Genomic DNA, 288,358 nt, shown 5'->3' with positions numbered 1-288,358 from the left:
CTCACCCCCCCTGCCCTACCTATCCACAATTTAAACCTCCTCGCCTCCACACTGACCACAAAGTCTCTCCCACTTCCCTCATCTATCCCTGTGATCCTTGGTACTAGTAGGACCCCATCCTCCCCTGCTTCGCCCAGACCTCCACAACAACTCACCACTACCCACTCCTGTTCCCCCACTAAAATGATTGACCCCAAACCCCTCAACTGCATGCTGGTTAACTGCCGTTCAGCTTCCTGCCATGCAACTGACTTCGCCTCAAAGAATCCTTCCAGTCACACCTATCCCTTAGACAGCTTTCCTACGTACCCTACACCACGCATCCGAGGGGCTACTCCCCCTTTCGAAAGCTCCTCACCCGAGCCGCCCTGCAGTCAATGCCCTAGCTTACCACCCCCTTCTCAAACCATCTCACCCCCACAGTTCTTCCTGGCTTCAATCTAAACCACCCTGCCTCCTCACCAACCACAAATTCTCTACCACCTCATTCTTCTATCCCTGTGATCCTAGGAACAAGTAGGACCCCGCCCTTCCCTTCATCGCCCAGACCTCCACAACAGCTCACCACTATCCACTCCTGCTCCCCCACTAAAAGGACCAATCCCAAATCCCTCAACTGCATGCTGGTCAACTGACATTCAGCTTCCTGCCATGCTACAGAAATCGCTGAGACCATTCTTAGCGAAAGCATTGACATCGCCTTTCTGACGAAAACATGGCTGAATGACCACTCCGCATCAATCCTTGACCTACTTGCACCCCCAGGTTACACCATCCTCAGAAAAGACAGGCTTATCAAAATTGATGGGGGCCTCGCCATAATCTTAATCTATAAAGATGAACTTCTACTCACACCCGTCCCACACTCTGACCTGACTACTTTTGAATATCTGAGCGCAAAACTCGCTGTTCAGGGCTCCCCTCCCGATTCGTTTACATAATATTTATCATCCTCCCGGCGACCCTCTCTCCTTTGTCGATACATTTTCTGATATTCTTATTCAATCAGCGGTTAACAACTCTAGTAACCTCTTCCTTGGGGACTTCAACCTCCACTGGAATAAAACTGATGACCCCTCGATCAACCTTATTAACGACCTACTTGATATCAGCAACTTGAAGCAACTTTGCAATTCTCCAACACACGACAACGGTGCCACTCTTGATGCTGTCATCTCCAGCAAAGACCTGGCTATTCTCACCAACATTAAACCTATTGACTGGTCCGATCACGACCTCATCCTCTTCACGATCAACAGCTCCATGCCGTCCCCCCCAATACAACGAAACAAATGAAACTAACCAGAAATCTATACCTTATCCCCCCGGGCGAGCTGGAGACTAAAATAGAAGCCCTCCTATGACTTACTCCTCTCCCCCACACAACTAATGACCTTACGGATCATTACAACAGATTCATTGCTGAGGTCCTTGACCACATTGCACCAGCCAAGCTCAAACTACAAAAAAGCAAACCATCTAAATCCTGGTTCAATGCCAACCTTAACAACGAAAGACAAGCCCTCAGACAAACCAAACGCAGTTGGAGGCAACAGCCCTCCTCCTCTAACCCAACCCTCCTCACAGCGGCTAGGGCCAGCTATAAAAAACATATTTTTAACGAAAATGCATCCTTCTTCCGTTCACAATTTGACCGGGCAAAAAATCGACAGAGAGAACTATTTAACATTATTAAAAACCAAACTACTTCTGCCCCCCCTAATCTTCCAACTTCGGTTGAAAGAAGAGAGGAAATCGCTAGTTTTTTCTTGGACAAAATCACAGAGATTGACCTATCCTTCGCCGCTCCACCCCCCCCCCACAGAACCTACCTCCCCTCCCTAACTTTCTCCCCGTACCTCCTGCCTTTTCTTCCCCCCCTCGGACTCGGCTCAACTTTCCAACACTGTCCCCCACGTGGGACCCCCCCCACACAGTACCCCAGCAAAAAAGAACAATGCTTCCTGGGGTAACTTTAGTCCTATCTCAGAAAGGGATATCCTTAACATCATCTCCAAGTTGAAACCATCCTCACAAACCAGAGATCCCATCCCGGCACATCTAGTTCAAGATCTAAAACACATCATCGCCCCGTATTGGACCACCATCATCAACTCCTCCCTCTCTTCCGGTTTGTCCAGTTTGGTCCCTGCTTACCTCTAACTAGGTCAAATTACCCCATCATGAAAAACGCTTCAGCCGACTCAACTGACTTAAATAATCTGCGCCCTATCTCTAACCTTCCGTTCCTATCCAAAGCCATAGTACAATGCCCCCTGAGTCAGCTGAACAATCACATCAACTCCGTCAACCTCTTAGACGCCTCACAATCAGGTTTTCGAAAGGGCTGTAGCTGAAACAGCCATGCTCAACATCACTGACAACATCCATCGCTCACAAAGGTGAAGCCTCCCTTCTCATTCTTCTTAACCTCTCCGCTGCCTTCAATACTGTAAACCACGCTGCCCTACTCAACATACGAAAAAAACGTTTTGGCTTTGACGGAACTGTTCTAAAATGGTTCACTTCCTTTTTTCTACACAGAACCCGACAAATTAAAATTAGCAATTGCCTTTCCAAACTTCTACCTATCACCATGGGCGTCCCCCAGGGTTCCATTCTATCTCCCACCCTTTTCAACCTCTTCATGGAACCCCTCACCCTCATCCTCAAACAAGCTAACATTGGTTACCACCTCTATGTTGACGACATCCAACTTTACTATAGGATCAAATCCCATGCTGACATCCCTCATCTCAATGATACCTTGACCAAGATCCAATTATGGTTCCATCAAAATCACCTCAAACTTAACCCTAAAAAAACAGAAATCATTCTATTCACTCCCAAAAACTCCCTCTGCCCATTCATCACTGGATCTCTGACATCAAAGCCCTTAACTGCCCTCTCACCATCTCTAACTCTGTCAAATCCCTCGGCATCAGCATTGATCAGAACCTCAGCATCACCCCCACATAAAAAACTCAGCCAAAGGTGCTCTCTTCGTACTCCAGCACCTCAAAAAAATCAAACCCTTCATTCCAACCGATGATTTTAAATTGGCTGTGCAATCGTTGGTCCTATCAACAATTGACTACGGTAATGCCACCCTCACAGGTACTCCAAAAGTCCACCTTGCCCCTAACAAAGCCATTCTTAACATTGCTGCCAGGCTGATCACTGGCTGCAAATAATTCAACTGCATCTCCCCCGTCCTAAAGGACCTCAGATGGCTCCCGATTGAAGGCAGATCAGCCTATAAAACTGCCTGACTCGCCCACAAAGCACTCCATCAAAATACCCCATCTTACCTCACTGAAAAACTCCACAAAGCGGGCTGCACCAGAACACTGAGGAGCACCAACGCTCTTACCCTTGTCCATCCTATACTAAAAAAGAAATCTACACAATCTCGATCTTTCTCGGGAAGTGCACCCTCTGTCTGGAATGCTCTCCCTGAAGAACTACGCTGAAATCCCTCCTACCCCTGCTTCAAAAAAGAACTCAAGCTGCTCCTTCTTAACAAATACTGGAGCTCTTAAGTACTTGGTCACTGATCACTCTGCCTTATGCAGCTATAGCCCATCCTACCTCTACCACTCTATCTTCTATGATATGTTGCTTAATCCTTGATCTTCCATGTTCTGCTCCATTTAATTTATGCGCCACATGTGCAAATTGTTTATCTTATTGTCTCATAAGTACCTATGCTGAATGTCAATCTGAATCTTCAATATAACTTGTAAAGCGCTCTGATACTACTGGGTCCAGCCAGCGCTATATAAAACTTTTTAAATAAATAAATGTCGTGTGTACCCCTGGAAGTCCAAGCAAAGACAGTTGGATAAATAAACAAAATGAACACCGCCGTGGGGAGGGCAAGCAACTTTTGGTGGAAGCATACTACCTCTACCCAAACAAAACATATATTCCTGGCTGCCAACATGTGGGTAGTGCCAAAGTCCCTCTCCTGGTGATTTTCACATAATTGCTTGGCAACAGCTGCGCTGTCAAGCGAAACCATAAAACAAAGTAAAAGGTCCTTTGCCATTTTTGCACCCACAAACTAGGACTACATCCCCACAGCCATCAGGACTGCCGGAATGCTCCAAAGTAGGAAAGAACTGAAGATGTGCCACTTGAATAATGCTACTTCATGATGCAGTACCTGTCTTTTTTGGGTTTAATCAGCTTTATATAAGCCAAATTTGCATAATGAATAAGGCGAACAAGAAGAATATAAAAACAAAAAAGTATGCATATTTAACATGAAATACGAAAAGCTGTTCATGGTTTTATATAGTCTGAAGGGAAAGAGGGAGCGGTACAAGAAGAAAAAGAAGGGAGCGAAGTAGAAAAAGGATAATATCAATACCCAATTGAAGAGCAAAAAGTAGCATGCATCTAAATGGAAAGATAAGTAATTAAAAAATACAACTAAAAGATAATACAAAATAAATGTGTGGAAAAAGGCAGAGAAAAATACAGATTATGGGGGTTTAAAGTTTTCAGAATGAGTATGAATTACATTTTGTTTAACAAGAAAATGTAAGTAATTAGTTAACGACATCCAATAAAAGTCTCTATTAACCTGCGGTCTACAAAAAGAAGAAATTCTAACATCTAATCTATGATAATGACAAACATTATTCCACCAGGCAGCAAATGATATGTTAGTAGAACACTTCCAATTAGTAGTGATTTGCTGAATAGCAATAAATTTCAATTTCAAAGCTTTATTCGACAATTGTCATAAAAGCATTTCCTCCCTAATCACTATACAAATAAATACTACTTCTAAAAATTTATATTAAAATACATTATTAAACATTTGACAGTCGAAGAAAGTATACAGATAAAATAGTTGCTTATTTCATAAAATTCTGTTAAAACAATTTCAGTTTATCTCATTAGCTACCAAAGTGCGAGTGCGAATTACCCATGCCCAACCGAGAAATTTTGCTACAGCAATTGCGAAGAGCGGTGAACAGTCTGATTCTAGTATTCTAAGTGCAGTCGATTGGCTGCGAGTGCCAATATTTAAACAAACTGGACGTAACCATTTCCGGCGTGGGTTGGTATATAAGGGGCAACAAAACAACAAGTGGGAAATATGCTCCGTTTGATCTTTACAGAAGTAGCAATGCTCATCCCATGGTGGGATCCAGTGTTTCTTAAAAGCATTTACTGGCAGTGTTCCTACTCCGAATTGAAAATATAGCTTCCTCTCACGTGGGCTTTCAATTATATCCCAATAGGTTTCACATACTGGTACCATTTTAATATCCAGAAACCGGGCTGACAGTTTAGCTATTTTCCCAGAGCAATAAGTTGTAGAATACACCATCTCCCAGTACATTTCTTTCAATTTTGCTTTTGTCGGAAAACAACCCAAATCCCTGTTGCCCCAAAGATGGTCCAAGTTTAGTTTTGCTAGTAGGCCCCGCAGATCTTTCAGCCAAACAATACAATGGAACCGATCAAACTTTACAACATCTAACAGGGCATCGGCGTAGTGAGCCAGCTCAGGGGTCACCATCAGACGCCTCCAATACAACAATGGCTGTAATCGGGCAATATCCTCAATGCTTTTCCTACCCAAGTCCAACTTCAATGGAATTACAGGTGTACTTTGTGGTACCATTATTAACCCTCGCAAAAATGTATTTTCCGCTACAACCAAGTCTGCCAGATTTGATAAGCCCCAGAGTTCAGAGCCATACAAACATGCGCTCAAGACCTTCATGTTGTAAATTTCAAGAGCACAATTTACAGGCTTTGTCAAAGAGGCTTTGTGTTTCAAGGCCACCGCACCTGATAGCTGGCTAAACTTTAGTATTGCGTTATTAATATGCGATTTCCATTTCATATTGTTCTGAAGTATTATTCCTAAATAGGAAAAAGCTTTCACTTCCTCAAGGGGAGTACCCTTATACTTGATTACACCTTTAAATGTAGACTGTCGGTTCAAACACATAAATTTTGTCTTGGTTGTGTTCAGCTCAAGGCCCCGACTATCACAGTAATCACCAAATGCATTAACAGCCTTTTGGAGGCCGCTCGGTGTGCGGGAAAGTATAAGCGTATCATCCGCAAACATAAGGACGGGGACATGTGAGCCAGCTATGATTGGGGCATCGTTAGGCGATTTTTTCAAGTATTCCACAATACCATTAATATAAATAGAAAATAATATAGGGGCCAGGACGCACCCTTGCCGCACCCCTCGTTCTACTGGGAATGACTCAGTCACTTCTCCCTGCGCACCCCACCGGATTTTGGCGTAATTATTTTCATGCAGGTGCACAAGAAGAGTGAGCAGTTCCGGACTTAAACCTACTTCAGCCAGAGTTTTCCACAGCTTTTCTCGTGGCACTAAGTCAAAGGCTGCTTTTAAGTCCACAAATACGGCATATAAAGTGCCGTTTTTCAAGGTTACATTTCTCCAGTAGATAGCGATAAAGTAGAATACCTGGTCTATTGAACTGGTCAGTGGACGAAACCCCGCTTGGTATGGTGACAGAATGTTATTTTCCTCAATCCATGACTGGAGTTTGTTCTGCACTAATCGGCCCATCAGCTTCTGTGCTGTATCTATCAAGCTGATGGGTCTGTAATTTTTTGGAAGGGATTTATCGCCTTTTTTAAAGACGGGGATGATTTCAGCTCCCTTCCAGGTGGGAGGAACTTCTCCTCCCATAGCCACTGCATTTGCCAACCATGAGAAATACAAGCACCATGATTTCCTATCTGTTAAAAAGACATCTGCCGGAATACCATCCATTCCCGGTGCTCTTCCCCCCGTTATACAATCCAAAGCAATACTAACATCATTTTTGTTAAATACTTTTTGTGTATAATAAACAGTTGGGGGGGGGTCTCAATGACTTGTGTTTTGCTACGAGCATACTGTGGCTCGAAAAACTCAATCCATTTGTTTTTCCCTACATAATTTTGGGGTTGGGGAGCTGCCCCTCCCCTATCCCATTTTACCATGGACCAAAACAACTTAGAATCTTTAGCTGCGCACGCATGCTTCAACTCACGCCAGTGTTCTTCGTCCCAACGTCTCTTAGCTTGTTTTTGGGATAGTCTATATACTTCTCTCGCTTTCCTAACTGCGTCAGCATTTCCCTTTCTTAATTCGCTACTCAAGTTTTGTCTTGCCAATCTGCAACTCTTATCATACCAGCTCTGCTTTGGTGGATGTTTTTTACTCATACTTCGGTCTACCGTTTTTATAAAGAAGCCTTGCAATTTACTGAAATTTTTTTATGGGCCTCTACCATGCAGGCCTGAAAGTCTGGATTCCCAATGTGGAGTTTAATGCTATTTATTTCACTAACCACCGTTCTCTTCAGATCGTCCAGCTTCCCTTCATCTTCTACGAGCCTTCCCCATTTCAGATTTCGCTGGTTATTTGAGCATACTAAATCCTTGGTCACCAGGTTATCCCTGCTACCTTGCTCCATACTCCCCTGATGTGTGTGGAGGGTCATACACAAGGGATTGTGATCGCTTTCTATTCTTGGTTCCACGACCATATCTATCAATTTAATCCATTCCCTTATGTCTAGTAAAAAATAGTCTATTCTACTAGCTGCCCGGCCATTATCAAATGTATTATTCCCATTTCGATCAGAGGGCGTGCGCCCATTGACCGCTCTTAGACCTCTTGCCAGGCAAAGGCTCTTCACTTGAATGGCTACAGTACTCCAACTTTTAATTGTAGGCACCTCTAACTGGGGAATTTCCCATTTGCTATCTTCTTCTTGACATAATTCCCTATCCTCCTCCCCCAAAGGCTCAAAGGTAGAGTTAATGTCTCCACCTACTATAATATGTGGTTTCAGGGGTAACAGCTCTAGTTCACGTTCTAAGGCAGAGACCACGTCAGAAGATTTCCCACGACCAACCCCCCTGGCATATATATTAAAAAGGGCAAGCTCCTGATCATTGTCCCATCTAATGTCAAGTCCTAAGATATCATTAGTTGATAGAGATCTTTGTTTTATTGTGCAGTTCAACGACTGACGTATCCATATTAACAGGCCTCCCGAAGGTCGGCCAATTCGTTTTTTTATTGCAGGGATAGAAAATGTTATATACCCCTGTCGGAATACTGGATTCAGTGACCACGTTTCTTGTAACATGATGATATCAAAAGGATTAATGAACTCGCACCATTCTGGGGTTGCCATTTTATTTGCTACACCCGCGACGTTCCATGACAAAAGAGTCAGGATTGGTTTATCCTGGTTTAGTCCTGTCAGACGCAGGCCCCTGCCATGTACTATTTGTTCCGATGTTAGGGGTAAACTAGCTTCTGGGGTTTCCGCGAGGATATCTGGAGGAGCAGATAACTCCTCTTTAGACACTCGGCCACCAATCTTTTCATACTTAAGGATATTGTTTCTATACTGATTTACATTTTCCGCCCTCCTTACATTGTGATCTAAGGATTCCCTACATCTTCCTGTCTTGGTATTGTTCGGTTTACAGACCATGTTTAGAGTAGATAAAGGTGTTAGCCTCTCCTGTGGGTTTCCTGGCTTATTTGTTAGCCCTATGAGTCAATCACACTCATTTAGGTTGGACAGGGCAGAGTATCTATTTTCCGTGGTTAACCCCCAATCATATATTTGTCCCCCTCTTAAGTTTCTACTACCCACCACTGACCACTTGGTCCTTAGCACACTTGATTTTGCTACCAATCCTCTTCTACTGTAAAAGAAGTCCAGCGTAAGAGGAATTATTTCTGCTGTTCTACGTTGCGGGGGGAATAGGTTGGGTAGTAATTCGGGTAAGACTTCAGGAGATTTGAAATTCAATATCACACAATCACCCTCGAATTTTTTAGGACTACTTCCTATCCACTTTACTCTTCTTGCTGTTGACAGGTCTTCTGACAACTTTTGTTTACCCCAGGGAGAAATGTGCATATTGTTACTCAGCCAAAGCAATGCTTTGTGTGATAGAGATTGGGGAGATTCATTCTGGCCTTCTTTCAAGGTTGGAACGTTAGCTAACACTAATATTAGGGGGGAGGCTTCCACAATTAATTCCACTGGTCCTGCTTCTAAACCCCAAGCTGGTTCGGCAGTTAGTGGTAGCCCTACCCTAGGATCATCAGCTAAAGGAATATTTACACCTGTTTCTACTTGTGGTAGGAGTGGATGGGTCGGGCCGCTATCTCTCCTCCTTCCCCTGATATTTTTCCCACAGTTTGTATTTGCTCAATCTTGTCTGCCACCTGGTTGGGTATGTCCCCCACATTGACATTAGTACTTTCCAATAGAGACTCCAATTTGTTGACCTTGTCTGTGAGATTATCAATCTTAGATAGCAGTGGTTTGATTATGCGACTTAGTTTTGAGTCCAACATACCCATAAGTTTTTTTATATTGGCCTCATCCCACCCCGTACTGCCATTTTCATCGCCCCCTTTATCTTCTATAGAACTTTTACTCGGGGGGGATGCTGGCCTTTTCTTACTTGAACGCAGTCCCCCTCGTTTAGAATGAAGCCTAGTGGCCCCTTTTACTACTCTCGGCTCGGGGACAGGTACTGGTTGGGAAGAATCTTCCTCTACTAAAACTAAGTCTTGTTGTGAGTCAACTAAGTCGTCCTCTACTATTATGTCTATGTTGGAATTTGTTGAGACATTTAGGAGGGGGCTACCCGTATTTATATCGGGCGATGTTGCAATGACATTTGTTGGATCTATATCCAATAAATCGCCCGTTATGGAATCCAGCTGGGTCAGTATTGGTGAAGCACTAAGACTCAAAGAGGACCTTCGCTCATTGTTTATTTTTGCCACTACCTGAACTAAGTAGTTGTCCATGGTGTTAGAGGGAGCGATAGTTAACTTTTGCTTAGACATGATCAAAGAGCAACGTACAGCATGCAAAATATATGCAAATCTAGTGACCCACTTGCAATCACAAGAATATTCTGTCTTCACAGCAGACAAACAGTAGTAATGCCTTATGAACTTCGGTCACTAGTGAATACCTCACAGTTGAAATATATCAGAGGTCTTGGTCCAGTCCAGTCGTGGCCAGTCTTGGACTGTCTTAGACTGTCCGCCCTTTGTCCGGGCTTAGTCCGGGCGTCCCGCGACGCGGAGGGCGCCGTCAATTTGAAGCGCCTCCGGGCGCGGTGACCCCGGTGATGGCTTCCGGGTCGCAGGGCAGGCTGGGAGGTGTAGTCTCCCTCCACTCGGCGGCCGCGAGATGAACTACAGCGGCGGCGGGAGGGAGACCAGTGCGTGGGCAAAGAGCTGCAGGTTCCGGGGACTCAGCGGGACTCAGCGTTTGGCAGGTAAGATTTGCAGCAGGGCACCCACTCCACCGAGGGCGCCGTCAATTTGAAGCGCCTCCGGGCGCGGTGACCCCGGTGATGGCTTCCGGGTCGCAGGGCAGGCTGGGAGGTGTAGTCTCCCTCCACTCGGCGGCCGCGAGATGAACTACAGCGGCGGCGGGAGGGAGACCAGTGCGTGGGCAAAGAGCTGCAGGTTCCGGGGCCTCAGCGGGACTCAGCGTTTGGCAGGTAAGATTTGCAGCAGGGCACCCACTCCACCGAGGGCGCCGTCAATTTGAAGCGCCTCCGGGCGCGGTGACCCCGGTGATGGCTTCCGGGTCGCAGGGCAGGCTGGGAGGTGTAGTCTCCCTCCACTCGGCGGCCGCGAGATGAACTACAGTGGCGGCGGGAGGGAGACCAGTGCGTGGGCAAAGAGCTGCAGGTTCCGGGGACTCAGCGTTTGGCAGGTAAGATTTGCAGCAGGGCAGCATAAGATAAAAAAAACTTTCTTATCGAACTTTAACATAACTGCATCTGATAAACTACCTAGAAAATGCAAAGAGGTGGACATAGGACAATGTAGATTAAAAATGTTTGAAAGTTGAGACCAAATTTCCCCCAAAAAAGTAGCAGGAGGACAGAGAAAAGGAAGATGTAATAAGTCACCATTCGAATGTCCACGAGACCACCAGACCTTATTGGTTCCCTTTGAAAAATTGGCTATTGAGACAGGAGTGCAATATAATCTATGATACAAAATGAATAGGGTCTGGGTGGTAGAAGAAGTTCTTGAATCTTTAAATATTCTGGACCAATTATTATTCCATAATTTAATGGTCCAGTCACTTCTCAAGTCTATTTTCCAGGCAAGTTCTATCTTAGTTTTAGCACAGGGGGGTATTGGGCTGAAAAAAGTATCTATAAATAGGCAAAGCTTTGGAAGCAAGTGTAAGCAATGTTAGAAACGAAATGGGAGACACTGAAGTAATGGGAGTTGATGGAAATGAATAAAGAATATCTAAAGTAAGTTCCATAAGGATAGAAAATGTATACCAAAATGCTTGTGGGCAATTGAAAGATGCCTGAAATTGAAGAAAAGAATGAGAGTTCAAACCGTGAAATAAGTCCTGAACCCAAATAATTCCCTTTTGTCTCCAAAACTATAAATAAAGGGGCCCAATATTTATAAGCATCACACATGCCATAAAGGAGAAGACAGAGGCAGAAGTCACTTTGAAGCCTGACTTAAGCTAAATGCTTTACGGTGTGTCCAAAAATCTAGAAAGTTTGCCCCACCATCTGCTTTAAGTTTTTTGAGATGACAAAGAGAACTTTTAAATCTTCTGCTGTTCCAGTGAAATTTGGAGAGAAGGAAGTAAATTTTTTGAAAGTATATAGATGGAATGCATATAGGAATCATAGATAAAATATATAATAAAATAGGAGTGATCATTTTAATGGAATCAAGGTGGCCCCACCGTGACATGAAAAGGGGATTTAATCTGAGGCTTAATCCAATGACAACCTGCGGGTTCAAAGGAATCCTTATCACAAAATTTTGTAATGGGCAAAACCTCAGTTTTATCAGAACTAACTTTATATCCCGAAACAGCAGAAAAAACTGAAATTTTATGAAGGAGAGCAGGAATTGAAGAATCTGGATTGGAGTGAAAAAGAAGAATATCATCTGCATAAGCAGATAATTTTAAAAGGTTATGACCATAGTGAAAGCCTAATAAGAGTATTCTTGTGAATATGAGATAAAAAGGGTTCAAGAGCTAAAGCAAATGAGGTGATAAAGGACATCCATGATTACCCCCCCCCCCCATTGTAATGGAAAATAATGGGAAAGATGTCCATTAACTAACACAGAAGTTCCTGTTGCTGAATAAAGTAAAGAAATCAATGAGATAGTCTTTGGACCAAAGCTATGCCAGGCAAGGGATTTAAATATATAAAATAACCAATTCACCCTATCAAATGCTTTTCAAGGTAAATTGACAGTGTAGCTAAAGGATAAAAAAGAGTAAGAAAGAGAAATAGCTTTATTTAATACATTAAAGAAAATTCTTGCATTGTCCAAGGTCAAACTGACCTTCACAAACCAATATTATTCCTTACTTATTAATTTGAGTAAAATAGGCTCAAGACGCAGAGCAAGTAATTTGGCAAAGATTTTGTAATCAACATTTACAAAAGAGATGGGACAATAATTTTTACATTGAAGAGGGTCTCGACCATCCTTATGGATTAGACAAATTGTAGCATCCAGGAAAGTTCCTCCGGTTTTACCGGATTGAAAACAGAATTGAAAAAAATGTAGCAATTTTGGTAATAGCATCTTGCAGAAATGTAGATAAAATTCCACAGTAAATAAAGCCATCAGACCTGGTTAATTACCTTTCTTAAGTGAATTGAAGGCACAATATAACTCCAAAACTGATAAATCAGTTTCCAGGGATAGGGAATTAAATGAATCATGAGGAGGAGGTATATAATCAAGTTACGCCTCAATAAGAGAAGAATGAGCAGGAGAATAAAGTGGTTTATAAAACTTTATAAAATGTCTTTATCCTTGAATAAGTGCAGCCCATCAGAGGAATGATAGAGGCAAAAGAAGTACGTTCTTTTACGAACCTTTAAACAATTTACTAAACGTTCACCTACCTTGTTCTGACCTCCATAATAACGAGCACTAGTACGCAATAAGATGGAAAAGGCATTGTCTGTAGTTATCTTATTGAATTATAATTTAGTAGAGACAAGTTCTTGTAAAGAAGAATCGGAACATGTAGTATAGAATCTATGTTTTAATCATTTAATGTTAGATAACAGGGATTTGTGCTGTGTAAGAACATTTTCTTTTTTTTTTGTCAAAATCAATGCTAAAGCTGCATGCTGCAGCCTTAAAAGTATCCCACACTAACTGGGGGATGTATCAGAATCAGCATTAAGTAGAAAAAAATCATGAGCAAAAGATGTAAAGGAAGAGGAAAAAATTGATCTAATAAAAGAGAATTGTTTAATCTCCACCTATTTTACTTGGGATATGAAGGGCGTAGTTCCAAATCAACAACTGGTGTATGGTCAGAAAGAGCAATATGCTCAATAGTGGAGGAAATAAGATTTTGAGTTACATATTTATTAATAAAAATATAGCCTAAACGAGAAAGGGAATCATGTGGAGGAGAATAAAAGGAATACTCCTTGGCAGTAGGATTGCATAATATCCATGCATCAACTAAACAATTTATTGCAATAGTGGACTGGAATTGTTAGTAAGATTTGTGGGGAATAAAGTGAACCAAAGAATGTCAACCAATAAAAGGATCCATAAACTGGTTACAATCACCACCTATATTAAAAAAAATCATCTTTAAACTGGAAACACTTCTATGTTATATTAGGCCAGAATAAATAATCTGGTTGAGTTGGACCGTAAACATTAAACACAGTTAATGGAATGTTATTAATCAGAAGTTTGACAATGAGCCAAAGGCACTCCGAATCAGTTTCTTGAGAGATAACAGTACAATTCAGCCTTTTATGACATAGAAGAACTACTCCATTCTTCTTCGTAAGAGATTGGAAAGGAAGAACTAAACCAACCCAATTTTATTTGCACTTTAAAGCCTCATCTTCTGTAAGATGAGTCTCTTGAAAAAGGATTAAATCGAGGCTATAAGAAGCTAAATGTGATAACATTTCTGTTGTTTAATAGGATTAACAAAATCCTTCAAATTCCAAGATATTACTCTGAATGTAATATGCATGAACAAAGAAGATGAATATGGAACAATTAATATCTTATTTATTTTCAATGTAGGGCACAATTAATTACCCTAACATAAGTAGATAATTCTACACAGACTGATTTGTATTTACAAGTCAAAGGTGTGGCTATGTGGTGTTGTTTTCCCCCGGAAATAGCCAATCTTGTGATGGATTGTTTTGAAATGCAACACATCTTTCAAGACACCTCACCTTTCAAATCTCACATTATAAAATGGGTATGTTTCATCAACGACATTTTTAAGATGTGGAAGGGTAACCAGGAGGAGTTGGAACAGTTCCAGATGTAGTTAAATTCCCGCACTCCAGACCTGAGATTCACCAAGTCATCAAATAACGTTCAAATTAATTTTTGGGATGTCTGGATATTTGAGAATGAGGGCAAGCTGGAGGTGTTTTTATATACCAAACCTACCGATAGAAACATGCTGCTAGAGTATACCTCGAGACATCCTAGGAATCTCAAAGACAATTTGCCCTACGGGGAATTCTTGAGAATCCGCCAAATTGTTCAAATAAAAATGACTATTTTAAAAATGCGGAATCTTTACAACATAAATGTTGTGATGCGGGTATCCGAAGAAGTTGGTTCGGGCTGCCCTCAAAAGGGCATGGTACACACCCCAGGAAAGTCTTCTAACACCTAAGAGTAAACAGGACTCTGAACAATTGACATGCGTGCTCACTTTTAATCCTAAAGCTAATAAAGTGAAACAAATGATCTCACTTAACTGGAGGTTGGTTGAACATCTCAATATCCCCAAACCATTCTTTTCGTTTCGGAGAGGTAAAATCCTACGACAATACCTGGTGAGAGCAGCACATTCACAACCTGTCAAGAAAGATGTGAGGGGTTTATTGGGTCTCCCAGCGTTGGTAGGGCATTACCGGAGCAGTAATTGCGCTGCATGCCCACAGACAAATTATTCAATATTTGTATTGATTAACAACAAGAAACATATCCAACAGATGTTATCAAATTGTAACAAAAAAACATTGTGTACTTTGTGATATGTCCATGTGGAAAGGCATACATCAGTCAAATGACCCAGGCTGTTAAAATGCGAATATTACGACATAAATCGAGAATAAGATGTAGAACACAGGGAGCCCCCTAGTCCAGCATTATGTGCAATGTGGACACAATGAGAATGATTTAAGCTAGTTAGTACTCTTAAGGGTATATTCACAAACAGCTATCGCCGAATAAACGGCACTTTAGCACAGCCAAAGTCACAATAAATTTACCTCGCCATTCACAAGCTGGTGCTAACAGCCCACAGCAGCAGTTTTCCCGGGATAGCAGCAGCAAAAAACATCGCCACAGAGGACTTCCAGAACCATCGCTAATGAGAGGCAGAGTAGGCGTTCCCGTACAAAAAGCCATGAAAACACGACACCTTAACATTCACAATGATCAGCCAGATCAGCGATAAGAACACAAAACACACAATAAGGCACTTTACCAGCAGGAAATTAACACCTGCTCTGACTTGGTGTAAAGTCGGTCCATAGCCTGCACCACAAAAGGAAGCCCAGGCCAGGGCGCCACGGAAGAACAACAGGTGCCATGGAGCCACATATCATGCAGCCCGGACACCCATGAGGGCCACAACACCCACCCGGAACACCCCCCCGGACCACCACAGAGGCAGCGCAGACAAAAACAGTGGCCCCCCAGGAAACAAATCACAAAAATAGTCAAGGTGAGGAGGAAGGACCGGCAGTATCCATCGACATCGCCGCGCGAGACTGAATGAATTTCCTGAGATCTGCTGACTCGTCAATTGTCAAAATATTATTTTGAAATGTAATTTTAAATGTGCAGGGATGAAACAATCAATAGCGTGCACCCATGGAACGCAATGCAGTTTAGCTATGACTGTTGAAACATCATGTGAGAGAAACAGTTTTGCACCAGACCACATAAGTTGCTTCTTAGTCTTTACTGCTTGTAAGACTTATGAAAGGTCTGTAAATTAAAAAAATAATATGATGACACCACAAGGCCTTGTTGGAGAAGAGGATTAAGACAAGAGAGGACCTAGGTGGTGGGTACGCTGAATGTTTAAATTAGTAGTTGAAGGTAAATCCACAAGCTTTGGCAACAATTAGGTGAAGCTGGAGAGGGAGTCTGCACCCTCAATACCTTCTGGAAGATCATGTAAACGTAGGCTGTTGCACCAATTTCTATTTTCTAGGTCTTCAGAGAGCTTTCTCAATAATAACACATCCTTCTCCTTAACAGTGATTTTAGAAGATGTGTTTCACATATCATCAACCAAATTCTCCATCAAAGTCACTCTAGACTCCATAGATGACCATTTATCGTCCAGTACTTGAATACGACTATTAGTTTCCTCAATAAAGGGTCGTAAGGCATGAATTTCCTCCAACAGTGTCAAGAGAGACAGGAGAAGACAACTTCGAAGGAGAAGCAGGATTCTGTTTCAGCCTTTGATGGCAGAGGAAGGTGACTGTACTTTTAACAGTGGAAACGCAGAGGCAGCTACACAAGATGAACATGAATGTGGATGAACATGAATCTTCAACTAGCGACACTGTAGATGACCATGCAGAGGCCGCAATAACCTTATGAGATTCTTTACTGGAGTGTGGGAGATTTTTAGCTCTGCCCATAAATGACATGCGCATTTCTGCAAAAGGAGAATAAGCCTGTATGAATTAAATTGAGCAGCTGAGACGAACAAACAATCAATACCGGCAACGCAGAATGAAGACTGCTATGTAAAAGTAAGAATGACTCCTCAGAGAATTGCAGGATTAATACAGTAGATGGCTCATACAATATATAGGGTAAACATAGTTTTAAAACAATTTTGCTGAGGCCATTAGTCTAAAAGCACTAGTTGAGCAAATAGAAAAGGTATTTTTTCAATAATACTTCAATCGCAATGAAGTGCTGAGGAGAGATGATTCAACACAGTAAAAATACAAAATGGTGGCTGCATCTGTGCAGGAGATGCCAACTGCAAATTTCAGCTCCATGAGGGAATGACAAATATTCGAAGAGCAGGTCTCTTGAAGTTTACCTGCTTTGAGCCGGTCGTTTCAGGGACAAACACAAAGCAGACAGCGCTATGAGAAATGTGGCAGTTCCGATGCGCTTTGCTTCTCCGGAGCCAAGCAGCCATCTTGGGTGGCATCCAAGCCACGCCCCCTCCGATGTAGTAACAGTCTCATCCCACTCTTAGAAACCAGCTACCCCTCCATCACATGTTGATTGCATTTTTGCCTATGATACTGTATAGTGAGCCATTACTTTTCAGGTAGATTGAAACTATGCAAATACAACATACATCCATACCTCAAAATCCCAGGTTTGATGTGATTTTACTTTTAATAACATGGAGACCAACTGTCAGTTGTTTTTATGAACTCAATTGTCATTGTTTTGAGACTGATCATGATAATCCCTTCCAAGGACAGCCATGAGTTGTTAAACATTCTCTCTTTCTCAGATATGTCGTCACTGCTGCCTCAGTCTGGTGGCCTTTTGAACACTTTTTTAACCTCAAATGTCACCGAATTTCAGCTTCTAAAAAATGCTTTAAATAGAGCCATTGAAATTGTTCCAGATAATAAAATATTAATGTGTTTAAATAATTACACTTCATTATGTAGAACATATCTCACATAAGAATGTTGCAACATTACACAAGGCATTAAGTGGGATTAAAAAAAGGTGGGGAGGTCTAAAAAGGGCATGGCCTAAGAAGCATAACAATGAATTCTTTCTAAGAGATATGGTCCATACAATTAAGGGTGTGGCTTAAAACATATAAACAAAAACCATGCACTTCCAATGGCACACTACCCAACCAGTATTTTGATGCCTTTCTGTGAGGTTCCTGATATTGCATAAAGACATCTCACAGTAACGAACATGCACCTAATTCAAGCCAAAACCTACTGGAAATAGCACATAAGTGGGAAACAATGATTGTGTTCTGAATAATTTGAAATAAAAAAATTACATTCTGAAAGTATGATACTGCATATTTAACATTACTTAGGTCCAAGGAAGTAGAAGTAGTATTTGGAATGTCTTAATTAATCCCATTCTAGCAATCACACAACTTTCTTCTGCAGTATGTTAGACATGTCCACCCTTTTATCCCCTACATCTTTCTGAAATCCTCTGTCTGCATATCTCACATCTCATCTATTTCCTGTCCAGCAACCTCTTTTCACTCAATGTATTGCATATCCTTCATTTCACCATACCCATACACACACACACACTCCCCTATAAGCACTAAATTTTGTAGTATTTTCGCCCTGTAAATATTTTAATAGCTGTGTACCTCCTTCAAAAACTTAAGCATAGAATCACAATTTATAATTGACCATTGTTTTGTTCAATCTGCAGAGGCCACGGAATGAATGAGCATGTATTCTGAACAGCTTATTGACTGATTGACAGCCACTATGAGAAACTTGCACTGCCTCGCCACTCTAGTGCAGGGCTCACATTCATGGCCTGTTAAAAAAACCTACCAAAAGTACAATACAAGAATAATAGGCTGCATGAAAAATGCTAGAAAGCTAGATAAGCACACCATCCAGAAAAAGCAAACTCTCTTATGGAATGCTGTGGCACTCTACTCTGGGCAACTGCACTCTGCGCCACTACAATCTTCGTTACTACACTCTGTACCACTACTGTATGCCAAAACACTCTACCCGGTAGCAATCCACTCTACACCACTGCTCCCTATGCCCCTGCACTTTACGCCCCTCTACTCCACTTTGTGCCACTCCAGTGTACACCACTACACTCTATGAAATGCCACTCTACTCTAAACCACTACACTCTATGCCAATTCACTCTACAGCACTTTACTCCAAACCAATTCATCCTACGCCAATGTACTTGCGCCAACTACTTTACATCATTGCACTTTATGTCACTATACTCTACAACATTCTACTCTATTCCACTGCACTCTATGCCACTGCACTGCACAGCCCTATAATCTACTCTGCACCACTTGAGCATACTCTGCGTCACTGTTCTCTTCCCCACTCTACTCTGTACCACTGTCACTCCATGCAACTGTGCTCCATGCCACTGCACCACTCTACTCTATGCCAATGCACTCTACACCACTCTACTCTGCATCACTCCACTCCATGCCACTGCATTCTATCCTGCACCACTCCACTGTACACCACTGCACTCTATGCCACTCCACTCTATGTCACTTTACTCTACAACAATGCGTTCTCCGCTACTGAACTCTACAACACACCACTCCATGCCACTGTTCTCTACACCAATCCACTCTAAGCCTCTGATCTACTCTGTACTCTACTCTATACCACTGCACTATGGATGTATGACATTACAACGCATGTTTTTACATCGCATGCCTTTACAACACAAGTATTACAATGCAGTCCATTACAACGCATAGTGCTTTGGGGTGCTGGATAGTGAATAGTTTAATTTACTATTCCAACTCCAGTCCCCGTGGACACTGGGGAAGGTTATTGGATAGTAAATTAACCTATTCCCTATCCTAGAGCGCCCCCCAGAGCAATGCGTTGTAATAGTTTGCGTTGTAATGGTTGCGTTGTAAAGGCTCTGCGATGTAAAAGTTGCGTTGTAAAGGTTGTTTACCCTGCACTATACACCACTTCACTCTACTCTGAAATAACCCACTCTAAGCCACTCTGTTCTACTTTTTGCCACTCCACACTATGCTACTCTTTCAACACAGCTGAACTCTATGCCACTGCACTCTACTCCAATGTTATCTATACCACATTACCCCTCTATGCCAATTCACTCTGCACCACTGCACTGTATGCCACTTTACCCTACATCACTGCACTCTTACACTCTGTCCCTTTACTCTGCAACACTCTACATCAATCCACTCTGCACCACTATACTCTGTGCCACTCTACACCAATGCACTCTACGCCACTCTAATCTACTGTGCACCACTGCACTATATGACACTGCACTTTGTGCCTCTCTAGTCCACACCACTCTACTATATGCCAGGGCACTCTACCCCACTGACTCGACTATGCACTATTGCACTCTTCGCCACTGCACGCTACGCCACTCCATTCTAGACCACACCACTCTATGCCACTCTGCAACACTGCACTTTACACCAATACTTTATACCACTCCATTCTACACCACTTCACTCTACTCTGAAAAATCTACTTTACGCCTCTGCACTTTATGCCACTGCACTCCTTGCTACTCTATACCACTACACTCTATGCCACTCCAATCAATGCTGTGCCACTCTACTGTGCACAACTCTACTCTACCCCAATCAACTGTATGGCACTGCTCTCTTCCATGCATCACAATACTCTACCCTGCACCACTTCACTCTGAAACAATCCACTCTATGCTACTACACTCCACATTACTGCACTCTACACTGCACCACTCTACACCTATGCAGTCTACTCTACGCCACTGTATTCTAAACCAATGAACTCTATTCCAATGTACTCTACACCACTTTACTCATAGCCACTGCACCTATGCCAACCACTTTGAACCACTGCACGTTATGCCACTATACTCTAAAACATTCTACTCTATGCCACTGCACACTACGCCATTGCATACTATGTCAATCTACATCATTGAACTCTGTCACTGCACTCTGTGCAACTCTACTCTACATCACTGCACTCTGTGCAACTATACTCTACGTCACTACTCTCTGTGCCACTCTACGTCACTGCTCTCTGCACCACTCTGCGACCCTGCACAGACTCTACTATGCATGACTGCACTCAACTCTACACCTCTGCATTCTACCCTGCCCTACTGCACTCTACCTGTGCCACTCTACTCTATGCCACTCCATGCCATTGAACTCTAGACTACTGCAATCTACTATGCACTGCCCTACTCTAAGCCACTGCACTCTACTCTGCACCACTGTACTTTACGCCACTTCCCTCTAGGCCATTTTGTTTCACTCTACTACACTCCATTCTAATACACTCAACTCCACTCCACAATATTCAGCTCTAGGATGCTCTACTTCATTAAACCCTCCTCCACTACATTCTACAGCACTCCACTCACTCTATGCCATTCTACGACACTACTCCACTCTACGAAGCTCTACGCAACTACCTCTATGCCATTCCATGCCACACTACTCCACTCCATGCCACTCCACTCTGACAATCTGCTCTACACCACTCTACTCCACTCTATGCAACACCCTTTACGCTACTCCACTCTGCTCTACAACACTCCACGACACTCAACTCGACTCTACGCCCTTCCACTTTACGACACTCTACTCCCTCCATGACCCTCCACAACACTGTATGCTACTCCATGACACTCCACCTCACTCCTCTCTACGACACTCAACTCCTCTCTATGCCACTCCACTCCACTGCATAACAATCCACTCTGTTCCACTTTATGCCACTGCACGCTACGCCACTCTCCTTTACCCCACTAACTTTTAGCTATGCTGAAGAGCAGCCACTATGGTGTACAACATTGCTAAAACATATTGGCAAAGTCAATGGCTCTTGCATAGGCGAGACCTATTAACTTTGTCAGTCCTTGTTCATACAGTGTGCTTTTTGCTCCCTATCCCTTCTACAGTGTCAACCTAAAGAATGAGCACAGAGCATAGCGGTTTCATAATGATATTCAAACTTTATTTTGCTTCTTTTTTACAACTAAATACCGACCTTAGTTGGCTTCACGATGATAGAGGGAAGCTTTTGTTGCTGCTGCCGTGGTGCACGTTTTGAGTGGGGTTGAAGCCTACAGCAACTGCTTGATCTGTATCTGTTATGTGAGATTGAGATGTATACTACCCATGAGATACCACTTCTGGGCATGTAGCAGTACCTTGCACTGCTGCTCGTGCCCCCTGGACCTGCTTGCCAGTTAATGAAGAGTGGTAAAAATATCTTCACTTCAGAATATCAAACAAAGGGGATTTGCAGTGCTTTTTTCATGCAAGGTGAAAATGAAATAATGCTTTTTCATAAAATAAGTGAATAAGGTTTATATGTGGTTTTATAATGAAACCCAACCAGTAACAGTATTCAAAATGGACAAAAGCATCCTGTAAATTAAAAAAAAATAGCCGAATGGTCTTCTGCTATGCTTGATGGCTGGAGGCAGTTGTGTTTTTTTACCAGCAACCCTGTGCATGTTGGTATTTTCAGCCCCTACCTCCAATTGTAAAAGGAAGTGCAAGTTCTAGAATACAGCATGCAAGCTCCTGGAAAGTCAAGACTGGCTGAAGGCCTCACACATGGCAAGGGGCTATTTAGATTAGTAAAAAAAGTTTGTTTAAAAAACTTACGTGTTTGTGATTCTGAGCCTTTAGTCCTGTACGGAACCAAAGGTTAATCAGTGAAGTGGTGAAATGGAAAAGTTTGCATTTCACATGGAGATGACAGAATTCAGGACTAATGGGCAAATAGTCACATGCTCATAAAACGATGAAGTTTGTTTAAAAAAAAACATCACTATCCTCCAAAAAGAAAGTCCTTATGGGTGATTGGCCCATCATCTAGCACCACCTGCACCCACCACGCCTCCTGTGGTCAGGCTGTGGAGAAATAGCCACTGAATGTGTTAGAGGCGCTCTTCCCCTGTGTTCAAGAGCAGGTTTTGATGCGCGTTCATGAGTCACCGAGTTCCTCTTCTAACTTGGAGCACCTCGTGATAATTAATCCTGGAACCAGAGCCGTATCCAGACTTTCCTAGTCCACACTGACGTCATAATATTTGAAAGCTCTGTCAAAATGAACCATACATCCTAATTACCTTGTATTGCAGCATTTATTTTATTTCAAGGCATCAAAGTGCATTCACTGGCTGCCAGCACGCTGCTCTGAATGCTAGGGATGGAAGAACATATAGAATTTGTCTTGTTCTGAAAGTGTTTTGAAGCTGTGAGTGAGGACAAGAGATTTGCTTTAATTGTGCGTGGTCACCGCACTTGTGTGTGAATTACTTGGATTAACGCCATTGTAACTCTTGATGTTGTCGGGAGTTGAATTACAGGAGTATTAATAGGGCTTTGAGTGATTAGTAGTCTTGCAAGGATGTGTGGTCTTGCGTGTACTATTTGAAGTAGAATCATTACTTTTGTGCACTCTGCACAGTTTTAAGTCAATAGTGTTTTGTTTTGCTGAAGCAAAGCTATTTCAAATTTGCATTTCATAACGATGTTGTGATTGTATGTAATCTATGTACAAAGGTTTTTGGGATCTATGTATAAGGGTTACAGATTTATGGAATCTAGGATCTCGAGATAATTTTATAAGAATGTCTGTTAAATAAAGGTGTGTGGCACCGGTGGCCAAGAAGATGGCAGAGTACTCACACTGTCTTATCTATGGCGGCGTGAAAAACGTCCGACAGTAATCCTACCTTATCCATGGCCATCCAGACAAGCCTTGCACACATCCACCATAAAATGCGTAGTCAACCTGCATCTAAATCTAGTGAGTTTGGCCTCTGGAAGCAGTACGATTGGAAGGAGTAAAACAGCTGCAGGGATTCAAAATGGCATTGCTGCATATTAAGGCAATGGAAATCCCCTTCCCCGCCATCTCAGGAGAACTGGTTAGCATCACTGATTCAAACTGCCTCACACGAGAGAATTATATATAATATTCAAGATCAAATTGAAATGTTTGGTCCTCTTTCTTACACGTACAAGATGTCTCAACATCTTCTACCACCACCTAATTCACTTTGGTTGTTTCAATGAATTGTTAATTACACCTTTTCATTTCTCTTACATTTCTTTTATTATATTACCTAGGTCATTATCTCCTTGTAACTCATAGATTGTTATGTTCAACGTATTTTATTCAAGTAGTAAATATATCTATGTTATACTCACATTAAATATAGTTGTGTTCCGGATCTTTTGGCAGAGCTTTAGCTTTTAATAATTCAGTTGATTTTCTTTAACAAAAGGTGTAAATATATGTTTTAGCACATCAATACTTCAGTATCCTATTGTTTTATACTCACTAATAATTTATTGCCTTAATACTTGTTGGCTTAATACTTTAATATTATACAGTCAATATTTAATACTTTACACCAATTGTATTCGTTCTATCTTGCTGTAATACGTTATAAATTTCAACTGCTCACTTATATGATATTATTTCAATTGTGATGTATTTGTTTTTCTATTTATAACTGCATTCATCAATATTTCTTTATTGAAAAATGTTATAGAAAGTGTTCATTTTGTATTTGTGAAATGCTAATAAAAAATTATAACAAAAAAAACATGGCATTGCTGAATCGAAGGGCGCTGCTCACTAAGCAGACAGCCCCTACCCCTGCCGGTGACACTGGGACAGTGAGTGCCACCCCAATGTCGTGGAGGGGCATGAAGATTGCCTCCCAGGGGCCCCCAGCTCCAGACGTGTGACGCATAGATCCGGTCTTGGAGGCTTATGACACTGAGTGGCTCCACAGGCGACAGGGGCCATGTAGCCGGAGAGACAGCCCTCAATACACCGGCCTGGGGCCGACCACAGAAGCCTGCCCTGGATTGGGGTGGGGTGGGGTGCCCCTGAAGAACCCAGCAGACGTTGTGCCCTGGGGGGCTGCAGCACGACAAAATGGCCCCATCCGTGGAGTAGCTGCCCCGGATTGCCGAGATGCCGGCGTACACCCCGGCGGAAGACATTGGTTTGGTGTATGCTCCATTGGCCGGAAAGCAAAGTGGATTTCTGCATTGCTGGAGACATCTATCCTGCAGTTGGACTGCTAGATTCTGGTACAGGGGCTGCCTGCACCTGAGCAGATGCGTGGTTAGAGGGACCAAGCTGCCAGAGGACAGCCCGGCACACATGGGCCTTGGGCCAGCTGCAGGAGGCCTGCCCGGGACTGTTAGGTTGCAACCCTGCCCCCTCAGAGTTCCTGCTGACTGCATGCCCAGGGAGGGACCAGTGACCACAGGACATCACCGGTGCTTGCAGGTTTGGTCAGGTCAGCATGTCGGCTCAGAACGAAGTCGCGGCCTTGACTTCGTTCTGAGCCGACATGCTGACCTGATGTGGTGGATTTTCAAGTTATTCCCTAACATTAATTGTTTGTACCTACCTTGATTTTCTATGAAAGTTGGTACCACCGTTTCTCGGATACTTATTTGGATCCTATAGCCTTCGTTGGCACATATCCTTATTCATTTGAATTTGAGGATCTTCTTGTGAACCCTTCTGGCATACTTACAGATTAGGGCTCAATCAAATTCTGGTTTAAGTGCCCGATGCACAAGGTATGGTGCCCCCTCTTCGTGTTGATTGTGGTGATTCATTGAGAAAATACCGTAAAGGCTCCTATATATGATGCTTTTTTTCCTGAAGATTACCTTTAAAGTACCCTTGGGTCAAAATGCCGTTGACGGTTGTAACGTGCCTAAATAAGAGAGGACACAATTGTTGTATGTTGTATTTTTGTACCTGTTGTTTTGTTGTGTTGTGTTTTTTTCTCTGCCATTGTCTGTTCAGTTTACACTTGTTATTGTCCATAACTTTAACACTGTGTAATTGTATGAGCCATTATTAATGTGCCTCTGTTTTTTTTAATTCACATTAAATATTAGTTTTTGATATAATTACTGGTACATGGTTAATGTGAAATTTAGTTAGCACTGGGTTTTCCTTATTCTAGGCTCTTTTTCTATATTATATACATAACCAATTTTATCTGTTAGTCTGGCTCACAAACCACTGTTTGGATTAGAGCATTGGCATAGGAGAAGGCACATGATTGATTGCGGAGGCCCTCATCAGTCACCTAAGGTTGCAAAGCGGACGAGCGGTACAGGACACAAAAGTGCGGGGAGGGGCTGTTTAGGAGACCTGATAGCACCGTTGCAAAACACCCTCTCCCAGGAGTGACTGCAGTGGAATATTAGGGCCCGTGCCATGCAAGTTGTCCCAGCCATATCCTGCCCCACAGTACGAGATTGCATGGATTTGGGGCTTTGCTCTGATGGTCTGGTCTTGGTGCTCCCGATTGGATTATGGCCCTCCCCTTAATCTTCTACAGGCCATAGGGAAATAAAATACCCTCTACCTTATACTTGCTGGAGGCACTAGTCAGCTGTGCACTGCTGCATGAGTTGCTCCTCTGCGGACTGCTCCCAGAATCCAGTAGGACATTAGTACCCTCATAAACATGGTAAATTACAAGGACTCAAAACAAACTAGACAGGGCAAGGTGGATCGTTATGCTAAGGTAATGACCACCTTGATGGACACTGAAGACCCTGGCCCCCAATGTGCGACAACACGACACTCCTGCAGGTGATTCAATCTTCATGAGAGTTATTGGAGGGCAAGATCGGGGAGGTCTGTTTGACGGTCTCCCTGCTGCGCCAGGACCTACACAATGTCTCTGAAAGAGTGATAGTGGCTGAAAGCAGGCTGTTGGAAGTGGAAGATACAGTACACAATCTCAAGGAAGGGGTGGAGGACCTTCACACCACAAGTAAGGATATTGTGTGGCATCTTGAAATAAATCACGCAAGAAGAAACAACCATCGCTTTGTTGGCTTTCCAGAAGGTGTTGAGGGTGCTAACACAAGTGCCTTCCTGGTGATTTGGCTGAAAGACCTTCTTCCCTCTAACCAATTTTCCGCATGTTTTTTACTAGAGAGTGCACACTGAACCCTGGGTGGAAGGCCATTCCCTGTAACTTCACTATGATGGGCCGAGATGAAGTCCTGGATCTTGACATGATCCTTCATGAAGTACACCGCACGGGAGAATTGAAATAGGACAACTCAAAGATTATGATGTTACCTGATTATACCCGGGATGTACAACATCACCGCAGCACATTGGACTTAGTTAAAACGATATTGCGAGCCCTCCAACTGTAGTACATGCTGCTGTTCCCAGCAAAGTTAAAGGTTATATCGCATGGAAACTCTGTCTTCTTCCACCCTCCAGAGGAGGCCTGGGCCTAAATTGAGGAGCAACCAGGCTCACACACCGAGCGGGCCGAAGGTCTGGACTGACAATGACTGGAGACCCTGGGGCCAGTCACAAAGAAGGACCACGTAGATGATGCAGGAGAAGTCGCGCAACTGCACAGCAGTCTAGGGGAACTCCAACCCAGCAAACAGTTCAGGTCATGGAAAAGGATTCTTTTCATACACCAAGGGAGACCATGTGTGGGGCCTGATGAACACGGGAGGGCTTCTACCTCTTGAAGACTCCCCTCCCCCCCTCGGGAACGAGGGCCTATCCTCTGACTCAGAAAGCCCACATCCACTTGCCAAAGCCATAACAGTCTTGGAACATGACGCTGACACACCAGAGCAGCACTCCCAGATTTTTGACCCTGATCTAGGGCAACAGGATACCGGAAAGGACAGATGAATGCCAGAAGTTCAGAGAGATGGCTGCCTGCTTTACAGCCATGATACACTGAGAGCGTTGGTTTGAACTCAACATTTTTCTCACTGTTGTTCTGCTCTGTTTTCTTTGCTTTATGGCTATGCTTAAAGTTTATAGTGTTTGAGTGGTAAACTGCAATTGGGGAGTGGGCGACAGACCTCTCATCATCTTCTTGCACACTGGTATTTAACAATGTTGTGGTCAGGTGCTGCAAGGGGACTGTGGGAGGAGTAATGAGGGTGGTTGGCTGGGCAGTAGGGATGTTCACCGTTTCCCTTTTTCGTTGGTTTCTGGAGGACACACAGATACAGCAACATACAGGCTACGAACGACATGTTAACGTTGGTAGGTATTGAAACTCTGATGGCACCGACTGATGGCCCTGAAAGCATCTCTGTTTTGACCTGGAATGTTAACGGCCTGGGGATTAAGATAAAGTGGGGATTGGTGGCACATTACATTAAAAGAATGCAGCCAGATGTTATCATGTTACAGGATGTGCACCTACAGGGTTCCCAAGGCCTATTTCTGTGAAAAGGGGCATACACGACCCTGGCCAACAAAGGCTACATGTCTGGTTCCCGGTGGTGACAATCTGGATATAAAATAACCCCCCTTCACTGTGGCTCACCGTTGGACTGATGATCAGGGCAGATTTGTGGAGGTCAGGGGAACATGGGGGTGACAAGAGTTTACACTGGTATGTGTATATGCCCCCTCATGACTGCATGCCCCCACGCTATCTAAAGTGGTATCCTCCTCTCTCCATTTCATAGGAGAAGACTTCATTGCCGTGATGCATGTAAATCTTGATAGATCTGCTACACCAGACAGAACCCTAGAGGACAAGCCGCTAGCTCGTTTCATGAATACAATGGGGTTGTCGGACTTATGACGATGCAAACACCCAAATGGCCACCTGTACTCCTATTCTTCCGGGGCACATAGAGCATATTCTAGACGGGACTGTCTTTGTTTCTGAGGGCGAAGTAGGAGAGGTATCTCCGGCAGATTACCTAGCCCGTACATTGTCGGATCATTCCCCTCTCCTCATTAGACTGAGGTCAAGACTTGGACACTGGGCTCAGGGGTAGAGGTTGAACGCTTGGGACCTACAGGCTAAAGAGGTTAATGGGGTCTGTGGGTGGACACCGAGCTTTATTTTGCAGAAAACGAAGGCTTGGTCTCGTGTTACACTGTGGGAGGCATACAAGACCATTCTGAGGGACAGGGCCCAAAATCTGATCTCCCAGAAGAAACGGCAAGAGGTCAGGTAATTAGAGGGCCTAGAGCAGCAGAGCCTTCCGTTGGAAGGAGACTCCCTGTCCTCTATCGACCCTGGGATACTTAGAAAGCTCGCAACTTTACTAACAGAATATCACGATCTGGTGCAAGACACTGCTAGAAAGCACATGATCACAACATTACATTGATTATATGAAGTGGGGGACACAGCAGGTAAACTCCTTGCATGGCTTAGCAAAAAAGAAATGGAAGCACATTGGGTACAGACCATACTAGATTAGCGAGTGCCATAAGACTCCGATTCACAGACTGCTCAAGCATTTCCCAAATATTATGAGTCCTTCCATGCAGGGCATCCCCTCAGTGATCCCTCAGACATTGCCCAACATTTGGAAGCTAATCCAACTCCAATACTAGGGACAGAAGCAGTTGAAGCTCTGAAATCCAACCTTACTTTTAATGATGTGCATGATGTCATTTCTAAGTTGCGGATGGGGAAAACCATGGGACCAAATGAAATTCCGGCCGATTTCTATAAATGATACTCAGACCTTCTAGGACCTCATTTACTAAACCTCCACAGGGAGGTGGGCAAATTTTGTACTATTCCCCAGACCTTCGGAGGTCACAATTATGGTTCTACATAAGGAGGGTAAGCCCAAATAGCTACAACTCCTATCGCTCAATTTCGTTATTAAAAACAGAAGATAAATTACTCGAAACTATCCTCGCATCTCGGTCCACTAGGCCAAATCTAAGTCACGCACACACAACTCAATGGCAGTGGTGCAGGACCCACATTTTCTTGTCCCTGGCCATTTCTAGAGCACACATTGCTTAAATTTGGATTTGGACCCAGATTCAGGAATTGGGCGGCGGTCCTGTACAGTGATCCTGTTACAGACATGAAGGTGAACCGGATGCTGTCCTAAGAATTCACAATTATAAGGGGGACACAGCAGACGTGCCCCTTGTCCCCAGTCGTCTTTGCCCTTACAGTTGAATCGTGGCCTGTAAGATACGCATTCACCCTGGTATCAAAGGCTTTCGAATCTCCCCCAACAACACTAGCGAGGAAAAGATTCCCCTCTACACTGATGATATTCTGTTATACATGACGGAACCCGCGATGACTATCCCACTCATCTCTCAGCCACTAGAAGAGTATGGGAAACATTAAGGATACATATTTACCTGGGACAAATCCCTGCTATTTACCCCAAGATCTATTGGAGACCTGCTGCCACTGGCAGGATACTTAAGAGTTGCACCTGATTGTTTTAAATACCTAGGGATATTCAGAACACCAAATAGGGAAGTGTGCCACACTCGTAATGTAGGGGGAATACTGTCTAACTTCTGGAAAGATGCTGAATGCTGGAGGGGCATTCCCCTCTGGCTACTGGGGCGAGCTGCCCCATTTGAAATGATTACCCTTCCGCAGCTGTTGTATTCCCTTCAGAACACATGCTACCCAATTACTAGGGTCACATTCACATGTTTCAATAACAACACAAGATCTTTATTAGTGCAGGGTGGACAACCTAGAACAGCTCTTAGAACCTGCAATGCAATCGATATAGTGGTGAGATTATCCTCCCTGATACTGAAGCCTACTATTGGGTAGCACACCTAATCTCCATTAATGACTGGACCCATGCATCTCAGGATCACCCCACCTATATATTGGAAAGGGCTCTTTTAGAGCCGTGTTCGCACCTACACTCACTATATGGTGGCAAGGGAACTAGTGCATCCTGAGACACAGGGGACCCTGGTGGCATGGAATAGAGAATCGAGAACAATTGGCTGGTTTCGTAAAAGTACATGAGAAACTCCATTGTGGGGGGGCTCCTGGCTAGAACCCTCGCAGTTTGCCTATTTCTTTGAGACGTGAGACTCGATTGGGATATAGACGCTCTGAAATATCCTGGAACATGGTGAATTTAAATCATTAGCAACATTTCAAGCAGAATAAATCTGCACATGTCCCAATTCCTTAAATTTGCCCAACTGATTGGCAGATGGTCTGCTAGGCCCTAAAATACCGGAATATGCCCCATTGGAAGGGAGACTATTTCAGGAGGAGTTGACAAGTCCCTTTAATACAAAACATTAAATATTACCATGCCCAACAACTTAAACTTCGGGGGAGATGGGAATGAAATGTAGAGGAATTTGAGGAAATTGACTGGGAGGCCGATTTGATGCACCCCAGAGAGGTAGCCATTAAGTCCCAACTGCGACTAATACAATATAACATTTTACATAGGGTTTACCATGATAAATACAGATTACACACTATGGGAAGGGCAGCAGACCTGACAAGCTTGCGTTGCCATGCTGCAAGGGGCAATTTTCTACACAATATGGGGGTGTTCCCATATCCAGAACTACTGGTCCAAGATTCTCACAGAACTTAGCACTATCCTCGAAGTTTCACTTCCAATGGAACCAAAATATTTATTATTGGGCATCCCAAATAATTTTGATGTTCCACGTACACAACTTATTTGTAATTCCCTGGAGCTAGTCATCGCCAAACGAGACATTGCTAGACGGGGGCGGCAGAAACATTCACTATTCACGAATGGGGAATGGACCTCTACATGGCTGCTGAAAAGGTCACATACTTAAGCCGGGTGCGCCTGCGGAAATCCTGCAAGGTTTATGGCCGCTGGATAGACTAAAATGGATTGGGCCTGCTATAGGGACTTGAAGGTCTCTCCACAGTTACGGAACCACACATGACTCGAACGAGAGAGAGAGAGGGCCTGTACCTGCCACGTACAGAACACTGTAGGGCAAATAGGCTGATGATTTGGTGTATGATGCAATGTTTAGTTCCAACTGTGCAGTCTTCCTAAAAACGGATTTGCTGCCGCTCGAATAACCATGTACGAAGCAATTGTCCTCCATGTATTTGATGTTATTCTTGTTGATCTACTATGTGTTTTTGTACATGAAAAAATTATTTATAAAAATGTTTTTTTTTTAAAGTGTGTGGCACCATGCCAAGTTAAAGAGTTATGAAATCCTTAAGAGTCTAGATGGTTTGATAATTAATCCTGAGTCGTGGTGTTTATTCTGTAAACAAGGATAGACATGCTGAATATAAGAGTAGGTCCCAACTGGCCAAGAGCCTGTCTTAGTAGGATCGGAAGCACTCCACAGTGCTATGCCCTTTGTGAGGTGGGCATGATTTTTCAACCAGTATCCCAGCACACAGGTTGCATTTGTATTGGTGATCAACATTACATATTGCGTTTCAGGGGTTGTTTAGAGATTGTACTGTATTTGATTGTGATATATATATCTCACAACAGAAGTCCTGTCCGCCCAACTCCAAGGAACGGTTTCAGCAGGCACAGACCTCACAATTTCTCCCAAGGCAGAAATCAACAACCTCCACACAGATGTACGTGGAAAAGCAGTGCGCAATTTATTTTCGGCATAAATTAACTGGGACAAGTGCCCTCCATGACGCGTTTCGCTCCTTGTGAGAGCTTGGTCACATGATGCGTCCTTATTTTATGACGTGTTTTAAAGTGAAAGAAGTTAATAAAGTGCAGAATTAACCTTAAAAACAAGGCTAAAAGATTCCTTATAAAACTCGAAGACAGACTATGGCATTGATATCAGAAGATAATACTCGCTCTGTGAAAATACACTTAACAGGGTTATAATACGTAGTGCATTAAAATCAACTGATGGTGCAAAGAATAAATGATACTTCATGGTGTAGACATTACATCTCCTATTTCCTATTTTAGCAGCACATAATACGTAACTGTGCAAAACATGCCAAAAACTAAAGTGCAAATGCAAATATCAGTAACAGCATATCAGTACATGGTGTTTTAAACTCAATTGATGGTACAAAGAAAAAATGATACTTCATAGTACAGACAATACATCTCCTATTTAGCAGCACATAAGTAACTGTGCAAAACATGCTAAAGACTAAAGTGCAAATGCAAATAACGATACCAACATATCAGTACTTTCACAGTTCAGAGAACCCTAATGAAATACGTGTATATAGATGCTCAGAGCATGAATCTGATAAGATATTGCATCAAACCTTCTAAAAAGCACTATTAGCAAACGATGACCACTCTCACCTCCTATGATATAATCTATACAAATATACCTAGATTGTAAAATCCATTTCCAAAGTCATACAAAAATAAAGTGCAAGTGCATCTTCAATTAACTGCATGACATATGCTATAATCATATCTAAAGAACTAAAGCATCCTCTATTGACAGCATGACATATGCAGTATATAGTATACCATAAGTTACAGAGAACGCTCAATAAAGTGCAAGTGCATACGCAGATAGGAATATTGGTCATGGAAAGAAGGGTATGGGGAGGGATTATATGTATAGGCTAAAGCAGAAGAGCGTGCCAACTATCCAGTCTGAGCAAAATAGGGCAGTGCAAAAAAACTGTGTAAAGTGCAATTAATTCCTAAATTGTTTAGCAGCAGAAGAAAATAATTACAAAAGTTGCTTAAGCCTAAGCAATCTCGCAAAGTAAACAGAATCTCCGTATATTGCTATGAAATAATCAAATAAAAATCGGGAGACTACAGAATAAAAAATGACTCAAGGGCCATTAATACAGATATCAGAAAATGATGGACATGGGCTTATACACTTATAGAAAATTATGAAGATCTTAATTCATATTCAACCCGTTAGGTACTCGAGTATCGAGTGCTAAAATGAATTGGGATTTTTTTTGTCTGAGAAGTTTATCACGCTTCCCTCCCCGTCCGGGGTTGGGAACAGATCCCAAAACAGTATATTCAAGATCCTTCAATTTGTTGCAGTGGACTGACTTAAAATGCCTTGCCACAGGATAGTTATGGTCGGAGTTCACGATCGCCCTGACATGTTGAAGTATTCGTTTGTGCACAGGGAGCTTTGTGCTGTGCCTATATATTCTAAGTTACATGTGCACCACAGTTTGTATATAGCGTATTCAGAACGACATGTCAGGTGCTCCTTGATGGCAACCTTCTTATCACTAAAAGCTGTAACATAGTGAGTAGAATTTTTGCCAAAGGTGCAGGCCCGGCAGGAACTGCATTTAAAGAAGCCAGGTTTTGTAAGCCAATTACTTTTAGCTTTCACCTCAGGCAAAGATTTTACCAGGGCATCCCTCATAGAGGGAGCCCGTCTGTATGTGATAGCTGGCAGATCAGGTAAAATTGGCCTCAAGATATTATCAGTTAAAATGATTGCCCATTCAGAATAGATAATTTTACGAATTGACTGCTCTTGTGTGCTGAAGGCAGTAATAAGCCTAACAGGCTGCACACTGTTGTCAGTTGTCACTGCAACAGATAAGGTATCACTCTTGGTTTGAAGAAGAGTTTCTCTTTGTTTGGCATTAGCTTTGTTCAAGGCCGTGGTCCCTTGTTTTCTAGTATAGCCTCTATTTACAAAACGTTGGAATGCCTCTATCTGACACTTTCTAGATACCGATTCAGAACTACAGATACGGCATATGCGAATAAATTCTCCATACGGTATGCTATTGATTAAGTGTCCAGGGTGGGAGCTGTGGGCGTGAAGGATGGAATTCCCAGCAGTGGACTTACGATGTAACCTAGTCGGTAAAACTCCCCCATCGACATATAGCAGTACGTCTAGGAACTCAACCATAGATTTATCAATAGTGGCAGTGAATCTAAGATTTAAATCATTAATGTTAATTTCTTCAATAAACTGCATGGCTTCATCCATAGACCCTCTCCATATGAGACAAACGTCATCAATATATCTCCAGTAGTGAGCTATGCGATTCCACCAGAGTTGGTGGGTCGTTCTGAGAACATGCTTCTCCCACCAGCCAACATGTAAACTTGAATAGCTGGGGGAGAAGCATGAACCCATCACGACACCACGCAACTGCTGATAGATCTCATTATTGAACTGAAAAAAAATTGTGGTCAAACATAGTTCAATAATTTGCAACAACATAACATTGTGTTCTCTCATGGAGATATCACGGTCATCCAGAAACTGTTTGGTGGCTCTTATGCCATGGCAGAGGTTGATACTTGTATAAAGAGACTCTATTATCATCACAATTAGATAAAAATCAGGACACCAGACAACATCATTAATCTTATTGAGAAAGTCAGTAGTGTCTTTCAAGAAAGAAGGCAAACTGTTCACAAATGGCTGAAGAAAATAATCAACATATTTAGACAAATTCTCATTCATGCTACCCTGAGCAGAAATAATGGGGGGCCCCAGGCACAGGTTGCATTAGTTTGTGGACTTTAGGTAAAAAGTAGAGGACCGATGTAATGGGATGTTCTTTGATTAGAAAATTCATTTCCTCTTTATTGATTAGTCCAATCCTCCGCCAATGATGGATTTGTTTGCGGGTAGAATCTTCTGCTTTTCTCATTTCTAATTTAGAAGACTTCTTGTAGCATGTTTGATCACTTAAATGACGATCTGCCTCGATAAGATGATCTTTCTTGGACCACAGAACAATGTTCCCGCCTTTATCAGATTTATTGATGATTACATCGGATTTACCATGAAGTTTTTTGATCAATTTGTTGTATTGTTCATTCCGATAATCTCTTTTGCGGGATTGTGACATAACATTTCTATTCAGAGTTTTAAGTTCTGTAATAACTCTGTCGCTGAAAACATAGATCGCGTCTTTTGGCATTAAAGGTAAAAAACTGGATTATGGGTGAAATGGACTTGGTACTGGTTTAAATACGTTGATTACTTGGCTAACAGTTGGAACTTCCTCGACATCATCTTCATAGGCTAGATCATAAAATGTGTGTAAATTGGAATTATCCTCGACCTGAATTCCTTCATCAGTTTGAAAACCATCCGATCTTGTTATAGTTGATTTGCCCTGAAATTTATTGATTTGAAAATATTTGATAAGTTTGATTTTTCTTATAAACTTGAATAAATCAATACGTGTTTGGTTATAGGAAAAAACATTTTTGGGACAAAATGATAATCCCAAAGAAAGAAGTTGTTCTTCCGCTTGTGATAATGTCAGGTTAGTCAAGTTGATCACAGTATTTTCTGTACTCTTAGTTATTTTTTCCAAGTCCACCTTGCATTGCCTCATAATGAAGACTTGCCTGTGTCTGACCCTCCTTTCACGCCTTCTTTTGTTTGCTGATTTCCTTGCTTGTAGTGAGGTTTGCGGGGGCGCAAGGAATTCCGCCGGTCCTCGCTCATAAAATTCAACTCATCATCAAGTGAAAAATTCATCATCTTCGGTAGATGTAAAGATGAGGTATCCGGTCTGTTGTCATCTGTATCACATGTTAATGAGGCAGAGTCATTATCACTAACTGTCAATGCAACGTCAGTACCACTCACAACTTGTTTGCTCCGTGATTTGCCCCCAGTTAGTGCCTGGCGTTTGTAGTTATCATGTTTCCGGGCAAATGTAAAAATTCTGCCAGTAGCATAATCATTTTGGTCATGAGCAAATTTATAGATTTTACGTTCTTTAATGACGTCTTCATGCTTCTTGATGCGTGCATCAATTTCTTTTTTACTCTTAGCCACAAGATCAGCTTCCCCTAAAGCCTCTAATTGTTCATTGACGCATTTGATTTACAATAACAGAGCATTGCGGTCACTTTCAGCATATTTTATTAAAATGTGAATCATATTCATGGATGCCTGTAGATTGTTTTCAGCCCACTCTTGTATCATGGATCCGGATTTTCGAATGTGGGGGCAATAAGGACACAGAGACCCCTAGGTACTCGGTTAGCATCCCGATACTTTTCTAAAGATTTCTTCTCCCACCATTTTGACAATTCGTTTGTCAATAATTTCTCTAGTGTCTTTAAAAGCTTTTTGGCATCCTTACTCTCACCATTAGAATTACATGATTCATTAGTTACAGTCGGGAGATTTTGAAACAGTGCTTCCGCTGCGGTTTCCCTGTCACGGATCGCATCGCTGGAAAACATATACATATATATATATCTATCTATGTATATATATATATATATATATATATATATATATATATATATATATATATATATATATATATATATATATATATATATATAGATAGATATAGATAGATAGATATATATATTCACTGAAAAAACCATAGGTTTCAGGCGTTATATAGTTAGGAATTAGCTTTTAAAAAACCTTTGAAATTCACTCAAAAAACTATACGTTTTAGGGGTGTTATAGTTAGCTCGACATTTCACTCATACAAAACCATTGAAATTGCTCCTATATAGTTAGTTGTACTTACTATATTTCACGCACCCGCAATCCACTGCTGATGATGTCACATATTAGATCATTCATGACATGGTCAGTGACATCACTGATGACATCTCAAATGACATCACTGATGACATCACTGATGACATCATCCAGTGAATGTGGTTTGCTTCGTTATTTAAATATGCATTATATATATAGCAATTTGCATTGAAGAATGAGTGGATATATATAAATAAATATTTGGATGGAGGATTTAGTAGCAGTGTAATTGACTGTTTACTTGACCAATTTATAATGTCTCACTAAATATAGTGGATAGTGACTAAACTGTGTGAATATCTGTATCACTTTGTCAGTTGTTGTGTAAACTGATTCTACAGTTGGTTACTAGCTATGTAAAAGTCTATATTAGTTATTGATTAGTTAACTGAGTATTTGTATGGGAGTGTGAAAGTGTGTGTGGTTCGGTGGGGTGTGTGTGACTGTCCAAAGATGTGTAAATAGTTGATTCAGTAGATATATGAAGTTAAAACTACATGTTCTAACAGTTTGGGTGAGTGAATCTCTTTATGGGTGTGGTGATGAGCAAATATATTTCTCAATGGTACACTTCCAACAAACTAGAAAAATAAAAGGCAGTGTATGTGTCAGTTGTTGTATATAAATAAGTATACATAAGACTCAATGATTGTGTGAGTGACTGTATGGATAACTGTATACTTGTAATAATGATTTTATAATTCACTAAGTATGCCTTACTATCTAAATGAATAGATAAAGTGGTGTTTGTATAAGTGTTTTGCTAAGTAAATATGTAAGTATGATCCATTGTTTGCATAAGTGAGTAGGATGGCTTCATATGTGAATAGGATGTGTGCTGCTGTTTAATGTCGATATAGGTGTATAAGTATTTTTGATAGTGTTCTATTGTTCATTGACAGCATGTATGAGTGAATCCACAGGTAAGTGATTAGATGTGTGTATACATCTATGAATCACTGAGTGGATTTTTAGATACTTGTATTGCTGTGACAATGGATTCAAATATGATACTCTGTATTTTACAAAGAGTGATGAAAAATTGTAATAGTGTATGAAAAGGTGTATGTGATTGTCACGTGGATGATGTCATCAGTGATGTCATCAGTGATGTCATTTGAGATTTCATCAGTGATGTCACTGACCATGTCATGAATGATCTAATATGTGACATCATCAGCAGTGGATTGCGGGTGCGTGAAATATAGTTAGTACAACTAACTATATAGGAGCAATTTCAATGGTTTTGTATGAGTGAAATGTCCAGCTAACTGTAACACCCCTAAAACTTATAGTTTTTTGAGTGAATTTCAAAGGTTTTTTAAAAGCTAATTCCTAACTATATAACGCCTGAAACCTATGGTTTTTTCAGTGAATTTCAAAGGTGTTTTAAATGCTAATTCCTAACTATATAAGGCCTAAAACCTATGTTTTTTTCAGTGAATTTGCAAGGTTTTTTAAAGGCTAATTCCTAACTATATAAGGCCTGAAAACTATGGGTTTTTCAGTGAATTTGCAAGGTTTTTTAAATGCTAATTCCTCACTATATAAGGCCTGAAACCTATGGTTTTTTCATTGAATTTCGAAGGTTTTTTAAATAACAATTTTTAAATCTATTAATTGTTATTTTTTTTATACTGATTTACTACATTTTTGCAGGCAGGTGTTCAGAGGGCACGCCCCCTTTTTACAACGTTCTGCAGCGCAACCCCTGGCGCGTTTGCAGAGGAGGAACTAATTCCCCTTGCATACTGGGGGTCCCTGGGGGGCAACTAGCCCACCAGGAGCCTCCAGTATAAGCCGGGGAGCTGCATTACAGGGGGGTGTAATGAGGCCACACCCCTTTTTACACCTCTCTGCAACGCAGCCCCCGGGCGTGTTTGCAGAGGGGGAACTAATTCACCTTGCATACTGCGGTCCCTGGGGGCCAACTAGCCCACCTGGAACCTGCAGTATGCGCCAGGGGGCTGCATTGCAGAGAGGTGTAATGAGGCCACACCCTTTTTTACACCTCTGTGCAGCGCAACCCCTGGCGTGTTTGCAGAATAGGAACTAATTCCCCTTGCATACTGGGGGTCCCTGGGGGCCAAGTAGCCCACCAGGAGCCTCCAGTATACACCAAGGGGCTGTGTTGCTTTGCCCCGGGGGCGGCGGTCCCCGGGGCAGTGTTGGAGGGATTGTGGACCCCCCACACTTCTTTATCACTGTGCCGCTGCGATTTGGTCTCCCCGGGGGGGTAATTTTTAAAAACACAGACCAGGTTCTTTTTAAAGACATGTGGGCCTTTTTGGTCCTTGTGGGACCACCTTGGCAGGCCTAGGGGGTCAGGGTGTATCTACCCTGCCGCCTTTTTGTGTTCTTCACGTTTGTTTTTCTGCTTTCTTGTGCCTTGGTCTATCTACACGCACACATATATATATGCATATATATGCATTTATATATATGTATGTGTATATATATATACATACATACATATATAAACATATATAATCTGCATATCTATATAAATACAAATATAAATGCATGCATAAATATGCATGTTATTTACATGAAAGTTTGAAAAACACTATTAAAAGCAAAGCTAAAAAGCCACCTCATTACAAACAGAATGGCTTTAACTTAAACGAGGGCGAGATCTATTGCATTTTCAATGCTTGTTTACTTTGGTTCCATCAAGAAGGCATTCAGATGTGTCACACATTTGCCATAAATTCTGAATGTTAGCACTCTAGTTGCTCATTATATCACTGTAGTAAAGCTACTGCTCACCAGGGAAGTCTGCTGCTGGTATTCAAAGTGCATGTTTCAGTCTGCATGTCAGAATTCTTTTAATGAAATAGAAGAGGATTTGAGAAGTCACTCAAAATGTGCCCTAATTTTTCTTTCTGAAGCACTAATCATACTTTCTATGGCAAAATATATCCTCATATTGTTCCTTTTTAAATTAAATGTTTTAAGAGTTACCACTTCATTCCAATCAAGATGGCTTCTGTTGTGCCATACTTTTGTCATAAGTAAGACTGTTAGCGCTCTAGTTGTTCTTTAGAACACTCTGGGACATTCTGTCATTGGGCTATACCTGGGCTACATCTGGGTGATATTTGGGCTACATTTGGGCTCTTTTGTCTCTGGTGGCCATCTTGGGAGACTGCATGTCAGAATATTTTAATGAAATGGAATGGGATTTGAGAAGTCACTCAAAATGTGCCCTAATTTTTCTTTCTGCAGCACTGATCATACTTTCTATGGCAAAATATATCCTCATATTGTTCCTTTTTAAATTAAATGTTTTAAGAGTTACCACTTCATTCCAATCAAGATGGCTTCTGTTGTGCCATACTTTTGTCATAAGTAAGGCTGTTAGCGCTCTAGTTGTTCTTTAGAACACTCTGGGACAATCTGTCATTGGGCTATACTTGGGCTACATCTGGGTGCTATTTGGGCTACATTTGGGCTCTTTTGTCTCTGGTGGCCATCTTGGGAGACTGCATGTCAGAATTTTTTAATGAACTAGAATAGGATTTGAGAAGTCACTCGAAATGTGCCCTAATTTTTCTTTCTGCAGCACTAATCATACTTTCTATGGCAAAATGAACCCCCTCATTTTCTTCCTTTTTAAATTAAATGTTTTCAGACTTACCACTTCATTCCAATCAAGATGGCTTCTGTTGTGCCATACTTTTGTCATAAGTAAGACTGTTAGCGCTCTAGTTGTTCTTTAGAACACTCTGGGACAATCTGTCATTGGGCTATACTTGGGCTACATCTGGGTGATATTTGGGCTACATTTGGGCTCTTTTGTCTCTGGTGGCCATCTTGGGAGACTGCATGTCAGAATTTTTTAATGAACTAGAATAGGATTTGAAAAGTCACTCAAAATGTGCCCTAATTTTTCTTTCTGCAGCACTAATCATACTTTCTATGGCAAAATGAACCCCCTCATTTTCTTCCTTTTTAAATGAAATGTTTTCAGACTTACCACTTCATTCCAATCAAGATGGCTTCTGGTGTGGCATACTTTTGTCATAAGTAAGACTGTTAGCGCTCTAGTTGTTCTTTAGAACACTCTGGGAAGCTGCAGTAGAACACAAAGGAATAAACTGACAGTCTCTGTCCTTGTTGGATGTACATGTTTTACTGAGAATGTCAGACTTCATTCTCACATGACTGAGAAAGATAATGTGAATTTACAGAAAATATGCTTTCAGTTTAGCTTATAGATCCCCTTCCAAACCACTGTGGGAAAAGCATGATATAATAGCTTTCTTTCAAACATGATTCATGATATCCCAGCAGAAGGCTTTTTCACATGGTAAAATCACCTTAGAACACAGCACAATTCCTAAAATGAGTATGGTACCATCAACAAATGATTTATAATTTAACTAAAGTCCTAAAACCCTCTATTAACTACAATGCTTTTTAATGAGGTGCTATCATGTATATTGGTCCCAAGATGGCTGCCAACACTTCTTGGATGAAGAATTTGAATTTTGAAACCAATTTTTTTTTTTGCCTTGGGGGTCCTTGTGGGACCCCCTGAGCAGGTCTAGGGGGTCAGGTTGCTTCTACCCTGTCCCCTTTTTGAGTTCTACATGTTTGTTTTTCTGCTTTCCTGTGCCTCAGTCTACTGAGGCACAAGATGGCTGCCAACACTTTCTGGTTTGGAGTGTTGACAGACATTGGCAGCCAATCAGAATGCAGCTCATGCTCGGAAAGGTAAGCTTACAGTAAGCTTACACGTAAGCTTCTACAGATATATATATTTATTCTCTTTTGATTTTCTCAGGAACTACTGGAGGGATTTTCACCAAATATAGCAAAGGCACATCTGCGTACCAGTCCCTACAATTTTGCAAAGTTTGGCGTAATTCCGTTCAGCGGTTCGGGCTGTAGACTTGTCAGACCATCCTATGGAAATTAACATGGGGAAAACACGTTTTGGGACCCCCCTTTTTTCTCAGCCCCCACTTCACGAATCCCCCCGAAATTTTCAGTGAAGGAGCGCAGCAGAGCTGGCCAAAATTTGGAAAATTACACACAAATTCCTCAACCGGTGCCAGAGTTATTCCCAATAGAATGTTGCGTGTTGTGGATTTCCTATGGTAGCCAATCCTAACTATATATAGGTAATATATATATATATATATATATATATATATATATATATATATATATATATATATATATATATATATATATATATATATATATATATATATATATAAATATATATTCACTGAAAAAACCATAGGTTTAAGGCCTTATATAGTTAGGAATTAGCATTTTAAAAAAACCTTTGAAATTCACTGAAAAAACCATAGGTTTCAGGAGTTATATAGTTAGGAATTACTTTTTAAAAAACCTTTGAAATTCACTGAAAAAACCATAGGTTTGATGTCATCAGTGATGTCATTTGAGATGTCATCAGTGATGTCACTGACCATGTCATGAATGATCTAATATGTGACATCATCAGCAGTGGATTGCGGGTGCGCGAACTATAGTTAGCACAACTAACTATATAGGAGCAATTTCATTGGTTTTGTATAGTGTTCGATGTCATTTAATTGCCCCGTGGCTTCCGCGGTGTACAGATCCCTGTCCCATAGAACCACGTTTCCCCCTTTGTCTGCTGTTTTGATCTCAAAACTTTGATCCTTTTTTAGGGAGATTAAGGCGTCTCTTTCTTTAGTCGTTAAGTTGTCACGGCAGTTAGTTTTTGTGATCTTGTAAAGGTCATGAGTCACTGCTTCCTGGAACATATCAATTTTGTTGCCTGGGGTAAGTTGCGGATAGAATTTGGATTTAGACTTCATTTGACTAGTTCCTGCTCCTAGTTGTTTTATTGCTTTATGTAAGGGGATCTCTTTACCCTCTTCCTCATTGATGTTAAGTAAGGCTAAATATGCATCCGCCTCCTTGACAAGGAGGGTTGAGGTTGGTTTAGGTTGGCTTTTTGTAATCGTCGGTTTGTCCCCTCTTTCCATAAAGAATTTGGCCAATTTTATTTTTCTTATGTATAAATACATATCTATCCTTGTTTGTGCCATATCCATTCGTTGGGTTGGACAATAATTAATTCCTTTTTTCAGAAGTGAGGTTTCTGCTGCTGTGATTTCTCTTTTTGAGAGATTAATTATTTGCAATTCCTCATTTATTTGCCCTTCTTTTGTTTCATTCCTCGTGTCTCCGTGCCTATTTTTGTGTTTGTGCTGGTTTCCCCTCCTACTCCTCCTTGTTGGGTTTTTTGGGGTCTGGGTTGCCATGGTCTCCCCCTTCCTCTTCCTCTGCCTTGTGTGAATCTCTGCGCCCCCTGATGTTGTTCCCAATGGCGTTGACTGAGAACGAGGCGCATATCCCCTAAAAAAGCCCTCTGTAATGGATCTAGTATGGTATCGTCATCGCTTTGTTCCACTGATGCGAGGGACGATAGGCTCGAGGAGGAGATGTTCGGATTTGTTGGTTGTTGTTTATACGAGTCATACTTGCGGGCAAACGTGAAGATCCTTCCTTGTTCATAATCATCAGCATCACGTATGAATTTAGTTTGTTTTCTTTGTCTCACTACTTCCTCATGTTTTTCTATTTGTTTGCTTAGGTCATCCTTGAATTTTGTCATTTCCGGGTTTAATTTTAAACCATCTATTTCTTTTTCTAAACTTCTTAATTGGTCTCTTACTTTGTCCAGGGCAATCTCTATATGCTTTACCAATATTTTAATCGATCCTAAAGATGAATTCAAAGAGTGTTCTCCCCATTCTTGTAGAAGGTCGTTTGTTATGTCTTGTTGGGTAGGCATTAGTAGATTGCGAAGTCCTCTGGGGACTCTTTCCACTTCCAGGTATTTTTGCAGTGTTATAAGTTCCCATGATTTGTTTATTTCTTTTTTGTTTAGTTTTTCCCATGATCTTAGTTTTTCTTTAACATCGTTTTTCCCTTGTTCTTTGGCAATTTCTTTAGGTTGTTCCATGTTTCCCCTTTGGAACATTGTTGTTATTAGTTCCTTTCTTTTAGCATCACGTTTTTCCATCTTATGCTTGTTTTGTTGACACACTCCTTTTTGGATTGTTATGCTTTCCAAGAGGCTGCTCTCTTGAAATTTAGTGTTCGCAAACCTGATTTGTGTAATTGGAAATGATTGTCTTTTTTCTGGCGATAAACAGGAAAATAGCGCAAATTTTCTTAAACCATTGCCATATCCCTGATTTGGGATAATGTAGTTGCAGAATTATTTCAAGCGCTTCACTGTTGTATCTTCTAAAAGACAATCATGCCATTTTTGGCATGATTGAAAAACGTGATGCTAAAAGAAAGGAACTAATAACAACAATGTTCCAAAGGGGAAACATGGAACAACCTAAAGAAATTGCCAAAGAACAAGGGAAAAACGATGTTAAAGAAAAACTAAGATCATGGGAAAAACTAAACAAAAAAGAAATAAACAAATCATGGGAACTTATAACACTGCAAAAATACCTGGAAGTGGAAAGAGTCCCCAGAGGACTTCGCAATCTACTAATGCCTACCCAACAAGACATAACAAACGACCTTCTACAAGAATGGGGAGAACACTCTTTGAATTCATCTTTAGGATCGATTAAAATATTGGTAAAGCATATAGAGATTGCCCTGGACAAAGTAAGAGACCAATTAAGAGGTTTAGAAAAAGAAATAGATGGTTTAAAATTAAACCCGGAAATGACAAAATTCAAGGATGACCTAAGCAAACAAATAGAAAAACATGAGGAAGTAGTGAGACAAAGAAAACAAACTAAATTCATACGTGATGCTGATGATTATGAACAAGGAAGGATCTTCACGTTTGCCCGCAAGTATGACTCGTATAAACAACAACCAACAAATCCGAACATCTCCTCCTCGAGCCTATCGTCCCTCGCATCAGTGGAACAAAGCGATGACGATACCATACTAGATCCATTACAGAAGGCTTTTTAGGGGATATGCGCCTCGTTCTCACTCAACGCCATTGGGAACAACATCAGGGGGCGCAGAGATTCACACAAGGCAGAGGAAGAGGAAGGGGGAGACCATGGCAACCCAGACCCCAAAAAACCCAACAAGGAGGAGTAGGAGGGGAAACCAGCACAAACACAAAAATAGGCACGGAGACACGAGGAATGAAACAAAAGAAGGGCAAATAAATGAGGAATTGCAAATAATTAATCTCTCAAAAAGAGAAATCACAGCAGCAGAAACCTCACTTCTGAAAAAAGGAATTAATTATTGTCCAACCCAACGAATGGATATGGCACAAACAAGGATAGATATGTATTTATACATAAGAAAAATAAAATTGGCCAAATTCTTTATGGAAAGAGGGGACAAACCGACGATTACAAAAAGCCAACCTAAACCAACCTCAACCCTCCTTGTCAAGGAGGCGGATGCATATTTAGCCTTACTTAACATCAATGAGGAAGAAGGTAAAGAGATCCCCTTACATAAAGCAATAAAACAACTAGGAGCAGGAACTAGTCAAATGTTGGCTAAATCCAAATTCCATCCGCAACTTACCCCAGGCAACAAAATTGATATGTTCCAGGAAGCAGTGACTCATGACCTTTACAAGATCACAAAAACTAACTGCCGTGACAACTTAACGACTAAAGAAAGAGACGCCTTAATCTCCCTAAAAAAGGATCAAAGTTTTGAGATCAAAACAGCAGACAAAGGGGGAAACGTGGTTCTATGGGACAGGGATCTGTACACCGCGGAAGCCACGGGGCAATTAAATGACATCGAACACTATGAAAAACTAAATTTGAACCCCCTTCATCAAATCAAAAGAGAACTTGATCACAAATTAAACCAATGGGAATCGGATGGTTTATTAGACTTTGATGAAAAGAAATATTTAACAGTCGACTTCCCGAAAATGGCAACAATCTATTTTTTGCCTAAAATACATAAAAACCCCACGAAACCACCAGGGAGACCCATTGTGTCAGCCAAGGGGTCCCTACTTGAGCCTCTAGCCAACTATATCGACCATTACCTGAATCCATATGTACAACAACTCAAATCGTACATAAAAGACACGACCAAATTTTTGTGCACCTTAAAAGAATTGACATGGCAACCGAATTTCCTAATGATCACCATGGATGTAATAGCATTATACACCAACATTGATAATGATTTAGGTATAAATGCATGCAAATACTATCTTCAGGAACGCAATATCCATTACAGAGACCACAACAACATGCTTTTGAACATGATCCTAATAGCACTCACAAACAATATCTTCCTCTTCGGGTAAATGATATACCGTCAAAAAAATGGAGCGGCGATGGGTTTTTCCTTCAGCCCAAGCTATGCTTGCATAGCTATGGGCTGGTGGGAGGAAACAAAAGCTTGGAGCAAGGCAAATGAGGAGTACACCCAACACATCGTCATATGGAAAAGATTCATCGACGATCTATTCATAGTGTGGAATGACAGTGAGGCAAAGTTTCTGAAATATTTTGAAATATTGAACACAAACACATCTTGTTTGAAGTTTACATACACTATACACAAATCAAAAACCACTTTCCTGGACACTGAAGTTTACATAAAAGACAATTGCATTGAAACAACCCTTCACCGGAAAACCACAGCCACAAATGCAACTCTGGAGGCAACAAGCTTTCATCAGCAATCGTTAATAACAAGCATACCATACGGGGAATTTCTCCGGTTGAGAAGAATTAGCAGCGAGGAAAAAGAATGGAATAAACAGAGCAAGAACACCATAAAACGCTTTGAAAAAAGAAAGTACAACAAGAAAATGGTCCAAAAATGTTGGGAGAGAGCCAACCAAAAATCAAGAATGGAATGTTTACAACAAAAAACATCCAAACAACATCAAGAGGAGGAACCAATCAGATTGATCTTAAACTACAGCCAAGAATCAAAAAAAAAATATCAAATTTTGAAAAAGAACTGGAAAATTCTACAACTAGATCCAGTTATTGGCAAAAAAATGGGCACCCATCCAGTTATCACGTATAGGAGGGCCAGAAATTTACAAGATCAGCTGATTCACAGTCATTACAAAAAACCATCCCAAAAAAGAGTTTGGCTAAAAACCAAGGGCTTTGTAAAATGTTACAACTGCAAAGCATGCGAAATTGCGAAACCCACAAGAGAAGTAATGATGCCAAACAAAAAGATATGGGAGATCAGGGAATGCATTACATGTAACAGTCAATACACAATTTACATGATCGAATGCCCCTGCAAACTTAGATACATAGGCAGCACAATCTGCGAGCTTAAAAAACGCATCTTGGAACACGCCCGTGCTACGACACACAGAGACAGAAGCAACGCAGTTGCAAAACATATGGACTCCCACCACAACGGGGATTGGAAACTTTTACGTTTCTGGGGCATAGAGACAATGACCCTCTCTGACAGAGGTGGACACAATGAAAAACATTTACGGCAAAAAGAATCAAGACATATCTTGAACTTTAGGACAATGACCCCTTTTGGTCTCAATCAATCTGAAGAACTATACATACATCTGTGAATATAAATTTAGACTGTAATTGTGACCTAAACTGTTTCAACATGTAGCATCACGTTTTGTAACTCAATTTTAACCTTTCACAATTTTCTATCACTAGTTGCAATGCCACACACACTGTCCTACAAGGAGTAATCTCTAAACTATAGCAAAGCACCATCATCGCAACAATAGACCGCAAAATACCCAATGAAGGGCGGACAACATTCACAAACATACATATATAATATAAAAATAAAAACGCACACACATTGATCATTCACCGTATGTCATGGCCCACTGGAGGGCGGTTACTTCCACAACAGAAACATCCCCTTTATCACAAAGGGCTTACCACAATCACCTTGCACACCAAAACAACAACATAATTTTCCACGCACAAATATGCGACAACAACGTAATTTATTATCCACAAGCCCACTGGAGGGCGACAAGTATTGTACACAATATTTGGGCATAATTTATGTTGTAAACTAACATATTGCTGCTCTGTGCAAAAGTGTGCAAAAGGTTAGAAAGTGAATGTGACATAATAGAATTAAATGAATTAACGGTGTACTACATCACCCATAATCCCTAGAGTAACTTCACTGTGACATAATGATCATGTGTTGGTGGCGACGCCCCTAGGGGGAGTGACTTTGTTTCCCTTTCCAAAATTGAACTAGGTGTATAAGTTGTGGCAACGCTCAATTCCAAACTAACCGTGACCAAGACAGCGGAGGCTGTCGAAACGCGTTGGTTATTGCCTTGTTTTTTGACACCAAATGGATTACAAATAAAACGAACTTGAAGTAAACCTTGTGGATTCTAATTGGATTTTCCCGCGACTCCACGATATCCTCTGACGGAGGAATCCTTGTTTTTGAATATATATATATATATATATATATATATATATATATATATATATATATATATATATATATATATATATATATCCAACAACGCAGGATGCCCAAAACGAAGCACTGCCACAGGAAGTTACATAAGCTCTCCAAGTTTAATTGACACGCTGCATACAGGCGCTCTGCCAAGCACAAACACCAAACAGTTCAAAGGCCAGACGCGTTTCGGGGGTGTAATCCTCCCTTCTTCAGTGGCGAAAGTTCAACAGAAATGAAATGCGCTTCTGCTGCACACTCTGTAATTATAGATACCTGCCCCAGTGGGCGTGGCAATGTCCTTGCACAGCCTTGTGGATATCGTAGTGTGCAGAAAATAATCCCAAGTGGGTGCGCCCCATGTCTGCAAAATAAAACACAGTTTTTTTCCCAGTGGGTCGGAGCTGTATCAAGGTGAGTGCCTGCTCCGCTTTATGAGTGTCAAACCGAGCATCAACTGGCGCCGCCCTGCAACATAGCCAGCAAAAGAAAAATATGCATCCATTTCGCTGAAAAGCATCCCACCTTACCAAAGGACTTGAGAGCCCACAAATGCCACTGTTCTGCCAACGCCCAGTAGGCGGGGACTTTTTACTAAGGGGAGAGCTTCAGCAGCTGAATGTACTATTGCCACTGACGAAGAGAGCCTCTGCTCTTGAAATGCATTTGGCACTTTATTTGTTTGAAGAAACCTCACCTTTGAAAGCCTGCTGGCAAGTATTTGAAATAAAGGAGTTCGCAATCGAGTTTGTGTGTGGTTGCTCCCAAGAGGGTTCCTGCGCTTAGATTTGGATTTGTTATGGCCGCCCGGTCGTGGGAGCAACCTGCTGCTGACGCAGAGCCAGCTCTTCATTACAGAGGAGCATGTGGACATGAACGTCTTGGGGCTCTGCAGGGGTAGCTCCTTGAACACTCCATCAACTACTAAGAAGCAAGGCAGGCTGACAACGGAGTTGTGCCTTCATACCCACTGTGGAAAAATTTGCATCCATTTAGCTGAAAAGCATCCCACCTTACCAAAGGACTTCAGATCCCACAAACACCACTGTTCTGCCAACGCCCAGTAGGCGGGGACTTTTTACTAAGGGGAGAGCTTCAGCAGCTGAATGAACTATTGCCACTGACGAAGAGAGCCTCTGCTCTTGAAATGCATTTGGCACTTTATTTGTTTGAAGAAACCTCACCTTTGAAAGCCTGCTGGCAAGTATTTGAAATAAAGGAGTTCGCAAACGAGTTCGTGTGTGGTTGCTCCCAAGAGGTTTCCTGCGCTTAGATTTGGATATATATATATATATATATATGCTAGGCTGAGAGTACAATGGGTGCACTGTTGAAAAAGTCTGAAATTCTTAAATGTGGGGGAGAGAAGTGACCCCCAATCAGTACCCAAATTATTGATTGTAATTTATGATGTCATATTTATGAACTTGCATGTTTATGTTGACTTTCTAAAATTACAAGCAGTTCGTTGTACCCTCATGAAACCAAATACAATGGTATTGGAGCCACGCTCAGTCTTTGCACAACATTAATAATATAAAAAATTAAGAATGCACTTGTACTTTATTATCTTTTATGTATGCCTATAAAGCATCCAACGGCATTTCTCAGAGATTATTAGCAGTTCTGTTTTAATAACTGGTTATGAATGAGGATTTGATTCTGTTGTTTATGTATTTTATTTTTAGCACCAGCACTTTTTTCACTGTATTTTGCACGTAATGCTGCCCATTGCAACAATCGGATTTACTTCTATTATGAATGTACTTGGATTGCTGAAGTATTTCTCTTAGCTCTATGCTTTTAGAAAAGGCGGGCTTAGTTCACCAGTTTTTTTGACCACCGTTATGACTATTTAGTGCTGATTAGCCCCTGGTGCGTCATGTGATCAAGTGTTTTACTGTTGAAACGCGTAATGCTGGGTACTTGTTATTCTAAAAGAAGCTGACATCTATGCAATAAACTGCACTTAGGTTTACTAAGCACGTTGTGGGCCGTACCTGTCTGTTGCGGGAACTGAGGCAATTCATGACTGTGGATTTGCGCGTGTATATGTATATGTGTGTGTATATATATATATATGTATATATATATATATATATATATATATATATATATATATATATATATATGTCCAGGAAGGTTCCTCTCAACTATGAAAAGAACGGAGAGACACATAGGGGTACTGTGGGAGGGAGGCTTTATTTTTGCGAGCACAGGCATGACGCGTTTCGGCAGATTGCCTTTATCAAATGCTGTCTCTCACCCCCTAACCGCAAGCAGTCCAAACAAGTACCTCCAGTCGCTTCTTTTCTTGAAGTCCTCCTGATTGGTCGGTCCAATCATATATATATACATAAAAGCTAGGCTGAGATTACAATGGGTGCACTGTTGAATAAGTCTGAAATTCTTAAATGTGGGAGAGAGAAGTGGTCCTCAATCAGTACCCAGCCCATGAAATACTCTTCAATTCAGGTATGCACATATGCCTGTGTCTTGAAAACTGGAAATTAATTACTGCCGATTAAAAAAAATTGTAAATTTTATGTGAATGGTACATTTGAAATAGAAAGAGTGAGAATTTGAGGTGAAGCTGCAGCTCAGACCTGTGCAGTGTGAAGCCTTAAAATAGTTCACATAAGAGAATGTTGGAAGGACACATTGGTAAGGCGGTCAACAATTGACTGGGGGTAAGTTTACATCTCCGTAAGAAGGCACAGCAGCAATAAGTGTTAGGGACTGCAGATGTTTTTCCTGCAATTATTGGCAAATCAGATAAAGTGAAAAGAAGAGATGATGAAAATAAAAACAAAAATTATTTGAGAATTTTGAGCAATTGGCTAAAGGATTAAATGTGGATTTGTACAAGAAAAGAATTCATGAACCGTTTGGAATACAACTGACAACGTGAACAAGATCTTAAAACCTTTCCAGAAAGTCTTAGAGAGTTTTTCAACACGATCAAAAATGACCAGATGTGACCAGGTACCGAGAAGAATGGGAAAGACCTCCAGATAAGCCTGAATTGAAAAAAGAGTAAAACAAAGAAAAATGTGAGTGATTAAGATTGTTAAGTAGTTTTTGAAAAGGTGTTTCAATTGAGAAGATTTTAGGGAGGAGCATATGCTCATGTACCTAGATCAAGAACTGACCTTTACACATTTACGAAGAATTTCCCAAAGAGCAGTAAGTAGCATGAGAAGTGGAATACAAAGGAGGAAAGAACTGTGACAATTTTCAAAGATACTTTGCGCAGATTTGGATGCTTTATTTTCAATTGTTGGTCCTCAAGATTTGTGATCTGGGTGAAAGACCATAATACTGTCGCCAAAAGAAGAACCACAGAGGGAAGCACCCCTTACTAAGCCTTTTCCAATTGTTATGGAGAAAGAGGGAAGCACCCCTTACTAAGCCTTTTCCAATTGTAATGGAGAAATAGAACTGCATGATGGATCATTTGAAAACAAAGGTACCTAGAAACAAATTGACTGGTCAGAAATGATCAGTGACGCAAAATCCAGGTGAGTATATACATGCATATTGTGAGAGATTGAAGCAAATTTAGACATATAGTAGAGTTGATCACCCTACAAAAGAGGGTGTTTTGGAATTTGACTCTGCATCTGTGTTTTGGATCGTGGCTTGAGATTAGTGCTCATATTCAGGAATGTGTGAAGTGTTGGCAAGCAAATCGCTAAACAAAAGCCTTGCCTACACAAATTGAGTGCTATGACAATATAAAGAAAACCATGAAGGAGAAATTAATAGTGGCACAAAGTTTTTTCAGAAAGGTTGTCAAGTGGTTGTGAGGCACTTGGTTTTGGTGCTCGTATGAAGGTGTTAATGAAGAAGACAATGGTTTGCAAATTGTGCAAGGAGTAAATGGTGGTCCTCGAGGTAGAGGGTTTAACAACAATAATAATGTAAACGATTTAATTCAAATAGATGTGAAAATGAGTTGCAAATATTTGGTCAAATGCATTAGGATATGACTTAGTTGGCACAGAATGGAATCTCACAGTCACCGGTCCGTACCCTACCAGCCTCTGGGCAGAACACGAGGCATCAAAGGCACTGAGAATATCCTACAATCCATGCAAAATAATATGCAGGGGCTTCAGCCAAGTTTCAGAAGTCAGCAAAAACATTAGTGATGAATGACAATTTTCCACAATTTGAAGCTACACTCAGAGTTCCTACAATTCTGAGCAAAGCACAATGACTGTTCATGAGGAGGTTTGCATGCCTGGTACAGTCCTAGAAATAGATAGACCAGGATGGTCCTTTTGTGAATAGGAGAAGTGAATGGCCATCCAGTATCATTTGGTAATCAATAGAGTTGCTACCCACTCTATGGTTTGACCAGTGGCGGTTCCTGACCTACCCCGTTTGAGAAAGAAATCTAAGCTATAGGCATTTCAAATAAACAGGTGAACTGATAAGCTGTGAGCTACTGTCCCGGTGAAAATTAGTTAAATTAGAAATAATCATGAATTTATAATCAGCAAGACAAGAACAGCTAAGTTGTGGGGTCATGTTCTCTTTTGTAAACTGTACTGTATGAATTACTGCACACCGGATGGTGTCAGCATTCAAACCTATGAGTACTTAGATTGCAAAATAAAATCACAAGAGACTACAAATAAGGTAGTTTGGGATTTTACAGAAAGGAAATGGGGTTGATTAAAAGTGCAGATTACTGTAAAACTGAATGCAGTACATCCCTAGGAATCCTCAATAGAAGCTCTCTTGTTAAAGCAGGAGGAGGGTATTTCACCTGTCATTGACAAAATGACTGAACAGGACATTTTAAAAGAAGTGCCGGGGAGTCAGCAACTCTCTGAATGTTACAATCTACACAGATAGCCAATATCGTTTTGGAGTGGTCTACGACTTTGGGCAGTTGTGGTCACACAGGGGTATTATGACATTATCTGAAACTCCCATCAAAAATGCACCGTGAATTCTAAATTTGCCTTGCAAATGCTGAAGAAAATTGCTGTTGTAAAATGTGTCGCACACAAGAGTGGAGATTACATCATTACAATGGTTAATAACTTTTTATATTTTTTTTAAATATCTTAAATCGGTTTTTACATACCACAGAATTTTCTCACCCCAATCCCCCCACCCCCCACCCACCGGTCAGACAGACGTGAAAACGTGAAATATATACAATACAATACTATGACATTTACAGAGAACATCTCACATTGCGTATAAACATTTGCGTTTTAAGATACAATTTACACAATAATTCAATTTCAATCCCTATTTTGCTGCTGGAACCATTCAAGCAGGGGAGACCAAATTTTTAAGCCTAATTTGCGTCGTCTCCTACCCTTTCGTCTATATATAGACATCTCCAGGTTTGAGATTGTCAGGAATCTAGATAGCCATTGATGCAAAGAGGGGGCAGCAACATCTAGCCAAGCTGAAGCAATACACAATTTGAATACCGCCAGAGCTATGAATATAAGTTCATGTCCTACCAGAGCTTTAGTAGGATCTACAGCCCCAAGTAAGATTACATCACTAGATAAGCCTACCATGATTCCTAGTATGGTTGTTAAAAATTTCACTATTTCTTGCTTGATAGATTTTAATCCTATACAAGTTGAAAAGATGTGCACGGCATCACAGCTGTACAACCCGCACCTAGAACAGCATGTGCTTTTTCCACTCCCCCACTTAACTATCCTATCAGGGGTATAACATAAAAAGAAGCAAGTTTTATAAAATTGAGCCTGTAGTTTGGTTGATAGGAGAATGGTTTGTGACATAGAAAAAGCATAATTAAATTCAGCGTCCAATACCCCCACTCTCTCTTGCCATTTCAGTGAGGTTTTTACCATATCGTCTGGGAAATAAGCATTAATAAGTGAGTAAATCCCTCCAATCGTATATTTTTTTTTATCGTGAATCAAGGCCTCAATTAGTTTGTTGCTTTAAGCCCCCCCATCGCCCAATCTTATGTAGCAGGAAATCCCTTATTTGCAGGTATTTGAAAAAATCTTGCCAAGCCAGACCAAATTTGTTTTTTACCTCTTCAAATGACTGTATCCCTTCAGGAGAGACTAAACACCCTATTTGAACCACCCCCGCCTCCAACCATCTATTTATGTAGCTGTCCTTAAAAATTGCTGGGAGAGTTACATTATTTTCTAAGGGAGTGTAAAAGGACCATCTGCCTAACCCCATCATTTTCTTTACGGTCTTCCTTACCTCAAAACTACTGAGTAATGTTTTACATTTTTCTTTCTTGTGATAGCTATCATGTAAGTGTCGCCAAAAGTACCCTCTATTCTCTTGTCCTATAAGTCATTGATAAATAGAAGGTGTACGTGGCTCGCTCCCCTCGGCTCCTCGGGTGTTCTGCAACAGCTCGCTGCTATATAGTAACACTGTCGCCCAATAGTACGCTTTTAAATTAGGGAGTGCTAGACCTCCTCTATCTTTCTGTAGTGTGAGAAGTTTCGATGCCCTTCTAGGTTGCGAGTATGCCCAGACAAAATTTGAAAACAGGCGTTCTAATGCTTTAAACCAAGAGGGTGGAAATTCTAGGCATATAGTCCTAAAGAGATATAAAATTTTAGGAAACAAAAATCTAATTTTATAACATTCACTCTTCCGATGATAGAGAGGTGCAAGTTGTCTAAGCGTTGAAGATCTTTTTGCATGGTTGGCAGCAAGGGTTTCAGATTTATATCCACCAGCTTATCCAGATCAGATGTATTATTGACTCCCAAATAGGTAACTTTTTCCGTAATGCGAGAATCCCCCATAGCGCTATTTTTGTTCAGCACCATCTGAGTTTTACCCTGATTAAGGGCGTAACCGAATACCAAACCAAACTGGTACGCCTCATCTTCAATGGCCCTGATATTTGCATTAGGTTCAGCTGTCACAAATGCAATGTCATCCGCATATGCGAGTGTTTTGGTGATATACTTTTGAGAAATTGTGGGTTTAATTACGATATTCCCCTCTAGCTTACGTATGAAGGGGTCTAGATATATATGGCGAAAAGCAGTGGTGAGCAAGGGCAGCCCTGCCGTGTTCCACGTGAAATCGTCAATTCATCAGTTAGGCTGCCCTTGGGTTCACATATAGTTTTTGGATTGCCTGAATATATCCTTCCTGTATACCTAATCTAGCCATGGTAGCCCACAAGAACGGCCAGGAGACCCTATCGAATGCTTTCACAGCGTCAAGCAGCTCCAATGCCATAGGGTCTCCTGTAACCTCCGTGGAGTCAAACAAGGCAATCACCCGTTGAATGTGGTTGACAGTTGATCTGCCAGGACTGAAACCAGTTGGCTTTGAGCCACCATTTTATGCAGAATAGGCGCAAGTTTATTTGCCAACAATTTGGAATATATTATTTTAGAATTCGAATTAATAAGGGTGATGGGTCGATATGAGCCTAGTTGTTCTCGGGGTTTCCCTTTTTTAGGAAAGATAACAATTTTTGCCCTGGACATGACTTTGGTGGCGCCCCCCTTCATAAATGTGAAGAAAAAGATTAAATAGGGTGTCTTTAATATGAATAAAAAAAAACGCATATAACTCAGATGGGATGCAATCCAGCCCTGTAGCTTTCCCTTTTGGTAATTCTCTAATAATAGATGCTAGGTCATCTAGTGTTGGGGGTTCCTCTAGAGAGTTTACATCTATATCCTCAAAATTTTCTAAGGTAACACTCTCTAAATATTCCTCACAGTTGGCCGATTTTTCCCCTGGGTTCCGGTGTATAAGGCTTGATAAAACTGCCAGAAAGCCTGTCTTATCTGTTCTGGGTCGGATAGGCGATTTCCCTGGTGGTCAAGAATTTCCCGAATCAGATTCAAATTGGCCTGTTGCCTTGTACGCACAGCCAGTTGGTGTCCAATCTGCTCCCCCACCTCATAAATTGTTTCTTTTTGAGATAGCATTTTTTTAACAGCCTTATCGGTAAAGACACTCGTAATTTTAGCTTTGTCAACTGCCACTTGACTCTGCAGGTGCTCTATCCTCTCCTTTCCTCCTGGTGTATGCCCCATTGTCTCTCTCACCAGCCCTTCCTCCACCTTCCTTAGGTTTTCTTGCAACTGGTACATAGCTAGCTTAGCCTGTTTGTTAGCTTTTAAGGAGTATTGTAGAGTCTCCCCACATATCCCTGTCTTAAGTGCAACCCATTAAATCTCATCTGATGTGCTCCCCAAATTGTCTACTAAAAAATTCGGAATCCAGAACCAAAATGGTGTCTCCTGAATATATGGCAACCTACACCTGAACACAGCGATGAAAGCCTGGGCAACGTGGGGGATGGCAACAGTGAAGCGTAATATAGCTAGGAACTGGGGATCCGGGGTGCAACCCACGCTGCAACAATGGGAAACAGATATGGATGCAGCTATGGTATCTGAGAAAGCAGTGTACGCCCATCGGGGTTGCCCCAAAAAAAGGACGAGAATTTGGGGGAAATGGAACGAATTCAGGGGCAATATCTGTGAACCACCATGTGAGGCAATGACCCCAGAGAATAGTCCATGATTATGGATATACCTGCAAATTTTTTATGCCCAGAGTTAGTGAGGAGATGAGGGGAGGAGACGACACAGGAAGGGGGGTAGGATTCATGGGACTTAAGCAAAATTGCGTAATCTTGTGCTCAACGCGGTGTCTAACGAATGTATTCACACGAACTGTATTATGTTTAAGCTTGCAATGGAGATGACTGACTGTAGTTAACGGATGTATGTAAACTCCTGAATTGTGGAATGAAAATAAAATAAAGTTTAAAAAAAAAAAAAAAATTCGGAATCCAGTCCTTCATGTGACTGCAGTAATCATTGTCTAAAAGTAGGGATTTCTCTAAAGACCAGCGGGTAGGAGTGCCTCTATCATCTTCTATCTCTATAGAGCAAATTAATGGATTGTGGTCTGAAAGAATTTGTGGGAGTTTTTCTTTCTTACATTTAGTTTTGATTGTATTTGACATAAAAACATAATCCAGTCTTGCGTGAGTAAGATGTGGATTAGAAAAAAATGTGAACCCGGGGTTGCTAGGGTTATTTGTCTGTCACCCATCCACTAACCCATGTACACTACAAAAGTCACTCAATGCTCTGAATACTTTGGGCTTACGCCCGGTATATTGCCAGTTATCATTTAAAGACCAATTAACCGGAAGATTAATATTGAAATCTCCGCAGACCATAAGGGGCAAAGACCAATGCGCAAGTTCGTTTGAGACCACCTCCAATACCGCCGGGTCATCGCTGTTACAGCCATAAATAGTACAGAGCGTTAATTTTTGTCCCTTTCCATACTGGCATTCCGTGATTGCCCACCGGCCATATTTGTCTGCTTTAGAGCGATTGAAAATAAGCCCACTTCCCTTGGCGAGAATAGCAACCCCCTGGACTCTTGCACCTTGCGTGGAAGCACAGATCAGCCTATACCCAAGTGATTTTAAAAGGTGCATTTGGGACCCCTCCACATGTGTCTCTTGTAAGCATACTATATTTGTTCCCCAGGTCTGTAGTCCTGCAGCAACCATTTGCCTTTTCTTACTATCGTTTAAGCCGCATATATTCATAGATAAAAACTGAAGCCAAACCATTTCAGTTTTCTCTTTGAGCCATACTCGTATTCATACTCCCCATCTGGCACCTGTAGAGCCCCATCGTTGTCACTAAACCAGATTTGTCTGCAGCCTACTGTGAAATTCTGAAACACTCTGTCTGACCTACCCCCCCACCCCATGCCACCCCCCACCACCCACTACCCTTTGAGGTTACCTGGCCTTGCCAGGAGTTTGGCATCCGATGTACAGAGCCCTGCGAGCCCGCTGGGCTCCCCGCCTCCTCATCTCTCCAAGAAAAACAAAAAGAAAAAGAAATCCAGTCTGTTATAGCTCACAGTCCTATCTCTGGTAGCGAAATCCCCCCACCCTCATCATCCTGTAGAGTACCTATGTTTTTGCAAAAAAGAAATATTAGTAAAGGAGACTTTTCACTTGAGCCATCGTTCTAATAGCGGAATTCATTCAAGACTCCCTTGGTTGCCTCAGACCCATTCCACAATCCACAGGATAACCAATTGATAAACATTTGACAATCTCATTTATGACTAGACAATTCCTCCAGATATTTTTGTGCTTGGATTTCTGAAATAAAGCTGCGTAAGGCCCCTTTGAATACCACTTTGAGCCTGGCAGGATTTTGTAGATAGACCTCTGCGCCCAATTTCTGAAATGGTTCAAACAGTTGCCGGAGTCGCCATCTGCGCTCCACCGCGTCGTGTGCGAAATCAGGCGTGGTGAAAAAAGATACCCCCTCAAAGGTTCGCTTATTAGTGGGTCTTGCAAGATCAAAAAGAATTTGGCGAAGTAAATAGCTCCCAAAAAATACCAGCATGGCCCGAGGGTGCTAAAATGTAGTTGTGCGTTTTCCTGGATACAGCGGGAATCTGTGGGCTCGCTGGATTTCTCTGTCTAAGCCCCAAGTCTGAAGTTCTAGGAGAGCCCCCTTAAGTAAGGTGATCATGAATTTCCTGGGATCGTCTTTCTCTGCTCCTTCTGGTATCCCAAGAAAGCGGAGGTTATTGCGTCTCTGCCGATTTTCTTGTTCCTCCATCTTCCACATTAAGGGCCCGATGTAGGTCGCCAATTACCGGTCGGTAACGGCCGATTTCGGCCGTTACCGACCGGTATTTGTGATTTGACATGTAGGTAGGCTTAATTTACAGAATCGGTATATTTACCGATTCGGTAAATTTACCGATTCTGTAAAATACCGATTCGGTAAAATTACCGAATCGGTAAATACAAATGTAGGTGGCACTGAAAACAGTGCCACAGGCCATTACCGATTCGTTATTTACCATGTAATACTATTACATGGTAAATAACGAATTCCAGTGTACATGCACATTTGTGCATGTACACCTGTGCCATGTGGCACACAGACAGGCCCTGAGGGCATGTATGTGTGTCACATGGCACACAAGCCAGAAACAGGGGTGCAACAGGGTGTCAAAGTGACACCCTGTCCCCTTTGCAAAATCGGTAATTTTACCAATTCGGTAATTACCGAATCAGTATTTGCTATTGAATCCTATGGGCTTCAAGGCCCATAGGAATCAATGGCAAATACTGATTCGGTAATTACTGAATCGGTAATTACCGAATCGGTATTTTTACCGATTTTTTTTCCTACATAGCAATTACCGATTAGTAAATACCGAATCGGTAAAATTCGGTATTTACCATTCGGTAATTTGCTATTACCTACATCTAGCCCTAAGTCTTTTACCGTTCCCTCGTGTTCCTCGTGCTGCGCCTGGAGTGTAACAACATCCTTTTCAAGTTGTTCTGTCCTCCCTTCCACCGATACCATTTGATCCGCAATGTCTGAGCAGGTTCTTCCAACTTTCCTGACTGCCCCTTGCAGCTTTTTTGCGGCTAGTCTAGATCTGGGGTTACCCGCCTTTACTTCCTCTTGAAATCCTTTAATAGTTTGTAAGATATCCACCAGAGCTGGCCCACTTGCTGAGGTGTCGCCCCCTTTTGCCCGGCCAGCAACTGACGTGGTATCCTCAAGTAAGTTAAGAGAGGTGTTGTTATAATCCCACTTTAGTTCCGCAATGCACTCTTTCTCCGACATGTCGCTTTCTTTGTGAGGTCGACCTCTGCCGGATTTCTTTTTAAGGCGTTTTTTGGTGCTTGGCTTATCTCTATGTTAATCAGAGTCATGACTGCTATACCACCTCTTCCCTTCCTCTCCACTCGACAGTGATATGCTAATGTCTGACATATCTGATTCTTCAGTTAAAGAATAGAACTTGTCTTGGTTATCTGGTGTCTTGGGATTATCACCCTCTTGTGCGCCATCGCATTCTACAGATGGTTGGGGAAGAAGGGTGGCCGTGGCTTGCAAAGGATTTGTCCCACTCGCAGCGGCAAAGGTGTTTTTTGGGATATTGTATGCCTGCTCAGGTGTATCCTCTTCCAAGGTCAAAGCTTCCGTAGCCACAACCAGATCTGGCGTGTTGCTGTCCACTATGGGAGGAAAGGGTGGATTTGTAAGCCCTGCCATATTAGTCGCCCCTTGACTGCAGGCATTCAAGGCAGAATTATTGCTTTCACCCCGCTTTGCGGCCGTGAAGCTGTTCGTTATCAGAGGTTGTTGTAAGGGGATTAACTCTTTTGCACCTCGTGTGATTGTTTCCCCCCCCCCCCAAAATGTGTTGCCTGCGATACATTTAATATGTCTTTCTCTTGCGTGCCTTTAGCTATGGGAGCTGCCTTATCTGTTTTGTTCTCATTGTTGCTCATACCTTTAGCGCTCATGATCTCCGTTATTTTTGACGTGTAGCAGAGAGCGCGCCTTGTTGCAGAGAGCCGGCAAGAGCAGAAGACACCGTTTTCCCTTTTACAGCCCTCACGCCCTTGCCCGTCATCCTTACTTGCTTGCTATTATTAGCACTGCAATAGTGTCCCGGTACTGTTGCTCCGGCCCCCACTCCACCACTCGGGCAAACTTGAGCCAACTGGAATTCCTTTGAGAGATACACGGCAAGATGCTGCAAGCACTCGAGAACGCCTGTGCCGGTATGCCATGTCTGGAGAAGACAGCGCAGTGTAGTGTCCTGCCAGGACACAGTCTAGTTGTTCTCCAGTGTAACCATACACTGTGCACCCACCCACCACAGACGTCACTGGGTCAGGTGACGCTGCTAATAAAAGAACCCGAGCGCAAGTGCTCGTGGCCAGAGTTCCACTCCCCAACTGGTGTCCTGTGTTGTCATTTCTTTCACCATGTGGGCCTAGGGCCCCATCACCACATTGGCGACGAGGCGGTAATGCTAGCCACGCGTGCCGTGGCTGAAGAACTTCGAGGGGAAAAGGAAAGGGGAGCTGCCTGCAAGGAAGGCACACCCCCTACAGAAAGAGCCGGCCGCCGAGAGGCCCACGGGGCGTGCCACGAGCCCCGAGCCTGGGGGAAAAGGAGGAGGTGACTGGGAGCCCACCCCACACCTCTCCAGCCTGCGTAATGCCGCCCTGCCGTGGCGGTGCCCCCAAGAGAATAAGCGGACCGGCCAGAGCCCACCTGTACTGGCCGCGAGGTAGATGGTGACAACGCGGATCGACCGGAGCCCACCCGCGTCGACCGCGACGAAGTGAGAGGAGGCCCGTAGGCCGGAGGTGAGCCTGGGCGATATAAACTGCCTGGGGGGCCGCGCAAGCCTGAAGCGACCCCCCCTTGGGACTGTGATCGTAAGCGGAGCCCACCCGCAACGCACACAACGGTACCAATGGCGGTTGCCAGCTACACACATAAAGCGGAGCCCACCCGCTGTGGACATTAACTATTGGCCCATTAATTAAGCGAAGGCCAGGCCCGCCTGCAGCACCTCCTACCTTCCCCCCGCAGCGCAGCATGTGTGGAGCGCAGCTGCCGCTGCGAGGGTGAGAGCGTGAAAGAGAAGCCAAGCGGAGCCCACCCGCCACATGTACTAAATGTGCCCCCAAACAGTGCGAATGGTGCCAGACATTGCCCCAGCAACAAAGCAGGACCAGCGGAGCCCACCCGCGGCCTGCAGCCACCCCTGACCCCTGCCGCTCAGCGTGTGACTAAGGCTGCTGCAGCGGTGGGGTAAATGAGCTCGGACACTGTGAGAGCCTGCAGTGACCTCACCAGATGACTGTTCGTGAAAGCGGAGCCCACCCGCGCCAAAGGGTGCCATAACAGCGGCAAGCGAAGAATGTGGCCCGCTGCCGCTAGAAGAGGCACTTGACCCCCCCCTGCACAGCCTGAGAAGCACGGGGGCCAGCTGTGAGGAGCAAGGCGGCGAGAGACTGCATGTGACTAGCACCACCCCGGGACACGCCGCAGAGCACAGACCGCCGGAAGAAACGCGGGTCCTCGCATAGTCAGAAAGAAGAGACTGCATGCGACCTGTGGTGGAGCGGCACCAGCAACCCCTGCCCCCCCCCTCCCGACACAGCCCAGCAAATGAAAAGGCCTCCCACGAGGCGCGGCAAAAGTACTCACCACAGTGAGGGAGGGAGTGAGCCAGCGGCAAGGGGCAGAGTGCACCGAGGAACGGCGTGCACTCAGCAACGGCCAAAAGGAGAAGACAGCCAAGAAAACTCACGGCGGCAGGCTGAGCAATGGTGGAGCAGGCTGGTGGAGTCCTGCCGGTGAGCCTCTCAAAGAGCAGAGCAAGGAAATCACCACGAGACACGCAGCATACAAGAAGCTGCCAGTCACACGTTTCCCCATCAACCCCACACTGCCATCCGGTGGTCGTTTCGAGCAACTGCGCCCCTACACGGAACAAACAAGCTTTGCACCAAACAAATTCAAACTCTTACTAGGAAAGTAGTGAGCAACACCAGGCTTGAGTGGCAACATGAGACAATAGACAATCAGTGAATAGCGCACTACACTCAACAAGGTTCTATCCCACGGCGCTCACAGTGCCATGAAAACCCTGAACACTGAGCGCGTGGAGAGTGCGCACGAACACTGCCACGCCCGAGCCATGCCAAACCACCATACAGTCGACAAAGGTACAGAAGGGTACGGCGCAGGAACGCGCCAGGAGGAAAGCAACTCCTAAAAGAACGCCACATAGCGACAAGGAAGCCCGACCAAAGGCACAACGCAACACTGCGCATGAAAGCGCAAGGAGTGAAGGAACTCCACGCCCAAGAAGGTCAACGAAGCAGCGGCGCAGTCCACCAGAGGCGCAGGAATGCGCCAGAAGCACGGAACCGTACCACAAAGTGCAAGAACGCGACAGGAGTGCCAGAACTCCACACCCGCACGACAGGACCGCGCAGCACTGCGCTGGAACGTGCCAGGAGCGCCAGGAAGCAAGAGCGCCAGAGTGACGCTGCACAGCGACACGCCAACACCAACGGAGAGCAAACAAAGGTCCCCAAGAGAGACAGCGATGTCTTGCAGCAACCAGAGCGCCATCGTCAGCACGCATGGCAGCATGCACCAAGAGCGGTGACGCAACCCTCCTCCGCGCAGACAAAGCGCGCCAACGCCAAAACACCGTGACAGTGAATAGCGACCACAAAGAAAATAGCACAGCATGACAACTCATGCCCAAGATGAAAGCCGACCACCCAGTTTGGTCACCAAGGAAAGAAAAGCAACAACAGAGAAGATCGCGACAAACGGTCCAGTCAGAGAAGAGAAGAACACCATGCCGGAGAGCTATGCCCAGACCAGAAAGAAACAGGTGGAGTGCACGCCGCCTGGGGAAGACTGGTCGGGAAGGCCAACGACAACAAGAGGACCAGACCACGTCACAAGAAGGAACATGGAAAGGAAGGGCACGACGCCATAAGAAAAGGAAGGAGGAACAGTAGAGCCGAAGGAACCCGACGAGACAGGAGGGTCACGATGGGATTGACCAAAGAAGGGTATCCTGATTGAAGGCAACAGAAGTGATCATGTTACAGGAAGATACGACGACAGGTCTAGTCAACAAGCCAGGGGAAGACAGTGTCCTACCACATGGACAAGACCAAGGCGACGACATGTAGAGGGCCCGCTACATGGAGAAGCCTGGTTAGCATGAGTAAGCAAGAAAGAAGACCGGACCGCGTCGAGGAAGAGAACGTAGAGGAAGAATGGAGTATCACAACATCACTCCACAGAGGAAGAGAGAGAACCACAGCACACAGGAACATCGGTGCCGTCCAAGGAGCATCGCAACAGTCAGCACACAGGAACATCGGTGCCGTCCAAGGAACATCGCAACATCCGTGTGGATCCCAGTAATCCCTACGACCTGCATTCAAGGAGACCAACCACTGAAGAACCGTATGGGTGCCCCGTGAACCTGAAGCTTGCCAAAGCAGAGCATACCCGAGCACTAGACAATCCACCCTTGTGGACTACACAAGACTCGACTGTGGCCATGTCCGAAGTTCCGCAGCGACCCGCACAGCCCACGCGATCATGTGGCAGTCCAGGGGACAAGGGCCTCGGCCGCATGTCCTGTGAGAGAGGAATCCGGATGGGAGAGGTGCAGCAGCGGCAGCTCCACGACAGACAACAGGAAGCATGAAGACCCCAGGTAAACATCTGGCACCGAGAAACGGTCTGGTGAAGACACTGAACCCATGTCCTAACGGCAAGACCATCCTGGCGGATGACATCAACACCCCCGAGGACATCATGAGAGACTTGGCGGTGAGTCCGCTGGCAGTTCCTCAGCGACGCCTTTGCGCGGCTCATGCAAAGCCCCGCACGGTCCACCCGGTCCCATCGTGTCCAGCAAGTGGGTCCTCCCAGCGTCTCTAGTGAGAGAAGAGTCCAAGCAGGAGAGGCCAGTCTTCGAGGATCCAGTGAGAGAGGAGTCCGGCAAGAAAGGCAAGTCGGAAGTTACTTGGCCGGACGGAGGTGTAAAGGCATCAAGACCAGCAAATCCAAAGAAAGACCTCTCGTGCCATAGTCGTCTCCAACGACCAACAAGCGTTGTCATCCACTGGACTAGGAACACCTGCAAGACCCCTCAAGGGTCGACCCCATTTTGCTCCAGGTACCCCAAGTGTTGAACAATGTACATAAGGGCAGCAAGACAAGGATGATCTGAAGTACACCGCTGAGGTGAAGCTCATCTGGCTGACTTTGTAATCCAGGAACTGTTTTCAACGTTCCCCCAGCCGATCATCTGAAGAAAACCTGTTGGAGCTGTAAATTGTTATTATGCTGTTATCTTGCAGGCTGGACATTTTGTTTTTCTTTTCCCTGAACTTTGGGAGGGATGTAGTGTCCTGCCAGGACACAGTCTAGTTGTTCTCCAGTGTAACCATACACTGTGCACCCACCCACCACAGACGTCACTGGGTCAGGTGACGCTGCTAATAAAAGAACCCGAGCGCACGTGCTCGTGGCCAGAGTTCCACTCCCCAACTGGTGTCCTGTGTTGTCATTTCTTTCACCATGTGGGCCTAGGGCCCCATCACCACACGCAGAACGGATTCCATCCACGAGCGGCGAGCGGTCTGTGCGTCCTCGAGAGTGAAGTAGCATGTAAGCATCCACTGACAGGATACAGCCTGTCCTTTTCTCCGTGTGAATTTCAGCCGCATTGCTTGTACTTTTACCGCAGCATCCGAAATTCCTTTTCAGCGGGGGATTATACCATGCTCACAATCTGCACTTTGTCCCCTTCTCCCAGCTACCAGACCAGTTACAGTAGCAAGATACAGGTGAGTGCGGGGGAAATCCAGCGGAGCATCTTCGCGGCGTTGTTACTCGGTCGCCATCTTCCCTCAGTATCGACCGGTTAATAACTTTTCAGATGAAGTTGCAAAGTGCTGTGCTCTAGTGTCTGTTACATTAGAGTTAAATGAAAATTCTGAAACAGAAGAGTAAAATAAACAACCTTTTGTAAAAGTCAGTTCAAACATTTGAAGAGATGAAAGATTTGCAGAGTGCAGTGTTGGACAATAAAAGAAAAAGTTGGAAATAGGCAGGAAGTTATCAAGACAAAGGTAATATGTGGAAGTCAACACATGGGAGGGTTGGGCTGACAAATTCAATGCTACTGTAGACGGGAAGCTACGTGAATGAATCAACACAAGTGGGACGTGAGGGATGACTGCAATGTTGATTTAATCATTATTTTAGGATGAATGCCGAGAACTATGTCAGAACGATCAGCTGTCAGCAGGTAAATGCTGACAGAAACACAACAGTGACCATGAGTCACATGAGAAAACAAGGCAGCTCTTTCACAAGATAACAAGTAGATTTTGTAGAGATGCAACCCTATAGTTGTTTGCGTTCTATTTTGGAGGTCATCTGTTTATTTTGTAAATGGATCAAAGTGTTCCCAACTATTGCTGAGAGAATGGATCCCTATATTTAGCCTGCCAACTTCTTTAGAATCAGATAGAGGTTGACAATCCTATGCATATCTCTGAACATCAAACAGATGTTCCATTGTAGTTATCATCCTGAAGCACCCAGCATAGTAGAGAGAGCAAACAGTACAATGAAAGTAAAATTGACAAACGTTTTTGCGTCAACATCACTAAAATGGGCCGACCCCTTTCCTCTAATTCTACTACGCATGAGAAACACCCAATGAAAACCCAGGATTAACTCCTCACAAAGTGCTGATAAGGGTGTCCATGAGGATTCCTGGTATTCCTTCAGCTGCTCTTCTGAATATTACTGATGATCTGGATTACTGCAACAATTTCATCTATTTGATATGTTCTATCTCTCACCAGGTGAAAGTTGCTACACCTTCAAAAGGTTAAAAGAATTGCCATTGGGACTTTACGCAGATGATTTGATTTTATACACAACTAATCCTAAAGAGGCAATACCGAATCTGATGAGAAAAGCTGAGGGTTTTGGCTTAATCTCTGGGTATAAAGTTAACGTCGATAAAACTGAGATTATGCAGTGGAATCAGGAAACAGGTATTCAGGGAGCTAAAACACAAATGCGATATTTGTGGATAATTGTTAGACCTGACACCTTTGGCGTGGTTTTTCCCCCATCTTTTTGCCTCTGACTCATGTATTTTTGATGCTGTGCTGGATTTCGTTTTTGCTGGTTTAGATGTTTTGGACACTCTGCCACTGCTGATCAGTGCCAGAGTGTAAGTGCTCACTCTGTAAATTGTCATATTGATTGGGTATACCTGATTGGCATATTTGTATCACCATGAAGTCCTTAGTAAAGTGCACTGTGTGTGCCAGGGCTGGTGATGACAGATGCTACTAGTGGGCCTGCAGCGCAGATTGCGCCACCCACATGAGTAGCCCTAAACTGGTGACTCAGACCTGCCAGCGCAGGGCCTGTGTGCAGTCAGTGACTGCCATGTCCACCTGGCCAGTGTCCCCACTGGCTGGGCCTAACCCTTCCCTGTCTGTGCACATCAGTCACCCCTATGGAAGGCTCAGGGTACCCCCCTGGGCCGGGTGCAGTGTATGGATAAGGTAGAGCATGTACTAGTGCAGGTCACATGCTCTGGTAGTGGGCAGCAGCCATTTTGTGCGCTCACTGCTGTAAGGCTATCTTGCTCCATAGAATAACATGGGGGAGGCTGGTCCCAATGGATACCAGCCTATCTTCTCATAGGAACAAGATGGGACATAAGTGAAAGATATCCCTGAACTCAGAATTTAATAACACATCTTTTAGTGAGGGTTGTTTTTGAATCCTGTGTTTGAGAATAGTACTTTTAGAAAGTGGCTGTTCTCTTGTCTAAACCTTTCTGTGTGCCTGGGCCTGTTTGTGGATTGCCTGTCTGGTCTGGGTGTGACAGGGGCTGCACAGCCCCCGGAGGAGGGGGGTCGGGGTCAGCCCGTGGATGAAAGGCAGCATCTGCTGCCAGGGAAGGGGGAGGAGGAAGCGCCTGATAGTGCCGGGCTGTGCCTGCCTGACCACCATGCTGGCTCCCCCTCCTGCCGGCCAACTGTCACCTCCAAAAAAAACAGAAACACCTCAGTGCTCCAGCAACCCCCAGAACTGGTTTAGACCGGGCTCAGGGCCCACTTGCACAAAAACTTCAAAGACTTTTAGGGGTATTAGAGAAGGACCCCTGACTACAGAAGATTAGATTCTAAGACTCTACAATCAAGAAGGAACCTCTGCTGGAAGAAGGACCGCTGGAGAACTAAAGGAAGATTGCCTTGCTGTGTGCTCTAAGGGCTGACCTGTTCTGCTGTTGCAACTGAAAGCTGAGGGGGAGAAAGGGACTTTGCTGTGTGCTGTGACCCTACCTGCTTGAAACTGCCAAGACTTTGCTGTGTGCTGTGTCTGCAAACTTGAATCTCCAAGGGCCTGAGAGGAGCTGGCCCCCTGTCTGCAACCCAGGGACATAAACGTTGCCCAAGGACTACAAGACTCTGCTGTGCCCCCCTGAAGCTGCTGTGTGGCGAAGAGATCGTGAAACCCTGTAGTTTGACTGCTTAGCGCACTGGCTGCTCTCTAATTTGAGTGAGGGCGCCGCGCTGACCCAGCCTGCTGTGTGGCCAAGATCGACGTGTTCATCGACACGTGCGTGGTGCAGACCGGAGACTTGTGGGCCTCCCCTGCGCAAGGAGCGCTGAAAAACAATTGTGGGCCGTGTCACCGTCGCAGCCCAGGGTCAGACACCCCCGTAGAAGTGCCCCGTATCTGGCCGGTGTTTACGCTGCGAAGATCGAGCCCGCCGCGCTCTGATTGGGTGAGAGCCGAGCCCCCTCACCAGAGCCGCGACGGGATTGGCTGTTGGAGCGTAGCGTCATCAGCGAGGCCGCGCTGCCATTGGTTGGCGGCCTCGCGTTCAGAGGGGCTCGTCACAGGAGCCGCAACGGGATTGGCTGCCTGGACTGAAACTGTAGGAAGAGCCTAGGAATTGCCGTGATCACCGCCGGGGCCGGGGAAGACTGACCTGACCTCGCCGAGGGATTCCAGAGCGTCCCGCACCCCTGGCCTGCCGTCCCCCACAAGGTGAGCAGCACCACCTCCCCCGCCGCTCGTTGGATTGTCGAGAGCGGGCAGGAGAGGAAAGGGGACGGCCGGGGCGGGGAAGCGTGCGATCTGCACGGCACGGTGCGCCTGAGGCACAAGTGGAGAAGTGTGGCTCAGGGGTTAGAGGCAGCAGACCCGGAAGCTGAGATCGGTCCTGGACCAGGCTTCAATTCCCCGACTCGGCAGGGTCTTGGGCTAAAAATTCCACGGACTCGATAATTCTCGCCCCGGTGCCTCCTCGACTCACGGGTTCACACTCTGTGACTCTGGGCAATAGCTTGCTTAATCTCCACAACGGCCCCTCGCGGCGGGATGCCTGACTTTCACCTTGTGGATACCCTGCTATCTCACAGGGGAATACCAGGAAGGGTTCCCTAAGCAAGCGCCGGGAAACCCACTGCGGGTAGCTGTGGGCTATATAAGCTCAACTACATTTACATTTACATTTACAAGAGACAGCGAGGTTGTACCTGGGGAAGAAAGAGTCCCTGGGCCTCGCGAAGAAGCGCATTTGCAGCGCTTGAAGCCCCCAAGTAAGATTACCCGTGGGCAGTGTTTTGAATGCTCGTTTTGAGAACACTTTTGCCTGAAATGAATCAGTACTGCTTATTTTGAACACTGATTTACAAGAGACTTGAGACTATCTTTTTATTAAGAACTTCCTATTTACAAGTGCAACCATTAAGATTAAGTGCAACATTTTTCTAAAGAAGTGATTATCGTGCAACTGCTTATTTACCTTGCTGAAACTAGATAAAGATATATATTTTTATAAAAATATACTTACCTGTGTGGTCTCAGTTTGTGGTGGATTGGGGATTATTGTTGTGTTAAGTGCAAATATTATACACATTGCCTCTGGTTAGCCTAGACTGCTCGTGCCAAGCTACCTAGAGGGTGAGCAGGGGTTATCTCAGAGGGTTATTCCTTCACCCTGACTAGAAGCAAGGGTCCCTACTTGGTCTAAGGTACTTACCTCTGCCAACTAGAGACCCCCAGATCTAACATTGGTGGCAGCGGTGGGATTTTGAACTAATAATTGCACTTGACCTACAGTGATTTCTTGTACATCACTAGTCTAGTTTAGCAGCACAGGTTGCGCAAGATTTTTTCTTTTTGGTGAAACCTTTTTAGTGAAAAAGGTTAGGAAGCATCATGTCTCAGAAAGCACCAAGCGTGTGTAGAAGTGGAAGTGGAATTTGAAATCCAGGAGTTGTTCATCTATAGCAAGGAGCAACTGAAAAAATTCTGCAAACAGCTTGGATGCCCAGCGAAGGGCAGCGCAAACAAGGAAGAGCTACAGAAAGCTCTGAGGGCCTGGTGGGAGGCCAAACATGGTAATCCAGAAGCTGATATTGGAGAGGGAGGCACACAGGAGAATGTTTTTTTGTCCAGTGAATTGCCAGTGAGGAAGCCAGGGTCTAGGACTGGCAGCAACCACTCCAGTAGGATTATTTCTCCAGAGGAGGTGGAGGAGAATCAGAGAGCTAGGGCCCATGAGATTGAGCTTTTTAAGCTCAAAGCGCAAGCAGATGAGAGGAGACTGCGCCTTGAAACTGAGAAAGAGGCGCAGGAGAGAAGAAATACTCTCGCTTTGGAGGAGAAGAAACTCCAATTGGCTCATGAGTTGAGCATGAGGGAGCTGGACATTAAAGCCAAAAAGGAGGAGTCCAGTTCTAATGGTGGCAGCGCACAACCAGTACAGGCGGGTAAGGTATACATACCAAAGGATCTGGTACAGAATCATCAGAGGGGTGAGGATATTTATGCGTGGTTCAGAGCGTATGAACTTGCCTTAAAGATGAATGAAGTGCCTGAGAAGAATTGGGGGGCAGGATTGTGGAAGCATTTTGAGGCCTCTGGGAGGGATGTCTTGGCACCCTTAGAAGCAGCAGGTACTTTATCCTACCCCGCTATGAAGGAGGCTTTGTGCCTCAGGTATGGGCTCACTTCAGAACAGTACCGCCGGAAGTTTAGGAACTTCAAGAAGCTTGATTCAAGTACTTGGGTGGAGTGTGTGAGTATGTACACGCGTGCACTGGAAGGTTGGATAAAGGGCAGCAAAGTTACTGATTATGTGGGGTTGTGTCACTTGATTAGTTGGGAGCACTTAAGTAGTTTATGTGTTCCAGAGCTGCGCCAGCATCTTTTAGATAGCAAGTTAACTGATCCCAGTGAGCTTGCTAAAGAGGCGGATCGCTGGACTAGCACCAGGGTCCACAAGGGGGTGGTAAGTACCCCAGCCAAAGGTGGACAGGGTCCCCAGCAGAAGAGTGGGGGGGACATGGGTAATCAAAAGGAGTCTTCTAAAGGGCCCCAAAATGGTTCCCAGGAGAAGGTGTCTCAACCCCCCAAGCCTAGGAAGTCCTGGCCCCATAAGGGCACGTAGGACAAAAGGGCCCGCCTACTTGCTATTCATGTAGGGAAGTGGGGCACATTGCCCCCAAATGTCCAAAGAAACCTCCAGCACCCACTGGTGCTCCAGCACCGGCGTTAGCCAGTGTAGCTTTGGGAGGGGATTTGATTTCCAGTGGGGAGGAGGGGTTAGCAGTGATGACCCTTGTCTCTTTAGGAGACCAAGAGATGGCCCAGGAAACCTTGCTGCCCCAAAACACTAAGAAATACGGGCAGAAGGTGACCATCAATGGACAGGAAATAGAGGCTCTGAGAGACACAGGGGCCAGCGTGACATCTGTCAGGTGTCGGTGGGTGTCTGAAGAGCAAATTGTTCCCAAGGTACTCCGGCCTATGGTGGCATCTGACAGTTCAGTGCGCTACTGCAAGTTGGCAAATGTTTCATTTGAATGGGGAGGGGTCTCCGGTATTTTGGAAATTGTTGTAAGTGATGCCTTGCCTGTAGATTGTCTATTAGGTAATGACCTGGAGAGCTCCCCATGGAAAGAGGTGGAGCACAGGACTCACTTGGAGATATTGGGTTTGCCTGCGTGGATCTGTGTGTCCACCCGGGCAATGACAGCCAGAGAGGGCGGATTAGCAGAATTGGAGCCTGGAACAATGGCCCAGGAACCTGCCAAGAGAGGAAGGGGTAGAGGGCGCGGGAAACCAGCCCCACTGTTCCCACGGTCCAGGAGGAAGCAGACCCTGAGGGGGATGCCCTGGAACCTACAGGGGAGCAGGTGGCCGACCTGGGGGAATTGCCTGAGCTGTCCCAGTGGCAGCAAGAGGGTGGTCCCTCCAGGGAGGAATTCTGCCAGGCTCAGAAGGAGTGCCCTTCTCTCATTGGTGTGCGGCAGCAGGCTGCAGACCAGGCAGCAGGCCTGGGGTCCAGGGAGCATTTGATCTACTGGGAGGATGACTTACTTTATAGTGAGCCTAAGTTCGCTGAGCCCGGTGCAGCCCGTGTGCTGGTAGTACCGGAGCGCTTCAGGAACTTCCTACTGGGTCTGGCTCATGATGTGCCTCTCGCAGGACATCTGGGGCAAGACAAGACCTATCACAGGCTTGTCACCCATTTCTACTGGCCCCAGATGAAGAAGCACGTCTCTGCCTTTTGTAAATCTTGCCAAACTTGTCAGGCCAGTGGCAAGAGCGGAGGGAAGTGCGTGGCACCCCTCCAACCCTTTCCTGTGGTGAGCACCCCTTTTGAGCGGGTGGGCATTGACATCGTGGGGCCCCTGGACCCCAAGACAGCCCTAGGCAACAGGTTTATCCTGGTCTTGGTGGACCATGCCACTCGGTACCCGGAACCCATCCCTTTCAAGACAGTCACAGCCCCAGTGATGGGCCGTGCCCTGATGGGAATCTTTTCCCGTGTGGGGTTCCCCAGAGAGGTGGTCTCAGACAGGGGGACAAACTTCATTTCTAGGTATATGAAGTCCCTGTGGGATGAGTGTGGGTGACATACAAATTCACCACTCCTTACCACCCTCAAGGAAATGGGTTGGTTGAAAGATTCAACCGCACAATGAAGGGCATGATTATGGGCCTGGAAGAGCCCATGAGGCGGAAATGGGACGTTTTGTTACCATGCCTGTTGTTTGCCTACAGGGAGGTGCCTTGGAAAACCTTAGGGTTCAGTCCCTTTGAGTTGCTGTATGGCCACCCTGTCAGAGGGCCTCCCACTCTGGTGAAGGAGGGGTGGGAGAAATCCCGTGGGAAAACCCCTCAGGATGTGTTCAGCTATGTGCTGGCCATTCGCAACCAGACGAAGCGCTTCAGGAAGCTCGCTCAAGAGAACCTGGAGGCTAGCCAGGAGGAAATGAAGAGATGGTATGACCAGAACACTTCTCTGGTTGAATTCCACCCTGGTCAGAAAGTGGGGGTGATGGCGCCAGTGGAGCCTTGTGCACTCCGTGACAAGTGGTCTGGGCCATATGAGGTGGTGGAGCGCAAGAGCGAGGTTACCTATTTGGTTAACCTGAAGACTCCCAGGCAGCCCCTGAGAGTGCTACATGTGAACCGCCTCAAACCCCACTTTGAGAGGTCTGAAGTGACTATGCTCATGGCTACAGATGCTGGAGGGGGGGAGGATAGTGATCCTCTCCCTGACCTCCTGGCAGTCAAGGAGCAAGATGGGTCAGTGGATGGTGTGGTCCTCTCCCCCACCCTGACCCCAGAGCAGCAGAAGGACTGTCGCCAAGTCTTGGGTCAGTTCGCCCCCCTGTTCTCCCTGACCCCAGGTGTCACCAAGTGGTGCGTCCACGATGTGGACACTGGAGACAGTCTACCTGTGAAACAGAAGTTTTACAGGGTGGCTGACAAGGTCAGAGCTAGCATCAAGGAAGAAGTTTCCAAGATGTTGGCACTAGGGGTTATTGAGCCCTCCAGCAGCCCCTGGGCTAGCCCAGTGGTCTTAGTGCCTAAGAAAGCTGCTACCCCCGGTGGCACCCCAGAACTTCGGTTCTGCATGGACTACCGTGGGCTTAATGCGGTCACCAAGACTGATGCGCACCCCATCCCCAGAGCTGATGAGCAGGTGGGTCGGTTGGGAGCTGCCCAGTACCTAAGCACTTTTGATTTGACTTCAGGGTACTGGCAGATTGCCTTAAATGAGGGGGCCAAGGAGAGGTCAGCATTTTCAACGCCAGAGGGGCACTTCCAGTTCCGTGTCATGCCCTTTGGGTTGAAAAATGCCCCTGCCACATTTCAGAGATTGGTCAACCAGGTACTGGCGGGGCTGGAGCAATTCAGCGCAGCCTACCTGGATGACATTGCTGTGTTCAGTTCCACTTGGGAGGAACACCTGCAACACCTCTCTGAAGTGTTGAAGGCTCTGCAGAAGGCAGGCCTCACTATCAAGGCCAGTAAGTGCCAGATAGGGCAGGGATCTGTGGTGTACTTGGGACACCAGGTGGGGAGCGGCCAGGTGGCGCCCCTACAGGCAAAGATTGATACCATTCTGGCTTGGGAGCCCCCCCAAGACCCAGACTGAGGTGAGAGCCTTTTTAGGTCTCACCGGGTATTACAGATGGTTTGTTAAAGGTTATGGCACCATTGTGGCCCCTTTGACAGAGCTGACATCTAGAAATCAGCCCAGAAAAGTGAATTGGACTGAGGCCTGTCAAACTGCTTTTGACACCCTCAAAACTAACATGTGCACAGCACCGGTGCTTAAGGCACCTGACTTTTCCAGTGAGTTCATTGTGCAAACTGACGCTTCAGAACAAGGTGTGGGAGCAGTACTCTCACAGATCAATGATGAGGGCGGAGACCAACCAGTGGCTTTCATTAGTAGGAGGCTACTCCCCAGGGAACAGAAATGGAGTGCCATTGAAAGAGAAGCTTTCGCTGTGGTCTGGGCTCTGAAGAAGCTGAGGCCCTACCTGTTTGGGACTCACTTCCGTGTTCAGACCGACCACAGGCCCCTCAGATGGTGAATGCAGATGAGGGGTGAGAATCCAAAACTGTTGAGGTGGTCCATTTCCCTACAGGGGATGGACTTTACGGTGGAGCACCGCCCTGGTACAGAACACGCCAATGCTGATGGTCTGTCCAGATTCTTCCGCCTTAGTGATGAGGACTCCCAAGAGGTTGGGTAGTTCTCCCCACTTTCAGCTGGAGGGGACACGTGTTAGACCTGACACCTTTGGCGTGGTTTTTCCCCCATCTTTTTGCCTCTGACTCATGTATTTTTGATGCTGTGCTGGATTTCGTTTTTGCTGGTTTAGATGTTTTGGACACTCTGCCACTGCTGATCTGTGCCAGAGTGTAAGTGCTCCCTCTGTAAATTGTCATATTGATTGGGTATACCTGATTGGCATATTTGTATCACCATGAAGTCCCTAGTAAAGTGCAATGTGTGTGCCAGGGCTGGTGATGACAGATGCTACTAGTGGGCCTGCAGCGCAGATTGCGCCACCCACATGAGTAGCCCTAAACTGGTGACTCAGACCTGCCAGCGCAGGGCCTGTGTGCAGTCAGTGACTGCCATGTCCACCTGGCCAGTGTCCCCACTGGCTGGGCCTAACCCTTCCCTGTCTGTGCACATCAGTCACCCCTATGGAAGGCTCATGGTACTCCCCTGGGCCGGGTGCAGTGTATGGATAAGGTAGAGCATGTACTAGTGCAGGTCACATGCTCTGGTAGTGGGCAGCAGCCATTTTGTGCGCTCACTGCTGTAAGGCTATCTTGCTCCATAGAATAACATGGGAGAGGCTGGTCCCAATGGATACCAGCCTATCTTCTCATAGGAACAAGATGCGACATAAGTGAAAGATATCCCTGAACTCAGAATTTAATAACACATCTTTTAGTGAGGGTTGTTTTTGAATCCTGTGTTTGAGAATAGTACTTTTAGAAAGTGGCTGTTCTCTTGTCTAAACCTTTCTGTGTGCCTGGGCCTGTTTGTGGATTGCCTGTCTGGTCTGGGTGTGACAGGGGCTGCAGAGCCCCCGGAGGAGGGGGGTCGGGGTCAGCCCGTGGATGAAAGGCAGCATCTGCTGCCAGGGAAGGGAGAAGAGGAAGCACCTGATAGTGCCGGGCTGTGCCTGCCTGACCACCATGCTGGCTCCCCCTCCTGCCGGCCAACTGTCACCTCTGACCCTGAAGCTGACGGGAAGAAGAAAACCAGAAACACCTCAGTGCTCCAGCAACCCCCAGAACTGGTTTAGACCGGGCTCAGGGCCCACTTGCACAAAGACTTCAAAGACTTTTAGGGGTATAAGAGAAGGACCCCTGACTACAGAAGATTAGATTCTAAGACTCTACAATCAAGAAGGAACCTCTGCTGGAAGAAGGACCGCTGGAGAACTAAAGGAAGATTGCCTTGCTGTGTGCTCTAAGGGCTGACCTGTTCTGCTGTTGCAACTGAAAGCTGAGGAGGAGACAGGGACTTTGCTGTGTGCTGTGACCCTACCTGCTTGAAACTGCCAAGACTTTGCTGTGTGCTGTGTCTGCAAACTTGAATCTCCAAGGGCCTGAGAGGAGCTGGCCCCCTGTCTGCAACCCAGTGACATAAAGGTTGCCCAAGGACTACAAGACTCTGCTGTGCCCCCCTGAAGCTGCTGTGTGGCGAAGAGATCGTGAAACCCTGTAGTTTGACTGCTTAGCGCACTGGCTGCTCTCTAATTTGAGTGAGGGCGCCGCGCTGACCCAGCCTGCTGTGTGGCAAAGATCGACGTGTTCATCGACACGTGCGTGGTGCAGACCGGAGACTTGTGGGCCTTCCCAGCGCAAGGAGCGCTGAAAAAGAATTGTGGGCAGTGTCACCGTCACAGCCCGGGGTCAGACACCCCCGTAGAAGTGCCCCGTATCTGGCCGGTGTTTACGCTGCGAAGATCGAGCCCGCCGCACTCTGATTGGGTGAGAGAGCCGAGCCCCCTCACCAGAGCCACGACGGGATTGGCTGTTGGAGCGTAGCGTCATCAGTGAGGCCGCGCTGCCATTGGTTGGCGGCCTCGCGTTCAGAGGGGCTCGTCACAGGAGCCGCAACGGGATTGGCTGCCTGGACTGAAGCTGTAGGAAGTGCCGAGGAATTGCCGTGATCACCGCCGGGACCGGGGAAGACTGACCTGACCTCGCCGAGGGATTCCAGAGCGTCCCGCACCCCTGGCCTGCCGTCCCCCACAAGGTGAGCAGCACCACCTCCCCCGCCGCTCGTTGGATTGTCGAGAGCGGGCGGGAGAGGAAAGGGGACCGGCCGGGGCGGGGATGCGTGCGATCTGCACGGCACGGAGTGCCTGAGGCACAAGAGACAGCGAGGTTGTACCTGGGGAAGAAAGAGTCCCTGGGCCTCGCGAAGAAGCGCATTTGCAGCGCTTGAAGCCCCCAAGTAAGATTACCCGTGGGCAGTGTTTTGAATGCTTGTTTTGAGAACACTTTTGTCTGAAATGAATCAGTACTGCTTATTTTGAACACTGATTTACAAGAGACTTGAGACTATCTTATTATTAAGAACTTCCTATTTACAAGTGCAACCATTAAGATTAAGTGCAACATTTTTCTAAAGAAGTGATTATCGTGCAACTGCTTATTTACCTTGCTGAAACTAGATAAAGATATATATTTTTATAAAAATATACTTACCTGTGTGGTCTCAGTTTGTGGTGGATTGCGGATTATTGTTGTGTTAAGTGCAAATATTATACACATTGCCTCTGGTTAGCCTAGACTGCTCATGCCAAGCTACCTAGAGGGTGAGCAGGGGTTATCTCAGAGGGTTATTCCTTCACCCTGACTAGAAGCAAGGGTCCCTACTTGGTCTAAGGTACTTACCTCTGCCAACTAGAGACCCCCAGATCTAACAATAATCATTACACAGAGACTGGAAGATATTCCAAGAGAAAACTGGAAGAAAGTAAGCCGGGAGATTTCATCTGCACTGTTGAGGTGGGCGAACCTGCCGTTACACATCTATGGTAGGGTAAACCTTATAAAGATGGTTATACTCCCAAAAATTACTTTCCTTTTTAATTCAGTCCCTTTGTCTTTAAAAAAGAAGAAATAGCAAAATTACAGGGGAAAATTGGCAGTTTAATCTGGGCAGCTAAAGGGTCAAGGATATGCTGGAAGAAATTAAGGCGGAAACTGGGGGCTGGGGGGTTGGTGTTACCAGATCTGCTTGTGTATTGTTATGCTTTTCATTTAAAAAACTTTCGTATATTAGCAAACAAGCCAGATAGGTCATCGTTGGGTGTATTGTTTACAGCAATGCTTGGAGAGGTGGGTCAAGGCCAGCAGCATTTCTTACTTAAATATGGTGACCCAACATTTTTCAAAAAGGTCAGATTGAAGATTTGGAGTACGGCATCAAGAACATGGCTGTATGTTCGGAAACAAATGAAAATTCCTTACTACTCGATGAAGGCACCAATTTGGGAATCACCGGGTACCCAAAAATGTCTGAATGATCAATTGAATCAACAGTTAAAAGATGGGGGAATTTACTATTGGGCAGACCTTAGGATAGAGGGAAGTCTAGTGAGCTGGGAGACGCTTAGTAATCTGACTAAGGGAACGCTAACAAGGTTCAAATATTACCAATTGGGCTCCTGGTGGGCAGCACAAGATTGGGCACAGGAGGAGGAAGATCCTAAGTTAAACCAGATAACAAGAACAGAGCACTGGGAGAAGGAAATCTTCTATTGGTATTGGGGCTTTGTAGATGCAGAAGATACGCTAGGGGCCGATGTAAGAAAATCATGGAGTGAAGAGCTTAAGGAGAAGGAAGCTGGCATTATATGGGCCAAATCATTTGATCTGCTACGAGCGGTTGTGAAACCAGCCTCATTTAAGCATAACCATTTATTCACTGCCCACAGAGTTTATTGGTCTCCGTTGAAGTTGACAAAGGTTACATGTAATAAATACTGCTGCCCAAGATGCAAGATAGAAGGAGCCAACGACAGGCATATGCTCCTGGAATGCCAAAAAATTACGAAATATTGGTCAGAGGTATGTATCTTCCTGGGAGAGCTCTGAGGAAAACAAATCAAGGTAAGCCCTTGTTTGGTGTTCTTTGGGCTATCGCAAAAGGAAGAGGTGGGGAAAGATGTTGCTTTCAAGCTTATTTTTTATGTGATTCTACTTGCAAGAGGTGAGATATGCAAGATGTGGAAGTCTGAGGACCCCTCATCCTTTGCTGAACTTTTAAAAAGTATTATAGTAACAACTGAATCAGATATGGCCTGTGACCCAGTGAGTAGAGATAAGGTCTGGACTTTATTGATGGAAGGGATAGAAAAACCATGTGGGTCCAACGATTAAGCCAATGTGCTGGTGGTTCTGAAGTTCCCAGAGTTTATTCCCAAGGGCGGTACAGAGAAATGGGAACGGGTATCAGAAACGGTACTCTCCATAATGAAGCACTCCTTCCTCTCTCTGATGGCCATTATAATCAGTATAGAGAGATGGAAAGAGTTTCAACATGAGAGCTGGCAATATGAGGACAAAAAAAAATAAAAGAATTGCCATGGCCTAGTGCCTGTAAATAGAGTCATGATGTAATATTATGTTAGGAAGATCTGTTTGCAGCCTCGCTGAAGTGGCCAATACCAAGTAATCTTGGTGACGAACACTGCTGTAAAATGTAGATTGTCACTTTGGATCGAAACGAAGACTGAAGACTCCAGATGAAGAAGTGAAGACACAAACCAATAATTCAGAAAGTCAAACTCTTTGCTACATGGTTCAAAAGGAGTGGGGTACAAGAGTTCAAGAACCACAAGAAAAATATTGAACTGAGATACTGTGAGCTAGCTGGTCTATAGGCCAACATATCCTGCGGGGGTGCCCGGTATCAGTCTAGACACCAAGCCCTTAGTTTATGTTGTCCAAACAATGTGCAAATCCTACAGATTAGTAGGAATTACACAACATGGCACCACCAGGGCCCTTGGGCTCTTTTTTTTGAAGAGTTCCAGTCGGTGACGTCCTCTGTGTTACTCACGGCGGAGCATTGTATTGTCGCCGGGGATTTTAACGTCCATATGGACGTGGACACGGATGTCGATGCAATTAAACTGCTGGAGGTCACAGCCCCGCTGGGACTGGTTCCCTATCATGTTGGACCGACCCATGAGAAGGGACATACCCTTGACTTGACCTTCTCTTCATCCCCTATAGAGATGCTGGCTCCTATCCAGGTGCTCTGGTCTGACCACAGGTTGGTGAAATTTTATTTCCCAGAAGTTAGGAAGCCTCCCGCTGCCCCCCGGCAGACTTCCGTAGGATTTAGGGCACTCCACCGGATTACTCCGGAACTGCTGGCGCAGGCTTGTGCAGACCATCCCTGTGTGTTAACTGGGAACTTGGAGGAGGATGTGGAGCGATTGCAGGTTTGGCTCTCAGAGAGACTTAATGATCTTGCTCCCCTGAGACCCCTCCGCAAACCTGGAAAAGGCGCATCTGCCCCTTGGTTTACGGAAGCATTAGCTGCTTCACGGCGGCAATGCAAGGTGGCGGAAAGAGCATGGCGCGTGAATTACGACGCGATGGCGAAACTCGCCTACAGGTCTATGGCGAAAGCTTACCATCGGAACATCCTCGCGGAGAAGAAGGCCTATTTCGCGAGAAAAATTGAAGCGGCCTCCAATTCCTGTAAGGAGCTTTTTGCCATTGTGCGGGAGTTTACAACATCTCGCGCTGCACCAACCCAGACCCCCCCCCTGAGCCTTGGGTCAGGGCGATTGCGGACTTTTTCACCTCCAAGATCCAGCGGATCCAGGACTCCTTCCAGGTGCTGGAGCCTGAGATGCCAGGTCGGGTGGAGAATGCCATTGTTACCCGACCTAACGCAGGTGTGGCCCTGGCAGCTTTCCCTCCTATCTCGTTGACCGCTTCATTTGACCTGTTGGCCGGGCTTAAATCAGGCTCCCCTCGGGACGCCTGCCCCGCAAAATTTTTGGCTAGAATGGCAGCTGTCATTAATCCACTCGTGAACCCCCTGTTGAACTGTTCTCTTGCACAGGGTGTGGTTCCCCAGTCCTGGAAGCAGGCTATGATTATTCCCCTGCTGAAAAAGCCTGGCTTGGATGCGGAGGTGTTGGCGAATTATCGACCTATATCGCTTCTGCCGGCTTTTGCGAAGGTCACTGAAAAGCATGTCCATAAGGTGCTTGCCGATTACCTGGAGTCCCACGACCTACTGCACCCCACCCAGTCGGGTTTCCGCACCAATCTTAGCACCGAGACGGCTCTTCTGGAAGTCTCGGAGGCGATAAAGGAGGTGCTGGATTCGGGCGGGAGAGCGATGCTGGTGATGTTAGATCTGTCGGCGGCCTTCGACACCGTCCCTCATGAGGGTCTTCTTGCAAGACTCTCTGAGATTGGTCTCCAAGGGACGGTGCTCCAGTGGTTTCGATCTTTCCTGGCAGGCCGTCGACAAACGGTCTGGGCTTCGGCTTGCTCCGCCGAGATGTTGCCATTGGGTGTCGGAGTTCCTCAGGGCTCTGTCCTGAGCCCAACTTTATTTAACATCTTCATGACCCCTCTGGCAGCACTGGCGGAGTCTTTCGGGGCCCAGATCGTTTCTTACGCCGATGACACCCAGCTCCTCTTCACCTGCGAGAGGGGTGCGGACTTCGATGGAGGTAGGATCCAGGGTTGCCTTGAGGCTGTATTTCAATGGTTCCATCAAAACAGCCTCAAGTGCAACTCGGATAAATCCGAGGTCCTCTTTTTCGGGTGCAGTACGGATCCGGACTGGAAAGTGTGGTGGCCTGAGAACATGTTTCCACCAGCATGTTCGTCCCTGGTAGCTAAAAACCTTGGGATCAAGATCGACAATGGCCTCACACTACGCTCACAGGTAATCGGTCTCACTGGGACCTGCTTCGGGTTACTCCGGATGCTACGCAAGTTCCTTCCCCTGCTATCGGAGGAACATAGGAAGATCACGGTGCAGGCGATTATAGGTTCGAGAATTGACTATTCCAACGTCCTTTATCTCGGCCTGCCAGAATACCTGCTCCAACGGTTACAGGTTGTCCAGAATTCGGCAGCACGTGCCATCTTTGGACTATCTCGCCGTGCTAGAGCCTCAGGCCTCTTGGAGGCCCTGCACTGGCTCCCTGTCCGGAAGCGGATAATTTTTAAGACTCTCACTCTGGCACACAAAGCCTTGCACGCCTCCGGAGCAAAATATCTTCAGAAAAGGTTGACCTTTTACCGTCCTGCCAGGTCGCTTAGGTCTGAAGCCCTGTCCCTTGCGGTGGTTCCTCGCGTGAAGAGAGCCCGCATCGGTGGCCGCTCTTTTAAACTATTAGCGCCTCAGCTTTGGAATAAACTGCCTGTGCCCCTGCGTAGCATTCCCAATCTGTTGGCCTTTAGGAAAGGACTCAAAACCTGGCTTTTTATCTCTTAGTTCTGGCCCCTAGTTAGGTTTTTCTTCCTCTCTGGTTTCTTCTTATGTTATCTCCCTGTTGTGTTAGTGTGCAATTCAAAGCGTCGGGACACTCTTCTGAGTAGCCGCACGCTATACAAAACTTTTTATAACATAACATAACATAACACCAATGTTGGTTAGGAAACTTATTTAATGGCCAAATATGAGTAATTCAGTTGTGCTTTCTCGGAGACCCCTACTCACATTAAACCGGAGAAGTCCGTAGGGGAAAAGGGAATCCGCCTCGGCTGAGTCGGTACAGCACATGTATTAGCTGTAGGTTTTGTCAAGCTTGAAGGATTAAACGAATATTCCCATATGTACAAACAGAAACTCAATAATCTAATTTTCATAAAAACACCTTTTCGTTTTTTACAGTGCCCAAACATGGAAAGGACGTTGAAGTACAAGCAGCTATTCAAAATATTTCTGAAAATTGCAGACTGCCAGTTACTATGAAATTATTACAAAATGGCCTCCCTGCAACCGCTGGAGAGGTTACCTTCGTGGTTGAGGCACACAAAGCATTCAGGACAGAGGTATTCTATTCTTAGGTTAGATGTCCAGCTGCAGATGCACGCACAAAATTGTTTCACACTTACATTTAAAATGAGACACCTGAAGAATACTTTCCATATGTGGACATAGAAGTCCCATTAACTTACCAAGAGCATATATTGGTTTTAATGAACCCTCCCCCACACCATAGAAAAAGTGGGACTCAGTCCACTCAGTAAAGACAACATACAGACTTTCACAGGTTACCAGCAGCAGAAATGTGCACACTATATGAAGATTTAGTAAATATATACAGAAATCTTACACAATTCATAATGTGAAAACATTTCAACCTGTGAGGGCTGCTCAGGCTGCACAACCTCAATTGCCTACTACGGGTATCAGCCCTCAAACGCTGAATGCCATAATGGAGAGATACTTACCCGTCTGTAGCAAGTACCTTTCTGGATAGCACAAAAAAACAGCACAGCTTGAAGCAATTTTTCCCCATACGGGCCCAAGGGAAAAACACAGCATTCTAACAATTTGCTTGCCAATGGGGATGGCTCCGTGGATAGAAGATTGTGCCACCTGGGGTAAAGTCTTAGCTGCCGTTTACACCAGAACTCATGGCACCCTTTCAACAGAGGTAACACCAGATGTATTCTAAACAGATTCAGAATGAGTACGGGGCAGAACCTGCGCTGGACTTAGGAATGAAACTAATAGGCAATTTTGCCCAAGTTTCTGCAATTATGTTAAGCAACATAAAAGGGGAGTCAGTTACGATGGCTATACACCAACGCCTGAGGGAATTCACTCCTATACAACAGGAGAGGGAGTTACCTAAGATTATTGCAGAAACTTATGCTCCTCTGTAAAGAGATAAACTAGGAGCCAAACCTGGGAAACCAGTGGTCAAGGGTAAATTTGAAAAGGAACTAAGCAAGCAGTCGATTCTTTTAAAAAGAAATCAGATAACAGAAAAATAATAAACATCAATCAAAGAGTGGGTCTCCTCAATAGGACAGCACTGAAAAGAGATACAATCTCAGAAACTGTGATAACATTAGAAACCCTAACAAATCTCAAGATACTGATGCACGTTCCTCTCTCTCCTTTCCGTATCAATCTGAGAAAAGCTCTGAGAGAGGACGACGGTCTGAGCAAAGATCAGAAAAGTGAGTCAAGGAAAAAAGGGAGACACATCGCACCTCAGACTACATCATCAAACAAGAAAATAAACAAAAATCTACGAAACCTCAATTTAAAAATAAAATAGTAGCAGGGATTGAGATCAGAAATGCCCAGGCTGCTAAGGGCTCTGATTCTGAATGGGGATAAGGCAGTAATGATGCTGAACAGCAGAGCACAAGTCACAAAAGCTCACCAGAACGTGATGGATTTTCTGGAAGTAGTAGCGCTGAGTAACTATATCACAGTGGAAACACCTGATATGAAAGTAAGTGTCCCACATTGTTTACACAAAATAACGCTCCAGATAGAAGGGGACATACAAAGACAGGTGAAGGGTCTCTTTTGGGGGGACCTTACACATGGTTATGACATTCTTTTGGCAGGAAAAGGATTGGCCTCCTGAGTTTGTAATAGATTGCCCAATGGGGGAAGAAGTAATTTTACCTGCTTTCTCTGACCTCGTAGCACCTCAATGATACTCCGATTAAAGTTCAAACCTGGTTCCATCTTAATCATCTCAAACTTAATCCTAAAAGAAAGGAAATCATCCTTTTCACTCCCAAAAACAATTCCCTTCCCATTCAACTCTGAATCAATGATATCAAAGCACTTAACTGCTCCCTCTCCACCTCTAATTCTGTCAAATCCCTAGGCATCAGCATCGATCAGAATCTTAATCTCATCCCCCACAATAAAAATGCAGCCAAAAGTGCTCTTTTCGCCCTTCACCACCTCAAAAAAATCAAACCTTTTATTCCAGATGATGATTTCAAAATCGTTGTCCAATCTCTTGTCCTTTCCAGGATTGACTATGGTATCGCCACTCTTGCTGGCACCCCTAAAGTCCACCTACCACTGATTAAATCTGTTCTCAAGCTAGCTGCCAGACTTATTACTGACTGTAAAAGATTTGACCACATCTCCTGTCCTCAAAAACCTAAAGTGGCTTCCAATTGAAGGACGATCCACCTACAAGATTGCTTGTATCACGCACAAAGCTCTTCACCAAAACACCCTCTCTTACCTTTCAAGCAAACTACAAAAAGCAGGGTGCTCCAGGTCCCTGAGGAGCACTAACTCCCTTTTCCTGATCCCTCCTAGACTAAAATGTAAAAAGACCCAATCACGTGCATTCTCTGGTAATGCTCCCACGATTTGGAATTCTCTCCCCAAAGACCTTCGCTGCAACCCCTCTTACCATCTCTTCAAAAAAAGACTCAAAGTACTTCTCCTCAACAAATATTGGGGTTCTTAATGTTACTGACTTTGACCCTGCTCATTACCTCTCTGCTCTGATTCATACTTTTACCCAACCCCTCTCCCTCCTTCCTCATTCTCACTCTCCTTCTCTACACCCCCTTCTCTCTCTCTAATTTCAACTCCCATTGTCCCTTTAATCATCCCTTTGTTTCTTTGCCCCCTTCACTCATTTAACGCAATGATTTATCTTTTGTGAATCTTTCTGCACATTGTCAATTGTATATTGTATCTTAATATGTTTACCTACCTTGTAAAGCGCTCTGATACTCTTGGGTCCAGCAGCGCTATATAAAACCTTTTAAATAAATAAATAAATTCAGTTAAAAACCTATACATGCAGGAGTGGGCATCAGCTTTAGTCCCTGCTCTATAATGTAATCATGTTGGGTGGGATAATGAGTCTCCTCATCACAAGATCCCATTAAAAACGATCCCTCAACCACAGAAACAGTACCCAATTAAACATGAAGCAAAGAAACAAGTCACAGACCCTAGATCGACTTGAATACCAGGGTGTAATGGAGAACTGCACCTCATCTATGAATAATCCTTTGTTTCTCGTAATGAAACCAGACAATTCATGTTGTTTAGTCTTAGATTAAAGGCATTTAAATGCATCCACATGCACATTTGCAGTACAAAATGCACACAGTGCCGCACTAATGAATAACATTGTGCGGAATTAATACAAAACACTAGACATCTCAAATGTTTTTCTCTGCCAGAATATAATGCTGGGAAGTATTTTCAGTGCCAAGGTCTCAGCAGCAATGTTGTCATTTACCACAAGGGTATAGGAATAGCTGAGTAACAGAGTTACTTCAAAGTATTGATGAGGAGACAGGGTCTCGTACGATGACTTAATGGAACATTTGGCTAGAGTATTTATTTATTTATTTATTTTAACGACTTGTAGAGCGCCTGGTGACCCGAAGGCATCCCCGTGCTGTAATGATTTTGATATCCAGATGAGATGGAGGAGAGAAAAGGAAGAAAAAAAAAAAAGGGGGGGGGGGGACGTTATTTCGGAAATAGAAGTGTTTTCAATTTTTTTCTAAAAATAAGATAGCTGGGTTCCAGTCTGAGGGAACGGGGGAGTGAGTTCCATCTGGTGGAAGCTTTCACAGAGAAGCGTCGGCCACCAGTGCGTGTCTTTTTAAATTTGGGGATGATGGCTAGATGTTCATTCTCGGACCGCAGGGATCTGGGAGCTATATAAGGCGTTATCAGGTCGCTGAGAATCGGGCGGCCAGCTCCATTAATCAGTTTGTAAGCCGTGCACATGGCTTTGAATTCCACTCTTTGACGCACCGGGAGCCAGTGCAGGGCTTTGAGGGCAGGTTTAGCTGACACTCTGGAGGGAAGGTTCATGAGTAGTCGGGCTGCAGCGTTCTGTGTTCGTTGTATTTTAGCCAAGGTGACCTCAGGGGCACCCAGGTAAACCATGTTACTGTAGTCCAGCCGTGACAATATTAGCCCTTGGACTAGGAGTTTTCTGGAGGTGGGCGGGAGTAGGGGAAGAATCTTGCGGGTGGTGCGCATAAGCCCAAAACAGGTTCCTGCAGTTTTGGCCGCTTGTGTTTTCATTGATAACTCGGGTTCTAGCCAGACTCCTAGGGTCTTAATTTCTTTTTTCGGGGTGGGAATTTCCCCGAACACGTCTGGCCAGGCTGATGGGGGGATGGTCACCCATTGCTTTCCCATGAGCATCACTTCGGTCTTCGACCCGTTTAATTTGAGTGAAGATTCACACATCCAGCTGTAGATTTTCGTAAGGCAATTTGCCAAATTGTCTGGGTGATCGTCTAGTTGGGATAGGGAGACGACCAGCTGTGTGTCATCCGCGTAACTCACAATTTTGATGCCGAAGGGTGTCACCACGTCTTCAAGGGGGGCCATATAAGCATTAAAAAGCGTAGGGCTTAGAGATGATCCCTGGGGGACTCCGCTCGTGAGTAAACAACATAATAGTGGGGTTTGCTTACCTGGGCTACAAATTTAATTTAAAAACATCTAACATAGACCACCTCAGTGTCCTGTTTCTGGGATATGAGTTATCAAGTGAAGGCAAAAGCCTGGCGACACATTGAATAGAAACATGTGCATTGCTCCAACCTCCAACAACTCTGAAGAGACTACAATACATTTTAGGATTTTTTAATTTTGGCAGAACTTTCATTTTGGATTACACTAAAGGGGTAAAACCATTTGACGACTTAATTAGACCTGCCTTTTCAGTGCAACACCAGTCACAGGTACACACTGATATTTTGCATTCCGTACAAACTGACATGCTAGCTTCCAGACATTTACGCACAAGTTAACACAACTAACCTGGTGATCCGCGTGGTCGCTGGACCAAACGTGTACACCTACATCGCTTTCAGTGAAGGTGATACAATGCCTATAGCGTACAAATCACATCTGTATACAAACGCTGAAATGAGTTTTGCACCCACTGAGAAAATTCTCGAAGCTGTACAGACTGCTGTAATGAGAGACAGCAAGCCCTGGCTCAGGGAAAATGCACAATTGTGCTCACCCCAGTACTGACGCTAGAGGCCATTACTAAAGCAAGCATTCCGAACACTAAGGGTCTACATTCGAGATGGATTCAATGGGCTAACTCTCTTACTGCAACAGATGTAGACTACAGATTTGACACTACATAGCAAACACAAGCATTTCCACAGTACGAACAAGACTATCCTCTGCTGAATTAAATGATGCTTGCAGATCAATATGAATGTATCATTTATATCGATGGATCTCCTCAACCGGCTGTAGGATCAAAACAGCAATATTACACAGTATGCCCAATTGTGAAAGGACGCATGCAGGATGGAAAGTTTCATCCTGAATAAACACACACAGTCCCTAGGGTACTAAACAGCGCAACTGGCAGAATTTAAAGCTATTATGCTGCCACTACACAATATAAATTGCGAATTCCCCACAATTACTGTGTGTGATTCATTTTACTGTGTATAGTCTTACAATTAATATCTTAATTATTGGGGCCAAAATAGGTTTCGAGATTCCAATGGTTGTACAATCAAGCACAAGATGCTTTGTGAACAAGTGGTGAAGCTGAAAGAAGGCTTGCCACGGGCTCATGTTATTCATACATTGAGTCATCAGCATGTTGGCGTTCATGTTGATGGGAATTCAATGGTGGAATGAAGCTCCAAGACAACAGTTCGTACTGCTGCAGTTGCGGAAATTACATGTTCTAGTACAAGGATAGATGGCACAATTACGATAGCTGTCAATACAACAGCTCAGCACCACCAAAAGGTTTTCCACTCAAGTACTCATACAAGTTAGATGCACAAAATATTCCGTATGCTCAGATTCCAGGAGTGGTGGGACAGAGTAATACCAAAAACTGATCGTAGATTGGGCTTGATAGTAGCTACACAGGAGGGTCAGAGTTCAGCACATGCAGGGATTACTGCTACAGTTTCATTACTGAAGCAGCGCTACTGGTGGTCTGGTCCCACTAAAAAGACTAAGGACTTTGTCCTCAAATGCGACTTCTGCCAGCAGATGAAAGGCTCCATCATGGCACGTCCACCGCAAACACCTTGATTGATAGCAGACAAACCTTTTGCATGTGTCTATTTCGATCACTGCGGCCCCTTACAACTTGACAGGGCTTACAAGTACATCCTGCTGGCAGTGGATTCATGCTCTAGATTCTTATAGGTTTGGCCACAGCGCACGGCTGATGCCCGAACTGTTATAATGGATTTGCGAGCCTTTATTGGGACATACCCAATTGGCACACTACATTTCGACCAGGGTCCAGAGTTTAGCTCTCAGGCTTACAAAGAAGCCACTCCTCCCCCTACCATCTTGAGAGAAATTTGGTCATTGAGAGGAAAAAACAAGACTTAAAGCAATCTGTAACAGTTGGGGTACTTGGCTCGGGTGCCAGTTGGGTGCCTTATGGGGTTCAGAGGGCACTTAATAACATGCAAAGAAAATCCCTGGGGGTTCATACATCCTATGAGCTCCTGTTCGGGGTGAGAATGAGGGTAGCAGACCTCGATTGTGTCAGCACAGTGGCTGCTGAATCTACATTTGATATCAATGATCGTTCGGATATCTTACAGGACTTAAAAAATACAGAGCTTTACAGAGCAATGTCCAAGTGAAACGCACTGCCACTGGGGAAGTGAAAACAGTATCAGCAAGATCTGCCTGTGTCCCGAAGATTGGGGAGCTGGTCAAAGACAAAATAGTGGACAAGAAAGAATTTAGGCCTGTACTGGTTGTTCAAGGTACCAGAACTGTACTTTTTCTGCCTCTTGCCGAGACAAAAGTTTAATCTCCATCCATCTCATCAAACCACACTATGTGGCCGATTCTCAAGAGTAGGCTACATGGGCTCCTGGGTAGCCGCCGATCTCCTTTCACTTCCATACAGGCAGTTCAGATGGAAGCTTTAATATCAAATGAAGACTCCACTTTCTAAAGAGAAGCAATAAACAACAATGAACTGATACTTATTCCTATTGAAACAAGTACAACTGTACAGTCAACCAGTACAGAAAGTTCAATTAAAAAAATTGACAAAGTCTATGTCAACATGCCACAGATCGAGTCATCTCCCAGTTCTACAAAACCTGCTGAGCTGCCAAAAATAGACTGGACAGCATCTGCCTACTTTATGCATTATGACAACTTTTCATTGTATCCAAATGAACCTGAACTGCCAACATCGCAACTTCCTTTCAAGATATGAGTTTATTCTCTCTATCTTTGACTGAAAAAGACATACCTTGTTGCTCCCTGGATACATCTCTGGGTTACAATTGCATTACTTTTCCTGGTACTCTTGATTGGTTTGGTGACTGTCTTTTTTTTTAACGTCTGAATTGACAGTATCTCCCAGAATGCTCTTTAGCCACAATTTGAAATTGGTTCTAAAATCACACACATCATCGGACTATAAACTGAAGGACCTGTCCCTGGTGAACATTACAGTAGTTCCAGTTCCTGATGGGATTATTTGAGACAGGGAATCGTATGATGTGTATTGTCCTACTGAACTTTTGCAAATTCCATATTTGTTTAAAATTTCTTTAAATGATATCATCACCTCTAGTACGTTCTCTGATGATTGGGACATTGAAACTGTGCATAATTTGCTTTTGGAGCAAGCAGCAGCATTTTCTAATGTTGAATTGTATGATGGTACAAGTAAGTTTGGGGACATGTTCTGTTATCAATATTATGGTCACCATTTTTTTACACACAGCTAGTATCCATGGGCTGTTTACAGTTACACCCAAAGAGGCAACCCTGCCGAACACCACTAAAAGGTAGTTCCACTTTATTTACAAAATGTTTGCATATTTTTCCGGTTTTGACACATAAGACCCAGCCTCTTATTACAATAGGCTCACACCTACACCTGCAAAGAAAAATATGTTAACTAACACCAAGCTGATTTACTCTGCTTCCTTTATCACCCAACTGTCTATATAAGGTTTCAACTTTTGGAAAAACACAATAGACAAAAATTATGTCTGGGGAACAAGAGATTGGCAGGTTCAGGGACAAGAGGCATTATTTAGAGCATGCCTCATACCACATCAAATGATTTTCCTGAACTAAGCAGTGGAACTGACTTCCTGTCTTGGTGTAGCTAAGGAAAAAGATTTGAACATACCTCGTATTTATACACTTGCATGCTTTGAACATTGGCAACACTACACAAAGTATAGTGAGGATAGATTAGATGCAATGCTCCGCAATGGATCATACATACCCCGATCAGCAGGGATGGTTGGTTAGGCCCCTAGACACAAATAAATGTCAGTCTAGATTCCTAGGTAACTCGGGAGGGTTTAAGATCAACAGGCCTGACCTACGCTATTTATAAACAGAACACAGAGGGGTGGTGACATTATATAGTGTTGGAACGTTATGCCTAGATTGGCTAAAGACCTCTATTTCCCAGGTGAAACAACACTTTTCCCTTCTTTCCGATTACCTGGATCGAAGGGAATTCTTACTTGGCCCCAGAAACCCACGTAAAGGGTGCATCTTGATGGAATATACAATGAGATATGGAAGATTTCTCAGCAGGAAGCTGCAGAGAGATTGCCCAAGATCGACAGTTGATTTGGAAAAGGCTTTAGCTGTGGTTGACAATGGTGTGACCACATTATCATCCAGAATGTATTTACTGGGCAACATTGTGTCTTCTGCAATCAACATAATTCAGCAGGACATGTTAATTTTACAACATGGACAGTCACAATAACGGACAATCATAATACTGAAAAGGACGTTGGAAGCTACGTTCTGGCCACGTGCGATTACATAAACACTACCAGTCTATTTTCTGAATATGATTGGACGGGAAGACAGAACAATGGCACGCTGGGATGCAAAATATACCATGTTGCACATTGAAAAATTAGACCAATTACTTTTTACCGTGGCAGAGACACCCACAGACTGTTAAATCTCAGTTTACAAACGTGAACATCACTGGCGCCATCTTGCCTAACAAGAGCCATTGTCCGCGCGTAAACGGTATCCATTTTTGGTGCCGCGGCCATCTCGCGCTTTGCAAGTCATCCACGATTCACCCTGACCTCGAAACCATCCCCGGTGCCCTGATTCAGCATGACCAAATGCACTAAGGTCATAAAACCTTGTCCTCGTGACAAGACCCTGGAGCCACTCCCCGCCCTAAACACGTTTGTCCTTTCATCCTCCACACTTGAGCAGGCCCTTCTGATAACCCCCAACTGCACCTGGCCACTCGATCTAGTCCCAGGCTGTAAACCAAGCCCTGCGGACCTAGTTTATTGCCCCCACACAGCAGGACTTGTTGCACGGACAGAAATGCTTGATCTTATCACTTGCATAACCCTTAGATGTGACTGATCACACACATTTACAGATCCTGTCGGAATGTCCAGCTGCGAGATATCCATCACTAATTAAGACCTGGGTGGGGGACGACACTGTTGGGACTCTGTGAGAACCTGCTGGGGGCGGGAATGCCTAGGATGTTTGACCACCAATAAAGTTACTGTAAATTGTATAAAAAGGAGAGCAGCGGAGAAGTTGTTAGAACACCTCCTGAAGACATCCCTTGTGTCAGACCTGACATGTTCTCCTCTAGAGCAATAAACTTGTTCTTGCTTTCCAGTTCCCAGCGCCTGCTTCTTTATTTTGGTAACTATCGATATTGGGAATTAGAGGCGTCTTGCGCCAAACAGCCTGGGTATTCGTTAGAGATTGGCTGTTTTTCCACAAATTGGCGTCCCAACGTAGCGCCAATCAACGACAAGAGGTCCGGTAGAGAGGTCCTAACGATGGAGTGAACAACTGCAACGATCGGGAAAGTGCACCTGCCTGAAAGAGACCCTCGTCTGGCAGCCGATCATCCGAACTTCACTGGTTCCGAACGGACCTCTCTCGAGTGACTTACGGTCCTGACTGTGATCCCACAGGAGTGCCACGGCTAATACCGAGAAAAGAGGACGACCGGGCGTTGGAAGTGGAAGACGAAGAACTGTCCATACGGTCCGGGTAAGATCGTGAAAACGACTGCTGTCGAATGATTGATTGTACTGGAATTGTTTGGATTGAATACTAGTATTGCGCTTTATTGGTTCGTTTAACTTGTTAGCTATTTGGTGCGTTGGTTCTTTTTGAGATATTCTCTGTTTGCAAACAACGAAGAATAGGAATATTCTCTCTCTTTGCAGGCAGCAAAGGATAGGTAGTGCGGACCTTTGTCCACAATTGTTTGAGATCTTTATTTGTCCGATTATACGTCATGCCTATCTTCTCCCCACTGATTGGTAATTGGTTCAGCCCGGACCGTTTATTAGAGGTCAGTCATCCGGCTCCACCGGAGGGCAACCCTAATAAGGACATGTATGTGAAATATGGAATAGTCGCTGTAGCTTATAGCAAACTATGGCACAAGCACATTAAGAAAGATCGAGAAAATCAGTGGCCACTGACGGGATCTTTTGATTCTGCTAAAATAGAAACGCTAGACATAGCCTTACGCGAAAAGAAAACCACGCCGACTATGCTTGACAGCTTCGGCTTATGGCGAAAAGAAACAACACAGCGAAAGAAAAGAGATGAAGCGAGAATAGAAAAAGAACTACGAAAATCAGCTCACCTAGCTGGTAAAAAGTTAGAAGAGGAAGTTAAGAAAGAGAAAAAGCTAGGAAGGAGCGAGAGGCAGAGATCTCAGGTCAAAACCCGGTTAGAGCTTCCTCAACTCTTTACCCTGAGCTCCCATCGAAACAAAGGGTAGACAACGATCTACTCCTAGGTCCACCGAATATCTACATGCCGCCTCCCTATGCCCCTACCCATCCTCTACTGCAACAACAAGAATCTCAGAATACCACTGAAGGTAGCGCCAGGGCCTCGGTATCCAGGGCCTCGGTATCCACGGCCTCTGCGCCGACCGAGCCTCTCATGCCTAATGCCTTGCCAGATAACACATCCGAAAGAATCGAAGTGAAAGGGGTGGTGAGAATCCCACGATTAAGTAAAAATGAGCGAGCAGGCATCGATAGGATAGTTAAAACCCTAGTAGACAGGAAAGAAACAGAGGAATACATAACAGATATATGCAACTCCTACGAAGACAACCGTAAACGACACTTTGTCGTGCGCTTTTGTTATTACACACTCACAGCGTATGAGGAAAAGTATAGGAGTAAAGGGCCCGACCGACTCGTGACTCTGTACAGAAAGGTAGATACAGGAGAGGAGAGTGAATGCGATGTAGCGGAATTTTTTTCCTATACATTAGAAGTCTTCCGCCACCTCATGGAGCAAGGGCAGGTAGATAAAAATGCAACATCTGCAATGACGGAACCCCCGATAGAGAGAATAGATAACATGATGCCCATTAAGGAAGCTGCCCCCTAATGGGTACGCCCTAGAGGACAAGGAACTCCCGATGACATAAATCACCAAGACGCTAAGGGAAGGGTGGTCTATAATTGGGTATATCAGCCCTGGGATAGACAGGACATTCTGACATTCCGAAAATCCCTGCCGGACTTATGAAAGAATCCTACCGCATTTTACACGGAGTTAGGTACAGCCCTAGGGTCGACAATTATGACGCTAGCCGACAACGATTTGTTCTTTGGGCTATGTCTGCCAGCTGATGTGTGGAAGCAGATCAGGAAAGTAGACCACACAGACCTGTTCGGTCATACCTGGGGATAACTCGATGGGCTGGATAAACAGCGAAACCCTGGACAGAAACCCTTGAAAGCCATACTAGACCTCCCTGACAAAATAGTGCAGAAGGTAAAGACCCTGATTCCTGAGAAAAAGATAGATTGGTTTATAGTAACAGCTTGCCGCCAGAAACCTCAAGAAGATGTTTCAGAATTCTTCTCCCGGTTCGAGACAGTGTACTCCGATTATAGTGGACAAGACATGTCCACTGCGACCAGACACCACTGGTTCGTACAGAACTATGTTAAGGGACTGTTGCCAGAAGTCTCACAAACTACAGATCAGTGAGAGCAGTTGGGCGGCCTCTAAACCAGCGGCCATCCTCCAGATGGCCCAGTACTAAGAACACCAGAAAAACTAAAATGAAAGGGCCAACAAAAAGAAAAAGAAAGATTTGAAAGAAAGAGTCATGATAGCGCAGCTACAGGGTATAAATTCAGGAGGGGAACTGTACAAGGTAGGATATCAGCAAAATACCCCTAGAGCACCACCACCACCTAGAAATAACATGCCTACCCCATACAACGGACGCCGAGACTTAGGGGAAGATCAGTGTGCATTTTGTAAGGGGTACGGACACTGGAAATCCCAATGCCCGATCCTGGCAGAAATAAATAAAGAAAAAGGAACGAGAGAATTAGCAAATGGACCACGAGGTAGAGGACGAGGAAGAGGGTACGCAAACGACGTTAGTGAAGAGAGGCCAGGTAGGACAAATGCTTTTGACCGCCCCCGACAGAACCAGTATCAGCAATCGGACTACGACAACACGTACGACTTTGCATAGGACAGCCAAGGGCAAGGGAGGGATCCAGTCAAGCTCTATGTTGGTCAGCAAGGCCCTTATGTTACCGCAAAGGTCCTGGGCACAGAGTCGCCATTTTTGGTAGACACAGGAGCAACATGTAGTGCACTATCCAAACGACTGATTCCAAGGGCACCCTTGTCTGGCTCACATGTGACCTCAATAGGATTTGATGGTACGTCCTCCACTAACCCTTTGTCCAGGCCCATCCCTTTTAATCTAGAAAATAACATCATCGACACGACATTCCTTCTCTCTTCCAACACCCCAGACGCCATTATGGGTCTCGACTTACTGAAGCACTTCCGTGCAACTATTCGATGTTCCCCGGACGGATTGCGAGTCATCTTACATGACAACCACCAACACCAGAGAGATAGTCCACTCCAATGCATGTATCCCATTTCCGAAGCAGACATCCCTACTGGACACTTTACCATCGCACTTGTGGGCTAGGGCTGAATCAGACGTAGGACAAATGATGATTGACCCAGTGCATGTAACAATACGACAGGACGCGACTCTGCCAAAGATACCGCAGTACAAAATCTCACCAGAGGGAGAGAGAGCACTCACAGACATCATTCAATCACTCGTAGAAGCAGGGGTGGTAGAAGAAGTGGTGAGAAACATTTGTAACAGTCCTATTCTGCCGATCATAAAGAAACAGGGAGAGGGAGACGGAAAAGCCTACTGCTTTATCATTGACCTAAGGGAGGTAAACAAGATCGTAGCGCCCCAATATCCAGTCGTTTCCAACATTACCACCATCCTGACCCTTATCCCATCCACTGCCATCGTTTTCACTGTTATCGATCTCAAAAATGCATTCTTTTCTATACCCATTCATGAGGACAGCCGCTATCTTTTTGGATTTACACTCAGATCCCGCTCATCCATCCTGACCCTTATCCCATCCACTGCCATCGTTTTCATTGTTATCGATCTCAAAAATGCATTCTTTTCTATACCCATTCATGAGGACAGCCGCTATCTTTTTGGATTTACACTCAGATCCCGCTCATTTAGATTTTGTAGAGCACCCCAGGGGTACACAGTAAGTCCGAGCATCTATAGTCAGGCACTCAAAAGACAGCTGGATGCCATACAATTGCCAGACGGAGTAGCACTGATACAATACGTAGACGACATCTTGCTAGCAGCAGACACCACTCCAATAGCGGTCACTGCCACCATTCAGTTACTTCATTTCCTTGCCAAGAATGGTCACAAGGTCTCCCTCAAGAAACTGCAATTCTGCCAACCGCAAGTGACGTATTTAGGACACCTTTTGTCAAAGGAAGGGAGAACGCTCACACCACACAGGATCCAGACCATTCTAGACACTCCTGTCCCCAAAAACCAGAAACAAGTCCGCTCACTGATAGGCCTCACCTCATTCTGTCGACAATGGTTACCGAACTTCAGCCTCATCGTCAAACCCCTTCTCTCCCTCCTAGCCAAAGACACACCCTTTCCACTCCCTTGGACACCTGAATGCTAGTCAGCATTCAAGGAATTACGAGATGGCCTTTGTTCAGCACCTGTTCTAGGGACACCAGACTACTCCAAACCATTTTCCCTCTACACACACGAAAGGGAAGGATGTGCATTATCTGTCCTGACACAATCAATTGGCCACAAGCAACGCCCCTGTGTGTATTTCTCTGCCACCCTCAACCCAGTAGCTAGAGCGCTGCCCGCGTGCTTGCGCACTGTAGCAGCTGCAGCAGTCTCCATACGACAGAGCAAGGGAATAGTGCTCTCCAACCCCATCACAGTGCTCGTACCACATGCAGTCGACACATTGCTAAACCAGACTAAGACGCAACATTTGACTAGTGCCCTACTGAATGGATACGAGCTGACCCTGTTAGCACCACACATTATGCTGAAACGATGTTCCACCCTCAATCCAGCCACATTGCTGCCTCTTCTAGAAAACAACCCTCACTGACAAGCAGACTAAAAGTAGAGTTGATATCCGAGACACTGCCCTCCCAGAACCTGACGGGGAACTATGGGTAGACGGCTCATGCCTCAAGCTCCCTGATGGCAGTACCTCAGCAGCATATGCCGTGACCACAGCTCAAACTGTCCTAGGAACTGCCCGCATTGCCCAACGATCTGCCCAAGCAGCCGAGTTCATTACCCTTACACGAGCATGCATTCTAGCAGCTGGCACAACAGTCAACATATATACCGATAGCCAGTACGCCTTTGGGGTAGTTCATAATTTCGGACTCCTTTGGAGGGAAAGAGGGTTCCTGACGTCACACGGCACGCCCATCTTACACGGGGACCTAGTCTCCGCATTGACAGAAGCAGTCCTTCTCCCCAAGCAGTTAGCAGTAATTAAGTGTCAGGCTCATAAGAAGGTGACCGATCTCATTAGGCAGGGAAATGCACTAGCAGACATTACTGCCCGAACCACAGCACAAGACAGAACCACGACACCCATGTATGTGACCAGGTCACAAGCAGAACACTGGACTGACGCTAGGGTGACTATAAGGGACATACAGATGACAGGCACACAGAGCGAACTGACTGAATGGGCGCGGGTGGGACTGAAAGATGAGGAAGGCTGCTGGAGGACAAAAGACGGTGACAAATGGCTGTTACCAGACGCCTATCTGATCCCCATATTGACCATGGCACACTTTCCCGCACATATAGGATCTGCCCCCATGACCGAACTAATCACGGGGGTATTGCATAACGGCAAGATTGCAGACTCAGCAAGACGTTTAGTATAGCAATGCATGGTGTGCTTGCAACACAACCCAGGGAAGGGGACAGCAGTACCACGGGGAGGGTTTGGGATCCCCGATCACCCCTTTGGAATCCTCCAAATGGATTACATACAGTTAGAAAGATGCCATGGTCTCAAATACGTCTTAGTCATTGTGTGCACTTTCAGCAAATGGGTGGAAGCATACCCCACTCGTGACAATACCGCCACAGCTACTGCTAAGGTGTTGCTAAAGGAATTCTCCCTAGATACGGCCTTTGTCGAATTTTATGGAGCGACAATGGCCCCCATTTCATAGCGGAAGTGATTCAAAACATTCTGAAGGGCTTAGGGGTGAAGCAAAAGTTCCACGCCGTCTTTCACCCCCAATCAGCGGGCCTGGTGGAACGACACAATGCCACACTAAAATTAAATTTGGCAAAGATAGTCGCCAAAACTGGGCTGAAATGGCCCGACGCACTCCCACTGGCATTGCTATCGATGCGTTCCACCCCAACCAAGCACAGACTGACCCCATACGAAGTAGTCTTTGGCAGGCCTATGAATATTTGGGCGGCACCAAAACCAACCACAATTAATGATGTCCCGGACATATTAATGTCTGAATATCTGTACAAGTTAATGAATGAATTAACGCTTATCCACCAACAGGTGCTGCATGCCATTCCGGACGTGTCCAGGGGGCCAGGACATGATATCAGACCTGGGGACTTCGTCTTGATCAGAAATTTCCAGAGGTCGAAGAGTCTGGAACCCAGGTGAACGGGCCCCTGGCAAGTCCTCATCACCACCCGAACTGCCCTTCGAGTGGAAGGAAAGAAAAATTGGCTGCATGGCCACCACTGTCGGAAAATCTCACCAACCCTGACAACCAGCAAGGAAGTGGACATCCAAGAAGAGCTCCTGACCAAAGATCGACCAGCCTTGAACTACTACCCACAGACAGAGACTCTAGAACTGGCAGAGTATCCCGACCCTACTGTACCATCCAAGAAAGGGTACAACCTGAGGTCGACAAAAGTAGGGCGTCTCGACACGCAGACCACTAACTAAGTCAAAAGTCTCAGATCGGTAGCCAAACTCTACAAAGGCTACCAGGAGATACGCTAGACGAAGTATGTGGTCCTGTGAGTCATCTAGCCCCTTGAAAATGATGGAAGATACCGGACGACCGAAGAACCACCACAATGACGCCAAGACTGCCAAAATTCACACAGTAAAGACAATTGCACTCATAGCAGTATCTCTCACCAGCCTCTTGCTAATGGTCGCAATCTGGATCATCGAAGAGAGTGCTCCTGCTTATCGAACATTGAGGACTACTGTGCAACCCAGCACTGGAAAAGAACATTATCTGGTATCACTGTCACCACGCCTCCGAGAACGACGCAGAGAGTTCTGGAATAACTCTTTCGTCCAACTGTTGCACCAGCACAATCTTGTTGCAAATGCTACGAACTGTTGGGTCTGTGGGCTGCTACCACATGCAACTGAACATTCCATTCCTTTCATCCCTACACCTTTCCACCTGTTCATGGGTCCTGCCTTGCTTGGTTAATGCTCCTACAAGAAAGCTACAAAGACAATGCCACATCCGATGGGACAATAAAACAATTCTATAACGAATTGTGGCTGAACTAAACTGGAAGAACGGCTGTTCCCTTTTGTCCTCTCACTTCAAATCCGACCTTCCGAATGAACACTCCTGCAAAAGAGCGAGTAGAAATGCAAGTGTTCAATGATCCAGCCAGACCAACCTTCTCCTTTCTATAGAAAAGAACAGCTGCAACCACAACTGTGGCCCTATCTGTGGTGAACGTCTCAAGTCTTGCCTGCATCGAAGGCCATGGGACAAAAATCGTGGGTCACAGTACTTGTCACATCACCAGGACTCTACATACTGCTGACCCCCCTTCATTTGTTGCATCACCCAATATGTACTTCAACTGAGGTACTAAAGTCTACACCTGACTCCCAAAAAGCTGGGGGGGGGCACTTGCTACATTGCCTTTGTTCTGCCTCCGACCTACACTGCACCTGCTGGACATCACAGAGAAAAGCGGTCCGGAGACACAGACCAAGCGGATTCTACTGCATCCCAGTTTCTTGATGCAGGGAAAGGCCTTGTTCCACTTTGGGGTCCGATGGCAAACAGCCGGGCCATTCTGCACCTGTCTCAAGCAGTAGAGTCAGCTTTGAACGTAGCAGCTGGCATCCTCGTCAACAACACTGCCGAGCTTCAAGCAGTCTGTCTGATGACTTTGCAAAACCGTCTTATTTTAAACGTGGTACTAGCAGACCGTGGAGGAGCATGCCGCATCATCGGTGCCAGCTGTTGTACCTTTGTCCCTGACAGCTCGCCTTCTGTCTATAAGGCGATCGAACATCTGCACAGACTGGCATTAGAGATCCATCAAGAACAAGAGACTTGGACACTTGGTAGCTGGTTTTGGAGCATATTAAAAGAATGGGGGTGGAAAATATTGATGGTCCTCTTGGTTCCGATTTTTATAATATGTGACTGCTGTTTGGGGATATACTGCATACCACCCTTGTGTTCTCTATGTTTGAACTCTTTCTGCCCTAAGACTGTAGATTCTCGCATAGAACGAATTAATGTAATACATGACACAGAGATACAGAACATTATGGGGATCGAAATAGATTACCAAGATGTCTTTGGAATGTTCAAAGGGAGGACTGTTAAATCTCAGTTTACAAATGTGAACATCACCGGCGCCATCTTGCCTAACAAGAGCCATTGTCCGCGCGTAAACGGTATCCATTTTAGGTGCCGTGGCCATCTCGCGCTTTGCAAGTCACCCACGATTCACCCTGACCTCGCAACTGTCCCCGGTGCCATGATTCAGCATGACCAAATGCACTAAGGTCATAAAACCTTGTCCTCGTGACAAGACCCTGGGGCCACTTCCCGCCCTAAACACGTTTCTTCTTTCATCCTCTACACTTGAGCAGGCCCTTCTGATAACCCCCAACTGCACCTGGCCACTCGATCCAGTCCCAGGCTGTAAACCAAGCCCTGCGGACGTAGTTTATTGCCCCCACACAGCAGGACTTGTTGCACGAACAGAAATGCTTAATCTTATCACTTGCATAACCCTTAGATGTGACTGATCACACACATTTACAGATCCTGTCGGAATGTCCAGCTGCGAGATATCAATCACTAATTAAGACCCGGGTGGGGGGCGACAAACTGTTGGGACTCTGTGAGAACCTGCTGGGGACGGGAATTCCTAGGATGTTTGACCACCAATAAAGTTACTGTAAATAGTATAAAAAGGAGAGCAGCGGAGAAGTTGTTAGAACACCTCCTGAAGACATCCCTTGTGTCAGACCTGACGTGTTTTCCTCTAGAGCAATAAACTTGTTCTTGCTTTCCCGTTCCCAGCTCCTGCCTCTTTATTTTGGTAATCATCGATATTGGGAATTAGAGGCGTCTTGCGCCAAACAGCCTGGGTATTCGTTAGAGATTGGCTGTTTTTCCACAAGACTGGATTATCCTTGGTTATATCAACCTACCGGTCACGACTTTCCAATTCCAATATTTTCTCCAATACCAATAGGTAGGCAGATACAAATCACCAGGGGAAGGTTAAGAGCAGGAGTATCGAGACTTGCTGTTCAGATTTAAATGCAGGAAAGGGGACATGGAGCTTTTTCTTAGTGGTTTCGACTGGAAAGAAGCCGTAAGTCGGTCCTTGGTTTGCAAAGACGTTTCTCTTCACGGGGCATGCAATGCTTCCGTTGCAAACTTGTCCTGTTATCTGAAGGGTTTCCCAGCTTCCGTGATACATCCTGTTTTCAAACTGCTCTCAAATGGGAGCTACTTGATGCTGAACAATCAAGGTTGCTGTGGAATGGAACTGGGCATCGCTTATCTAGTGACTGTTAATTCCTTAGTCATCTGTTGTACACAAACATGGTTTCCACCTGCCTGGAAAATTAGGGAGGCAGCGCTGTTGTCTTCGATAAACATTTCCAACATACGCTTTGAATCCCTTAGCAGACTGAAAGCCATGCTTTTTCAACAAGATGTTGCCCTAACTTCAGCCAAATAGATGTTTGATCTCCAGATTGCAAGGTCCTCGTCTGAGATACTGACACTACTCCACACTAACTTCCAACTGCATTTGGGGGGGGCTAGTCCATCGTATCTTTAACATTTCTGATACTAGAGGAATAGTGTTTCTTTAAAAAAAGTATTGGCTCTGGACTGGTTAGCACCTTACAGACCATCTTTGGAGTTATTCCATCATTCATACACTCCGTGCTGGAAAGCGTTTTTGGAGGGCTACCGCTTGTCCTGCTACTTTTGGCAGGAATCCAGATGTTAATCCTTCTGCTCTGCAATGGATGTCTCAGTTTATACGGAATGGAAACACCACTACTTGTGCTACGATGCCGTGAGCACATGGTTTCACATTTTTGCCATACTTAGAGTTCAAGAACTGGATGAGCACTGGTTCTTGTCCTTCAGGGCTCTTGGGCTTAACTGCATACAACCTGTATTCTACTGCCTGCTTTGTGGCCACCAATGCACATTAGAGAAATGCCTGCTTCACAACTGGTTACACCATGGGACATTGATGTACTGCTGAACCCGTTAACGGCCCATGGGTATTGTTGTCCCCAGCATCTTCTGTTGCTGATGAATACATTTCTTGAGCCACCCTGGGATGCTTCGGCTCCTAGTGACTTGGACAACGGCTCTATGATACGCATACAGGATTAAGTCATTCCCTCAACGGCTGCTGTGGGAATTTGATGGATTCACCTTTGCCCATAAATATGCTTCAAGGTGTGCCTCTGAGATCTTTGTCAGCAGTTATGGATTACAATGTTGTGTCTGCCAGAACACATGAAATAATTTGGTCAAAGACAAAATAGTGGACAAGAAAGAATTTAGGCCTGTACTGGTTGTTCAAGGTACCAGAACTGTACTTTTTCTGCCTCTTGCCGAGACAAAAGTTTAATCTCCATCCATCTCATCAAACCACACTATGTGGCCGATTCTCAAGAGTAGGCTACATGGGCTCCTGGGTAGCCGCCGATCTCCTTTCACTTCCATACAGGCAGTTCAGATGGAAGCTTTAATATCAAATGAAGACTCCACTTTCTAAAGAGAAGCAATAAACAACAATGAACTGATACTTATTCCTATTGAAACAAGTACAACTGTACAGTCAACCAGTACAGAAAGTTCAATTAAAAAAATTGACAAAGTCTATGTCAACATGCCACAGATCGAGTCATCTCCCAGTTCTACAAAACCTGCTGAGCTGCCAAAAATAGACTGGACAGCATCTGCCTACTTCATGCATTATGACAACTTTTCATTGTATCCAAATGAACCTGAACTGCCAACATCGCAACTTCCTTTCAAGATATGAGTTTATTCTCTCTATCTTTGACTGAAAAAGACATACCTTGTTGCTCCCTGGATACATCTCTGGGTTACAATTGCATTACTTTTCCTGGTACTCTTGATTGGTTTGGTCACTGTCTTTTTTTTTAACGTCTGAATTGACAGTATCTCCCAGAATGCTCTTTAGCCACAATTTGAAATTGGTTCTAAAATCACACACATCATCGGACTATAAACTGAAGGACCTGTCCCTGGTGAACATTACAGTGGTTCCAGTTCCTGATGGGATTATTTGAGACAGGGAATCGTATGATGTGTATTGTCCTACTGAACTTTTGCAAATTCCATATTTGTTTAAAATTTCTTTAAATGATATCATCACCTCTAGTACGTTCTCTGATGATTGGGACATTGAAACTGTGCATAATTTGCTTTTGGAGCAAGCAGCAGCATTTTCTAATGTTGAATTGTATGATGGTACAAGTAATTTTGGGGACATGTTCTGTTATCAACATTATGGTCACCATTTTTTTACACACAGCTAGTATCCATGGGCTGTTTACAGTTACACCCAAAGAGGCAACCCTGTCGAACACCACTAAAAGGTAGTTCCACTTTATTTACAAAATGTTTGCATATTTTTCCGGTTTTGACACATAAGACCCAGCCTCTTATTACAATAGGCTCACACCTACACCTGCAAAGAAAAATATGTTAACTAACACCAAGCTGATTTACTCTGCTTCCTTTATCACCCAACTGTCTATACAAGGTTTCAACTTTTGGAAAAACACAATAGACAAAAGTTATGTCTGGGGAACAAGAGATTGGCAGGTTCAGGGACAAGAGGCATTATTTAGAGCATGCCTCATACCACATCAAATGATTTTCCTGAACTAAGCAGTGGAACTGACTTCCTGTCTTGGTGTAGCTAAGGAAAAAGATTTGAACATACCTCGTATTTATACACTTGCATGCTTTGAACATTGGCAACACTACACAAAGTATAGTGAGGATAGATTAGATGCAATGCTCCGCAATGGATCATACATACCCCGATCAGCAGGGATGGTTGGTTAGGCCCCTAGACACAAATAAATGTCAGTCTAGATTCCTAGGTAACTCGGGAGGGTTTAAGATCAACAGGCCTGACCTACGCTATTTATAAACAGAACACAGAGGGGTGGTGACATTATATAGTGTTGGAACGTTATGCCTAGATTGGCTAAAGACCTCTATTTCCCAGGTGAAACAACACTTTTCCCTTCTTTCCGATTACCTGTATCGAAGGGAATTCTTACTTGGCCCCAGAAACCCACGTAAAGGGTGCATCTTGATGGAATATACAATGAGATATGGAAGATTTCTCAGCAGGAAGCTGCAGAGAGATTGCCCAAGATCGACAGTTGATTTGGAAAAGGCTTTAGCTGTGGTTGACAATGGTGTGACCACATTATCATCCAGAATGTATTTACTGGGCAACATTGTGTCTTCTGCAATCAACATAATTCAGCAGGACATGTTAATTTTACAACATGGACAGTCACAATAACGGACAATCATAATACTGAAAAGGACGTTGGAAGCTACGTTCTGGCCACGTGCGATTACATAAACACTACCAGTCTATTTTCTGAATATGATTGGACGGGAAGACAGAACAATGGCACGCAGGGATGCAAAATATACCATGTTGCACATTGAAAAATTAGACCAATTACTTTTTACCGTGGCAGAGACACCCACAGACTGTTAAATCTCAGTTTACAAACGTGAACATCACTGGCGCCATCTTGCCTAACAAGAGCCATTGTCCGCGCGTAAACGGTATCCATTTTTGGTGCCGCGGCCATCTCGCGCTTTGCAAGTCATCCACGATTCACCCTGACCTCGCAACCATCCCCGGTGCCCTGATTCAGCATGACCAAATGCACTAAGGTCATAAAACCTTGTCCTCGTGACAAGACCCTGGAGCCACTCCCCGCCCTAAACACGTTTGTCCTTTCATCCTCCACACTTGAGCAGGCCCTTCTGATAACCCCCAACTGCACCTGGCCACTCGATCTAGTCCCAGGCTGTAAACCAAGCCCTGCGGACCTAGTTTATTGCCCCCACACAGCAGGACTTGTTGCACGGACAGAAATGCTTGATCTTATCACTTGCATAACCCTTAGATGTGACTGATCACACACATTTACAGATCCTGTCGGAATGTCCAGCTGCGAGATATCCATCACTAATTAAGACCTGGGTGGGGGACGACACTGTTGGGACTCTGTGAGAACCTGCTGGGGGCGGGAATGCCTAGGATGTTTGACCACCAATAAAGTTACTGTAAATTGTATAAAAAGGAGAGCAGCGGAGAAGTTGTTAGAACACCTCCTGAAGACATCCCTTGTGTCAGACCTGACATGTTCTCCTCTAGAGCAATAAACTTGTTCTTGCTTTCCAGTTCCCAGCGCCTGCTTCTTTATTTTGGTAACTATCGATATTGGGAATAAGAGGCGTCTTGCGCCAAACAGCCTGGGTATTCGTTAGAGATTGGCTGTTTTTCCACAAATTGGCGTCCCAACGTAGCGCCAATCAACGACAAGAGGTCCGGTAGAGAGGTCCTAACGATGGAGTGAACAACTGCAACGATCGGGAAAGTGCACCTGCCTGAAAGAGACCCTCGTCTGGCAGCCGATCATCCGAACTTCACTGGTTCCGAACGGACCTCTCTCGAGTGACTTACGGTCCTGACTGTGATCCCACAGGAGTGCCATGGCTAATACCGAGAAAAGAGGACGACCGGGTGTTGGAAGTGGAAGACGAAGAACTGTCCATACGGTGCGGGTAAGATCGTGAAAACGACTGCTGTCGAATGATTGATTGTACTGGAATTGTTTGGATTGAATACTAGTATTGCGCTTTATTGGTTCGTTTAACTTGTTAGCTATTTGGTGCGTTGGTTCTTTTTGAGATATTCTCTGTTTGCAAACAACGAAGAATAGGATTATTCTCTCTCTTTGCAGGCAGCAAAGGATAGGTAGTGGGGACCTTTGTCCACAATTGTTTGAGATCTTTATTTGTCCGATTATACGTCATGCCTATCTTCTCCCCACTGATTGGTAATTGGTTCAGCCCGGACCGTTTATTAGAGGTCAGTCATCCGGCTCCACCGGAGGGCAACCCTAATAAGGACATGTATGTGAAATATGGAATAGTCGCTGTAGCTTATAGCAAACTATGGCACAAGCACATTAAGAAAGATCGAGAAAATCAGTGGCCACTGACGGGATCTTTTGATTCTGCTAAAATAGAAACGCTAGACATAGCCTTACGCGAAAAGAAAACCACGCCGACTATGCTTGACAGCTTCGGCTTATGGCGAAAAGAAACAACACAGCGAAAGAAAAGAGATGAAGCGAGAATAGAAAAAGAACTACGAAAATCAGCTCACCTAGCTGGTAAAAAGTTAGAAGAGGAAGTTAAGAAAGAGAAAAAGCTAGGAAGGAGCGAGAGGCAGAGATCTCAGGTCAAAACCCGGTTAGAGCTTCCTCAACTCTTTACCCTGAGCTCCCATCGAAACAAAGGGTAGACAACGATCTACTCCTAGGTCCACCGAATATCTACATGCCGCCTCCCTATGCCCCTACCCATCCTCTACTGCAACAACAAGAATCTCAGAATACCACTGAAGGTAGCGCCAGGGCCTCGGTATCCACGGCCTCTGCGCCGACCGAGCCTCTCATGCCTAATGCCTTGCCAGATAACACATCCGAAAGAATCGAAGTGAAAGGGGTGGTGAGAATCCCACGATTAAGTAAAAATGAGCGAGCAGGCATCGATAGGATAGTTAAAACCCTAGTAGACAGGAAAGAAACAGAGGAATACATAACAGATATATGCAACTCCTACGAAGACAACCGAAAACGACACTTTGTCGTGCGCTTTTGTTATTACACACTCACAGCGTATGAGGAAAAGTATAGGAGTAAAGGGCCCGACCGACTCGTGACTCTGTACAGAAAGGTAGATACAGGAGAGGAGAGTGAATGCGATGTAGCGGAATTTTTTTCCTATACATTAGAAGTCTTCCGCCACCTCATGGAGCAAGGGCAGGTAGACAAAAATGCAACATCTGCAATGACGGAACCCCCGATAGAGAGAATAGATAACATGATGCCCATTAAGGAAGCTGCCCCCTAATGGGTACGCCCTAGAGGACAAGGAACTCCCGATGACATAAATCACCAAGACGCTAAGGGAAGGGTGGTCTATAATTGGGTATATCAGCCCTGGGATAGACAGGACATTCTGACATTCCGAAAATCCCTGCCAGACTTATGAAAGAATCCTACCGCATTTTACACGGAGTTAGGTACAGCCCTAGGGTCGACAATTATGACGCTAGCCGACAACGATTTGTTCTTTGGGCTATGTCTGCCAGCTGATGTGTGGAAGCAGATCAGGAAAGTAGACCACACAGACCTGTTCGGTCATACCTGGGGATAACTCGATGGGCTGGATAAACAGCGAAACCCTGGACAGAAACCCTTGAAAGCCATACTAGACCTCCCTGACAAAATAGTGCAGAAGGTAAAGACCCAGATTCCTGAGAAAAAGATAGATTGGTCTATAGTAACAGCTTGCCGCCAGAAACCTCAAGAAGATGTTTCAGAATTCTTCTCCCGGTTCGAGACAGTGTTCTCCGATTATAGTGGACAAGACATGTCCACTGCGACCAGACACCACTTGTTCATACAGAACTATGTTAAGGGACTGTTGCCAGAAGTCTCACAAACTACAGATCAGTGAGAGCAGTTGGGCGGCCTCTAAACCAGTGGCCATCCTCCAGATGGCCCAGTACTAAGAACACCAGAAAAACTAAAATGAAAGGGCCAACAAAAAGAAAAAGAAAGATTTGAAAGAAAGAGTCATGATAGCGCAGCTACAGGGTATAAATTCAGGAGGGGAACTGTACAAGGTAGGATATCAGCAAAATACCCCTAGAGCACCACCACCACCTAGAAATAACATGCCTACCCCATACAACGGACGCCGAGACTTAGGGGAAGATCAGTGTGCATTTTGTAAGGGGTACGGACACTGGAAATCCCAATGCCCGATCCTGGCAGAAATAAATAAAGAAAAAGGAACGAGAGAATTAGCAAATGGACCACGAGGTAGAGGACGAGGAAGAGGGTACGCAAACGACGTTAGTGAAGAGAGGCCAGGTAGGACAAATGCTTTTGACCGCCCCCGACAGAACCAGTATCAGCAATCGGACTACGACAACACGTACGACTTTGCATAGGACAGCCAAGGGCAAGGGAGGGATCCAGTCAAGCTCTATGTTGGTCAGCAAGGCCCTTATGTTACCGCAAAGGTCCTGGGCACAGAGTCGCCATTTTTGGTAGACACAGGAGCAACACGTAGTGCACTATCCAAACGACTGATTCCAAGGGCACCCTTGTCTGGCTCACATGTGACCTCAATAGGATTTGATGGTACGTCCTCCACTAACCCTTTGTCCAGGCCCATCCCTTTTAATCTAGAAAATAACATCATCGACACGACATTCCTTCTCTCTTCCAACACCCCAGACGCCATTATGGGTCTCGACTTACTGAAGCACTTCCGTGCAACTATTCGATGTTCCCCGGACGGATTGCGAGTCATCTTACATGACAACCACCAACACCAGAGAGATAGTCCACTCCAATGCATGTATCCCATTTCCGAAGCAGACATCCCTACTGGACACTTTACCATCGCACTTGTGGGCTAGGGCTGAATCAGACGTAGGGCAAATGATGATTGACCCAGTGCATGTAACAATACGACAGGACGCGACTCTGCCAAAGATACCGCAGTACAAAATCTCACCAGAGGGAGAGAGAGCACTCACAGACATCATTCAATCACTCGTAGAAGCAGGGGTGGTAGAAGAAGTGGTGAGAAACATTTGTAACAGTCCTATTCTGCCGATCATAAAGAAACAGGGAGAGGGAGACGGAAAAGCCTACTGCTTTATCATTGACCTAAGGGAGGTAAACAAGATCGTAGCGCCCCAATATCCAGTCGTTTCCAACATTACCACCATCCTGACCCTTATCCCATCCACTGCCATCGTTTTCACTGTTATCGATCTCAAAAATGCATTCTTTTCTATACCCATTCATGAGGACAGCCGCTATCTTTTTGGATTTACACTCAGATCCCGCTCATCCATCCTGACCCTTATCCCATCCACTGCCATCGTTTTCACTGTTATCGATCTCAAAAATGCATTCTTTTCTATACCCATTCATGAGGACAGCCGCTATCTTTTTGGATTTACACTCAGATCCCGCTCATTTAGATTTTGTAGAGCACCCCAGGGGTACAAAGTAAGTCCGAGCATCTATAGTCAGGCACTCAAAAGACAGCTGGATGCCATACAATTGCCAGACGGAGTAGCACTGATACAATACGTAGACGACATCTTGCTAGCAGCAGACACCACTCCAATAGCGGTCACTGCCACCATTCAGTTACTTCATTTCCTTGCCAAGAATGGTCACAAGGTCTCCCTCAAGAAACTGCAATTCTGCCAACCGCAAGTGACGTATTTAGGACACCTTTTGTCAAAGGAAGGGAGAACGCTCACACCACACAGGATCCAGACCATTCTAGACACTCCTGTCCCCAAAAACCAGAAACAAGTCCGCTCACTGATAGGCCTCACCTCATTCTGTCGACAATGGTTACCGAACTTCAGCCTCATCGTCAAACCCCTTCTCTCCCTCCTAGCCAAAGACACACCCTTTCCACTCCCTTGGACACCTGAATGCTAGTAAGCATTCAAGGAATTACGAGATGGCCTTTGTTCAGCACCTGTTCTAGGGACACCAGACTACTCCAAACCATTTTCCCTCTACACACACGAAAGGGAAGGATGTGCATTATCTGTCCTGACACAATCAATTGGCCACAAGCAACGCCCCTGTGTGTATTTCTCTGCCACCCTCAACCCAGTAGCTAGAGCGCTGCCCGCGTGCTTGCGCACTGTAGCAGCTGCAGCAGTCTCCATACAACAGAGCAAGGGAATAGTGCTCTCCAACCCCATCACAGTGCTCGTACCACATGCAGTCGACACATTGCTAAACCAGACTAAGACGCAACATTTGACTAGTGCCCTACTGAATGGATACGAGCTGACCCTGTTAGCACCACACATTATGCTGAAACGATGTTCCACCCTCAATCCAGCCACATTGCTGCCTCTTCTAGAAAACAACCCTCACTGACAAGCAGACTAAAAGTAGAGTTGATATCCGAGACACTGCCCTCCCAGAACCTGACGGGGAACTATGGGTAGACGGCTCATGCCTCAAGCTCCCTGATGGCAGTACCTCAGCAGCATATGCCGTGACCACAGCTCAAACTGTCCTAGGAACTGCCCGCATTGCCCAACGATCTGCCCAAGCAGCCGAGTTCATTACCCTTACACGAGCATGCATTCTAGCGGCTGGCACAACAGTCAACATATATACCGATAGCCAGTACGCCTTTGGGGTAGTTCATAATTTCGGACTCCTTTGGAGGGAAAGAGGGTTCCTGACGTCACACGGCACGCCCATCTTACACGGGGACCTAGTCTCCGCATTGACAGAAGCAGTCCTTCTCCCCAAGCAGTTAGCAGTAATTAAGTGTCAGGCTCATAAGAAGGTGACCGATCTCATTAGGCAGGGAAATGCACTAGCAGACATTACTGCCCGAACCACAGCACAAGACAGAACCACGACACCCATGTATGTGACCAGGTCACAAGCAGAACACTGGACTGACGCTAGGGTGACTATAAGGGACATACAGATGACAGGCACACAGAGCGAACTGACTGAATGGGCGCGGGTGGGACTGAAAGATGAGGAAGGCTGCTGGAGGACAAAAGACGGTGACAAATGGCTGTTACCAGACGCCTATCTGATCCCCATATTGACCATGGCACACTTTCTCGCACATATAGGATCTGCCCCCATGACCGAACTAATCACGGGGGTATTGCATAACGGCAAGATTGCAGACTCAGCAAGACATTTAGTATAGCAATGCATGGTGTGCTTGCAACACAACCCAGGGAAGGGGACAGCAGTACCACGGGGAGGGTTTGGGATCCCCGATCACCCCTTTGGAATCCTCCAAATGGATTACATACAGTTAGAAAGATGCCATGGTCTCAAATACGTCTTAGTCATTGTGTGCACTTTCAGCAAATGGGTGGAAGCATACCCCACTCGTGACAATACCGCCACAGCTACTGCTAAGGTGTTGCTAAAGGAATTCTCCCTAGATACGGCCTTTGTCGAATTTTATGGAGCGACAATGGCCCCCATTTCATAGCGGAAGTGATTCAAAACATTCTGAAGGGCTTAGGGGTGAAGCAAAAGTTCCACGCCGTCTTTCACCCCCAATCAGCGGGCCTGGTGGAACGACACAATGCCACACTAAAATTAAATTTGGCAAAGATAGTCGCCAAAACTGGGCTGAAATGGCCCGACGCACTCCCACTGGCATTGCTATCGATGCGTTCCACCCCAACCAAGCACAGACTGACCCCATACGAAGTAGTCTTTGGCAGGCCTATGAATATTTGGGCGGCACCAAAACCAACCACAATTAATGATGTCCCGGACATATTAATGTCTGATTATCTGTACAAGTTAATGAATGAATTAACGCTTATCCACCAACAGGTGCTGCATGCCATTCCGGACGTGTCCAGGGGGCCAGGACATGATATCAGACCTGGGGACTTCGTCTTGATCAGAAATTTCCAGAGGTCGAAGAGTCTGGAACCCAGGTGAACGGGCCCCTGGCAAGTCCTCATCACCACCCGAACTGCCCTTCGAGTGGAAGGAAAGAAAAATTGGCTGCATGGCCACCACTGTCGGAAAATCTCACCAACCCTGACAACCAGCAAGGAAGTGGACATCCAAGAAGAGCTCCTGACCAAAGATCGACCAGCCTTGAACTGCTACCCACAGACAGAGACTCTAGAACTGGCAGAGTATCCCGACCCTACTGTACCATCCAAGAAAGGGTACAACCTGAGGTCGACAAAAGTAGGGCGTCTCGACACGCAGACCACTAACTAAGTCAAAAGTCTCAGATCGGTAGCCAAACACTACAAAGGCTACCAGGAGATACGCTAGACGAAGTATGTGGTCCTGTGAGTCATCTAGCCCCTTGAAAATGATGGAAGATACCGGACGACCGAAGAACCACCACAATGACGCCAAGACTGCCAAAATTCACACAGTAAAGACAATTGCACTCATAGCAGTATCTCTCACCAGCCTCTTGCTAATGGTCGCAATCTGGATCATTGAAGAGAGTGCTCCTGCTTATCGAACATTGAGGACTACTGTGCAACCCAGCACTGGAAAAGAACATTATCTGGTATCACTGTCACCACGCCTCCGAGACTGACGCAGAGAGTTCTGGAATAACTCTTTCGTCCAACTGTTGCACCAGCACAATCTTGCTGCAAATGCTACGAACTGTTGGGTCTGTGGGCTGCTACCACATGCAACTGAACATTCCATTCCTTTCATCCCTACACCTTTCCACCTGTTCATGGGTCCTGCCTTGCTTGGTTAATGCTCCTACAAGAAAGCTACAAAGACAACGCCACATCCGATGGGACAATAAAACAATTCTATAACGAATTGTGGCTGAACTAAACTGGAAGAACGGCTGTTCCCTTTTGTCCTCTCACTTCAAATCCGACCTTCCGAATGAACACTCCTGCAAAAGAGCGAGTAGAAATGCAAGTGTTCAATGATCCAGCCAGACCAACCTTCTCCTTTCTATAGAAAAGAACAGATGCAACCACAACTGTGGCCCTATCTGTGGTGAACGTCTCAGGTCTTGCCTGCATCGAAGGCCATGGGACAAAAATCGTGGGTCACAGTACTTGTCACATCACCAGGACTCTACATACTGCTGACCCCCCTTCATTTGTTGCATCACCCAATATGTACTTCACCTGAGGTACTAAAGTCTACACCGGACTCCCAAAAAGCTGGGGGGGGGCACTTGCTACATTGCCTTTGTTCTGCCTCCGACCTACACTGCACCTGCTGGACATCACAGAGAAAAGCGGTCCGGAGACACAGACCAAGCGGATTCTACTGCATCCCAGTTTCTTGATGCAGGGAAAGGCTTTGTTCCACTTTGGGGTCCGATGGCAAACAGCCGGGCCATTCTGCACCTGTCTCAAGCAGTAGAGTCAGCTTTGAACGTAACAGCTGGCATCCTCGTCAACAACACTGCCGAGCTTCAAGCAGTCCGTCTGATGACTTTGCAAAACCGTCTTATTTTAAACGTGGTACTAGCAGACCGTGGAGGAGCATGCCGCATCATCGGTGCCAGCTGTTGTACCTTTGTCCCTGACAGCTCGCCTTCTGTCTATAAGGCGATCGAACATCTGCACAGACTGGCATCAGAGATCCATCAAGAACAAGAGACTTGGACACTTGGTAGCTGGTTTTGGAGCATATTAAAAGAATGGGGGTGGAAAATATTGATGGTCCTCTTGGTTCCGATTTTTATAATATGTGACTGCTGTTTGGGGATATACTGCATACCACCCTTGTGTTCTCTATGTTTGAACTCTTTCTGCCCTAAGACTGTAGATTCTCGCATAGAACGAATTAATGTAATACATGACACAGAGATACAGAACATTATGGGGATCGAAATAGATTACCAAGATGTCTTTGGAATGTTCAAAGGGAGGACTGTTAAATCTCAGTTTACAAATGTGAACATCACCGGCGCCATCTTGCCTAACAAGAGCCATTGTCCGCGCGTAAACGGTATCCATTTTAGGTGCCGTGGCCATCTCGCGCTTTGCAAGTCACCCACGATTCACCCTGACCTCGCAACTGTCCCCGGTGCCATGATTCAGCATGACCAAATGCACTAAGGTCATAAAACCTTGTCCTCGTGACAAGACCCTGGAGCCACTTCCCGCCCTAAACACGTTTCTTCTTTCATCCTCTACACTTGAGCAGGCCCTTCTGATAACCCCCAACTGCACCTGGCCACTCGATCCAGTCCCAGGCTGTAAACCAAGCCCTGCGGATGTAGTTTATTGCCCCCACACAGCAGGACTTGTTGCACGAACAGAAATGCTTAATCTTATCACTTGCATAACCCTTAGATGTGACTGATCACACACATTTACAGATCCTGTCGGAATGTCCAGCTGCGAGATATCAATCACTAATTAAGACCCGGGTGGGGGGCGACAAACTGTTGGGACTCTGTGAGAACCTGCTGGGGACGGGAATTCCTAGGATGTTTGACCACCAATAAAGTTACTGTAAATAGTATAAAAAGGAGAGCAGCGGAGAAGTTGTTAGAACACCTCCTGAAGACATCCCTTGTGTCAGACCTGACGTGTTTTCCTCTAGAGCAATAAACTTGTTCTTGCTTTCCCGTTCCCAGCTCCTGCCTCTTTATTTTGGTAATCATCGATATTGGGAATTAGAGGCGTCTTGCGCCAAACAGCCTGGGTATTCGTTAGAGATTGGCTGTTTTTCCACAAGACTGGATTATCCTTGGTTATATCAACCTACCGGTCACGACTTTCCAATTCCAATATTTTCTCCAATACCAATAGGTAGGCAGATACAAATCACCAGGGGAAGGTTAAGAGCAGGAGTATCGAGACTTGCTGTTCAGATTTAAATGCAGGAAAGGGGACATGGAGCTTTTTCTTAGTGGTTTCGACTGGAAAGAAGCCTTAAGTCGGTCCTTGGTTTGCAAAGACATTTCTCTTCACGGGGCATGCAATGCTTCCGTTGCAAACTTGTCCTGTTATCTGAAGGGTTTCCCAGCTTCCGTGATACATCCTGTTTTCAAACTGCTCTCAAATGGGAGCTACTTGATGCTGAACAATCAAGGTTGCTGTGGAATGGAACTGGGCATCGCTTATCTAGTGACTGTTAATTCCTTAGTCATCTGTTGTACACAAACATGGTTTCCACCTGCCTGGAAAATTAGGGAGGCAGCGCTGTTGTCTTCGATAAACATTTCCAACATACGCTTTGAATCCCTTAGCAGACTGAAAGCCATGCTTTTTCAACAAGATTTTGCCCTAACTTCAGCCAAATAGATGTTTGATCTCCAGATTGCAAGGTCCTCGTCTGAGATACTGACACTACTCCACACTAACTTCCAACTGCATTTGGGGGGGGCTAGTCCATCGTATCTTTAACATTTCTGATACTAGAGGAATAGTGTTTCTTTTAAAAAAGTATTGGCTCTGGACTGGTTAGCACCTTACAGACCATCTTTGGAGTTATTCCATCATTCATACACTCCGTGCTGGAAAGCGTTTTTGGAGGGCTACCGCTTGTCCTGCTACTTTTGGCAGGAATCCAGATGTTAATCCTTCTGCTCTGCAATGGATGTCCCAGTTTATACGGAATGGAAACACCACTACTTGTGCTACGATGCCGTGAGCACATGGTTTCACATTTTTGCCATACTTAGACTTCAAGAACTGGATGAGCACTGGTTCTTGTCCTTCAGGGCTCTTGGGCTTAACTGCATACAACCTGTATTCTACTGCCTGCTTTGTGGCCACCAATGCACATTAGAGAAATGCCTGCTTCACAACTGGTTACACCATGGGACATTGATGTACTGCTGAACCCGTTAACGGCCCATGGGTATTGTTGTCCCCAGCATCTTCTGTTGCTGATGAATACATTTCTTGAGCCACCCTGGGATGCTTCGGCTCCTAGTGACTTGGACAACGGCTCTATGATACGCATACAGGATTAAGTCATTCCCTCAACGGCTGCTGTGGGAATTTGATGGATTCACCTTTGCCCATAAATATGCTTCAAGGTGTGCCTCTGAGATCTTTGTCAGCAGTTATGGATGACAATGTTGTGTCTGCCAGAACACATGAAATAATTAGGCTTTTTCCGTGTGGGAATCATTTGGCTTGTTCTATAAACTAAATTAGTCCAGAACAGTTTTGTTTTAATTTCTTTTTCTAGGGACCATGGCTTTCAGATCACATAGGATTTCTGATATACTGACTTTTTAGATAGCTTTTATATATCGACCCTTAGGATGAGAGGAGTGTGTGTTATATTGCAGAGTTAGGCCCAAGTAGCTAGACAGTTTATTCCTTTCATTGCCTTAGAAAATAACATCTCAGCGGTGAACCTTTTCACACATTTGTGTGCACAACAATGTTGGATCAGTTTCTGTGAAACTACTTTGTTTACACATACAGTTTCGCACAAACATTATCACAATGCCTTCACATCATGTACTAGGCCTCTCTATGCACCAAGTAAAAAAGTTGTCTTATTTTCAATCATGAGGCGACAGAGCCATCTACATATCCATAACCTCACAAATCTAGCACGCACATCGTGAAGGCTGCTTTTTTATTATAGATAGACATCTTGATAGATTGGTAGAGGAGGCACTTCAGCGGATACTGAAGGTCCCTGCATGCTAAGAAATCACCATGCCCCGGTATGACATTCCGTGAGGGGTGTTCAACAAAATTGGGTCCTTCACTCACTCCTAACAGGTAATGGGGTTGGATCGTCATTTGGGGGGGGGGGGATTCTTGGCTCTATACCCATACACACTCTAGGTACACTCAGAGTAGGGTCTGCATTGTAGGAGTACATTAGATTACCACTTGCATATATGCCTGCAAATATTCGTTGCCTTAGCACCATGGTAGAAATGTATCTACTGTTTAATCTTTTGGTGCTTGTAATCTCCTTTATTTGCTTTGGTCTCAGAATCATTGCAGCACATGTATTTTATATAAGAACAACGTTGGTTCAATAAATATATTGAAAACATTCCACTGTGTATTCTGTATAATTCTCTGAGAATAAGTGAGCATGAGTGACTGGGCGATAGGTTCTGTACTGTTTCCACGATCCCCAAGTGATCAGGGTTGTCATGTTCAGTGGTTTCTAGAAACTGCTTGCTCCCTAGTAGGTTGGGGGAGAGGGGGGGGGGGGGGTTATAGTGGCACTGTGAGCTACCTGTCAGTCTTGCCACCACGCCCTTAGTGCGTGTTGTCCAAACAATGCGCAGATCCTAAGGATTAGCAGGAACTACACAAAAACACTAATGACTTTAGAGGAATAAGTGAAATGAGTTAAGACAGTGAAACATGGATTTGGTGACGTGCTAATGGATGTGTTGATTCCTCTTATTGGTGTGGCTTTGAATGATATTTAGATTAGAAAATAATCTACTATGTTAGATTTCTTAGTGTAGAAGGCTGGATTAGTATATGGTGCTCACTTATGTAAGTGAATATCTTATAGGGAAGGGATTTTGTTGTGGACTTTGGAGGCTCGAATCAGTATGTAATTAATCTAAAAGCTGTGAAGCACCCTGCACTAATCCAGACAACCCTTATGGTGATTTAAGTGGTCTTTGACAACCTTAGTCCAGGAGTGTAGAGCCGCTTGTTTTACCAGTACTAATCATATAGTGCAGGTTAAGTGAAAAAAATCCACACAGTGTAGTTATAAAAATATGTATTTATTATAAACACCGACAAACACATAGCAATATCTCCTACCCAGGGATATAACCACAATAGACACAATACTTTAGAAATAGAACACGTAAGTTGCACAAAGACACAGTGGCCCCCAGGGGGACACCAAACCATAAACTAAAACAGTGGAATGCGAACCACAATTTAAGTTGAGACTGGACCCAGAAGACACAGAAGAGCAGGGGACCAAAGTAAACACCCATGGTAAGTACCCAGGAAGCCAGCAGAAGCTGTGTGCAGAGTGGGAACACAACAGTGTGCACAATACATGTCAAAGGGTAAGTTGTGGTGGCAGTTTAAGAATGATCCTTCACAGAGAACCCTGAAGAAACCCTGTGGAAGATAAAAGATTCGAGAGTCACCCCACCCCCAGGAACCAGGATACCTACACCGGGGAAGCCGGGTGCCTAGATGCATAGATGCAAAGTGGCGATGGAAATCGCTGTAGGCCAAAATGGAGGACTTCAGTGAAGATGCCACTGGCGAAGATGAAGGAGTCGGGTGGAACCCAAAGGTGGATTCAAGACAAGAGGTGCCTGCAAGCAGAGAGGACAGAGTCTATGCCACTCAGGAGTGACCAGGAGGCAGGGCAGACAAATGCCCACTGATGTCAGAGATGCAGGTGAGTTGACGTGCCCTTGGAGCTGCAGCTGTGCACACCAGGCAACGCTGTGGAAGACCAGGAGCCATTCACGAGCTGTCCAATATCAGAGGTGACGAGCCAGGGATTCGGTGCCCGTCAGGAGCACCAAGAAGCCTTGGCAACAGCAACAAACATAGTATGCAAAAAAGGTGCGTCTGGACCAGTAAGGTCCAAGTGACTCACCACAAGAAGGTAAGTCAGAGCAGGCCACGAGCAAGCAGGGGAGCCCACTGGAGCCAATAAAGATTCCAGAGAGAACCCACAGGCCGGAGGCACAGGAGTCTCAAGAGCACCTCAAGCAGCTCACCAAAGGATGAAGACCCACAAGGCAGAGGATGTGGTGCAGGCAAAGATCTTGGTTGCAAGAGATGCTTGAAGCTGGAACTTCTTGGAGCCCAAAGATCTCTGGTGAAGAGAGTCAACAAGCCTTGGCAATGCTAAGTAGACACTGTGCACAGGGGTACTGCTCCAGCAGTTTCAACGAGGGCTACTAGCTTCAAACTTGCTGTGAAGACAGTACAGACATCAAGGGATTTGCAGAACGACTCCCTGTGTGGCTGAACCTTTCGGGGTCTGAAAGAGCTCAGGAACAGCAAACAGGTAAGGTTCATTGTAGTGCCTGCAGTGACTCCTTCACTTCAAGGGAGATTTCTTCAGGTGTCTTGGATGTCCTCAGGCCTGTAGAAGACTGTATGGAGCACAGGCACAGACGATGCAGAAGACCAGCAGGATGACGAGCCAGGAGCAGTAGGAGTCTTCCCAGTTGCAGTCTAGGTTCACAAAGCAAAGTCCAAAGTGTCCAGATGGTTGAAAATGAAGTGGTTTCAGATCGGCATCTTGTCCCAAGACAAATCTAGGGAACCACCCACAGGTAAGCCCTTAAGTACCCTAAAGAAAGGGTTGGGATGATTATGGGGTCCCTCTTGGATGAGGGGCATCACATTGGGGAGGATACTCCCATGTCCTTTGTCTGGTTTTGCACCAGAGCGGGAACCAACAGCTTCCTGAACTGTTTCCAACTGGAGTATGCAATGAGGGCACCAAATGTGCCCTTCAAAGCAGTCGAATGGCACTGGCAAGCACCCCCATCCTGTCCCAATGCACTAAGTCCTGTCTGGGAGGAGGTCACACCTCCCTGTGACAGGAAACCTGTTGTGCCTTCTCTTGCTCGAGCTTGGCTCAGCAGCAGGAGGGCAGAATCGTGTATCTGGCCTGCAGCAGCCATAGTTTGCTGTCAGGGTCTGTCAGACTGGTAGCGGGAGCACTGAGGGCCTCCGGGAGGAGTTAATAGTGCATGGAATCATACCTCCACCACCATTTACAGTGTTGGCGGTATGATTCCAACATGTTTTATACCAAACACAACAGTGTTCATTACAGCCAATTTAGAGTTAGCCATCGCGTAATGACGTAGGGCCACTCTAGGTATTGTAATGGATGATGCACTTACAACCCGGGAGAATGGACTCTGTGGATTGTAGGGGTGTCCTGCTGATCACACTTATAACTGAACACTCTGCCTTCAGGACTGAAAGGCCTGCCTTAGGGGGGGAGGGACTTACAGGTTTTAAGTGCAGTGACCTCAGATGTAAGGAAACTTATATCTGTCCCAAGTGGTCACAATTTGAGTGGTCTCCCATGGAAGGCATAAAGCCTGCTTCAGCCCATGGGGGACCCATTGTGTACCTATGCTGTGGGTACCTTAGTACCATATACTAAGGACTCACAAGGGTACACTAGTAACCAACCTGTGGTGTACCTAAGTACTCACCATGTCCCATTTAGGGAAGATTCACAGAGAAGGGGGTCCTGATTAGCAGCATCCCAGTCAGACTAGTCTGAAGAACAATGACACCAGGAAAAAGTGGGGGGTAATCATGAAAGCAGATTCTTCGTTCCTACATTTAGTTACTTGCATTGCAGGTGCATTAATTCAAATTAATTAGGAAATGGTTGCGTTTCATGCAATGGGAATACTAAATTAAATAGCTTTGGGTATTTTGTTGCCAAATGAAGGTGGTGTTTGCTGTGTACTTAAGTTCCAGCAGGGCTACAGTTTGTGCCAGATACCAGCATGGAAATTAAATAATAAATATATTAACCAATATTGTGAGTGAAGCTAAAACCCTAGAAGATACTGGTGTGTGGGAAACAGTTGGTTCATTGTTTAATAAGATTGAATAGGGAACTGTAAAGATAAATGAATGATTTGGTGATGCAGGTGGTAGCCTATTTAAAAAAAAATACTAACACTATAAATATTACCATTGGTCTAGTTCTAATATTAAAGATTGTAGATGTTATTTATTTTATGGTAGGTTTAAAAAGTGATTATGAAAAGACTGCGACAACCAGAAAAAGGAAGAGAAGATATTGAACTTCATGACCTAAAAGCCGGAATTCGATGATGAAAGGGAGGCCTTGAAGAAGACAAAATTGAAGAAGCGAAGAGTGATAGATAGTGTGTAGAGTAGTTTGTTGAAGATTCAGAAATTAGAGGGGGGTGGGGTGTCTGTGTTTTAAATTAATACAAAATAATGTTTGACCTAAAGGTATTTAGTTAGCATAACTAGACTTCAGTTTATATGAACTGGTAAAAGTAAGCTTGCATTTGTTTTGCAGTAACAAAAAGGTTAATGCCCTTTTTAAAGTACATAAATGAGTTTCATTCCAGAAAATAACCGAAACAGAAGTCATTTTATGGTATGGTTTTTCGAGCTGAAATGTATTCATTTGTGTTCCTTGAAACAGAGCCACGTGCAGAATGTTCCTGTATTTGCATCAAATTCAAGGCTCTTCGCCAGAGTCTACTCTAGCAGTTGTAAATGTAAATGTAAATGTAGTTGAGCTTATATAGCGCACAGCTACCCGCAGTGGGTTTCCCGGCGCTTGCTTAGGGAACCCTTCCTGGTATTCCCCTGTGAGATAGCAGGGTATCCACAAGGTGAAAGTCAGGCATCCCGCCGCGAGGGGCCTTTGTGGAGATTAAGCAAGCTATTGCCCAGAGTCGCAGAGTGTGAACCCGTGAGTCGAGGAGGCACCGGGCGAGAATTATCGAGTCCGTGGAATTTTTAGCCCAAGACCCTGCCGAGGCGGGGAATTGAACCCTGGTCCAGGACCGATCTCAGCTTCCGGGTCTGCTGCCTCTAACCCCTGAGCCACACTTCTCCACACTTGAGTTTGTACGGCCTATTATTTTTATCTGCTACACACGTCATGTTATTTCCTTCATTTTATTTTAGATGGATGCCTTCTTATAATGATGCAAGAAAGTAGGTATTCCTAAATGTCTCATTCGATGTATCATTTCCTTGAAACATTTCTGCTTTATGTGTAACTCTATTAGTACAGTCCTTTGATGTCTGATCTTAACCGGTCAAGGTTATTTTCACTGCTTGCAACCCACATATTGGGCATTTTTTGGGATGTGTGCCTCACTTTTCTAGATGCAGAATTGTGCAGTCTATGTTAACCTATTGCTTTAGATCTGGAGACTTCAGTTTCGAAGCTAAGAAAGTCTACATTATTCTGCTTGATTTATACTTTGAACTGTGCATGTTCGATAATAGTCCCCTCGCTGAATTGTACTTTGGTTCTAGCTATTCACTTGCTAAGGAGGTTGCGCCTATGGTGAGCCTCTCACAATTGCATGATTGATGCCGATTTGATTAACTACTTTTTGCCTTGTGTAATGAGTCTTGAATTTGAATAAACGTTTATGGTTTTGATTTCAAATGTTGCCCTGTGAAAGTTTGTTATAGTTGCACAGGGCTATCTTTTTATGAGACTTACATGGTCCTGATCCTCGGTCTGAACCCTTTTGTTAATTGAAACAATTGACAATATCTAGCCATTTGAGGGAGAGGTGTGGCGCCGCGGCCAGGGCGACTGACGCTGGAATCTGGGGACCAGGGTTCGATCCCCGGCTCCGGCGGCAGGTTAGCCCAGCACCATGTGACTCTGGGCAATAGCTTGCTTAATCTTCCCGACTGCCCCCAGCGCCTAGAGACCCTTACGGGTGATTGTGCGCTATACAAATGTGGATTATATTATATATTATATTTGAGACTTTTACATTAACTCCCCATAGAGAAAATATATCTACTAATGGCTCTGGGTCTTTGCCAGTGGGCCTAATTCTCTGGTGGCCCTATGTATTTATAAAGCATCTTTCAGAAAAAATGTTGTACATTCATTGCGGTCTACGTCTGCCCATCATCTTCTCAATCCATTTAGCAGAAAAGCCAGGCGAAGCAACGCTTATTTGGTTAGCTCATAGTGACTGCCTGAAATGGTTTACCTAGTTATCTTTGAGATATTGTCTTTTACTTGACCCTCAGACAAAACTGATACATGTCTCTCTTCACTCTCCCATGGGTTTTCTTACTGTTTCCTATGGTCTTCAGAGGAAGGATACCAATACAGGTAACAATGCACTTTATTCAAACAAAATCCATATGTACTGCAGAAACTCACATTACGTAGCAGAGAATTAGCCAGTATAAAACCAGCCACAGTAAATGTTCCGAAGCATCCTCAGGTGACCAGCAGAAATGGGTGTTTTAGAGCCAGCCACGTTAAAGGGCTTTGGAGTTGCCCTGTGAGCGGCTGAGAAGCAAACCAAAGGAAGGGTTAATATACAATCAGAAATAGCGTATAGTCAGAGGAGTGAACCCAGGAGGGATAGAGGAGTAACCCAAGAGGTCAACAGACACCACACATGCATGGGTCTTTAAGATCTACCCAAGAGCGACAATAGCATAGCCCATTAGATTGGCTGGTGTTAAGAAACCAACGAGATAGGGAGTGTAAATCAGTGATTAATGGAGAGAGGGGTTCAACATTAGATGAGTGGTAAGAAGGATTTTGCCAATCAATCAATCACGGACATTTATAGAGCGCACTACTCACCCGGAGGGTCTCAAGGCGCTTGGGGGGGGCGACTGCTGCTCGAACAGCCAGGTCTTGAGCTTCTTCCTGAAGGAGAGGTGGTCTTGGGTCAGGCGCAGGTCGGTCGGGAGGGAGTTCCAGGTCTTGGCGGCCAGGTAGGAGAAGGACCTTCCTCCCGTTGTCGTTCTTCGGATGCGGGGGACGGCGGCGAGGGCGTGACTGGCTGATCGGAGGTGGCGTTTGGGAGCGTAGAAGTTGATGCGGCTGTTGAGGTAGCTCGGGCCTTGATCGTGCAGGGCTTTGTGTGCGTGGGTGAGGAGACGGAAGGTGATTCTCTTGTTGACGGGGAGCCAGTGCAGGTCTCTCAGATGTGGCTGCGTCGGGGGATGTCGAGGATGAGTCTGGTTGAGGCGTTCTGGATCCGCTGGAGTCTCTTCTGGAGCTTGGCGGTTGTCATCCTATGCCCCACTTAATCCTATCAGGCACAAACAGTGAAGATGCAACAGAAGATACCCTCAACCTCTCTGCCCTTTATCTGAATGATGCGGTAGGTGGTTAAGTAAGTACAGAAATGTGCCAGGAGGAGGACAGCAGTAAGGTGTTAAGAGCGGGCACACCCCTGAGCTGCAGGTAACTACCAAAGAGAAGCAAGACTATGTCCTTTACAAAGGCAAAGAATGCGAGTCTCAGAAGTGGGGGGGGGAAATAAAGCTGTGAAGGGCACTGGAGAAGGTGGGAAAGAAAACACAGGAATGAGAGGAAGGAGGACAATGATGGAAATTATGTCAACCCCAGAAGGCAAAGATGCAGCATTATGGTAAAGCGCTTAAAACATGCAGAGCCCAACCATTCAAAGCAGATGGGCTGCGCAATATATATAAAAAAAAATTTTGTACACCATGACAAACTCACAAACACATGATGGGCACTAGCAATGATCTCCAGGACTCTGGATCCAATCCGGAAAAGTTTTTAAATCAATGATTTCCCAATAAGTTGATATTCCTACAATAGAAGTGAACTTTACACCACGCATTAGGGGTTAACTCCTAACTATCCTCACTTGAAGATGCCATCTGCAGGCTTTCAGAGGACAGGGAAATGCTGACGTGCATTATGGTTAACACCAGGGGTGACTGGTTGCCTAGGTTGTTCATTTTCAAGAGTATTTCCTTCATAAACTCTGTATCTTCAATTTCTAAGAGGAGAGACAGTCTACCGGTAGAATTAAGGGTCATAAGAAATAAGACAAGCATTGAAAATGCAATAGGTCTCGCAATAGAAGAGTTTGACCTTTTTTGTTTTGCAAATGGATGAGTGGCGTTGCGTGGATGAGTGGCGTTGCGTGGGTGAGTGGCGTTGCGTGGGTGAGTGGCGTTGCGTGGGTGAGTGGCATTGCGTGTGTGAGTGGCATTGCGTGTGTGAGTGGCGTTGCGTGTGTGAGTGGCGTTGCGTGTGTGAGTGGCGTTGCGTGGATGAGTGGGGTTGCGTGGATGAGTGGGGTTGCGTGGATGAGTGGGGTTGCGTGGATGAGTGGGGTTGCGTGGATGAGTGGGGTTGCGTGGATGAGTGGGGTTGCGTGGATGAGTGGGGTTGCGTGGATGAGTGGGGTTGCGTGGATGAGTGGGGTTGCGTGGATGAGTGGGGTTGCGTGGATGAGTGGGGTTGCGTGGATGAGTGGGGTTGGAATGCACTAGGTCTCGCATTAGAAAAGTTGTAGTTATTGGTCTAGTAAAGTACATATATTATTTATTTTTTGGTTGTTAAAATTGCTAAATTGATGGCTTTGTCATTTACAATGCCAATAGTTATAACTTTCGCGAATGTGACACCTATAGCATTTGGAATGCAACATGTTTTGTATTTACGTGACTTATATGGCAGCTCTGGTCGTTATGCCACATCTCTAGAGAGCAGGAGAGTGCAGCAGGGGAGAGGGTGAGGGTGAGGTGTTGAGGGTGAGTGAGGGTGAGTGAGGGTGAGTGAGGGTGGGTGAGTGAGGGTGGGTGAGTGAGGGTGGGTGAGTGAGGGTGGGTGAGTGAGGGTGGGTGAGTGAGGGTGAGTGAGTGAGGGTGAGTGAGTGAGGGTGAGTGAGTGAGGGTGAGTGAGTGAGGGTGAGTGAGTGAGGGTGAGTGAGTGAGGGTGAGTGAGGGTGAGTGAGTGAGGGTGAGTGAGTGAGGGTGAGTGAGTGAGGGTGAGTGAGTGTGAGTGAGGGTGAGTGAGTGTGAGTGAGGGTGAGTGAGGGTGAGTGAGGGTGAGTGAGGGTGAGTGAGGGTGAGTGAGGGTGAGTGAGGGTGAGTGAGGGTGAGTGAGGGTGAGTGAGGGTGAGTGAGGGTGAGTGAGGGTGAGTGAGGGTGAGTGAGGGTGAGTGAGGGTGAGTGAGGGTGAGTGAGGGTGAGTGAGGGTGAGTGAGGGTGAGTGAGGGTGAGTGAGGGTGAGTGAGGGTGAGTGAGGGTGAGTGAGGGTGAGTGAGGGTGAGTGAGGGTGAGTGAGGGTGAGTGAGGGTGAGTGAGGGTGAGTGAGGGTGAGTGAGGGTGAGTGAGGGTGAGTGAGGGTGAGTGAGGGTGAGTGAGGGTGAGGGCTTGAGGATGAGGAGTTGAGGGTGAGGAGTTGAGGGTGAGGGAGGGTGAGTGAGGCTGTGGGGTTGAGGGTGAGTGAGGGTGAGGTGTTGAGGGTGAGTGAGGGTGAGGGTGAGTGAGGCTGTGGGGTTGAGGGTGAGTGAGGGTGAGGGTGAGGGTGAGTGAGGCTGTGGGGTTGAGGGTGAGTGAGGGTGAGGTGTTGAGGGTGAGTGAGGGTGAGTGACGGTGAGGCGTTGAGGGTGAGTGAGGGTGAGGGTGAGGGTGAGTGAGGGTGAGGGTGAGGAGGGTGAGGGTGAGGAGGGTGAGGGTGAGTGAGGGTGAGTGAGGGTGAGGGTGAGGGATTATTGAGGGTGAGTGAGGGTGAGGGTGGGTGAGGGTGGGTGAGGGCTTGAGGATGAGGAGTTGAGGGTGAGTGAGGGTGAGGGTGAGTGAGGCTGTGGGGTTGAGGGTGAGTGAGGGTGAGGTGTTGAGGGTGAGTGAGGGTGAGGGTGAGTGAGGCTGTGGGGTTGAGGGTGAGTGAGGGTGAGGCGTTGAGGGTGAGTGAGGGTGAGGGTGAGTGACGGTGGGGTGAGTGAGGGTGAGTGAGGGTGAGGGTGAGGAGTTTGAGGGTGAGGGTGAGTGAGGGTGAGTGAGGGTGAGTGAGGGTGAGTGAGGGTGAGTGAGGGTGAGTGAGGGTGAGTGAGGGTGAGTGAGGGTGAGTGAGAGTGAGAGTGAGGGTGAGTGAGGAGTTGAGGGTGAGGAGTTGAGGGTGAGGAGTTGAGGGTGAGGAGTTGAGGGTGAGGAGTTGAGGGTGAGGAGTTGAGGGTGAGGAGTTGAGGGTGAGGAGTTGAGGGTGAGGAGTTGAGGGTGAGGAGTTGAGGGTGAGGAGTTGAGGGTGAGGAGTTGAGGGTGAGGAGTTGAGGGTGAGGAGTTGAGGGTGAGGAGTTGAGGGTGAGGAGTTGAGGGTGAGGAGTTGAGGGTGAGGAGTTGAGGGTGAGGAGTTGAGGGTGAGGAGTTGAGGGTGAGGAGTTGAGGGTGAGGAGTTGAGGGTGAGGAGTTGAGGGTGAGGAGTTGAGGGTGAGGAGTTGAGGGTGAGGAGTTGAGGGTGAGGAGTTGAGGGTGAGTGAGGGTAAGGGTGAGTGAGGGTGAAGGTGAGTGAGGGTGAGCGGTTGATGGTGAGTGAGGGTGAGGGTGAGTGAGGGTGAGTGAGGGTGAGTGAGGGTGAGTGAGGGTGAGTGAGGGTGAGGGTGAGGGGTTGAGGATGAGGTGTTGAGGGTGAGTGAGGGTGTGGATGTCTGTTGCTTGTGGATGTCTGATGCTTGTGGATGTCTGATGCTTGTGGATGTCTGATGCTAAGCATGTCTGATGCTAAGCATGTCTGATGCTAAGCATGTCTGATGCTAAGCATGTCTGATGCTAAGCATGTCTGATGCTAAGCATGTCTGATGCTAAGCATGTCGGATGCTAAGCATGTCGGATGCTAAGCGGATGTCGGATGCTAAGCGGATGTCTGATGCTAAGCGGATGTCTGATGCTAAGCGGATGTCTGATGCTAAGCGGATGTCTGATGCTAAGCGGATGTCTGATGCTAAGCGGATGTCTGATGCTAAGCGGATGTCTGATGCTAAGCGGATGTCTGATGCTAAGCGGATGTCTGATGCTAAGCGGATGTCTGATGCTAAGCGGATGTCTGATGCTAAGCGGATGTCTGATGCTAAGCGGATGTCTGATGCTAAGCGGATGTCTGATGCTAAGCGGATGTCTGATGCTAAGCGGATGTCTGATGCTAAGCGGATGTCTGATGCTAAGCATGTCGGATGCTAAGCATGTCTGATGCTTGTGGATGTCTGATGCTTGTGATGCTTGTGGATGTCTGATGCTTGTGATGCTTGTGGATGTCTGATGCTTGTGGATGTCTGATGCTTGTGATGCTTGTGGATGTCTGATGCTTGTGATGCTTGTGGATGTCTGATGCTTGTGATGCTTGTGGATGTCTGCCGCTTGTGGATGCCTGCCGCTTGTGGATGCCTGCCGCTTGTGGATGCCTGCCGCTTGTGGATGCCTGCCGCTTGTGGATGCCTGCCGCTTGTGGATGCCTGCCGCTTGTGGATGCCTGCCGCTTGTGGATGCCTGCCGCTTGTGGATGCCTGCCGCTTGTGGATGCCTGCCGCTTGTGGATGCCTGCCGCTTGTGGATGCCTGCCGCTTGTGGATGCCTGATGCTTGTGGATGTCTGATGCTTGTGATGCTTGTGGATGTCTGATGCTTGTGATGCTTGTGGATGTCTGATGCTTGTGGATGTCTGATGCTTGTGATGCTTGTGGATGTCTGATGCTTGTGGATGTCTGATGCTAAGCATGTCTGATGCTAAGCATGTCTGATGCTAAGCATGTCTGATGCTAAGCATGTCTGATGCTAAGCATGTCTGATGCTAAGCATGTCTGATGCTAAGCATGTCTGATGCTAAGCATGTCTGATGCTAAGCATGTCTGATGCTAAGCATGTCTGATGCTAAGCATGTCTGATGCTAAGCATGTCTGATGCTAAGCATGTCTGATGCTAAGCATGTCTGATGCTAAGCATGTCTGATGCTAAGCATGTCTGATGCTTGTGGATGTCTGATGCTTGTGGATGTCTGATGCTTGTGGATGTCTGATGCTTGTGGATGTCTGATGCTTGTGGATGTCTGATGCTTGTGGATGTCTGATGCTTGTGGATGTCTGATGCTTGTGGATGTCTGATGCTTGTGGATGTCTGATGCTTGTGGATGTCTGATGCTTGTGATGCTTGTGGATGCCTGCCGCTTGTGGATGCCTGACGCTTGTGGATGCCTGCCGCTTGTGATGCTTGTGGATGTCTGATGCTTGTGGATGTCTGATGCTTGTGGATGTCTGATGCTTGTGGATGTCTGATGCTTGTGGATGTCTGATGCTTGTGGATGTCTGATGCTTGTGATGCTTGTGGATGTCTGATGCTTGTGGATGTCTGATGCTTGTGATGCTTGTGGATGTCTGATGCTTGTGGATGTCTGATGCTTGTGATGCTTGTGGATGTCTGATGCTTGTGATGCTTGTGGATGTCTAATGCTTGTGGATGTCTGATGCTTGTGATGCTTGTGGATGTCTGATGCTTGTGATGCTTGTGGATGTCTAATGCTTGTGGATGTCTGATGCTTGTGATGCTTGTGGATGTCTGATGCTTGTGATGCTTGTGGATGTGTGATGCTTGTGGATGTCTGTTGCTTGTGGATGTCTGTTGCTTGTGGATGTCTGTTGCTTGTGGATGTCTGTTGCTTGTGGATGTCTGTTGCTTGTGGATGTCTGTTGCTTGTGGATGTCTGTTGCTTGTGGATGTCTGTTGCTTGTGGATGTCTGCTGCTTGTGGATGTCTGCTGCTTGTGGATGTCTGCTGCTTGTGATGCTTGTGGATGTCTGCTGCTTGTGATGCTTGTGGATGTCTGACGCTTGTGGATGTCTGACGCTTGTGATGCTTGTGGATGTCTGACGCTTGTGGATGTCTGACGCTTGTGATGCTTGTGGATGTGTGATGCTTGTGGATGTGTGATGCTTGTGGATGTCTGTTGCTTGTGGATGTCTGTTGCTTGTGGATGTCTGATGCTTGTGGATGTCTGATGCTTGTGGATGTCTGATGCTTGTGGATGTCTGATGCTTGTGGATGTCTGATGCTTGTGGATGTCTGATGCTTGTGGATGTCTGATGCTTGTGGATGTCTGATGCTTGTGGATGTCTGATGCTTGTGGATGTCTGATGCTTGTGGATGTCTGATGCTTGTGGATGTCTGATGCTTGTGGATGTCTGATGCTTGTGGATGTCTGATGCTTGTGGATGTCTGATGCTTGTGGATGTCTGATGCTTGTGGATGTCTGATGCTTGTGGATGTCTGATGCTTGTGGATGTCTGATGCTTGTGGATGTCTGATGCTTGTGGATGTCTGATGCTTGTGGATGCCTGCCGCTTGTGGATGCCTGCCGCTTGTGGATGCCTGCCGCTTGTGGATGCCTGCCGCTTGTGGATGTCTGCCGCTTGTGGATGTCTGCTGCTTGTGATGCTTGTGGATGTCTGATGCTTGTGGATGTCTGATGCTTGTGATGCTTGTGGATGTCTGATGCTTGTGATGCTTGTGGATGTCTGATGCTTGTGATGCTTGTGGATGTCTGATGCTTGTGAGGCTTGTGGATGTGTGATGCTTGTGATGCTTGTGATGCTTGTGATGCTTGTGGATGTGTGATGCTTGTGGATGTGTGATGCTTGTGGATGTGTGATGCTTGTGGATGTGTGATGCTTGTGGATGTGTGATGCTTGTGGATGTGTGATGCTTGTGGATGTGTGATGCTTGTGGATGTGTGATGCTTGTGGATGTGTGATGCTTGTGGATGTGTGATGCTTGTGGATGTGTGATGCTTGTGGATGTCTGTTGCTTGTGGATGTCTGTTGCTTGTGGATGTCTGTTGCTTGTGGATGTCTGTTGCTTGTGGATGTCTGTTGCTTGTGGATGTCTGTTGCTTGTGGATGTCTGTTGCTTGTGGATGTCTGTTGCTTGTGGATGTCTGTTGCTTGTGGATGTCTGATGCTTGTGGATGTCTGATGCTTGTGGATGTCTGATGCTTGTGGATGTCTGATGCTTGTGGATGTCTGATGCTTGTGGATGTCTGATGCTTGTGGATGTCTGATGCTTGTGGATGTCTGATGCTTGTGGATGTCTGATGCTTGTGGATGTCTGATGCTTGTGGATGTCTGATGCTTGTGGATGTCTGATGCTTGTGGATGTCTGATGCTTGTGGATGTCTGATGCTTGTGATGCTTGTGGATGTCTGATGCTTGTGATGCTTGTGGATGTCTGATGCTTGTGATGCTTGTGGATGTCTGTTGCTTGTGGATGTCTGTTGCTTGTGGATGTCTGTTGCTTGTGGATGTCTGTTGCTTGTGGATGTCTGTTGCTTGTGGATGTCTGTTGCTTGTGGATGTCTGTTGCTTGTGGATGTCTGTTGCTTGTGGATGTCTGTTGCTTGTGGATGTCTGATGCTTGTGGATGTCTGATGCTTGTGGATGTCTGATGCTTGTGGATGTCTGATGCTTGTGGATGTCTGATGCTTGTGGATGCCTGCCGCTTGTGGATGCCTGCCGCTTGTGATGCTTGTGGATGTCTGATGCTTGTGGATGTCTGATGCTTGTGATGCTTGTGGATGTCTGATGCTTGTGATGCTTGTGGATGTCTGATGCTTGTGATGCTTGTGGATGTCTGATGCTTGTGAGGCTTGTGGATGTCTGATGCTTGTGATGCTTGTGATGCTTGTGGATGTGTGATGCTTGTGGATGTCTGTTGCTTGTGGATGTCTGTTGCTTGTGGATGTCTGTTGCTTGTGGATGTCTGTTGCTTGTGGATGTCTGTTGCTTGTGGATGTCTGTTGCTTGTGGATGTCTGTTGCTTGTGGATGTATGTTGCTTGTGGATGTCTGTTGCTTGTGGATGTCTGTTGCTTGTGGATGTCTGATGCTTGTGGATGTCTGATGCTTGTGGATGTCTGATGCTTGTGGATGTCTGATGCTTGTGGATGTCTGATGCTTGTGGATGTCTGATGCTTGTGGATGTCTGATGCTTGTGGATGTCTGATGCTTGTGGATGTCTGATGCTTGTGGATGTCTGATGCTTGTGGATGTCTGATGCTTGTGGATGTCTGATGCTTGTGATGCTTGTGGATGTCTGATGCTTGTGATGCTTGTGGATGTCTGATGCTTGTGATGCTTGTGGATGTCTGTTGCTTGTGGATGTCTGTTGCTTGTGGATGTCTGTTGCTTGTGGATGTCTGTTGCTTGTGGATGTCTGTTGCTTGTGGATGTCTGTTGCTTGTGGATGTCTGATGCTAAGCATGTCTGATGCTTGTGGATGTCTGATGCTTGTGGATGTCTGATGCTTGTGGATGTCTGATGCTTGTGGATGTCTGATGCTTGTGGATGTCTGATGCTTGTGGATGTCTGATGCTTGTGGATGTCTGATGCTTGTGGATGTCTGATGCTTGTGGATGTCTGATGCTTGTGGATGTCTGATGCTTGTGGATGTCTGATGCTTGTGGATGTCTGATGCTTGTGGATGTCTGATGCTTGTGGGTGTCTGATGCTTGTGGATGTCTGATGCTTGTGGATGTCTGTTGCTTGTGGATGTCTGTTGCTTGTGGATGTCTGTTGCTTGTGGATGTCTGTTGCTTGTGGATGTCTGTTGCTTGTGGATGTCTGTTGCTTGTGGATGTATGTTGCTTGTGGATGTCTGTTGCTTGTGGATGTCTGTTGCTTGTGGATGTCTGATGCTTGTGGATGTCTGATGCTTGTGGATGTCTGATGCTTGTGGATGTCTGATGCTTGTGGATGTCTGATGCTTGTGGATGTCTGATGCTTGTGGATGTCTGATGCTTGTGGATGTCTGATGCTTGTGGATGTCTGATGCTTGTGGATGTCTGATGCTTGTGGATGTCTGATGCTTGTGATGCTTGTGGATGTCTGATGCTTGTGATGCTTGTGGATGTCTGATGCTTGTGATGCTTGTGGATGTCTGATGGTTGTGGATGTCTGTTGCTTGTGGATGTCTGTTGCTTGTGGATGTCTGTTGCTTGTGGATGTCTGTTGCTTGTGGATGTCTGTTGCTTGTGGATGTCTGATGCTAAGCATGTCTGATGCTTGTGGATGTCTGATGCTTGTGGATGTCTGATGCTTGTGGATGTCTGATGCTTGTGGATGTCTGATGCTTGTGGATGTCTGATGCTTGTGGATGTCTGATGCTTGTGGATGTCTGATGCTTGTGGATGTCTGATGCTTGTGGATGTCTGATGCTTGTGGATGTCTGATGCTTGTGGATGTCTGATGCTTGTGGATGTCTGATGCTTGTGGATGTCTGATGCTTGTGGATGTCTGATGCTTGTGGATGTCTGATGCTTGTGATGCTTGTGGATGTCTGATGCTTGTGATGCTTGTGGATGTGTGATGCTTGTGGATGTCTGTTGCTTGTGGATGTCTGTTGCTTGTGGATGTCTGTTGCTTGTGGATGTCTGTTGCTTGTGGATGTCTGTTGCTTGTGGATGTCTGTTGCTTGTGGATGTCTGTTGCTTGTGGATGTCTGTTGCTTGTGGATGTCTGTTGCTTGTGGATGTCTGATGCTTGTGGATGTCTGATGCTTGTGGATGTCTGATGCTTGTGGATGTCTGATGCTTGTGGATGTCTGATGCTTGTGGATGTCTGATGCTTGTGGATGTCTGATGCTTGTGGATGTCTGATGCTTGTGGATGTCTGATGCTTGTGGATGTCTGATGCTTGTGGATGTCTGATGCTTGTGATGCTTGTGGATGTCTGATGCTTGTGATGCTTGTGGATGTCTGATGGTTGTGGATGTCTGTTGCTTGTGGATGTCTGTTGCTTGTGGATGTCTGTTGCTTGTGGATGTCTGTTGCTTGTGGATGTCTGTTGCTTGTGGATGTCTGTTGCTTGTGGATGTCTGTTGCTTGTGGATGTCTGATGCTTGTGGATGTCTGATGCTTGTGGATGTCTGATGCTTGTGGATGTCTGATGCTTGTGGATGTCTGATGCTTGTGGATGTCTGATGCTTGTGGATGTCTGATGCTTGTGGATGTCTGATGCTTGTGGATGTCTGATGCTTGTGGATGTCTGATGCTTGTGGATGTCTGATGCTTGTGGATGTCTGATGCTTGTGGATGTCTGATGCTTGTGGATGTCTGATGCTTGTGGATGTCTGATGCTTGTGGATGTCTGATGCTTGTGGATGTCTGATGCTTGTGATGCTTGTGGATGTCTGATGCTTGTGGATGTCTGATGCTTGTGGATGTCTGATGCTTGTGGATGTCTGATGCTTGTGATGCTTGTGGATGTCTGATGCTTGTGATGCTTGTGGATGTCTGATGCTTGTGATGCTTGTGGATGTCTGATGCTTGTGGATGTCTGATGCTTGTGGATGTCTGATGCTTGTGATGCTTGTGGATGTCTGATGCTTGTGATGCTTGTGGATGTCTGATGCTTGTGATGCTTGTGGATGTCTGATGCTTGTGATGCTTGTGGATGTCTGATGCTTGTGATGCTTGTGGATGTCTGATGCTTGTGATGCTTGTGGATGTCTGATGCTTGTGAGGCTTGTGGATGTCTGATGCTTGTGGATGTCTGATGCTTGTGGATGTCTGATGCTTGTGGATGTCTGATGCTTGTGGATGTCTGATGCTTGTGGATGTCTGATGCTTGTGATGCTTGTGGATGTCTGATGCTTGTGGATGTCTGATGCTTGTGGATGTCTGATGCTTGTGATGCTTGTGGATGTCTGATGCTTGTGATGCTTGTGGATGTCTGATGCTTGTGATGCTTGTGGATGTCTGATGCTTGTGATGCTTGTGGATGTCTGATGCTTGTGAGGCTTGTGGATGTCTGATGCTTGTGATGCTTGTGATGCTTGTGATGCTTGTGATGCTTGTGGATGTGTGATGCTTGTGGATGTCTGTTGCTTGTGGATGTGTGATGCTTGTGGATGTCTGTTGCTTGTGGATGTCTGTTGCTTGTGGATGTCTGTTGCTTGTGGATGTCTGTTGCTTGTGGATGTCTGTTGCTTGTGGATGTCTGTTGCTTGTGGATGTCTGTTGCTTGTGGATGTCTGTTGCTTGTGGATGTCTGATGCTTGTGGATGTCTGATGCTTGTGGATGTCTGATGCTTGTGGATGTCTGATGCTTGTGGATGTCTGATGCTTGTGGATGTCTGATGCTTGTGGATGTCTGATGCTTGTGGATGTCTGATGCTTGTGATGCTTGTGGATGTCTGATGCTTGTGGATGTCTGATGGTTGTGGATGTCTGTTGCTTGTGGATGTCTGTTGCTTGTGGATGTCTGTTGCTTGTGGATGTCTGTTGCTTGTGGATGTCTGTTGCTTGTGGATGTCTGTTGCTTGTGGATGTCTGTTGCTTGTGGATGTCTGTTGCTTGTGGATGTCTGTTGCTTGTGGATGTCTGTTGCTTGTGGATGTCTGTTGCTTGTGGGTGTCTGATGCTTGTGGATGTCTGATGCTTGTGGATGTCTGATGCTTGTGGATGTCTGATGCTTGTGGATGTCTGATGCTTGTGGATGTCTGATGCTTGTGGATGTCTGATGCTTGTGGATGTCTGATGCTTGTGGATGTCTGATGCTTGTGGATGTCTGATGCTTGTGGATGTCTGATGCTTGTGGATGTCTGATGCTTGTGGATGTCTGATGCTTGTGGATGTCTGATGCTTGTGGATGTCTGATGCTTGTGGATGTCTGATGCGTGTGGATGTCTGATGCTTGTGGATGTCTGATGCTTGTGGATGTCTGATGCTTGTGGATGTCTGATGCTTGTGGATGTCTGATGCTTGTGGATGTCTGATGCTTGTGATGCTTGTGGATGTCTGATGCTTGTGGATGTCTGATGCTTGTGATGCTTGTGGATGTCTGTTGCTTGTGGATGTCTGTTGCTTGTGGATGTCTGTTGCTTGTGGATGTCTGTTGCTTGTGGATGTCTGTTGCTTGTGGATGTCTGTTGCTTGTGGATGTCTGATGCTTGTGGATGTCTGATGCTTGTGGATGTCTGATGCTTGTGGATGTCTGATGCTTGTGGATGTCTGATGCTTGTGGATGTCTGATGCTTGTGGATGTCTGATGCTAAGCATGTCTGATGCTAAGCATGTCTGATGCTTGTGGATGTCTGATGCTAAGCATGTCTGATGCTAAGCATGTCTGATGCTAAGCATGTCTGATGCTAAGCATGTCTGATGCTTGTGGATGTCTGATGCTAAGCATGTCTGATGCTTGTGGATGTCTGATGCTTGTGGATGTCTGTTGCTTGTGGATGTCTGTTGCTTGTGGATGTCTGTTGCTTGTGGATGTCTGTTGCTTGTGGATGTCTGATGCTTGTGGATGTCTGATGCTTGTGGATGTCTGATGCTTGTGGATGTCTGATGCTTGTGGATGTCTGATGCTTGTGGATGTCTGATGCTTGTGGATGTCTGATGCTTGTGGATGTCTGATGCTTGTGGATGTCTGATGCTTGTGATGCTTGTGATGCTTGTGGATGTCTGTTGCTTGTGGATGTCTGTTGCTTGTGGATGTCTGATGCTTGTGGATGTCTGATGCTTGTGGATGTCTGATGCTTGTGGATGTCTGATGCTTGTGGATGTCTGATGCTTGTGGATGTCTGATGCTTGTGGATGTCTGATGCTTGTGGATGTCTGATGCTTGTGGATGTCTGATGCTTGTGGATGTCTGATGCTTGTGGATGTCTGATGCTTGTGGATGTCTGATGCTTGTGGATGTCTGATGCTTGTGGATGTCTGATGCTTGTGGATGTCTGATGCTTGTGGATGTCTGATGCTTGTGGATGTCTGATGCTTGTGGATGTCTGATGCTTGTGGATGTCTGTTGCTTGTGGATGTCTGTTGCTTGTGGATGTCTGTTGCTTGTGGATGTCTGTTGCTTGTGGATGTCTGTTGCTTGTGGATGTCTGTTGCTTGTGGATGTCTGTTGCTTGTGGATGTCTGATGCTTGTGGATGTCTGATGCTTGTGGATGTCTGATGCTTGTGGATGTCTGATGCTTGTGATGCTTGTGGATGTCTGATGCTTGTGATGCTTGTGGATGTCTGATGCTTGTGATGCTTGTGGATGTCTGATGCTTGTGATGCTTGTGATGCTTGTGATGCTTGTGATGCTTGTGGATGTGTGATGCTTGTGGATGTGTGATGCTTGTGGATGTGTGATGCTTGTGGATGTGTGATGCTTGTGGATGTCTGATGCTTGTGGATGTCTGATGCTTGTGGATGTCTGATGCTTGTGGATGTCTGATGCTTGTGGATGTCTGATGCTTGTGGATGTCTGATGCTTGTGGATGTCTGATGCTTGTGATGCTTGTGATGCTTGTGGATGTCTGTTGCTTGTGGATGTCTGATGCTTGTGGATGTCTGATGCTTGTGGATGTCTGATGCTTGTGGATGTCTGATGCTTGTGGATGTCTGATGCTTGTGGATGTCTGATGCTTGTGGATGTCTGATGCTTGTGGATGTCTGATGCTTGTGGATGTCTGATGCTTGTGGATGTCTGATGCTTGTGGATGTCTGATGCTTGTGGATGTCTGATGCTTGTGGATGTCTGTTGCTTGTGGATGTCTGTTGCTTGTGGATGTCTGTTGCTTGTGGATGTCTGTTGCTTGTGGATGTCTGTTGCTTGTGGATGTCTGTTGCTTGTGGATGTCTGTTGCTTGTGGATGTCTGTTGCTTGTGGATGTCTGATGCTTGTGGATGTCTGATGCTTGTGGATGTCTGATGCTTGTGGATGTCTGATGCTTGTGATGCTTGTGGATGTCTGATGCTTGTGATGCTTGTGATGCTTGTGATGCTTGTGATGCTTGTGATGCTTGTGGATGTCTGATGCTTGTGGATGTCTGATGCTTGTGGATGTCTGATGCTTGTGGATGTCTGATGCTTGTGGATGTCTGATGCTTGTGGATGTCTGATGCTTGTGATGCTTGTGGATGTCTGATGCTTGTGATGCTTGTGGATGTCTGATGCTTGTGATGCTTGTGATGCTTGTGATGCTTGTGATGCTTGTGGATGTGTGATGCTTGTGGATGTCTGTTGCTTGTGGATGTCTAATGCTTGTGGATGTCTGATGCTTGTGGATGTCTGATGCTTGTGGATGTCTGATGCTTGTGGATGTCTGATGCTTGTGGATGTCTGATGCTTGTGGATGTCTGATGCTTGTGGATGTCTGATGCTTGTGGATGTCTGATGCTTGTGGATGTCTGATGCTTGTGGATGTCTGATGCTTGTGGATGTCTGATGCTTGTGGATGTCTGATGCTTGTGGATGTCTGATGCTTGTGGATGTCTGATGCTTGTGGATGTCTGATGCTTGTGGATGTCTGATGCTTGTGATGCTTGTGGATGTCTGATGGTTGTGGATGTCTGATGCTTGTGGATGTCTGATGCTTGTGGATGTCTGTTGCTTGTGGATGTCTGTTGCTTGTGGATGTCTGTTGCTTGTGGATGTCTGTTGCTTGTGGATGTCTGATGGTTGTGGATGTCTGATGGTTGTGGATGTCTGATGGTTGTGGATGTCTGATGGTTGTGGATGTCTGATGGTTGTGGATGTCTGTTGCTTGTGGATGTCTGTTGCTTGTGGATGTCTGTTGCTTGTGGATGTCTGTTGCTTGTGGATGTCTGTTGCTTGTGGATGTCTGTTGCTTGTGGATGTCTGTTGCTTGTGGATGTCTGATGCTAAGCATGTCTGATGCTTGTGGATGTCTGATGCTTGTGGATGTCTGATGCTTGTGGGTGTCTGATGCTTGTGGGTGTCTGATGCTTGTGGGTGTCTGATGCTTGTGGGTGTCTGATGCTTGTGGATGTCTGATGCTTGTGGATGTCTGATGCTTGTGGATGTCTGATGCTTGTGGATGTCTGATGCTTGTGGATGTCTGATGCTTGTGGATGTCTGATGCTTGTGGATGTCTGATGCTTGTGGATGTCTGATGCTTGTGGATGTCTGATGCTTGTGGATGTCTGATGCTTGTGATGCTTGTGGATGTGTGATGCTTGTGGATGTCTGTTGCTTGTGGATGTCTGTTGCTTGTGGATGTCTGTTGCTTGTGGATGTCTGTTGCTTGTGGATGTCTGTTGCTTGTGGATGTCTGTTGCTTGTGGATGTCTGTTGCTTGTGGATGTCTGTTGCTTGTGGATGTCTGTTGCTTGTGGATGTCTGTTGCTTGTGGATGTCTGTTGCTTGTGGATGTCTGTTGCTTGTGGATGTCTGTTGCTTGTGGATGTCTGTTGCTTGTGGATGTCTGTTGCTTGTGGATGTCTGTTGCTTGTGGATGTCTGATGCTTGTGGATGTCTGATGCTTGTGGATGTCTGATGCTTGTGGATGTCTGATGCTTGTGGATGTCTGATGCTTGTGGATGTTTGATGCTTGTGGATGTTTGATGCTTGTGGATGTTTGATGCTTGTGGATGTCTGATGCGTGTGATGCTTGTGGATGTCTGATGCTTGTGGATGTCTGATGCTAAGCATGTCTGATGCTTGTGGATGTCTGATGCTAAGCATGTCTGATGCTAAGCATGTCTGATGCTTGTGGATGTCTGATGCTAAGCATGTCTGATGCTTGTGGATGTCTGATGCTTGTGGATGTCTGTTGCTTGTGGATGTCTGTTGCTTGTGGATGTCTGTTGCTTGTGGATGTCTGATGCTTGTGGATGTCTGATGCTTGTGGATGTCTGTTGCTTGTGGATGTCTGTTGCTTGTGGATGTCTGTTGCTTGTGGATGTCTGTTGCTTGTGGATGTCTGTTGCTTGTGGATGTCTGTTGCTTGTGGATGTCTGTTGCTTGTGGATGTCTGATGCTTGTGGATGTCTGATGCTTGTGGATGTCTGATGCTTGTGGATGTCTGATGCTTGTGGATGTCTGATGCTTGTGGATGTCTGATGCTTGTGGATGTCTGATGCTTGTGGATGTCTGCTGCTTGTGATGCTTGTGGATGTCTGCTGCTTGTGATGCTTGTGGATGTCTGATGCTTGTGGATGTCTGTTGCTTGTGGATGTCTGCTGCTTGTGGATGTCTGCTGCTTGTGATGCTTGTGGATGTCTGACGCTTGTGGATGCCTGACGCTTGTGGATGCCTGACGCTTGTGGATGCCTGACGCTTGTGGATGCCTGACGCTTGTGGATGTCTGCTGCTTGTGATGCTTGTGGATGTCTGATGTTTGTGGATGTCTGTTGCTTGTGGATGTTTGATGCATATGGATGCTTGATGCAGATTGCATGTCTGCTGGGGTGACAGCGTCAGTACAAGTCAAGCTCTAAGTTGGTGTGTGCTGGGACGGGCAGTGTCAGAACTGGTTGCCTCGGGGGAAAAATACAAGTTCTCCCTGTAAATAAAGAAAGAGGAGGTGAGAAAGGAGGGTCCGGCTTGGAGCTGGGAAAGAGGCTGAAAGGGAGGGGAGAATGCATGGAGCGCATTCCAATGAAGTCTGTTGCGAGGCGTGGGGGGTGGGGGAGGGGAGCAGGCATATGGTGTGTGTGAGCAGCCTTTGATGTGCGAGAGAGTGGCCGTGAAAGAAGTAAACAGCAGGCATGTAATTAGGGGGGAGGAGAAGTCGCGCTGGGGTGAATACCCGAGGCCAAGCTGCCCGCGGGAGGGAGGCTGAGGGAAAATACATGCAAGGCAGGCGGCTGGGGGCATGTGCACGCGCTTTTTCACGGGCACTGCAAGGAATCGCCACGATTCCTTGCAAGTTGGTTAAAGACTGTTTAAGCCCCCATAGTCTCGCAAGCTCGATGCGCATGCGCATCGACAGGCGAGACCTAAAAAAGGATAAGATACATATTTCTTCCTGAAAACATCACTGATAATCATGGAGTGTCCTGTGCTTCGAAGCAAAGCAGACAAAATGTCCAATGAAAGCAGACTTTAACAAGGGCTATTTACTTTGTCCCCTCAACTCTTTCAAAAACATCCATTAAAGCGAGCCTCTAGAAAGTGCATTATTATGGCACAAATGAAATGACTTTTCCCACTGGCATTTATCAGCAATAATACAAGTAGTAAGGCAACGCCTCTTTTTGGAAGACCACCTTCAAAGTTTTGGACTGATTCTGTTGATTTGTCAATTCTGAAAAAGCACTGAGGCCTGCTAACCAGACCTCAGTTCCTTGAACCTTGAACATGTATGTTTGATTGGCCTATACCCAAGTGGCATAAACTAACCTACAAGAGCCTATTGCAGGGGTCTTCAACCTTTTCTGTAGTGAGAGCTACTTCTGATCAGTGAAAACCATTGTGAGCTACGGAAGGCCAAGCCACTCGCACAATGTTACCAGACACCCCAATTCACAGTTTCATTGAATCGAAGTTTAATTTTTATAGAGCCAGAGACAAAGGTTTTAACACAATACTTTGACTAGGGGCACTATGAGTGATATCTTGGCCTTTGAGGGATGCATGAACAAGTATGCCTACAAATGGGATATATATATGTAGGGGTGAATTAGAGTCTTTTGTATATACTTGCGGCACAGGACATAACTTTTACCAAATGTGGACAGTTACATGTATAACACAAACATACAACCATTTTTTTTAATGGGAGAAATATGAAGTGAAGTAAAATGTTCTGCAAAAAATAACATTTCTCTACTTTAAATTTCTCCCATTTGAAAAACGGCTGTATTTTTCAGTTATAAATTGGACACTGCATCTACCAGACACTAGGCGCACAAGAGGTCTGCTGTGTGTACATGTAAGACTTTGAAAGGAAAAAAATTGTAAATGATGATTTTTATGGAATACATTTAAATAAAGTGTTGCATTTACAAACAACAGGCATCTTGGCCCCAGTGGCCTGTCAACATGTTTTCATATTTATAACAGAAAAGTTGACCCATTTGTTTAAATAGGAGGAATTTAAACGAAATATGCTTCTTAAAATAGATACAAAATTAATTTTAACTGGAGAAAAACATTGACACTTTTTCATTGAAATAATTGTATCCACTTTAAATGTTTCCCATTTTAAAACAATGATAGTATTTTTCAGTTACAAATATGGCATAGTGTCTACTGGCCACTTGGAGCAAGAGGGCTTCTGTTTGTAAATGTAACACTTTCACATGGAATACATTTAAAATCAAGAGTTAAATCAATCATTAAGTTAACTCTTCATTTTAAGTTTCTCTCAATTTCTCATTTAAAAGCGGTCAAAAACATAATTTAGCTTTCATGCTCCAATATGGAGTTGACAAGAACTTTTATTTAAGGTTTAAATACTTCAGTTCCTCTGTGCTCTGGGTCAAGAATCTGGCTCCAGCACTGCTCATTATCAGGCCCTGCTATCTGCAGCCTGAAGATCATAATGTATAATAAACAGTCTTCTCTTGAATTTAAAAGAAAAATGTATGTCCCTGTGTATTTTAATATGAACTCTGGGATGTGAGGTACTTTGAAGGGGTCTGTGAGCTACTGGTATTGCACAATCGACTGGTTGGAGACACCTGCCCTAGTATATGGCACTGGGGTACCCAGGGCCTGTAAGGTAAAGTGTCCACCACAGAGACATCAGCTTTTGCTGTGCCACCCAGAGTGGGACATGGTGAAAATGTGTCTCCCAGCCTGCAACTACAGATTGGTAGAGCAGTTTAAAAACTGCTAACTCGACTACGCTATTTAAAACAAAGAGAAAACTCATAATTCCCTTTTTAATGAGTATACATAACCCTACAGTAGACCTATCGAGTCCAACGGCAGGGTGCAGCATGTTAAAAAGTAGAACATGTGTTTTACTTGTTCTAACAATAAAAATTCACAATTGTTGTTTTTACTATGAGAGAGACTAGCAGCCCCATAGGACAGTACAGATTTGCAAGCTGACAACTCAGATGTGCTAACTTTTGAATGTGACTACTAAAGTTGGTACTTCATGGTATCAAACAACTTGGTACATTGAGCCTAACTTGATGCCCAAGTTCAAATTAACGTAACTTCTAGCTACATGCAACTTTTAGTTAGTTGCCACTCTTCAACTCAAGTTTTTCAGTGGCCCTTTGCAAATGCTGGCCTTCTACCAGCCTGTGGAGATGTATAAATGACTTGCAGGACAGCTAACAATAGAGGCCTGCTGCTTAAGACTATACTACTGTAACTCCATGTAGCTTGTAATATTAGCTAAACTGATGGACAGATTACAAAGCCTGGAGAAGAAGCAAGAAGTCAAGTGGATTAAAGGTCTGAAAAAAATTGACGTTATTGACTTGTTTTTTTAGCAATTACAGGAAAAGACTTTCTGCCTGCTGTGCAAGGCAGCTGATGGCACTTGCCTTATAAAACGTTCAAGGGTTTCAAGAACCTTCATATTAGAGAATCAGTGGGTAAAAATCGCCTCCTTACTACACAAGTAGAGAATGGGCAGAAGGAAAATATTTGCCTTAGGCTTTAATTAATCAAGTGATCAACCTAAGTACCAGTGAGGTTTCCCACGCTGCAATTCACTTTGGAAGATTATTGCTGTCGTACTGTGATTTAATCTTATGGCAGGACCGATTTGAGCCAGTAATTATCATTCGGGCGGCATCCCAGTCCATCGCTATTTTGCACACCCTGCCACCTCAGTTTGGTCCAAGCCATTTGCAAATCAGTCTTGATCTTGCTCCAATGGGAACAGTCCAGCTTGAACTGCCAGACCAGGTCCTCCCTGAACTAGAATACAAGCAACCCAGGACCGGTTTCAAACTAGTTAGGGCTCATCAGCCAGGTACAGCATGGTTCCAGTGACGGTGTGCATGGGACCCACACCTGGGTATACCCCTTCCACTTAGTGCAACACTAAAGTATACAACAAAGTGATGGATGGAATGCTTGAATTAATCTCAGCCACTGGCAATTATTTGGGGTCGTGTCCCAGTCCATCATTACTTTGCACACCATGTGCCGTATTACATAAAGTGCCCCGGGGGCTCAGCAGATGTTTGTGCCCGCTTTGCGCATCCCCGGGGCACGTTGTTATTACAGAAGGGGCCGCGGACGCTTGTGCGGCCCCTTCTGTAATACCAATAGTGCTGGCACACAAAGCCCCAGCGCTATCTTAAGGGGGGGGGTGCCCTCATTTGCATGGGGGAGTGCCCAATGTAAATAAGGGAATCCCTTTGCCTCTGCGCCTGTGCCGCATTACAGATGCGGGCGCAGAAGAAAAAAAAACTCAGGAGGCGCACTGACAGGAGGCGGGAAGTGTGGTCCTATGGACCCCCAGACATCCCCTTACAGGTAGGTGCAGTCACAGACTGAATCTGCCTGCAAGGGGATTTCTATTCCCCTTTAAGAGTACAGATGGGTGCCGCCTGCACTGGGAAACACTGAGTGGCTTTAAAGCCGCCACTCCGTTTTTCACATGAATCAGCTGCCCCCAGGGCAGCGCGAGTTCGTGCTGTCTTGATGGCAGCACATTCATCATAATACGACAGTTTTTCTTCATTGCGCCGTAAGCACCTTCTAAAAGGTGCGCCCAGCGCTTTGAAGGAAAGTGCGCCGCATGTATGATGCGGACCCAGGTAACCTCTGTACGGACCCTGCCATCTGCAAATCAGTCTTGATATTAATTCAACAATTCCATCCATCACTTTTTGTATAAGGAATTAAGGACATATTCACAGGAAAATCTTGAATGGTGGGACATTTTTTAAAATATGCATGCTGAGGAGTTTGATTTTATGTAGCTGGAGGCAGTGAAGTTCAAAAAGTAACATTAACCAGTACGCCCTTCCATAGCAAATTCAAAGTGTCTTCCAATGCACTAGGAGATAAGGCAGTATACATCTACTTAAAACACACAAACACAGATTATACCCAGGGTAGGGAACTTAAGGCTATGAGGTCTCAAGGATGAGCTGGCCTTCCAGCACAACAAATGCAAACAAGTGGAACTACCTGAGAATAGTAATGATGTATCCCTCATACTATTACTCAATTTAAGTATTGGACATAAATAAAAATGTTACGGGTTGTCCTCACACACCACAGGTTTCATGCTTCATCATAGGACAATCCTGTGAGGATCATCTACTGACAGGTATGTTCCAAAATATTCGTTTGTTACGGATTGTGAGTGCCTATTAAGTACTTTTTCATTACTTGTACATACTGGATATGTTCTGGGTGGGTGAGAAAGGAGAGTCCCTTCAGTGTAGTACTCTCCCTATGGGTTCAATCTTGGAACTTTTGGTTTTTGCCCAAGTGGTGTGCAGAGTCCGAGCAGCACTTCAGTCTATGAAAAATGACCACTATTTAAACCATGAAGATAAAATATTGCAGGATTGGAGTTACTCTAGTAAATTGTGCTCTGAAACTATGTTTGTAAAATTTGCAAACCCCCAAATAGTCGTGGACTGTAGTCAGAAGCAGTACATTTGACTTTCTAGTGTCCAATGTGCCATGGGCAGTGCCTTCTTGAGCCAGTGCCCTCCTTAAGCAGGGGCCTATGACTGCAAAAACAGCGACAGGAAAGCAAAGTTTGATGACAATTTAAGTCTATACATCAAGTGACCACAAAAAAAGTAAAAAAATAAAATAAATAAAACTGGCCCTGGGCAGATCACCTAGGTGAAGTTTATTGTTGTAGGAATTCCCTTTACAAAATATTGTATTGAGAGCCAAATAATTAGGGGTGGGAGGAACTTGTGGAATTTGACTCAGCAGAAATCGACAGTTACAAAAAAACTCTGCAAGATTCCTTGGCGTTCCACCAACAGGCAGAAATAGGCAAGTTGTGCGATTCGTGCTGTGATTTAGTGCCCGGGAACTGTTCAACGGCACCATGCGGCATGCCAGAGTAGGCTGTCTGTATCATTGCCACCAACCAGGCTTCCTGAGAGGGAGGCAGGGGAGAGCGCCATTAGCATAGGATGCAGAGCTTGGTTGGTGATAGTGCCGTGTGTGGAGGCGGCGTTGTGGTTGGGACAGTTCAGGCAAGCTTCCGAGAATATGTAAAAGAATAACAGGGGGTGTAAAGAGTAGCCAAAATGGCATGGAAGTCCCGGAGTATCCCCCACATAAGACCAGAAAGGTTGGAGTGAAGGGCAATTGCATAAGATGTGGGTATGGTCGCATTGAGTGGCCGTGCACCTCCAGCAATTCGAATGAGGCAGAAGACCCGCCCTCTTACGTTTTTGCGATGTCCAATACCACTCATTAAGTGACTTAAATTGACAATTGTGTCGGGTTTCTGGTGCACCTCTGTCCAGGGCTTCAGGCCAGTCCTCCTCCTTGATGGCGATTTGGAGACAGTTTTGCCACTTGGTGAGGAGACTACGAGAGGGGTTGCGGAAAGAGTCGAGTCATGAGTACATTGTGTAGCCCTGACATCACACCCCTATGTCAGTCCCACATGCTCAGGTACTCCACCACTGGGGAAGATGGCAAGGACCATAGGAGAGGTCCCAGGCATCCCCGCAGACAGTGCTGCAGGTGTTGCCAGGCCTGACACAGGTGGAGGCAGAGTTCCTCCACTAGGTTGTTAAAAGGTTTCAAGTCTCTGGCTAGCAATACCTGGTCTAGTGTGAAAATACCAGCTGCACCTCATTGCGGCCAGCAAATCGTCTGGCCATTGATGCAGAGGGCGGCATTTCTCCATAATGGTGCCCTGCTATTAAATCGATTTACTCCAAAAAGGAGGTGGGTGGGGCCATGAGCTGCTTTCAAAGAGTGACCTCATATTTTCAGACGTTTCATAGGAAAGATTAAATGGGTCATACGTCACCTGTCGCTCTGTTTGATCATCAGCGTAATATTCTTACCAAACATGTAAGCACATCTGCTTTAAATTGGTTCTCATTGTACAGAAACTCTACCACGGGTATGTCAGAAATGAGATATAACACCATCACCACCGCACAAAATAGAGAAAGACAGAGGGAATACAACTCCCTGTACACGGGGACTTTATTAACAAACAACCAGATATTCAGACATGTGAAAGATATGTTAAATAGAAATATATTTACAGGGAATTGCTTGAATACAAAATTTATTTACATTTCCAACATTTATTTTATTTTTTCCAACAAATAATTTTTTCCACTCGTTACCAATAAAAAGGTAATACATTTAACCACCTGCTTTTACAGATGAAAGTAAAGAGATACAGGTTAGTTAGGAACAATATACTGTGGATCATATCATTCCCACAAATAAATAGTTTGGGGAGGGGACGTGAGCTGGTTAATGTAGTATGATAGAACTCTTTGCCAGCGATTGGGTTAAATATGATCAACATTAGTGCGTCGTAGGTTCAAGTCCTATAGCTGATTCCTCAGAATGGTTGTCATAATTTGTTGCTCTTCTATCCAACACTGTTCAAAAATGTATTACTAAATTTTAAAAAGACATTAGTGTGGTTAATATTGTATGCCGGAACAAATCCCGAACACTGTAAAATACTAACTTAATTTATCAAGATTCTGTGCCTCCCAATTCTCTCCCACAGGGAGTTTGTGCGCTATTCTTTCTTGCTCCCAACTATATTTAGCAAGGATGGAAATACCACAAACCATCATTGATTTTTCTCCCACAGAAAAACACTAGCCCCCATTCCCACTCATTCCAATGAGGTCTTCCACTCTTATAACAAAAGCATGTTACGGCTGGATTCTTAAAGTAACAAAACATAGTCTTCTAAAATTTTCTAGGAAACGGACCTTGAAATCCCAATCTCTAAAGTGGAATCAGGAGAATGTACGCAGAGAAAGTGCTGTGCAACAGACCGCAGTCTGAGTCTTGTCAGATGAAGCTAGCACCAGTCTTATAACTCCACTGCTACAAAAGCAAGACAGACTGAGAACTACTGAAGGGTTGCCTTATTTCAGGAATATATTTCTACCATTACGTTGGTCACATGGCTCAGAGGTAGAATAGGAAGCCAAAAAAACTAACCAGGAGCATACGATACTACCTCAACATACAAGTGACAAGGAGTTAGATCCGGGGCCCTAAATGTGTAGTAGCTAACAAATCTAGATTTATATGACATATACTCTTTGCATACCAGTTTCTTTGACCACAAATGCAGGTAGGCCACCAAACATGTTTAGGCAGCGCCCACATTCTGAGTCAAACAAATAACTTCAGGAGAAGGGAGGCACGCCAGGAACAGTGTAAACACCAACACCAGTTATGTAAAAATCTGTGCTAAAATAGAAGATTTAGAACCATGTTTGCTGTATCACTTCAAAACAAAGGTAAAGGGTGTTCAGGGAAAAACAGAAACCTAGTATTTTATGGTTAGTGGGGGATTGTGCTAGAAGTTTGGGTCGAGAAGTTAACGTTCTAGAGCAGCCATTCAGCGTTTTTCTACATTTTGTACAAAAATAACAATTGTCACTGAACTCCGGAGGCAATACAATTATTCAGCACAAACTACGGTAGAAATGTCTCTTCTTCTGGAAACACTTCGTTATTAAAGAGCATTAAAACAGACTTTGTTTCAGACACACCAATAGGAACAGGAAGCACACTCCTACGAACCGGAAGTTATACAAACATGCATAGCAGCTTTCAAGTAAACGGCAACCTGGTAAGGGAATGTGACGGCAAAAAAGAATGCTAGAATGTATCACAGACAAGGCGGAGCTGTAACATTTTGATATGCACGCTAAAGATATGGCACTTCCGTAGTTTAGAGATAAACCCTTAAAGCACGACTCCATGCTGGCAGTGGGACACAAGAGAGAGTTAGAGGCCAACATAACCTAGTCAGAGTAAGAGTAAGAGTCGGAGTAATCCTGCTCACCAGGTGAACATTTCGTGTTCCACATTGTCTTCCTAAAACGCTCATGTCCACAATGGACGAGTTCTAAATCCATCTACTATACAAAAAGGCATAACTATCATTGCAGTTCATTTTCCACACAAACTGAGGTCATCTTTGAACGTGTACGCAGCAACATCAAGTATTTATAATATTTAAGTACAAATTATAAACTTGATTTCAATTTAAAAAAAAAGAAATAACATCTAATGTGCTGGATACAAAACGGGAGTCATTTATGGTACATTTCCAAGATGTATTTCTCTCTTCGCGTACCACCAACATACAGTTGTCCTTCCCACACAGCAGAGGTATTTACATTGCCTTTTTTGCTCTATCACAGACGCTTAAAATGTATCCGTATTGTCACTGTTGCGGACAGAATAAAGACAAAAGAAAAACGTTGTAGAATGTACCTAAATTAGCATATACTGTTGACCAGCAACATTGTCCTGTATTACTCCAGTGCAATCAATATTAGGAAATATTTTATTGTACACTTTAAAAAAAAAAAAGTCTTTATATACACAGATTTTACTTCAGTAATGGTTTCAATATTTTACCCAGAGTGGCTTTTCCAGTGTCTTTTAGCTTAATTGAGGACTTCTCCATTATGCCCCTTTCCTTTAAAGAAGCCACCGTTTTAGCATGTGGGTTTGGACTCGCTTCTATTTTCTTTCCACTAACTCTCAGACTACTTGATCGGTTTAGAGACGCCACACTGCTATTCTCTTTGGCGGTCGGGCTTCTTGCCAGGGTCTCAGTCTTCCCTTTCGGCTGTGGCTGAGAGGACAGTCTTGGGGAAGCTACAGTTTTTGAGGGGGACGGTGGATCCCCTTTTGAACGCCTTGATGAGGAAGCCACTGTGTTCCTTGCAAAACTTGGAGTAGCAGCAGGTGCCTTTGGACTAACAGTCACTGGAGTCTTATTGACATCTGACTTAACCTGGGTGTTCATGCTGGAGCGGCAGATTTTAGTTTCTTCCGGCTTTGGTCTCTGAATATTCCTGACCGGTTTTGCACTTGGTTTTGTGATTGAGCTCTTCCGCTGCAGTTGATCTCTAGCAAAACTGGGGCTGTTTGATGTAAGATTTCCTCCTCGCTGTAGTAGAGAATCCTCAGCCACTGAGTTGCGTTTAAAAGGGCTTCTTGGCAGTGTGTCCATCTTGCCCGCAACAGAGTTACGGTGCACTGACCTAATTTCTGGGCTGCTAGTTTCCCTAACTATTGGTTTGATATCTGTCCTTTTCAAACTACTGGCAGACCGGTTGGATTTAGAAATGGGAACCACCTTCCTCATGTTCTCATGCTCAGTGTCATTCAGCATTCGTACTGGTTTTGAAGGCGATGAGTTGCTGTTGCGAGTGCCAGGTAGTCTAGAGGAACTGGTAGATTTATCCTTCAAAGAGTTGCTTCTGTTTCCACCCTGCATGTCTTTACCTTTTGTTATCCTGTCTCGGTGAAGGCTCGTCTTTTTGTTGGAGTCTACTGCCTTCGTGTTAAGTGGAACAGAAGTCTCCTTTGCAGAAACAGAGCTCAGCCTCGAGGAGCTCCTACAGTCCTGATTTCTGGACTTGGAGTTTACAGAAGGGCTCTCAATTGTGGTTTGATCCGCTGCCAGTTTGAGATCACTGCTTTCAGAACAGTCCAGACTCAAAGAGCAGTCTGTGGTGTCTGTTATATAGAACAGCTGGCCATGCTCTTTGCTGTCAGAGATGAACGTTTCTGGAGCAACACCACTTGACAACGAACCATGTGTGATATTTGTTTTACTATGTGAGGTATCAGTTGCACAACGAACACCTTTAGAACTTTTGGTAGATGCTAATGTATTGTCTTCTGTAATACTGAGAGACAGCAAACTCAAGTTATCCGATGTCTCCCCTTCCATGACACTGATATCCTCCACATTTATGAATGGCACCTCTTGCATGTTTTTAGGACTCCCGCAATCAAACTGCTGCAATCCCTTTACTAGTTCATATTCCTCAACATTAACCGCCAACGGACTTAAAGTAGCTCGCTTGTGAAGGCGGTGGGCATTTTCTACCTTATTATTGTTGTCATCAGGCATCTCCACAGTGGTAGCATAGATATCATTTAGGATGCTGCATGTTGTCTGTGAATGTTGAGAATCTGATTGAGAGCTAGGATTGATTTCCTCTTTCTGGCTTAAGTGCAAACTATTTGAATTGTTATCTTTGTAGTCTTTTTCCTCCATCCAAGCTATGCTTGGCCTTGCTTGTCGCACGTTTACACGTGGGAGGCTATTGAATTTATTGGATTCATCCACCTTAGTGGTGTCTAGGAATGTCCGCAACTCTCGGTCTTTTGGGAATGCAGAGGAATGTCTAGCTCGCCTAGAGCTGGGGGCCCTGCAGAATGGACTTGGTGGTCTCTGTTGAAAGAAAGGTAAAAAGTCTTCAATGCCATTGGTTGCCAGCAGCACTACATCATTCTCGCTGCTACTTCGACCAAAGCCCCCGGGTTCTAGTGAGCGTCGTCTAGTCTCTAGCTCCTTCAATCGCTGTTCCTGGCGGAGGTCTTTGATTTCCCTTTCCCTGTTCTCCTACAAAAAAAAAAAAAACAGTGTTATAGTATGATTCATTAATCTCACTACCTATAATCATTTAAAAGCTCATGGCTTAGAGTGATAAATAAACATCGCAATAATAGGTTATGAATCATAAACCAAACAGGCATTCTTAAGTAAAAAAAAGAAAAAATATGTACCAGTTGAGAAAGACTTAAAGGACAATCGTTCTGCAAACGTTCAGCAATATATGTGCTATAAAAGTCGTTTGCTCTAGCAATCAATTATTTTGCATAACAGAGATGGAATATTTTAGTCTAGATGGGAAGGGTTATTCATGTTCATAGCTTCTTCACCTACGTCTAAGTAGGAGCAGAAACTGCTTTACGACATTTAAGTGGGACTCATTGACTATGCAAACGTGATGCTTCACAAGACCAGCATCCACTTCTAAAAGATAGTCCACTTTATTATCAAACTAGCCATCAAAGTTGAATGGAAGTTAAAAGATACATATCTGTGGGTGAAAAGAAACTATGGACTGCTAGTAGTAATTGTGGTAACTGATTCCTTCTTACTCCTTTGCCTTGCTCTCTTGTAATTCTCAATCTAAGTTTAGAAGGTGGTGTCAGCATAGAATTAAGCCAGACAGGATGCAAAACCAAAGTAGACAAAGGACTTCACAAACGATATGTAAAGAACAATGCTTGCGTAATGTAGCTAGAACAACCTGTGGTAGGATTTGCTATGACTGTTTGGAAATGACTGCAGCTCAAACTGCAAACATATTAATTATCTCGCAACTTCCTTGAGACAGCGTTAAACTCAAAACACTAAAAGGCAAGAACAAACCTAGCACAGAGCACCAAAATAAAAACCATTTCTGGTGAATAATTTTAAGCTGTCCCTATTCCGATCCCAAAAGAATTAATTTCAAATATTCCAAAAGAAGCAGGTCTGGCCTGGAAAACTCCTTAAATCTCTTGCCAAATAGGTCTCCCTCTGTAATTACGCCCAAGAAGCAGAAACAATTCCGGTCTTTTTTGTATAGATCTGGGGATTGGAGTGGGCAGTGCGAATTGTACTTTAACCAAAACAATTTGATGCAGAGAACTTTTTAAATCGGAGTTGAAAGTTAAATGTGGTTTTTAGTGAGCAAGTGGAAAAGACTATGAAAAACAATTCCGTATGTAATAGGACTTGCCTACCTAAAGCAGTTTCTAAATAATTAAGAATCAGATCAAGAATGACCTCATTCAGGTGGTCAACATAGAATTTCAGAAGATCCCTTCCCATTCAGATTGTGGGGCCTTTACAATCCCCTCAAGGATAGTTAACAACAGTGATGGATGGTTCTGGAACTCTGAAGAGACCTTGAGAAGGAAAGCTAAATCAGTAAGACGCGTCACCTTGGCTATTACAGGCATGCAACGTTTTAAAACCAAATTAACTGAACTTCAACAATTTCCTCGGTGAAGAAGAAAAATCTCAAATTAAAAATATTCAGCAACGTTTTTTTTAATATGGGGAAATCAGACCCTGCAGGCAAAGTGGCTCCATCACACGTTTCTTCTGCAGAGGTTTATGGTCAGTGAGCTAAATGATAGTCATGGATATCAAGAGACATTGGTTTGGATTCCCATAAGGCAAACTCAGCCTTTTGCCTTTCCAAAGTCAATACAGAGAGCACTGTTGAATAGGTCAATGGTGCCACCCTGTTCACTACATTGCTTAGAAACAGCAAGCACGTGCTATGAAACACTATATAAAAACATTTCTATTTCTATTTAGGGAGTTTTGTAAAGCGCTTGGTGACGCCAAGAGGCGTGTCCCCGCGCTGAGGAGCACATACTTACTGGAACTTACAAAAGTGGAATACCTTACTGTTCGAAAAGTGCAGTTTTAAGCTTAGCCCTAAATATTAGTTCTGATGGTTCTAGTCGCAGTGCTGTGGGAAGTTTGTTCCATCTGGAAGCAGCAAGGTATTTAAAGGATCTTCCTCCCATCCGTGCTCTAGACACCTTGGGAATAACCAGGAGTCCTGAGCCGGAAGATCTCAGAGAGCGGGACGGCTCGTAAGACGTCAACAGTTCTTTCAAAGGGAGAGGGGACCTCCCATTGATGATCCGATGGCACGTGCAGAGTGCTTTGAATTCTACCCTGCTTCTGATCGGAAGCCAATGCAAAGACCGGAGAGCCGCTGAAGATGCGGCTCTTCGGGGAAGTTTAAGCACTAGCCGGGCAGCGGCATTCTGCAGGACCTGCAAGCGGCTCAGATTCTTCTCCAGAGTCCCTAAATAGAGAAGATTGCCGTAGTCCATCTTTGATGTGACCAGTGCATGCACCAGGGTTTGACGGGCTCTTATAGGTAAAAACTTCAGTGCCTTCCTGAGACTTTTGAGTGTCCCGAAGCATGATCCTACCACCTGATTGATCTGGGGGCCAAAGGTCAGATCAGAGTCGAACCAGATGCCCAAGTTCTTTGCTTTCTGGCACGGGATAGGAGTAGGACCTAGGCAAGGTGGCCACCATGCCGACGTCCACGCTGATTGGCCTCCCCCCACGACCAGCACCTCGGTCTTGCCTCCGTTAAGCTTGAGGCAATTGGCGGACATCCAGGCAGCTAGATCTTGCATGCAAGCTCTGAAGATGTCCGCCGAAAGACCGGGTGCGCGCGACAGGGAGATGACCAACTGCGTGTCGTCGGCGTAAGACACCATTCGGAGGCCGTGACTCTCTACTAAGGTGGCAATTGGGGCGACATAAAGATTAAAGAGTGTTGGACTCAGGGATGAGCCCTGCGGCACCCCCTGGTCCGAAACGATTCGCTCGGAGTAAAGGTCACCTTGCCTCACTTGGAACCCTCGGCCTACAAGAAATGAGTGAATCCATTTCAGCGCTGCCCCTTTCACCCCACCTTTGTTCAGACACTGTAGCAAGATGGAATGAGCTACAGTGTCGAACGCTGCGCTGAGGTCTAAGAGGATTAAAGCCATGGTTTGTCCCTCATCAGCACCTTGCCTCAGGGTTTCGGTAGCCCTGAGAAGGGCGGACTCCGTGGAATGACGAGGCCGAAACCCAAATTGGGTAGGGTGAAGAAGGTTGCTTTCCTCCACATGTTTCATTAGCTGTTTATTTACCACCTTCTCCGCTACCTTAGAGAAATAAGGCAGCAGAGAAATGGGGCGTAAATTGTCCAGCTTCTCAAAGCTAATGTTGGGCTTCTTGCGGAGGGGAAGCACCACGGCCTGTTTCCAATCCTCAGGTATAGAACTAGATCGGAAGGAGACATCTAGCAAATGCCTGATGTAGGGTTCAAGTGTCTCCAGACTGTCACTCAGCCTTTTTGGAGATGCAGGATCTCGAGGAGAGCCGGATTTAACAGATCTACAAATTTTAACTAGATCCTCCGGTAAGGGGATAGTAAACTGGAGTAGCGAGTTTTGATCGACTTCCTCTCCTGCTGAGTCAGCCGGCTCTTCCGCTGCGGGAGGTATATCGGGAAAAGCAGAATAAATCTTAGACACTTTGTCTCCAAAGTAATTAGCAATGCGGTTGCATGCCATTACTGAGTGGCCTTCGTCTTGAGTAAAGGTTTTTGGGGTGGATAGGGACTTATATATGCTGAACAGTTCCCTGGCGGAATTTTCCGCCCCATGGATTCTGTCTGCATAGTATATGGCTTTCTCTATCCGGATTTTGTTATGATAGGTACGCCTCTTAATAAGATAGGCCTCTTTCAACCGGTCATCATATGCCACTCTCCATTGTCTTTCTGCTCGTTTACAATCCCTCTTGGCGTGGCGTAGCACCTCGCTGAACCAGGGGGCAGTTCTTTGTCTGCGAACACCTTTGGTTGGCTGACCCAGTGGGGCAGTGCAGTCCAGAGCAGCCGTAATGCGGTCATTGAGCAATTTATTTGCCGTTGCCACGTCATTGCCTCCTGGGGGCCCTTCCGCGGTAAGAGCCTTATTAAACTCTGTCAGGGAGAATCTCGCCCACCTGCGACGAGGATAGTTAAGAGGGGTGGGAGCGCTAGCTTTGTACTTGGGCAAGTGAATAATAAATGGTACAAAAAAGTGATCTGTCCAAGGCAGGGGCACCGGGGGAGCGGCTAAAACATCCTCCCAGTTGGCAAATATAGGGTCTAGCAGATGCCCACGATTATGCGTTGGAAGCTGCCCTTTTAGCTCTAGCTGTAGGGTGTGAAGTTCTTCCCGGAACTCCACCGCTCCTCTGTCTAATAAGTCTTGCAGGTGTATATTTAAGTCTCCCAACAACAAAAACTTGTCCCTCCTTATCGCTGTTTCTGTGACCCACTCTAAGAGATTGCCTTTAAATCTGGACATAGGTCCCGGTGAGCGATAAACTAGCAGGCCCTTTATAGTCATGCTTCCGTCGATTGTTATGGTGAAAACACCCGCCTCACATCCTGCCAGATTGACTAGTTCTAGTTTGCAGGCCCATTGCTGTTTGAAAGCGATCGCAATTCCGCCTCCTCTGCCTGCTGGTCTGTCCAGGCGCACCATCTGATAGTCATCTGGTAAGGCCTGAATTATATCAGGATCAGAGTTGGCATCAAGCCACGTTTCAGTGATAAACAACAGATCAGGGTGTCTATCACTGAGAAGGTCATATATATCATGCTTATGACAGCTAAGCGACCTCACATTAATGAGGCCGCAGGACAGCGAAAAATTGCTGGCCCTGGTGTCTGCTAGCACTGTACTGAAGCGGAATTGGCAATGGCTACACCCTTCATTCTCCCCTACCCTTACGCTATGGTGACCGGGGGAACACGCATTAGAGGAAAGACTTACTAGTTCACTCCTACTCCAGGTGAGTCTGCACTCCGGGCCAGGGGTGGGGGCCCTGGGCCGAGTCCGGTCGCGGACGGGCGCAGACGGGCTTGGCTTAGGCGCGGCTTCGGCGCGCATCCGGCGCGCCCGCTGCGCCAGCCCGCTGTGCCGTCTGGCCGGTACACACATTATGTAGGGTGCGAGGAGGGCGGGAGGACGGCGCGACTAGAGCGCACCCCCAGCCCTACCTAAAATGGCGCCCACCGTCGCCCACAGCAAATCAAACAAGACGGCTGGGCGAGGCAGAGAAAAGGAAAACCAGCGTGTAGAAGAAATGTTAGTGTGCCTACATTAATTCCCCAGTTTAAAATTCTATTTAGAAACCCCCAAGTGAAAATTCATAAAACGATCTTTTAGCAGCTTTAAAAACACAGAATCACTCGTAGATATGCCAGCAAGTAAGTTCCAATTAAAAACGCTCGCAGCCCTAGTGTCTCTCGCTAGGGAGAGCTCTAAAATGGGCTCTTCTTGACAATATCCATAGGTTCAAAATGGATACATTTAGATGAACATGCAGATTAACAGATACAATTCTGCAGGTTTCAACTTGTGTTCGTGCTAAGGTGTAAACGTAACCTGGTCAACAGCACACACGAGGAGGTGGCAATGCCATTTAATTTAAACCCCTCATCAACTTCTAACCCTTCATTATAGAGGTCGCCATCGTCCGTTGCTAGATGAGAAGATCATTGCTCACTTCTACTGTATATAGTACGCCTTGATCCACATTTCTCCCTTTGTGATAAACAAGGCAAGCCTCCTATATGGAACCTTGACATGATAAAAACCAAGAACGGCAGGAAAGGCACCATGGACAATGATGTTCAAACTGCACAAGTGTTGCAAGTGTCTCTGATGTACCGTTGTGCTGCAGACTTCATTGGAGTTTCTAAACATCCTTAAATCGGACTCCAACCAGACCAAGAGGAATTTATAGCAGTTAACCGCTCCCATCTTTAGAACTTTTTCTAGAGATTTGACATGAAACATTTTATCAAGTATAACCTATTGCCTACTGTTAATATTGCAAAGAACTAACGTAGTAACCAGTCTTTCTTGCTAGGCTTAATTCTTTAATTCGCTTCCTTTCCTGTCTCTGAACTTTGTTTTGTGGCTGAGAAGCCTAAACTTTGCAAGTCAACCTTGGGATGAATTATCTTTCTGTGGACATTGGTGCTCAGGTCTAAGTTTTGCTTAACACCACAACAAAACGCTTACAGAATCCTCCTTACTACAATACAGTTCTCTACTCAGATTGTGCCAACACTTTAGTTTTAAAACTGTAACAAGACTATGCATTCTTTTTCCTATCTGACTTTCCATTGTAAATTAATAAAGATTGCAGTATTGATACTCCTTTTGTAACGTTAGCCCAGCCTAAAGCTGCTACTTTAACTACTCCTAAAACCAGGATACACATTTCAATATCTAATATTAGAAACATTTTATAAAGATTTGTCCGGTGTCACAGTGGTTCGTTCAATTTGACATATGGATGCAAGCTGTGACTCCTCGGTCCAAAACAGTTCTAAGTTTCCATTGTGTTTTCACATCTAACTCAGCCTTAATGAGTTCTACAACCATTTCTCCTCAGCCAATGTAAGATCAGCACTTGGCATGTCAGGGTATCAGCACTTGTATAGAGCTTCCTGCCATTAGTACTGCCCTGAAGCAGTAATATTGCTCATTAGGTTGCACTTTAGGATAAAACCTTATTCTTTACCTATCCACGACCAATTACTGGTGACACGGACTGCTGTATCCATGGCTGTATGAAAGTCTTTCCTGAGGTCAGTCTGCCTGCTTAGGAGGCACACAGTACTTTCAACGATAAATGCTATAAAGAAGTCTTTTACTTTGTCCACAGGAACGTATTAATGGCAAACAATGAGGGCAGAACTCTGTGCAAAATTCACCAATATATTCATCTACTTTCTTACTGTCCAGGAAGTCCGAGACAGGGACTCATCCATAATGACTTCTACCAAGGAATGGCTTTGCCATAAGTCATGTATTCTCCTTCAATGGTTAAAGAACGACCAGCCTTAGATCAGCTTTTCTTAACCGGAGTTCCACAGAGCCAATCTCTCTAGAAAACTAAATATATTAATAAAGGCTGCAAGCATGTAAAACTCAAAATGATCAGTAAATGAGAAGGAATTTGAAATTGGAGACTAAAAATTAAGTTGGTATTCTTTGCTTAATACGTGGGCGCAGCGCAAGTACAGTAAACAGAATCTAGTAAAGGACAATAGGGTCCTCAGTTAAAGGACTGATATGTGGGGACAAAAACAGCATGCGTTAGAAGTAAAAAAAGAAAGTCATCTGTTAGATCCTAGCATGATTCAGGTTTTAGAAATAAAACCACATTTTTTAAAGCTCTAACCATCTTAAAATTATGATTTTTTTTTATATTTGTATGTTGATTAAATAACAGGATTTATAATATGTATTTATTTTCATGTATATTAGTTTCTCTATTACTGTTTTGGGGTTCAAGTCACAGTAATTGTTCAGGCTGGAATCCCATGTTCCAGTACTAATTTAGTATAGGTACACAGAAATCTAAAGCTTAAGAACTGCTGACCTAGATTTCATTGGTGGCCCAGGAATTAAAGCTGTCGCACTGCAAGGGATGGAAAAAAGGTCTTTGGATGGCAATGTTTTCATACACTTGGAAATGGAAAGAGGCATTATGATCAGCCCAAATTTTCAAGGATCAGCTGATCCTAGAGACCAGGATTCTCGCAATATGGTAGCTATTTACCATTTGGTCCGAGAACCTCAGCTTAGGAAGAAACCTCAATCTGCCTTAAGTGTTGCAGCAGTACCCAGCGGAGGCTTTACATCTTACAACATAGGTTTTGCTGTACAGTTGAGACCCCAAAAGCGAACGAGGCGACATACATCTAACTTGAACTTGTGAATGGAAGAAACACCTATAACTTATCGACTTGGAAAAGAAAACTTTCCTTAACTTTGCAGCTGGGATCCCTGGTATCTCTAGTGCCAAAGTACAGAGTTTACTTGGAGCCTCATGGCAGATGCTGCTTGAAGGTTTAATGCCTATTTGATAAGGCCATGCTCAATCATGTAAAGCAATTAGATGACCTAAGGCTACTAGCCCACAAAAATAAAACCCAAAGTAAAAGCAAAGCAGATTAAAACTGCATAGGTACACCGCAAAATAAACAATTGAAAATACTTGTACAATAAGCAGATAGTTATATAAAAAGAGCAAACAAGTAAATTGCACTTGAGAATTGCATGTTTTGAGGTCCTCCCAAGTGCCTTAAAGAAGCAAATTACATAAGTTACAGGAGCTGCAAATAACAGTACAAAAAGTGGTTAAGGGTCCTCCAAAATACATTGGAAATGTTTCAAAAGTGCAAGCAACCCCTAAAAACGATGCCCTGCTGGAAGACCTGAGAAAAGCAAGAACTCTACTGTTTGTATTACAATTGACGACAAGCTTTGGCAAAGCAAACAAGCCAGTGATTTAGAGCCAAAGCATGCATCGTTAGCACAATGGAGAGAGACAAGCAGGAGGTAGTCAGCAAGAGTAGATAGAAAAGGCATGAATTGTAAACAATCCATCACTCCATTTAATGCACTCTCTCGATTAGAGGCAGAAGGATGCACTCAACCAGCCAAACGCATAAGGTGTTGGAGAAATACTCCACTGGGGTAAAGTAAGGCTTAACGGAGTCTCAAGCTAATTACTGGTCAAAGAAAACCAATAGCTGAAAGGTGTGGATCTTAAGCACATTAAATTTGATAGTTTCAGAGTCAAAACCCAGACCATAGTCTGGAATTCACCCCAAGACAGAGGGTCTTGGGGTGAATTTCAGACTGTAGCAACATTTTAACAATGGAAAAGAGGATAGAACATGCAAGAAAAGATTAAAACTATATGAGGAGATTTAATGTGCTCTCCTCAGAGTATGCATACAATGCCCTCTTGCCAAATTATAATCTGCTATAGATTTTTACAAGTGACTAGGAAGACTATATTAACAGAGCAGCCGTGGTGTAACTGGTTGCAATAAATATCAGCAGACTAATTTGCAAAGTATAAAGAAGCTGAGACACAGGATCATACTAACCCAGGTGAAATTAGCCCATAAGTATTTATTTTCCATTACCTTAACAGCCTTGTTGAATTTATCACAAAAATCTCGGAAAATCTGGAAGCATTCATCCAGCTTCATGGTGTCCTTGTCCTCACAGAAAAAGTCAATCAGAGCATGGCTCTCCTTCGTCAGCTCCTCCTTCCGACTTTCTAGGTCTTTTACTTCAGTCAGAGATGCCTAAAGTGAAACAAGAGCACCATAAGCAAGAATCGCACGCATTTTAGCCACACTCGCACCAAAATCCAGGTTAGCAGCAAATAATTGTTACTAACTAGCATTTTGTATAAACCACTTCAAGAACCAAAACTGGGCAGTAGATAAAGTTGTGGTCTAGTGGCCATGTTGTCGATTTCGAACCAAGGAACCTGGAGCCCTCGGTTCAAATCCAGATGCTGGCACGTAACGGAAATTTCTGAGATTCTGGGTGAATCACTTAATCTCCCTGTGCCTAAAAACGATATGTGAAATGCAATTGTATATGCATGAAATGCAATAAAATTCTAAGCTGTAGTTCGCGAATTGACGAACACAACAGTTTTGACAATAACTCCCAAAACGTACTGCAACATCTCCTGGTGCCCCAGTATGCATCCTGCTCTGTTGCATCCCAGCTAAATTGATGCTATGCACAATCCAAACTTTTGACCGTTAAATTTGCCTGAGGGCAATTTCATGAACCAAGCCGACTAAACAATAAAATATGGTCAGACCACCACACCGAGTGGTAATGTAGGCATGGGATACACAAATAATATTAACTGGACATCAGTTCAAACAATCATTGTTGCTGCTGTATAAATAGTATAAACGATATATGGTGTAGTTAGTCCACTTAAACAGTTTTCGCACTACCTTTGCAGGCTTTACATTGCTATTGGCACTGGACTCAAAAAAATGGCACAAAGCATTTGTTTTGTCTGGAACAAAATTCCATGTACATAGCTTTATTACAAAGGCGAGATTTGGTTTGATTTTTTTAATATCCTTAAAATGAAAAAGGTAACTGATTAAAAAAGAAAAACAACCTAAAAATAGCAGTAGAGTAAAGCAAACAGTTCAATACAACTCTTCAAAAAACTGAAGAAAGATTGTTGAACCATGCATCTAGAGGCACACAGGAAGTATCCACCATGGAGTAAGCATTATGATAAAATAAATTGTCTTTACATGTCAGTTTGAGAAGGAGGCCAAAAAAAAAACTGGATTGAAGCCAACGTGGAACAACGCCCGGACATAATAAAACTGGACATGGAAACTGGGAAAGAGGGAATCTGAGCTCCATTCTCTGTATAGGACCTTGGGTTATGAGAAGGCAATAAATGTTAACTACAGTAATCGCCTCTTGACTCACACCACAGTGAGTCACACAACAGGGAGACTTACCCCCAACTTGTTTAATGGCAAAGACAAGCTTATAAATAGAGATACTTATTTTATGGTATTTGAGATTACCATCTCTATTCATCCGTATTTATTTCTTATTAGTTTCATCTGTGTTCCTCCCAATTTATTTTGGGCTTTGTTTTGTTTTTTTTAAAGTAGAAATTAGGTGTTATCCCCATTCATTTTACGGATAAATGAACACTCGAAACTAGTGACGCGTTACAATACAATGAATGCACATACATTATTAATCAATTGATTCATGAAAACGTGCACATTTTAGTATAAACATTGTTCATATCTGCAGTCATTTAGGCCTCATTGGGAAACTCCCTTCCCCGACACAGACATGTAATCCACGCTTTCTCCTTCCTAATGTAAATTTCAGTTTAGAGTTATATATTTGCTATCAGACTTCTGGCACCCCGGTTACGTGCCTCAAGTCTTCCTTACTGGTTACAGCCTCATGGGGAACACTTCACCAGGCACTTCCCACTTGTGGTGTAAAGACCAATTCGTCTTAGAATCCCAATCATATATTTTTATTTTTTTCATTTTATGCGTTTATGTAGCGCAGACTTTACCCGAAGGTGTCAGAGCACTTCACAGTAGGAACAGTAGCGTTACATGAGGAGAAAATTACAAGTGGGCATGTTACAAAAGCAAACGTTACATTACATGAGGCAAAGGGGACAATTGTGCGTGTATCAAAAGCAAACAAAATACAAGAGGTAGCAAATGATACCTTACAAGAGGAAAAAGTGACGTGTGCAAATTACATAAGCCTAAAAAATACAAGTAGAGGTAAAAAACTGCAATAAATGGCAGACACTCAAAACACATTGGGAAGGCACTTCTATAGGCATGGAATACATAATTTCCTATAGTGGAAGAACTTCCTTCTGGAAATAAAGAGGGTGTGAATTAGATTTGGAAGTGTCTTTGAAGGAGGAGAACTTTGAAGTCAGTTTTGAAGGACCGGGAAGAGGTGGTGGTGGTCCGGAGCTGAGGCGGAAGGGAGTTGCCTGAAGAGGATTGGGCCATCGATCTTTCCTTTTTGAAAGTGGGAGGTTCAAGCAATACATTTTCCGCATTGCGTGATGGTCTAGAGCCTCCAGAGAGTTTCAGTTTATTAGCCAGGTAGCAAGGAGAGGAGGAGTGCAAGGCTTTGTGGGTGATACAGGCAGTTTTGTAGATCGATCTTGCCTCAATGGGAAGCCAATGGAGGGTGGATAAAATGGGTGTGATGTGGTCACTTCTTTTGGCCCCATATATGAAACGAGATGCTGAATGGAGAACAGATATAAGGGGAGACAGGTGGGATTTGGGGAGGCCAGTAAGAAGAGAATTGCAGTAGTCCAATCTAGAGAGAACCAGCAATTGGACCAGGGTTTTAAGGTCTTGCTCCAGGAAGAAGCAACGAATCCCCCAAAAAAGGTGCAGTTGGTATCGAGCAGACGTTGCAATGGAATTGATGTGGGAGAGTAGATGGAGTTTTTAGTTGAGTATGACACCAAGGGATTTTGCGCTGTCGACAATGATGGGTTTATTGTTGATTCATCTGATCCATCCATGATTGAACCAGAGGAGAAGAAAGTGATGAGGAGAGGAGGAGGAATTCAGTTTTGGAGGGATTCAGAATCAGTTGATGAGTTAACATCCAGTTTTGAATGGAGTCGAGAGTAGAGTTTAGGATGGAGAGATTGTGTGTGGAGGACACCTTAAGGTAGATTTGAGTGTCGTCCTAATAGAGATGATAGAAGATCCTGGATTTGCTTAGGAGACTTCCCAAAGGTTCCAAATAGAGATTGAACAATGTGGTTGCAAGTATAGAGCCTTGAGGAACACCTTGACCTACCGCCAAAGGAGATGAAAGACTGTTCGCTATTTTGATCATTTGGGATCTATCAGAGAGGAAGGAGTCAAACCATTTAAGTACAGTGCCCTCCATGCCCATTCTCTGTTGAAGTGTTAAGGAGAGTGTTGTGATTGACAGTGTCAAAGGCTGCAGAAAGGTCAAGGAGAATTAGAAGGCAAGACTCCCCCGAATCGAGTATCCGCAGCGGTCATCAATCGCTTGCAGCAGGGCTGTTTCAGTGCTGCTGTTTTGAATGAAGGCAGACTGGAAATTGTCAAGAAGATCATTGTCCTTGATATAACAGGAGAGTTGTTTTGCTACACATCTTTCTGCGATTTTCGCAAGAAAGGTAGGTTAGTGATGGGGCGGAAGTTGTAGAGGTTGTTCTCAGCGGTGGGTTTTTTAAGCAGAGGGGTAACCTGCCCAGTTTTGAAGGAAACAGGAAGGGAGCCTTGACAGAGGGAGAGGTTAACCAGAGTGGTCCAATAGGAAAGAGAATGGGTATAGAAGTCTATGGCAATGGCTGTAGGGATGGGGTTAAGGGAATGGTTGGAGAGCTTTGTTTCGAGGATGCATTTGAGGAGGGCATCTTCAGAGATGGGGTCAAAGTTCTGTCAAATGGCTAAGGATTTGCGCTCCTCTGGAGGGGTAGGATGAATGACCTGATCCACAAGTGATTTCACTTTTTTTTACAAAGAATATAGCAAATTCTGCTGCTTTCTTTATGAAATATCATACTTTTTCATATGAAAGATCAGGTCTGACTGGTTCTGTATGGAGTAGCACAGTGGGCACACATCACAAAGGACTGCAATGTGGTCCTGAGTAATTACCATGGTTGAGGTTAATTCATGCATGTCATCAATTACTTTTAGGTTTTCCTAAGCCAAACACTCCAACCATTCATAATCAACAAATGTGGGAGAAAAAAAATTACATCAAGTAGCAGATAGAATCTCTACAGTCTCCTTGTAACAAAGGCAAATTAAAACGTAATCTGATGTTCAGCCAGGACTCCTATTATGATGTGGCTATTGCATGCAGGACACAATGTTAAGAAATTAGCCTGTTAGAAATGCTTTCTGCCACTCTCCCACACAGTAGATAAAATGTACAGTGTGTATCAATGAGGAACAACGAGTGTAGAGCAATCGAGCAAGCAAGGTCACTATCATTCAGACTTTGACAAATGCTTTCTAGCCACTATAAATTTCAGAGTTCACGAGTGCCCCAGTGTCATTAGACAGACGGTGAAAACGGAACCTTTTGAGTGCACAGCAGAAAATAAATGCTCGCACCCTCAATGACAAAGAGGAACTAAAGATTCATGTCATATGCCCAGTGAAGACAGACCACATTAAATCAGAATCGTGTTACTCAGATCAAATGGGTGGATTTGAAGAAGCTAAACCAGTCCGGGACACATTAACATATCTAATGAACCTGATCAGGGCAGGTGCATGCCTAAGGCGAATTTTATGAAAAGCACCCTTTGATCACATGTCAGGGAAACACCTAGGTGGTAAAATGTATTTTCCTTCTGGAGCACCAAACATCTTTGTATAGTCCCTGAACCAGATTAAGAGTATCAGGTGGACAGAGCATTCAATGCCAAGCACAGCGCAAGAGGCAGACCTGAATTAAAAAAGTGCACAATGTGAGTCTCTACAAACTTATACAAGAGCTTGTGTTTGCCTGCAAACATGTGGTCTAAAAAATGAGTCCTTCCATGGTGGCTTATCAGCGGCCTTTTTTGCACACGATTTGGGAAGACAGTAAACGGTTCTGACACCAAAAACCAGGTTGCAAAGATTTCATGACAGTAGGATATGGAGGACTACAGTTTCAATTGCAAAATAACAAGTATCTGCTAAGAGCACTGATCAATCCTTTGACTTAGATTAGAGCAAATACACATAGGTTTTAAATTAATATGCCTCTTTTTTCCGCTGCCCGTCACCGCGTTGTAACCACGCATACCATTATCCTGCAAGTCGTAACAACAACTTGTGGAGGGGGGCGCTGGATGTTGGAATAGTATAATTTCCTATTTCAATTCCAGTCTGTGCGGACAGTAGGGAAGGTGTTGGATTTTAAATCCAACACCTTCTCCCCCCCTCTGCAAGTCGTCGTTACAACTTGTGGGGTAATGGTATGCGTTGTTACAATGCAGTCGTTGTAACATGAGGGGTGACTGTTTAATGGTCAGGGTTGTTTACCGTTTTAAATATCATCTGTGAAGATGGGAATTTACCTGCAAGAGGCACTCTTTACTTCTTTCACTGACAACGATTGTTTTGGACACTGGTACATGCATTTCTTGAAGCAAATCTCTATTAAACTAACCTTTCCTCTGAAAAGAAAGACATACCACAAACTACAGATGCTTCAATGTCTGGCAGCTGTCCTATCCGGTGGCTCATGAATATAACCTTACAAGCCGAAACACTGCATGGGCTGCGACAAAATTATACATTAAAGCCAGAATGCATGATTTTAGATTTCCTTTTTTTATCCCTTTCATAGTAATATACCTTTAGTGTAAGATCAACAGTGGGCAGAGAGAGACATTTTGACAACTGAAGCAAATGGTTGCTTACTGTGTATGTAAACCTTTCTACTCAAAGCAAAACGAAAAACAGGCCCTTCACTAGCACAAAAGTAGCTTACATGCCAAAGATTTACTAAACTTTATGCATGCTGGGCTGCTTATTTCTTAAAGGACAACACCTATCTAGAGTACAAATAACGGACCTGAAAGAAATTTGATGGAAATGACTATCCACACATTTTGAAGCTCGGACAAGCCTTTAATTTGATCCATTTTAAGAGTGAGGAAAATGTGTTCAACTTTTTCATTAGATTGCCAATGAATCCAGTATATGTACCTCCTTTCATCTCCCAGGATCCAATTTTACGTCTTCAGTCTGTTTAATCCCTTTTCTAAGATTTCTTATGTATGCAAACTGAATGAACACCAGTAAAAATTAAACTGCAGAAATGATGACAATTGCCTTGGTTCGGTCACTCCGATTATGGGTAATACCCAACTATATGCAAAAATAAATATACAATAAACCACCTTCAGAACTGCATAGAGTAACTCAGAAGCAAGTCTGACGTTCTCTATGTTCACCAATACCACCAGAAAATAGGTGGAAGAGCCAAAACTGACCTATTAAACTTTCAATCTCTTTTGGGCAGAAAGGGCCTACCCAGTGGCTATTAATTTAACAACTGACACGCTCAGCAAAGAAAAATCAAGAATTCGAGCATATCATCGCGAGCCACTGTTCAGCCTAGGGCATTGAATGCAATACTTGCCAGAGGAATTCCCAACCGCTAAAACACATTTTTTTCTTGTATAATTATTTATTATACAGACACTTTACATTAAGAAAAAAAATGAAGGCTACACTCGAGAGCAATTTAAATGTCAAAATACCAGTTGGTCTTTCCAATGTTAATACTTAATAACTTTATTGCTCATACCTGGAGGAACTCTTCTATTTGTTGCAATAGCTCAGGATCCTTGCTGACATTGTCCTTCAGAGAAGTGGTCTTCGTGGACAGAGAGCTTAACTCCACCTCGATGTTATCGATGGATAACCTAAGAACACAGGAACAGAAATAAGTCACAGCACCTTGAATAATGAGTACACTTTGGTGTGGCCAGATGTGCTTCATAATGCCGAGTTGTTGAAGCAGAAAATTCAAACATGAGCACCACCTTCTTGGTAAATCATCCAAGAAAGCACGCGGAAAGCAAGCGTTCACCTACACCATGAACTCTGTACACATTACTAACGCACAGGAGATACTTAGTTGAAGGTCATGGATATAGAAAATACGTGTCAGATTTTAAGTAACAAGTTGGTACATATAATTGATAACTGCTTAGAGCAAAAAATAATTTGGTCAAAACCTATTTTTCTAACATTTTATCAAACGCAATATTCATCTTGGGGACTCCGGCCGAATGGGCCCGAGCTAGAAAGGCCAGGTAATTAAGGTGGTGGGGGGGTTAATTAAGGGGTCGAGAGGGAGAGGCCGGCTAACAGTGGAGGGAACAGACAGCAGGAAGACAATGTAGGGCATGGAAATTGGGCAGACAAAGGAGAGAGTGGGACGAGGCCTGGAAGACAATGCAGTTCTTTCATCGGAATTTTAACAAAGGCTCGTAAAGTTAAAACAAAAAGAAATATAAAAATGAAATTGAAAAGTTGACAATTAAAATATCTGGTTGGTCAACCCAATTAGAGCACAGAAAATGGGACCACCTGCAGGACAAATGAGAATAGCAGTTAGACAAGTAAGATGAGAATTGCTATTAGCGCTACAAGGGGCAGGGGGGCAAATGAGAAGGGTCTCAATGAGGGCGTTATATAAATGCCCACTGGTCAATCACAGGTGCCGATCATTTGTGTGCATACCTTGCTTCCAACATCCTTGTATGATCACTTCATATTACACAGGGAAGCATTACACTCCTTTCCTATCAATAGCAGGTTATTAAACATGAATTGCCAAAGCCAATAGGAATAAGCTACGCAAGAGCTACTGGCTTTGTCAAAGTCTTTTAGCCATGCTGTACACCAGTGTGGCTTCTATTTAACATGGCTAAATGTTAGTGGCATAGAGGATAGTGGCTTGGAGCGTTGTAGAGTAGAATGGTGAAGAATGGAGTAGGATATTGTGGAGTGGCATAGAGTGTTGTGCATTCTAGTGGCAGAATGGAGCAGCAGAGAGTGAAGTTGCGTAGTGTGGCCTACAGTCGAGAGGCGTAGAGTGGACTGGTGTAGAGTGCATTGCCTAGAGTGTTGCAGAGTATTGAGGGAAAGAGTGCAGTGGCATGGATTTCAGCTGCGTAAATACAGCGTAGTAGAATGCAGTGGCATATGTGTTGCATAGTAGAGTGCAGTGGCATGGAGTAGAGTCGCGTAGAGTGGCACAGAGTAGAACCGTGCCATATAATGTAGTGGTGTGCAGTGCTGCAGAGTACAGTGGCATGGAGTGATGCAGAGTAGGGTGGCAAAAATGCAATGTTGCAGAATAGTGTGTCAGGATGTAGAGTGGCGTAGAGTGCAGAGATGTAGAGTGGCGTAGAGTGCAGAGATGTAGAGCGGCAGAGTGCAGTGGCGTAGAGTGCAGTGGCATAAAGTAGTAGAGTAGTGGTGTTCTATAGAGTGGGGTAGAGTAGAGTGGTGTTGAGTAGAGTGACAGAGTGGAGTACAGTGGTGCAGAGCACAGTGTAGTGACAGAGTGCAGTGGCATAGATTTCTGCAGAGGAAAATGCTGTGGCATGGAGTCTTGTAGAGTGGACAGGTTTAGAGAGCATTGGCGTAGAGTGTTTCAGAGTATAGTGATGTTGAGTGCAGTGGCATCAAGTACAGATTAGAGTGCTGCATAGTAGAATGCTGTGATCTAGAGTAGTGCGCAGTGGTGTAGAGTGGTGCAGAGTAGAATATGGTGTAGGAGAGTGCAATGACCTAGAATGCCGTGGCCCCTAAAATGCCATGGCGTGCTGCAGAGTCCAGTGGCATAGAGTGAAGTGATGCAGAGTAGAGTGGGGTAGAGTGCATTGGCATAGAATTTAGTGTTACAGAACAGTGTCAGAGTGCAGCGGGGCCGAGTAGAGTGCAGCGGGGCCGAGTAGAGTGCAGCGGGGCCGAGTAGAGTGCAGCGGGGCCGAGTAGAGTGCAGCGGGGCCGAGTAGAGTGCAGCGGGGCCGAGTAGAGTGCAGCGGGGCCGAGTAGAGTGCAGCGGGGCCGAGTAGAGTGCAGCGGGGCCGAGTAGAGTGCAGCGGGGCCGAGTAGAGTGCAGCGGGGCCGAGTAGAGTGCAGCGGGGCCGAGTAGAGTGCAGCGGGGCCGAGTAGAGTGCAGCGGGGCCGAGTAGAGTGCAGCGGGGCCGAGTAGAGTGCAGCGGGGCCGAGTAGAGTGCAGCGGGGCCGAGTAGAGTGCAGCGGGGCCGAGTAGAGTGCAGCGGGGCCGAGTAGAGTGCAGCGGGGCCGAGTAGAGTGCAGCGGGCCGAGTAGAGTGCAGCGGGGCCGAGTAGAGTGCAGCGGGGCCGAGTAGAGTGCAGCGGGGCCGAGTAGAGTGCAGCGGGGCCAAGTAGAGTGCAGCGGGGCCAAGTAGAGTGCAGCGGGGCCGAGTAGAGTGCAGCGGGGCCGAGTAGAGTGCAGCGAGGCAGAATCTAGTGGCAAAGCGATGCAGAGTAGAGTGGCAAAGCAGTGCATAGTAGAATGGCTAAGCGGTGCATAGTAGAATGGCAAAGCGGTGTGGAGTGGTGTAGAATGCAGTGTTGTTGAGTGCAGTGATGCAGAGCAGAGTACATTGGCATAAAGTGCAGTGGCATAGAGTAGAGGCATTGAATGTAGAGTGCATTGGCACAGAGTAGCACAGCGTAGAGTGCAGTGGCGTAGAGAAGATTGTTTCAGAGTAGGGTGAAATGGCAGAGTGCAGTGGGGCAGAGTAGAGTGCAGTGGCGTAGAGAAGATTGTTTCAGAGTAGGGTGAAATGGCAGAGTGCAGCGGGGCAGAGTAGAGTGCAGCGGGGCAGAGTAGAGTGCAGCGGGGCAGAGTAGAGTGCAGCGGGGCAGAGTAGAGTGCAGCGGGGCAGAGTAGAGTGCAGCGGGGCAGAGTAGAGTGCAGCGGGGCAGAGTAGAGTGCAGCGGGGCAGAGTAGAGTGCAGCGGGCAGAGTAGAGTGCAGCGGGGCAGAGTAGAGTGCAGCGGGGCAGAGTAGAGTGCAGCGGGGCAGAGTAGAGTGCAGCGGGGCAGAGTAGAGTGCAGCGGGGCAGAGTAGAGTGCAGCGGGGCAGAGTAGAGTGCAGCGGGGCAGAGTAGAGTGCAGCGGGGCAGAGTAGAGTGCAGCGGGGCAGAGTAGAGTGCAGCGGGGCAGAGTAGAGTGCAGCGGGGCAGAGTAGAGTGCAGCGGGGCAGAGTAGAGTGCAGCGGGGCAGAGTAGAGTGCAGCGGGGCAGAGTAGAGTGCAGCGGGGCAGAGTAGAGTGCAGCGGGGCAGAGTAGAGTGCAGCGGGGCAGAGTAGAGTGCAGCGGGGCAGAGTAGAGTGCAGCGGGGCAGAGTAGAGTGCAGCGGGGCAGAGTAGAGTGCAGCGGGGCAGAGTAGAGTGCAGCGGGGCAGAGTAGAGTGCAGCGGGGCAGAGTAGAGTGCAGCGGGGCAGAGTAGAGTGCAGCGGGGCAGAGTAGAGTGCAGCGGGGCAGAGTAGAGTGCAGCGGGGCAGAGTAGAGTGCAGCGGGGCAGAGTAGAGTGCAGCGGGGCAGAGTAGAGTGCAGCGGGGCAGAGTAGAGTGCAGCGGGGCAGAGTAGAGTGCAGCGGGGCAGAGTAGAGTGCAGCGGGGCAGAGTAGAGTGCAGCGGGGCAGAGTAGAGTGCAGCGGGGCAGAGTAGAGTGCAGCGGGGCAGAGTAGAGTGCAGCGGGGCAGAGTCTAGTGGCAAAGCGATGCAGAGTAGAGTGGCAAGGCGGTGCATAGTAGAATGGCAAAGCGGTGCATAGTAGAATGGCAAAGCGGTGCATAGTAGAATGGCAAAGCGGTGCATAGTAGAATGGCAAAGCGGTGTGGAGTGGTGTAGAATGCAGTGGTGTTGAGTGCAGTGATGCAGAGCAGAGTACATTGGCATAAAGTGCAGTGGCATAGAGTAGAGGCATTGAATGTAGAGTGCATTGGCACAGAGTAGCACGGCATAGAGTGCAGTGGGGTAGAGAAGATTGTTTCAGAGTAGGGTGAAATAGCAGAGTGCAGTGGGGTAGAGTAGAATGGCATAAAGCAAAGTGGTGCAGTGGGGTAGAGTAGAATGGCATAAAGCAAAGTGGTGTAGAGTGCAGTGGCATAGATTAGTAGTGGAGTACATTGGATTGGCGCACAGAGCAGAGGCATAGAGTTCAGTGTTACAGAGTAAAGTGCATTAGCACAGCATATTGGCATAGAGTGAGGTGTAGTAGATTGCAGTGTTGCATAGAGTGGAGTTGTGCAGAATAGACTGGAGTGCTGTAAAGTGCAGTGGTGAAGAGTGCATTGGCATGCAGTAGAGCGGCGGAGAGTAGAGTGCAGTGGTGTAGAGTCGAATATGCACAGTGTGGTAACACACTGCCATTAAAGACAACACATTTTCAATTGAAATGGCAATTACATTTGCACAGACATACAGTTTTACTAACAAAACTATACAGCACACAAATGATAACATGGAAATGGCATCATATAGTGTATTCATTTCTTTTTCTAATATTAATGCATTTGTTTCCAACACACTTCAGAATTTACAAATCAGGTGCTTCATTTGTGTGCTCCCAATTCAGAAATGCCAGCACAGTTCATTTCAATGTTGTGTGCTAGAAAAAACCCTTTCCTACCCCCCAGTATCCTGCAGTTTTCAAAAACGAGCACTCGTGGAAGAATACAAGCGGAGCTGGGGTGAAAAGGCTTTGCTCCTTGGGAGGGTCAAACTCCTGCTTTATCGAATATCTTATACAGTCTGTCTAGCATGTCCTTGCCAATTGAAATATATACGGGGCACTATACATCCTACAAAGATGTGCATCCTTGAACATCAGAGGGTTAGAACACACAAAGATGATACCTATCCAGTAGCATGAGGTTTTGAATCCCATCGTCAGAGCAACAGGAGTCTTTTAAGAGTCTTCTGTATAGATCATGTGCCACCAGATGTGAGAGGGGGGTATAGAGTGCTTAAAGCTAACATGCTCGAATCCAGATATATCAGAGACTTGCAAATAAAAACTCCAGTGGGTCTGAATGGCAGAGAAGAGCTAGAAGTACATCTGTAACCTGACTAATTAGGACATTATAGACTGTGATGAGAAGTTAATGTGGTACTAACTTCCATATCAATGTATTTGAGTGTACATTAATTGTTGTTTGCTTTCCCTTATTTTCCAATTTTCTATTATCTAATTAAATAATCAAGGACTTGCTTGGATTTTAAGGAAGGAGGAGTGTTTCACTTCTGATTTCATAGAGTGTGCCATCTGAGTGTTTTTAGAGTAACATGTTAGTATTACGGGGACCATAGAATATGGATCTATGCAAGCCCATATAGAGCATAATAATAGGGCGGCACCTCAATTATTCCTTAATCTGACACCTAGCCCATACAGGGCATGAGGATTTGTTAGATTGGTGACTTTCAACTTTGGGGGGCCGTCGCAGTACACAGCAGTATATTGAGGATGCCCATTTGGGTTGTATTACGTGATGACATGCAATCGTTGCGGTATATGTTTTCGGATTCTGTATTGATTGTGATATCAGGTTAACATGACTTGCACACAATAATAAATAATAAATGTTACGCAATGTGTTGGATATTCTTTTGGAGACGAGATTATAGATATATACACATATGTATACAAATGTATATAAACACACACACACATGTACGTATATACACACTTTTTCAACACACCAGCCAAGATTCTGATTTCCAACCTACACAAACTTTTTAGTTCACCTTTGCCCATCCAGAGTATTTCAGGGAATTACAAGACAATTCACACAGCTCAAACCAGTCAAAAATTGAAATATATAGGCTGACTTAACCTGCAAGTTTCACTTTTGCAACACTTTTGTGTCCACAATGGCAAATGCCTGTGGGATTTTGCTCTGCAAGCTTACCTTTTGTGGCACATTATCGCTAAAGTCACTATGTGGACCCAATCGTGGGAAAGCATCAAAACCTGATAACACTGCAAAGATTCTACACAGAACGAAATGGAAACACATCTTTGCAACGTCCCACATTCCAGTTTAAAGTCACACAGTAAGTTCTTTGAGGTAGAGGGGAAGGCTCTTTGATTACCTGGCGGCATCCTGGACATGCTGGATCTTCTCCGAAAAACTCAGTAGAGCGGCATCTTTCTTCTGGGCCTCCTGCAACACACAAAGGTACGCTTAACGATATGCACCTCGGGATTCTCATCCACAAGCAGGTAATAGTAAAGAAAACCTTTTGGGATAGTGCTGTTCACTCAAATAACTGAACCACTGTAGGACCAAAAGCCTACAAACAAAACGAGATAGTGAATAGTGTCAAACAAACGTTCACAAGATGGTTATTCAAGCATGGTATGGTTAAGTACTAAACGCTTTCATTCGTGGCATTGAGAGCAGCTGCAACAAACAAACAAATCTAAAACTTTACAATTTCGTTGTAGGCTTTTTTTGCCGTATTTGTCTTTTCTTTTATGTCTTTGTTGTGGAGCAAACTACTTTAAAACTGAAGGGCTATCCAGCTGTTGCTGAACATCCAACAGCATGGCCTTCGGGTCCTGACTGCGTCCAGTTCACACAAACCAGCTAGTAAACATGGTTGGAATAGGAGACACGCACACATTTAAAAAATGTATATTTTACATTGTAATTTTGAGGCACGAGGAGGTAAATGATGTGCCAAGAATCACACAACTCATGACTAGTGCCTAATGTATAGCTAGTCGAACTGACAAGCGAGCTCAAGTTTACAGGAGGTGGTTCTCAAACATTTGCGACAAACAAGTGAGCTTTAAGTTAATGTGCTTTACGAATGTGAACTAGAGGTCGTGTTGATCTCAGAAAGCTGTTGGGCAGAATTTGGGATTACCCTTGCTACAATCGGTGTCTAAGGTTTTACATAGTTGATGCAGCTAAATGTCAGTAGCCAGCTGTGTCTGAAAACGATTTTAACACAACTATTTGTAAAAGCATTGTGTCGAACTATAGTGTATCCCAGAGCGGCACAATTACACTTGTTGTGACAAACACATAACTCTGACCACGCAACAGGCTTCTTCCACAACTTGAATCCAGGTATCAATTCACGTCCAGACTGTGGCAGGCTATGTATGTTTTAAGAGAACAGGAAAAGATACATGCCAGTAATGAAAGAAAAAACTGCTGCAACTGTGTGGTCACGACCAACAACTTACTTAAAATATTTTTTCGCAATTTAACCATTCAATCGAATAAATATCTAGATTAAGCAATCTTTTAGCAGCTAAATCACATTAATTCAGAAATACTAAAGATTCCTTGGAAACTGTCTGTGGAATGCCGTATTATTATGGAGTCTAAAACCAAGTATAGTTTAAAAAGCCACACTTAAATCTGACTCACAGAAATTTAAAAATCCTTATTGATTGTGTGCGTCTTTGCCCGGCTTCTGGAAGCATCATATTGATTTGTGCATTGGAACATTAGGACCTAGGGGTCTATGCAGTTCGAAGGATCCTACCCTTTTTTATTGGCTTTTATACAGAAAGTGGCGAAGAGTAATTTATGCAGGCATCTCCTATCACAAATATTTAAATAGGTGCACGAAGCACCTCCTTTTGCACATATGAAATGTCACTGCTCTAAAGAGGTGTTCACTGCAGATTATCAGCCCTGTGCTTTGAATGGGCGAGCTAAGGCTATATTCGATAGAGCTTCAGAGTAATTTGCACCGTGATTAAGCGGTACTACAAGAAAAGGAACCACCGAAAATCCACCCAACGGGAGTTTATGGGCACTGTTCCTTCTTAACATTTTGGTTTGAGTGTGTGGTATTTAGAAAGCACTAGACCAGGTCCTTGCTCTCTAGACTTTCAGATGGACCAGACCTGGAAGGAATGTGACTTTCTGTACCCAGACAGACACTCTGGTCTCTACCAAAGGCAGTTGTATACCGGAGCGATGATCACACACCGGGAGCAGAAGAGGAGACAGCGTGCATATTTTTCAATGCAAAGCCACAGAAATGAGGGAGCTGACAATACATCACGGCTGATAGCATACAAAAAAAAAAAAGAAAAGCTTAAGTCATAAAAGTGCCCTCTTCCACTGCTGTGAAGATAGGCCATGCTCAACAGAATACTGACGACAGATACACACTGCCAACAGGTGCTCGCTCAGCCGTCCAGGCATCTAAAACCAGATTGGCAATCGCAGGCCAGGACCAAACCTTGGTGTCAAGCGTGCTAATTTTCACAAACTTCGATTACAGACCAGCTATGGAGACAATGTTTCCGGACAGATTACCAAATCAACAGTGCATCATTCATAAAGGCATTGCCCACAGTGATACTGTAGTGGACGGAGACTAGAACGTGGGCCGATGACCAGACAAAGCAGACACTTGCAAGGAATTGCTGCACTGTGCAAGGCTTGAGGGGCGAGGGCCCACACATACTTCTTACATGGCCCACAGCAGTTAGTACCCAGTACCCTGACCTCAGATGTACAAAGAACGAGTACTGTCAGTCAGCAGGTCTTCACAGGGATGATGTCCATCAGTACCCAATGTTGTTTATATAATGTTTTAAGGTGCATGCGCTTCTATACTGTCCAGGCAAACCCTCCAGCTCATCTTGCTATCCACAGAAGGCAACATTTGATGTACATGCATCTGTGCAGTTTGCCCACCTCGTGGATCCACAATTTGGGAACAGTTCTAAGATGTGGATAATCACACCAAAAAATATTGGATGAATAATTATTCCAACTATTCAAGCTGAATAATTGGGTATATAGCAAAAGCAGGAAGTGCTCAAATCACTGCACAGTTGGTGACGCTAGAATGCACGGTCTTCACATGCTACAACCAGGTCTGCAATTAAACGGTGTTCTATTCCATCACAAGGTGTCAAAATGAGAAGCTTGGAAATGTGCAGCTCTCTCTGCCAAGTGTTCACCCAACTGTAGAATTCACCTGTGCACACTTGAATGATCTACCAAATTAAATTTGGGCAAGGCGGTCGCTTCTCTCAAGCTACAGGGCATTAAAACAAACTTGAAACCGTTTTTAGATCCAAGCCACTGTAAAAAACCATACTCCCAACATTCTCCCCGCGGCTGAAGAAGGCTTATTACAATTCATAAAGAGTGTGCATACTCACAAAAAGAACTCCTCCCTACAATTACTTACCAAAGCAACAAAATGGAGCAGATTCATTCCAGGCTTGTTCGCTTTTGTGTCTGCCAGCTTCAGCAAGGACGACAACTTGAAGCCAACAGCGTTGCCAGCATAGCCTCCCTGAGGGGAAGAGAGACAAGGCGCCTTCAGAGGAGGGCTTGGTGAAGCAAACAAGGAGCTCCATGCAGTACTGAAAAGAGATACTCACTGCGTTCATGATATTGCCAGCCTGAAGAACAAGGTACAATATGGAATGAAGCTGCTCACACGTCATTAGTTCTGGAGTGCAGAGAAAAAGAGGATATAAAGCATATTAATCCAAGATTTCTTAATTTGACTAAAGGCTACACTGCATAGTTTAACAATTTTTTTAAAGGAATAGAAGAGCTATGAGAGAAAAAATTACAAATCCTATTGCATACATCAAAACGGAACCCTGTGTTTAGCTCTTGGTCTGGTGAGCAACCTATAACCAGGGCAACCATCAAAGCTCACAAAACACCCGGCGCAACAATTCGGAGCTATAGAAAGAAAATGAATGGGCCTCAATGAATAAGAGGCCGCTTGAAGAAGGCATTTTCCAAGCTCCACCGTCTATGTTCATGGCGCATTCGTGCACCGCAGGATTTATGTCTGTAGACTCAAATTAGGGAACAGGGCATGGTGCTGAATAAAGGGACTGTGTTAAATGAACTTTTAAACATGAAGCTGGGTCCAGCTTTCAGGCCCTCCACCTCCTCTCCTCGCCACCCACACAAGCGCCCTTTGATACCTCTGGCCATCAGCACACGGCCTCGTGGAGAAGATGAACAAGAATAAACACCCATAGCATTGGGGAGTGGGAATGGAGACGGAAAACCAGAAAATTCAGAGGAAAAACTGCTTCTGCAAACACGGTCCTTGACCAGCTAAGCTAGCCAACGTGGGCAAAGGTTGGCCAGAGCTTGCTTACCTCGCATGGCAACCCGGATCACCGACATCTGCTCGTTCAGAGAGGAGAGCGAAGGCGCAAATTCCTTCTTTAGCACCATCGCTTCAATTCGGAGGGAATAGCTGTAAAACACACAAACAAATGAAACAGATCACTGTGAGAGCGCCTGATGCAAACAGATTTATTGCCAGACTTCGAACAAAAACAGGATCAAATGACTTACTTTGGCACATGTATAAGTAAGCACATGAAGGAGTCGGCCAGTGACAATTTAGAAAGGTCCCCATTGAAGGCCTTCAGTATCTTAGCCTAAAGAGAGATGGAATAAGGAAAAATATTAAGGAACATAAACATAAGGGAGAAAACAGCTCACAACAAGGCACAATAAAGGAATAATTTTGCAAAAACACCGGATAACTGCCAAAAGTCAGCCTAGCGTACAAGACAGCGCTCAGATTTGAAAAACAAAAGAAAACAAAAAATTTGCAAATCTTTTTTATGAGCCATTTTTTCAAGCTCAGAACGTCAGTTCCATGACACTGGCACAATAAAGATCTTGGCAAAATTGAAGAAAAAACTAGCCAAAATAACACAATTTTTTTCTAAGTTTCTACAAATGAGCATTAACAGGCCCATCTTTGAAAACTCAGAATTATAAACTGAATATGCGCTCAGCAAAGTTAACCTTCAAGAAGGGTTCTGCCACAGTGGTTATGCCCAGTGCACACTACACAGGTTTATTTATTTTAAAAGTTTTGTATAGCGCGAACAAGACCCCGAGGGGTATCGGAGCGCTTCACAATAATGGAAGGGGAGAACAAGGTAAGAGAGGAACATTGTAGAGGGAGTAAGAGGGGTTCATACAGTAAAGCACATCTTGTCTAATATTTGTGAGTTAACTACAAAAAAGGTGTGTAAAACATACACTGCCTTCTGTCTGGACTACCATTGGAGGCCAAAGCAGCATATAGAACCCACAAACCATATCCATGCCTTCAGACGTCATTCACACATTCCACATTGTGACAAATGAATAATGACAATATTGGTCAATAAAAGTTGATAAATAGTTCATTTATTTCAAATTGGTTCTTTCGCCCGTATTACAAGGAAGACTACATCTAATCATGCCCCATTCATTAATTGTAACACGATTTCCATGCTTTGGCGGACTTTGTCAAAGCTAATGCGCCAAACGCAACCAGTAGATGAAACCTACAATCCAATGGGTCTCAATAAATCAGAGTAATCACTACCGCTAGAACATGGCTAGGCCAGAGGTGTGGTGCACACGTCAAAACCTCATTTTAGTAATCACAACCGAACCTATGTAGTTTTCAGGTCAGTAACAATGTCATTGGCTTATGGTGCAATGTTGTATGTGAGATGTGCAAATGACGACTCAGGGGTTGAATATGTACTCGGGATCAACTATACACCGGAAGCCCCATGTCTGGCATGAAGGAAAAGGAAAAAAGAAAAAAGTCTGATGCGCACACACCCTTACGAAAGCTAGCCTTTTATTCTGCCACTTCAGGATTATGCAACCACAAGAAAAGGGACAAGTTCAGTCTTGGGATGGTGATGTGTGGATCCAACTTCATTGGAAAGAAAGATTGCAGCCATGCCATGACGCGGTACAGTATCTATATGCCTGGTCAGGCTCCTCTCCCATGCTTTCTCCATCTGTTTCCTTATGAAGGAGACCACTGATGCAAAAAACCTTCAATATCCTCGATGTTCTTAGTATTCTGCAAACCACTACCCCACGTGGATGCCTTTTTTTAATAACAAATGAATTGCCTAGTACAAATTCCAGGTGGTTTTGCCACTGCATTATAGGAAGCAGATTTTGCTCTCGAGATATCTTTCCTACAGCAATTTCTTAGGGAAATGTTCTTTTCTCCTAGTTAGTTTCCAAACCGGATATTTTTCATATGCGCGTTACTTGTCCTAATGGTGCCTTCACTTCTTTTAGCTATCTTGAATTATATTTTGGATGAGGCAGTGATTTTTCAAAATTTCCTTAAAATGAGCGAACAGTCGAGTTGGAGCAACTGCTGCAAAAATGCATGCAGTCCTTCGGAAGGGGAAACAGGGTATCACCACAAGACGACATGAAGACGAAGGATGTCTGAAGGTTATACCAAAACACATCCAGCACAACTGCTGTATGGTGGCACAGGAGAACTCCTGTAACTTCCGCTCTTTTCCAGCAAAAACATTGCAAAGTGAATGCATGCAACTCAGCTGCCAAACGTGACTGTCCCGTTTCCAGGTTAGGAAATGGCAGCCATTGGACAACTCCCAACATGCCCGTACACAGAAGCGCCTGCAGCCAACTTGCTACAAATCTGGACATGAGTAAGTCAGTATCTGAAGACAGGGTATGATCCACCCCCTCTTGTGCCAACTCCACTGCACCCTAGCACACTGTTGACACTAATAACCAATTATATTGTAGCTTCCGGTCGCAACCCAGCAACATAAAAAACACCACGCACACAAACAAGAACATGCCCTTTTTCTGATAACACAGGGCATGCAATGCCTAAGCGTTCGCTTATGCAATAACGTGTACAACCTGTTTGGTGCTGCTATTCACTCACTAGTTTTGAGGCTGAACAAACCAAGTTATTACAGGAAGGGAATACAAGGATCAGAACTCTCAAACAGAACACAAATAATTAACCAAAAATGTGCTGACTCCAAGTTAGAATTTCTCACATCTTTGCAAGTTCAGCTTAGTTTAACTGCTAAAAATGTTTGTCCCTTACAACTATGAAAAAGATACCCAGGATGTTTTGTGAATATATAAGTATTTATATCAGCAGTAAAATTTTCATGGATGCACTAGTATGTGAGAAAATAAAAGTTGTTAAGGAATCCGCAATGCAACTACCTGGAGCAATGAGAACGGTGAAACACAGACGTTTTTCTCCAAGAACACTGGCACCTCAGTCATCTTAAGAATCAGAATACCAAGCCATGGTCTTCATTGACATGATAAACGCAGATGCACATACATGCCCAACAAAACGTACAGATGGCAACAGGATGCTTTCTTTCCAAGTCCTAAAGAGCAGTAGAAGTGAGTGGCTGAAGATGTTCTCCATGGACCAGGATACTGGGTTGGAGTCAGTCTCCAGCACCTCTTTAATTCTCCAATCAAGACTCAGCTCTTTGATTGTAAAGGAAATCCATGGACTGAGTCTAAGGATGCAGGAGTAATAAAATCCCACCAAAAGATATTTGAAGTTTGGACCACAAACACCCATTTTAGATGCGTTAATGTTCACCACATGGACCTTATGGTGGGCTCTCAGACGCATGATGCAGGGTGCAGCGGCAGGCCACTGATGGATCTCTGCTCAGTCTAGCATAAAGAGGTTAGCCACAGGTGTGGGTAACACTCCAGGAGTAACAAGGTATCTGGGGTCTTACAAAGGAGGAACGAATGCACAAGGTAGGACACTTACTAAAATGTGGTCCCTAATTGGAAGTCATCGCAAAGACATGCTCTGCAGAAACGTGATCATTTTAGTCAGCCCAAAAATAGGTGGAACTACTGCATTCTGGGCCTTTTACACCCTATCCAAAATACCCATTTGAAATTTGCAAGTAGAGGACATGAATTGCTTGGGTGTGGGGATTAACTGCAAGTCCTGCAACTATGGCAAAGTTCCTTGAGGAAGAGAGGCGGTATTGGCTTAAGTTAAGGAATATTATAAATGCAGCTTTTAAACACCTACCTTACATGGGTCTTAAGAATAGACAGTTAAAAACAAAACAAAAAAAAAAACACATGAAGCCCTGGTTGTTTTGTATTTTTTTTGTTTTTTTTAATTGAGCATCAGTCTGGCGATGGCATGGGCCTACAACAATGCTATGGTGTTACTATGTAGATACAACGAAGTTAATTTCCAGGATAGAAAAAAGAAAATCACAATCCAGGCCCAGAACGCATCCACCTCATGACTCAAACCACACGTGTGATGCAACTTGTGCCAAAATTCTGAAATTGATATATACTGCACACCTACACGCTGGATGGGACCATAAAACTCTGGCACAAGTAGACAAACATTGGGTGCACTAATAGCATTTGCAAATAATATATACTTTTAAAGCTTGACTAGCTTTTATTGAACAAGTATGGGGCCGGTCCGTTCCTGTTTTTGAGATCCCAAAATACAATTCCTGGTCTTAATGGAAAAAACAGAAACAACCAGCAAATGTTTTAACTGACAATATATTTTAGATGGGTGCTAGTGCATATGCTCAAACCCCTTGCCTCAGCACCCTAGTTCAATATTTTAACCTTTTACTATTGACTCGCATCGACTCCGACTCCCCAGTAAAAGGTTCACCTCCATTAAGAGCCAAAGGCCAAATGAACTGCACACACTGCGTGATATGTCCGAAATCAGCCAGTTTACCCGATTTCCCTGCAGTACGAATTTGGGCTCCTTCGCAGCCCAGTGTTGCTCCATAGGCAAAATGAAAAAAATGAAGCTCGCCTCATTAAAAGCATATTACTTGCCTCTCAATATATCTATTTAAATTGAGTGACTAACAAAGGTTTGCTCTTTGAGAAGGCAGAGTGTCTTCTATATACACAAGTCACGTTTCACTCGATTGACAGACACCTGGCTGTAGCATCTGTGCCAGGAGCAAGTGGAATTCAAAACAATTTGCTGAAATCCATCTTTTCAGAGTAAACCGCTATTTCCAGAATTGCTCTAATGTATACGGTAACCAAAGACTCGAGCAAACCTTACATGTTCACTTAACTTTTCTGGACGGGAAACCACTGTGAATCAGATCGATTATGTCAAAATATTGCAATAAATATATTTCATTTTGTGACGCAAAATACATCTTTTCAATGAAGCGGCTCTGTACCGCAGGAGTGCATGTGGCATAGGACCCTTCCCTATAGCAGAATGGGTTGAGGAAATGACAGCTGTAAATAGTTACCGAGCTGGAAATATTCACAATAACTAATACTTTTATTCGCGTGGTTTTATAAGATTAACAATAACACTTGTTTGTTCTAGCCATTAGCCACTAATAATGCATCTGTTTTTCAAAGCCAATCAATCTTCTGTGCATCTATCCAAGAGTGCTTGATCTGAAGTCACAACATACAGGACGTGTTCACTTGTCACAGAAGACTTTGAAAAGCAAATGGCGAAACAGACATGAATGTAAGCAAAGAAACCAGATGGCACCCTAGAATAACTATTTATTACAGTTCGCTAATGAACAAACCAGTGATTTCACTAACTCTCATAGCAGATGTGCTGCTAGATTAGGCCTCGGTTAAAAAAAGTAGGTTATTTTTACAAATGCCAGACGGGAACTGCAAAGAACACAGTTTGCCAGTCTGTAATAGTAAGACTTGCTTATAATTCAGTAAAGCAGTTTAAATGTGCAACGTTTTTTCAGGATACAAAGGCAACTCATTTTTCTGTATTCGGGTATAATAGTCTTCAATTGAAGATACACCGTGCATAATGCACATCTTATTTACTAAAGATTCTGGCAGCTAGCACTAACGCATACCGACAGGTGAAGAACCACCAATCACGTTAGAACACTCAATCTTCTAGTACTGCCTGCATGAGTCATGAACATTATATGCCATCTAGAATACGGTGCACAACAAAAACTCTGAGCAAAAAGTCTGGGTCTGGCCACTCTGTGGTATGCTAGAATGATATTGGGTTATGTACAGAGTTGAACTGCGAACAAGAATGTGACGAATACTGAAGTGCGGCAGATAAAGAATTATTTTTCCTTATGTCATTATATGCCTGGTGGGAAGCTTGCTAGGCTCACAAGGGTTGTGTGTTATAATACTGTATCTAGAAATGTCATCCGACATGAATATCATGCGCTAAATATGGTTCACAAAAATAGTGTCCCAGTGTGTGCAGATTTTCTATTATCGACTCAAATGGAACAGTATTTTTTGTAGAATATATTTGACAATTTTTAGGTCAGACATTATTCTGGTGACAATATTCTGGTCCCAGAAACTCAGTAGTGCTTCAGGGTAGACTTGATAGGCGTCAAAGTGTTATTCTAACACTTCACTAGCGAGGGTGCCAAGATCATCATTACAGAAGTGAGGACACTGCACTGCCATTTTCGATTAGAAAATGGAAATAGTCCTTTTTATACTTTGATGTTGAGACCTTTGGAAAAATAAAGGGCATGACTGTCCGAAGTCTCCCACCCATACACCAGTCCATCACATTGGCCACGTGGCCAAATGGTGGGAAAAATCAAAGCTTTGATTAGATGGGAAAAGCATAACCCAAAGCGATGTCAAAACGCTTTAATCTGCTTGCAAGACGTGCACAATCTGCACTTTATGTGCACAAAAAGGCCAGGTCTGGTGCAATACAGCAGACAACAGCTTGAGAGTCTATTTCAGAGATTTTCTCAGAACCTTCAATGGGGAGGTGTCTGCTGGCTGTCACCACCTAAGAAATGTCAAAACACGAGAATGTCCCTATCATGCAAACTTCAAAGCACAATTACAGAACAAGTCTGAAACCGACTATAGATTTTTTATCCAGTGGTATCTTTGTATTGAACTTGGTTTAATCCAAGTTATCCAATTGTAAAAGATATTTGATGCTTATTGAAAAAGCATTGTAAGAAAACAAAAACAGCTAATTTGCTTAACAGATATTCCATCAAGGCTACACGCCATAGCCATGTGACTTGGGCAGTTCCCATTTGTGCTTCCCAGCCAAGGGAAGTGCTTTTGGAGACAAAAAGGCTGGTGCAACTTGGCAGGAGACCTTAAATAGACACCACTGCACAAAAGACACTACGATTTATGATGTAAAGGTCCCTTTCCCTACAGTGCACTCATGCTCGCCTATCAGCATGCATCTAATTTCTTAAGCAGGAACATCATTTTTTTTTTAGATTTGTGAAATATTTACCAGTAGAAAATTCTGGCATCTGAAGAAAAGCACAGAAGAAATGTGTGCTTCCACCATTTCCTAGCAACAGGTTTTTTGGACAGGAAAGATTTGGCCTTAGTTAGAGAAAGGTCTGCTTTCCTGGCCACAGAAGGGGCATTCTCTGGGGAGCCAGTTATGCCTAGTAGAGCATTCATGAACAGTTTTTCACTGGTCAGTGCTCACTTCCACACAAGTGTTTTTAAGGCTGAAAACAATATGATGGATTTGTGTACTTAGTAGCTGCCATGAATCTCAAAAGCAAAGTACCACGTTGCTTCATGACGGATTTTGATAAAATTGCATCCTAATATCTACGAACTGTAAGAGAGAATCAATATTTGCAGAATACCAGTATATAAATCAAAGTAGGAAAAAAATGTTTATGGGGATGGATGCTATTCTGGCCTGTTAAGTCCCATTTTTATTTTAAGAAAAAGATTAACTAGGACGATTTCCTCTTCATTTTCCTCACCTTTTTCCTAACAGAAAGCACTTCTTTGATAGGGAAACCATGATCACAGGACTAGCTTTAATGAATAGTCGGTGCTCTAAAATAGGAACAGAAATACAATAAATGCACTCTTCGCTTCTTTTAAATAAGTTCTATTTTTGGTGGGATGGAAATGCCTATAATTTCTATTTATGTTGCACTGTAAATACATAAGGGTTCCACATCATACGGAGCATCGCCTACCAATGTGGAGCAAGTGTTTGGATTAAGCTGTATCCTTCAGCAGCATTTGCTAAAGTGGACCATACCACCCTCTTTCATATACTGAAAGAGCAAATGTGCCACTGTCCTAAAGTGGTTGGCCTATTAACTAGACAGCATCTACTAATAAAGGTGAACAGCACCATCGGATCCATGTCCCCTTTGCCATCAGGTGGCACAAGGCTGTATTCTGCCACAAGTCTTCAATCTCCACTTGGAAATTCTTGCCTCTTCTTGCATCTTTTACCACACTTATGATATTCTAATGTATTCTTAAGGTTTCTTCCCAGGAGGACATTGCCTAACTCCATGAGGTTCTGATAGCATTCAGTCTCGGATGTCTTTTCATCACCTCAAACGCAACCGTCTTGAAATTCATTTCTCTCTTCTACAAATTCCATTACAAATATGGCATGACATCTCGCACTACAGTATTGCTCTAAATCAATCCTACAAAAAAGGAAAAAAAAACAGTCTTTTCAGTCACATCAACCCTATTTATAACACTTTAAACTGCTTTCTATGGAAGTTAGTTTTTTTTTTTTTTTTTTTATCAGACTGCAATATTCACAAAGCCATTTGTTTTCAATCCCTGAAATATTTGACAGAACAAGTGAACATTTCTGAGGTAAGCCACTTTATTGGCTCCAACCCTTCTCCTAGAAATAGTTACATTCAGGAAACAAAACTTTCTTAATCGTTTTCAGGGAGTGGACCATTTTATGGAACTTCATCCACTCAACGATCAGCGCAAACCCCACTATAGTGACACACAAACTTTTTTTTTTTAACAGAGACTTGAAGCACCTTCAGCTCCAAAGGTAATTTCAAAACAGGATGATTTAACTTTGTGTGAATGTGCACAAGAGCTATTATGGAATTCTCCACCAGGTTTATATGTATTGCATCATTTAGACGGTTTACTTCTATTGACTTAATTTTAACTGATTAAGTTACTTGTATGCATATCACCTGATCATTTTGAAACGGTTGGCCCTCAAAATTGAGGTCACAAAACTGAGGGAATCACCATTTTAAATTTGTGTAGTCTCAACTTATCTCAACATTTATCTTCCTGTGAAGCGCTCTATCACTAGGAGTTTGATTTGCTTAAAAAACATTTTTTGAATTTGCTAATGTAACAAACATTCTAGCCAATAAAAAGCCATTCCAAACAAGTAAAGCCAGTTCCTCAACCTAACCAACTGCAGCTGTGTTTTCAGAACCCCATGTAGATTACTTATGACTATGAAGTCATACGTGGGAAGCATGGACTGGAACACACCAAGTCTCAACCCACAACCTGTATGTAGAGCGCGTGCAAACTGGTGAACTAGTCTTACTTTATCTCAAGTTATATATGCTTCATGAACATGTGATGCAAGACCTTTAAACTTGCAGCATATCTAAGGAAGGGAGGGACCAAAGCTTATCAGTCTAATCACCATTGACAAATATTTGACCTGTGGTAGGATGCAATGACGCTATTCTCTGGTACGAAAAGCAAGCACATGAATACAATGACTCATCCCATGGAAAGTGAACAGAACCTGCTGCCATTCCACACTCTGGCTGAGTCCCCTCCTTAAGCAGAAAAAAAGCACTAACAGAAGCTGACACTCAAAGGGGGCATCTTCTAGTTACTCCTCGCACAAGACCTACATTTGATAAGTAAATAACGGTGTTCTTGTACTGGCACTCACCCCACAAAAGCCAGCTGTACCAGATTCATAAATGTGAAACAAAGGTTTGTTTAAAAGGAATAAAGCATAGGGTCGGTTCCAGTGCTTAATTTGAGCTGGTCTTTTTCAGTAATCAACACCGGTGCTTTTCATGAGCACCAGCTAAGGATGGATTCATTTATGGTAGGCAAGAGGCGATTAAGTGATTTTCCCACAATCACAAGATGTTGAGCCAATATTGAGCTCAAAAGACTCAAACCTGGTTCCCCAGCTCCGAAGTCGGCAGCTCTGTCCATTACGCTAAATTTTCTCCTTCATGGTTAGCAATTGGTTCTGTTTTAGGCGGCGCTAACAGGAGAAATGGGCTGGTGCAAGCTGCCTACTGACAAGATCCCAGGCCAGTACTTTAAAAAACAGTGTTTTTTTAACAAACCTTTTTTTTAACTGGAACTTTGGTCAGTTCAGTCTGTTGACTGATCTCTTGGAACATCTACACAGAAAAAAAAGGCTGAGTTCTTTTCAAAGTTATTTTTCTGCTCAAGGCTGAGTTCTTTTCAAAGTTATTTTTCTGCTGAATAAAAAAGGTTTTATTTTTGTTTAAGAATTATTCATTGTTTTTTTTGTAGTAGTATGAAGAACATGACCAAGTTTCAAAAACCAAAAAGGTCAACCAGAACAATCTAGCACTTTCAACTCGTGTGAACAGAACAGCACCTACTTTCCATTACCTGCTTCCACAATCCAGCTATTCACGCCTCACTGCTACAGGTAATTTCTCTACAGTCAAATATTTATGTGGTTAAGAATTTAGGGGCAGGGGTGTAGAACGAAGATAATCAAAACAACTTTTTGACTTGGCACAAGGCCTTTTGGTGAGAATCTGTCCTGTAAATATTTGTTCTGCAGTGCAAACTGTGATAGCGCAAGCAACCACACTGCGGCAGGTACCATGAAGTCAGATTCCAACAGTGAAAGTATAATTTGATTAGCTGCTGAACGCGCATGAAGCATAACACATGGGGCAGCAGCCATCAAGGCACAAACATTAAGGATATTATGGCTTTGTATTTGTTTACACAATTATTGTTGATTTATAAGGCACTACATATTGCTGTAACACATTGCTGTAAAGTCACTTCAAAAAGCTATCAGGAAAGCAAGTTATGGAGAGGAACGAGTGAATGTGAAATAATAGTTGGTTCACAACATGCAGAAGAAACCATTACAGTGCCATAAGTGGAAGGTGAGTAATCTTCCGAGTTACAATCGTCATAAAACATTGATCCATCATTACATATGCTAATGTATGATTTGCATTGCCTTCCGTGCTTACTGTTTGGCCGGTTTGTGAAAACTCAAACACAAATTTAAAAATGTGAGCAAGAGACTAGAAATCAGATTTCCAATTTTCCACTGTCTGTTTGAGCAATGCGCCCCAAGGACCTCTGCCCTATACACTCCTCAAATGGGATGAAGTACGTCACAGATGGTCAGTTGCTAGGGACGGACTCCTCATCCTTGGTTTGGTGCTCCGCCTAAGATTTAAGGGCAGAAGGGGGCTTTAAAAACTCTGGTTATGGCCGATAAGGCCTTTTTTGTTTTCGCTGCTACCACCGTAACCAAATCTCCTGCCGCTGAGAAAGGAAGCTTATGAGTCTTAAAGTCTGCTTCTTATGTTCTTCGCCTTACACTTTTTACATTTATCATCTATTTCGGCTATACAGGGTTGTAATTCATGTAAAATACCTACATACGTCTCGTCAAACAGCATGAAATGAAGGTCACCTGTTATACACTGCTATTTCGGCCTCCCTCACACTTGACCCTGACTTAGATCTTTTATTTTTGACAGACATATGATGTGGCTATTAGCATGCCAGACATACCAATTAGTTTCTAAGGGCTTTGAGTACGGTGTTAACAGAACCAGTGGCCAGCCAATGGTATCAAGTTACCTCCTTGGGACAGACAACTACTTTTGCATCACGAAGCACCAGTAGTAAAATTCCTCCCGTTACCCTGTGAAACCCTCTAACAGATCCTGGTTTATAACCTCTACATATGGGTGGCTACTTGCAAAGCAATACCTTTACACACTGGGTTCTTACACAGGCACCTGTGGAAGTTCGACCAGATGGATTTTAATGTATAGACTAAGTTTTTCTTACAAAGTCAAAGTGCCTGAGAAGACTTTCAATGTGGTCTCGTTTACTATTCAACAAGTCCCAGGTAAGTCCCAAATTCATCATGTCAGTGGACTGTAAATGAGAATTTCACAAAAAGAATGTTCTTTCTCCACATATCCAAGGCAACCGGATGAGTTCTCAATTCTGTTAAATCAAGTATCAGAAAACAGGATCATAGCTGGATTCTGTGACCCCGCTTAGTTCAATCTCATTTTCTTCCAGGTGAAGACATCAAGACACCCTTCGACGCCCTTGCCCTACACATTCTCTATCTCAACAGGTCCTTCGAACAATGTGAAATCCCAAGGTCCTTGAAATTAGCTATCATAATTGCCCAGGCAAATTAAACCAACAGGAGATTTCAATAAACAGGAACTCACACTACAACTAGGCTTCCATACCAACATTCATTTGGCAGAAGCAGCTGTCCTCCATGACCCAAGAGCATGATTTGATCTACTCCAATGTCCTTGAAAGAACAAACTTCACTGACTAGGATGCATTTCAAATCCATCACACTATCAGACCTTTGTCTATGCCTTCCAAACATAGACCTCACAATCAACAGAAAAACAATCACTGATCAGGACCAAGGACGCCCCAGTTTCAACTATGACCACGTTTTCTAACCTGCCACCTTTAGTAAAAACAAAGCACTACAGTGAGCCTCTCATTTAGTAGACATAAGTGGGCAAGCACTTACTGTCATCGGGTAATACAATAGTGAATGAGTAAGGTAGATTATTTCAGCTGGTGATTCCATCAGAAGCACAAACAGATGGAAAGAGGTGGGAGGTATTTGAATTAATATGCCCAAAGAAAATGGCATGTGTCTTGAAAAAAAACCAAAACTCTGACAGGAAAAAAAAAAAAAGAAAAGAAAAAGAAACTGATGCCAATATCCTATAGCGCATGCCTACTGGCTTTTCATTGTAGGCTGCATTGGATTGGCTATAGTTGGTTTTCCAGCACGCACTTGGGTGTTTGCTTCGTACCGGCATGCGTGTGTCCAGTACACCCAGAAGACCAACGCTATAAATATAATGTTGATGTATTGACAGCAGGAGGAAAATATCTGCAGCCATCACGGTTGGCCTTCAGTATGATCGACTGCCTCTGCGGCGCAGTAAGAGGCAGAAAGCTGCGAGTGTGATGGAAGGAGGAATTACCAAGGACAGCAGAGGAGCTGGGGAAAACTCGAAACTCATGCATAAGTAAAGGTTGATTACAATGTAGCGGTCATAACAGATCGTAAAGCTGAACTGCGTGGGTCTGAGCAGTCTTATTGGTACTTTCCAACTGGTAGAGGCTCATTTTTGAGAATGTAGCCCAATATTTCATAAACCCAATTTCCCTCCAGAATGTAATGACAATTCAATTAAGGTCGCTCACGTTATGAAGTAACCCGTATTTTCGTATGCTATAGTGGCGGGTGCGAACAATTATTTAAAAAAAACAAGCAACGACACGAGAGAGAAGTCTCCTTGAAACGAATGTGCAATAAAAGGAAAGCAGCTAAATTGCTCAGATCTGGCAAATGATTGGAGCAATTTAAAACAATGCCCTGCCCTCAAAATTATTCCGAGACAGAAATAGGGAGGCATTTAATGTGTACGGTTCCACTTACATGAACTGCTGCATTTTTACATTCATATGGCAATTATTTGAGCTAATGATTGCATTGCACTTGAAACAGGTGTGAATCAACACTACTCAGTGTCTGAATTTTAAATAAATGAATGGCAGCAGAAATGCAGAAAGTTAAGTAGCTCTTGGTTAGTTCTGCAATTTGTTCCATGATCCCAAGTTGCGTGAAGTCAAGTTTCAGGTCACAGAGTGCACAGCACCGCTCAGTATTGCTTTAAATGGGCAATTGTGTATCCCATGAGTGAACGTTATCCAGAGGAAGTTTCTGATTGTCACAGCATCCCATGAACAGTGCAACGTCTTCACAAGGAACTGAAAATCAATAAACTCATCTCAGTAAATATGCTCACCTCCCGCAACAGTCACCGGTAAGAGCAAGTGGTAATTTGAGGTCCACAAAGTGCTTTTAGAAAGTGTGTTGCACAAACTGCTTTATATTTAGTAGTCCGCATCCACTTGAAACCGGTCTGCACTGCAGTCACTCAAAGGATGAAAGGCTGAGTCACTGTCCAGGAGTGAATCTCACAAAATACAACTGGTAGTTTACCCAACCAAGCTGCACTACTTCCTAAAGGAGGGACTAAAGGTGTCTTGAATCTGGCAGTCCTGAGAAAGACTTGAGTATGAAAGGCGTGTCAGGTTGCGCTGGGCAGGTGAAAGGAGAAACAATGAAAGGTGGTGGAGTCATTTGTAAGGAGTATTCACTGCACGCTGCTACGTACACAGATGGAAAGTCTTGCAGAGCAGTGGCTTTCATGATATCCGAGTGCGTATTATTTATGCTATCGGCTAACCCAACAGATATGGTTACAAGTCACAGTATTTTTTTCCACCCCTCGGTTATATCCCATCTGCGTTAGCCCAGCTCTGGCCGACTCCTACAAAAAACACTTTGGCACTGTCAGTTCTTTGTACCCAGGTCTGGATTACACCCTTGAGCTATGGATTTACTATGCTATTTTATCAACCAAACATATTGAAGTTACAATGAGTGGTTTTAAAAAGTGACACAAAAATGCCAACTAGAAATCACTTTATACTTTTATCATTATGTTATCTGACAAACCGGTCATAATTATTTCAGCCTTTTCCTAAACCAATGCTTTCACTTTGCTTTCGGTCATTCATTTTGCGAGTCTCCATTCCCACCATGTTGCACCTTCTTTTCAACTACATTCGCCCAACCACAATCAGTCACTATTAAATGTGCCAATGTTTTAAACTAATTCTAGAGAATGTTACTACCTCCACTGCAATGACCTTCACAGGCAGTCTTTGCGGTCGAGTAAGAATACTGTAATATTTAACAGGGTCAGCGCAGAGTAGATTTGGCTTACAGGAGTGACATCAGCCTATACTTGAGAAAGAAAGTGACAACATATTCATTTAGGATAGTCTTTGTTTAAATCCTAATTCATCAATATTTTATCTGTACCAGACTGTCCACAGAGACAAACACACGCTCACCCCTAGGGCCTACAGCAATACGCAATTCCCTGGAATGGAGAGAAGCATTCTTCACTCCAAGCCCATGTCTTCTTCAGTGCCTAAGCTGTCCTTTCAACTGAGCCCTCAAAGAAAGACAAAGAGGTTTAGCTGCACTGTTTACCATGTAGTACATTTCATGTCCGAGGCCCAGCTGACCAGGCAAACGCATCATGGCGATAACACTTTGCTTAAAATATACATTTGTTTGTAAGATATCCGATTGAAATCTAGGTATGAGCAAGACACTTTTCGTCATTCTTCGAAAAAGAATCCCTCTGAACACACCAATTAATCATGGCATGCAAACTCGCACTAAAATTGGACAACAGGCTGTGAAGAAGTGCAAATGGAAATTATTAAAGTTCTCTGGATGGCTGATTGCTTACACATATATTGCAGAAGTTTCAAATGCCAGCTCACGTCCCTTGTTTACTTCAGTGTTTGTGGCACATGAGAAAGGTTTGTCTTTTGCAAGCACAGAATGCTACTCAATACAGTGTTTTTACTGTCACGGCAAGTGCTCTGCTCATAATCTAAAAAGACCAAGCGATAAAAATAAACCGGGAAGTACAAAAAAGGCTTGTGTGGCTAAGGTGAGTGACCTGCTCACAATCACGTAATAGGAAAAAACTGTAGAAAACTCATGCACAGTGAGCAAACACTTGATCTGCATTGGGAGTGGTCCGGTGAAAGGTCCCATACAGAATGACAAGCAAGCACGTGGCCATGAAACACACATGCACACATTTCTACGTCACAATTCTAATCAGAACAGAAATGTGAAAGCTGATCCTCCTGGTGGTAAAATGGATGCTGTCCAGCAAGAGGCGGGCTTCTGACTTCAGGGTGAGGTAACTTATCACTTTAACCACTCACGTCATTAGCTGGTTATCTCATCTCTAAAGGTGACTTGCAAGCTTACACCTCATCATATGAACGAGTCCACAGCAGCTTTTATTCTACATGTTAATCTAAAGAAATAACTTCACGTGCCAGGTTGTGGCTTACAACGGCGCACACTTTTACATAACACAAGAGACGGGCTGGAGTCCCTGTTTGGACTGCGGTGTGGGAAGGCACAGATCCAATTTGACTAAAAGACACGGAGCAATCCACACTTTCCATAATGACGCAAGGTCGCAGCTTTCCCAAAGCAAAACATTAACCCTTACCTCTTCCGCTTCTGGTAACAACTTGAGAAATTCACGCAGGCTCTCCGCTTCGTAGACATCACACCTTCCCAAGCGAATATCTTCAACGATGTCCTCAGCAGACCTTGGAAGACATTGTACTTGAGTTATCATCGGATGAACTAGACAGCCACAAGCTTACATAGAAATTATAGCAACCGTTCCCACCCTTGTCTGCCCGCACTGCTTCCGGCGCATGCAACCATTTTGGATGAGAAAACGCACTGAAAATTGACCAAGAATGTATTTGTATGACGAGGACTCGTATGCAGATACTCTGTGTTAAAAAGTATCTATGTGGAGAACCACCAAATAATCTTCAATTGAACATTTTCATTCAAGGCTTAGTTCTTTTTGGGTGATGTTTTTGTTTTTTTTCCCCACCCTTTTCCTTCTCTTTCACAATGGGACAGAGGTGGTGTTGCTGGAGAAGACAGATGGTAGAGATGAAAATATGGAGAGACTCACCTATCCTATTGTAGCCTTCACCCCATTAAATCTTTTAATTATGTATTTATTTTGCCAGTATGTTTCTACTATTCTTCTCTGGTAGCTGACATTTTCCTTTCTGCGCTTTGTGTTATTTAACAATTCTTCGCAATCAAACTCCCCCTTTGGCATTCTGGCATTAGGCACGGTTTTGCCTTTCTCCTCCTATTCACATTCATTTTCACTAAATAAACATAAAGTGACAAATCATGTTTCAGTTCTTATGTTTTGCCATTAAATGTATTTTCTAACATTGAACCCAGCACCTTACACAAGACTTGCAAAAACGTGCCAAGGGAGCTGGCAGATAAGTATTGCTGGATCACAATCCATGAGCAAGCAAAATGAAAAACGTGCAGACTTTATAATCAAAGACAACAAAGTGGCCCTTAATTTTATGATGAGCTCACAAACTGTCACCGGATTCTCGCTCATCAATAATGTATGCTGAGTAATTCAGTCACAAAAACCCTCTATGATAGTAACATTCAGCAAGGCGCCTGCACTCTGCCAAAACCAAAAGGTGAACAACTAACCTACCAATGTTGGCCACAACCACATCAAACAAACGGTCACCACACTGCAGTCTCTGCTGGAGATTCTAGGAATTAAGCACTTGACTCACGACACGTCCTGTTGCAAAATACTTTATGCTGGGTGTGCTCAGAGCAGCTGTGGAAAGGTGGATTCACCACTCAGCCTGGGCCATAAAAACACACCCTGCACTCTGGCAGTTCACTCTGTACATACAGCTCACAGGACTAGTTGCAGGTTAATATTTACTGATGTGTCCCAATGTGCTTTTTCCATCTCAATGTAGGCATACTATGCACATCAACAATCTGTCCTCAAAACAAAAGAATCTTACTTTTTGAATTGCTTCAGAAATATCCCAATGTTCATGCTTCTTTTTGCATCCAACAGAGAAATCTGAAATAAAAAAATAAAAAAATGTTTTAAATAATAATCAAGGACATGCAACGCAGAAGTTTCCAGTTGAAACCCTTGCCACTCCTAAAAGTTACGCCATTCAAGGAAAGCCTAAATTATTGATGGCATTGGGTGCGGTGTCACTGTGATCGGAGGTAAGGAGATCCCATTCATGAAATGCTACACCTCACGAGACACCGAGTACGTACAGTCCATCGCAACCCTTCTGTTTGGAAAGGTGTATGAGCAGGACAATGCCCACACTCACCTGTGACCAGGGAAACCAACCACTGAACACCTGATCAGTAAAAAAATAAATTTAAAAAAAGCTGACGTGTTGCTGTGTGCACCTCACTGAATGTATAGCAGAACTCAATGACGCATTCAGAAACCAAGACAGGCTATTGCAGGCAAGGGGATAAACCACTATGTGAGAGTAAGACACGCCCAGAAAGTAGGCTTATATTATACAGTACTGGAGAACATTTTCATTTTTTTTACTTTTAAGGTGGTCCTCACTCAATTTAAGAAAAAAAATCTTTTGTTCCTATTTTTGTATTATCACCCGCTTTGTATTATCACCCACTATGTATAAATAGCTCAGCAAATATTAATTTGTAATAAATTAGGCAATTCCAGGAAGCCTAGAATAGAGGGCTCAGCGACTGCCCAGAGACATTCAGGTCACATGTTCAATTCCTGGAGTAATGCTTCAGAGATCAATAAAGCAAGGACCATTGATTGGTTTAATAGTATTTGAGTGCCTAGAGACACTTCCGTTTGTGGTCTGCACTGTGGAACTACTTAGTAGTATTTCAGATGCATGAAAATGAACTTGAATAACCCATCAAGACATTCTAAAATGAGTTCCCCGCAATTGTATCAATTCCGTGCCTTGAGGTGACCAGCTTTGCAGCTTGCTATGTTGGAATACATTAACTTAGCTACTTCTTCCCACACTGTGGTCTTCTGGCACCTCTTGGCAATGACTGAAAGCTGCACGTTCAGAGATGCAAAACTTTTGAGCTAGTGTGCACAATTTGGTTGAGGGGGGGGCGGGGAGGGGAGTGGCTACAATTCGCATCACCCATGGTGTGCCTACTCAAGTACCAGCAATGAGCCACAGTCTGTCTACGTCATGGAAAATTAGGCGGCCCTGCTGCCGCACATGGGCTACAGAAAACCACTTTACACCCAAGTGTACTATGTCAGCCTCCACACTCAACTGTTATTGCATTTTAAATGATCAGGGACTATCATGCACATAACTACAAATATATCCTAAATAAGCAGCGGCGGCTCCTCCATTATGGCAGAGCAGTGTCGCCCTCCCAAACTCCTCCCCCCCTTCCCCCCCTCCCCAGCCAGCAGATGAAAAATACAATTATAATAGAACAGGTTTATCATAATTTTATTTTTGTTCACAGGTATGCATGTGGGTTTTGCTAGCCACCTTCGGGCTGTCAAACAGACATGTGTGCTGCGATCTCTCCAACTAGAGCTGCGTTGCTGGGTTGGAGACAGCAGGTAGAGGCTCCCAGTATTTCTGCAAAAGCAAATCCAGACCAATCCTGGTGCTTCACTCCTACGTCCAGCAGCATGAGCGAAGCATCTGGATTTGCTGCAGGGGATTCTGGGAGCCTCAGCCTGTGCTGCAGTGGAGCTAGAGGAGCTGAAAGTGGCAATGTTATTTTTTGTTGTTACTGTCGTCGTTAACCGAAGAGAATGAGGTTTTCTTCAAATCTTAAACCCGATCGAGCGTGGAATGGGAAGGAAGAGCCAGGAATAGTACTGTCTGAACCTCAGCTGTTTTTTCTATCCAAAGTATCACAATCCTGGGGATACAAAACAAAGAACATTGATCCTCGGGTGAAAGCTCCACATACGTACAAAAAACGAATGCTTGATTAGGAGCTTGGAAAAATTGAGCGTTTCACAGTGTGCAGATATTCACTATCCTCCATTGTACATCAGGTACTAAGAAACAAATGGTGAGGTATGAAGAATACCAAGGTGTACTTAAAAAAAAAAAACTTTGGATGCAGGAGATTGTTGTACGTCTTTTTTGTTTTATTCTATATTTTGCCAAGACAAAACTGCCTTACTAGGAATTGCTGCTGTCGACAACTGAATAAAGCATTTCTCATGCTGCTTTGATGCTTTCACTGAAGTACAATTAGCACCTGTCAGAAGCTTCCCTCGCAAGTGACAGTGGAAGTTATTTCAGGTATATTCACAAAAGTGCAGTGGTGGCTGCACAATGAAGAAGCAGGGGCTTGGCAAATGGTGAGGTATTGGTGTGCTAATCGGTTTGTGGGCATTTATGGTCTGAAGACAAGTAAACACTCCACACGTCTCACTTAAGATTTTCATAAAAGACAAAAAATCTATTTGAAAAATGAATTTATATTAAGATTTTTAATAAACAATGTGTCAAATTCTGGGACAGGGAGTAAGGTGAAAGGCTAGTGTGCCACTAGTCCCATGTATGGACCATCGCTGGAAGCCTTGTCTTGAGGCTCCTCCCACATACACCCCCTCCTCCGCTCTCCATCTGAACAGACGTGCTAATGATGTGCAAAAGTCAAGATCTGCAGCATCATATCTCCTTGGTGATATGTAGTCACCTGGTAACCTTATTAATAACAGAAACAGGAAAAGAGGAGCGTGGAGGCAAAAGTAACAGGGTTATTTCCGAAAAATCTGAGGTTGAGGGATTGCGAGCCAACACACCCCGCTAGGATACTGCATTAAACCCAGCAGCACTACTCGTTCATTGAAGTTACCAGCACCAACTGTTCAAGGACAAACTATCTCCCAATCACAGATGTAGTTTTTAACGGGTTCAGGCAAAAAAACACTGATATGCCGTAAGCGTTTGTAGCGTCGTGCTACAATAAATACAGACACCTGGTTTCATCTAACTGGAGCTTTATTCATTACATCCTGCTCGTGCCCTGTCCCTACTCTAACTGCCCTGGTTCCTGTCTCTGGCCCCTCCCGTTCCTGCTCCTCCCTCTTAACTCCACCCCAACCACTAGACCACATCATACAATCTGACATCTCCCCCCTTCTTAACAAACTGAACTTAGTTTCCACAGTGTTCGCACTTCTTCAATCCACCACACGGGTTGGCGGACGGCTTGTTCTTCGAGCATCAGTAGTGTCGAATCCGTGGTGGTCCTGACATTGACCAATCTTTTCGGTGCCTTAACCAAGACATCCTTGACTACGGGAGTGCACCTTTGAGAATGCAACCCATTATGTGTGGGCTGTTTACTATCCGGTTCCGCAGTTATCATGGTTCTTTTATGTTGTGTGACTGCTGCTGGCTCAGCTCGGCCATGGCAGTCTGCTTTCCTTGGTGACTCTTGTTCTGTTGACGGTTGATCTCCTTCGGGAGTGGACAATATTCCGGTCTTCTTCCGAGCTCCCACCTGTACGGTTATTTCTCTTTGTCTTGTCGGGTTGGGAGCAGCACTGTTCTTCTGTTCACCATCGGGCATGCCAGACATTAATGTACTATCTGAAATGGGTGTCCTGTCTTGATTCCTGGACTCGTTTGTTGCCTCTGTATGTCTCTCTCTCTCTCGCTTACGTTTGGAGCCGGCGAAACTCCTGACCATCCGGTCAGGTACCTGTTCCTCTCTCGTTCGGTGACAGTCGATCTCTGTCACCACTTTTGGTCCTCCTCCCGGGGTGACCGGATGATCCTTTTCTACTTGGTAGATACTGTCCCATCTCATTGTTTTCCTTCCGTCAGTTCTTTTAGTCAGCCTCGCTGACCCCATCAGGGGTGACGGCATATTACTCATGTCTTGAAATGGCGATGACTGATGAGACATGGTGTCCTTTGGTTCTGTTGTGCTGTCGGGTGACTGATGCCATGGACGTGGTCGGGAACATGATTTTGTTGACTTGCACGATTGGACAGACATACTTTCCGACTCGGAGGAGTCGTTCGTGGATTTCTTTTGAGAACGGTCCTTTGAGGGCATCGTGACTGATAAGTTTATTGAGTCGGTGGTTTGGGATGACATGCTCCTGAAGTCGGAGCTATCTATGGAGCATTCCTTTGGGTACATCTCTTTATGTGTCTTTTGTGTTGTTGTGATGGAGAGATTGTTTGTTAACCACACATTTATTTCTCTAGTTTGATCTCGGCGCATTTGGTCTTTACCCTTTACACGGGACATCACTTGTCCCTTCTCCGTTCTCTCATTGCCACAATTGTCTTGAGGGCACGTGCCCCTCCCTTTTCGGTGTCTGAGTGACTTACCACTCCTCATGTGGTTGGTTTCTTCTTCTCGTTCGTTAGACGTGCTGACGTCCGTGCCATTGGGGTGATATGTCTCGCTGATTGACGCGTCCTCGGACTCATCTATAGACTTTGGTGCATAGCGGGAGGATGCCCGGGGATGTTCGTGTGCCGGTTTCCGGCGTTGACGGGACTGGTCCTGTCTTTTGTAGTTTGTCTTGCTTGCCCTCCTGTTGAGCAATCTGCCATATTGTCCATGGGTGTGATCTGACCCGCTTGACATTTCATCTGCTTCATAACCATTTTCATCATCGGTTGACTGACTCCTTGAGGTTGAGTAACTCCGTGAGGTTGTATCAGTATAGTCATCCGTTGACTGACTCCTTGAGGTTGAATAACTCTGCGAGGTTGTATCAGTGTCGCTTTCGCAATCCTGATTCATCCTGGTCTGTTGTGATGGTGACTTGGGGTGTTCCATGACACTGTGTCTCTTGTTTCGTCTTGGCTCTGATTCACCCGCCTTCTTTTCGGCTTTGTTTGATTCCTGGGCCTTGCCCCCGGACATGAGGGATGTCTCTCTCCAGACATCCATGTGTCTTGCATTCGAGTGCATGTCTTTCGATAAGTCCTTTGCTTTCATCCGCACTCCAACCTCGGCCCCTCTGATGATTCTCTTTAGCGACCACTGTTCCTGGAGAATCTTGCGCTTTGTGTCTGTGCTTGAGCAGCCTTCGATTATCCGGAGCCGAACTGCTTCTTCATCTGTAAATGTATTGAAATAGCAGTGAGGTGCCAGACTTAGCAACCGGGTGATGAATTTCGGCAATGGTTCTCCTGGTTCCTGCCGTGCTGCATTGAAAGCGATGCGAGCATGATCCACTTCCACCGGTGCATGGAAATGGGCACGTAACTTCACTTGGAGTCTTTCATAGCTCTCTGTGTCCCTTTTGGGAAATGTTCTGATTAAGCGTCGGCCCTCATGACCGACCAGCTGAAGGAGTAGCATCAGACATTTCCTGTCTCTTCGCTCACCAATTGCCTCAAGAAAATCGTCCAGTGATTCCAGCCACCGGTTCCATTCTGGCCCCAGGTTCTGGTAGCTAGTCTGTGTCACTGGGGGTGGCACTCCAATGCAGGGGCTCGAAGTATGAGTTTCTTCTCTCACCGACATGATGGTGAACTGCGCTGGCTTGACAATATCGCAGGACCGTTCCCTTCCTCTTCTTCTTGTTTTCTTTTGCTGACCCTCCCGGTCTCTAGTCTCTGTTTGGTTACCTTCTTTGGAATCAGGTAGGTTGATCATTTATCGTTGCGTGGCGCCGGAGGTATGCTTCGGTACTCGCCTTTGCTCGTGTTTGCTTACGTGCAGGATCCGTGTTTGCTTGTGTCAGTTCCGTTCAAGATTTGCGTGATCCTGAGCTTGTTAGCGTCGAGGCTTGCAGTTGCTTGGGCTTGTTTATATACGAAACGTGTTTGTTTGTGTTTTCGTTCCGGGCTAATGCAGATTATCCAGTCACTCATCTATCTCTTGCATGCGTCTATGCTTGCTTCTTTTCCGCACGTGCGTTGGCCAGTGTTTGTTGCATTACCTTTGTAGGTGTTCGTGCTGGTTTGTTGTTTCTCGCCCACGTTTGTTTGTTCGCTTTCAAGTGATTGTTTGTATCTTTTCGCCACTGCTGATTGGTTTCTTTGCCAATGTTTGTTTGGCCTTCGCTAATGCCGGTTTCCTTCCTTGGCCACGATTTGTCCAATGCTTGTTGATCCGTATGTGACAATGCTTGTGTCTCTTTGCATGGATCAATGCTTGTTTACTCTTAGTCAGTACTTGTCTTTACCGGTGCTTGTTTTTTCCTTTTACATTTGATAATGTTTGTTTCTCTGTTCTTGCCAATGCTTGTTGATTTCTGGCTGTTGCCTGACTCCAAGATGGCCGCCTATGGATCACACAGGGTGTCCTTACAACCCGCCTGACTCAAAGATGGCCGCTCGCCTGAAGTCTCACCCCTCACGAGACTTGCTTTCATTCAGTCTGCCACTCAAAGGACTCTCCCCGGTACTCACCGGCAGCCGGTCCCCTTCTAGGCAGCAACTCTTCTTGAGCCTTGCACGCTCCTGGGCCTCCAGCACATCCAGGTAAGATCGAGGCAAACTCCCTCGTTACCGGCATGCTATTTCTCACGCCTCGGGGTGAGGCTTTCCATCGGGGCAGCACAATTTCTATTGGCGGGGCAGCGCTTCCTCTCACAGCGCTCGCACAGTCTCCGCTTTGCGTCCTCACACTCCGGTAGCACGGCAGGATCGGGGTTGGGCTCCCGATCCCTCGCACAGTCTGTTTCAGCCCTCACCTCACTCGGGTGCTTGCAGTTTCTTTTGGCGCGAACAGCGCTTTTGCTTCTGGGCACACCACGGGGCTTCCACAGTGCCCCAGGCGCCTTCTTGCGACCAGGGTATTAGGCAGGATCGGGGTGGGCTCCCGATTCCTCCTTACTTTTGAGTTTCCGCTTTTCTTCGCCGACAGCATGCTAAACCTCACGCATCGGGCGTGAGGTTTTCCGACGGCATTCGGGTCCCAGTTTCGGCGCGTTCAGCCGCGCTCGGCAGCAGACTCTCGGGGACAGCGTCCTCTTCACCAGGGTACTTCTTCACTCACTGTGTGGCACTGTACAGGGTCGGAGTGGGCTCCCGACTCCTGTTTATGTCTGGCTGCTGGTCTACACACACTCGGCGGGATTCGCGCTTTCAGCGCCACAGGGTTTCTTCGACCGAGCGTTTCAGCGCTACCAGGTCGGGGTTTCCTCGGGGTTCCCTGGCTTCTTTGGAGTCGCGGTCACTTGTTCTGGGCCACACTTGTCAGGCCTCAGCTTTACTTGGCAGCGGAGCTCTTCCCTCGACGCTGCATGGGACAGGGTGCCTGTATGTGGTCTCGTGGGCTGCAGTCAATGCCATCCCATCCTCGTCGCCAGTTGTAGCGTCGTGCTACAATAAATACAGACACCTGGTTTCATCTAACTGGAGCTTTATTCATTACATCCTGCTCGTGCCCTGTCCCTACTCTAACTGCCCTGGTTCCTGTCTCTGGCCCCTCCCGTTCCTGCTCCTCCCTCTTAACTCCACCCCAACCACTAGACCACATCATACAATCTGACAGCGTTGAACATTTGATATATTCGCTGCTGTACAGGGCCTAAAAGATGGCCCTCAACAAAGAAAGCATTTCAGGCCTGAAAACGCAAAGACGACAGACTGCCATAAGCATCCTTTTTATTATGGTTTTTCGCCCAGATTTGAAGAATGCTTACACAAAAGTGTCTGCCAGCAAAAACACCACAAGTTAATTGCAACGTTGCACAATATTGGTCAAGCTCTAATTGCAACGTTGCACAATATTGGTCAAGCTCAGTGTCCGCCATTTTCATGGCTTAGGGTAGGTTTCACTTCCCATTGTACAATTCTACACAGATAGATTTTTAAACGAAAACAAAATGCGCTACTCTTAGCTGAAGTGCAAAAAGGTTTGACTCTCAGCAGGGCAGACTCAGTCTTTCATCCATCCCAAGGTCCAGCAAACAAGTAGCATGGAGGAGGGTGCCAATTGTTATCTACATTAAACAGCAGGCATTATTTCCCCTGGGACTGCACGGGTCATAGAAAGACTACGGACCTGAAGAGATGTAAAGCTGGACAGATGTACAACAATTACTATCTCCTTAGGGTCATGGTTGAAAGAAGCAGAATGAAGCCGGCCATGTCGGCCGCACAGTGACAAAGGAGGAGACAGGATTTTTGTGTTGCTTGCCCTTACATGTAGATTTGACTTTATTTCACGGTAGGTGTGCATTGAGGTAGACCTGTCTATACACCACTGTCCGATCCTACCACAGGCACTTCCGTTTTCTGGAGATTGAAGTATTTGTGGGTCAAAAAGGACCTACCTGCAAACATCTGGCATGTTTACAACTTTGGGCCACAAATACGCATACTTCTCCATCGGTTATTGCTAATCTTGTGTACCAATTTATGCTTGGAAAATATATCAGAGTAGTCTTTAAATTAAAATTCACTGCTGCAAGACAGATTCCATGGTGATCCGAAAGCAACACGGAGGAGCAACAAACTATGGTCATAAGCAAGGGTCACAAATCGGCCTCAGTAGCACCTAGCGAGGGGGCTCTGGATGTATGAGACTGTCCCGTTATTCCATCGGGAGAGTTGAAAATTCTGAGCAACTGCCAGGCTCATAGGTCCATAATATGCCCAGAATATTGATGCAGGAGGCGGCTGAAACGTGAATAGGAACTTCAGAGTTAAGAGAATATCTGGGAGGTTTACCTACAATTGGGAGCGGCCAGCTTAAGTGATCTAATTATGACTGCATTTGATCGCCTTTACTTTAGCAAAAACCTTTATTAGAAAATTGCATCATAATTAATACTTCCAGTCGGAATACGTGCAGTCTCATATTTATGGTTAGTGGTATTACTATCGTTAGTTTCACAGGTATTTTGACGGTGGTATAACATGAGGAGCACTCCATCTTTATGAAAAAGGGGCACATGGAACATTGTTGGATTTATGCCCAAAGGTCACCTATCAGCTTAAGGGGTTGCTGATGCTGAGCCAACTATGAAACCCAAATAATGGAAAGTTAAATCCTCCTGGATAGCAGAGGGAGACAATCAGTGAGCCATCCCATTTCTCAAAAGGAGCCATGGAATAACGGGGCAATGTGGTCTTTAAGAGCTACATAGTTATCAACCAGAGGTATCGTGGCATGATCCTATCATGGTAGATGTAGAAGAGAGAAGCAGCAGGCTTGAAGAGTAAAGCAGTCAAGGAACTTTGTGTGGGGGCATTATAATATTTTCCAAGAAAGTTAAGTTCTGAAAATGAGGAATCCACACATTGGTGGTAAATAGAATGAGCCAGCAAAAAACAGTATTTCATTGGAAGAGCGGTGACACTATGAAGCACCTTCTGCTGCGCTAGGTCAACTACCGAGGAAGTCCTTACAAGAGGCACAAAGGAGTGCAACACCTTGGATTTTGAGACATCGGAGATGAAAATACAAGAACACCCTTGAACTACAAATTCCAAAAAGACTAGAAGCAAATGGGTGAATGAAAAGGTGAAAGAAAGGGAATATCAAGAACCAGATGGCAAGTTAATTCTGGACCAGGCAGGCGATCACACCACAGAATTAGGCACGCAGCAAAAACCCTCCTTTTATCAACTGTACGCATCCACACCAGTTTAATTCGTGTAAAAATGTGTCTTAGGGTTCAGACTGAAGATCTCATTTTTGCCAAAAAGTGGTGACTGTGCTAATCCCCAACATATACTCTGGAAGAAGTCTGAGCAACCACGCTTCTTGTTGATTAGCTGCACTTGCCTCGAAATCCATCATCTTCTGTACAATTTGTAGATTTTAACAAAAATGTGATGCATCTCACACATCAAAATTTACTGAAAAACAATACCACACGTGTTGCAGTGCAGTGGCAGATGTATTGTCAGCTAGACCGGTCACCTTTCAGTTGCCAATTGCTGTCTTTAGATGTAAGACAATATCAATGTAGTTGTTGTGGGCTACGCTGTGTGGGTAACCCAGGCCTCCCTTGGGCATGGGAGGTAGCGCGGGGGCAGAGCACGCTGCAAGCAGGAACACACGCCGACACTGTGTCACAATCGGAAGTGACGTCCCCGAGCGGACGTCATCCTTTTATTCAACCCCGCAGGCCACGCCTGGCCTGCGGATGTGGGGATGCGTGTGTGCGTGCAGCGACTAGAGCGCTGTGGGCATTACATCCCTATCCAACTATATATTTTTTTCCAACGAACAAAAGTCTCGTAACGCAAACATTGGAAGAGAATAGCACTCCGGTACTTGCGTGTCCATTGGTGACATCTTCACGGTGTCAGCAGACAAGCATAGTCTCTTAGTCTCTGACTGGGTGGTGGGTTGGGCCGCAGACTGTAACACTGGGAGTTGGCCCTCCCACTTTCGGCATCTTGGCGCGTGTTTCTGGCCATGACGGGAGATGTTGGTGGCCCCAATGCTGATTCAAGCCCTTCCGCCTGGCTCCCAGCCATTGGATTGTCTTCTTCTCCTTCTTCGGGAGCTGCGGCCACGTTCGAGTCAGTTTCCCTTCCGCCCTCCTCGGATGGTTGTCTGTCCCTTGGCAGAATGGCTTTGAACCAGGAGGTGTTCCTAGATACTTCCTCACCTCTTTTCTGTGCTGTGACCATGGCTTCTCATGGGCCAGCTGCATGGCTCTGTGTCTCAGGCTCTGGGGAATGACCAGGTGTGATCCCCTCAACAGCACCCCTTCTTCAGTAGCGCTCAGTTCATGTCGAACCCGCCACATCTTCGTGAGCGATTCTCTGTCTCCCGCCGACCAGGAGTTGGATGGGCGGAGGTAGTCAGCCCACGACCCTTCTTGGACTGCCTGCAGTGATCTCAGATAGACGTTGTCGTTGGTGGCTGCTTCCTTCACTTCCTCTATCGTCATGCTTTGGGGGCACGACGTGAGGGCTACCCACTGTGCATATTCCTCACAACCGTCGTCTTCTGCCTCTGGTTCTGGTGTAGACGGATGTCGCGATAAGAAATCTGCAGGGTTTTTGGCACCCGGCCGATATACGACTTCCATCTCATACGGTTGGAGTTGGATCACCCACCGTTCTATGCGAGGTGGCGGGTGTGGACCCATCCCTTTGAAAAGGTGCACCAACGGTTGGTGGTCAGTGACCATAACGAAGGAGTGTCCTCGCAGGTACAGGTGAAAATGGCTACAGGCCCACTTGATAGCCTGAGCCTCCCCCTCGATCTGGGCGTACCTGGTTTCGGTAGGAGTGAGGGCCTTGCTGGCAAATGCTAGCGCTGTCCACTGGCCGGGTTCATGTTCTTGGGTCAGCACTGCTCCAAGGCCCACTGGGCTGGCGTCCACTATCACTTCCATGCGCTTTGTGGGGTCAAAGTAGGAGAGGGTGGCCTACTCCAGGAGAGCATCTTTGATTCCTTGGAATGCCTCGTCTTCCTTCGGGCCCCACTGCCAGACGGCATCGGACTTGGTCAGCGCTCGTAGAGGTTCACTCCGAGTGGCCAGGCCCGGTATGAATCGGCCACAGTAGGTGGCCATCCCGAGGAAGCTTCAGATTTCCGTCGGGGATTTTGGCGCTAGGGCATCCTTGATTGCTTTGGACTTCCTTGGGTCTTCCTGGATACCCTCCTGGTTGAAAACGTATCCAAAGAACTCAATGGATGGCTGGAAAAATTGACACTTTTCCTTATGGAGGATTGCTCCATGTGCACTCAGTCTCTTCAAGACATCCCGAAGGCGTTTGTGGTGTTCCGATGCGGTGGCGGAGTGTATCAGGGTGTCATCGCTGACATTTATTACCCCAGGCAACCCAGACAGGAGTTCTCTGATGGTGTTTTGAAACACCTCCGCCGCTGAGGAAATACCAAAGTTCAAACGCTTATACCGTCATAGGCCAAGATGGGTGCTGAACGTGGTAATGAACCGACTCTCCTCCGCTAGTGGCAACTGGTGGTATCCAGCATTTAAGTCGATCTTAGAAAACCACTTTGACCCATTCACGTCAGCAATGATGTCATCCATCGTGGGGGTCAGGTGTCTCTCTCTCTCCGCATCGCAGCATTTGGTAGCCGCATGTCGATGCACAGGCGTATTTCACCCGGCTGCTTGGGCTTCTCTACAATCACCATCGGCGATACCCACGGGGTGGGCCCCGTGACCTTTTCTATGACGCCCAAGTTTTCTAACTTTTCAAGTTCTTTCTCCACCAGTGGGCTTAGGTGGAAAGGTATCCGGCGGTGCCGCAGGGCGGTGGGAGTGATCGACCTGTCGATGTGTAGCTTGATTGGTTCACATTTTATGCAGCCCAAGCCTCGGAATAGTTCGGGGAAACGTCCCAGTAGCTCCTCTACCTGGTGTGCCCTGATGCGGTTGGCAAATGCTATCAGTTTCAGGTCCTCAGCCGTGTGCCTACTTAGCAACGTGTCAGCCTCTCTGTTGATTATGTGGATTATCGCTGTTACCTCCGACTCGTCGGCCTGTATAGGTATAGTGATCTTTCCTTTGAGAGGTAGTGGTGTGTCCGCTCCTTATGCGAAAATCCTTGTCTTGGATGGCAGTATCTGGGGCCGTGGGCATAGTTTTCGGAATTGTTGCAAACCCATTACATTCACAGTGGCTCCGGTGTCAATTATCGCCTTGACTTAGTTTCCCGCCATCTGTACAATGCACGTGGGCTGTGGCCGTCGCCGCTGTTTGAGTTCTCGCGCGAATGACACGATGTAGGCCTCTTCGTCCTCGGACGAAGAGTCGTCATCCACTGTGGGTAGGTGTCTCTCGGTCTTTGATGGCGAAGGTTCTGCTAGTGACAGGTGTCGGACAGCTTTGGTAGGCATGCGTGACCTCTTGATGGTCTTTGTCGTGTTCCTCTTCCGGCACACTGTCGCGAAGTGGTTTGGAATTCCACAATTCTAGCAGGTTTTGCCCTGTGCTGGACACTCCTTGGCCGCATGGGGCTCATGTCCACAATATCCACATCGTGTCTGGGGCTGGTCCTTCCGGTAGTCTCTCTGGGGCGGTCCGCGTGGCGGAGTCTTTACCGCATCTGCTCGCTCGCTCTTGACAGCCTCTGATTTGATTTGGGGTTTGTGGAGGGCTCGTTCCATGGCTGTAGCCCTGACATTCGAGAGGTCATGGGACCTGGCAAAGATTAGTATATCTTCTAGTGAGATCCCTGGTTTGCGTAGTATCGACCCTCTCAACGCCTTGTCTCTACACCCTTGTATGATCTGCCTCCGTATGGCTTTCGGTTGATCCTCGTCGGTACAGGAACTGGCTATTTCCCTTACACGGGCATAGAACTGGTCCATGGTCTCACCTTCCCTCTGGCGTGCCTGTCCCAATTTGAACACTTCAAAGTCCAAGTTCAGTTGTGGGTCAGAATGACCGTTGAGGGCAGCCACTGCTGCATCATAATCACCCGCCGCCCCCGTGTTGGGCAGGTGTTTGAAGAGTCTAAATATCTCATCCCCTGCATAGTGCAATAAGAGCGACGTCTTCACAGCTTTGTTTGTCTCTCGTGTGACTACGAAATAGTTTTCCAGTCTCTCAATCCATATCTTCCACCTTGGCGATGCTGTGGATGGGTCCTCCATTTCACTGAATGGTGGTAATACCCCCGATGCGGCGTGTTGAAAGGGGATGGGCCGTGGCAGGGAGACAGGCGGCGGAGCCGCGGAGAGGAGCAGGCAGCTCCGTTGCAGCCGATGGTGTACGGGCGAGGGTTGGGCCCCCTCCGCTCGTCGCCAATGTTGTGGGCTACGCTGTGTGGGTAACGCAGGCCTCCCTTGGGCATGGGAGGTAGCGAGGGGGCAGAGCACGCTGCAAGCAGGAACACACGCCGACACTGTGTCACAGTCGGAAGTGACGTCCCCGAGCGGACGTCATCCTTTTATTCAACCCCGCAGGCCACGCCTGGCCTGCGGATGTGGGGATGCGTGTGTACGTGCAGCGACTAGAGCGCTGTGGGCATTACAGTAGTGAAATCTTTGCCCATGCAGTGCTAATGGGAGTAAAACTTTTTTTTTTAAATAGTGCTTCAAAATGTGACTTATTAATGTTACGTAATTTGCCTTTTCTTGCAGCAGTTAACCATGTCACATAATTTGTTCCTCCCTTACCGCATAATTCAAGTGACTGCCCCATAAGTGAAGAGCGCACAATCGCACATCTAGCTCTCAGTGCAACAGTAATGTCGATGATTTTAGCAAAAAGTCTTTTTTTGCTGGAAAACTAGGAAGCATCCGCCAAATACATACATCAGCCAATAGGGGTGACAATCATTAGTTCACCTGCTGCAACCGCTCAAAGGGCCCGAGGGTTTTGAGGGGCCCACTACACCCCAATTGATTATTTCTCTTTTTCCAAGTTGAGGGGTCGGTGCCTCAGTATTCCCCATTAGCATAGGGAGCATAGCACCCATGATTTAATTCATGTGTGGATTAAGAGAAAAGTCTGGCATTAACTACTGCAACATCAGTGGCCCAAACTTAACTGGCCCCTCAGCTGCGTGTGGAAAAAGCCCTATTTCTTCCAAAATTTTCTTTTGAAAACCTATAGTTTCCTCCAATTTCCCTTTAGAGATTAACATCTCCGAGTATCCCATTGACCAAAGAAACTATTTACTGCAAATGGAAAGTCACTTTATGTCATTTGTCAAAGAGCACAAAAAGGAAGCGTTATATTTAAAAGGCAAGAACCGCAGTCGTGTCATAGTGACATTGGTCTCATGGCCTCGCCCCATATCCAGGACACAAGTTTTAAAAAAAAAATTAAGTGGGAGTACTAAACAAGTTAGGCAGCATGCAAGAAAAATCATGGTGCAGGACATCACAGTGCATGACACTGCACGTGGCATCACAGAAGCGACCTCACAGAAAGTGACATCGCAAAAAGTGACATCAGATATTAAGACCTCACATGTTTAGCAGGTCTATCATGAGTACATTTAAGTACATTATGAGAGTTTACAAAGTTAGATGTTGCCTTTGGGTTGCGCCAAAAAAGTGTCTCAACCCTGACGCAAAACCTGGGCCTTTTTTTTTTTTTTTTTTTTTTTAACTCTGCCACAAAGAAATTGGCAACAAGGAGAAACGTGCCAGTAGATCTGTTCTGTCTAATTGGTTGCCATTTTAAAATATCTTACGGGGTTAAGGCACCTGCTGCAGGGATCTTTGTGTGCCCAGTAAATAGCAGGGAATAATAATGGTAAATTAATTCTGGAGGTTAACGCTTTCTTGCAGAGATCTATGTTTTGTCTAGTACCAGATTTGAATCAAAGCAGTATAGAAGGTTAACATGTCGCCTGTAAAGCATATTCTGTAACGTGTAGATGGCAGATTTGTATTTTATGTACTCAGTTAAGTGTTACTCCTTTTAACAGATCCCTTTGTTAGTTGCAGTTCATACATTGTAAACCTTATAATATAGCACAGTGAACCATGAAGGATATGGGACTCCTACACCATTAACCATCACTGTCTTATATACCACATCTTGTACACTGATTTCCACACTTAATTATGAATTGTCAATGTAGAATGTGTAAAGTGCTCAGATACCCTGCATTTTCGATGAATAGCACTATAAAAGGAATACATTAGTGGCATTGAAATAGTTATATGTTTAAATAATGGGACAGACCAACACAACTGACATTCTTACAGTCCATGAATTTCTATACAGGGACTGAGCAGAGGCAAAAGCTGCCTCTCTTAAGTGCTTGTGAAGTGATAAGAAGCGGTGTGCTTTTGTCATCCACCATCCACCCCCACAGGACCCTCGGCCCCCCAAAGACCCCTCCAACCTCGCCCTGTGTTGCATTTACATCTAGGTGTGAGGGTCCAGACCGCATCCACCCAGGATACTCAATGAAATGGAGGACGACTGATGGCCCCTTCACTTCGGCCTTTTCTTTGGCCAAGCTGAAGGTGAAAATTAAAGAGCCACCTCGTCGCCTGCATGTTGCTGCTGGGAATGGAAAGCAGAGAACCTGCAGGCGCTAGTGAACGTGTCCAGAGTCTGAAAATGAGACCGGTAAAGGTTTAGAGTATTTCTTTAGGGCCAGCTTCTTGCCAGGGTGAATGGTGTCTACCTTGTGAAAATAGTGGGTAGACGCGTTTACCCGCGTGTGCCCACGACTTGTGCCCTGCCCATATCTCCATCTTGTGGAACAAACCAAAGCCTTGCAACTTTCAAGTGAGGTCTTCGCCAATCACGGTCATTTCCTCAGCCAGCAACATAGCAGTTCATTCAGGACAACTTCAGCCCGCCCTGCTGGCGAAGCGGTCATAAAAATGTCCCTGTGCGAGATTAAGGATGGCGTGAACTCATTTTTATGGCAGTCTGTCAACTGTAATAAATCCTTGAGTACAGAGTACTGCAAAGCGCAGGGACAACAAGTAACGCCTACGGGGTCAGCCCGCACGCAGCAGAACTCGAGGACATCGCATGTCCAAATACTTGCATAGATGCACTTAGTATGCCGCATACGTGTCTTTCAGCTGTGGAGCAGGTGTCTCCAGACGAGGCAAATTTCAATACAGAAAAGTTGACTAAGCAGTCTGGCGGGGTCCATTGCCCTCTCTGCTCTAAAATGGCAGCGTCTCAATCTTGGCTACGAGGCTACAGTTACACCAGTGTTTACTAAGCGCTTTCTGAATTACCAAATCATGTATTCTTACAACTCAAGTTGAGTTCGGTTTAGTGCCTTAAACAAGGCTGCATTACACCTCCCAGGTTGCTGCCTCACAGTAAAATGCAAACAAACCACCAGAGAGCAACTAGCGATCAAGAGAGACGACTTAATGCAGAAGTGCATGTTCACACTCGCGGTGGTGGTCAAAGTCCCACAAGTGGAAAGAGAGGAAAGACTACTTAGTGTTGCAGCCATTCTACAATAAAAGATATTTTGGAGCGTGCTCCCAAGCTTCACTGAACTGCACCTGATATAACCCATTAGGCGGGGGCCTTCTTCAGCCACCAGACTCTTTAAAATCCAATTCATTCAAGGTGCCATATTTCGACACTGCTACCAATCCTGGCAGAATGGGTGCCTACAGCAAAGATGTAATCATATAGAACGCATTTCATACTGTGGTAGTTTCACAGAAAACATTAATGTCATGCAGATAACATGCAGCCTGTTCTTTTAATCAAACCACATTTTTGTTGATTTATTATTAAAACAAACAAAATAAACTGTACAGTGACTCTACACTAATGCACCAATTACCTCTGGTTGTGTGATGGAACCATGCATGCCGGTTCCACGCGGTCTCAACCACGCATATGCCTTTATCACACATGCCTTTACAACAAAATATGCATTGTTAAGGCATGTATGGCAAAGACATATCCCTGGTTAAGGCTTGACAAGCAAGTCTTCCACCCTCCCTCCTTTGTCCCCTGCCCAGAGTCCCAAAACTACCCCCTCCCACCCAAAAAACAACCCCCCCCTCGGAGCCCTAAAAACGTCCCTGCCTCCATCCTAAAAACGATCCCACCCTCCCCATAGCCATAAAAACTACCCCGATCCCTGCCCCCACCAAGCCCTAAAACGCCCCAACCCCCTGACACCTAAAACTATCCCCTCCCTCCTAAAAACCAACCCCCTTCCCTCCAGCCCTACAAACTACCCTGACCCTCCAGCCCTGAAAGCTACCCAGACACCCCCAGATGAAAACTACCCCGACCCACGCAGCCCCGAAAACTACCCTGACCCCTTGCAACCCTGTAAACTTTCCTTACCCCTGCAGCCCCGAAACCTACCCCCCTCAGCCCATACAAACTACCGCGTCCTCTGGCTCTCCCAATCCTTCCTGCTTCCACCCAGCCAGCAGCTAGACTGTGCATTGCAACCCTGTAAACTTTCCTTACCCCTGCAGCCCCGAAACCTACCCCCCTCAGCCCATACAAACTACCGCGTCCTCAGGCTCTCCCAATCATTCCTGCTTCCACCCAGCCAGAAGCCAGACCGCGCATTGCCTTAACCACACATATGCATGTTAAGGCATTATGCATGGTTAAGGCAATCGTGGTGGCGCTTGCGTTTTTTGAACACGTGTGGCTGAGCCTGCATTGTTTCGACTGTTGCCCATGACTTCTACAAGCTTGTTGCAGTAACCTAACCCCTACAGGTGGAAAGTTATTCTGTTCCAGCAGCCAAATGCCCATGGTGGTTTTGCACCGATATGAGCTAACAGCAATCAGTATGTTGGTCGATTAGCATCTTAATTTAGTCTGGCAGCCTAATTTTGAAACCTGGATAGCCTGGCAATGTAGACGGCATCGCATGAATTCAAAGCGGACAACTCAAAGCGGCCTAGTGGCACGGGCAATACACTACAGTATGGCATTATTTACACTACACTCCTTTTACATCAACCACACATTTAATTTGCCCTTTCCAAATAAGTTTACTGCTCAAAATCTATTTTGTTACCCAGACTACTCAATTATTGCCCTCTCGCAATCTCCCTCTATTGAACTTGTATCATTCACAAATGATAACACACTCTAGAATACACCTGCCACAACTTAATTTAACACAGCACGCGCAAGACCAATGTTCTAGTCCTTCTGTGACATCTATTGAAGGTCTTCAGTCGTTTGTTGCGTTTACTACCCTTGAGCATCAGCAAGTTTAAGAACAAATATATGGACTTCTTCCTCTAGATTAATAAACTATGTTCAAATAATCTCAGTCCTAGCACATACCCCTGGGGAGAGTGGGATTTACTTGTAATCCCCTGCCAACACCTCATTCTAAAGCTGCCCCTTCAATACCCCTCACCTGCAGCCACTAACTCTAAACCTTCGCACAACAGAAGTGGCAACACAAAGTATCTCAAAGTGCGAGATGCGCGGAAGCACCGTGGGCCGATTTTATCTAGTTGGGTGTGCTTTGTTATTTACAAAAGGTGGTTACACGACGCACATTCCATTGCATTTAGCGTTTGGCCTGGAAAAAGAAATCCACTCCACTTACAGGCGGACTTATCAGTTTACTGTTTGCACCACAGAACAAGATCCTCCTGCATCATGGAGCCAGGTTGCCTCTGACCTTTGCTTGCAAGTCACCAAGCAACGAGGCAGAAGCATCTGTGTGGTTCGTCGATGGAAGCAGAGAGAGATACCACCAAAAGCGCCTCACCAAGCAACGGATAAAGCGATGCCTCTGCGTATGCACCCGTGGGAACGGCAGACCCTTTCAAGCACTTCACACAAGGTCAGAAAAAAAAACAAAAAAAACACTATGGTCAATATACTTTACAAAACTATACGGAAAATATACAACTCACCAGAAAATGAAAACTATTTTTCCTGCAGTCAATACAAGGAAAGGGTTTTTATATTATAAAATACAACAAAAAACACTGGATTCTGCAAGTGAATCAATCAGTGCCAATGTTCGATTTTTTTTAAATTACTATAGGAAGGTAGCAATAGAGTATATATTTATTTCAATGAATACCTGAATAATGCAGATCTAATTAACAACTTAGAGGTAGAGGACAGTTCTAAAGTTCATCTGCATCTCGCTTATGTCTTAGACATAACAATTAGTAAACTTGAAAGCTACATAAGCAACATGCACCTTCAGTTATCGGCCTCTGTACATGCATCTCTCCCATGCCCTGCAAGAGGCCAGGCTCTATGCCGGCCAGATGCATTCGGCCATTGGATATTTTAATCTCAACTAAACTTGCTCATATCGGCTGCCAGCTTTTCTAAATGTCCTGGATGTTTTCATTACCAATACGCCCAGACCCTTAATGTTTAGCTACTATATCTCACCCCCCCCATTTAATTATCTACAGTACTCATTTTTCCTCTGATAACGTTTTTTGAAAATTAGCAATGTACATATCTCATACTACCTCCTATGCATACTACCTCCTATGCAGACTAACACTTTAGCACTTCCAATAGCTTGTTTGGCATTGGCATGAGGAAAGAGTGTACCCAAATGAAGCAGTGGAAGGAGAGAGCTCATGAAGGCTCTTGGATGTTTGGGCTACATTATTTTTCTGCAGTTCTGCACAAGCATCCTAGGTGCACTATTGTGAGAAATCAAAATAGACTGCTAACTTTCTGGATATGCCAGGAATTACATCATGGTGTTGCCCAGTTTCCAGATTTCAACACCGGTGTGCTATCTTCCCTAATTCCGGACTGTTCCAATTCCTCCAGGTTTTATAGTTAGGTGGGGGCAGAGGGGAGGCTGCAGGTTGTATGATTTTTAACTAACCTGTCTGTGGTCACTACTTACCACTTCACTGTCCCTGGAAGGAGGCACATGCTCTTGTACTGCTAATGGACACCACAAAGACAATGTTGTGCATACCCAACAATAGCGGCAAATAAAACTGGTTGGGTGAATATTTGACCCACTGACAGGCACTGATAAAAACCAGCAGTGCCCTTAGGCTCAACACCACACTCTCAATCGTGGTCCCTTTTAAATGGTGTTTAAAACAGGCCATAATTGAGAGCTCTGGAGTAGAGGCTGAAGGCACTGCAAGTTTCTCACAGTGTCTGTTAAGGAGTTAAATGAATGTAAAATAAAAAAATTAAGATTTTCTTACCCACAGACTCATGCTCGGTGCTCCTTTTGGTCTCGGCAGTCGTTGACTCAAGCACAAGCTTCCAGAGCCTCAGCCAACTCTCCTCTACCAATCCAGACGCTGCCCTCATACTGCTCATGCAGCATGAGAGAAGCACCAGGATTGGCTGGAGCATGCTGCTATGGTGCTTTCAGGCACTGGGGGCCTGTGATTGTCCTCCACCCAGCTGTCTGGAGTATATAAATGCGCATGTCTGGCGGGCCATCGCAAAACATCCGGCCAAAGTGACATAAGGCCTTTAAACTGAAGTGCACACAGTTCCTTCCTGCTGCTGACCCTGCTCCCAGACTCCACTGCTGCCAGGATAAAAGATAAAAAGATAATACATTTGTTTTACCATTTTATTTTTCATGTGTCCTGCACTCGCAGCAGAGCGGCAATGCTCCTTTGCCCTCTGTGGTGTAGTTTTGCCACAGAGAACGGAGGCCTGTAAACCATGACCTCAAAGCTGAGAAGATTCAACATTGGATGGGGTGACCACCTTCCTCCAGGCCTTTATGGAAAGATTATCTAGTCATTAACTTGTGTAGCAGCCCAATGAACTCCTTTTTGAAAAATTCTTGTTTTGCTTCCAATGAACGAGTTAAACTAGCACTCCTGAAATCGGTGCTTTGTTGGGGAAAGGTTCAGGACTGGGGGCAGCGTCAGTTGCGAACTGAAGTAAAGTGGTCGCCCTACATTGGTTAGGCCACCAGGGAAAGTGAAAAAATACCTCTGATGGATAGATTTCAGGCACTAGCATGGTCCTACAGCAGAGCTGTACTGCCAGCTCAACTGGCTTTTTTGATGACAGAAGGAAGAGAGGGTTATGCATGTGGGTAACCGGAAGCACCCAAGGATGGGCCAAAATTGGAGCACAAGAAATGTGTTCAACTCAGATGGTGCAGCTTCACACATTTCTATCGACTCTTCAGACTTTCCAACAATGAAGAAAGGTAGAGGGTGTCCTTAATGAAAACTGCTCATATACACACAGACCCAAGTTGAACCCTTTATTTAGGATTGTAGGTCTATTCAAATTGCTAGTCACTCAAATAATCTCTCCTTTATCATAGCCTCTAGGGCGAACAGAAATACTGGATCTGTTCTGCGCCTCATTGCTATTTTTGAAACACAAATGATTGCTTTTGCCATTTGCGGTCCATTCAAATTTGTTCACTGATAATGTGAAAGAATTCACCTATCAAGTAACTCGAAGCAGCATTCTTGTTACGATCATCAAACGTTATTTAGAAAGTACAAGGGGTTAATGTTTAATAGAGAGTGGTGGTCGAACAATTCCTTTCCGTGTTATTTTAATAACAGCATTCCTTGTGGCCATTACCTCCTCAAAAAGAGTTAATGAACAGCAAGCTCCGTCTAACTCGGAATCGGATCTATTGCATCTCCCCCACACATCTACCAGACCAGGCTACTTTCAGGACCACACCCCCTCTTCTCAAGGATGACAATATCCACTCTCCTGGGTATTATTGACCCACATCTTTCACGTGCAAGAAGCTCGAGGGTGAACAACAGGGGTTAGCGCCTATGCTGAGATGCTTGGAACAAGGAAGTTACCCTCAGTCAGAATTGCAGTTTATATTGACAAGCACCTCAAATTTCCCTTGTCTTTTTGCTCTGTTTCTTAAAACTCTCAAAAGGGTTCTCTCACACCCAGGAGCTCCTTGGTTAATGTAGTTACTCTTCAACACTTGATGTTCAAAGGGTTGAATCCAAGCAGGGCCTCTTCAGCGTTTCCTCCTTCCGAGGTCAAGCAACGATCACCAATAAGTTAGAGAATAATCGCAGGTTATGTATGACAAAGACGAGCTATAATTATTCCACAGAACACAAGCAACATCTTTGTTACTTAGAACAAAGCATGTGCACAGACAGAACTTGTTGTTCAGACACAAACTCATTTGGTTTCTGAAAGCAATACTTCTAACGTCATTTCCAAAGATGAGGCTCAATTTGGCCTATGTAGTATGATCGACTTTTTCCACAGCACCTATCACCTTTAGTGGGTGGACTTGAGAGAGCAGGATACAAGAGTGATAATTTGAATACCATTATGGCATGGACTGGCTGCTTTCTCTATTTCAAGGAAGATTCTGAAGGCTTTATGGTGAAGTGTCTCGGGATTTGTATAAGAAAACCTGGACTTAAATTCACCGGTCATTGTAATGCTACTTTATCTATCTTCAGGAGTCAATACCGTTTCCCAATATCTTACTTGACCGACTCAAGGGAATTGGCAGATCAGGCCCTGTGGTGGCTAAAGCCTTTAATTGAAGATCACTCACAGGCAGTCTTCCTCCCCCTTTTCACCTCTTCCTTTAAACCGCTTGTTTGTGGCATACCTCAGGGATCTGAGCTTAGCCCCACCATTTTAAATATTCATCTTGAACCACTAGCAAAACTCGTGGCGACATGGGCAGTGCAAGTGGTCTCCTATGCAGAGGACACTGAGCTCCTCCTGGTGTTACAGGAGGAGTTGCCCATGAAGCTTATTTTTTTTTTTAAACTGTGCCTGAAGGCAGTAGTCGAATCGATAAATGAAAGATACCTCAAGCTGGATTCCGAAAAAAACGAAATCCTCTTTTTTGGCATCAAGATATCTCCGGATTCTAGTACTTGGTGGCCGATAGAACTGGGTGCTATCCCGTCACTCTGCCCCAACTGTTAGTAACCTTGGAGTGAAATTCGACTCCAACCTTTCATTTGAGCCCCAAATTAAGAAAATGTTCGCCTCATGTTCTGAAGTCACTGAGGAGAATGCTCCACCTTATCCCGGTGGACACTCGTAGGACAATCGTCTATACATTGGTCACAGCTAAACTGACCATGCAAACAGTTTTGTATTTTGGCATACCGAATACAGCACCTTCAGAATGTGCAGAACTCAGTTGTGTGCTTAATCTAAAAAGGATTCCCCCATGAGCCTCTGTGTTTAATAATCTTCACCTACTCCACTGGCACCCGGTCACTAAAAGAATCCAATTCAAGGCTCTGTCTTTGCTTTAGAGCCTATATGGCAAAAGGCCCTATCTACCATCGGAAGAGGTTCAAGCCACATTCCCAATTCAGATCCTTGAGATTGAATAATCTCAAGCTTTTTCCGCTACCTCCGATTCACAAGGCTGGATCATTGGGTTTCCTTGCCTCAAAGCTGTGGAACGCTCTTCCCCTCCACTTGTGCTGTAGCCCTTTAAAACCTATTTTCAGAAGAACCCCAAAACCTTGCAGTTTGATTCTTTCTTATAAAGGCACCTCGCTTGCTGACCATAACCTCTCGCTTTTTTATGTGTAGCTCAGCACCGGAACGCGTCTTCGGATGCAGCCGAGCAATTTACAAATGTATTGTATTGCAAGTATAGGGCATGGTCAAACCTCACACCCTAAATGGGATTGGATGCCACATCCTGCATTGCCTGATGTTGGCTCAAAAAAGCACTCGGGACTGGTCCAGGAGCGGATGCAATTCAGAAGTCATTTGTTATGTAGTGCGGTGCATTGTTTTCCTACACATGTCAAACATGCTTTTAATACCTACACATAATTTTTACATACATACATACATATGGCCTTTTGGTTACTGGAATAAATTCTGGGCCAGATTTAGTTGGCCACCTTTACATATGTGGCTACAGACCACGTTAGCCTTCATACTGATCTAATGTAATCAATCCTACAGAAACGCACAAGAAGGAATACAATGACAGAGCAGCCTTTGAATTTCCCCCCCCCCTCCCCAGCCTTTGGCTTGAATGTGTTTTCATGGTTTGGCATTGCATGGATGTAGACCACAATTCACGGAGTAGCCATGATCTCATTTTGTGTTTACATTTGATTTTGGTGATGGGCCATTGTGTACTCCTTTATTTAAAGTGCATTAACACTGGTAGACTGAGGTTGCGCGACTCACGCATGTGAGTGTTCTTCGTACGCGCATGCGCTTTTCCACCACACGTGTTCATTAGGCATGCGTGACCATCCAAGTGGAGAGTGACTCTAATTGCGCATGCGCGCTATATGTCTAACTACATCTGCGCATGCGATAGATAGAGTCGGAATAGCGCCCATGCGCCGTTACACCGTTGCCAGGACCAGCTGCAACCAATTAATCACCCAGCGCGAGTATAAAACTGGGCCCAACCGGTCCGTCGGTGCCTCCCCTTCGGCTCGAGATCCCGCCGTGAGGTACCGACGGACAGGTAAGATGGGATTGGAGAGGTTGGATGATTGTTTGCATGAAGTTTTGGTCATACAATAAGGACAATGGCCCAACAATGCCAGCTATGACCAGAGGTATGCTTGTCAGGACGGGGGAATTACTCTCGTTTTTTCACCAGCAATACTGCGCAGCTGTTCAGTATAGATAAGAACTGAGCTACTTTACAGCAGGTAGCACTAACTTGAGATATGCATAAAGGTTGTGATAGATGCTAGTCGTCGAATGTTTACATCTGGCTCATCGTGGTGGGGTACCAGGTGTGGGCAGATCAGAAAATTATTGGGTTAGGTAGACAGTACATAGTACTAAAACCTTGACAGTGATCTAACCAAGGAACTGTCTTTATTTACATGTCTAGAGCGGGGCCTTATCCTTCCGAGCAGTTGCCGGGTGAGGTGAGGCTTACTTCCCACAGATTGATGGGTAAGTGCTATATCAAAGTTCCTGAAATACTATACAGAATAACTGTTGGTGACGTAATATTACGCACCGCTTGAATGACCATCATAATCTAGTGATGGATCTGTCTGAGTTCCGCTTAAACTATCGCTGGTTTCGCACAGTAATAACACGTGTCACTAAGTGTATACTTAAGTTGTAAAATGTTGTTTATGTCTTAACAAGCATCACGTGTTTACATTTTCTACATGGTTTTTCTCTTTTGTTGACTTCTATCACAGGGAAGACCAATTGCATCCATTGAGCAAATTAAGAAGATGCGGTAGGATGGTCGTGTTCGACCACTCTTATTCTACCTATAATATGGTCTATTGATTAATTTTTCTTACTTTATTTCAACACATTTGATAGTGTAATTGCAGTAGCATATGAGAGCTTGGCCCTGATGAATGCCAGTGAACTTACACAATACGGCAGAAACATGTTGGCCTGATTTTTGTTTTCCACCAAGCAAGCTGGACAGTGATTATTTCACACTGTCACTACACTATTTTTAATCTGACGTCCAGGCAATCACTATTAAAGGTCTTTGTTTGCCTTGACAGCCATTTTATCCACTTCACTTGATATATAATTTTTGCACTGCACACATCAGCTTCACCTCTTGTATGAACATTTGCGGTGTTCGGACCATGACCAAGTGATGCATTGCCAAAATACATCTGGGCATTTGCAGACTGACCATGGTCTGAGTGTCCTACATGATGAGGCTCCGCCAGTTGGGTGGGCTGATAGGACTTAAACAGCAATTGTTGATAGTCAATCTGATTGTTAGCCCTTGACTTGTTTTTTTCTGTGCACCTTGTCCAGCGTGAGTTTAAGCATCTCAGTGTCACTCGACTGACAGGTACTCTTGTTCTTTATGTTGTTACACTGGGGGTATTTACCTGTTAGGTCGCTAAACTTTTCCCTCGGACCCTCCCCTACGAATTGTTGTTACATTATTATGGTCACCATATAATGGAGGCCAGTATGAGTTCTTCAATTTACTTACTTTGCAGAGCCGCCAATGTAATTGATTGATTGGCTTTTTTTGCTCAGGGATTATCTGCTGATTGGGTGCCTTAGCCTGACATGAAAGCACAGCAGTAGTTAGCAACACTAGTTGCCCTTATGCTTTACCTTTACAGTGCTGAAATACCAGGTTTTCAGATTTACAGTTTTTGCTGTTCTGCAAGTGGACACATGAACAAATAGGTCTTCTTAAAATTGGTATGAAAATCTTGGTCATTTGTCCAAAGTTTGTAATATGCAATCACAATATTTACAATAATTTGCTGTGTGCCCCTGATAGATTACCACTTACATTTCAGACGTTGTCTACGGACGCCTTTTTAGGTCGAAGGCCTAAAAGGCTGCGCTTGCGCAGTCTTAGGCCGGAGAATTAATGACTTAGTAGCGCAGAAGGTCCCGCCTCCCTGCCCTGTCTCTCCTTCATTGGCTGGCTTCCTAAAAGGAGGCCAGCCATTGGAGGAGAGATGCATCACTCCAAACAAGCCCCGTCTTTTTCGGATTCGGGGGCGTGATTTTTTGCCTTCTTTAGCCCTGTGACGTCGTCCGTCACTCAGGACAGCAAAACCACGCCCCCGTTTCCGAAAAAAATCGGAGCTTCGCGGCAGCCATTTTTTTTGGGGGTTGTTGTGGTGAGGATCAGCGCAGCTGCCACTCCAGGTAAGTTTTTATTTGTTTCTTGCTCACTTTGTGTCATAGTGTTTTCAATGTTATTCCGAGTACGGCATTTTGCGTGTGTGCGTCTTAGATACCTACATCACGTGGACGCAGTATCTGCGGCGAACATGGCGGCTCTCGGAGCTGGCGGTTCTTCTGGCGCCTCGGAAGATGCGTTCCTAACGTATTATAATGAGGTTAGCCGGCTTGTTTGTGTCGGTGTGGGGAAGGAACTTGCAAAAGCGTAACTGTGAGCACCCGTCGGGATCGGCGTTGTGCGGGGAAGTTCGAGTGACGGGGATGATCTGACCAATACTCACCCATCACCGTAGGGTCTGAGTCTGAGGACAGCTCTAGCTCAAACTCCAAATAGCAGACATGCAACGGAGGCCGCCCTTTAGCACACTCTAACGCGAGGATGGGTTCGGGGGGAGGGGGTGTGTACAGATGGCCCCTTAAACAAAATAGTTTTATTTACAGTAACAACGCCGCGGGCCCGGGAATTGTGTCCTTGCACTGCTGACGTCACCCCCCTGGGCCGCGTTAGGATTGGCCCTGCGTTTTAAGGATTCCCTGCTCGTCACGATGGGTGAGTCCGAGCTCCCGGTGGTTTGTCTAATTGTTCAATCGTATGCGGCAAAGTATTGTATGCTGTTGGTCCGAGGAGTGGACATTGGGTCTTCATGGGGGCATGGACGACGGTGGGGGCACACGTTAATGCTGCTCCCAATGGTGTTCAGCTCCGAGACGTCATGCAGCTATGGTGTGATTGGTGGTGGTGTATCTTACAACAGAGGCCGGCCATTAGCACACTCTAACGCGAGGATGGGTTCGGGGGGAGGGGGTGTGTACAGATGGCCCCTTAAACAAAATAGTTTTATTTACAGTAACAAAAACGCCTTCGTACTTTTTTTTGTATTAAAGTGTGTGCATTACACAGTTCAAGTATGAAATCAGGGAGGATGTGGTATTACGACCAGAGCTGCCGGCTTTGGAATTGGCTTCGCGTCGGTGCAAGACCCTCTGATTCTGGTCACATAATTTAATCTCCCTGTTCCTAAAAAAAAATGAATGTGTCCTTGTGTAATGTAACTATTGCTCATGTAAAGCGCCCCAATGCGTTGGTGTCGAGTTCGCGCTAAAAAAAACTACATAAGTGTGTCATAACTATTCAGTCCTTAGTTCAGATTCCTTTATAGGACGACGGACTTATTTTGCTGTTCTTAAATCTCATCTATGTATATTATTTTATCGATGCGCGACAGTACGTACATGTTCTCATTTAATGTACCATTGTTCAAGTGTTAAAATCTTAAAGGTTCGCATCCTGCTGTACGAGACTGCCATCTGCTCTGCGAAGACGCCTGAAATGGCAGAAACCAGTCCCCGGAAGCTTGTTTCCTTCCCAGTGTAAGAATTGGCTTTTGTAGTCTGGTCTGCCCTGTTCCCATGATGCACTGGGCCAGGGACAGACTAATTTGCATACAGCCAGGTTCTGAAACTGGGATGGTGCAATGAGCTAAAAAACGGTGTTGGATCTAGCCCTGATCTCTTGACTGGGTGAGAGTACTCTGCTTAATTCAGAGACTCTTGTCCATCACCACCCCTTGTTGTAAATTATTTTGTCCACCCTAAGCGTGGAAGGGTATACTCAGATGTGAGTCCCTTGCTCATTGCACCATCAGGATTCAAGCAAGCCGGGCCGAAGACGCCTGAAATGGCAGAAACCGGTCCCCGGAAGCTTGTTTCCTTCCCAGTGTAAGAATTGGCTTTTGTAGTCTGGTCTGCCCTGTTCCCATGATGCACTGGGCCAGGGACAGACTAATTTGCATACAGCCAGGTTCTGAAACTGGGATGGTGCATTGAGCTAAAAAACGGTGTTGGATCTAGCCCTGATCTCTTGACTGGGTGAGAGTACTCTGCTTAATTCAGAGACTCTGTCCATCACCACCCCTTGTTGTAAATTATTTTGTCCACCCTAAGCGTGGAAGGGTATACTCAGATGTGAGTCCCTTGCTCATTGCACCATCAGGATTCAAGCAAGCCGGGCCGAAGACACCTGAAATGGCAGAAACCGGTCCCCGGAAGCTTGTTTCCTTCCCAGTGTAAGAATTGGCTTTTGTAGTCTGGTCTGCCCTGTTCCCATGATGCACTGGGCCAGGGACAGACTAATTTGCATACAGCCAGGTTCTGAAACTGGGATGGTGCAATGAGCTAAAAAACGGTGTTGGATCTAGCCCTGATCTCTTGACTGGGTGAGAGTACTCTGCTTAATTCAGAGACTCTGTCCATCACCACCCCTTGTTGTAAATTATTTTGTCCACCCTAAGCGTGGAAGGGTATACTCAGATGTGAGTCCCTTGCTCATTGCACCATCAGGATTCAAGCAAGCCGGGCCGAAGACGCCTGAAATGGCAGAAACCGGTCCCCGGAAGCTTGTTTCCTTCCCAGTGTAAGAATTGGCTTTTGTAGTCTGGTCTGCCCTGTTCCCATGATGCACTGGGCCAGGGACAGACTAATTTGCATACAGCCAGGTTCTGAAACTGGGATGGTGCAATGAGCTAAAAAACGGTGTTGGATCTAGCCCTGATCTCTTGACTGGGTGAGAGTACTCTGCTTAATTCAGAGACTCTGTCCATCACCACCCCTTGTTGTAAATTATTTTGTCCACCCTAAGCGTGGAAGGGTATACTCAGATGTGAGTCCCTTGCTCATTGCACCATCAGGATTCAAGCAAGCCGGGCCGAAGACGCCTGAAATGGCAGAAACCGGTCCCCGGAAGCTGGTTTCCTTCCCAGTGTAAGAATTGGCTTTTGTAGTCTGGTCTGCCCTGTTCCCATGATGCACTGGGCCAGGGACAGACTAATTTGCATACAGCCAGGTTCTGAAACTGGGATGGTGCAATGAGCTAAAAAACGGTGTTGGATCTAGCCCTGATCTCTTGACTGGGTGAGAGTACTCTGCTTAATTCAGAGACTCTGTCCATCACCACCCCTTGTTGTAAATTATTTTGTCCACCCTAAGCGTGGAAGGGTATACTCAGATGTGAGTCCCTTGCTCATTGCACCATCAGGATTCAAGCAAGCCGGGCCGAAGACGCCTGAAATGGCAGAAACCGGTCCCCGGAAGCTTGTTTCCTTCCCAGTGTAAGAATTGGCTTTTGTAGTCTGGTCTGCCCTGTTCCCATGATGCACTGGGCCAGGGACAGACTAATTTGCATACAGCCAGGTTCTGAAACTGGGATGGTGCAATGAGCTAAAAAACGGTGTTGGATCTAGCCCTGATCTCTTGACTGGGTGAGAGTACTCTGCTTAATTCAGAGACTCTGTCCATCACCACCCCTTGTTGTAAATTATCTGCTTTGTTGGAAGCACAGAGAAAAGAACCGCACTGAAGAGTAAAACACTAGATGAAAGGTGCACAGAGGTCCTTGGTGCCACTGCACACGGTGCATCATTCATAACTCTCGTCCCTTGATCAGAAACTAAATATCACTTTTATAATGTTAATTACGGGTTAATTATTTTAACCCTTTGATTATCATAACCCTCTCTACGTGAGCATCTTTGAAAAGCATACCCCTTACTACAGTTACACTTGAGGTTTATAGGAATGCCATGTTCTTTAAGGATTGTCTACTTGAGCACTTAACCATTTGTTAGCATGTTAACTGTTGCACAAATAAATATTCCATATAGTGACCGCAGATACTAGCAGCAAGTGGTTAACGTTAAAACAAATGTCGGTCTTTACATTCCGCCCAGCTTCTGTATTTAACCCCATAGATTTACCTTGATTACACGATAAGTAGTGCCCATTGCAACATGTTGTTTTCTTTTGCTTGTTTCCCTTTGTTTCCCTTTGTTTCTGGGTCACTTAAACGGGTCCTGCTCCCGCTGAGTGTGGGGTCGACACACTGCAGTAATTAATATCTTTGCACCGAGGCCGTCGTATGAAAAACTCGCCATGTTTCTTGGATGGGCAGGCCTAGTGGTGAGCCGGGAGCAGGCCGGGTGAGCAGATGTCGTAGTATTACAGATTGCCTGTTCCCTGAGTATTGAATGGTGCAAGGGGAGGAGGTAGTCGTGAGTGAGCTTTTTTGTGTACATTGTTTTTAAACTGCTTTTCATGACTGGAAATATATATTTAAAGACCATTCAGAATGTGAGTGCTGACGTGCAGCTATGGTCCGGTTCGTACAATGCCTATTACATGGATCAAAATTCTGTAGGAAATCGGACTCGGACATGAGTCCCAGTTCTGTAATTCTTGAAATTACTTGCCTTTCCACTTGGGTGTCTCAATACGTTTAATTTCAAACTTATTATAAAGCGTTGCACAGCCTCTTGCACAACAAAGTAACGAGAAATGCAGAATTTAGCACAAAAAAACATACTATGCGATAAGTACTCATTTGATGCTAATATTTATGGTTGGGAGTTAGTTTACATAAATGCAAGTGGCTAGTTTGGTAGGATGTCTCCTCATCAATCCCACAGACCTGCCTATTGCATTGGCGCGTTTTTATTTGAAAGGGAATGACTGTGTCCATGGTACTTAAGTCTTTTTGGCCAGTAAACCCATCCACAAAATAATAGCACTATTTCCTATCTATAAGGTTTGTGAAATCAGCAAGCATAACATTGCTGTAAAATGTTAACGTTTCTAAAGTTGTTTTCTTCACCTGGACAGACCATTATACCTTTCAGATTATATGATTTTTATAGTGGCAGTTAACAACTCTAAATGGATGCCCTAACCATAAAGGGAGTTGCTGGGGCCCATGGCAGGTGAATTATGAATTACTGTTGTGCAATCTTACTAGTGGGTGGTTTTCGCTGGCCCATCATGGGGCACTTCTTATTCTCCAGTCCCTTTTGTTGGAAAACCTAGCAATGGTGTATATTTGTATTGCACCAGCACCCTACTCTGGATGCCTCGAAGCAGATTGAAGTATGTGGGTCATGGTCTACAGTAAATCTACTGCAGTCAAGTTTTTTAGTAATTTTTTTTTTACGCTGGTTGAAGTCTCGCAAATACCCTAGACCCTGACTTGCTCTTTATCAGTGTTGACATTTATATGCATTGATGATGACATCGTAGTCCTCAATAAGTCGTAATGAAGACAAAGACTAAACATGGTAGATTTCTGATTTAAATATTTTCTACAATTTGTTATGTCCTAGTAAGGCAAGATTCACTTTACATTGCCCTTCTGAGCAGATAACACCCAATGGCCCATTTTCACTTCTACAAACCATTACATCTTACTTGTTTTGGACTTTGAAACTGGGTGTTCTCAGTATAGTCCCTTGAGCTTTTCACTGTATGCTGCTCTGGGGCTAGGAAATAAATTGTGCTCTCACCAGAGACATCCGTGTGTCCCCAGCAGGGTCCGTGCGCTCCCGCATCTGACAGCTCTCCCGACCTCCGGACACCAGTGGGCATCGCGCCGCCGTACTCCACAGGAGCAGCATTACCGCACAGGCCGGCCCTGGGAAACTACACTCGGTGAATAGATGCGTTATCTGGGGTGATCAGCTCCGATAGTAAACCCAGCCTCCACTTCAAGGCGCTAGGAACTGGGCAGTGCTGTATTAGTAGCCTTCACAACCACAAGCTCTGGCGCACCACAGCTAGACGTGCACTCATTACAGTCTGGTCCCTCCTCGTCACTCTGTCACCCTGTTGTCACTGTCTCATCTTTCCTGCCCACTTTGTCCATTCACCACAGGCAGCGTTTTATTTTCAAACCACAGAATCCATAAAGCTCCTTTCCAGACCCGTCACTACCATCAAAGAGTAACGTTATGCCAGTGGTGTAACGAAACTTGAGGGGGCCCCCTTGCAAAGTACATGCAGGGAGCCCCCTCCATGGTTCGGGGACAGTCCGGAGCTCTCAGATCAGGGATCCCTCCTCCCAAGCTCAGCATTATTAAAGTTAGAGCTATTGTCATTGCTCATGACATTTTTTTTCATTTTTTTTATTTTTAAAACATAAATAAATGGTATTGTCATTGACAATGGCAATAGGTGAGCATTAGAGAGTAGTAGAGCGTATTCGCGGACACAGAGCCACACACACAAACAGACAGAGCCACACACACACACACACACAGACAGAGCCACGTACACACACACAGAGGCTCTGTCTGTGTGTGTGGCTCTGTGTCCGGGAATACTCTCTACTACTGTCTAATGCTCACCTATTGCCATTGTAAATGACAATACCATTTATTTATGTTTTTAAAAAAAAGAAAATGAAAAAAAATGTCATAAGCAATGCCAATAGCTCTACCTTTAATAATGCCGAGACCATTGCATTGTAAATGCTTGTTTAGAAATCTCTTCTTGAGGGTACTGCTCAACTCTGCTAACACTGTCTGTTGGGCAAAGGGGCCATACTTCTGACTTCCATATCGTTGTAGTCCAAACTGTTGCTTCATTATGGGAATCTCTTTCTAAGACAACATACACAAGGTCGCACAACTATTATCAAACACTCCCTTAGCAAAAAACCTAGGTATATTGGTTTTGCCAGTGCCTACAGTATTACACACTATGCAGCCACTATGTAATGCTTCTTATGAGTTTTGTCCAGATTTTCTGCTAAATCCGTCTATACATAGAGCAACGCCAGCATGAGGTTGAAATACGTTGCGCTCCTTTGGTTCACGAGCGCCCAGAGGCACCATGGGAACACGGAATCCAGGAGTTAACGAGGAGGAAACATATGGCGCGCTGCAGTTCTGGGGACTGCAGCGTGAATCAGATTTCTATTTTTACTTGATAGGCTCAACTAGTCTGAAGATAGAAGCCGCTCTATTTAAAAGGCAACTTCCAGTCTAGTTAGCCGATTTGTTATTTTTCCCAGGAGGTGCTGCTTCATGAGATATCGGAGCCAGAGAATGGCTGCGCTGAGGAGGCTGACAGTTTACAACATGTCATCTGTCCCAAGGACTAACGGGGTCCTCCGCCCATTGCATCGAAGCTGACACGAGTACATTCGGTCCATGAGGTCATCACTGGGCATGTGTCTGGGAGCTACCCCTCATGTCAGTGGGGTAAACGCACAGAGGGCCAGAGATGACCTTATAACACAATAAAAAAGGTGCCATTTCCGATTGATTTCCCCTTCTTTCAAATTTGCACCTGTACTTCGATTTCAAGATACATTAAAACAAAAAAACACATAGGACCCAAGCAAAGCACACAGTTAAGATAAGGCAGAGCAAGCCATGAAAGTAAAACATAAATGGGCATAACATGTCGAAAGAATAACAATAAATGACATTTCGTGCACTATTGTGGAATGCTGTTCTTGGTAACAGGCAACATTGGAAAATAGATTTAAAAAAAAAAAACGTGCCATTTCGATGTTCACACCTACAGAATTTGTAGTTTTAAATCTATTTCTTACACCCAATATGCTCATGAATAGTCGGTCTACTCATTTTTTGGAGTCCATTTTTTTAAATTTACAAGCGACCTTTCCATAAGATGAATGCTGTCGCCACAAGTGGAAGGAGGGCAGGTGTGTCAGGCTTAACTCAAAAGGGCTCCACACCCTCCGCCTGGGACGACTCCTGGTGGTCCGCAGCACTTGAGCCACCTCCCACACACAAAACCTTTGCATCATCCTGGACTCCTCGCTCACAATGAACTGCCAGATCAACGCGGTCTCATCAGTCTGCCACGCCTGCTCTGAAAGATCTTCGAGTGGGTCCCCCACCGAGTCCAGAAAGACAATCACCCACGCACTCATCGGCAGCAGACTCGACTACGGCAATGTATTCTATGCCGGCATCACCCAGAAACTCCTCAAGAAACTTCAGAACGCCTCCGCCAGACTCATTCTCAACAACCCCCGCCGCAGCCACATCACCAGCCACCTGAGAGCTCCACTGGTTTCCAAACATAAGAATCACCTTCAAGCTCCTCACACATGCCTACAAAGCACGACATGATGCGTGACCTGCATACCTCAACCAAAGCCTCACATTCCAAGCACCCACCAGAGACCTTCGCTCCACCCAACTGGCCCTGGACACCGTCTCGTGTATCTGCAAGACCACAGCCGGAGGAAGATCCTTCTCCTAGCTCGTAGGAAAACCTGGAACACCCTGCCTTTCCACTTCAGGCAATCACGGTCACTGCCTCAATTCAGGAAGGACCTCAAGACCTGCCTCTTCGACTGAATCATAATGCCTTCGACGAATCAGCAGCCAAGCAACCCCCACCCCCTCCAGTGCTTTGAGACCCTTACAGGTGAGCAGTAGCTCTTTACTAGACAACTACTGGATTGATTGATAAAAAGGTTAAAAATAATAGCCATCATCATTTAGCCATTCATAGTCCACCACAAACAATAAAGGGTCTCTAGGTGCCTCAATGGTAGAGGCTAAACCTCCATCAAGGTTATTTCATTTGAATGCTCAGAAGAATAAACGCTCCCATGGCCTAAAAAGTACACATAGCTCTACGACAAGTGCTCGGTCCACCAAGTTATCTAACATTTAGCTAGGGTAAAAAAGTCCATGTTTTTTAAAGTAACCGGTATGTATGTGTGCAGCATTTCAATGGAGATCCCGAAGACCAGAACGCTGGGTTCAAGGGATCCCGACCGCAGATTCGAGTTGTTGAAAACTATATGCACTGTACAAACCCATGTGTCACTAAACCACCAAATCCCACTAAGCCCCTTGGGAATGCTTGTTATTGCTTTCTTTCCAAATGTCTGTCATTTGGATTTTTTTCTGACACACCAAAGCAATGAGGAAGAGGATGTATGCGATTTTTGTTTTGGGTAACACACTAACTGCGAACAAATTAAAATGCACATAACTTAAATGTCAAAAGCCCACAATGTGTGCGTCACTTTGTCTCGGTCTGCAGACTGTCTGGCACCCATTGTTGAAAAATTCAATATTTGCAGCCATTTTATCTGATTTCCCGGGCTGTCCTGGCTGGTTACTGAAGCACTTTTGCCAAGTAAAGAGGCTCAAGATAAAGGGGGACAGCAGCTGGGCGACAGAGTGGTTGGACCAAGCAGGTGAGCTAAGTCACTTGCTTTGTTCAAGTAACAACAGAGGCCCCCACCTAGAAACCACAGAATCTTAGATGTGTGGTCTTCCGTAGCAGAGCAGGCATAATGTCAGTACTAAGAGTTTAACACAATTCTGCATGAACCACTGAAAGAGGAAAAGCAAACGCACCAGTCTTAAGTCCCCATCCAGAGAGCAAAAGGAGTCAATAAAATGGGATCTAAAACTCTGGCTCAGTCGCTGAAATTCTAGTATGGTCTGGAACCAGGAGAACCAAACAAGAATTTAAAGAGGATAATGCAAGTTCTGGCTTTTTAGAGCACAGAACGTCGTTTATAAGGAAAAACCTGCCCATGTAGGACAAACAAATTCCAACAGGATGCAGGAACATAGAGTATATCAACTATAGATAAAAGAATCTTATGTGATGAACAAAAAAAGCAATGCTACCAACTTCTACATGGCAGAAATATGTTCTATCTAGAATAAGTTCAGAATTATCCTTCTGAACAGGGACTTCTTAAGGCATGGTCAAAGTGAGCTCTGGCCCAGGGCCCCAGCTTTTCAAGGGGCCTCCCTGATACAGCCAGCTCTGTTGTGTTCTGTGTAGAGTTAAGCCCTGATGACCTTCAGTAATTCTTAAACAGGTTGTTTTAAATAGTGTTTCGCTTTAATTTATTTTTAATGTGAGAGTCTATTACAGACATTTTGCAGAGAAATGTTGTGTTTATGTTTCATACAACATACATATTTTAGAGTAAACAAGACATCACATATGAGAAATGGGAGGATGTCAGATTATTTGCAATAATATTAGTGAGCTGCTGCTCTATTACTGTCCCTTAATATTAGATGATTAACTTTAGAATTTGGACCAGGCATTTATGCACTGTCCGTGACCTGACCAAAGAGGGCATGAAAGAGCTTAAATTAGATCATAAATTTAAAGCATTTTCGCTTACTTGAAATCTCTGGAGGCGGGAGTTTTGATGGGAGCTACCTTGCTCAATAAAATCGGAAGGACTCTGCCTGATATAACACTGAAACCGGAAGAAATACACAGACCCTTTCATAACACAAGGGAAACCATTTGATGTGGGGGCCACTGGGATGTTTCACAGTTGAAGACCTAGATAACAGTAGTCCCTAAAAAAGAACAAAAACAATCCGAAGTGTGTCTCATCGTAATACGGAAACTGGGAGCTTGGACACTGAAATGTGGGTGATCATATATTGATTTTCTTGCTGTTGGAAATCGAAAGACTTACCAAAATCCTGAAGAAGTCCGTAAGGATGAAACAAGAGGTTTTTAAGAAACTGGCAATAAAGGAATTGATGAAGAGCAAGGAGTCTGTGTGTTTAGGTTACATTATTTTTGATCTTTAAATAAGAAATCTCATGCCCAACTACTGTGGATGAAAGTGTGAGGTTGCGCCGAGTCAATATTGTATATATCATGTGTAGGGATTTTCTCCTACATTAAAAAGCAAAGACGTTTGTCCTTTTTTTGACTCCTGCATTCCGAAAAAAATATCGTCTATACAATGATCAACACATGAAACGGGTTTTTTAAGTATTGCCCCAAACCTCATATAAATAATTTCAGAGGTGTCCCAAACAGGGGCCCCCAAAATATGTTCAGTCCGGCCCCCCAAATCCTTAAGCTGTCTCTGCATAGATGACACCCTGTGCAGTATTCATGATAATTATACCATGGCCGGATTAGTACAGCATTGTCACCCAGATGCTCGCAGGTTTCACGTGTTTCCGATATCTTAAATTCAGAAAATAGTCCCCTCTTCCTTGTGTCCTGCAGCGCTCCTGGTAGACACAGCAATCACAGCAAACACTCGAACCGATAAGAAAAGCAGCTGACCCCACCAGAATCAGGTTGACATTCACACTATCTGGGACCACCAGTTTTAAACATGAATGGAAGAGAGTCAACGCAGAAGAAACCGCAGCAATCCACGCACAGAGTGCCCTGCTGCCGATGAGGCCAGGGTCTCAGGGTTCGACCGATCTCAACTTGGAAGACCTCAAGGAAATGCCACGAGAGGGGCAGAGTGGCACCCAACTCTCACAGTACCCAAGTAGCAATTATTGTGTGTAAGAGTTGCTGGTATGCTGTGGCTTGATTAAAGAGGGCCAATGGAGAAATTCGAATCAGGACTAATGTTTCAATCTAAAAATGCTTGCAGGCATACTGGCAGGTGCTCGATTGCACACTCCCATTTTGGGACTAATCTAGATTTTACACTCATCTGGACACATTTGTATAGTCCTATTTTGGTACACTATTCGATCTCAGTTAAAAGGAAGCTTATACGGACATTAGAATAGTCCAGTTGCAGATATCCCCGTTTTCCATAAAATAAGCAGTATTCTTTGGTGCATATTCCTATACCACCACACTGCTCCACAATGAAGGACTAATACAAACACACTCTACACCAAAAAGCGGCGAGTACTTTGTAAACGTTCCCAACTGTAAAGTTGTCAAGTTAATGCTTTTCACAGTTTTAAACGAGGATTTCTAAACCATGCAGATTATCCAGAGTTACAGACATGAACCTTCTTCCGAGGCAGCGTGCATATTCATACACCCGGACACTACTTCAGCTCAGTAAGGATAGATTAAAAGTTGTTTTATATTACATTATTGCATTACTGCTTGTACGTTTCGGAGTACAATATGTTAACATGCATCCTCCTCTGGTGAGTAATGGCGCAGTTGGCCTGGATTTGTGCATCTTTCAAAGCGTTGTTTCTGTCGACACCTTTATCATATCAAAGAATATATTGGACGGCTTAATTATCTCCTCTATGGGATTAAAACAAGCCTAACATTTTTGGCTGCGGACCAGCACCGTAGCATCACTGCAGCCCATTTGGGACACACTTTATCTAGCACAGATCCAGGGAAATATGTAGTGAAAAGGATACCTTCAGTTATACTTCAGGGAGTGTTTCAGGTAGACTTCAAATAATGGTCACCCATGTGAGCAATTCGTAAACATCATGTCTGGGAGACTGGTAAGTCTTCAAAGGGTGTAAGGGTCATGCAAATAATTCCAAAGGCAGATCGGAATCCATTCACGGAGATGATTCAGTCACCACAAGATTAAGGCTGCTGCTTCATTTCTTTTTTAATCTTGTGTTGTGCCTTCCTTTGAAGTCATTCAGGAAAGTGTGTTCCTAACTTCTCGTTAGCTTATGTATTAGGACACAAACTACATCTGAATTCTTATTGCTGGTAACCTTGGGAACCTACGATCAATGAAAAATCCAAATTCCAATGAAAGAGAAACTTTGATTGTGTTTGCAGTCATTCCAATTAAATGGGGGGTTGTATTGTTTTGTACAACTAGCCTGTGGGAATAGTTTCTACATAGTGTTGGAGGCCTCCGAAGCAAATAGCACAAATGCGAGAAGTACTGCTGAGAGAAGAAACCCGCTAAGAAAACCTTAAAAACAAAAACAGTCCTGCTTTTCAAACGATTTGTAGAGTCTAAGACACATCATTAGGGAGTGTGGCAACAGAATATTTTAATTTACGAACCCATTATGCTTGTGTCTGAAATGATATACTGTTTCCCAAACTAAACACCCAATGATAAGGCGGGAAAACCAATTAATTTTGCCTTTCAAGTGGACCAAAAGTATTTTACATACCTGCTTTGATCCTCTAAAACCAATTAAGCCAGAATTAGGAAGTACCTGTATACCAAGAAGGATGCAGTGTGGGCGTTTGACCTTTGACATTTCCTGTTGGGTGAACACATCTCAACGGTAAACTGAATCCATACTACTACCACTTGCACATCTAATGCTTTTTTGTTGGTCATATGCACACAAATTTCCAAAGGAATACAGTAAGCCAGGAGAAGTGAACATAAAGTGTCCTCGAAACTCGGCATTCAGCTGAAGTTCATGAGGATTTAAAGCTCACAAAAGTAACATGAAGCCTATATCTATTGATCAAAAAGGAAGCCAGTCCAGACACAAGCATGCAAGCCTGACTCAGTTCCACCATGTACAAAACTCAAGTTAGATCGGAAAATTGCTTTCTGTAGAAAAGCAGTAATGCAATTACACCATCAACAGAGTATCCATTACAATTCGAACATATAATTGCATTGGTTTGCATAGTGAGATGAGTAGGTTTAGTTGGTTAACCCAGTGCCTGAAGGAACAAGCATTGGAAAAAGCAATTCTCTGCTATTTAAGGCAAAGTGTTTTGCTGATGGTGTAAAGCTGTAGATAAAAAAACAAAAGGAAGAGCATAGGTTGTGCTTACGTGCATACTCGACATGACACTATGGAAGCCCAGCATGCTTGTGCATGTTCATATGGCATGGCACAGCAGACATTTGTAATTATTTTTAATGCATTTATAATCCCAAGATGGCAGGCACCGCTTGATGCAGTAAATACAAATTTGAACGGATGAAAAAGCATGTTTAAAACAAAGTGACCTGGAAGTAAATGGAAGTTGCAGGTCTCTTATTTAAAGATTGTGATTGGAGAGGTTTGGGAGTAATGGGTGGTATGGGGAACAGGTAGTGGTGAAGTAAACGTGAGGGGAGCAACAGGGACATGGAAGGAGAACAAGGGAAGAGCTTGAGGTGTGGCAAGGAAATAAAAATAAAAAAGGCATGGTGTGGGAAGCAAATAGCGAGCTGGGGTGGTGGAAAGTTGGAACAACAAAGAAAGTGGAGGCAATTGGGGGTAGGGGGAGCAGCACACGAGGGAGAGCGAAATAAAACCATGTGTGAAAGAAAAAAATAGTTTCCTTAAAGTGAGCAGTGGAAGGATACAAGTTAATTCCAGGTGAGGGATAAACAAGCAGCGGAAGGGACGTCATGGAATAAGAAGCAAGCAAAATAGAGTGACAAGAAAGCCAACTAATGTTATACAGCTAAATGGTGTCTGTACGCAGGAGCTTAAAAAAAAGTCCAACCAGCAGCACTGGTTCGCTATAGCATTAGAAACATATCAATTAAAATACCAAGGAATCAATACCTTCCAGGACAAAAACGTAATCACCGTCACCCCCTCTATCAAGTTCAATTTCCTTTCTCCAGATACTCATTCCAATCTCATATCACCAAATTCCAGTTCGGAAACCTGTTGCAAGAATGTGTTCATTTAATAAAAAACTCTCCACAAAGGACAAGGATCCAGGGCCCTAGAAGGTGTAAGCAGAGGGTACATTATCCAAGCCCACGCCTTTCAGGGCCCTGCACTCGTTCAGCAACATTTATTTATAGCCTTCACTGTTTATTTTTGAGGAGGCATCTAGCACCACGAGACATCGTCAAAAGCCGACTTCACTTGGTTTTCTCTTAACCTGCAAGATGTTTTTTTTTTGTTTAACTTAGAAAATGTTCAACCTACGGAGGCCCCATTAACGGGGTTGACCCAGGACCCACAATAACTTCTGACCTGCGTGCAAGGATCTATTATAATCCTATTTTCGTTCTAGATTATAATAGATTCCTGCATCAGTTCTAAGTATTGGAATCATAGGACATTGGTCTACAATGTACATTGAAAATGTACAAAAAGCAATACACGCTACACAAACTGTGTCTACCTTATAGTGACGTTTAGGACCAGCAGCAGCTGGAAGAAAATGCTCAACTAGCAGCTGACCCCAGCAAAGGCTGAGAAAAAAAAAAAAAGACTATATTCCAGCTGCATCTTACATTTTAAAGCGGTCACCTACATTGTAAAAAGTATACAAAAACTGATGGACGGACTGCATGAATTCATCTCAGCCACTTTTAACTACGCAGGTCGTATCCAAATCCTTAGCCACCTCAGTTTGGACCCAGCCATTTGCAAATTAGTCTTGACCCTGCTCCAATGGGAACCATCCAGCCCAAACTGCCAAGCCAGGTTTTTCCTGAACTGTAACACAAGCAACGCAGGACCTTTTTGGTCCTGTTTATGGGCTCATCCGCTGGTTATAACTTGGTTCCAGTGACAGTATGCACAGGGCCTGAGATTAATTCAAGCATTCCGCCCATCACTTTGCTGTTGTTGCAATCTACGTCAAGGCACTAGGAAAGAAATACTTGCATTGGATATATTTTAGATCAGCTCCTACCTCCTCTTTGGCTTCTCTAAACGAAGACCTTGGACTTCTGTTTTTCGTCACAATCGCAGTCTTTACGACTTCTTGCTGTCCAAAGAGTTCCTCAATAGTCTTAGTATCAATTTGGTACTGATGCTGCCTTGCAGCCATGGTCCAGATGTTCATCTTGCCACGAACCTGCTCCTCGGGAATAGTTTTCCAGAAAAAACTGCGCAGCCTCTTGTGTCTGGAAAGATTGTTGGATCCATTGGGAAGAAACGATGGTGGAGGCGGAGGTCCAGGTGGAGGGGGAGGGGGCGGCGGCGGTGGGGGAAAGCCTGTAGCTGGAAAAGGACATGGCGGAGGTGGTGGGGGTGGGGGCACCGTTGTCCCAATCATTAATTCAGCACTGACAGAAATATCCCCATTTTCTTTTTCATTAGCGAGAGAGACGCAGTTCATAACATGCATTTTCCTGCCCTCTTGGAAGGGGGAGATGCTCTCGTTGAGAACCATAGAACAGAAAAGTGATGGTTTCTCAGTGTCTCATCCAATGGGAGGGAGGAATGTGCAGGCCCATCTCGGCACCTGCAACAAAAGACAAAAGGCAATTAGAGAGGGATGTGGTGCTTTGCACATTACAACCAACAGCATTATGTTATGGACCTCACATTCAGCGGGTGCTTCAGAGGTCTGCAGCCAAGAGAACAACTTACCACGACGCTCTTTCCACAAAGGTGAGGGAGAGTACTCAATCATTAATGCAAGAACGCTACACCACAAAAAGCATAGCGTCACCGCACAAGATGACTACAGCGCGCTTCTGACAAGCTCAGATGCAAACACACACTCAAGGATTTGGTTGCCCTTTGCATGTGGGGGTTTAGACTTGAATGATATATTTCACTGACGTTTTTGGACAGCTTTTGGAAAGTCAAGACTGGTGCATATTGGGAGTGATGGGCATTCTGAATCCATCACAGCTCTATGGAAATTTTATTAAGTAGGAAAAAACAGGAGCTGGAGAGAGAAGGGTCAGTCCGTAGGGTGCTCGGGAAATAAAGTGCAATGTTGTCTACCTTACTCTAAAGCACCAACCAGGAGGGCCCAAGAGATGAGCCGAGAGGGAGAGTGGCAGACAGCCCTAATTTCCATGGCTACAAAAGCATCCTCAACATCACAACACCCAAAAGCGCTGATCAAGATCTTTCTGGCACGACTGAACAGCAATGAGCATCACATGACAGGACAGACCGGGCCTACAACCGCGCCCCGCCACCTTGATAACCTGCTTACTGACATACCAGCCTGGTTTATTAATTATTACAGACTCCAACATACAACAAATACACAACATCTCTACACTGTGGCCAGCTAGAAGCCCAAGTACCCTACTCTACTGCTCCACAGCACCGATAAAGAAGTAAATAACAATTCAAGCACATTAGTGAGCTTTCACGGATTAAATCGAGATTTGCACTTTGACTTTGATCCCTAGAACACACAACTCACTGTGTATGGAAGCCACACCTAGGGGCTCCGTGCAATGTTTCACATCATAGGCTCTTCCCACGTCAGCTCCAAAAATCTCAACTGTTTCATTGCTTGAGGAAGTCACAACAGAGTAGAAATATTTTAATTGCGTGTTGTCAGATTCTACAATGAGACTAAAGTCTGCACTTGAAGGTATGATTCAAGCCACTAGTCAACCACCTGTACCCCAAAAGTTCAAGTTTCAGACAAACCAACACCAGGTACATTATAAACAAAGGCCATAATAAACCTAATCTATGCACAGTCTGCACATGGCTATAGCAGTATACTTTTGACTTGCAGGCTGAGCACAATACGTCTCTAATGCCACCGTGGTGCAGATTTTAATGGCGATAAGAAATTTGGGAATAATAGCAAACATTAAATAGCCACCATGCGCTGATCAGCAAATTGTACATCAATTTCCAGTATAGCCACCTGATCAGTTGTTTAAAAGACACTAATGTTACAACTGCAGGAAGTAACACAACCACTTCTTAGATTGGGCATTCTTCTCCTGTTGAATGGTAATTCTGATGTGGGCTTTTAGGGGACTTTAAACTGGACGGCAATTGATTGAAGGTTACAAACACGCAGCACAACCCCCTTCTAGGGCAATACTTTAAACCTACAACTGGCACAGGCAGCCCCAATTCGACTGGATCTGAAAACATACAAGTCTACCACTAGGTATTACTACACCATGTTTTGTGACATTATGTTGAACACCTGGGCAGTGCTAGAGGTCTGAAAATAAAACTGAATTTCTCTTCAAGGATTCCCATAAATCTTTTGTGTCTACGAAAGTTACAAGGCCTTGCAAAGCTCACTAGCCTCACACATACCTCAGTGGAACAGACCAAAGGGTTGTTCTCTGATGTAATGCACCCTTGTTCATTAAAAGATTGTGTTTGGTGAAGTCTCGATTCTTGGGGGGCCTTCACTTGAGCAATTGATCATTCTTACAAACAGACCATAAGACGAAATCTGGATCAGGGTTTCACGCACTACAATGTGGAAAGTGAATATAAATTGCTGCAGCATGTCTCAATATCGGAGATGCCCTCTAAAAACTGAACGAAATTCTGATTGGTACCAGAATTTAAAACGAATACAAAACAGGAAAATATTTACTCGTCTTCCTGCAGTGACTTGTGACAAAGGAACACAATTATTAATCTTTCTGGGAAGCTTTTCTTCATCAGTTTACCAAGATTTTCTGGGAAGCTGTCCGTTGTTTGTGTCCAGCGCTCTGGTGCTCTCCAAGGAGGTAGTTGCCCCACCTAACAATTTATAAAAGTATTCGGAAGAATGGTTAATAACACTGTTTTTGTACCTCCTGTTTTGAAAATTGGATATCCAAGTAGGATCTGACTAAAATATCTGATGGATTAAAGCAGAGATGGTCAACACCATGTGATAATAACACAGTCCAACTCGCAGGCATATACTAGTCATACCATGTGATACATTCACATAAATTCGGGAAAGGGAGGTTTTCAATCCAAAAAGAAGCTAAAACATAGATTTTAGTGGCTCGTGATATTATTGTTGTATAGAGGATGAAAGCACACATCAGAATCCAATAGAAAGCTTTTGGCTACAGGGGGTTGGGCTTCCCCATCAAGAAATTCATAACCACGTCAAATAGGTTCGGTCTAGATGCTGGCCTGGGTAACCCTGGATAGAGGTTATCAGAATGGTGGGCAATGCTTTATTTCACTGTAGAACCAGGGTCTGGACTGCCACAATTAATCAATTCTTACAATTGCCTCATGTTAAGAATGCCAACCCCTCATTTCTCCTCCCGAGCAAAAATTACTGTCCATGACTGGACGTCACATCAATTTGGTGCCACTGGTGGGAACCTTTTGTTAACAGAAAAATATGTGCATTCCAAGCAATTTTACTTTAAATGGAAAAACGACTCTGAAGGAGATTTTTGCACATCCATGCTTGCTTGGAATTTAGCCATACTTGCTTAGAATGTTGCCATGCTTGCTTCTATTCTGAGGAGTATGTGCGTGAAGGCAAGGCTTTGGAAAAGGCTAGACCACAACATAGCTCTAGCAATCACAAGTCAAGAGTATTTTTGCTTAAAAAATTAATGGTAAACCCATGCACGTCAATTAAAATTTAACTAGGGGAGAAGCTGCTTGCAGTTTGGTATGTCTTACACTCCAATTGCTACTTCTGCACCCAGGAGTCACAAAGGCAGTGGCTTAGCTCCTTCAACTACATGCTTCAGAGGCAAATCTAAATCACTGAAGGGTGGCCCAAAGGTCAAACCTTTGATGCCATCAGCTCCTCAAAAACTGCATGATTTTACTTCCACTACTCCTACAATTTTGGTGAATGGATGCCCATAGGGAAAGCTTTTTTAACCACGATTTCTGTGTCTTTTGCATTTGTATTAACCCATCCAAGCATCCAGCCAATTGAAACGCCTGTTGCAGAGTTTGCAACTCGGACAAACACTACGCATGGTGGGAATGCTACTTTAAGCTAGTAATGTGGCCAAGCGCCCCTAGAAAAATAGAATTTTTGTAAAATCTATACAATAAATATTATCCAAGTGATCACCAGCTGTAGGGGGTCATGGATGCTCCTGGTTTAAATAAAAAGGCTCTGAAAACATACTACAGATGCAAAGCTAACTATGAACCTTGCGGAAAATTTTAAAAACACAATGAAAGTATAACAGACAGCGGAGGTTACGGAGACCCCCTCATGAATTACAGGACAGTAGGCTAAGCCCTTCAGCTGTAGCAAATATTAGGTTATTTTTACTTAGCACATGCTCCACTACTGCAGCATCATCTTAAGCCTGTTTTGTGTTCATCAGTGCGTCTCGCGCTGGCTCAGGGTGAAAAAGGTGTTTAGTGGATTATTTTACTTAGCTGTTCACAGGTCAACAAGCATGAAATTCATGTGTGTAACTAACACCTTACGAAAGTCTCAGGTGTACGCGGCCTATCTACTCCTGCAACAATGCCTCGTAAAAACAGGATGGCCAGAAGCGCCCTGAAACTAACAGCTCATTAATACAACGGGTTGTCCGCAAATACAAGCTAAACAACCCCATGTCACCTTTGCCCCATTCTTTACTCAAGGACAAGTATCCCATCAGACTTCAAAAGGCCAAAATCCCAGGGAGGTCAAGCTCAAGCCACCCAGATCAAATCTATGAGCAGCCTCTCCCCCCTCCCGGGAGAACAAGGCCCATTTATCTCCACCCTGCCAAACACCCGCCCCCAAATTAACAGCCAGCTGGGTTGGTTTCCTCTCTATAAATCAGGCAAATACTTATAACAAACAGGTCATGACAAAGCCAAGAGGTCTGGCACTTACAAACCAGTGCATTTTATTAAATTATTTTTACAAACATGTAATAGCCATTAAAGTTTTGAAGACAATACAAAATGATTGCAATCTGAGGCGGCATGCACATGTTTGCAACACAAAAAACGTCATAAATAAGACATCACAAACAAATTCTATGAATAAAACACTAGAATTTGCACCTCACTCCTTGTCATAGCTCTACAATTCCAGTCAGGCTGTGCTACATATCAGTTTGCAGATGCACAATTAGTCAAACCAAAACTACAACACCCAGAATACATCAGGTTATCAAATAAACCTCTAGGGTGAGAAACGTTATGCACAGACGGCATTGTGGAGCGTGGGCCTGCTATATCACAAGCCTCCCAAACGTATAAAACAGGGACCCAGCCTCTAGGGTCCACACCCCGTAGGGTTGCAAGAAGGCAAATTACCGGCCCTTCGGGCAGAAACATTAGAATCCTCTCCCATCCCATCCCCTCCCAGCCCCAGCCCCCCCCCCGTGAACTCTAACCATTCACTACTTGCCAGTGCAAAGTGTGCCTAGGGCCTACTTTAGTTTGCGAAATGTACGGTTCAACTCGCCACGCACAGGAAGCTCATCGCTGAAAAGGTCAACAATGGAAAATGCATCCTTAGTTTCAAATAATTACTCAAAACAATGTTAAGCTCCATCGCCTAAGTAATTAATATTCATCGACCTGTTTTCTGCTACTCTACTCGGTTCCCACAACGGACATCGCGACAAACGTGCAAATTGCAGAAACAAAGCACTAGTTTGCCACGACCTTACTCCAGCTCCCCTGGTCGTTTCTCGGCCACAGTGGGCGCCGCTGTAAAAAAGTAAACAGGCAGAGGACATTACTGCCAGTTCACGGAGTACACAACAGATGTTACAGTGAATCATTCATTAGAAACGTGACGCTCCTCTTCTCCCAGCTAAATCGTACTGCCTTATCCACAAGAGCAAATACTGCCAAAGAAACTGGCGTCCTTCACTATCACTAGTGAGGGAGTGCACTTGTGAACATCAGTGTTTCCAGGTTAAGGAAGCACCCCACACAGACACAAAGTGCACACAGGCGACCCGTGCAATACTCCCTACCGCATGTCTCGTTTGGCAGCCTCGACGAGAAGGAGCACCGACCACTCTAGAAAAAAAAATTCACGTGTCAGGAAGAGAGAAATGCAAATGTATCACTAGTCCACTGTGGCCGGGCAGACAGGGCGAGACGTCATTATGCCTACGGCAGCCCCCACCCCTCGAGAACAGCTGAGCAAACCAGGGGGTGGGTGGTTGGGTAAAGAAACGAGACAGGGTCACAAGGACGGTAAATCACGCTCACGCTACCATACAACAACTAGTGTGAACTCTGACTCCAGGGCCTAAACTAGTCTTCCCACAAGCCAGTGATCCATCCAATAGTCAGCCAAAAGAGGTGCCAGTTCACCAAAGAAGCACGAAAATGAGGAATGAATGGGCAACTTAATTACATGCAGATTTATTCTGTACACATACTTACTGCATGACGACAGACATGTGGCATAACGCCACACGAGTCCTCTCAGCCGCGCAGAGGAATATGTACACATACGTACTGCATGACGACAGACCTGTGGCAGAACGCCACACGAGTCTCTGCCGCACAGAGGCAGAGGATTCTATATACATACGTTGTGCATGACTACAGACCTGTGGCGTAACGCCTCACGAGTCCTCTCAGCCGCACAGAGGCAGAGGATGTATACATACGTACTGCATGACTACAGACCTGTGGCGTAACGCCACGCGAGTCCTCTCAGCCGCACAGAGGATTCTGTATACATACGTTCTGCATGACGACAGACCTGTGGCGTAACGCCACAGGAAGCCTCTCTGCCGCACGCGACCCTTAAAACTCGTAGCTCACAAATATTCATGGCCCATTGGCTGACTGGGGTTCCCTGAAAATAATGTCAGCCTCCGATATGCCCAGGGCCTGTCCCGAATGAAGGAGGGTATCCTCCGAGAACACGCACAGGGGGGAGACTGGTGGAAGTTCCACGTTTGTGGTAGCCCCGCCAAGACTACAGACACAAAAATACACTAGTCACTCACGATTCAATACACTTTAGCATGGAGTGAAACTAAAGGGCCGTGCACTGGGTAACTCCACATCATAAAGTTACTCTCGAGGAGCACTGGCGGTATTTGCACCACTCCCGCCTTCGCCTGTAAACGCGCGCGGGGGTGCAGTGCATGGGATAACCCTGACAGAAAGAACTGCTCCGGCGAGAGGCCCGTCACCGACAGAGCCTTCTAGGCGCTGAGAACAAACAGTCCAAGCAACAAGAGGAGCTGAAAGACGACAAACAGATGCAATCAAAGGGCTCATGCCCCCCACGATAAGACGAATGCGCCCCCGTTACTAATTGACAGGAGAGGATCCCGGCGCTTCCCTCCCACACAAAAGAGTAAACAATGATTACTTAAGAGCATCGTTTATGGCACTGCTCATTTAGGGGGGGGGGGGGATTCTAACAGGGCCTTTGGGTGTTAATCTTGTTTAAAAAGCACAGGGATGAAGCAGAGGCCTTCAGTGAGTGAATTATGGCCGCTGCTGATTCGGAGCTCTGAGGGAATTCATTGAGTCGAACGCATTTCCTTTATCGCTCCCATAACAGGTGTCCTTGCATCCGCGGGAGATGGTCAGCCCCAGCTGTCTTCATTCACAAGCATGGAGAAGCACCGAACTGTGAGCAGTCAGCAGCCTAACACCACCGGCTCCCTAGCACTGGGGAAGGAGGCAGCAAAAACGCGAGACACACGCCCATGGTGAAAAGAACAGGCACAAGGTCCCTCACATGCAGCTTGGTCAGGCTAACAACCACTTCCCGATGAGCGAACTTTGACCTCTAGGAGATGCGCAGGATGTCCTCTGTTCAACAAGAGGCGTGTATGGACTCCGCAGTTTTTATGAGTTCTTGTATTTTTTTCGGGGGGGGGGGGCTTCCGGGGTCGTTACCGTATTATGAGATACTTCACACGTTTTGTTTTGTGCATGCATGGAATACGGTGATGTCATGTTTACCTGTGGCGTAGATTATCGTTGGAAGTTTAAAATGGGCCATTTCAAATGTGCTGTAAAACTCAATGTTTCATTCTCACTTTGCCAACTGGGTGGATTTGCTGTGGGAGTACTCACAGGCTCAAACTGCCACACATCACTATTCCTGGTATGAGCATCTCAAGTGCAGACAAGCCAAAGAGAATGGAGCTGTGGCTTGGACACTTTGAGACCCCACCACCCACACTCCCCAATCAGGCCTTGTACATTCTGAAGAAAGAAGACCAGATCAATTCCAACAGGTAGGTAAGGCTAATACCACCCTGGACAGATGCACCTCATAAATACAGCAGCCGCCGCGCCAGCGTGTGGTGCCTGTACATGTTTTTCATAACGTTCTCTCTTGGCACCTACACCTTTTTTTCTGAGATGAGTAAGAGGCGAGGTTGGGACTGTTGGCAGCTGCCTTACTCTCCTGTGCTGGGTTGGGAAGTATCCCGGGCACCCTAGCGTGACCCGCGTTGAACTCCCACGCAGAGCCAAGAGCCCTTCCTCTCTGTAGCAAGCCCTGACACCCTGAAGTTCAGGGAACACTAGCTGGGATTATCAGCAGCTGCCTTCCTCTCCTGTGCTGTGGGGAGGATTGTCCCATACACTTTGTAGGGTGCTCTGCATTGAACCCCAAGACAGAGCAGAGAACCACAACTCTCTGTAGCGAGTTCAGTGATGTGAATCCACTGGTCGCGCTCTAATGTTAACCTTATATCTCAGAAAACAGGTAACACTGCTCTGAAAAGCTAAAAAGAATTAGGTCTGCCCCAAAACACTTCCTGGGTCAGGGGACCCAAGAAAGTTGTCCAAACACAAAACAAAGATGATGATCCTTGCTGCACTAACAATATCATTACTAAAAACAAGCAGTAATACAATGGAGGCACAGGGAGGCGTGTGGAGAGAATAGGAGTGGACCCGCATGCATGCACAAAGGCTTTCAGAAAAACACCAGCCAGTGATCAGCTATAATGTGATTAGTCAGGAATTAACACCAAAACTAGGAGTGTGGTGGTGAGACTTCTTTTCAAGTTACAGAAGCGTTGAAGTTTTAATGAGATAATCCACCATAAACCAGGCGAAAATCATCAGCCCTCCTCTTTTCTTGGTAAATAAAAAAAAAAAAAAATTTGAACAACCATACACATTGGTAGAGAAACAACTTAAGCACATACTGAAGAGGTACACTGATATACATGGCAGCCAACAATACTTTGCACATGTTCGAAAATGCAACATCGATTTATACTGATCTGAACATCAGACACTATGCATTGCAAACTCTTTAGCCAAATCACAATAAATAGTTTTGGAAGAGATTTTGGAAAAATGTATCTATAATTCTAAAAAACAAAGAAACAGAAGGACGTAAAGCCATCTCCCCAAATTAAGTCCCCAAGTGGTTTATCAGGTCAAGCAACTGTAAATGAATTAAATGTGCCCTACCCCATGAGTTTCAGGCGCCAGTTCAAACAGCCCATCACCAACTGAAGACCTAACCAACACTCAAACCACATTGTTTCATTCAGCATCGAGTCTTGACAGTCACCTCTCACTTTCCATCTTGGCCAATAACAATGCAATAATGTAGGTATGCTGCATACATTGAGGAACACTGAAGGGGATTTAACTTATAGAAAACATGACTATCTTCCTCTATAGAAGACACCTTCCACTAGAGCATTCAGAACAATGCAGTATTATTAACTGGTGAGTGTCCTTGAGCCGGGCTGTTCAAGGAGGTGCTAGCTAGTGTGCTTCTGGCAGAGTCCAATAATTGTTGTTCAGCATGTGCAAGAGGTGCCAAGCAGAGTTTTTAGTCCATAAAATCATGGCGCTGGTGGAGTGAAGAACCACCAGCCTCTTGCATTTTCATTTGCCCACAACTATACACTCAAATCTCATCTGTGGCTACTTCAAAACTAACAACTCTATTTAGGGGCATAAACAAGGAAGAAAAGAAACTTGTTTGCAAGATTAAGGGAATTGATCAGGACATGGAATTTAAGGGTACTTTTCCTATGTAGCAAGCATTATAAATGGCACTTGAAAAAGAAACAGTGGCAAAGGCAATATCTCACCTTTGAAAGATATTAGCCAACTTTGACATTTCCAATGATTGTTGCCGATGCTGAGCAGCAAAGGGGGACGGTGGGAGGGCAGCTGCTGTTGCCAATGCCGGACATTGGCAGCAAAAAAAATATAATATAATATATATACACACACACACACACAAAATAGCCGGCCCAGTGTTATGCAGCAATTGCCCACTTGTGTCACCAGGAGTCCCGTGTGATTCTGCAGTGGCTATGTCACTCAATTTTATTTGGCAAAAGGAATAAAGAATCTTAACAGGATGTGGGCAGGTGGAGGAATCAATGCTGCCAAGGAATGGGAAGCAACTGACGAGATACGGAATGAAAAACACTAACCGGAGCAGGGTGAAGTCAGGGGATGGTAGGGATGAAGCTGTTCCCAGGGGTGAATTTGATATATATATTATATACACATATATATACACACATACACATATACACATATATACACATACACACCCAAAAGAAATAAAGTAGTTCACGGATGTCCACCCTGGAAGGATCCAAGTCAGGCAGTCAAAAGGAAGTTAAAGAAGCCCTGCTCCAGGGGTGAGAAACGCAAAAAGAGGAAGGAAAGCCATTGAATTAAAAAGCAAGCACACTAGATGGACATGAGAGCAAAGTAATGCTGAGAAATGTACGGATACTGCAAGTGCTAGCATCCTACACATTGGTCTTTTAGGCAAAAGACAGCTAAAAGCAGTCTATAGGGGAGACCTATTCTACACACACACTGTGCGATGAAACTATTTTTACCTGTGCAGGAAACCCACGACTGCTCAGATGTATCGAAATGTTTTACAGGTTTAGGAAATGTTTACTGTGGAGTTATTTTCCATTTCAGAAACTGGATCACAGGGAGGATTCCAGTGCAGGTATTTGGTTAACTTTTCTATCAGATCAAACATGTACATCCTGTGGAAAAACGCATGAGCTGGAGCTAGACAGGGGCACTGCAGGGTGAGGCCCAGCAGAACACATTTTTGATGGGAGTGGAGCCTTTTGGGCAGGTAGTAACACCACAACAAAAACTGAATCCACTCGATGTGATTGAACAAGATTGGGTCCTGTCGTGGGAGTTATGCGATCTTAGTGCATCCAATGTAGAGATCAGTGTGCAAACCCATGGCCACAGGTTAAATCCTGGCAATCCTGCTCAGCCCTTAAATCTATCCAAGGTTGATAAAGTAAGTACTATTATTGAGTTCAGTAATAATCAACGTGCGTTTCCAGTGCCTGGACAGCACATGAGTAGGAGAGGGTGCTCTGTAACTGCAATAATTATAGTATTTTAAAGTCTCTGGACTTAATTTGAAAAAAAAATGCAAGACTTCAGTAAGGTCACAAATTTAAACTGAATGGAATATTTGATTCTCTGGTATTTTGTATCCCTTAGAGTCCAGCAACTGGATAAAGAATTGTCTGTGCTAAAATAAACGTCCCCACGAATAAAGGTAATAACCGATCCGTTAACAGGAACAGCATCAATACAGGACACAAAAAGCTGAGTCCAGTAGACAAAGTTACAGAAAAAATGCAGGTTCTTCCCACCAGTGATTAGGTCACAGTCACACCAATAGAGAGACTGCAGGGCCACTTAAACCTCCACACTGTGGTCTCCATCTAACCTGCAGAAAGAGAGCATGCAAGACATTTCAGCAGAAACTAGGGGTCAAAGTGGAGATTTTAATTGTGAAGATTGGTTCTTCAAAGACTGAGACCACCATCCATGAGAGCAGAGATGGAATAGGCCACTGCTGGGAAAAAGTGGCACTTTTCATGTACTTGGGAACTTCTTCTGCAAATATACCCAATCTGACGCTTTGTGGACACCCACATCACCCTATGGTTTTCTCTACGCCACACAGAGATACACAGCAAGGGATGTATGTCAGTGTTATCCTGATCAATTTTTCATGGAGATGCCCAATTTAAGGGCTGTGCTTCACATCCCAGACTTCAATAGCCTTGCCCAACCCTGGTTTAGAAATACAATACTTACAGTAGACAATTGTTTGAAAGAAAAAGTATAATGTATATTCAGACATCCTACCATAAGCGTAAACAACACTGGTGGTGTCAGCAAGGTTTTCTTTGTCAAACAAAAAATAAGTGCAGTGGCCACAGTTTTATTTATTTATTTAGAGCCTATGGTGCTGACCAATGCCAGAGGTGACGAATCCTAAAGCGGCTTCGAATCTACTTCCTATTTCCAACACCCATCACTTCCTATCTCCATCTCACTCTTGCATGCTTTCCTTCATCCCCGAAATCTGCCTTCTTCACCGTTTTCCTTTCTTTATTTTTTCACTTATTTCTTCATTTTCTACCTTTCTGTATCTTTCTCGGTGTCAAAGTCTGATGGTGAAAAATATGTCCAGATCTTCAAAAAATAGCACTAGTGCCTACCACCGGCACAAATTAAGCACTGTCTACATCCTCTAGTCATACCGAGACAAGGCTGCGTTTCACTTTTAAAACGACAAACTATGTTGCACCGGCACTACACCCAGCTCTGCTCTTGAACCTTCAAACGGACAGGACAGAATGAAAATGCTTAAAAGGGAGTGGCGCGCCCATTGCCTTATGCGCATGCTGCAGCTCACAGCTGTCTCGGATTTGCTGGAAGATTCAGCTAGACAAGCATCTTACTACTTGAAAGGGGTGGGGGGTGGAGTGTTCAAAGACATCAAGGACCTCGACAGCCACCTGCCACACGACACACCAATAACACAGGCTGGGTGTGGCGGATGGAAACTACAGCGCAGAAAACAGGGTGGCCCAACAGGTGCATGCAGGCACCGACGGTAGGTTTTAATCCGCCACGAGAGGAAAAAAATCATGTATTTTACAACTTCCCATTTCCCTCGAATAAAGGGGAGAGGGGGGTCATGATCCCCATTCCTCGGGTTACATCAGCTTTTGCATACAGGCACCATATATCTCCTTCAACTGAGCAGCCTGCGTCCCCATCTCATCACCATCCAAGCACACCCATCTTGCATAACACACAAAAAGCTGAACTATCTGATGTGCCTGGGAAAGTTAGAAGACGTGTAACCAAAAAAAGGATATACACCAATCTGTGTACATGCCCCGCAATATATTGCACTGTATGCCACCTCCAAATGTGAATCGGATTATATTTAAATGCAAATAAGTGGCCAGTAGCGGAGCAGATGATGTCCATGTCCGGCCTTGTGTGTTGGAAGACAAAACACCCCCAACATAAACCAAAGCATGCAAAGGATGGGCCTGACAAAGTTTACACAACCGCTTAGTACAACTGTACGGATGCATATCAACAACATGGGTGTCAATGGCAACCACAGTAACCAAGAAGGGAAGTAAATGAAGCAGGCTTTCCTTCTTTGGAGGAGTCACCAAGATGCTTCCAGAAAGTACAAATCATCAGTCTTCTCGATGATCATTTTAACAAGAATTGGCAAAGCAAATTGCCCTTGCTTTTCACCCTTACCAATGCAGTCCAGCCATGCCTCTATAAAAAGAAGTTAAACAAAAAAAATGAACAAAAAGTATTTATATAGAACAGAGACGGATAGGAGAGCAATGGAGGAGTAGGGAATGTGGTCAGCTGTGAAGGGCGGGCAGCACACAGGAGAAAGGAACAAAGAGCAATACCACATGCACTCCTATGAAGCTCTAAACATTTTTTTTTTTTTAAACACACACACAGACACACACACACAACAGTTCACTGAATGTAAACCATGGAAGGACAAGTCACATGACCAAAATATATTAAAGACGAATTGCTACAGAGGTAGGACAACAAGGAATTAGGATGAAAGCCATCGAATAGGAAGCAGGCAAATGTTATGGATATGAAAGCCATCTAATTAAGGGCAATAGACTGACACAAAGCCCACTATATCTATATATTATAATGTATTTAACACCATAGGTCTCAATGACCGGACACCTAAACAAAATCAGCAGTCAATGGCTGCTGGTGGAAGCTTCCACCAACTAAAACTAGAAAGCATATCCTACAGGAGGGAATCCTCGTAATTTCAAAATTATCAAAAGATCTAGTGTGTTGGAATGCATTTGAGTTTGTGGGTGCTGGAGTAACCTCGTCATCCGTGCAACCGACTCCTGCTGACAGACTTTTGGCCATCAAGGAACGAGCTAAATGTATGTAACAAGAGAGTGCGTAATTAATATGCAAAACGATTACTTTAGGTCTATATTTTCACTGTTTTAGCACTGTGCGAAAGTCCGCCAATATATAGTAAATCTTCATTTTACAAAGACTGCAAATGGCAGTGAGGAATGTGGAACTCTTTTAAAATCATTACACAATCTTTCATAGGAAAGAAAGGTATTAAAATTTGAAAATTTAGTTTAATTTCTTCACTATACCATAAAATGTAAGAGGACAAATCGTTTTGAAACCTTGACTTGCAACTGAACCAAACAGGGGAGTGATACTGATTCTCTACTAGAGTCTGGCAGAGAGACTCACACCCATCAACTAACAGGATACAAGCTATAAAGTTCCCTGCCTGTGAGAAGCTTTTAAATATGTCACCTTAACCTTCTACCTCAGTAGACCCTTACAAGCCTCACGAAAGATGGCCTTCATAATTGATAATGTACAAACTGGATACTAGTACACAGATCATGCATCCTTACTTCCATGTCAGCCTGTTGGCTCACAGGTGGAACTCTAAAGAAGCCACATCTTGTGTCTTCTCAGAGTGGGCACTTTTATTGTTTACTACAAGCCATGTGAATGTGGGTTAGATTTTCTACTACAGGCCGGTATTAGTCATTTCTCCAAGTTCAGGTCTTCTTTGTGACAGTCCTGAAAGTAAACATCTGCTCTCCCCCCAACAGACTCTTCAACAACACACAAAATGCTTCCCGCCCCACCAACATTGCTTCTTCACACCACACCTCCCAGCATGCCTCAGAAAGGGCAGCCACTCCTGCCCCACGCTGTCGCTTCCAAGCTTGCCATTCCTACTGTAGCAGAAAACTTACATAACAAGCAGACTGGGTGGACAGTGAAACAAACTGACAAGGAAGACCTGGACACAGAGTAATGGCTATTACCAGTAGGTCACAAGACCATTACCTCTTTGGCAGTCTTCCACGCGACAGTTCTGAAAGAGTGAGTGGATACCTATGCTCAATCAACTTAAACTTTGCACGAAAGTCACATACAAAACAGTTGCACATGAAATGGCCTTGACACGAATTGTAAATGGCTCAGAACTCAAGAGGGAACCTAGTTCTCCAATCCTCCTTCCTGTAGAGATTGGAACTAAATATAAAACTTTATAAGAGATCTCAAATCCATAAACCTTAAGGCACAAACGTTTTTTTTTTTTTATGTTTGTAGCACAAGAGGAAGGTCCCAGGAATGAACAGAGGAATGAATTACTGGGCTTTTTATGAAAAACGCCTAAACAGCCTTATCACCAAGTAAACCAAAATTCCATGTGTGGACTCTGAAAAACCCTTGTAGCAGTCTACTAGGCCCTCAGAGTGCAAACTGCAAGTCCCAACAGGAACCCATTTCCAAAGTCTTATCCTAAAACTGGGTCAGAAAAAATAGGGTTTAAGTTTATGGTTCCAAACCACCTCTTAAAGTTTGTCAATGCCTAGAGTAGGTTTTTAACACTGACTTAAGTTTAGACTACTGAATACATTTAGCCATCTCAGAGCAACAACCGAAACTCGTTAAGTATGCTCTCTCAAGTGCCATACCCTCAGCTGAGGACAGGCCAAAGAGGTGTGAGAAGAGGGCTTGCCCACTGTGGATAGAGCCACAACGGAATCGCAGAAGACACCTGCACTGCCGGCCTGAGAAGTGTTAACCATGGCCAACACTTCCAGTAAGGTACCACCAGGAGAATCTCCACCCTGAACTCCTTTACCATCCTTAGGACCCTCAAGAGTAAGGAAACAGGAGGAAAATGCATACAGGAGTGTCTTGCGCTATGAAAGGATAGTGCATCCCACCCAATGTAAATGTAAATGTAAACCCAATCCCCCTCACACTTAAGTTGTGGCAGTAGTGCACTCTCACTGGACAAAAACAAATCCACTTCAGACTTCCTAAATCCCTGAACTATCTACTGAAATGTTGCCTGGAAATAGTTAGATCCATCAAGGAGAGGGAAGAAACTTCTCAGATGGTCTGCATGCCCATTCTTCTTCCTTGGAAGGTGAACTTAGTGAAGAGAGCAAATTAGCCTCGACCCATGCACAATCGTCTGTGGCTGAGACGAGAAGGATGTAGGCTTACGCGCCTTGATGCTTGACATACCTTACAAAAACACTGTTGTCTGTCCTGATTTTGACATTGCACCCCTCCAATAATGGAGACAAGTGCAACGGCGCCAACTGGTCTGCTTTCAGCTCCCTGCAACTGGATGAGAACATCTGAGTCATTGGCATTCTCCAGAATTACTTCCTATCCAACTCAAGTTCCAACCGTGGTCAAAACTGGCTTTCACTTGCTGACGAGCGTTAAATGTACACCTCCAGTCTTTTGCTCTGCCAACTTCTGAAAAGTCCTTCAATAAAGGCGATATACTGGAACCGGCATATGCTGAGGCCATGGTCACAAAACCAGAGTCCAAACATGCTCTCATCACTGCCGTTTCAAACCTTTCGTTCACTGGGTCGATGGTGAAGCTTCTTCTGATATAATGTACTCTGCGAGGACAACCCCAACATCAGTTAATCCAGCTGTGAGGCACAGTCCTCCGCAAACCCTTGCAACATTTTTCTCTTGACCAAGAAACGGTGCACTCATCAACTTCTTTCCATTCGTCACCACTTCCCTTATATCCATGGAGAGGAAAACGGGCTGGCTCCTTCCTCTGAAATGGTATGAAAAAATAATCCTCTTTTTTTAACTGGGGCCTCTTGGAATGCCGAATTTAACCATAGGCGTAGAACTTCCTTCATCTACGCCCCTTTGAAAAAGGTGCCCTTGACTACATCCTCCTCCAGGCATTCTAGCTGAACTTCTTGAGTCTCTCCAAGAGCGTACAGCTCTTCTACATTGTGATTCTTAGCAGCACACGTGCTCTGCTGTTCCATAATTTAGTCAGGTTTGAAGGGAAAGGTAATGTTGCACCAAACACTGTATCCTGTCAAGATCCAAGTAGGAAGTCTCCCACCCACACAGCTGTTCAAATAAGGCAACCTCCTAGCTAGACCTTCACCATCTTAAATTCAGGTGGTGGTCACATTATCGAATAACCATGTTTCTGACACTTTTTCTCTGATAAAGGTGGCAAGACACCATTTCAGGCAAAACTGCACCACTTGCAGGTGCTACATCTTTTATCGTGTTCCTACGTCCCCATTTTTACCCCCACCTGTGAGACAACTTGAGCGGGGCCACCATGCTCGCAACATGACTGGAAACCGCCAAAGCAGGTTCTCCCATAGCAATTATCATAAACCTGTATGAAAAATGTTACTTACTTTGATACCCCTGCGGCTTCGTGAACTCAATTTATAGATGAAATTAGTATTACCAGTAAATAATTGAGGCATCACTGGCTAGGGTATATAGTCCATTTCTATAACACCAGAAAACACAGGGTGTGAAATTGTTTACCAATTGCCAACAGTAGGATCCTTCCAAAAAAAAAAAAAAACACTACTACATTGAATTCATTAGGCCCTGCCAACCTTGCATCAAGTGCTTGCCTTTACGGCACACTCCTGCCTGAAGAACTAGTAATTCCAGTTGTCAGGACGTTCATTTACGATATCACGTTTTCCTGTTCCCGGGAGGATCCAGGACAACGTGATTGTCCTACAGCAGTCCCACTGAACAATAGCGCACAAAAGGCACAAGAAGGTTCTTCTCTATCACAAATCAAAAACCCATTCTTTAAATGCAGCGTGTATGCCAATGCAAGGCATGAACAAAACGTGTAGGGAACATTACACCTGCTTCAGTAAGCCATTGTCCCATTGGGCGAGGGGCCATTCAACGCATAAAGCAACTGCAAGCAAGGGTGGAGACTTGGGTTTCCTTCTCTTACAGCCAGGTTACCTCATATCTAGGGAGGGTGTTTTTTAACAGGAAGAAAAAAAACGTAAATAAAAAATATAAAAAAAGCAGGGGCAGAGACTCGAGACAGTTGAAGGACAATCGTGGATGGAAAACAAGACTCGCCGTACATGTTAACGGAAAGCCAAAGGTTTGTGGGTGCATATTTGAAAACTGTGCCCCTACCTAAGCCCTAGGAAACAACAGCAAAACAAATAAAGCATAAATCACACCCGTGTTAAAGCAACAAAGTATTAGAGCCTTTCCTCGGGCAATGTCCACCGCAACAAATCATCGCAGCTGGTAACATACTTGGGCAAAAATAAAAAGCAGCGGGTCACTCCCCGCTGAGAAGTAAAACACACGGTCCACATGGTAATGCCATGCATAGCCCCAAGGGAAGCCCAAAGAAAGCATCAACATAACCCGCCGACGGCAGGGCACTGCTGGCTGCTCGATGTAGGGGGGCAAGGTGGGCGGTCAGAGCTGCTTGAAAGAAAATATCAATTTAAAAAAAATAAAATGAGGAAAGCGTTCAGTGGGAGTCGCCCCGGGTGTGTCTTGTATGTACAGTGACAGATGAACAGGCAAACAGCGAGGGTGCATGTGACTAACGTGGGAGAGGCGTCGCCTGCCCTGCTCCCAGCTGGGATGTTTATTGTTGCTGCTGTAGTTAGTGCGACCCCTCCCTGGAAGTTCATACCTGGCAGACAGACAGACACCGGGACAGCTGCAGCCAACTCACTGCACGGGACCCAGGCGGACACCTGGTGGGTGGGAAGACACGGAAGCTGCCGCGGGGACTGGTGGGGCTTACAGACCCTCGGCTCGACCTCACTAAGGGGTGGGCTAGGAAGGCTGAGGGGTACTGACTGTAGGAATGAGTGCACCAACTCACAACACTGCACACTTCATCCGTGCCAATAAGGATGTGTTAGGCAACACCTGGAAGTCCATGCTAATACCCTGTGGCCTCCCGCCGCCCCAAACGATCTGAGAGGCTGAGGGGGGAGCCCCCACCCTGGCTTCATGATTATTCCCGCGACTTGTCCCAAGAGTAGGTTAGATTATGGGAGGTCTCGAGAAGGTGGATACACCGAAGCAGCTCTAAGGAAGGTCCGCTTAACCCCAGGCCTGCCAATAAAAGCGCCTCTTCATACAGCACAAGAGAAAGGGGGGGCCTGCTGACGACGCTAGGCACAATGAGCAGAACTCCGAGCCCCACCACGCCTTACACCGCACTTCCGCTCACTCACCTCGCGCAGGAACAATACTGTTCCCGCTGTCACATTTCGTTTGTTTACTCCCCTCCTCCTCCACCTCCAAACCCAATAAGCCCCATGTAATTCCCCCAGGGCTCGTGTTAGCCTGGGGAATTCCATTCCACAGGTTTCACTATGTCTTCGTGGGAAAAGTGGAGCAGCCTGTTAAGAGGGCCTGGAGGGAGGGGGTGGGACTCGGAGGCTGTCCGGGTTGTGTGATGGAGCCCCAAAGGGGCACAACGCTGCAGCCACTCAGAGCCCGGGAATTCCGGCATCAATCACTGATGTGAAGAGGGGAGGGGCGGGGCTCGGAGACGGGGTCTCTAGGGACTGAACAATGGCCAATGTATGTCAGGGATTGGGGGTGGGGGAGTTACAGCCACAGGCAACCCTGTAGGTCAGTGACGGAAGAAGGGAGCTAATGGACAGGTCGCAGCAATAAGGACACACGACTACGGAATTTGACCAGGATGCGGTCCACCCGAGACACTGCTGCATCATCTATTTTTTATGGAGGGGGGGGGGGGGCAAAGGGAGAGAAATGCTCTTTTGATATTATACACATGTTCGAATCCCGGTAGGTACATCGCCGTCTTAAATCCTAAAAAAACGTATTACCAACAACAGGGTCGTTACAGTGCTTAAAACAGCACAGCATTATAGATATTTAGGTTCTCAAACTTCACTTGACAGATTCCGCAATACCTGAGCACGTGCAAGCCTGCTACGAAATAGCACCACACGAGCTTAGGGCCGCAGCTCCCTGCATGGATCATGAGGGTCCAGCCGATACAGTGGGTTTCCACACATTAAAAAAGAAACCCACCTACAAAAAAAATTCCCGCCCCTCGTCAAACTGACATCAGTATTAAGCGGTATTCTTGCCCCAAATTAAATGACAGCTGTTTTCTCGTATTCACCACACGTATGTTCATGGTTGGCTTGCGGGTGTTTTAATAGACTGCGTTCGAAACAGTAATTCAGTAAAGGGTGTTGATTATGGTGATTTGATCATCCAGTCCAATGCCCACCCCCTCCTCTCTGACACTCGGAAGGCATTCTTCACTGTCATCCTATTGGTCTCCTGTCTAAGGCACCTGCCTACATTTGATCGAGTCCAGCGGTGCACACGGTGAAAATCCAAACTCCCAATGAATGCTCCAGGTTGGGGTGGGTGTGAGCGGTGTCAGTGGCGTAACGGAAAATGACGCGCCCCCCTCGAAATATGATCAGGGAGTAGCGACTCCCAAGTGTCCCATAGATTAACGCGCCAAGAAACCATAAATCCACAGTAGGCAGCGCTACTTCAGTTTGGCGAGGGGGCTGGTGTAGAATGATCATGAGGGTCCAGCCGGATGTGTTGTCACCCTTCCCCCCTCGACCACAGCAGGTGCAGCTTGGGCGCAGTTATGTACTCAGAGGCTGCTCTCTTTGGTCCAGGGCTCTCCCTCTGTCTGTGTATACAGAGCTCCTCACGTTCAATACAAATCATCCGGAGCTACTAACGTGTTATAACAGTGACCATATCAGTCTCGATTACACAGGTGACCGCCACAGACAAAACAGTGGTCACCTCAGCGGTAATGTGAACATGGCTTTGCCACTTTGGCTTGCCTCTACCTGGGTAATACACACCTGCCCTTGCTGCAATACTCTTGGTACCAAAGTAATAACACAAGCCCCCCCCCCCACATGATGAATTACTCAAATATCAGCTTTTAACATGTTTTGCAATATAACAATTTTTCTCCAAACAGAAGTTTCTGGAAAAAAAGTTTGGAACATCATTTTGATCTGGAGTACATGTTTTTCAGTTTTGGTGCACCTATATTCAATAAGCCAATCAAAAGCCTCCTACTCGGGGGTAGCTGGGATGCTACCAGAAGCTCACCAACAACTCTTGAAGAAGCCTGTTCTAGTCTTACGTTATAAGCTGGTCACCCCCAAAAGGCACGATTAGTTGCCATTAGCAGCAGCACCCCTTGCACCCTTTACTACACCACAAGCTGCCGCTCAACAGTGCCGTGAGCAGGTATAGCACGGGAGCGCCTTCTCATTCTCGACCCTATAGTAACCGAACACAGCACAACTACGACCCCACACCACTGCGCCGGCAATGGCGCGGATTCCTCCATACAAACCGCGCGCCCGGTGCCCTTTGCTGGACCAGTGACGCTGAAGCGGCAGTACTTACTGTGCATTCCGCCGCTGCCTCCCGGGCGTCCACCTGACCCGCAGATGCTGCCCTCCACCTGCCTGGCTCTCGCTATCCTCGACCGTTCCGGAAGCTCTGCGCTGCCCTCGCCGGGTCTGCCGCTCCTGCCCAGCCCTGCTGCTGCCTCCCGGTGTCCCCGCGGCTCCGTCGTCCCTGCGAGCTCCCAGCTCTCATCCAGGACTGGCTGCCGCCTCTGCACTGGCTCCAGCGAAGGAGGGCTGTGCGCATGCGCACCCGCAGGTGATTAAACAGAAGCCCCAGGGGAGCGGTGGAGTCACTCCTCTTCCACTTACCGAGCCCTGCTCCTCCCTCCGCGCTGCCGTCTCTGTGTGTTTTACCTGATATCCCACCCAACTCGCTCTGGGAAAGAAATTCGGTCGGCTTTGATGAAGTACAAAGGCACCTTGACTCATGCTGCCGACTATAATCGTGAAACGGCTGCACTAAAGTTCTTATCTCGCGGATGCTCAAATGTGCTTCTTGGTCGTCGCGCGCGAGTACATAGCAACATTAGTACTGCAAACAGGACCAGTTGAGGGTCAGAAGAGTGAGTGGAGCCCGCAAAACCGCCCTTTAACAGGCTCCTCGCATGCATTTCCAAGAGGGGGAATTTACCAAGCAGGAAAGAATCACCGACCTGCTAATTTTATAATCATCAAAATTGACTAGCGGCAGCTTCATGCATGTTTTAAATTGTTCACTGACGGGGATGAGTAATTTACAATGTTCTGTTGCTTTCATCGCATTCTGGGTATATTGCAGGAAAAGCACACTATAGGTAGCATGATGCAAGGCAACGTGAGATTTCTGAGTTGGTCGTCAAATCCGTTGTCTCAATTAGGCCAACACACCGAGCTGAGAAGAATGACCCTATGCCTTATGGAAATTAAAAATAACTTTGGCCTAGAAAAATGAGGATGGGTATGAAATTGAAATCACTCAACAGAGAAACGCAGATATGGATCTCAGCTCAAGAGTGCTTCCAACTCACCTAGTCAGTCACCTTGCAGAAGTTATCCTGACTAGAAAAATAACCTTAAGAGTTTTTAATGGACTAAAGTCCTTCGGAACAAGAGATAAGTCTCATGAAGGTAGCGTAGCTCGTACTCGGGCACATGGTCAGTCAAAACATTTCAAACAGACATTGGCAAAGCTAATAGGTCTTGTCTATGCAAGAGATGTTGGCTTCGCGAACGTGAGTTAGACATGTTGCACACCAGCGTGGTTGCTATTCACCTCCTCTAAAACTTAGTGGCGTAGAGTGGCGAGGAGTGGAGTGTCTTAGAATGGAGTGGCAGAGAGTGAAGTAGAGTGTCCTAGAGTTGAGTGACGTAGAGTAGAGTGGAGGCTTGTGGAGAGACGTTGAGTTTCATAGAGAGAGTGTCATAGTGTGGAGTGGAGTTGAGTAGAGTGGAGTGTCCTTATGTAGAGTGTAATAGGGCGGAGAACAGTGAAGTGGCATAGAGTGGCATGGAGTAGATCGGAGTAAAAGTGGCATGGAGTAGCATAGAGGGATTCGCCTAGAGTGGATTGCAGTGACATAGAGTGAAGGGGCATAGAGTGCGGTGCATAAAGTGGAATGGCATAGATTGCATTAGAGTGTTGTAGATTGGAGAGGAGGAGAGTGGAGGGGTGTAGAGTGGAGTATTGTTGAGTGCGGAGTGTCGTAGAGTGGGGTGAAGTGTCGTAGAATGAAGTAAACTGTCTTAGAGTGGAGTGGAGTGGAGTAGAATGGCATGGAGTGGATTGATGTAGTGTTGTGGACTGTCACTGAGTGACAAAGAGTGGATGGGCATTAAGTGTTGTAGGGTGGAGTGGCATAGAGTGGAGTAGAGTGTCATAGAATGGAGGATCATAGGGTGGCGTGTCGTAGAGTGGAGTGGCATAGAGTGGGGTGTCATGGAGTGGAGTATCGTGGATATGAATTAGAGTAGAGTGAAGTGGAGTAGAGAAAATTGGACCAGTATAAAATGGAGTAGAGTGAAGTGGTGCAGTGTGGAGGGAAGTAATGTGGAGTAGAGCAGCGTAGAGTGAAGGGGCATAGAGTGGAGGGGTAGAGTTGAGGGTCATAACGTGTTGATAAAGTGCTGTAGGGTGGAGGGCCATAGAGTGTCATAGAGTGGAGTGGCATAGCGTATCCTAGAGTGGAGTCTCATTGAGTGTTGTTGAGTTGAGTGTCATAGCTTGGAGTATCGCAGAGAGGAGTGCCGTAGAGTGAAGTGAGATAAAGTGGAGTGGGTTAGAGTGGTGTGTTGTGGAGTGGAGTAGAGTAGAGTAGGGTGGAGTAAAGTAGAGTGGAGTATAATGGTGTAAAGTGAAGTGCCGTAGAATGTTGTAGAGTGTCATGGACTTTCATAGAGTTGCAGCCCGTAGAGTGGAGCATATTAGAGTAAAGTGTCATAGAGTGTATAGGCATAGAGTGGTGTGGCATAGAGTGGAGGGGCAAAGAATTTCATAGAGTGGTATGGAGGGGCGTAGAGCGGAATGGCGTAGAGTGGAGGGACATGGAGTGGAGGGGCATTGATTGGAGAGGGTATTGAGTGGAATAAAGTGTCATAGATTGGAGTGGCGGAGAGTAGAGCAAAGTGTTGTAGAGTGGAGTGACCTAGAGTTGAGTAAAATGGCAGAGTGGAGTGGAGTAAAGTGGGAGACCTAAAGTGGAGGAGAGTAGAGTGGCGCACAGGGAAGCGGCATAGACTGGAGTGTCATAGAGTGGTGTGGCAAAGAGTGACATAGAGTAGAGTGACATAAAGAGGCATGGAGTAGAGTGGAGTGGCATAGTGTGGAGTGTCATAGAGTGGCGTAGAGTGGAGTGGCATAGCGTGGAGTTGATTGAAATGGCATGGAATGTCATAAAGAGTCATAGAGTGGAGCAGAGTGGGGTGTTGTAAAGGGGAGTACAGTAGTGCAGCATAGATTGAAATGCAGTGTGATAGAGCGAAGTAGAGTAGTGTGTTGTGGAGTGGTTTAGAGTTGATTTGTGTGGAGTGGCATAGAGTGGAGTGGCATAACATGGAGTGGAATACATTGGAGATGAGCAGCGTAGAATGGAGTGGAGTGGTGTGGAGTAGGGTAGAGTGGCATTGAGTGAAGCGTTGTAGAGTGTTGTGGAGTGGAGGGGCATAGAGCTGAGTGGTGTAGAGTATTGGTGTGTTGCGTAAAGTTTTGCTGAGTGGAAGGGCATTGGGTGGCATAGAGTGGAGTAAAGTGTCATAGAAAGGAGCGTTGTAGAGTGAAGCATACATTGTGGGGAAGCTCACTACTATTACAGATATCATATTTTCAATTGATATGACCATTACCCTTGCACAGATGTATAGTTTTACTGATAAAGCTGGACAGCACACAAACAATAATGGGTGGAAATGGCATCACCTATTGTATTACTTTGTTTTGATCATATTAAAATATAAACAATATGCTTAATTTGTGCTTTCCCAATTCTGATATATTCTAAAATATTTGCACTGTTCATTTAGAGACATTTACATTTTGTTGTGTGCTAGAAAAATTCTTTCCTTTCATACTCCCAGATTGTCAGATACATTCTCTCACTTTGAAGTCATAGAAAGAAAAGTTAACACAATGCTCCCTCGGAAGACAGAGCCTGCCATTTGACCTCTACCTTTGAATGCACAGCAAATTTGACAAGAGAAGAACAACATTTATAAGCCTGTTTATAGAAAGCACACTACTATATATAACAAGGGGAACCCAAAGTAGCGATAGGCTTGGGACCTTGGGAGTATACAATATTTAAAAAAACAGTGGTCCCAAACTTCAATATCAATTTAAAAACGGAGATACAAATAGACCAAAATTGGAATCTTTGTTCAATGTCCAGCCGGACATATTTTAATAATAAATATAATCAAATGTGGCATAATATCTGACAATTTCCAAGTGGGACACAAGCCTGTGTCCAGCTGCCACATATACACAACCAAAAAACAAACAAACAAATACAAGGCAGGGCAAATGTCTGTAAATTAAGCCAAAAATTAGAACAGACTATTAGTTGAGTACACTTTCTGTGATTTCCAAGTAGAGAAATATACAAATCATCAGGTGTAAAAGTGTCTACGACGTTTCGATCCTTATTTGATACAGGACCATCATCAGGACATATCAGTGCATGCCTTTACTCTGGTTGTATTGCACTCTCATAACATTATTTGGGGGAGGGTGACCAGTTCTCATCTAATGTGGGCTTCTCAGATTTATTAACAGGATTGTGGGGCAGTATCGATGGCCTTAGTATCGCGCTCCAATAAATTAAGGAAGCGGCTCCAAAAGTGGGGAGTCTTTTTCGTCTTTGTACGTTTTACCGGCGGAAAAACAGAAATTCAGTATAACTTCTACCCACGTGTTTTACTTAATTGCTATCCGGTCATAAATCAGAAATAAAGTATGGAGCACCCGTAATAGGGGATCTGATGTAACCGGCGAGATAATACTCGATCTGTGCACGGCGGCAGAGTACTCTGTTATACTGAATTTCTGTTTTTCCGCCGGTAAAACGTACAAAGACGAAAAAGACTCCCCACTTTTAGAGCCGCTTCCTTAATTTATTGGAGCGCGATACTAAGGCCATCGATACTGCCCCACAATCCTGTTAATAAATCTGAGAAGCCCACATTAGATGAGAACTGGTCACCCTCCCCCAAATAATGTTATGAGAGTGCAATACAACCAGAGTAAAGGCATGCACTGATATGTCCTGATGATGGTCCTGTATCAAATAAGGATCGAAACGTCGTCGACACTTTTACACCTGATGATTTGTATATTTCTCTACTTGGAAATCACAGAAAGTGTACTCAACTAATTGTCTGTTCTAATTTTTGGCTTAATTTACAGACATTTGCCCTGCCTTGTATTTGTTTGTTTGTTTTTTTGGTTGTGTATATGTGGCAGCTGGACACAGGCTTGTGTCCCACTTGGAAATTGTCAGATATTATGCCACATTTGATTATATTTATTATTAAAATATGTCCGGCTGGACATTGAACAAAGATTCCAATTTTGGTCTATTTGTATCTCCGTTTTTAAATTGATATTGAAGTTTGGGACCACTGTTTTTTGAAATATTGTTTATAGAAAGCAAGCACTCGTGGAAGAGTAGAGTAAACAGGCATGCTTCACAGAATAGACTAACACAAGCTGAAAAGCCTCAAAACAAATAAAGCGAGCAAATAGAAAGAAAGCAGCCGTAAGATACAAAACACAAAGGCAATGGTGACCAATGGGTGGAATGTATTCCCAGTAAGTTTTCAGAATTTCCCCAAGAAGTCTTAAGCAAACCAGACACCTGTGCTGTCTCGTAGGCTTCAGCCTAAGAAGGGGACATAAAACCCCTGGATAGAAGATAAGCCCCCATAAGGCACACAAAATAACCAAATAGCAACCAATTGAGCTAGTAAAGAAATAGCAAACCTAAGTCAAAGTCATCCTTTACATAACAAATATAGGATAGATGCACAATTGATCACTGGTCAGTGGACATAGATCACAATACTCACACTGCTTACAAAAATATTGCCAGTGTTTTGAAAAAGAAGGGAAATTGGAAGTGAGCTCACGCTGTTAAAAAGCTCTGGCCACCCCTGCAGACACACTGAAATGTTCGAAACCCACCCTTTTAGCTTCCAAGCCATTACATTTAGCCTGGTCAACTGCAGGGCAGGTAGACAGAGCCTCTAAAGTGGGGATTAATCGAAATTACTGATGTCCTATGCTAGCATATTTTTTTAAGGATCCAGGGTAAAGACACAATAGAAGGTGGTAAAAAAAATAGGCCTTTGACCAAATAAATTGGCACTGCATCTACCCCCCATGCTCCCTGATGTTTCCCTAGTGTAAAAGGCTAGAAGATGAGCATTCTGAAGTAATGGAAACAGATCTTGCCAAGGGGCCACTCACTCCCCAGTGATTTGCTATTTCCGGAAACAGATCCAAGCTTCATACGTACTAAATTCTACCTCTCATATACATAGAAGAAATAGCTTTAAAGAATAGATTATGTAGCGGACCCATTCCCAACATAAACTATAAATTAAATTTGGGTGTCTGGAGGAAGTGGGCTTTCCATGAAGACTTCTGTACAAGATAAAGCGTGGGCGTACTAGAAGTTTGGCCAACTAATGGGCCTTAAGTGTCTGGAGAGAGTGTGCTCTCCATGTGCGCTTCTGTACAAGGGGAAGGGTGTATGTAGTAAGAGCATAGCCACCTACCGAGGCTTGGGTGTCTAGAGGAGGTGGGCGCTCTGTTAAGACTTCTGTAAAAGGCGAAGTTTGTGTGTAGTAAGGGCATGGCCAGCTGATGGTGGTTGGGTGTCCAGGGGGAGTGGGCTCTTCAAGAAGACTTATGTACAAGGCAAAGAGTGTGTACTAGGAGCTTGGTCACCTAGTGGGGCTTGGGTGTCTGGAGTGAGTGGGTTTTTCATGAAAGACGTCTGTACAAGGTGAAAGGTGGGCCTAGTAAGGACTTGGCCACCTAATAGGGTCTAGATGTCTGGATGAAGTGCACTTTCCATGAAGTCTTCTGTACAAGGTGAAGGGTGTGCATAGTAGGGGCATGGGCACCTAATGAGGCTCAGGTGTCTGAAGGCAGTGAGTTCTCAGTGAAGGCTTCTGTAAAAGACTAAGGGGCCTATTTTGATGGCGGGTGGATCGCCACCGCCGGGCCGGCGGTGGCCTCCGCTCCGCGGTTGTAACCTTGAAAACCGCAGGTCAGATTATGATGGCGATGGTGACTGCGGCGGAGTGAAAATCCATCTGCAGCTTTTCCGTCGATAACAATCCGCCCACTGGCCTGGCGGGCAGAGCTGGACCGTTAAAATGGTGCCGGTGCCTAGATTTTTCCACAGTCCGGATTAGGATGCATGCGAAAGCCAGCTTTTCCACAGCAGTCTCTCTGCTATGGAAAGGCTGGCGGAGATTGTGTTTGGGGGCCCGTTTAGGCCCCCCCTCGTGCTGGGGGTGTGTGGGTGCACTGGAGGGGTACCTATGGTACCCCTCTACTTTTCACTGGACCAAGTGGCAGGCACAGTGCAGTGCCTGCCACATAGTTCAGTGAAATGCACAACAAGCTCGTTTTCGCGACGCAGCAGTGCTGCGGCCAGCACCGCCTGCCACAATGTCAACGCTGTGGAATGCAACTGATGCAGTGGCGGGCCCATCTCATAATTCTATGGGCGGGACCGCTGGAAGCATGGTGGTCAGACCCAATCACCGCCATGCATGCAGGGGTAACATCATAATACCATGGGTGGGACCACTGCACTCATGGCGGTCGGGTACCAATCTCTGCTACGGTGGCGGCCGGAAAAAGTCCGACCGCCATCCTAATAGGCCCCTAAGAGTTTTCGTATAGGGGCTTGGCCACTGTGAGAAATTGGGTTATTGGTCAAAGGGGGTGTTAACCCTTCTCTGCAACAACCACAATCCCTGTCAGGGTGAACCACAAAATTCAATAAATTAACCCGTGCTTCTAGTAGCTTGGCAAAAAATCAGTCAGGCTTAACTCAGAGGAATTTGTAAAGTATTTATGCAGCACACAAACAGTAATAAAGTGAAAACACAGCATAAGAAAATTCCCAAGCCAATTTAGTAAAATAGAGTAAAATGTAATAAGTAACATGAGAGCAAAGAGACAAAAATCCAAGCAGAAAAACCGGAGATATGCAATTTTAAAGATCTAGGTAAGTATAGCGCCCAAAAGCACATTATGCCATACCTGGGGAAAGTCCCACGTTGAGGCCGACCGCAAAGGAGCACAGTCCAGATACATGGACCAGCTTAGTCCTGTTGAAAAAAGTTACCTTCTCAAAGTCTGGCGCAAAGATGTAGTTGGTGATGGAGGAGGCTGCGAGGAAAGCGTTGCAAATGATCGACTCTGTAGCATGAAGAGAAGGACTGGTTTCGCAAATGGTCAGCGCTGTAGCATGAAGATCCTGTTTGGCATCGTGATTGGTCTTTGCTGGAGCTTCACTTTGGTGGTCACCACAGGCGGTCACTGTAGCAGGAAGTCCAGAACTTGTATTGCTGGTTGTCAGTGGCCCTCAAACACGCACTCCCACATGGATACACACAGTCCCTTGGCCACCCACATAATATATGTACAAAATTGAATCACTCATTAGTTATACAGACATTTTACTAATTTAACTTTTGTGGTACCTTCATATGTATGTTTAACACTCATAAACGTTTAGAAAACACTCACAATCACTGGATGATGTCATCCATTTTTTCAGATATATCTTTAAAAGTGTTTTCTGTTTTTCATAATTGCATATTTACAAGTATTAGTAGGATATAGTATATTACCATATACAACATTTTTATTGCTACTTATATCTACACATCTTTGAGAACTCCGTGTGTATTCACAATTCTGTCCTCAAACTCGTTTTCAAAACAGTGTATTGATACCATAGTATTTTCAAATAGTTGTTCCTGTTCTAGTGTAGTGTTATATACACTGAGGAGTTTCAGATACTGTTGCATCTAATAACCATATCTTGTTTTATAGTAATAACCAACCGGTTCCCTTTTCTGGGAAACCATTTAACTCAATGGAGAAGCGTGGCTCAGTGGTTAGAGGCGGCAGACCCGGAAGCTGAGATTGGCTGTGGACCAGGGTTCGATTCCCCGCCTCGGCGGGACTCGGGCTCAAAAATTCCACGGACTCGACAATTCTCGCTCCGGTGCCTACTCGATTCACGGGGTCACACTCTGCGACTCTGGGCAATAGCTTGCTTAATCTCCACTACGGCCCCTCGCGGTGGGATGCCTGGCTTTCACCTTGTGGATACCCTGCCGGGTTATCTCACAGGGGAATACCAGGACGGGTTCCCTAAGCAAGCGCCTTGATGCCTTCGGGTGATACGTGCGCTATATAAGTCGCAATACATTTACATTTTAACTCAATAATATCCAGTAGTGCCTTCTGAGTTTAGCTTTCTCATGTTTGTTTTTATCTTTTTTTCAAGTTTTAAATTAGCCTTGTACATTCCTTTGACTCCATGTACTGCCATTGGGGAGGAAGGGTGTAGGTTCGTCAGTGGGGAAATCTTTCACTCTCAATACCTTCACATATTTTCCTAGTTATGATTCAACTGAGGTTTCACTATCATTCTCTATACTCAAATCTGTATCCCCCGTTCACCTTTACGTTCATCTATCCTGCTGACCCAGGTATCAGTGATGTCATCCATGATGTCATTTCCGATGTCATCAGCAATGTCATCAGTGATATTGCTGACCATGTTATGAGTGATGTAATATGTAAGGTCATAAGAAGTGCGTTGCGGGGGCATACGTTATAGTTAGCTCTACTAAATATAACTGCTGAATTTCACTGGTTTTGTACGAGTAAAATCTGAACCTAACTCTATAACGTCCCTATAACCTTTGTTTTTTTCAGTGAATTTCCAAGGTTTTTTAATGTTATTTCCGAATTATAATGTCCCTGTATCATTTGTTTTTTTAAGTAAATTTCTAAGGTTTTTTAAATTTTATTTCCTAAATGTAACCACTAACATTTGACAGTGAGTGTGTGAGTGAGTGCATGAGTGTCTCAATACGTCTATAGGTGAGTGTTTGAATCTCTGAGTGGGTCTGTGAGTCGGTGTGAGATTGTCTGAGTGGATCCGTGAGTCTCTGAGTAGATCTATGTGTGGATGTGTGAGTCTCTGAGTGGGTCTGTCAGTGGGTCCATGAGTCTCTGAGTGGGTCTGTCAGTGGGTGCATGAGTGTCTGGGTGGGTCTGTGAGTGGGTACATGAGTATCTGAGTGGGTCTGTGAGTGGGTGCATGAGCCTCTGGATGGGTGAGAGAATGGATGCATACGTGTCTGAGTGGGTCTGTGAGTGGGTGCATGAGCATTTGACTGCATGAGTGAGTAGGTGCATGACTTTGTGTGGGTCTGTGAATGTCTGAGTGGGACTGTGAGTGGGTGCATGAGTGTCTGAGTGGGTTTGTGATTGGGTGTGTGAGTCTATGAGTGGGTGTGTGATTGGGAGCATGAGTCTCTCAATGGGTCTGTGATTGGGTGCATGAGTCTCTGAGTGGGTCAGTGAGTGGGCACATGCGTGTCTTAGTGGGTCTGTGAGTGGGTGGGTAAGTCTCAGAGTGGGTCTGTAAGTGGTGTGTGAGTGCCTAAGTGAGACTGAGTGTGGGTGTATAAACATACATAATGTTTTCCGTGATATTCACAAATTTGTTACAACGCATAGTCACGGATTCGTCGTGACATTACAAGGGGCCTGCCCTGATGGTCGCAGCACAATTGTGAATATCGCAAGTGAGAAAACAAAATCTTTCTTTGACATATTCTGCTTATAAGGGGTTCCTCAAACACCCCATTTTTCTTATCACAGGGCCAGGGTACCTGCAACCTGAGCCCTTATGCCACTTTCTGCCATTTGGATTCAGCACAGGGGACTGCTGCGTTGAGACAAAATGGCAGCCGCAACTCTCTGCTCAAGTTGAGGCCAGTCAATCAGGCATTTCACTTGATGTGCGCATTTGCTATTAATTCCAAAATCTTTGCGAATTAGCCACCATCGCAGTTATCCTAATTTGGATTTTCTTAAATTACTCTATAACTACTGTACGGATTAACACTGGATGACTGAAAGCGTGATCTGCAAACCAAAATCTGTCTTCCTGAAAAATTTGGTTTAATTACGTCTAGCTGTTCAGGCTGTAGTCTTGTTCAAAGCTCCTATGGGAATTAGCATGTGAAATGCACCCGCTTGATAGATCACCCCAAAACTTTGCATGCAGTACAAGAATCACCGGTGCACTTGTTTTGGAAAATTTTGAGAAGATTTGTCACCCAGCACCAAACCTAAAAGCAAGTCAAAAAACGCATTTCCTATGGACTACCTACTACCGACTGTAGGAGAGTAGGATCTGCTTACTATGGTTACCCCCACTTTTTGCTAGTGTTTCACTGTTTCTCAACTTTAGACTGGCTGGGGCCCTGCTAACCAGGACCCCAGCGTAGCTGCTTCTTCTCTAAAATGATTGCATGTACATTAGGTACACTCCAGATTGTTACTGGGTTACCCTTGTGAGTCCCTAGTATATGGTACCATAGGTACTAAGGGCATAGGTACCCCAGAGGCCTACCAGAGGCTGAAGCATGTATTATGCCACCCCTGGGAAGCCTTCCAAAATGGCACCACAGGTTTGCTACTGCAGCCTGGGTAAGGTGGTGAATGCACCCCTTACTAAGATATAGGTTACCTATACCTACCTTTAACCACTGACACATATAAACCTATAAGTCACTCCTATGGCAGGCCTTATCAATCCTGAAGGCAGAGTGCTTGGTTTTGTGTGAGAGGGTGCCCATGCATGAGCAGGACCCCTCTGCAGCTTTCGGAATCTATTCTGTGAGGCTGTTCTGTGATGCAGCCACACCATTTACTCTTAAGTGTATTATAACCTTGCGGTAAATGCTAACTTTGGAATAGCTGCATGGAAACATGTCGTGTTTAGTGTCAAACACTTTGGAATCCTACCCCCTGCCAGTCCTGGCGGCGGGGGTAGAATTCCACCCTTCTAGAGGGAGAAGATATGTACACATTTACCTAACCGGTAATAGTTTAAAAGAGCCCCAGCATCACAAAATGGATGCTGCAGCCACAGACATGAGTCTGACCTCCTGTTGCTGGACGAAACCCCGGCAAGGGAGGCCTGGACAATAGGTTTCCTCTCACAGGGAGGTGTAACCACTTCCCAGACAGGCTTTAGTGTATTGGGGCTGGGTGGATGCATTCACAGAATGCTTTTCAGATAGTGCTGGGGGCACACTCGGTGTCCCTGTGCATAGCTCAGTTCAAACCGGTTGCAGGGGCACTCAGCCCCTGCTCTGGCGCGAAACTGGACAAAGGGAACGGGGTTTAGCCACCCCCCTCCCTGGATCCTCCCCTAGGTGGGTCCTCAGAGTATGTCCAAACCCCTAACTCAGTATAAGTATGGGTCCCCAGTCCTTATGACTTCAGTTTACACCTGGACGAAACTCTGCAACATATATCCTGGAACTTCGACATTCTACATTGACTAGAAGATGGAAGAATCTCCCTGGGGGTCAAGGAGACTCCCCTGTTCAAACAAGCACCAAAGAAGCATCTTGCCGGTCTGCATTTCCAAGGCTCCTGCCGGATCCTGATGGATTTGTGACTCAGGACACAGACTTCCAGATTTCTCAGAGACTGACACGAGATCCCAGCAAATCTGAGACCTGCAGTCCTCACTAGTGACGTTGGACTGGAACTCCTGGACACCATGCACGTTTGCTAGTGCATCAACTTCCTGAGCTTTCCAGAAGTTGTGCATTGGGCTACTTGTAGTGCAAGCCCCGAGCACCATCTGTACCGAAGATTGTGGGCCTACCCTCCATGAGTGTTCCGTAATCCCGCTTCTAGCATTTCTGCTTGAGGCCCCTTTGCGATCCCTGGTCCATCAACTGATGAGTCCCCACAAAGGTAACTCTTCTTTTCCTTGGACTTCCCTGGTTTCTCCAGATTTGCCCTGACTCCCCTCCAAAAGGTGAGTCCCTCAGACCTTGCTGGTCTGCACCAAAGCCAATCTCTGTATTCCGCATGGGTTGCTGTTGCCAAGGCTTGTTGGGTCCAATCCAGAATCCGACACTGCAGCACTCGACAACCTTTATGGGACAGCTAGAGTCCAGCTCCTGGTCATTCTCGACGCCTCCTGGCCCCCTTTGCTGAAGAGTCAAGCTTCACCTTTTTCACCTGAAATCACCCGACATCGGTTGGCATCTTCTCATCGCCTTCCTGGTCACTGGCAAGTGACCCATACTCTGTCCCCGCTGCTTTCAGGTTCTTCACATCTCTGACCACCCTTGGATCCACCCGGACACGTTCCACTTGGTCGCCTGCAGCACTTTTCAGCAGCTCACCATTGAAATCGAAGATGAAACCCGACACGAAAAGACACCTATGCGCCCGGCTTCCCTGGGTGAGGTAACTCGAGTACTCCAGTGCTCCCGTGATTGTTGACTCTCGAACCTCCTAGTTCTAAAGTGGTTTGCTCCAAGTCCTCTTCTAAGTGTCCTTAATCTGTAATTTTCCAACCGCGACTTCCCCCATAGAAGTTAATGGTGATTTGTGGATGTGTTTAGACACTGCACACGTCCCCCGTGGGTCTTCTGTGTCACTACCGTGGGTGGTTCCTGGTGGACCCAGTGGTTCAAAAGGGTCTATGCCTTGTATCTATGTCAGTTGTGGTTCTTATACCACTTTCTTAATATATGGTTTGCCTTAGGGCTCAACGTATATTGTGCTAATTTACTATGTGCTAAATACGTTTACTGAATGTACTTTTGCCTCTAGCTTCATAAAGAGACTAGAGGGATGTGTTTAGAATAAATACATATATTTTATATATATACCTGGTGTGGTTCTCCTTTCATTTGGTCATTCATGAGATTATAGAATGGTAAAACAAGCTGCTTTACATTCCTTCAAGACTTAGCCTGAAGGCTGCTCTCCACAGCTACCACTAGGATAGCTTTCTGTATAGGCTGCCTTTAGACCTACCATCAATAAGGGTTGTTTGGACTAGTGCAAGGAGCCCACTAGAATAGTGGACAGCATATGCCAGGCCAACTTCTCACAGCGACTATTAGGGAAATGCTGCGATTGAAAAGTGTTTGCAGCAATTCAACCGATCTACACTTAGCACATCAGACTAGCAAGAAGAGATTCTTAAAAAGGGGCTATTCTAAACAAACAATAGATGGGGCTATCAGGAAGACCATGAGTTTATGCAGATCTAACCTTTAAGAACTCAAATTAAAAAGTCACAATGACACAGGGAGTGAAGTCAGATGCATTTTGGCATTTAACAAACAGGACAAAGTACTAAAAAATATTATGAGGCGTAACTGGCCAATAGTACTAAGCGACCCCGTTATAGGTGGACCCTTGCCATACAATCTCTCTACTACATATAGACAAGCTCCATCTATGAGTAAGTGTTTGGTTAAAAGCACCCCATAGATAACAGAATCACAATCATGGCTTTGTAATTGTAGAGAAAACATATGGTAGAGAAAACATACTGTCCATCAGCCTTGAAAATGACGGGAAAGCTACGATTTGATGCATTTTTTCTATAAAGGAGAGAGGGGGCCAAGCCGCTCCTTCCTGAGCCTATTCTGGCCCAGAGGACCCCACCTCGGGGCCTCAAGATAAGTTTATTACCAGGTACCCACCCAGGACACGCGCCATGCTCCTCGTTAGGGCTGTGGGGGAGATCCAGGGCCCCCGTGACTTCAAAAGCTCCCCCCATGCTGCGGGAGCTGGCATTGCTCACGCCCACAGAGACCAGCTACTTATGCTACTCCCTCGAGGCTGGAGCAATCTGTTGATATTTTCCCCTGCCCGCTTCAGGGCTGGCAGGGAAACTGATGAAAAGTTTGCTCCCAGCTGGCAGGAGTATTTTTGAAAGCTCCTGCCTGCTGGGAGCAGACTTTGTATTTGGCTGGACTTTTAGAAATGCTCCGACCAGGAGGGAGCAAGCACAAGTTTCCCTGCTTGCAAAGGTGTGGGCTGGGAAACTGCTGTTTCCCAGCTGTGGGCTCCCCGGGACACAGCCAGCCCCCGCTGATGGTGTCCCTGGGTCCTTTATTGGCTCAAGGAGGGGGCCACATGGCCCACTCCCGTTTAGTAGCGGCCCTGGTAGATGGGGTCCCAGGGCTTTTTGGATGTACGTTGTTACCACGCATGCTTTTACTACGCATGCCTTTACAACGCAGGTTTTCAATGCAAGTCGTTAAAACGACTTGCATTGGGGGTGCTGGATAGTGAATAGTTTAATTTACTATTCCAACTTCAGTCCCCGTGGATAGTAGGGAAGGTGTTGGATAGTAAGTTAAACTATTACCTATCCTAGAGCGCCCCCCAGCGCAATTCGTTGTAATGACTTGCGTTGAAAAACCTGCGTTGTAAAGGCACTGCATGGTAAAAGTTGCGTCGTAAAGGATGTTTCCCGGGCTTTTTGAAGGCTCGTGGGGCCTCACGTCTCCCTCCCCTAAGGAAATGGGGCCTGGAGGAGTGGGCTCCCCAGGTGCCTATAATGGCTCAGGATTGGGACCGCACACCACCCTCACCTTAGGGTGGGCTCCCCGGGGCCTATAGTTGAAAAATGCAGCCCCGGCTACCATTTTGTTGCCTTTTGTTCCATGAACCCATGGGATCAATGCACAAATCACAGTGTTTGTGTGTTTTGGCCCTGAGGGGAAGTTCTTCTGGGTCCCCTCCCTACAGGGCCTAGGAGGGAAGGGTAGCCATATCCTGCCCTCATCTTATTTTTTATTTGTAACTTCAGGATAGGGTACTAAGTCCCTGAGCCCTGTAATGGCTACCAGCAACATTATTCTCATGTTGCAGCTAAGCAGAGCGCTTGTTCGCTCACCGGGGGTGTCTGACTCCAATTGGTGCTAATTGTCCCAAGGTAAAAAAGCTCCCTGGACCAATCAGAACTCTCTAGTTTTAAATTGCCGCTCCCGCAATACTCTCTCGAGTCTCTCGAGGATCAAACCATCCAGATATATAAATATTTTTTAACATGAATTACTCAAAAACCTCAGAATGGATTTGCACCAAATCACAAAAGCACAATCTTTGGACCACGATCTATCTTCCTGCCAAATTTGGTGGAATTCCATTCAGTAGTTTTTGCTACCTACAGCCCTGCTTAAAGAAGTCCATGGGTGTACCCCCGCGAGGGAACACTGGTGCAGGGTCACCCTCTCGTCCACGGGTCCGAAGGCTAACAAAAGAGAGATCGGCCTTGGAGTGAAGTGAAACAAACCAAGTTTATTAATCACTCATGAGTGGGATATCTTGGTACACAGTTGCACTAATACAAGGGAAACACAGGGGGAGTGGCTGCAGGAGCAAAACAGTTTCTCTAAGTGTGGCAGATGCAAGGTCTGTAAGAGGAGTAGCAATCAAAAGGAATATTGATTCCCCACACAGAAGAAAGGCAGCATAAATGAGTTCATAACATGTGGTAGTGACTATGTTGTATATGTTCCATAATGTCTATGTGGCCATAAATGTGTTGGTAGTACCATCTGACCTGCCAAGAAAAGTGTATTGGAACACTATAGAGCTATTAAGAATGCGGATGTTATTGATGACCCGGTTGCCATGCACTGGACAAAAGTCCACAATCAGAATGATGATTTGATGTTGTATTTTGGTATTGATAGGGTCATGAAGAGTGCATGAGGAGGAGACAGGGAGAAGAAACCCAGGTTATTGGAATCAGAGTACATCGTTCTACTTAAGAGCAAATCCCAGACAGGACTTAATGAGGACGAAGAAATTCATGTGCACATTGGCTGTTGAGCTGTTAGTTCCAAGGGTCATTTTATTGTACCTTCTGCCTCATTCGTTGCTATGCAGTCTTCTTTAACAGTTAGTTTCCCACATATAAAGTGAACATCATATATTTTACATTTCTATTGTTCCTGGTAGTGAAGACATGTAACATGGATTATTGTTCACTGTGTTTTAGTGTGGATGGAATTGGATTGAGAGTTGAAACAGAGAATGAACCTCAGAGTTGAGCATGGTGCTTGCAGGGTGGCAGGGCTTTCTTTTCTTTTTGGTAGATGTATGGGCATTTTTGATATGATATATTAATTAATGTTTTGCACTTTTATTATATTCCCAAGTCTATATTTTCTTGGATAAGCATATCTAGATTGCCCTCCTGGAAGCGGGTCCCATAAGCCAATTGGCTTTTATTTCACAGTGGAATATTTTGCACTGGAATAACCTAATTTGGCATAGGTGCTCATCTATTTGGATCTCATACTTCCTGCTGGGCAGCCAATGGTGCAAGAGTGGCCACAACATTATACATAATTCTGAGTTTAATTATAGGAGCAAGTCTTATATTATGACACATACCAGCCCTGGGGGCGGCTGTTGATTCAAAATTGAGGTATTATGGTGTAGTCAGAAGTCTGCTCCAAAAGCATGTTACTTAAAATGAGGGGGTGAACCACCTACCAGGACATTTCATGCCGACAATCTGCATACAGAAATTTACAATCCAGCATGTGGACTTGAATTGAATATCAAATTTTCTATTTTGGTTTTAACCATAATGCGTTTTTCTTTTCCCTTATGTACATTCATGTGTGTTCACTAACAGAATTTGTCTAACAATTCGCAGTCTGACCTACATGCATTGTCACTTTTAAAAAGAGCCAAACTGAATATCTAATCTCAAAATTTGGGTTTTTACCACTATTGTGTATATATATATATATATATATATGTATCCTAGATTGTCACGTCTTCACTCCACTCCAAATGGAAAAAACGAGCGTGGACCCAAAATCCGTGCAAGTTCTGTAATCAGCCATTGCCGCCATTACGCGTTTCGGGAGATCCCTCCCTTGATCACATGACAGCCTAAAGGAATCACCCATGGCTATTTAAAGTGCATGTGCATAAGCAGCCCCTTAATAAACATAGAAGACATACTCTCGCTTAGGTACATAATGCATATAAAAGATCACATTGACTGTAAAATACAGACAAATAAAATTGTACAATTTGGAAATTTCAAACAGTTCCTTTTCCAATTAATCAAATACATTTCATTAATGGAATCTATTCTGCTGGCTCCTCATATGCTAGCAGACTTATTTATTTTATGAAAAGAACAAAGGAACCCACACTCATAATGTTTCACACCATTTTGATTCGGGATGAAGAAGATAAACAAAACTTAATATGTTTATCTTGGCAATTAGTTATGCCTTTTTATTCAACAATTCTATCAACAATAGATATCAATTTAAGTCAAGAGAAGTATCAATGTCTTGAACTTACTGACCATAAACGTGCAACTGAACATTCAAATCAAAAATTGCGTGATTGCACAAACATGTGACGAAACATACATATAAATTGTCAATTCAAATCAAAGATTGCGTGATTGCACAAAAATTTGACGAAACATACATATAAATTGTGACTAATATGCAATATACAAAAACAAGTGAAAAAGGGAATTTGTCAATGTATCATTTCATGACATTATCATACGATTTTGAAAAATATTTGACCAAAATGAAGCCTTTTAATGAGCTTCCATATAACAAAACGACCTCTCGGTAGAGATGTTAACAGGCGTAATGTTCCTAACAGCTTTAACTATTTCTCAACAAGCTAGGATTTAATCCTGTCCGCCTACGCGTTTCGAGTTTGGGAGGTTTCTTCTCAAACTCTCTTCAGGGCCAAATGTATTCCATTCCCCATTTGTTGACCTATTAATAAAGACACAAAAATTGTGGATACTTGTTACAGAATGCTCCCCTCAACCTACTCAACCTTTCTCATATGTACAACGTTAAAAAGACACGTACCTCTGGGGATTTGAGGTAAATCGATTCGTCCAAAAAACTCTTGTGAATCAGTGGGGTCTGTGCGTTAATCTAAAAAAATCATGGATTTTTATGAAGCACTGTGTATACACATTCGTTTTGAATTAACTGAAAAACAGGCATTCCGTTCATACCTGATTATCAGGTACAAGAGGGACCAAATCCTGCTGTAATTCTCATTAATGAAGATGTCCGTGTTTCACCTGGTACACTGTAAGCGAAATAAGCGCATTACTTGCTTTTTCAATGAAGTTGACTAATGAACTCCCAAGTGAAGTTATGCGCACACGGGTCATGACTTACTGAATTTGTACCAGACTGGCAAGGTTCAAGGATGCCTTGGTTCACAGCAGTGTCGGTTGTATGCCTGGGTCCCTTCTGGGTTGTTTTCAAATGCCGCGGTTCTGTTTGAGAAAACGCGGGTGTTTGTTAGAAAACACTCTTCGAGTTACAGGGAAATGTGCGCGCGCTGACTGTTTCTTGAAACGCAGCGGCGGCGCGGCTTAAGTTAAATTTAATAGACTAACATTTAGACACTGTGGTTTTGTCGAGCCTAATTTTATGTTAACAAAATGCAAACGCTGTGTGATACAGCGTGACCGCTGGCCCGCTGGTAGCAGTTTGTTCGTCATACCTGTCAATTCAGCAGCCTACTCCACTTCCTCATTCCATCACACAAAGTGGATACGAGTCGGTTCCCTCAGAATCTCAAAGAGGCCAACTCCTTCTGGCCTAGCCAATCAGGGAGGAGATGTTTTTGCGGTGCCTTAGTGGTGCATTATGGGGCCTGTAGTCCACTAGGCTGGGTGACAGGTTTTTACCACTTCAACCCATCATAACATTACCGGGCCTGAATTCCAATCCGCTGTGGTGCAGTATTTACAGCCTTGATAGCTCACTCATTGAGTTGAGGCCGGTATTTATAGTGTCAAACCGCAGTATTAAATATGCCTCTTTGCGCAACAAAGCCTTCTCTACGTTAGGCGATTTGTGCTGTGGATCTATTCCAGCCAGAACGGTCCATCTGAAATCAGTTTCTTTGTGGTTTGCAGTAGCAAAATGTTCCACCATTGGTGCATTTTGTACCTTTTTCTTAAGTCGCGAGCGATGTTGGGTTATCCGGACATTTACCTGTTGGCATGTTTTACCTATATACAGTTTATTGCAGGTGCACAAGATCCCGTAGATTACATTTTTACTTTTACAGTTTGTGTGTAAACTGTGTCTCCATTTTATGCCATTGTGGCAAAATTCATCTCCTTCTACAACACTATTGCAGGCCACACAAGTACCACATTTGTGGTGGCCTGTGATGGGTTTGAGGTTCCATTTGGAAATTAAATCACTTTTGGGTTTCTGTATGAAACTATCGGCTCTGATGATTTGTTGGCCGACGCTCAAGTTTTTCTTCATAGCGAAAATAGGCTTTTGTAGAGGGAAATCTAATCCCTCCAACAAATGCCAATTACGCAGGATGATCTGTCGAAATTTGTTCGTGTGTGTTCCATATGTGGTGACACATACGAGTTTGTCCAATTCTTTCTTGGTTTTTATTTTGAGAAGTTCTTCTCGGGGGGTGAAGCGTGCTCGTTTCTTAGAGTGTTTCAAAAGTTTTTTGGGGTAACCTCTTTTGCTTAGTTCATCACAAAAGGTGTCTGCATGTGTATTGAACCCATCAAGGTCAGAGCAATTACGCCTGATCCTGAGTAACTGGCCATATGGGAGGTTATCTTTCAAACATTGTGGGTGGGCACTCTTGTAATGTAGAATAGTGTTTTTATCTGTGGCCTTCTTAAACAAAGTAGTGGTGAACTTACCCCCTTCGGTGCCGACAGCAACATCGAGGAATGTCATTCTTTGATTGCTACAGTCAATGGAAAATTTGATGTCAGGGTGTCTCAAGTTTAGCCATTCATAAAAGGCCATGAGCTCGGTCTGGCTCCCCTGCCACAGGAGCCAGACGTCATCAATGTACCGTAACCATTGTTTGATGTTTGCACCATAAGGGTTATCCTTATGAATGAATTTTTCCTCGTACTGTGACATGTACAGCACCGCCATCTCTGGAGCATAGGGACAACCCATGGCTGTACCCTTGATTTGAACAAAATACTCGTTTTCAAATTTGAAGTAATTGCTTTTAACTGTGATTTGAGCCAAGGCCAGAATAAAAGCAGTTGGAACTCTGTGTGGCCTTTCGCGTTGTTCTAGATAGATTTCCATTACCTCAAGAGCCTCATCTTGGGGAATTTGAGTGTACAGTGAGGTGACGTCTAACGTTACCATCAGCTGCGTTTCAGAGTCAAACGTCATTTCTTGGAGTTTGTTGATGAAGTCAATAGTGTCCCTTAGGTACGATTTGACCCCCTCCAAGAATGGTTTCAAGAAAAAGTCTATGTATTTTGAAGCCGGCTCTAAGGCTGAATCACAGCCGGAAACGATCGGCCTCCCAGGGGGTGTTGTACTATTTTTGTGTATCTTCGGTAGGAAGTAGAGAACAGGTGTTCTCGGCGACTTTTTATTTAGGAATTCGTATTCTTTTGGACCCAAAAAGCCATTCTCCAATGCCTCTTTGGTGATGCAGGAAATTTTATTTTGGATTTCTACCACCGGGTCATCTTTGACCGCTCGGTACCATTCCAAATTGTCCACGTGTGTCCTTCCGATAGATAGATACATTGTGCGTGGCCATACCACCACTGCACCACCCTTGTCGGCCTGTTTGATAATGATGGAAGGGTCTGATTTCAGATCTTTTATAGCTTTAAGCTGACCCTTACTGATATTGTGATTGATAAATGATTTTTTCTTTTCTAATTTTGTGAGCGCTGACAAGACTGCTTGCTCGAACGCATACACCTGTTTGGGAATATTAGTTGTAGGCAAAAATTTGGATTTCACTCTAAGGCCAGTAGTTTCACTGCTTGTTGCAGCATCTACCCCGGCGAAGTACGTTTTTAATCTGATTTTCCTACAAAAGTCCAATGCCTCAAGCTTGAGTTTAGTAAAATCAGTACGTCGTTTAGGGACGAATTTGAGACCCAAATTGAGGATCATATTCTCATCCTCAGTGAGGATTTTATTGGAGAGGTTCACTATTGTAGATACATCTAGTTGTTGTAGTACCTGTTCCTTGTCCGCATTTCCCATGGTGGTTGTTTGAAGCGGACGTTTTGTTGGCCGCCCTTTCCTAAAAAAGGTTGGTTAGGGCCCTTCTTGTTTTGCTGACCCTGGTTGGAATCAGGAGACGATCCAGATGATGAAGTGGATGAGAAGGTGGTAAATCTCGTTCTTGATCTGCCCTGGTACGAGTTTAGAGCTCTTTTTGAGTCAATAGTAGTATAATAGTCTTCCTTCAAAAAGGGATATACTTGCTCTATTTTGAATGACTTAGTGTCTTTCTCGAACTGGGCAGTTTTGGTGTTAATAGTTATATCTTTAAAAGTCTGGATTTCTTTTTCGATTTTATCTAGTAAATTTTTTGCCTCTACTTCAGTTTTGTTGTCAGCAATTGCTTTTAGTAATTCAGCAATTTCCTTTTCTTCCTCACTGCATAGACGTTGAGCGGTCTCAATTGTGTGGACCATGAGGTCTCGACTGCATTTAGTATTAATGTAACTAAAGCCTTTCTTGTATTCCGGATCTTCCACAAAGATCACTGGTATATTTTTCACTTGCAGACCCCAAGGTATTGTGCCAGCCCGCAGATGTTGTAGAAGGAAATGTCCATGCAATTCTGTCCTTATATGCTTTTTTTGGAGACGAGTTAACCTGTCTGCCTCATTTTGATGTTTTGCAGTGGTACTTAGAGAAATACCTGAGAAGGGATTAGAAGCAATCAAGTTTTGTATGTGGTTTTCCGTAAAAGACAATGTTTCCTTCTCTGACATGCTTTAACAAGGAAGGTTGTTCCTTGTGATGGATTTACTCAATTTCGTGATGCCCAAGAGACAGTAATTGTCTCAGTCCTAACTCACTCGGGTAACAACCCGCTCTAAACTTTTACAAAAAAGGGGGAGTATGGCCCATTCGGACATGAGTGGGGTACGGGCCCAAATACTTTATGAAAAGAACAAAGGAACCCACACTCATAATGTTTCACACCATTTTGATTCGGGATGAAGAAGATAAACAAAACTTAATATGTTTATCTTGGCAATTAGTTATGCCTTTTTATTCAACAATTCTATCAACAATAGATATCAATTTAAGTCAAGAGAAGTATCAATGTCTTGAACTTACTGACCATAAACGTGCAACTGAACATTCAAATCAAAAATTGCGTGATTGCACAAACATGTGACGAAACATACATATAAATTGTCAATTCAAATCAAAGATTGCGTGATTGCACAAAAATTTGACGAAACATACATATAAATTGTGAAAAACATGTGACTAATATGCAATATACAAAAACAAGTGAAAAAGGGAATTTGTCAATGTATCATTTCATGACATTATCATACGATTTTGAAAAATATTTGACCAAAATGAAGCCTTTTAATGAGCTTCCATATAACAAAACGACCTCTCGGTAGAGATGTTAACAGGCGTAATGTTCCTAACAGCTTTAACTATTTCTCAACAAGCTAGGATTTAATCCTGTCCGCCTACGCGTTTCGAGTTTGGGAGGTTTCTTCTCAAACTCTCTTCAGGGCCAAATGTATTCCATTCCCCATTTGTTGACCTATTAATAAAGACACAAAAATTGTGGATACTTGTTACAGAATGCTCCCCTCAACCTACTCAACCTTTCTCATATGTACAACGTTAAAAAGACACGTACCTCTGGGGATTTGAGGTAAATCGATTCATCCAAAAAACTCTTGTGAATCAGTGGGGTCTGTGCGTTAATCTAAAAAAATCATGGATTTTTATGAAGCACTGTGTATACACATTCGTTTTGAATTAACTGAAAAACAGGCATTCCGTTCATACCTGATTATCAGGTACAAGAGGGACCAAATCCTGCTGTAATTCTCATTAATGAAGATGTCCGTGTTTCACCTGGTACACTGTAAGCGAAATAAGCGCATTACTTGCTTTTTCAATGAAGTTGACTAATGAACTCCCAAGTGAAGTTATGCGCACACGGGTCATGACTTACTGAATTTGTACCAGACTGGCAAGGTTCAAGGATGCCTTGGTTCACAGCAGTGTCGGTTGTATGCCTGGGTCCCTTCTGGGTTGTTTTCAAATGCCGCGGTTCTGTTTGAGAAAACGCGGGTGTTTGTTAGAAAACACTCTTCGAGTTACAGGGAAATGTGCGCGCGCTGACTGTTTCTTGAAACGCAGCGGCGGCGCGGCTTAAGTTAAATACTGCACCACAGCGGATTGGAATTCAGGCCCGGTAATGTTATGATGGGTTGAAGTGGTAAAAACCTGTCACCCAGCCTAGTGGACTACAGGCCCCATAATGCACCACTAAGGCACCGCAAAAACATCTCCTCCCTGATTGGCTAGGCCAGAAGGAGTTGGCCTCTTTGAGATTCTGAGGGAACCGACTCGTATCCACTTTGTGTGATGGAATGAGGAAGTGGAGTAGGCTGCTGAATTGACAGGTATGACGAACAAACTGCTACCAGCGGGCCAGCGGTCACGCTGTATCACACAGCGTTTGCATTTTGTTAACATAAAATTAGGCTCGACAAAACCACAGTGTCTAAATGTTAGTCTATTAAATTTAACTTAAGCCGCGCCGCCGCTGCGTTTCAAGAAACAGTCAGCGCGCGCACATTTCCCTGTAACTCGAAGAGTGTTTTCTAACAAACACCCGCGTTTTCTCAAACAGAACCGCGGCATTTGAAAACAACCCAGAAGGGACCCAGGCATACAACCGACACTGCTGTGAACCAAGGCATCCTTGAACCTTGCCAGTCTGGTACAAATTCAGTAAGTCATGACCCGTGTGCGCATAACTTCACTTGGGAGTTCATTAGTCAACTTCATTGAAAAAGCAAGTAATGCGCTTATTTCGCTTACAGTGTACCAGGTGAAACACGGACATCTTCATTAATGAGAATTACAGCAGGATTTGGTCCCTCTTGTACCTGATAATCAGGTATGAACGGAATGCCTGTTTTTCAGTTAATTCAAAACGAATGTGTATACACAGTGCTTCATAAAAATCCATGATTTTTTTAGATTAACGCACAGACCCCACTGATTCACAAGAGTTTTTTGGACGAATCGATTTACCTCAAATCCCCAGAGGTACGTGTCTTTTTAACGTTGTACATATGAGAAAGGTTGAGTAGGTTGAGGGGAGCATTCTGTAACAAGTATCCACAATTTTTGTGTCTTTATTAATAGGTCAACAAATGGGGAATGGAATACATTTGGCCCTGAAGAGAGTTTGAGAAGAAACCTCCCAAACTCGAAACGCGTAGGCGGACAGGATTAAATCCTAGCTTGTTGAGAAATAGTTAAAGCTGTTAGGAACATTACGCCTGTTAACATCTCTACCGAGAGGTCGTTTTGTTATATGGAAGCTCATTAAAAGGCTTCATTTTGGTCAAATATTTTTCAAAATCGTATGATAATGTCATGAAATGATACATTGACAAATTCCCTTTTTCACTTGTTTTTGTATATTGCATATTAGTCACATGTTTTTCACAATTTATATGTATGTTTCGTCAAATTTTTGTGCAATCACGCAATCTTTGATTTGAATTGACAATTTATATGTATGTTTCGTCACATGTTTGTGCAATCACGCAATTTTTGATTTGAATGTTCAGTTGCACGTTTATGGTCAGTAAGTTCAAGACATTGATACTTCTCTTGACTTAAATTGATATCTATTGTTGATAGAATTGTTGAATAAAAAGGCATAACTAATTGCCAAGATAAACATATTAAGTTTTGTTTATCTTCTTCATCCCGAATCAAAATGGTGTGAAACATTATGAGTGTGGGTTCCTTTGTTCTTTTCATAAAGTATTTGGGCCCGTACCCCACTCATGTCCGAATGGGCCATACTCCCCCTTTTTTGTAAAAGCAGACTTATTTATAGCATCAATGCCAATAGTGCCTTAACCGAGTCTTCATAATATTCCCAATCAACTTATCAAAGTGCCTAAATAAAATTAAATAGTGCTCCACCAATAAGTGATAAGTATACTCATATAAGTTAAAATAATCAGAGTTTGTCAGCAAGGCGACATTCGATCATGAAAATACTGTATATTGTAGAAGTAAAGTGCATGGTGTTGAAAGGGCAATTAATCCAGTCTATAAATATTCTTAATTGCCAGGACCAATCCTTAATTAAAACCATCATAAATATCAGAAGTATCAAAATTAAACATACTTCCTATATAATGATTAAAAAGAATATACAGTCCAAAATCCTTATAAATATATAAACCATTACTACTTCATCTCCACAAAATCATACACTTCATTTCATATATATATACACATATTTACATTTGATGAATGATATCAACATCTTCCTGCACTATTCCATGTCCCTTTCCGTACATTTCATATCCTCATGACACTTCATAGTAACGATATATTTTCTGTGGATGCGTTATCCTACAAGTTCTTTTGCACAAGTGATCATAAGAAAGTGTAAAGGTCCTCACTGGTATTGAGGCCGTTAGGGTGCTTCGAGTCGAGCCTGAGTATGTATGATGTTTCTAATCTCCTCAGTTTGCTCTCCCTATCACCCCCTCTTCCTTGAGGCATAATAGTATCTATTGCAAAATATTTCAAATATTTTGGGTCACTATTATGGCTCTGCTGAAAATGTCGTGCTACCGGGTAGCTTTCATCTTTATTGCAGATTGCCCGAATGTGCTGCAGTACTCTCTTATGCACGGGCAATTTAGTGCTTCCTACATACCGCAGGTTGCAACTGCAGGTAAGCACGTATACCGCAAAATCAGATTTGCAGGTGATATGTTGTCCTATTCTGCAGGCCGGGTAACCAAAGGCCGGGGTATAACTGGTGGTGTTGATCCCATGCTGACATGCTTTGCATACAGCACACTTATAAAAGCCTGTTTTTGCCGACAACCATGGTGCTTTTCTCTTTCACTGGAAATTACTTTTTACCAGAGAAGAGCCCATATTGCAATTTCTCCTAAAGGTTATCGACGGCATTTTGGGCATGGATCCTCCTATTACGGGATCACCTTTGATAATAGGCCAATTCTTACAGACTATTTCCCTGCTTTGTTTCTGTTGTTTAGAAAACCCAAGGATAAGCCTAATTGGTTCCTGTTCTGCCCCTATAGCCTTGTCTCTGTTTCTATATTGCAAGAGATTTTCCCTGGCTAATACCTTTGTTTTCTCAATTGCCTCCTGGATCACCTCCAAACTGTACCCCCTATCAAGGAACCTATCTCTACATTCACCTTGTTTCACTTCACAATCTTCCTCATCACTGCATATCCGCCTGATGCGGAGCATCTCCCCATACGGGATGCTCCTTAGCAAATGTGGGGGGGTGCACTGGAGGCATGTAGGAGTTTGTTTCCCGATGTAGGTTTCCGATACAGAGTAGAACTGATCCCATTTACTGTCACTTGTACTCTCAAGTCCAGAAAGGTTACTGTTTTCCTACTCATCTTTGCTGTGAAATGAAGGTTAACATCATTGTGATTCAATTGTTGTAAAAACTCATTGGCACTTTCATTGCTACCATTCCAGACTATAAACAAATCGTCAATATAGCGTAACCAAACTACTATATTGTTATTGCACACTGCTTCGTATTGTCGCCTGAGGACCAGCTCCTCCCACCAGCCCATAAATAAACGGGCATAACTGGGGGAGAAGCTGGCCCCCATAGCTACACCCTGTATTTGTTGATACATTTTACCATCAAAGAGGAACAAATTGTTCTCCAAGCAAAAAGTTATCATTTTCAACAACATATTCGAGTGCTGGGAATATATAATTGGTCTACTTTTGAGGAAGTATTCTATGGCTCGCAGGCCATCACAATTTCTAATGCATGTATAGAGGCTGGACACATCAAGGGCTATCAATAGTTATAGTTAGCTGGACATTTCACTCATACAAAACCATTGAAATTCCCCGGTATAATTAGTTCAGCTAACTATAACTCGCGCACCCGCAATGCACTGCTGATGACGTCACATATTACATCACTTATGACATGATTGACTTTGTGAAAACATTATCTTCGTATATTAAGGACACTACTGACTTTATACGAACCATTGCTAATATTACATGGGAACCAGACATGTGGATGATTGTGCTAGATGTTACAGGATTATACACATGTATTGCACATAATCAAGGCACTCAGGCAGTAGAATATTTTCTCAAAAGTCGATCACTGAAATACACTTTACATAATCAGATGCTTCTTGAATTCATCACCTTCTGTCTAAACAATAACATCTTTATATTCCAAAAACAACATTACAGACTGATCAGAGGGACGGTGATGGGAACCTGCTTTGCCCCCAGCTACGCAAACCTGTTCGTCGGCTGGTGGGAGAAGCAGGTAGCCTGGGCCGATGAGAATTCCCCATGGGTCCAATCGATTATCGGTTGGTATAGATACATCGATGATATTTTTATTTTTTGGAAGGGTACTAAAGCTGACGCAGAAGCATATCTTAAACATCTAAATGTGAACAATTTAAACCTACATTTCAGTGGCCACATTAGTAATAATGAAGTTGACTTTCTAGACCTCAAAATTACAATCAGAGAGGGTAAGATTTGCACCTCTCTATTCCGTAAAACCACAGCTGGAAACTCCAACTTGGAGGCATCCAGCTGTCATCCAAAACCTCTCAAAAACAGCATCCCCTATGGCGAGGTACTGCGTTTGAAACGGAACTGTACCTTGGAACAGGATTTTGAGATAGCAGCAAAAGAATGTACGGAAAGGTTCACAAAAAGAGGATACTCTGAATCTATTGTGACACAAACTTTGGAGAAAGTGCGAAAAATACCATGCCAGTGTCTTGTGAAAGATTCTCACAAGAAAAAAGACGAAGACACCAAAGGCACTTTATGTTTTATAACCACTTTCTCTAAAGATTCTAAAAAGATTCATAATGTTCTTTTACGTAATTGGCACATCCTCAAGTCAGACTGTACAATAGGCAAAGAAATCTCTGATTTTCCATTGATTACGTATAGACGTAATCGATCGCTGCGAGACCTACTTGTTCACAGTCACTTTGACCATATTCCAAAAACACCAAGACTGGGTAACCTTACAGGGTTTTTTCCTTGCCACCATTGCAAGGCATGTAAAACCAGCCCTAAAATTACTCACTATCAAATTCCTGGGGGTATCTCAGCTAGAAAGATCAATAAATACATGACGTGTACCACCCCCTATTGTGTATACTGCTTGGAATGCCCATGCAAACTGCGTTATATTGGCAGTACAAAACATCCTGTCAAGAGAAGAATTTTGGAACACGCAAGAGCAATAGAACACAATGATCCTAACTATCCTGTAGCTCGTCACTTTGCCCAAAAACATCGAAGTGACCGTAGCCTCTTTCACTACTTTTGTCTTGACCATATTCCAAGTAAAGATCCTGGGGGAGATAGGGACCTACAGTTACGGAGGCTGGAATCTCAGTTTATAATTGATTTACAAACTAAGATACCGACAGGCCTCAATATTGAGGAGGAGTTATCAATTCATTTAGGGAAGTGACACCCTCCGACCATCTCTCCCCTTGTCTGTAACCTACCAGTAGATCCAATGAATTTAGTTCGTGCACAGCATAGATTACATAAGCCTATCCAAGGCGTGATAGTGAATTGTATATATAACAATACATTTTTTCAGGATGAATGATTTAATTCTAAAACGTAAATCGAATGGAATGAGAAGGAAGCATTCACAGATGTATTTATTTATTTATTTATTTGCTTTTCTGATTTCATTTTAATCATTATGCAAATGAAATGTGCAACTCATAAGCCGATACACGGCATGATTGTTCCTGTTGTTTCCTATACTTGCAACAATGATAAAACACATTCTAAGATGTCTGCCACAGTAACATACACACATTAGTACATCATTTATGTTGTTGACATGTGTCAATCCCATTGTTTTTTTGTCAAAACTTTATTTAAAAGATCATGGCGAGTAACTGTGCTTAACAGCAAGAAGAAGGCGCGAAGCCGAAACGCGTCCTGTTGTGTTAACGGTTTAATAAATCCGTTTATTTTTCCTACGCATGGAGTGCAGTCAGTTCTTTCTGAGCATATCGGAAGAAATTGGAGCGGAATATATATATATATATATATATATATATATTCATTGAAAAAACCATAGGTTTCACACATGTTATAGTTAGCTGGACATTTCATTCATACAAAACCATTGAAATTCCCCCGTTATAGTGAGTTCAGCTAACTATAACTCGCGCGCCCGCAATGCACTGCTGATGACATCACATATTACATCACTTATGACATGGTCAGTGACATCACTCATGACATCACTGATGACATCTCAAATGACATCACTGATGATATCACTGATGACACCATCCTTGTGAAAGAGTGGCAGACCTCCTCTCAGCGTAATATAACCTCTGATACACACATTCAAAAATAGAAACTAAAATTTTCAAAAAAATGGAGATACCAATACCAGTTACAACAACCTAATCAGTAATTCCACCATCTATATACACATCCACTCATTCACCAACAGTTCTATATAGTCACTCATACATGTACTCACTCATCATATGTACTGATACACCTATACATCCTGTTACACACCGGCAGTCATCCATAGAGTTACTCACACACATACTCACACATGCAAATAAACTATCAAACATCCATTTATTTGCATATACAGCTATACACACACTACCACACGTACTTCTACTGAAACTTACACATACTTACTCTCCTAAACAATCACTTATAGAAACACATACTTATTTAAACAGGAACTCTTCCAATCTCTCACTCTCACATATACTCACTTAT

At 44.6% G+C, this 288,358-nt stretch overlaps 1 protein-coding gene across 2 annotated transcripts; it reads right to left on the bottom strand.

The window, feature by feature from the left end:
• Positions 1 to 146,578: 146,578 nt before the first annotated feature.
• FHDC1 (FH2 domain containing 1) lies at positions 146,579 to 258,130 on the bottom strand. 2 transcript variants are annotated; one of them, XM_078676939.1, is made up of 12 exons: positions 257,910 to 258,130; positions 236,365 to 236,919; positions 194,315 to 194,376; positions 192,940 to 193,042; positions 177,290 to 177,375; positions 177,088 to 177,188; positions 176,344 to 176,414; positions 176,148 to 176,255; positions 173,067 to 173,137; positions 166,727 to 166,844; positions 160,006 to 160,170; positions 146,579 to 151,037 (listed from the first exon to the last, which is right to left on the bottom strand). In XM_078676939.1, the coding sequence occupies exons 2-12, from the start codon at positions 236,845 to 236,847 to the stop codon at positions 149,004 to 149,006; spliced, it is 3,402 nt and encodes a 1,133-aa protein (XP_078533065.1). In that variant the 5' UTR covers positions 236,848 to 236,919; positions 257,910 to 258,130; the 3' UTR covers positions 146,579 to 149,003. The 2 variants fall into 2 exon arrangements, with proteins under 2 accessions (XP_078533065.1, XP_078533066.1); XM_078676940.1 differs by lacking the exons at positions 236,365 to 236,919; positions 257,910 to 258,130 and adding an exon at positions 194,472 to 194,585.
• Positions 258,131 to 288,358: the final 30,228 nt, after the last annotated feature.

The sequence above is a fragment of the Lissotriton helveticus genome, chromosome 2_1 (assembly GCF_964261635.1).
Source record: "Lissotriton helveticus chromosome 2_1, aLisHel1.1, whole genome shotgun sequence".
Lineage (NCBI taxonomy): Eukaryota > Metazoa > Chordata > Amphibia > Caudata > Salamandridae > Lissotriton > Lissotriton helveticus.
Note: the sequence above shows the minus strand (reverse complement) of the source record. Positions and strands in the feature narration are given on the sequence as shown.

Excerpts from the sequence above, each read along its gene's own strand:
- FHDC1 (XM_078676939.1), bottom strand. The coding sequence starts at position 236,847 with ATGGTTCTCAACGAGAGCATCTCCCCCTTCCAAGAGGGCAGGAAAATG. Across the intron at positions 176,415-177,087 it reads GATCCGGGTTGCCATGCGAG|AACTAATGACGTGTGAGCAG; the intron begins GTAAGCAAGCTC and ends TCTGCACTCCAG. Across the intron at positions 151,038-160,005 it reads AATTCAACAAGGCTGTTAAG|GAGAACAGGGAAAGGGAAAT; the intron begins GTAATGGAAAAT and ends TTTTTTTTGTAG.